Source organism: Periplaneta americana, chromosome 12 (assembly GCF_040183065.1).
Source record: "Periplaneta americana isolate PAMFEO1 chromosome 12, P.americana_PAMFEO1_priV1, whole genome shotgun sequence".
NCBI classification, from domain to species: domain Eukaryota; kingdom Metazoa; phylum Arthropoda; class Insecta; order Blattodea; family Blattidae; genus Periplaneta; species Periplaneta americana.
Genome location: NC_091128.1, coordinates 9,760,469 through 10,003,923, shown reverse-complemented (window position 1 = coordinate 10,003,923; position 243,455 = coordinate 9,760,469). Strand labels below are relative to the sequence as shown.

General features: G+C 35.2%; 2 protein-coding genes and 2 long non-coding RNA genes across 20 annotated transcripts; 3 read left to right on the top strand and 1 right to left on the bottom strand.

Annotated features, from left to right (window-relative positions):
- The first annotated feature begins 8,185 nt into the window (after nt 1-8,185).
- LOC138710155 (CD2 antigen cytoplasmic tail-binding protein 2 homolog) lies at nt 8,186-130,274 on the top strand. Of its 8 annotated transcripts, XR_011335115.1 has the most exons (9): nt 8,186-10,293; nt 15,601-15,746; nt 16,617-16,712; nt 21,738-21,860; nt 25,493-25,694; nt 52,338-52,516; nt 63,568-63,778; nt 124,552-124,698; nt 130,059-130,274. XR_011335115.1 is itself a non-coding variant. In XM_069840785.1 (8 exons), exons 5-8 carry the CDS (start codon nt 25,682-25,684, stop codon nt 78,319-78,321), a joined length of 504 nt encoding a protein of 167 aa, XP_069696886.1. In that variant the 5' UTR covers nt 14,606-15,477; nt 15,601-15,746; nt 16,617-16,712; nt 21,738-21,860; nt 25,493-25,681; the 3' UTR covers nt 78,322-78,795. The 8 variants fall into 8 exon arrangements, 4 of the variants coding, with proteins under 4 accessions (XP_069696885.1, XP_069696887.1, XP_069696886.1 ...); XR_011335116.1 differs by lacking the exon at nt 15,601-15,746; XM_069840785.1 differs by lacking the exons at nt 8,186-10,293; nt 124,552-124,698; nt 130,059-130,274 and adding exons at nt 14,606-15,477; nt 78,221-78,795.
- On the bottom strand, nt 81,363-132,270 carry LOC138710157 (uncharacterized). The gene is made up of 3 exons (XR_011335118.1): nt 132,029-132,270; nt 96,025-96,079; nt 81,363-85,254 (listed from the first exon to the last, which is right to left on the bottom strand). It is a non-coding gene; the product is annotated as an uncharacterized lncRNA (long non-coding RNA).
- A 43-nt stretch (nt 132,271-132,313) lies between these two features.
- Nucleotides 132,314-138,546, top strand: LOC138710154 (uncharacterized). 2 transcript variants are annotated; one of them, XR_011335113.1, is made up of 5 exons: nt 132,314-132,956; nt 133,920-134,076; nt 134,183-134,820; nt 135,047-135,254; nt 135,489-138,539. It is a non-coding gene; the product is annotated as an uncharacterized lncRNA (long non-coding RNA). The 2 variants fall into 2 exon arrangements; XR_011335112.1 differs by having other exon boundaries at nt 134,183-135,254; nt 135,489-138,546.
- A 9,349-nt stretch (nt 138,547-147,895) lies between these two features.
- Nucleotides 147,896-230,581, top strand: LOC138710152 (zinc finger protein 664-like). 9 transcript variants are annotated; one of them, XM_069840775.1, is made up of 6 exons: nt 148,932-149,054; nt 149,907-150,143; nt 188,868-188,947; nt 211,789-211,835; nt 225,572-225,624; nt 227,755-230,581. In XM_069840775.1, exon 6 carries the CDS (start codon nt 227,767-227,769, stop codon nt 229,729-229,731), a length of 1,965 nt encoding a protein of 654 aa, XP_069696876.1. In that variant the 5' UTR covers nt 148,932-149,054; nt 149,907-150,143; nt 188,868-188,947; nt 211,789-211,835; nt 225,572-225,624; nt 227,755-227,766; the 3' UTR covers nt 229,732-230,581. The 9 variants fall into 9 exon arrangements, with proteins under 9 accessions (XP_069696882.1, XP_069696876.1, XP_069696881.1 ...); XM_069840780.1 differs by lacking the exons at nt 211,789-211,835; nt 225,572-225,624; nt 227,755-230,581 and adding exons at nt 176,436-176,669; nt 187,792-187,998; nt 194,503-195,349; XM_069840776.1 differs by having other exon boundaries at nt 148,939-149,070.
- Nucleotides 230,582-243,455: the final 12,874 nt, after the last annotated feature.

Genomic DNA, 243,455 nt, shown 5'->3' with positions numbered 1-243,455 from the left:
ATTGGGCAATGTTGCCAACTTCATTTCGAATAAGCCACACACTCGTATTTTTTACTTGTGTATTTCGGAAAAAAGTGTGCAGGGTATTTAAGAAAATGTGGTACAGTAAATATTTCACAGATCACACACTTTCCACAATAATAGGTACAGTCATGCAGGGTGCGAATTAACGGAGGGGATGGGGGGGATTTCCCCCCATTGAAAAGTTATCCCCCTCTCATAAATTTATATTAATATCCCTGCCAGGGATAACTTCTATATAATATAATTGTTTTAATACGAGTATACTTTATAAAGTAGCTATAAAGTAAGCAAAGAAAATAATATTGATGTATTATCATCACCGGCAAGCTGACAACAATCAATAACTTAGGAATTACATATATAATCTTAAACCTGTTCATGAATATTATTATTATTATTATTATTATTATAATCAAAATGCAAGACAAGCAACTCAGTGTGACCAAGCGTTGAGCTGTATCGAATGAGGGTAATAATAATTTTATGCACGGTATTCTCTATCTAGGATTCTATGCCTACCTCATCAGAAATCTTAATTCGCACCCTGCAGTCATGTCACGGCAATAAAAAGTTTCTTCTTTCTCCCTTTTTTTTTTTGGTAGGGGAGGGGTTGACCCCTTTCACCATGGGAGCACCACTAGTGTGAAGTGAAAGAAGTTTTTACAATACAAAACTGTCCTAATAAGAAACAACGAAATGTTGGTCATGAACTGTAATTAATTTCCGACTTTTGATAACAAAACCACTCTTGCTTTGATTTATTATCGTGTATTTCTAGGTTTTTAAGGTAATAATCGTATGTATTTTTGTACATTTGGAATGTAGGCACAAGGTAAGATATATGAAGTTCTCTTAATAAATTCATATGTCTATGTTTGAATTCAATTCAGCTGGGAATTCCGTATTTTGATGTTGAGAATAAGCTGGTTCAGGAATCTTCTGATTCACTGATTGAATTTTTAAAGGACATGTCATGCAAGTCACTAGAGTCTTTTGTACATCCTGTTTTTCCACCTTTGCAGCTTCAGCTTTAGTTAGTTTGTGGGTTGAAAACTTTCCATAATTTTTTCTCTGAAAGATATACTCCTTCCACTCTCTTCAGCCTGCCCATGTAGATGACATATTATGGAGTCTTGTATAGTTTATAAAGTTTCACGAGTGAACCAAGTACAGTAATTTAATTAAATTCATAATTCAATTTCATTCGACTGCGAGGGGTGACAGCACTGGCTTTTTTTTTTTTTTTATTTATTGAGTATGGCCCAACGAGTATAACTCATATGTAGGGGCTATACAAGAACATACATATGTTATACAATGTAATTGTAAAGTCATGAAACCACATTCTGTGAAAACAAACAATAACACAAGAATGTATGAAAGAAAGAAAGCAAAATAAGAACAAATAGTAAGATAACAAAGTTTTGGGCAGAAAGAAGAAAAAGTTTTAAACCATGAAATAAATAAATCAACTGAGAATTAAAATAAATAATCTTCCCAAAAACATATTAAAACACGGGCAATTTGGTAAAAGTTTATATTCTAAACGGCAGACCAATATCGATAGTCGACTGTACTCGCTGGCCACTAGTCACCGGGCCGTACCGAGCCGTATCAAACAAAATATAATCGAAATGGAGGTAGTCAAATTCGCGACTATATTCTTAAATAATTCTCTCCATTAGTCAAGTTCAAGGTTTTATGTAGTACAACGGCGGTTTTTTGAATGCATTAAATGAAAATGAAGATGTAATAAGATAATAAACTAGGTTATCACAAGGAAATTAACAGGAAAAAAGATGTGTTTCCCGGAATACAATTAAAATGACGGAAAGTAAATTTCCGGTTAATGTTCGCCAAAGCGTAAAGTACGTAATTATGACGGCGTTGCTGTTTTATTTCTGGCCTATAGAAAAATACCTAGCCTTTTACGAAAAAAAATTTAAGGACCATGAAATTATTCACCGCTTTCATTATAGGCCTATTATTTTTTAACAATATTACGAATCAAAAACTGTCATATTATATAATTTTAACTACTACATGGACGAACCAAATCAAGCTAACATAACCTAACCTAACCAAAGCTAACCTAACCTAACCTAACCAAAGCTAAGCTAACCTAACCAAAACTAATCTAACCTAACCAAAGCTAATTTAACCTAACCTAAGCTAACCTAACCAAAGCTAACCTAACCTAACCAAAGCTAAGCTAACCTAACCAAATCTAATCTAACCTAACCAAAGCTAACCTAACCTAACCTAAGATAACATAACATAACATAACATAACCTTCGTAAATGCAAGGCCTGTAACCGGAGCAAGAAGGGATCTCAATCATTTAATCTGCAAGTACACGCAAAAATAAATTCAAGTAAGGATCACGCTCCCACTGCATGAGAGGTCCGCGCATGCGCTACAGCAAAACTGTTTCTGTCCCGAGCCTCTCATCTAAGGCACTCGTCATAATTTACTCGCAATATTTACGCAAATACACATTGTCGCTAACAGTGGTGCTATCTCTCAATAATGTTCAGAACGAAGGAGGTAGACAGAGAGAGAAAAAATTTCTCCCGCCAACTACGCCACACACCAACGTCATGTTCTTATGTTGGTGACATTGTGTATTTACTTAAATTTGGTGCTAAACGTAACGGCACGGTTCAAAGTGACCGTGCTAATTCTCCAGTATAGCGCATAATGTTGTTTTTGTATAACATTGCTCGATATAGCCTACATTTTGACAGCGAAAGGTTAATATCGAACAGCAGCAAAACTTGCTTTCATGATTATCTTTTTAAAATACTTTCTCATAATATTGTCGTGAGATTTCTTATGACTAGGAGTTTATATCCCGTAGTAAATTTTAAGTTTTACTATTAAACAGAATTATGATGCAGTTTATTGTAATGATGTCATTTTGCTTGAAGTGTGATACTTTTCCAGTAATTTTGTACGAAGTCCGAAGAATAAAATACTGGTACCTTTAGATCAAAGTAGGCTGAAGTGCACAATACCGGAGCGGGCGTGTGGTAATTGCGTAGAAGACGCCAGCTGTTCACATGTGCCACTTTTGAACTACTCTCAAATCTCGTAGGCATTGTTTTTTTTTATTACTGGGTTATTTTACGACGCTGTATCAACATCTCAGGTTATTTAGCGTCTGAATGAAATGAAGGTGATAATGCCGGTGAAATGAGTCCAGGGTCCAGCACCGAAAGTTACCCAGCATTTGCTCGTATTGGGTTGAGGGAAAACCTCGGAAAAATCTCAACCAGGTAACTTGCCCCGACCGAGATTCGAACCCGGGCCACCTGGTTTCGCGGCCAGACGCGCTGACCGTTACTCCACAGGTGTGGACGGCATTATTGTTAACTCTGACAATTTTATCTATGTTTGTTATGCATTATGTTGGTTTTTGACGGTCTGTATAGAAGGGTTATGGCGAAGGTATCTTGGGGGCAGCGGAGGCTTGCCCCAGCTGTATCGTAAATGCAATGGATATCGTCTTTGCAGATAGAGGAAGCATTGACACACAAATATATAGGCCTATAGATAATATGTAATTTTAGTGCCAGATAATATGTAGTTTTAGTACTAGATAATATGTCATTTTAGTGCTCACCTTGTATCTAATTCACGTCTTCAGTCGTACTTTTGAATTGTCGATGTGATATTTTGTAGTAATAAAACACTATTAACATTAACTTATACGGATATTGTTCGTAAAATTGGAGTAGGTACACTGCACTGACGGTTCACTGCTCTCTATTTACTGTTGATTTCACTCAAAGCTGGTTAACTGTGTCGTGTTGAGGGAACGTCTGCTTAAACCCTGTTTTCAATGCTCGGAATTAACATCGTTGTTGATGCCATCTAGTGTGGAGTTTCTATTACTGAAGGCGTGTATTTATGTAGGAGATTTAGAGCAGGGTTGGGCAGAATTTTGCACTCTGTGCTTGCACCACAGTCTACTATATACAGTCACGAAGCTTGAGTTTTGAGGGTGCTAGAAACAATAGACTGTGACGGTACTATTTTGCATTGCCTGTAATGAGGCGATATTAGCGATCCTAGTGGTGAGCAACTATCTAATGTTTGCATATTTACTACGTATTGAGCTTCGCGACTGTATATACTAGACTGTGCTTTCACGGTGTATGCCCTACTACGAGAGAAGTGTGCTTATAGAGTGCACGAAAACCGGTTTATTCAAGTTTCGTACGTACTATATGTTTCAAAAGAAAATGTTATTCTACCAAACTGAATAAGAACACAAAGTAATGAAACACTTCCTTAAACAAAAAACAAAACATGTCTGTTGCACATTAATTCATATTACTCAATTTCTCAAGATTTGGAGAAACTGTATTAGCACAAGCTATGAGAAGAACTGCCGTTAAAAGCCCATCATTTCTTGTTTGAGATTTGTTTATTTTCGTAATAGAAAATAACTGTTCACATCTATAAGTGAAACCAAATAAACACAAAACTTTCTCACACACCTTATCTAGATACTATCAGTCCGCAAGCAATGATACGTATTTATTTATTTAAAATAGCAATACAGTATGTAAAAAAAATCCACTCATAAAAAGTATGTTTTTTTATTTTGCACAATGTTTAGTTTTTAGGTCATGTTATCTATTACCGCTATTTGCAATGTATTAGGTACTGGTAGACTACTTTTTATAATTGATAGCATTCCCTTTATTAATTGAAGAATGACTTATAAATTCAATGTAATTTGGCTACCTTTGCGCATTATATTTTGCGTGGTTACTTATGTCCTGTGGTGTAAAAGTACCGGTAAAATAATTTTCGATTCTCTAAAACTTAACAACAGGTCTATACTGATTATCACATATTTATTTCACTTAAGTCTTTGATTATAATAAGAACTTGTGTAATCAAGGTGCATGTATTTACGTCTTGTGATCTAAGAGTAATGTATGTTAATATAATGTTTGATTCTCTGAAACCTAACAATATGCTGATTAACGTAAAATTATACATTCTACTGGCTGTTCAGTTCAAAGTGTGTCATGGCTCGCTGTATGCCGTCATGTGGCTAGTCGATGAGCCTAGAGAATTCAATCTTCCTACACTTCCGCAGAGGTGTATTACTTATCTGCCAGAGAAGTTGCCTAGCAAGTACGGCGTTCATTCAGAAGAATACTTACCGATACGTACGGTAACGCCGGTAGTGGCAGGAATGTGAACTGTTTCGAAACATGTACTGAGGTGAGTTTTTTCTTACTGTCGGGATATGGGGAGAGGGTTAAGACGATTATTTACATATTTGTTGACATTAATTTCGACGGTCAACATGGACACGGAGCATTTGATTTGTGTTGTGGAATTTTGCCGTACGCAACCGATGATAACAAATGCCCTGCGTACGACTTGGCCGCGAAAAACATAGTTCGAAAGAGGTTATGATAGCACACAGATCTTACAGACCGCCATCTGTTGCTACGACGTTCAAGTTATACCGTACACGTTCTCAAGTTCAGATTGAACGCCTTGATTAATAGGCAACTTCTCTGACACAAAAGCTGAAACTCGCTTCAAATCGCTGACTCATCAACAGTGACGTCATGACACACTTTGAAATGAACATCCAGTATAATGTGTATTGTGTAGGGCTATTTATGGATGTATGAGCATGTTTTCTATCAATTGCTGAGTAAGTATTTTCTTTTCTTTAATGCTCTGACCCACATCAATGAAACTTGGAATATATTTATTTTGTCTTAATTTTACATTAAACGTCGAAAATGGTCATAATCTGTCAATTTTAGATCATCACAGCGTTAGAGTGTGTGATTTACGTACTGCTATTATCCATCTGCTCTCCATCATCATGGCGGCAAGCGCAGCGTTCAATTTGTCCTGGTTTCCTTGTTCCGCGCACCCGAGACTGTAGGGACTTGACTTAAACTAATCTGTTGTTAAGCATTTTATATTACTTCCGTTGTGTGAAGTGAAGCCTTCAGTGGAATGAGGGCTGGACTTCAGAGTCTATTCCAAACTACAAAACTCAAACTTCACTGTCATTCACTTATTCAGTAGGTAATTACTACTGACCTAGTTTCTTAGAAAATGAATTAACAGACCTATCGGTAAAGATGAAATTAAAATGCATTCCAAATGAACTAAAAGTCCTTCAAAGTATTAAGAATGACCAATAAATTGCGAAAAAAAAAAAAATAAAATTGACTTATCAGTTCAAAAACATAAAAAAAATGCAATATAAGAAATTATTTTTTACGTTGATATTAACATAGGAAGGATTTGTATATTAATGGACATGGTCCTAGTGTGAAAAATAAGAGGATGACTTTTCATCAACATTCGTCCCCTACTTATATTCCATGATCACAGATTACTACTTACTTACTTACTGGCTTTTAAGGAACCCAGAGGTTCATTGCTGCCCTTACGTAAGCTCGCCATTGGTCCCTATCCTGAGCAAGATTAATCCAGTCTCTACCATCATATCCCACCTCCCTCAAATCCATTTTAATATTACCTTCCCACCTACGTCTCGGCCTCCCCAAAGGTCTTTTTCCCTCTGGCCTCCCAACTAACACTCTATATGTATTTCTGGATTCGTCCATACGTGCTATATGTCCTGCCCATCTCAAACGTCTGGATTTAATGTTCCTAATTATGTCAGGTGAAGAATACAATGCGTGCAGTTCTGCGTTGTGTAACTTTCTCCATTCTCCTGTAACTTCATCCCTCTTAGCCCCAAATATTTTCCTAAGAACCTTATTCTCAAACACCCTTAATCTCTGTTCCTCTCTCAAAGTGAGAGTCCAAGTTTCACAACCATACAGAACAACCGGTAATATAACTGTTTTATAAATTCTAACTTTCAAATTTTTTGACAGAAGACTAGATGACGAAAGCTTCTCAACCGAATTATTTGAATTTTTCCACCTCATCGAAAGATAAATCTCCAATTTTTATAGTTCCATTTCGTACAATATTCGATCACAGATTACTGCAGCACTAAAGTCCTCAGCATACGACAGGCAAACACCACCCTCTCGCTGGCCCTCTACAGCCTACAGGCAGAAGTTATCAACACAGACATTATTTAAACATCACCCTCTCGCTGACTCTATACAAGCAAAGGGAATCAACTCGGACGTTAGGTAAACATAGGTAGAAATCAAATCTGGAATCCACTCGGACGTCATTCATGAGGATTTGGGGATCAATCCGGACGCGGTCCTCAGAGAGAGGGGAGGCACCACAGCCCCGGACCCGTGCACGTCTTGTCTCTACGAGCCTGCTCTCTCAGATGAGTCCACAATTCCGCTCTCGGTTCCAAGTTTGCGCGCATTATAGAATTTGATAGGAAAGTTTTTTTTTATTGCTTATTTAACGACGCTGTATCAACTACGAGATTATTTACTGTCGATGGAATTGATGATGGCGAGATAGTATTCGGCAAAATGAGGTAGAGGATTCGCCATAGATTAACTGACATTCACTTTACGGTTGGGAAAAATCTCTGTAAAAACCCAATCAGGTAATCAGCCCAAGCGGGAATCGAACCCACTCCCGAGCGCACTCCGAATCGGCTGGTAAGCGTCTCAGCCGTCTGAGCTACGTCGGTGGCGATATGAAGTTCAAGGAATAATATAAAACACTTGTTTTATTTGGTTATTTAACGACGCCGTATCAACTACTAGGTTATTTAGTGCTGATGGAATTGGTGATAGCGAGGTGGTATTTGGCGAAATGAGCTCGAGGATTCCCCACAGATTACCTGACATTCGTCTTACGGTTGGGGAAAATCTCGGACAAAACCAACCAACTAATCAGCCCAAGCTGGAATGGAACAGAGAATAGAAGAGAGCAATGGAAAACTAAAAAAATACCGAAAGTCTTCGTAAATATTTAAAAGTAAATACGAAACTGGTTAAACAAGTATATGCAGTATTACAACTTATTTTTATCACTAATGAATGAATGTAAGTTCTTGTTTGCTATAATTTTATGATAATCTGTAGCCTAAGCTTCTTCCGACCATGAAACTGAACAGAAGGTGATCAGTGAAGGGTGGGGAGGGGATGGATAAGGCGTGGTTTCCCTACTTGCATCCCTGTCCCTCACTTAATCCCAAATTTCGATAATCCGAACAGGTCCCTGTCCCGATTGGTTCGAACATTTCACTTGTTATTTTGCGAGCCATTTGATTTATATTTCATGTATTAAATTATTCAATTTAAAAACTATAGGGCTATAAATCAATAAATGTCAAGTACAGCATCACCAGGTTGTTTTAATATTCCCGCTGTTCACGTCTCAGTTCCTTGAGCGGCAGCGACGAGGCAATGATTCTCAGATTTAAAATATTATTTTGTTCTTCTATGTTAGGGTGGTTGCTATGACAATGACACGCACTTCCACAATCTTCAAGAAACGGGTGTTGCTGTGACGAACACGTATTTGGTCTTCAGCCCAGCCAATGCGCTTTCTATAATGGGTGACACGGAGATTTACGACTACTTGTCTGTCCAGCAACATGGCCCGTCCTAAAGAAAATTCTTTCCTAAAATTTCTGCTTCGTCAATTCTTCTTCCTATATAGGTCCTATTATGTTTTATGATTTTAATTTTTGTGCTGATATCTTCATTCCTTTCATTTTTTATTCTTCTGGCCACAATTTTACTGTTGCTCATAGGAAAATTCCATTAAAAATTAATACTATGAAAGCAATGGAAAGAAAGTTTGATATTCTGAACACAGCCTTTTTAGTGGAAGTTGAGAATGGATTTTTGCCTTTCCTCAGTCTGTTTTTTGTCGTGTTTTGTGTCGGTAGGCATATGTCGAGCTATTCAGTTGTGATAGGCCTAATTTTTAAAATATAATTTATTTTACTTATCACTTTAATAGGTGAAGATATTAAGTGCATTTCAGTTTTTAATTAATTTCTAATAAGTGTGTTAGGACCTACCCTATAAGTTTTTGTATTGTTATGTTGCAATGTGAAAATGAATCCCTTCAGTGACACAGTGTGTACATTAATTCAAACCTCGTTTAATCGTGTGAGCAGTATAGGAGATATCTATTGTTTCTAGACAGAACTCAACCAATTTTAGACATAAACTGTAAAAAAGGTAAACTCACAAGCTGGTAAATCATACGAACTTAATTTTAAAACTTCATGGTACTGCAAGCATCAGTGAGTGGTTGTGTGGGAGCCACTACATTGAAATACTATTTTGTTAGTCATGCCTACTACTTGGAGTTAAAAAAAAATGTGTGGAATGAAACTGGATTCAGTGATTTTCTAAAATAATGTTAGTCGTGCTCTACAAAAACATGAAAATTCGGCGGAACATTTTTTTAAAGCGCGTGCTGCAGTTCAAAAATTTACAGAAAAATATGAACACTATTGGGAATAACCTGAAAAAAAAGCTAGGCTATTGTTAGTGCAATATATTGAAAATGTTAGTTTAAACAGACATGTTATGCGGTCAGTCATCGACACTGCTTTGTATTTAAGCAAGCAGGAATTATCATTTCGGGGCCATGACGAAAGCACTTCTTCGCTTAATGTGGAAATTTCAGATGGCGTACTGCGCTATGCTAGAATTTTGAACGTAGCAAAAAGTAGAAGTGAATTCTCAGGGAGAAAGTACAGACTGCGGCTACAGTGGAAAAAGTGATGTAGAACATGATCGTAATTACAAGATATTGTTCTTTGAGATCATTGACAACATCACCATGCAGATCGATAAAAGATTTGGGGATTTAGAAAAACTTCGTTTCGTCAGCCTTGCTGATACTTCCAAATTTGACAATTACCTATAGTAGAAATTTCCCACATGATCCGCTTTTTTCACTATAAGCTAGCTATTTCAACATATTAAAAAAGACGCAGGTTCCAAAAAGTGAACTTGAGTTTTATACCAGAACAGTGAATATAGGAATATACCAGTTAAGAAAGTGCTAGACTTCTTCGTGACACAAAGATGTATTTGGAGAAGTGTATAAGTTATATTCCCTCATTTCAATACTACCGTCTTACTAGCGTACCGGTCGAGAGGAGCTTCTCGTGTTTAAAACGAATAAAAACAAAACAAAGAAACTCAATGTCACAGTAGAGACTGTCAGCGTTAGGGAATATTTCGCTCCAAAAAGATATGTTGGACAAGATGATGGAATCACAGCCCCTCCATGAGAACGTTATTGGCAGGTTCGCAGCCCTGAAGGAATGGAGAATCAACTTAGTGTACAAGATAGGTAAGCAATAAGCATATGAAGAGTCCACTGCAAGAATGATGGATGTTACTTTCTTTTCGAAAATGAAACAAGACTGTCAATGCATAGCTTAAGACATACAGAATATACATAGAGAGTTATATGGCATTAAAATTGATAGTCATTGTCCAGTAATGATCGGAAAATCACAGTTAAGCTTTGAGCGCTAAGCATTTCAAACTTTCAATTGTTTCTCCTGAAGAATGTATTCCAAATGACATCCATCATTCTTGCAGTGGACTCTCCATATCTTAATTTATATGTACCGGTAAGTGCATTGATAACTGGCAGAAATAAATGCAATGAAATCACTTTCACGATTGAATATCATGGGAATTTATGGGAGGGAATTACTTTAGTTACATAGAGTTCCGATTATCAATACAACTAGCCTACATGGGCTTTGAAAACTTTGCAACAATTTTGTGCTTCACCTACTTTTTCAGGTACGAGCCGCTACTGCTGTATACACCCCATAATAATAATTAAGCTTTGTAATTCAGCTACCTATAAACTGGAATGAGGTTGTCTGATACAAAGTATATGTGACGTCACAGAGCAGGTACAGGAGTTAAGTTTTGCAGCTTAACAAGTATTTGTACTGTATATCGCGAACTTGAAGCCACGGTTCCATTGGTTCACTTCGCGCTGTGTGATATCTTATTCAACCGAAATGAGAAGCCAGGTTTTATGATACTTGGTTTATTTTCAATCCTGTATAGCCGGTTCTGAAATGTACAATTCCCTTAGACTGAACTACGTGTCAGCTAGGTAATCAGTCAGGGTTTGAACCCAAGACTTGAGACGTGAAGCCTACTGGTCAGTTATTACAACTTCGACGACAGCTAAACGAAAGAGGGTGAGTGGCTGAAAACCCTCAGTTTTATTCAATTCTTCCAGGCTTGGGTCACGTGTCAATTCTGGTGTCAAACTTACATGGTCTGACAGAATAATGTTGCATATTGACAGTCATGGCCCTGTGATGGGGTGTCATCCTATACTGTATGAGTCCAGCTAGGGTGAACTGTGACTCGTACCCTTGTGAGGCGATAAGACGCACGACTTAAAGTCATGAGTTATTTTCTTAGCGATAAATCCCAGACTATATGTCTGGCCAGAATGATTCTTATTCGTGTATTATAATGATATTAATATTAAATTATTAGAACCCTAAGTTTTGGGCCTCTGGGGCTCGTAGCTTGACCACCGGGGTCGGGATACATAACTCAGGTATGTTGGTATACAAAATAGTTACGCATTCTCTCCTCTCTTCCTCTAGAACAGCGGTGACCAAAGTGGGTGTCGTGATTACATCTTGTAATCACAGACATTCAAACGGGTACGAGGAGTTTACTGTACATTGCTGTGTGTTTCATTCATGTACTGAAGGCAAGCAGTAGCAGTATCATGTCGCTCTACAAACTCTATCTCTACAAGCAGTAAGAGGTTGTATCGTAAAGAATGAAGAACTTTTTTCTTGTTCTTTCGGACAAAATGTAATATTATGTTTACTTTGCTCAACGGTTCAATTAGGAGTATATAGAAACATCAATTGCCACGCTTAATAATGTATTATTATTATTATTATTATTATTATTATTATTATTATTATTATTATTATTACTGACCACTAAGTATGTGTTTCAATAATTCTTCTGTACGTGCATGAATATTGATATTTTTAGATCTTCTCCCTAGAAGGGTAAAAATATTAGGTTTTATCTCAATTTTAATCTTCTTAATCTTTAGATGAGGGTAACAGTTACAACTCTAAAAATTTCCTACTAGGACATAAATGCACATATAACAGTTTTAAAGTTATGCTATTTAGTCTTTTTTTCAATTGGAAAGTGTTATATTTTACGTTGTAACAGTTTTCCATTCTCAACTGTTGCTAAAAGCAATGTTCCATTTTGACTTGTGACACTTTCGTACTGAAAATATCCATGCTTCGAGTTTAAATTTTGCACACCTTGCAGTACTTACAATAATGGTAGCATAATGCTGCCTGCATTGTTTAAAAACAATGTTGTTATTAATTTTGTCTTCACCATCGAAGTAGTATTGAAATATTAATCATCGTGCATGTTCTTACAGATCAGTATTTAATTCACTTTAATCCTTCATATTTTATATCCTTAAGAAAAATCAATGTTGTGTATATACTGCATATAAGAATGGTACAGAAACAGAGAAATTAAACCTGCAAGAAAGTTATAATCTTAATATATAAAATTGAATGTGGGTATGTATGTATGTATGTATGTATGTATGTATGTATGTATGTATGTATGTATGTATGTATGTATGTATGTATGTATGTATGTATGTATGTGTGTGTATGTTCTCTATACAAATCTACACGCTTTGACTGATATGTGCCAAAGTTTGCACATTTAACCTTCATAACCAGGAGAAGAACATAGGCTACATTAAAATTGTGTAAATGGAAGTTAAATTAATTAAATATATAAAAAATAAAAATAAATAGATCAAATATTCATGTATTATATTAAAATGCAAAATCTTCTACAGTCAATTGTTCTTTATTATTGTCTCTTGTATTCAACATAGACTTTCACGAGGCCTTGGAAATTTTTACACGAAATTAAATTACATTGTTGTTACACATCACGAAGGCTGAAACTAAATAATTCATCCAATAAGTATCTTTACGCAGTCCAGGACCGTATTATGAAATTCCTCAATGCAGTTTTGTAGATAGTGAGCAGACTGTTTTATCCAATTGAATTCTAGAATTCTTTCAAACTACAAGGATTGCTACCACATAATTTACTTAATATTGAATAGCCATAGTAGACCTACTATTGCGAAATATTGATTCACCAAAATTATGCACTAACAAGAATTTGTGTCAAAAACTCATGCGAAACATAATATGAGTGGCAATATTAACTGGAAAAGCGAAAGAAGATGATGTTTTTATCCCACGTATTGCTATTATAGCCATTCGATTTTAAGCAATTATTATAAGTTATAGTAATATTTGTGATAATATTACAATATTATAATATCGCAATAATAATATAGAGCCTATTTTACTGTAACTGTTAATCCGTCTCTTATTAATAAGTTATGGTCACTAATGACTTGGCCGTTAATAGAAAAATATGATTTTCTGTTGTGGTAGTGTTCTACATTGCCTTCTCCAGGAGAGTGAATTCTGATGAGTATAGTCTCCATTACTGCAAAACACCCTGAAATCCATGTATTTGATAGAATCCATCCGTTACAGATTGTAGTTTGGCCTTGAAGGAAATTAAATATATTGTGGGCAGAAAGGCTTAATAATGCATAATGCCATGGTACGATAAATGTTATCATCAATCACAATGTTAAATATCTTAAATATCCCTGTAGCATAAGGTCTTAAAGTTGTTAAAACTCTATTCATAGGTGAGATGGAATTATTTCGATTAGTCAGTTTCTTTGGATATTAGTGGCACTTTCTTTAATATTCGTCACTAGGGAGGAGAAAACATAAATAAATATGGTTCGTTTTGGTTTTATATAGTTCCCTTGCCGAGGTCTCCGATAAGTCTAACAAACAGTTTATTTAGATATAGACCAACATTTAAAACCTGGGCAACGCCGGGTAATTTAAGTTAGTAGAGATATAAAGGAAAGAAACATCAAGGGCTACAAAGACTAAAGATATTGAATCAGCAAAACAGGCTCCAAGCAAAGTTTTGTGCTACTCTGATCTTCAGGTAGTAGGCTACTTATTTCATCTTGTGGTGAGTGTTCATCTTTATACTATAAAAGAAAACTGTCCTGTTACAATCTCACAATATATGAATATGACCGGCTCTGTGGTGTAGGGGTCAGCATGCTGGTCTCTTACGCAGAGGGCCCGGGTTCGATTCCTGGTCGGGTTGAATTTCCTGGTTGAGGTTTTTCAGGGTTTTCCCTCAAACGTAAGCCAAATGCCAGGAAATTCGGGCCACAATGTCTTTGAAAATCACCGGCCTCATTCATCACCTAAATCGTATTCATAACAAATCAGTAATACATATACAGTCGCCATCTAGTTCACAACAATAGAACTAGTCTCAACAATAGTACACAGGCCTTCGGATTTCACCCAGAAGATTAACCCGTGATGTCACCAAAGATGTTAAAGCAAGTATAAATAACAGCGGGGGGGGGGGGATTTATATATATATATATATATATATATATATATATATATATATATATGAATGACATCACAGACAGCCAGGGCCATTGTTATTTTTGATATAAGAGCTTGGCCAAAAGAGGTTCAAATCAGATTGACACATGTCTCTATAAATTTCTTACTTCTTTGCCCAACACAGTAAAAAACCAGGTAATTTTATTTTTAGACAATTGTGGTGGACAAAACAAGAACAAATCCATTGCCTCATTGCTTTTGTACTGCGTAACTAACCTGAGTCATATAATGTCATAACTAGGGAAAGGAATTTCATGCACTTGCATATTTGTTCTCTATTGTTGTGTGAATATGCTGAAAGATTATCTACATGAATCACAAATTTCCGAATACAATGATATTACTTTTATTGTGCATAAAAGTGCATATTTTGCCTTTATTTATAAAACATCATATTTTAATATTTATGCAGGGAAACTGCATATTATGTATGTTTATTAGTCTTTCCCTCCTTTTTAAAAGTGTGTAACCTCGTAAACACGACTAATTTATGTTTATGAATTTTGAATGTAACGATGACGCCCTCATAGAGAGCCTCTCAAGTTAGCAATTGGTATTCCTTTACTGCAGTCTTTAGCAGATTTCGATAGAACAATGTCCAGTTTAACATCAGTTCTAGGAAATGTAGGAGATAAAGTGAACGAGAAAACAGCAAATATTCTTTCCAAAAACCCTGGTTATTATCAACTTAAAGAAATTCAAGATATTCTTGAAGGAAAAACACCCCAAAAACCAAGAAAATTTTCTATAGAACAGCTCCCAGCTTTTGTGCAAGCCCCTCTTACTTCTTGTGACGTAGAACGAAGTTTTTCACGCTACAAAGCTATACTGAGAGACAACAGGCGAAGAATGACAACAGAAAACATACGTCACTGCTTAGTTGTGAACTGTAACAGCATAAATGGAGCATTCAGCAGTGAGACAACCACTTCAAAATCCATAGACTAAACGTAAGTTACCTATACCGGTACCTTATTATTCTGTTAAAATAATCTCAGACTGATAATGCATATTTTGTAGCATATTTATCTATTTTTATGGCATAAATGCATACATATTCTTCATGTTTTCAGGGCATGAACTTCCTTTCCGTGGTCATAGCACAGAAATTTTTAATCAGGGCATACCCAGAATGAGATTGACTCTGTGCATTCTACTATTGAACGTGGGGGTGGGAAGAGTTCTTAAAGGAGGACCTATTATACTGCCAACGCAATAGGTACCAGTACTGAAATTTGTCAAGAGAAAAGTCAATATGTACAAAGTCAATGAACTAGATATACTGGTACCAGACATCTTAGAAAATAGAGCTACATTTGACTAACAAATAAACATATGCTTTTTCTCACTACAAGATACAATTTATTTATTATTATTGTTGTTGTAGTCATCCTGGTTGGTGTAATTTATTTCTTTTTATTGTTGTAATAATCCTGATACCAACCAGTCTCATTTTGTTTCTAAATCTATATTTGGCATATTTTTCCATTGTATTATCTGAACTTATTACATAGTCATATAAGGAAAAACCTGTTGCAAATAATAAAATATTATGTAATACAGTTATATCTGAGAAGAACACATTAAACAACCAGAGGACATAATACATCTACATATGCCGAACACGTAACTAACGCCAACCACACATACAATAACATAAATACAGACATGGAAATCCTACACATACAACCCAAAAACCAAAACCTCAACACACTAGAACAATATGAAATATACAGACACACTAAAACACACCCTAATCAAATTCTCAACACACAGATCAATTTCAGAACACACACACTATTTAACACAACTCTTCATCACATGAACGCACCCACACAACAGGCAGCGAAGTTGAGATAATGTCGAGATCTAGTAGGCTCTGAGGATGGTGTCAAGTAACACCGAAACAGCTGTAAGCCACACATGCTTACATAATTAACACTAGTAAAATCGTAATTTAATCAGTTATCAATAATATCTATTAAAAAGATATTGTAGACCTAGATGTGAAATACTTTTTGTGGAATGACCAATGAGTATTATAATTATTCTTATTAAATTTATAATATCAAATTCTGTATATTTTCAGAAACCTAATCTTGAACATCATACTTCATGTACCGGGACTTCTCATGAAATACCAGATAACAGTGACCGGATATTGACTTCTGATGAATATACTCAGGTATGACCAACATTTTGCAATGTGACTCAATTAAAGTTCTTAAAATGTTGGCTAATGTTGTATTAAGTTGTGTAATTAGAATATTAAAATTACCAACGTAATTCCAAATATGAAATAAAAATGTCATGAAAATGATGTTCTTTGCCATTATACAGAAAGGTATGTTAAATATTTGTCCATTGTAAAATTCTTGCAAATCCAGTTTTCTTCCATTGCAGTATTTTCTCTCTTTGCTGTAATCCTTCCCCGAGATGAATGATAAGAAAGATGATGGTTTGTTTTCAGCCTGCCCAAAAATATATATAGACTGCTAAAATTTCTCTCATTTCAATTCCTTAGGATTTGTAAGAGGCTTCTCAAAATACACGCACGCACGCACGCACGCACGCACACACACACACACACACACACACACACGTGTTCTGCCCAAAGGCAGGCCTTTCACTGCAAACCCAGCATTCTCAAATCTTTCCTATTCTCTGCCTTCTACTTAGTCTCTGCACATGATCCTTATACAGTGACACCTCATATATTATTAAACTGACCTTTGAAATGACCTTAAAATTCAAAATATATCAATCAAAGTAAATTCATTATTAATATTTGAGGAGAAAAATTCGCTCCGGTGTTGGGGATCGAACTCGGGTCCTTGGTTCTACGTACCAAGTTCTCTGACCACTCAGCTATGCTGAATTCAATCCACAGCACAGGATCGAATTCTCCTCCTTCAGTGTTTCCCTTTATGGCCTGACTCCAAGTTAGGCATATAAGTTGACGTGCTCTGACCACTGAGCTATGCCGAATTCAATCCACAGCACCGGATCGAATTCTCTTCCCTCAATGTTTCCCTTTATGGCCTGACTCCAAGTTAGGCATATACGTTGAAGTATAGACCCAATGTCAACTGCCATTATACTAGGACTGCTGAGTGACTTATATCGTCGTTGTTTCTACAATAGCTCCTATGTGCAAAATACACAATTTTTCAGTAGGGGGAAAAACGCATTTATTCATCATCGTAGATAGGGGGTTGTGAATTCTTACATTTTCGAAAGGAAGAAATATAATTACATATAGGAGATTTTATTACTTGCTGTATCACTAGAAAAAAACCTGAAAATCGATAAATATGTCACATAGGAGTTATTGCAGGAACAAAGACGACATGTAGCTACACACAGGATTGCCAGGTGATGAGTGATATTACGGTAACATGGTACTGAAGTTATCTTTTTCTACCAAAGATTATAATAAATTCTTACGCTACGAAATATGCAATTTGTATCAAAACTTTATTTTTCACTAAGTAAACTCAACCTTAAACCAACAATTCTCTTTAAACCTCAAAACCTTTGATTAAACCAGTTTCATAATGTTGAAAAATTAGACAAGCTAAATGTACAAAATTGTGTTTGTTTTTGAGCAACATTAAACTGACACTGAGAATTTATTTTAACAATAACAATAAAATTAAAATTCAGTCATTCAACATTATTCATCTCATATCTATATATAATCAGCTCATGATCTTTGTTATTCTATCAGAATAAATCACAATCTTAACTAATCATTACAGCACGCAGACTGACGATGTGGATTCGTTTCAGCCTAGCAAAATCTTTAAGTGCCACGGCCAATCTTCAAAGGGAAAGGAAAACATCTTTTAGAATTTAAATAATTTCACCAAAATCCCACAATATACACAAAAGAAAAACTCGGTGGGCTATAATTTAATTAGTTTTAGAGAAAAACCCAAGTACAGTGGCCAGTTTACCTTCACATCATAGGTTGAGATATAGGCCTATGGTTCCCAAACACGGACACCAAGCCTTTCCAGTCTGAGCTGATGGCTCCAGCTCTAGTCAACTACAGACTGACTCAGTCTGCACCATCGAACTGGCGGCCAAAGGGCCATCGACGCATGCGCGTAGAAAGAAGAAAACATATAAGAATTTACCACATCGAAAATCCTTTTCTGAATGCACATGCTCTAAAATTATAAATAAACAGCACTCATACATGTCATTACATCCTGCCGGATTACAAAGACAAATCATTCATACATATACCATTACAATATCAATATTTACAAAGCAGGGATGCTTGGATTGTTTTTTTTTTTTTTAATGGCAGGTCTGCAGTTCTTAGCTAATCATGTACAACAGATGGTGAGGGATAAAGATTTTTGTTTGTCATATAATTCAACGTTTTAGTAGTTACATGAAATTCTGTCCCAACCTTGTATGCATTGAAAGTAAATATGTCGGTTGCTACATTAACCATTGTACTGTATCGTTTGCTACCCATTGCTTGTACTCCCACTCCCCTTTGTGCTGCATATGTCTCGACATTGTGAATTTTTTCTCTTCATTCAATTGCACTTCGGAATTTTTTCAATTTAACTTGTCGACTATTGATTGTTTCTCAATTGGAATTGTAGCCTGGTTCGTTACGAATCATTTACACAATTGAGGAGCGTTTTTGCTAAACTCGATAGATGCAAAATTTTGCGAAAATGAGTTATATATCACAATCATATGGTGTTTAGCTTCTGTATCACCCATGCAGTTAGATTTTGCACAACTCGGTTCATACCGTGCGTAGAGGATGATTAGAAATATCTCCTTCCCACAACATAAACTGTGTATACAATAAAACTCGTTTTCTGAGAAAAGTAGTTTTGTGCATCGATTGAGTTTAGCAAAAATGCATCTCAATTGTAAATGTTCTATCGCTTTGCATTCTCGAGTTACACTGCCAAGGCTACTATGGGACCTGCCAATTCGTGCCTAAACTTCCCCTTTACCGCAGTGAAGATAGATAATGTCACTCACTCCAACTCAATGATATGTTGGATACATTTATCCTTCTGTCGGTCTCCATTTACTTTATTGGAATGTGTCGTGTAGTTTAGAAATTATATGCACGACAAAACTGGCCTGAAAATGTATCGACCAAATTTCTATATTACCTAGTGTTGAACAGAACTCATACACGTTAAAAGAAATAAGAATTGCTTTACTATAAATTTTCTGGCTTAAACATATAGGAGATCTGAAAGTAGGCTCTATTAATATCCTTCCAACCTGTTACTGACCAAAAGAAACACAGGGAACAGATATTCATTTCAATATCATTAAATGATACAGTGAGTCTACTAGAGCTTAATATTCACAGAGTGAACCGTAAGTACTATCATTAATTTCAGGGAGTTGTTTGAGGTATTTCAAACAAAGCAGTTTAATACAATTTTGCTCGTTTTTGCTTCCTTTTGGAGATAAAAATTGTTTTATATGAAACATTTCATAGCATGTTTTGGGAAAGGCACTGATTTAATTCCCAGTATGCTCAGTCAATTTAAGAGGGCAATGAATTATGATAATGAATGATTGAAAGAATTTTAGTTTTGTTCTTTAAATGTGCAGAAATTGAATCTGGATAAATGTAAGATTCTTGTTGTTGTATTCTAATGCCAGGCGTTTGACAATAAAGTCATTTGACCTCTTGCACTCCAATATTTTTCAAAGATATTATCATGGTCAGCCACTGAAGCACAGATTTTGAGGTGTTCCGAATCCATTTCTTGGCTTGAGTTGCACAATGGGCAGTTAGTGGACTGATATATTCCAATTCTATGCAGGTGTTTGGCCAAACAATCATGGCCTGTTGCCAATCTAAATGCAGCTACAGACGATTTTCGTGGTAAATCGGGAATTAACTGTGGATTATGATGCACAGAGTTCGATTTTTTTCCCTTGAGATTGTGTTATCAAATTTTGTTTGTTGAAGTCTAAGTATGTAGATGTAATAAATCTTTTCACAAAGTAATATTTAGATTTAGTAACAGGTCTGTAAATAGCAGTGCTGCCCTTCTTTGCTAAAGCATCCGCATTCTCGTTTTCCAGGATTCCACAATGGGATGGTATCCATTGGAATACAGTTCTTTTATTGAGTGATATTAATTGAGAGAGGATTTTAGTTATTTCTGCTGTTTGAGATGAAGGTGTGTGTTTAGAGATTATTGATAGAATAGCTGCTTTGGAGTCTGACAATATAACTACATTCTTAAATTTATTGATGTGGCATAGAAGATTCCTGAGACCTTCACTTATTGCAATGATTTCTCCACCAAAACTTGTTGTTCCATACCCAAGAGAACTATAAAATGAGAAGAGACAGCACGTAACACCTGCACCGGCACCTTGTTCTCTGGAGATCAAGGATCCATTGGTGTATAAATGAAGCCAGTTTTATGGAGGGTACCTAATATTAAGTGTCTCTAAAGACAATTGCTTCATTATTTCAGTGTTCACTTCTGATTTCAGTATTTCTTCTGTTAAATTTAGATTATATTCTATATTTAATAGAGTTAAAGAGTTTGGTTTAATTTGTAAGTTTTCTTTTAAATTCGGGATATTGATTTTCTGTTTTAATTCTTGAACAATGGATATGAAACTTTCTTGAGTTTTCAATCTACAGAGAGGACTGTATGAATGCCAATTGTTTCCTGGTAATCTGATAAGTTTTTCATATTGAACTAGTGCTTTTTCTTCTATTGTCATTTTGACGCTGTTAATATTAGTGAGAAATCTTATAGAATCTATTGGAGGTGTTTTGATTCCACCAGTAAAGAGCCTGAGAGCCTGGTTTTGAACATATTCTACTTCGTTTATGGAAGTTGAAGTAATTGAAATTTCTCAGCAGTATGTCAGCACTGGCTGTATAAACATTTTGTATGTAGTGTTCAAAGTATTCCTAGAGCATCCCCATTTCTATCCTGCTAGATTGTAAAATTCTTTTGCAGAACGAGAACGAGAAATTAATGACATTACTTACGGTTCACTCTGTATAAGGAAAAATACAGAAAATTGATTTAAAAAAGCAATGGAATATATGAGGCATTGCGTATAGTAGGGTGAACTCAACAAAGAATCACGATTTCAAGTTTGCTCCTAATACAAAGTATCCACAACGCCTCATACTCTTTCCAGCATAATTATTACTGGTTTCTTTTTTTATTCATAGCTGCCGAGTGGTGCATTGCAGTTATCTGATTCAAAGTAGGATCTCCTACAAGATATTCTGCACAACAGTCTTGCTAAGGAAAACAAGGAGATTCTAAGATTGAGAAAAGTACCGGTATTGAAAGTAAGTACCGGTAATACTTTAGTATACATAAGTTACATAAATCAAAATGTATGTTGCTGACAGACTTTTTATAATTGTTATAACACTGGATCTTCATATGATAAACATTTATTGAAATCAATTTTTAAACACATACTTCTTTACTTTGTAGAGAAGATATATTCATATCAGCTTGGGACTGTAAGCTTTCCATTAAGAACTTTATTTTATTCCACTTCCACAAGGAAATAAGTATGTGTTATTATTATCTGCTTTATACCCACCTTCCTTTTAGTACACAATAATAAATTGACACACATATCAGTAGAGCAGGATTTTATGTAATATGAAAATGAGAAATATGTACATAAATATGTGGCTAAAAATGGCAAAATATGTAGATAAATATGTAATAAATAAAAAAATATGTAATTTAAAAATTAAACTTTATTAGATATATTTTTGCACACTAATGAAAAATTACAGGTGCACATGTGGTCCAACGTCAATTAATTATTGTTTGGTGGCGCAATTAATAATTAAATATTTTTCCATATTTTCTGCTGTCATTGATCGTCTCGTCAGTGGCAACCCATAAGTAGGAATCATCAAGTTCAGCACTAATTGTTTCCATTGTGTCGGAGTAGCAGGAGTTCAAATAATTTTTATGGAGCGTTGATTCATGCGAAATATTGAAGTTGTAGTATTTGCGTAGGAAAGCTTGAAACTTTTGAACTCCAAGTTTATACCATGGTATGTTTGCAGCAACCATTGCCATGCACAAATTTTTATTAAATTCACTGGTACAAGACGAAGAATGTTTCAGCACCACTTGTATAAGAAGAACTTCTTTCTTTTCGACGGAGCACGACTTTTATTTCTCATGTGAAGTTCAGTTTCTAAATGCTGTTCTAATTGTGACTTCATGGAGTACCCAATGCGTGTCACAAACTTTGCACAGCACGATTTTATCATCGTAGTAAAGGAATCGTCAATTGAAATCCGGTCTTTAAGCTTGGATGCGAATAGTAGTAGACTAGCTATTTGTATCACCTGAGGTCAAAATAAGCTTCTTAAGAAAACAGAAAAAACTATTGTTTTCTTTTAGAGCAATCTGATTGACGATGTTTGTGCGAAATGGTCATATCCACAGGGTAACTTTCACTTTTTCCTTCATCGCGTTAGCAGTACAATGACCCACCCTTCGCAGTGGTATTTGTTCCTACTTTACCGTTACTTCTTAAGGGATATACACACTATTAGCATTGCAAACAGATGTCCATTTTTTCACAGAATACGTTATTATTTTCAATTATTAAATTATATTTACGCACTAGAGACGAAGAAATAAGCTTTATAAACAATTTTAAAACTAAATAATTGATTAGATTGCGATCTTATTCGTGTTAATTGTGTAAGCATGTGCGGCTTACAGCTGTTTCGGTGCTTCTTCACACCATCCTCAGAGCCTACTAGATCTTGGCGTCATCTTGAACTTCGCTGCCTGTTGTGTGGGTGCGTTCGATAAGTGAAAATTGTTGAAATGTGGTGTCAAATAGTGTGTGTGTTCTGAAATTGATCTGTGTGTTGAGAATTTGATCTGGCTGTGTTTTAGTGTGTCTGTATATTTCATATTGTTCTAGTGTGTTGAGTTTTTATCAAGACAATTTTAAAATGTATAACTTAAGAATTAAGTAGAGGGAAAATTGGTGAAAAAAATGTGTATTTTTTCAAAATATGTAAAATATTCCAAAATATTTATTATGCACCAAAATGTTAAAAATAAGTAACTTAAACCTTTGGAATAATTATCCCTTTGATATGATTCGCCGACATTTTAGCTTTCCTTATAGCTACATATATATAGGAACAAAATATGTAATTACATAAAATCCGGGCTCTACATACCAGTGATGAAGCTAAGGTATAAATACTGGGTACCTAAGCTGAAAAAATTTGCTTTCTTTATATATTTTTATAAAGCAGAAGATTCTCGGATTTTCTATCATTTGTTTTTGTGACAGACCCCTCAAGAAGATGAGGTCCACTCATTTTCACCCCAGAAGAGAATACAGATATATCGTTGTTGTTCCTGCAATAACTCCTATGTGCAAAATATAAAAGTTTTCAGTAGGAAGAAAAAACACATTTATTCATCCTATGGCAGCCGTACATAGGAGACTGTGAATTCCTACATTTTCGAAACAAAGAAATATAATTGCATATAGGAGATTTTATTGTTTGCTGTATCACTATTTAAGTTATTTAATAGAGCAAAAACCTGAAAATCGATAAATATGTCACATAGGAGTTATTGCAGGAACAACGACGATATGTCTCATAACAGTCTTAGCGAAGGATATTTCTCATACCATGAAAATTGAAAATTTATATTTTGTTTTCCTCCATGTGCTTTTTTTAATATGTAAATTCGGTGTCGATCTTCTGTCTTTGTAAGCTCATTTTGTTTCATATGTCCAACTTGGAAACAGTTTCTCTTTTAATTGTACAAATAATGACTTCAATGTGTCATTTTACACAAAATTAATATGCAATACACAACACATATTCACTTTTGATTAAACTAATACTCAAAACGCAGCTCATTCAGAGAACACCAATATGGTCGGGAGGAAATTAAACACAGAATAAATATGGGAAATGCCTGTTATTATTCGGTTGAGAAGCTTTTATCATCCAGTCTGCTGTCAAAAAATCTGAAAGTTAGAATTTATAAAACAGTTATATTACCGGTTGTTCTTTATGGTTGTGAAACTTGGACTCTCACTTTGAGAGAGGAACATAGGTTAAGGGTGTTTGAGAATAATGTGCTTAGGAAAATATTTGGGGCTAAGAGGGATGAAGTTACAGGAGAATGGAGAAAGTTACACAACACAGAACTGCACGCATTGTATTCTTCACCTGCCGTAATTAGGAACATTATATCCAGACGTTTGAGATGGGCAGGGCACGTAGCACGTATGGGCGAATCCAGAAATACATATAGAGTGTTAGTTGGGAGGCCGGAGGGAAAAAGACCTTTGGGAAGGCCGAGACGTAGATGGGAGGATAATATTAAAATGGATTTGAGGGAGGTGGGATATGATGATAGAGAATGGATTAATCTTGCTCAGGATAGGGACCAATGGCGGGCTTATGTCAGGACGGCAATGAACCTCCGGGTTCCTTAAAAGCCAGTAAGTAAGTAAGTAAGCAAGTAAGTAAGTAAGTAAGTAAGGTTGGTTGGTTGGTAGATAGCCAAAGTTCTGCTATAATGGCAATGAAGCCATCAGCCGTCTTGCAGTCGAATATTTTTCCGTGGTGTTGAGGTGAACAGGCAAGGCTTCTCAATTTTCCAGGTGGTGCTTATCCATGATTACGTCCTTTCCACATAACACACAATTGGGTGAGATGGAGATGCCAATTATATATAAATGAGCTGCCAAACAATCATGCCCGGTCAGAAGACGGAAGGCTATCAGTGCTGAATTTCTTGGTTCTTCAGGGATGATCTTTAAATTTTGGAGGAGGGGTTCCCATGAGTTATCTTTAGCCGATTCCTTTATTCTGTTCAAAAATTGTTGTTTGTATTGAAATTTTTTATTTAATATGACAGAAATAAATGATTTTTCAGTAATATGTTTTTCTATTAGGGTGCAGCCTTTTGCAGCCAGTTGACCCACCAATTGATTACCTGTATAGCCGCAGTGCACTGGAACCTATTGCAGAACTATTTTCTTGCCAGTTTTTGGAGCTTCTTGATGAGGGTGCAGCACTGAGAAGTTGTGTCAGTTTTCTGTGAACTATTATTAGCTGTAGCTTGTATAGCTGCTTTTGAGTCAATGAAGATTACAGGTTTGGAAAATTTATTTTTTTATTTGAAGTAGTTTGGTTAGAATAGTGCATACAGCTTCAACTCCTCCATCAAAGTTTGTGGAGTTCTTCCTGACTTCTTTATAGAAGGAAAAAAATTTACAATTTATTTTTTATTTGAAGTAGTTTGGTTAGAATAGTGCATACAGCTTCAACTCCTCCATCACAGTTTGTGGAGTCCTTCCTGACTTCTTTATAGAAGGAGAAAAATTTACAAGTTCCTCCAGCTCCTGCAGCATCAAAATCGTTTTATAAAGATGAATCACTGTAAATGTGTAGCCAAGTTTCACAACGATATTTGCTATTAATTGTTTCTAATGTTAATTGTTTTGCTACATTTGGATTTGTATTTTTTTAACAATTGTTTATTGTTGTTTATTGTTAGTAAAATAACATGTACAAAAATACAGTCTTAATTCTTCCCTGAAGAAGTAAAAAAAACTCGTGCTCAGGGAGTTCTAAACACATACTCGTACTTAACACAAACAGAGATAATTATTTGACACAAAGTGGGTCAAGGAAAAAAAAATTATAGGAATAAATTAACTTTAAAAACACAATTCCATTTTTAACAATTTAAATCATACAAATACATACACATATTAAATGAACATAATATGGGCATTTGTTAAAAGGGCAGATGTCACTTTTTTTGTTTTTTGTTTTTTTTTACTTTTTCACAGATAATGAAACTATAAGGGTAAATACATCATTCTATGTTAAAAGGGCAGCAATATCTTAGTTACAAATAAGTTAAAAATGCTGTAATGATCTTGAGATATTGTTAAAAAGTCAGATGTCCTGGACATCTGCCTTTTAAACAATAATTAGTTGTATTGTTAAGTTGGGAGCAAATATCACCAGTTAGATCAAAGGCCAATCAAAACCCACTCACACTGTGTGGAATTTGCATTGTTGTAAACTTCAAAGTTTCAAACCTTGAACAGCATCATTAAGCATCATGAGTTCTACAGAAGAAGATGAATTTTCTCTTGGAGGAAAAAGAAAAGCCAATCCTCAAAGTTATAAAAGAAATGTTGTAAAACAAGCAAGACTGAAAGGAGAAGCTTACACAAATTACTCTGGAAAGAAAATAGATGCCAAAACAGTCGGTGAAAATTGCAGGTAATTTAATATTTCAATATTAGTAACTTAGCATAGTCCTTATATTTAGGTGGTTTGAATGTAGGCATATTATTTTTTATTGGTATTGTTATTCTTCTTCTTCTTCTTCTTCTTCTTCTTATTATTATTATTATTATTATTATTATTATTATTATTATTAGCTTTAATAATTCCATTGCACATATTACAGACTATGAACACGCTAATGATTAACTTTTATTTATCATTGGCACCATTTTTATATCCATCAAAGTACAAAATAATCATAATATAATATTATCATTGTAGATGCAGAATGCAGTGCACACAGAATATTGGAGATGATGATTACGTGGAAATCTTCAAACAAATTTACACTCTTAAAACAAAGAATGAACAAGACATATTTCTGCAGGGTTTAATAGATGTGCAAGACATAGCACATAATCGTCTACGACAAGGTGAAAAAAAATTAGATAGAACCTCTTTTAAGTATCATGTGTTATTGGGTACTCAACCCATCCAGGTATGTTTGAAGTCATTTCTTTCACTATATGCTGTTTCTGCTAAGAGTGTTAGACGCCTCAGAAATTTAAAGCTGAAGGGACAAAGCCTTACTGATAGGAGAGGTAAACATGTTAGTTTTTCTTTTCCAGTGGATATAAAAATCAAAATTCATGAACATATAAGTTCATTTCCATTAAAAGAAACTCACTATACTGGAAAAGTAGATCGTTATCTAAGTGCAGATTTGACTATTAAAATGATGTATAACTTGTTCAGACAAAAACATCCAGATGCTAAGCTCAGCTATAGTGGCTTCTGTAAAATATTCAAGGAGAATTTTAATTATAAGTTTGGTCAGCCACAAGTTGATTGCTGTTGCACTTGTTAAGAGCTAAAACTTAAAATCAAATCACCACATATTAATGATGCTGCTAAATGCTGTGCTATAGCAGATCTTGCTGTGCATAATAGAAAAAGTAAAAAGTTTCATGCTGCACTTAGAGAAGAATTCTTGGATGAACTAAAAGGGCTTAACAATAATGTTCTATCACTGTCTTTTGATTATATGATGAATGTTTCACTTCCAAAAGTTCTAGTTCAAGATCTTTTTTATCTGAGGCAATTGACAGTAAATTTGTTCTGCGTACATGATATAAAGAAAAACAAAGCTGTATTCTATTTATATCATGAGGAACAAGCCAAGAAAGGTCCAGACGAAGTGTATTCATATTTGTTAGATTATTTACAACATTATTTGCCTGCTCATATTGAAGTAGTCCGGTTGTTTAGTGACAATTGTGTCGGACAGAACAAAAATCATCCTCTTTCCAGACTACTCGTAGCATTAACTGACACAAAACAATTGAAAATAATTCAACACTTCTTTCCCACAAGGGGACATAGTTATCTCCCTTGTGACCGCGATTTCAATATAGTGAAGAGGAGGTTGGAAAAGACAGATAGAATTTATACTGTACACCAGTTAACAGAACTAATAATAGAAAGTAGCACCACACAAAAATTTACTGTGAGAGAAGTAGATAGTTATACTATTTTAAACTTTAAAGACTGGTGGACAAAGTTTTATAAGAGAATAGCTATTTCCCTGGAAAGTTCATTGAATCGGAGGGATGAGAGGGTCCATTTTGGCATAACTTCACTGCATCATTTCATTTATGATTCAGATACTCCTGGCTATATTGTGGCAATGGCATTCATTAACGGTCTGGTCAAACATACCTTTAATGTTGGCCTACAACAACATGTTGAACTAGCTTAGAATGTAAGTTATCCTATAGATAAAGTGCCCTTAAAAAAGGAAAAAGTAGGAGACCTTCAAAAAATTATTCAGTATGTGGAAGATGGTCACCGGGAATTTTATATATATATATATATACATTTTGCAGGGTCCTGTTATGAGTGAGGAAACCAGCAGCTAGAGTTCTTGCTGAAGATTATGATATTGAAAAACTATCTTTAAACAATAAATTGTAACAAAGAGATATTTTTGTAAAATATAAGAAAACCATAAATGAGTCTTTAAAATTAACATCACTTGTAAGTTTTTCAACATTGTTAAAAGGGCAGAAGCCCTTGAGTTTCAAAGTGTACTGAAGTGTCAATTTGTTAAATTTAAGAGATTTCAAGTCCAAGGCCAATTTCAAGAAGATAAATACTATGTTCTGAGTCGTGCAGTATTTAATAAATCAGCAAAATGTGGATAAAAATCAGTTTTTTGTTAATACTGAAAAGTTTACTGTGTTGTAAAAATAAGAAAACCAATAAATGAGTCTTTAAAATTAACATCACTTGTAAGTTTTTTCAACATTTGTTAAAAGGGCAGAAATCCGTGACTTTCAAAGTGTAATTGAAGTGCCAATTTGTTAAATTTAAGAGATTTCAAGTCCATGGCCATTTTCAAGAACATAAATACTACGTCCTGAGTTGTGCAGTAATTGCGAAATGAGCAAAATATGGATACAAATCAGTTTTTTGTTAATACTGAAAAGTTTACCCTAATGGACATGTGCCCTTTTAACAAATGGCCATTCATATATTCTTTAAAACTTAAATTCCTAACGCTACTTTTGAAATTTCTGATAAAAAAATATTCCAAATTCGGGTATTTTTCAATTATTTTATTATATAACCTTGGACCAAAGTAGGTACCATGGCTAAGAGCTGTGCTTGTGAAACACTTTGGTTCCTCTAGTCGTATAAAATCGGATCTTTTAGTTCCATATTTATGATGATACAATTTGAATTTATTACGATTTTTATGTATTAAGTGTAATAAGGCAATATAATAAATCTGTTTAATTTTCAAAACATTAAAATCAGTGAACAAAAGCTCGGATGAGTAAGCAATTGGTTTATTAAGGCATATTTTAATTATTCTTTTCTGAATAAGTATTAGTGGAGTGAGATTAGAATTACAATCATTTCCCCATCCTAAAATTCCATATTGAAGACTGGATTGAAATAAAGCTAAATAAATGAGACGTAAATTATTAGCTGGTAAATATGACCGAAGTATAACAAAGATATAAATTGTTTTACGTAATCTATTGCATAAATATGTACTATGTTTATTCCATCGTAAATGTTGGTCGATTGTAATGCCTAAATACTTAACTTCTGTTCGGTTAATATGGGACATTCACAATAAAATTTTGGGAAGAACAATCAGAATGATGAATATTGGCCTAAAAGAAGATTGAGGAGATTTAAGACCACTGGATCTTAGTGAAAACGGAAAAACAGTTGTTTTGGATGTGTTTAAGAAAAGAGCGTTTGGTTTGGTTTGGTTCCAATAAGTTATTTCCTGTTTGAATATTTATGTATTCCAAGGGATTTTGTCGGATTTGTGACATTTCAATGTTAGTTTGGGGAATGAGATGCGTTTGTAATCTTTTAACTTTCTGCATAAATCCTTCTTGTGTGTTTAATTTAGTAGGCAAGATTTTGTATTTTCTCCAATAATCTGCATTAGACAGTCTGTTTAATTTCTCATACCGGATTTCTGCTTGTTCTTGAAACTCGTGTATCAGTGGTTTTTGTTGAGTAAGTTGTCTCATTGAATCTATTGGTGTGAATTTCACTGCACCTATAATTAAACGTAGTGCTTGGTTTTGAAATTGTTCTATTTTATTTCATTGTTGTGGGGTGCATGTGATGAGTATTTCACTACAATATTTGAGGACAGGTTTCATGTACATATATGTGGAATTTAGTTTACGTCTCTGGCTTCCCCATTTGCAGCCAGCTAATCTTTCTAACAGATTTAATCTCTTTTGGGCTTTTTCTACTACAGTATTAATATGATCATTCCAAGATAATTTGTTACCGGTATCAAATATGACTCCTAGATATTGTGAATTGATTGCTCTTTGTAAGGGAAGTTAATTAAGCTTGATGTTATGTTTAGTGACATTTGTGAATATTTGATATTTAGTTTTGACTGCATTTACTTGCATTAGGTTAGTAGAGCACCAATATTCCAATTTAGTCATGCTGTGTTAATTTGGGTTTCCAATGACTTGAGCTTATTCTTTGGTTTTGAAACCCAGATGAGGAGGTCATCAGCAAATAATGTAAACTTTACTTCTTTGCCAAAGATCTGGGAACATCGTTGATAAATATATTAAATAATGTTATACTCAACACTGCTCCTTGAAGTACACCCATAGCTGTTTGTTTGTATTTTGAAAAATATGATAGATATTTAACTGTGCTGAATCGCTGTGTGATGAAGTCTTGTAACTAACAGAGCGTATTACCTCAGATTCCTATTTTATGCAATTTTTCTACAAGCTTACATACATGAGAGAACAGATTGTTAAACTTTTTGAATATCACCACTGGGTGAGTGGTACTGTATAAAGCTAGACTGCTGTTTTGAAAACAAGTTGTTGGATTCAAGGAACCAATTGAGACGTGCAGCAATCATTCTTTCCATATTTTCCATATCTGACTTGTCAGAGAAATAGGTCTGTAGTTATTAATATTAGATGAAGTTTTACCTTTCTTCAAAATGGGTATAATACCGGTAATGCTTTTTTTCCAGTTAGCAGGTACTGTAAAAAGTTCAGCATGGTTTTTTACACTTGTCTCTAAGGTTCTTGATAAATTCTGAATGAATTAAATCTGGACCGGGGACTTCATTCGATTTAAGAGTCCCAATAGCTGCATCTAGTTCATGGATTGTGAAACTATCAACAAACACTTCTCTTGTGTTTCATGTAAACACACTTCTTTTGTTCACCTTCATATTTGTTTCATGTTTTTTTTTTTTTTCTAACATTTTGTGAGTTGTTGTGATCCTATGTATTATTGTAGGTATATGTAAGGCATTTGCAATAACCTGGGGGTCTGTTAGTTGTGTATTTTTGTAAATTATGAGTGAGTTACTTGGTGGATTACTCTTTGTGATATTAGATATAAATTCGGGTAAGCTTTCATACCATCTTTTCTATAGTCCATTTTAGAGATGAAATTGTTAAAACTTTGCCTTTTGGCTGAGAGTACATCTTTCTTAAATGTGGCCACTTTACAAGCTTCCAGTCTATAAAATTGTCTCTATTACTGTTCTCTTCTGCTTGTTTTCTGGCTGTATCACGAGCTAATTTTAATGTCATTGACACTTTGTTTAAAAAACTTAAAATTGTTTAACGACACATTAAAAGTGTTAAAATTTTTAAAAAAGGTTATGTACCTTAGACAGACGGCCCATTTCGACGCCGGTTCTGTGTCATCTTCAGTGTCCTACGAACTACTAATGTTCCTGTTGATCTTGCATACTGTCATTTGCATTCGTCAGTTGTAGGGGTGGGGGTGTGTTGCTCCTATGGTGGGGGGTGTTTGTTTGTGTGTTATGTATCATGATATCGAATAATGTGTGGGTATTGAACTGTATTTGTGTATTAAGTATATGTTGTGGGTGTGTTATTGTATGTTTGTATATTTCGTATTGTTCTAAGATGTTTAACTATGGACTTTTTGGTGTGATGTGTAGAATTTCCATATCTGTTTCTATATTATTGTAGTCATGATTATTGTTGATAATATATTCTGCGTAATTTGATGTGATGTGTGGTTTGGTTATAGCTTTAATGTGTTCTTTATACCTTGTTTGAATGTTTCTTCCTGTCTGTCCTATGAAAAAATGTGGGCAACTGTTGCATTTTAGTTTGTAAACCCCAGTTGAATTATATTTATTTGAATGTTTAATGTGATTATTTCGATATTTCTGTGTTGTGTTATTTGTTTTGTATGCTATCTTGCATTTTTAGCTTTCTGAATGAAGTTGCAATTTTGTGAGTATTGGTATTGTTATATGTTAATGTTATGTATTTATTCTCGCGTGGTGTTTGTGTTGGTTTGTTCTGTTTTTGTTTTGTCTTTTTTATTAGTGTGTCTATCATGTTAGGGTATATCCATTGTCTTGTGCTATATATTTTATTGTGTTTAGTTCTTCAGTATAGTTATCATTGTTCATTGGTATGGTAATTAATCTGTATGTCATTGTACGGAAAGCTGCATGTTTATGTTGTATGGGATGGTTTGATGAATTGTGTATGTGTGTTGTAGTTGTGGTGGGCTTCCTGTATATTTTGAATTCGTGTCTGTTATTTGTTTTGGTTATGGTGATGTCTAAGAAATTTATAGCTTGGTTATGTTCTGTTTCTATTATACACTTTAATTTGGGATGTATTTTGTTGAGTTATTGATGTAGGTTCTCTATTTGTCTTTTGTTTCCATTATATAGGACTATTACAGTATGTCATCTACATATCGATGCCAGTACATTATTCTCTCTGCGTGTTTGTTGTTGTCAGTGTTTAATATGTGTGTTGTTGTTGTTTTTTTGTGTTGTTTTCTAATGCCAGGCGTTTGACAATAAAGTCATTTGACCTCTTGCACTCCAATATTTTTCAAAGATATGTGTTTGTTCTATATTATGAATGAAGATTTCATCTAATATACTTGATATAGGTGAACCCATTGGTAATCCTTCAGTTCGTGTATAATATTTATTGTTATGTGTGAAATAATCTTTTTTTAATGTTTCTAAATCTTTTGTCCAGAAAGGTTTGTAGCTTGGGATCTTTCCTCGGGGCACCCATTTCTTTGCTCCTTTTAGTACCGGTATTATAGTTGCACAAATTATATTGTTACATTTTTCTGGGGATTCGTTCATATTAATGGAGAGGTTATTTTCTACGTCTTCTCTGAATTTAGTCCAATTGGATTTTTTAAAATTCCAAGAACATCTGTTATAAGATTTGTTTGTAGGTTTCTGATGGTAGTAAAATAGAAGTAACAATGATTCTGTGGCCAAGTCCAGGGTCTTCCAAAACTTTCCTGCTTGCCTTGTTATATATGTCTGAAGATATTAGAGTTAAATCTGGATTAGATGTTTCATGGGAATGAAGAAATGTTGGAGGATCTTCTGGGTTGAATAATAATTGGATTGATTGGGTGTTAAGAAAATCTTCTATTGAACGGCCAACAGAATTGATGCCTACATATCCCCATTCTTTAGAATGACCACTGAAGTCTCCAATTATGAGAGTCTTTGGTGTAACTACTATATTGTCCAAATTGGGTTTGTTATTGGGGGGGGGGGGGTATATGCCATACATTTTGAAGTGTTATTTATCCAAAGTTCTATTTCACAAATTTCAGATTTGTGAATAATTTCAAGGGAAAAATTGTTCCTGGGCCGGGTATCGATCGTGGGACCCTTTGCTTAGCGCATGAATGCTCTACTGACTGAGCTACTCCAGGAACTATACAAGACACCGTCACAATTCTTCCCTTTATATCCACACAACTCAAATGGGCTGACAAGACGCCAGAAACCCAACTTTGAGTGCACACAATTCTGTGTGACGTAAATTGTGGCTTTCTGTTAACGTACCTACAGTAATGAATATATTATGCCTGCTTCACAGGGAGCTTCTACCTGAAAGTCAGATTTGCATAATATATTCCTTACTTCAGATTTGTCTTCCTCAGCCATTTGTTTAATAATGTTGAAGGTTAAAGTTATTCTCTTTTGATGCCAACTAGTACGCCACTAGCTCTTTTTCTTGCTTTAGGTTGTAGAAGTGTCATTTGCAGAATTTGTATAATAAATGAGGTCCAACAATTCATATCCTTCCAATTATTGCATTTACATCGGTAACAATAGAGTTATAAATTCCTAACAGTGAGTAGTTTCAATACTAATGTAGTAAACGTCACAAGAATTATTTCCTTGATGTGAAATATTTCATAAGAATAAAATAAAATTCTCACAGTAACAGCTAAAATTCCGTGTTCATACTAGTTAAGTATTTAAAATGGAGCACGATTATGTACAGATAAAGCACTGTTTAATAATGTAATTGAGAAAAAAAAAAATTAAAGAAACATTTGATCCATGTTGAATCTTTCGTACACTACTTTTAACACTTGAATATAAATAATTGATTAAATCATCAAACGCACCCACACAACAGGCAGCGAAGTTCGAGATGACGCCGAGATCTAGTAGGCTCTGAGGATGGTGTGAAGAAGCACCGAAACAGCTGTAAGCCGCAAATGCTTACACAATTAACACGAGTAAGATCGCCATTTAATCAATTATGAACATTTGATATTATCAAAACTTCTTCAAAACTTCTTCATTTATGTCTGACTTTATATTTCCTTATACAGTGAAACCTCTCCTTACGGACGCCTCCAAGATACGGACACTCCTCATATAGGGCAGATTTTTATGTCCCAACTGAAATAATATAGAAATAATGATCAATTTAACTCTCATTTACAGACACTCTCAGACATGGACACGGACAGCTGTTTCACAGTTCTAAAGCTTGCTTTACCTTCTGACTGCGGACAGAACTTTGATTTCAAAACCTAATGTGTTACAAAAATGGAAAATTTAGTTTTGAGAACTGTACAGAAATTCCTTACCATGAAAGAAGACAATAAGGGTCTCGTAGGCTACCACTAGCCCAACCGGCTACCCCTTGTTGCCTGGAAGCGGGTGGATAAACAAAGTCATAAAATTTAACCTGTCTGATGGGTCCAAGGTGAAATTGTATTCGACACATGATAGGGCTAGTAGGATTATTCTCTTCACTTCAATCAGTTGTTCTGTTTCGAGAGACATGGCACCTGAACGTAAAGGTTAAGTTGAAAACAGTAAATTACAGTACTGCATAACTGTAGACCTAGAATAAAATTGCATGGCATAGTACTGTATTTTACTTTTTCAGTCTTATCTACTGTAGTTGAAAGTTGCAAAGGATTTACTGTAGTATACTATATTTAGAATTAAACTACAGTAATACATTTCATTTAAAGCATGAAGAAATACATAATGTATAAGTTATTATAAATTTACTGTTACATTGGGGAGCCTCCCTCCCAATAAGGAACACCTCCCAGATGCAGACAGATTGTTACGTCCCTTCGATGTCTGTAAATGAGAGGTTTCACTGTATATGATTGCATAATTACTCTAGTCCAGTAAATCAGTCAGCTCTGTTACACCATTCTGTTCCTATGGGTACACAGTTGAAAAATAAATCCCACAGGTGTTAGCACAAGCCAAGATGATGCACAAAAACCATCTTGATTGTACTGCTATGTTCATCCATTTTGATTTGGCGAGTTTGTGTGTCATACTCTTGCTTTGTGTTTTAGTCTAAGCATGCATTTTTACTATGTCAGATCTGTTAGTGTTGTGTTTTCCACAAATAACAGGATATAAAGTCAAGATCAAGAGGACATAATAGTACACGTGTGCAGTAGCTAAGTTGCTATTTTGGAGATTTTTAAGAAAAAAAAAACTTTAGGTTCGCACATGCTTATGTTTGCTTTGTCATGTCTGTTACCTGTCAGATCTGTTACTCCATGTCATGCCTGTTACATCATTCAAAACAGAGCCTTAATTTTTTCTAATTATCTATCATTAAAGAAACTAAAGCTCAAATATCTTCGCCTTAAGGGCAATCTACTAAGATAATTGTTACTGAAAGAATGGTTTCTGTTAGTTACTGAACAAGTTATTATTTTATATTAGGTAAAAGATTTGATATTAAGATATTTAAAATATTTGTTCATTTTTGATCTGAAGTTAGTTCTGTTACCATTCTAACACCTACTCACTGTTTAAAGAATGTCTGATATAAAAATAAAGGAATTCTATTTCTATAAAGATCCACTGTCTTGTCCTATAACACACCTGACATTTCGTCGTGCCATCAAAGATTCATCGATGCTTGTAGAGAATGCTGTACAGCAAGGTGAGTGTACAGTGGCTGATTACTATGGCAGAGACATTGCACTATATTAATACATGCAGTGTAACATAACATGACTTAAAATACAGATTAGCCCAAAAAATGTATACACTATTTGTTTATAAATAACTTTAGAACAAATTCAGATAAAATTCTCATTTTCGGGGAAATTGTAGCTTAATGGATAGGTCGAAGAGGTGCTGTCGAGTACCCAGCACAGTCCCCAGACCTAACACCAATTTCTACATATGGGGGACCCTAAAGGATGTTGTTTATCAGGAAACGCCAGCTACACTGGATGTGCTACGAGAACAAATCAAAATTTAACGTCATGTGCAGCTATGACACTGGACACATTACAGAACTTAGTTCGTGGAACAGTTCGGCGGCATCAATAGTTTTTGGATGCTGTTGGTGGCCACTTTGAACACCTATATTAAGCTACAATTTCATGAAAAACGAGAAATTTTTCTCAATTTGTTTCACTCTTTTAGGACCCCATCTTCTTTCATTCAGAGCAGAACTAAGTACAGATCTAATATTTTTCTTCCTAGGCATAATTAACAACTTAGCCAATTAAATATAACAACTATAAATAAACTGAACACTACAACTATACTTATTTCACTATTTTTAGGTCTATGCAAATGTTTCTGTGTAAATGAAACACTCAGAAAACGATTATAAACCCACAACACAAAACTAAACACTCAACTAACGATTATAAATGCACACAACACACCAAACAAGGCTGCAGGCCGAGTTTGATAACCAGTCTACTATTGTAATATGAAGTTACGACATGTGTATCGTACAAAGTTTTATCCACTTTGATTAAAAAAAAATAATCTAAAATTGAATATTGTCTAAATGTAAAATTTTTATTGCCAGCTATATACATTTGCTTTGTAGGTGATCGATTCATATAGAGGGGCTTGTACGAGAAACATTTGAAGCTATATACATTTGCTTTGTAGGTGATCGATTCATATAGAGGGCCATGTACAAGAAACATTTGAAGAATATTATTGTCGGTATTGTCACCATGACTATTTATAAATATAAGTGTCAATGGTATTGCATTAACAGCTATACTGATTTATTAATTCCAACAAAATCGCGACAGAGGTATGAAGAGGAATATAAGAAGTTTGAAGAGTGGTGTAAAAAACAAAAGTAGAGAATATTTCTGAAAAGTTTATGCTGGAATATTTTTCAATGAAAAGTGAAAAGAAGAAATCAAGTTCTCTGTGGATTCATTATTCTATGATGCGGTGTACGATATCACTGAAGACAAACGTGGACATCAGTCAGTAAGTAGACACAATAATTGTTGGGTTTTTAAAGCAAAAAAGTGAATTGTGAAAATGTTACCATTAATGTGTATAACAAATAAAAAGCTTACAAGGACAAGGATCCTGCTGATCCAAAGTTGCACTTGGGCATGGGTTCGATTCCAGCTTGTGCTCATTACTGGTACTTTTTTCCGAGGTTTTCTCCAACCATAAGACGAATGCGAATGTCAGGTAATCTATGGCGAACCCTCGGCCTCATCTTGCCAAATACCATCACGCTATTACCAATACAATCAATGCCAAATATCCTAGTAGTTAATACAGGGTCGTTAAATAACCAACTAAAAGAATTGCAGAGAGCAATCAGAGTAGTATAATGAAGCATTAATGGTTGAAGTGTTGATCAAAACTTTTTAGTGGTGGTAGCAGTATGTGTAAGAAAAGTAAATAGTTGGTGTACTATGGTTGATGTTTAAGAAAGTGCGAAGTTAATACAGTGCTAATAGTACCTCCCTCATGCCAATAACTGCTACAGAAAAGAATAATAAAATTATGCCTTAATAAATTCTTGATTACCCTTCAGAACTGTTGTATTCAGGATTTAAAGTATTTGACTTCCATCAAATTCATAACAATGTATTATTGAATTTCGTACATAAAAAACGAAATATATTTAATTTATATTCACATAAATCAGTCATGTCAATTGATGCCCACAGGAACAAGCGCGCGCTTTATAGCTGAGGAGAGCCTGAGCAGTTTACAGCGGAAAGGAAAGAGACAGACGAAAGAAGTAGTATATGCCGCTTGGCCGAGCTATGTTCAGGGATGGCCAGCACTGATTCAATAGATAAAGGGAAGAGAACTTATTAAAACTGTATCTATGTTAATTTTTAGATTTGTCTGGAAGTATAAATGCATTATAAAAATATAAGTTTTAATTTTAATGTTCATTTTTCACAAGTTTGATTTTTTTGTCCAAAAGAAATACCGTATTTTCTCAACTTTCTTTGTAGAAAAGTGAAATTTTCAGATATAGGCCTATTTATTTAGTAGCCTTACAGAATGTTTTCGTTAATTTAATATACCGTAAATGCGTATTACTGAAGATAGTGTATTAAAAGTTTTGAAAATATTCGCATGGAAATGAATTATTAACAAAGCAACTACTGTTACATCATAAGCAAAAGATACCTCCCCATGTATTGTAAAAATGTCAGCTCTATAGCTTCAGCACGTTTCGAGAAAATAATTTAATATTCTGATGATAGGAAGTTGCTCACCAATATCACCTTAAAAGCATAATGCGATAAGAGTTTTGTTATGGAATATTAGTTACACTTAAAACATATACTGCACCTAGGTAACTGCTTTGTACTGTAATATTTTTTTGATTAGTTGATTGATTATTTTTATAGGGCTAAAGGTATCATCAATATCAATTACAACTTGTCATGTCATACTCAATCTCTTTTTTTGGGATATCACTTTCTTTATGAATGACATGTTTCATCCATTTAGTACAGTATAGTTGTACTACTATGGAATTTATGTGAATATTCCTTCTTATCTCTTTATTATGTTATTAACATTTAAAACACAACTGCAATATTAAGAAATTGGTATTAGTATTTTTGTTTTACAAACAATATAGATAATATCAAACAGAAAGAAGCCATATAAAAATAACGACATAAAATGTCACGTTCCGTTTGAAGTTTGTGCACCAGTGTTTTCTTAATCCTATAGGCTGCTTATTCATATACACAACCCTTCTCTTTCCAACTTAGCGCTTGATGCCTGCGCACGACGTCAAGGTCAGAAAAATGCACTTGCTTTGACATCACTGACATAAATATAAAACCAAAAGATCAGAAAACATATATTATGCTTAACAAAACCTAAATGTATCATAGCTGTAGCATATAATCACAGTAGCAACTTCGGTCCAAGGCTTTATAACATGATAACTTAATAGCTAAATTCCCAAATACACAATTTACTAATGCTCCTTATTTAAAAAAATCAATTAAAATTGCTGTTTAGAGAGAAAATTTAAATTATTGTGATATGTGTTTTTTCTTCTTCTTTTTTCTTTTTCCTTTTTTTTTATTTTTTACTCTGTTATTTAATAAAATATCTTAACATTATGTGGAATGCCCTCTGAGCACGAGTTATGTAACTTACTCTTTCTGGGGATGCTAGAATGTTTTTATATAAAAAAGCAATATGTATCTTTGTTCTACGAGGGCTATTCATAAAGTAACTTCCGTTTATTTTTTACAAACCTGTGAATGACGTTAAAGAATTGGGTTACAATACGCTTGAAATTGTACACTTTAATTTATTTTTCCACACAGTTTTCAGTCACATTGAGACACTTGTTGTAGCGTTTGACGAGCTTTGAAATTCCGCAATCATAGAATTCGGCCAACCTATGATGCTGGTTTTCAACTCTTCGTCATCGTTAAAGCACTTCGAGCCAAGCCACGTCTTCATGTGCATGAAGAGATGGTAATCGCTAGGCACCAAATCTGGGCTATAGGGAGGATAATCCAATACTTCCCAGTTGAACTCTTGCAGTTTGGTTGCAGTACGACACACTGTATGCGGTCGGGCGTTGTCATGCAGGAAAATCACCCCAGATAACAACATGCCACGATGTTTGTTTTGAATGGCCCTTTTGAAGTTTGTTAGTGTGTTACAGTAACGCTCAGCGTTAATTGTGGCATTCCTCTCCAAGAACTCCACTAGCAAAATTCCTTTTCTGTCCCAGAAGACAGTTGCCATAAGTTTCCTCATGGAAAGTGTTTGACGACACTTTGTAAATTTTTTCGGGGAGTGAGTATGGCCCCACTGCATTGATTCAAGTTTTGTTTCTGCATTCACATACCGCACCCAAGTCTCATCTCCTGTCACACTCTGATCGAGAAAAGCATCACCTTCTCTTTCGTAACACTCAAGAAAGGACAGTGCTGCTCCCATCCGCTGAGCCTTTTGTTCCTCAGAAAGAAGTTTAGGCACCTATCTGGCAGAAAGTTTCCAGTAGCCCAAATCTTCGGTAATCACTTTGTACAGAAGAGTACGACTAATCTGTGGAAAATCCTCACTAAGCTCTGATATGGTAAACCTGCGGTTTGCTCTAATCCTTTCGTCATCCAAATGAATCAGGTCTGCATTCACGATACTCGGTCGATCACTTCTCTCTTCATCATGGACATTGGTTCGCCCATTTTTGAACATACGGCACCATCCAATTTTTAACAACCTCCTGACTTCAGCATTTCTCTTCTCTTCGAGCCTTTTTCTACCTTATTTTTGCATAATGTAAAAATGAATTGAAACATTTAATTTTTACATGGTTGAAGGTGATTTATATGTTGCATTCTGTTGTTCCAGAGATGCACTGAAATGTGCATCTAAGCTTATACAAAGAGTGTTTTCTCTTATGAACAGTAAGTGAACAGATATATACATACATCCGTATATAAGGTCTCGCATCCTCATTGAATAATCAAGACTACTATTTTTTGTTAGTAGTCAACATGTAGATACCTATTAATTTTGAGAAAAATTCGTTCCAGCACTGGAAATCGAATCCAGAACTTCTCAGCTGTGTGTGCTGATCGCTCTTTCCAACTGAGCTATTCTGGGACACGATCCACGGTGCCAGCCGAACTCTCCTCATTGTATCGTCAATGGCCTACTGCCTGCATTTTAGACATATACCGGTAAGTCATATATGCAGGAGCACATATTTAAATAACTTTATGGCCGTATTCAACAACAGTTTCTGAATACTGTTAACATTGATATATACATATATTCACATATGAGGTCTCACCATCCTCAGATGTTCGAAACAGGAACGCGACACATCTAATCAAATCAGAACTGCAAATCACAGTCAACTTCAACTACTCATGTAGGGAATTTTTACAATTTGTTTGAAACTATTACGCTAGGTAAAATATCTCAAAATACTTTAATTTAAGCCTAACTGCCAAAATGTAGAATAAAATTGTTTTTAGTACCGCTAATTGAATTGAATAATTTTTAAATTTTTTATGTGAAATATTGTAGACCATTTAGTCTCCCATATTTTCTTCAAAAATAGTTGGCAACCCTAGCACCAACACTATTTCTACCCAAGTCTTCAACAGAAATCAGAGTGAAAATTCCATGTGCTTGTGTAATACTCATACATGTTTTCCATCTATTAGGAATATTCACAATTTGTCGCATCTTCAAATAATTCTTTCGACATTCTGTAATATTCTGTGAATTTGTCTGGATGCTATGCTAACTCTACCAATAAAACATTACAAGCACCACGATTTTCAACCAATGAATCCAAAACCTACACCTTTATCTTCGCATTCTTATTATTGACTATAGCAGAAGATCTTCATCATCCGATGACTCAATACTGAACGACTCATTAGATCAAATAACATGGCGATATGTGTCATGCTCCATGTGCCGTGCATCATGTTGCTTGCATCACCCGATGTGTAACATGTGTAATCGATTTTATTCAAGCTATGGACTCAAGTTGCGCACCCAAATTATAAAATACAGCCCACATGGGAATGCAGCAGGTTTACAGCATGAGCTTCGATTGCAAGTCTGGTTGTAGTGTAATATTTACCTCTCTGAATGTTACATATTTTTAAATACGAATGTTGTAATTATATTGTACAGGTGATATATTGTTGTTGGTCCAGTGTCTAGGCACTTGACAATAAGTCAATCGCTGTCTTGCACTCCAATATTTTTGTATGATGTTATCTTGTTCTAGCAATGCTTTGCATCCCTGGACATGTTTCACGTTCATTTCTTCATTTGCATCACACAATACACGGGCTGATGTATGGGAAATTCCTACCCTGTGCAGGTGGCTTGTCAAACAGTCGTGACCTGACTTGTTATCAACCTGATTTATGTGGCCCTTGAGGGATTATCTCAAGGTTAACCATTCAAAATTTCCAGGGTGTGTCATTTGCCCCATCCGAATTTTATTGTTTTGGGCAGATCTGAATTTACTTCTGATTAGTTGTTTTACAGAATAATTGTTATTGAATTGTTGTAAAATTTCAGTTTTTCTTTTTAGCCAAAAGTCTACTGTTTCATTTCTTTCATGTCACAATGGGAAGGAAACAACTATTTTTTTTTCTGTAGTTTAGTTAGATAACGCATCTTTTTTAAATCTTGTAGGCTATTTTAGTCTTTTTCGTGATCTGTTGTAAGATTATAGTCTGTATGGCTGCCCTTCAATCTGATAATTAGAATTTATTTACTCTTTCTTACTTACTTACTTACTTACTGGCTTTCAAGGAACCTGGAGGTTCATTGCCACCCTCACATAATCACGCCATTGGTCCCTATCCTGAGCAAGATTAATCCAGTCTCTATCATCATATCCCACCTCCCTCAAATCCATTTTAATATTATCTTCCCATCTACGTCTCGGCCTACTCAAAGGTCTTTTTCCCTCCGGTCTCCCAACTAACACTCTATATGCATTTCTGGATTCGCCCATACGTGCTACATGCCCTGCCCATCTCAAACGTCTGGATTTAATGTTCCTAATTATGTCAGGTGAAGAATACAATGCGTGAAGTTCTGTGTTGTGTAACTTTCTCCATTCTCCTGTAACTTCACCCCTCTTCGCCCCAAATATTTTCCTAAGAACCTTATTCTCAAACTCCCTTATCTGTGTTCCTCTCTCAAAATGAGAGTCCAAGTTTCACAGTCATACAGAACAACCAGTAATATAACTGTTTTATAAATTCTAACTTTCAGATTTTTTGACAGCAGACTAGATGACTAAAGCTTCTCAACTGAATAATAAGAGGCATTTCCCATATTTATTCTGCGTTTAATTTCCTCCCGAGTGCCATTTATATTTGTTACTGTATTTATTTAATCTATGTAAGAAATTTTGCAAACATATAAATAAATAGCCAGAAATGCATATAGAGTGTTAGTTGGTAGGGCAGAGGGAAAAAGACCTTAGAGGAGGCTTAGACACAGATGGGGGAATAATATTAAAATGGATTTGACAGAGGTGGGTTATGATGGTAGAGACTGGATTAATCTTCTCAGGATAGACATCGATGGCGGGCTTATGTGAGGGCAGCAATGAACCTCCAGGATCTCTAAGAGCCATTTGTAAGTAATATGTAAATAGCAGTAACTTAAAAATTTGTTGTATATTCTCCTATAGAATAGTCAAATGAAAAGACAGGGCATATTCATCCCAGTTTCTGCATTCCTGAATATGATACAAGAAATCCATCTGTATAAATTTGTCAACACTCCATATGTGTGTATTTTGTCTCAATTGGCATAATCTTCAAACCTAGTATATCTGTAGCCTACATATAATATTTGTTTGTAGTTTATAGACATTACTTCAATAGTTGCTTTAAAGCTGTAATGATATGTATTGAAAAGTCACTTTACAACATTTTTTGGTGTGTAAAAATTGCATTAATATTACTGCCAGGATACAACGAACGTATTTTTCATACTTGTTAATTGTTTTGGAACCCTACATAAGAAGTTGAATGTCTTAAGAGGAATGTGATGAAATAGAATGGTGAAGTGTTTGGCAGCGAAAATATATATTTTTCTTGTTTTGTTTTTTCCTCCCAATGTATAAAGACCATTATTTCGATATGTAGACAGTGTATATTTCAAATGATATTATGCAAGTACTTTCGTTCCTTCACAGTTTATGACATTGTCACATAGAATATATGATGTTCCTTTCAAATAATTCACAATTTAATGCACATTAATTTTATCTTCCATTGTTTTATATGAAACTTTTCATAGCCTATTTTTGGAAATCTATTGAATTCCCAATATGCTCAGTCAGTTTAAGAGAGCAGTGTATTATGATAATAGATGTTTGAAAGAATTTTAGTTTTGTCCTTTAAAGAGAAAATTTGGTACGAACAAATGTAACATTTTTTCCTCAAAATACATGGAGAAAATAGAGAATACAGAAACAAAGAAAATACAAGATGATCAAGGTGAAGACAGATGGATGGGCAGAAAGGCAGGCAGATAGTTTAATTTTTTCCATAATATTCTTACAGTTGCTTTATAGCATAGAATATAGCCTAACATATCCAATTCTTACGTTTAACATATAAAAATGCAAATATGAAATATATATACAGAATTAATACTGGTGCCTTAATAACATATATACAATGCAATATGTTTACCATTTAATAGTACTAAAACATTTACATAGTACAGTGAAATGTCAAGAATTCATTTACAGAATAAAAAAGTGTGAGATATTAAGTAATTTTTTAGTTTTACCTTAAATAATGCAGGGTTTTGGTTATGATTCTTAATGTCTTCAGGAAGACCAATGAAAATTTTTATTGCCATGTAACATATTCCCCTTTGATAGCATGATAAATTTGATAATGGTATACGAAAATCATTCTTTCTGCGGGTATTAGTGCTATGTATGGCTTAATTAGTTAGAAAATTTTCTTTATTACATAAGAGGAAATTTATTAAAGAGTATATGTACTGATTTGTTAAGGTCACAATCTCTCATTAAAAAAAAAAAAATTGTCTATACGATTCTCTAGCCTTTGCTCCAACTATTATTCAAATTGCTAAGGAGACAAGGAGAACAAGTGTGGGTTATTATAATAATAATAATAATAATAATAATAATAATAATAATAATAATAATAATAATAATTATTATTATTATTATTATTACTACTTATTTATTTATTTTGGTAAGGTTAAGGCCATCAGGCCTTCTCTTCCACTCCACCAGGACAGTGCCAGTTAATTCCAGAGTTAGTCCACCGTTGTGGCTGAGGGGTCAGCGAGTCTAACTCTAAATCCAGTGGGCATGGGTTCGATTCCCGGTCAGGACGTAGTTCTACGTGGACAGTGGATACAAAAGAGAACAAGAGGGCATACACTCATTCATTCATAGGGTTCTGCCGGGGCCTTTGCTATAAGTTCTTTATCAGGACTGGATAGCAGAATCGTGACGTCATACAAACGGGGCATGCTCTGCATGCCATTTCTCTTGGGTATATTTAATAGCGGTGCTTGGCATTATTTACTCTAGTTAATAGTAAATTATATTAACAAGACAGTAATCAGCATAATTATTATTTTATCTACCACTACTACTACTACTACTACTACTACTACTACTACTACTACTACTACGTACTGCGGTTGTTAAACGAGAGTTGATTGACTTCTTTTCCTATTGTGGATATATGCATGTTCAGCAGTCTTACATGTCGTACCAACATAACTTACGAGACATTACAAACGTTTCACGCTAGTTTGCATAGAAATTCGGCCATTTTCATACCTCAGGGAAGTGTGTAGGGGTAAGAAAATAGAGTGTTATGACAGGCTAGGTTAGTTTAGACTTTTATTATGTCTTACGTACTTATCTGTGACAGGTTAGGTTACGGTAGTTTAGGGTGTTTGTATAGGCAAATCTGTGTTACGTTAGTTTAGAATTTTAGTGTTAGGTTAGGTTAGGTTAGGTTAGGTTAGTTTAGGCTTTTATTATTCTTTGCACATACGAAACTGTGACAAGTTAGGTTAGGATAGTTTAGGCTTTTGTTATGCCGTGTATAGGCGAATCTGTGAAAAGTTAGGTTAGGTTAGTTTAGGATTTTAGTGTTAGGTTAGGTTAGTTTAGGCTTTTATTATGCTTTGCATATACGAAACTTTAACAGGTTAAGTTAGGAAAGTTTAGGCTTTTGTTATGTCTTGTATAGGCGAATCCGTGACAAGTTAGGTTAGGTTAGATTAGTTTAGGATTTTAGTGACAGGTTAGGTTAGGTTAGGCTTTTATTATTGTCAAGATGAAGGTGAAAGCGATTGAGTGTGGAACTCTTAAACAGGTAGTGATTTTTTGTTTTCTATGTTGACAGTTCAAGTCAGTCGATGTCTATTCCAAATTCGGCGGAAGTCATTCAAAGCTCGTTTCTTACTACTGTTAGTACAGAAAAACGACAGTTAAGAAAGCAGAAAATTGACAGGAATGCGCAGTTCTCTGAAGAAGTAGAAGCAGTATAGTTATTCATGAGATGTCATTTAAATACACACTGTTATCGGTACCTGTTTTTTTGTGAAACTCTGCAATTTTCTTCTTGTTCCTGAAGCACCGGCAATACTATCTTGTTTCATTTTAGAATATTAGCCAATCTAGTTGTGGCTCTAGAAACTAGCATACTTGTGGAATGTTCGCAATCACCCACTGTAAAGTTACCACTATTACCAACACTTTCACATTGTTCACATATTAATGTTTTCAAGAGACGCCTTTGATTTGTTGCATTAATGAAGTCGCTCTCATATTTGTCCGAAATTAAACAATGGAATACATTATATGCAAGTACAGTCACATTTGTTACGAATTGTGTGCGCCACATGAGTCCTCCTCTGTCTATTATTCTTAAATAATTATTCAATTCTACTGTATCACTGGAATATTCTAATGTCTGATCACTGTATAAACTTGTCAACATCTAACACACTTTACTACTACACTTACACACTTGGTAACATAACCTACAATGTAGTAGGCCTATATCAGCGCCATCATATTATTTTCTTCTAACTCAACATCCTCACAAACAAAAATAACATCTTCACAACCACATTCCACAACAGCATCTAAATCTCCCTTATAGTTACAATCATCTCCATTCCCATTTTAAGGGAATTTTAAAAGTAGACGTTAGTTGTCCATTACATAATTTCTCTAGCACAGCGTTTCTCAAATTTTTTTGAAGTGAGGACCACCTTTTTAGGTTACTTGTGATTGGGTACAAAAAATATAATTAGAAAAGTATTGTAATTTGAATTTTTGGATCTGATTTGCCCGGATTTTAAAATAGACAGAGTCTAAAATTTCTTATATCGTCATCTGGAAAAACAGAAATAAAAAGAATTAATGCAGAAACATGCCTGATTTCCAACAAGTAAATATGCAATTTGGCACGTTCTATTATTGGTGTACGACGTACAGTATGTGACCATTTCAGTGTGCAGACTGGGTGTCGGCAAAACTATTAAGAAAGTCATAAATACATGAAAAGATTCGGTACTTTGGACCTCTGTTATGAATTCGGGCGGTCCCTGGCTGGGTTACAGACACGGGATGTGCAGGGAAAAGGTGGCGAGAAACACCACGTTCATGGTGCTTTACATCCCTCTTTTGTTGCTGAGGGTAGAGTGCGAATTCGGTAGACGAGTAGGGTAATAAATTTCATAAAATGTCAGTACTGGGAGAAAAAGTGAAAGGCGATTGCCATGGTTCATTTCCAAACTGAGATTTTCAGCTATAGTGTGATAAGAAATTCGTTTGAATTTTATTTTTTCTTCTGTCTTTTTTGAAGAACCAAAAGGGCAGACCTCGAGGACCACAGGTGGTCCTCGGACCATAGTTTGAGAAATAAATAATTAAATATATGAAAAAATAATTAAATAATAAATAAATAGTTTGAGAAATAAATAATTAAATATATGAAAAAGACCCAACCCACTTTATTAATAACTATAAAATATTTGATTTTTAATAATAATATTATTATCTTACGCAAGTTTTGTAGTTGATATATTAACAGCATGGCATTAACTATATTAATAATTAATTTCTAATGGTAATGATGTCATCAAACCACCTCAAGTTTTGTAGATTTTAATATCCAATACACAGCTATACTCAGAAAATTACACACCGGAGAATCAGACCTGTAAATTATTTTTAGTAAATCTTGAAGTTTTTAATAACCAATTGAATTTCAACTCTAAATATGTCAGCAATGCTGCAGATCATGGCCTTCGTGTAATAGCTTGTAGTTTATTGTAGTGTGTGTTTTGTTTTATTTTGAAATGCAATTATTTCTCAAAACTGATGAAAGATGGATTTTGGAAAATAGGAAAATTATGTAGGAAAACTGACATTTCACTGAAAACTACTATTTTTCTGAAAAACTTTGAGCTTCAAGCTTCAAAATGAGGGGTCATTTATTAAAATCCATTCAGCCATTGTCCCGTAATTTCCATTACCAGTTCAAATTATATATATAAATAGCATAGTTTAGTATACATAATGTAAATAATTTAAATTGTAAATATTAGTGTAATTGTTAAAGTAGTCCATGTTTTGTTCTGCCGAACACAGTCACGTGAGCAATCTGTCAAGTACTTCGCTTGCTAGATGTACTCGCGTCATCTACTTAAAACTCCAGTAATACTTAATCTTATAACCTCGTTGGACAAAGTATGGTCCCTTGTGATAATTGTACTACATCATAACATTTTGTACTTCATGTAAGTATACATATAATCAGAAAATGGAAGTACAGTTGAAAGAAGAGCAGTTTGGCTTCAGGAAGGGAAAAGGTACGAGAGATGCAATTGGAGTCCTATGAACAATCAACGAAAGATACCTAGAGAAGAATAAAGAAGTTCTTATAGTATTTTTGAACCAAGAAAAAGCGTTTGACAAAATGGATAGGACGAAATTGATGGGGATCCTAAAGAAAATTGGCGTGAATTGGAAAGAGCAGAGGCTATTCAGTAACCTTTATATGAAATGAGTCAAGTCAGGATAGGAGAAGAAATGTCAGAAGGAAGCAAAATAGGAAGAGGAGTACATCAACGATGCCCTTTATAACCTACCCCGTTCAACATCTACTTGGAGGACTTAGTGAAGAACTGTTTTCAGAACATGGGCGGAGTGATAGTAAGAGGAAGAAGAATAAAGTGTATAAGATTTGCTGATATGACAATGTTAGCAGATGAGGAGATGATAGTAAGGGATATGCTACTAAAGCTAAATGACAGCTGTGAGCGATATGAAATGAATATAAATGCCAACAAGACGAAGACCATGGTCATAGGAAGAAAAATAAAGAAGGTAAACTTGCGAATTCTAAATGAGGCAATAGAGCAAGTTTACAACTTAAAATACTTGGGATGTACTATAAGCAGTAACAAGAAGTCAAAAGGAGAACAGCAATGGCAAAGGAAGCTTTTATTAGGAAAAGGAGCATCTTATGCGGACCTCTGGAGAAAGAACTAAAGAAAAGACTAGTGAAGTGCTTTGTGTGGAGTGTATCATTGTATGGGGCAGAAACATGGACATTACGATGAAGTGAAGAGAAGCAACTAGGAGCATTTGAAACGTTTACAGTTCTTGCATTATGCATTTGTACCATTATCTTATAATATAGTGAGTCCAGCTTAGGTTTAACATCATAGCTATTTATAACTTTAGTTGTATTAGATTTTAGATTCAGACTCGAAATTCTTGTATATGTGATGATATCTGTGGCTTCATGCAAAATACCACATCGTCGCACTGGCATAGTGTGCTTGATTAGGATACACAAAAATGTCGATTTAGACTCAACAGAATTTAAAAAGTTACCATAATTTATTGGCAAACCTCGTGTATTCTAGTACAGAGACTCAAGCATTTTGTGTCACACTCAAGGAACTTCGATATGAAGAAGTGGATTCCAAACTGGCATAAGTCCAAATGACAAGTTATGAGAGAAATGACGAAAAATGGTAAAATAAATTTAACAATAGCCCTATAAACTGGAAAAGGATAAATTAAAATGTGAATAAAGCAAGTTAAAATCTTAAAAAAAAAAAAATAACTTAGGACACTTTGGAATCCACCTCTTCATATGTGCAACCCCCCCCCCCCCCAGTGGCATGGCAGATATCCAACCTGCACTCCACCTCCAACCAGATATTCAGAAACATTTGTACTGTGGATAGCTTGACGAATTTTGTGTCACAAATCGTTGAAGTTATCCTGAGGTACATGATACACTTGGTCCTTCACAAAATTCCACAGGAAAAAGTTCAGATGAGTAAGATCCAGTGAGCATGGAGGACAAGTGAATGCTTCGGCTCGAATTGACTTCCTTAGGATTTTTGCAAAGGTCGTGTGAATCTTTCCACTTTTTTCTCAAAGACCTTTATTTTACTATGCTTTCCATGCACGGACACAATACAGCCCATTTCTCTTAATGCTTGTCCCATTTAACTATGCTCACATCTAGGTAGGAACATCTTTGTGATGCCAAAGTTAAATTCATTCTGAAATGCACGTTGTCTACACTTCACAGATTTCATTTCCATCAGTGAAAGAATGCAGAACAATTTCTGTTGAGGTGTTCATATCGTCATCTTTGCTCATTCTGATCATGCACACCACACCAGCACCAAAGTATGGTATTTTTCATAAATTGTCATAGATATCATCATATTTACAACAATTTCGAATTGGAATCTTAATACAGTGAAAGTTATAAAACGTCGTAATATTAAACCTATAAGCCAGACATGTGGTACAGTACTTATATAATGTGTTATGATCTTAAATTTTTCCATAATTTCGTAAGCGTAACATCATACAATGTTGTATTAATTGTATTGTTCATGAATATATTCTAGCTGTATTCTCTTTCATAAAATAAGCATTAATATCCGTTGTAGATCACAATTCAGTCACATTTTTCTTTTCATTTTTATTGGTTCTGAAATCTTGCTATCATGCTATTCTTAAATTCTTTACGGACTTCTGTTTTCCTGTTTTCAACTTGTTTATATTGTCGTTTCTCAGAATTATTGGGAATATTATTTTGTAAATTTTTTTAAAGTATTAATAAATTACTGTTCATGTTACCTTAAGTTTCTCACAACCAATAAAATATGATATATGGTTATAAAAGTCGTTCTTTTACAATACTGCGTATACAACTTGTACTCTTCTTAAAGCGACACTTTTCTCTCTCTAAGATATTCTCAAATCATGTTTGAATTCATTTTGTATGATGCAGATAATCCATTACTATATTTTCCTTTACCTTGTTTATTAATGCAGTCCTTATTTTCAATTTCTATGTATCTGTTTATTTCATTCATTCGTAATTGTCTGCCCAAGGGCAGAATCTATCAGTCCAAATCCAATTTTTTCCATTTTTTCCTCTTTTCCTCCTACTTCTTAAACTATCTATACAATCTCTATATCTTAATATTGATCTGCTTATTGTTGTGGTTTAGTCAACTGTCCGAAGACAGGTCTGAACCTCATAAGTGACACCATAAAGCATCACTCATGAGGCATCTAGGCCAGGAGATAATTGCATACATCGCTGACTAGTTACATATTACACTAATCAGACTTCAGATGTATACAAACAATTAATCTTCCTCTGATACATATCATCAAGTGATGTACCTACTGCCTGATAATAGATGTACATATCAGCCAGAACTTCAATCAGAGGTAGCTCTGTTTATTATTCTTCACTAATTTATGGTCTTTTAAATTTTTTAATGCAAAATAAAAATTAGAACTATTACTTCCTCAGGAGGCAACAAAACTATGTCAGCATCAGAGCGATGGTGGCAAAAGAAAGCTGGACAAGATGATGGTCAACAGGGAAACCAACAGCAACTAATGGATTTGACAGAACTGGCTAATCGTCTCCTTACTGAAACTGGTAACATGGATATTTACCAGGAAAGCTATGAACATATATCGAAGTTGGTAAGTTCATTTAGATAAATATCTAGAATGGCTTTCTTACATAAATTTCAGAGATATATGGTCTTACTAATAAACCATATATAGTTTTTATAGGAGACTTAAGTAGAGTTGGGACAGAAAACATTACTAATAAACCATGCATAAGCTATGGATGTATAAACAGCCTGTAATTATACATGGGAATTGCTTTGCAGTAGTTATATACAGAAATCCCTTGTTTGAGTGTTGTACAGAGATAAAAAAAATGGGCACCCCTCTAACAGCTGTTTGTATAGATTGTCATTTTACGATGATGGTTGCCTTGTAACCACAGAAGAACAAACCAAGGAGCACAGAAGAATTAGAATAATATTGCTGTAGCTATACTCTTTGACCAAAATATAATGTGGTAATCGACCAGGTCCAGTTGTACTGTCGATACTTAGCGTGGCACACTAACGCTCAGAATCGGATGCAATAGAGAACCACAATTTTATTATTCTATCACATTTTGTAATGAAGTAATGACGAAACTATGACATAGCTATGTAACAGTTGTACTGTTATACATGACATATGTAGTGATTATTGGAATTTACATACGAATTATGAATGAGTTATTCATTGTGTAAGTATAAGACAGTTAAATGTCTGTATAAGAGTTTTTATTAGTAAGACATAATAAAAAAGTCTACCAGAGACATTTCGAAATGTTATAAAGTCATGGCAATTCCAACTTTGTAATATAGCTCAGAAACATGAACCTTAACATTCTGACAACTTCAAAGAATAGAAGTGCAGAAATGAGAAGTCCTAAGACCTTTGGTCGGATATATTTTATATGATCACTAGGCCTGTGACATTGGAGCATGTGTACAGTGAAAGAAAGCCAACTCACTCCAGGATATAGGTACATAGAGTACGCAGCACTCTGTACTGTACAGTCTGCAGAAGAGAATAATACATACATCTCTCTGAATGGCGTCTAACCTCCTCTGCTGTTTGGGCGAGACATGTGATGCATACCATCTTTCTGTATGTTTACTGCCTTTAACATATTGGATGCTGCATCGGTAACAATCAGAAGTACCTTGTCATGCTCTATACCTGATGGCCATAATAATTGCATTGCATGTTGAAAAACCCTACATATTGTAGTTGAGGAGTGCAGTTCCAAAACCCTCTAAATCGATTTGAGCAAATTTTTCAGGAAACGAAAAAAACTTTTACTGCTTTTGTTTTTATTTTGAAATGACTGATTTTTTTTTCTAGTGAACTTAACTTGAAAGTAGAAAACATCAATATAATTTTTCATATAAATATTATAAACCATATTGCCAAAAATTAATGTTCTTTTTTGTATTTAGTGGGTTTTGGAACTCAATCTTTATTTAGAGGATATTGGAAAGGAATAAATGTATTTAGCGGATATTGGAAAGGAACTTTAAATATGTCAAGTTTTAGACACGAGATGAAGCCTATGAAAACAAAGATTTCAACTCATTCAATCATAAATGTTCTGCCCATGCGCAGATCTTTCACTGCAAACCCAGCATTCTCCAATCGTTCCTATTTTCTGCCTTCCTCTTGGTCTCCGCATATCATCGGTATATCATAATGTCGTCTATCATCTGATATCTTCTCCTGCCCTGAACTTTTCTCCCGTTCACTATTCCTTCCATGGCATCCTTAAGTAGACAGTTTCTTCTCAGTCAGTGACCCAAAAAATTCCTTTTTTCTCTTTCTGATCAGTTTCAGCATCATTCTTTCTTCATCCACTCTTTCCAACACAGCTTCGTTTCTTATTCTGTCTGTCCGCTTCACATGCTCCATTCTTCTCCATATCCACATTTCAAATGCTTTTATTTGTTTCTCTTCATTTCGTCGTAATGTCCATGTTTCTGCCCCCATATTTTTCTTTTTTTTTCTTTTTTTTTTTTGTAGAAATTTACTCTACTTTGTTTTTTTCCCCTTTATCCATTTTTTCTTTCTCCCCTTTTTCGTTTCTCTTTCTCTGTTTTCCGCTTTCTTAAACTAGTACGTACACAACACCCATGCCCAAGGCGGGACTCGAACCCACCAAGTGATAGAGACATGCCGTGCCCCTACTGCTTGAGCCATCCAGGCCGGCAAATATACAATGGCACACTCCACACAAAGCACTTCACTCGTCTCTTCCTTAGTAGATTTCAGCTAACATATTTTTTTATAGAAGCTTTACAAGGATATTATTGATTATTATACTGTTCACGTAAATAAGAATGCAGATTGAAGATAAAGAATTACTCAAGAAACAATCTATAGTCCACACCTGTGGAGTAACGGTCAGCACGTCTGGCCGCGAAACCAGGTGGCCCGGCTTCGAATCCCGGTACGGGCAAGTTACCTGGTTGAGGTTTTTTCCGGGGTTTTCCCTCAACCCAATACGAGCAAATGCTGGGTAACTTTCGGTGCTGGACTCCGGACTCACCGGCATTATCACCTTCATTTCATTCAGACGCTAAATAAACTAGATGTTGATACAGCGTCGTAAAATAACCCAATAAAATAAAGAAAATAACCTATAATCATGCTACAAATTTGGATATGGTGGGCTACGTGCTCGAATACATACGAAAGTAATCATTACTCAACTCTTAATAGAACACTGTTGAGCTGAATTCCAAGAGAAAAATATCTTCAAATGTATGCAACAATCACACATATCACAATGGAATCCCAGCAATAAAGAACATAGAATTCAGTCCAGGATTTACTTTGAACAATCTCCTTACAAATACACTTTGCTCCTACAGCTTCAGGTCGTCACTTTCATCGACCAAAAATATCTCCAGATGTATGCAATAATCACAAATATCATAATGGAATTCCAGCAATAAAAAATAGAACTCAGTCCAGGGTTTACTTTGAACCATCATTTTATAAATTGACATTTACTCCTACAGCTTCAGGTGACCAAAATGTTGTTGTTGTTTTCTAATGCCAGGCTTTTGACAGTAAAGTCATTTGACCTCTTTCACTCCAATATTTTTCAAAGATATTATCGTGACCAGCCAATGAAGCACAGATTTAGGTAACCAAAATGTTTCCTTCGTCTTCTTCTGCTTCCTCTGCTTGCTCTCCATTTTCATTGATGAGATGGGCATAAAATTCCAGATCGTTGTTTGTTTTCCACAAAGGACCGAAATATTTTGAAAAAAGTTTATCAATATCTTGAATTTTCTCCTTTATTACTGCCACCCCAAACTGTTTTCTTTGCAACTGCAAGTCATGGATCGCTTCTCCTCGTTTCAAAAGACTTCAGTAAACTCCAAAATCGTTACGATAGTGGCATTCTCCTCTCACTAATACACCTGACTTCCCTTTTTGAAGAAAATTCTCTTAGAAGGGGCTAAGTTGAAAATGCTTTCAGCACCTGTGTCACTCCTTTCCTTCCAGCTGTTGACAGGAACATCATATACTAGCTTCTTAACAGTTCCTTCTTCTACATAAATTCTGATGTATTCAGAAGAATCAGTGATCGTATTTATTTTCCTTATTCTTTTTCTAATCTATCAAAGACTCTACCTGCGGGAAAACATGATAAGGCATACCAAGTGCCAGATCTCACAATCAGTAGGCCTACACTACTAGAATATGCAAAAAATAAATACTGGTTATAGAGAATATTGGAAAAGTCGCATGGTATTTAGAGGATTTTGGAAAAGTAGAGATTGGATTACTATCACCTTTACTTTTTAACTTCGCTTTAGAATATGCCATTAGGAAAGTTCAGGATAACAGAGAGGGTTTGGAATTGAACGGGATACATCAGCTTCTTGTCTATGCGGATGACGTGAATATGTTAGGAGAAAATACACAAACGATTAGGGAAAACACGGAAATTTTACTTGAAGCAAGTAAAGCGATCGGTTCGAAAATAAATCACGAAAAGACAAAGTATATGATTATGTCTCGTGACCAGAATATTGTACGAAATGGAAATATAAAAATTGGAGATTTATCCTTCGAAGAGGTGGAAAAATTCAAATATCTTGGAGCAACAGTAACAAATATAAATGACACTCGGGAGGAAATTAAACGCAGAATAAATATGGGAAATGCGTGTTATTATTCGGTTAAGAAGCTCTTATCATCCAGTCTGCTGCCCAAAAATCTGAAAGTTAGAATTTATAAAACAGTTATATTACTGGTTTTTCTGTATGGTTGTGAAACTTGGACTCTCACTCTGAGAGAGGAATATAGGTTAAGGGTGTTTGAGAATAAGGTGCTTAGGAAAATATTTGGGGCTAAGAGGGATGAAGTTACAGGAGAATGAAGAAAGTTACACAATGCAGAACTGCACGCATTGTATTCTTCACCTGACATAATTAGGAACATTAAATCCAGATGTTTGAGATGGGCAGGGCATGTAGCACGTATGGGCGAATCCAGTAATGCATATAGAGTGTTAGTTGGGAGACCGGAGGGAAAAAGACCTTTAGGGAGGCCGAGACGTAGATGGGAGGATAATATTAAAATGGATTTGAGGGAGGTGGGATATGATGATAGAGACTGGATTAATCTTGCACAGGATAGGGACCGATGGCGGGCTTATGTGAGGGCGGCAATGAACCTTCGGGTTCCTTAAAAGCCATTTGTAAGTAAGTAAGTAAGTAAGAGATTGGATTTAGAGGATATTGGAATAGTAACTATTTTTCAAATGAATTTTTTCACTATATGTAGAGCTCTTTTGAACATTATTGATATATAGGTCAATAGAGTGCATTAATTCTTACTATAAAGAGATAAAAAATAATTTTGGTGAAAAAGTGGATTTAGAGGGTTTTGGAACTGTGTGCCTCAATTGTTCACAGCATTTATCACATCACACGACAGTAGGTATGATCCAGCAGGGCCTTCTGGATCCAGGCCCCCAACAATCACATAAACTACATGCCGCCCAACAGCATCCGTCGTCTCATCAATTGACACCATATGTGTTGGTTTGTTAGTTTACACCTGATCTCAGTAATGCATGTGTTGTAAATTTTCTCGACATATTACTTCAGTAACGTAGTCTGATGTGGAATTTCTCTTCTAGTGTATTTCTGTAAAAACTCGCGGAATGCCGTATTTGCGAGTTTGTTAAATGATTTGTCGGCAGGTATAAATGCTTTACACATGTCTTCATAAAATGTTGAATTTAATATACGGTCCTTCTGCACATTTACTGTTCCAGCCGTTTGTGTTTCATTGTACTTATGTGCCTTTGAACATTATATTCCTTGTTTTTAGCAGACGTAATGCTGACATTGCAAAGTTTACAATACAGATTGCTATTTAGAATGCAAAATACATCTGCACCATACTGTGAAACTAAATATTCTAGTTTCCAAGACGTGTTTCTTTCCTTCTGAGCCATACTGCGGAGCACACTACACTTCACGACAGTTTGTATCATACTTGAATGAACTGTACCATGGCGGTTGTGTCGTCTCCATACACACATACACTTGCTTAATCCGTGTATATCCTGTAGTGAATTGGCTTCCTTTCACTGTAAACATGCTCCAATGTCACAGGCCTAATGATCACAAATGGAATGTCGACAACAGTAATGAATTAAACATAACTGCATCACTGATACCATATCAACATACAGAAACAACGGGTATGAACATGTATCACGGATGCCCAATAACAGGCTGCCTCAGAGGCTATTTCACTACAATCCTTGTGGGAAGCGAGACCTTGGACGACCAAAAGTGCAATGAAGAGGCCAGCTTTCGGCTAGCATCCAACATGGACCCTATTCTACAAAAGTATGGTCTAATACATTACAAGTGTATTGAGCTGTAACAGTTATTAGTCACAAAGATTTCTTGTACATTTGTACTTTATTACTCCATACTTACAACAGTAGAGTTGTAACTTTATATTCCACAATACTATACAAGAACTTTTACTAATAATTAATAATGTATTAAATTATACACCACACTAATATGGTGTATAATACAATTTTCTGCTGTAAATTACTATGAACTGAATATTTTCAACGAAATTGCAAAACGATTTTGAATCTTCATTTGTCACCTCTAACATAAGAGTGCTGAAAGCATCAAGCACACTTTTCACTTCTCCCTATCCACTTCCTAACCCACACTTTTATTTTCTGTTTCTTATATTTATTTTTTCACTTTTATTAAAGGGAGTCGTCAAGCCCTATCTTACTAATGTTAAAACAGCAATATTAATGACCCGTTATCACAGAACATACTAGGTATAGAAATGTGATATTTTACAGGATTTTTATGCATTCCTTCTGAGTGCACTGATTCGTTTTGATGATAAAATATCTAATAGAAAAACAATATTTTTTTTTATAAACTTCTAAAATTAAAAACAAGAATTAGACATTTTATTTATTTTTATTATTATTATTTTTTTAATAAACTATTACAGAAAACTCAATCAAAGGAATTCCATATCATCACACTGTTACCTGAAATGTATCGTAAAAATTTCATGCAGATAGACCTAGTAGTTTCTGAGAAAACAGATCATTTATGTTGAAAAATGTAGTTTTAAGTAAATCATGTTTCAAGTAAAAATTTCTATAAAAATTCACCTATTACAGAAAAAATGTTTTAAAACCCTTCTGGTTGGTGGTCCTTGTCTTCTTCCTATCCTGCTCACCTAATACTGCCCCCCTTCTCTTGGATCTTGCCTCCTAGGTTGTGTTTGTTGCATCTATCTCATCCGCCATGTTTTTTGAGGTATTGTATCCTATTTGAATACCGATCCCTGAACGCCTGTATTCTTGCAGTGTATTCATCATTAAATGTGAGTATAGCATCTAGTACACCAAGTTCCAACGATGATATCGTCACCTGAATGTAAGAACTAGGTAACTCGAAATTTGCGTTTTTTAGTTATCATAGCATAGCAAAAATCGCACAGAATGTAATCCAAGAACTAGGTAACCGATCAAACGATATCAGCGACATCTATTTTCCACTGTAACAAATAAGTAAAAGAAAACGAGACATATTCCTTAGTGCAATATGTAAGTAAATAGGCAATATCTCAAAATAGGAAGAATCAAGTTACCTAGTTCTTGCATTCAGGTGACGATTATATCAACAAACCCATTTTTGGGACTCGATACCCAACAACGTTATTGAATGATTCATTAGTATTCTGAGTTCTTCCTCTCAAACATTTTTTTAGCTAATACTGCTAATGGCTTCATTGCCAGATGCAAGGCACTAGACAACAACATTTTTTTAGCAAATCAGAATGGACAAGATCTTAAAACACAGACTTTATGAAGCATTAATTTTACTACAAAACAAGCCGAACCACAGCCTTCTAAGACAATTTTAGTTCCTGAGATAATAATTTTTTTGTGAAAAGTGATAAATTTTTTTCTCTGAAACATAAATACACTAATATTTTTTAAAAAACATTTAAAATATTAAATATTCGAATATTTTCATAAACCAAATACCATATTAAGCAGAATGAACCATACTGTCATAAAATGTAAAAAATAAAAATTTATTTATTTATTTATTTATTTATTTATTTATTTATTTATTTTATTTTATTTTATTTTTTTTTTTGGGTCTTGATGATTCCCTTAATTTAACAATTGTGGCCATGGCTTCAACCATTCCCACTTCTAACATTTTCTTGTGATAGTATGGTCTCATTCTGAGTCTCGTATAAACACTTCCCATCATGAGAGTGGACTATAGCAACTGTCATGAGAGAACTGTCGCTGTGTGAAGGAGGCTTTAATCTGTGTAGAGTAAAGTAGGTTCACTTTGTGTTTCTCAATGTACCATAACTGACAACTCAAGTAGTGCTAGCTATCAGGGATTTCTTCCATAGATCATTTATCACAAAAATCTCATGGCATTGGTCTCCTGGAAAAATTATAGGTACAATGTAATAGATTTCCATTGATTTCTGGATGACTGTGTGAATTATGAAGCAGTGGTGGAATGACAGCACAGGAAAAAGGAATATTCTGGAAAAACTTGATACATCATCATCATTGCTCATTACAAATTTTACTTAGATTGCCTGGATTGGAAAGTCTGTGCTCTAGTTGTTTGGGAATGAAACATCAGATTCATCTCACACCTCCTGAAAAGAATATTCTGAAATGTCGTACCTCTCACCCATAATAATTCCAAGCTATATGCATAACTCAGTGCTTAGTATTTATGAATAGGGATTGGATTTCTGTGACAAGTCATATTTTTATCCCAGTCTCATTTTATAAGCTTAAGTTAAATTAAACATATTTCTAGCTTTTTTTAAACATGTCACAGTGTTTATTGATTATGTTGTTGTTGTTGGCCAATACTAAGGATCTTAGATTTCTTCCATTCTCCTGCGGGCGTCCCAATAGTATTTGGTGAGCTGTGATGGTAAATCAGCATCTAATTTCTTTATTGCTGGGAATTGTAGCAAATGTTCTTTATCCATGATGGAGTTCTGATTTCTACAGAGGGTGTACTGTGGATGCTGGTAGATATTAATTCGATGTAGATGAGAGGCGAGACAATCATGTCCAGTTGTTAAACAAAATATAGCAACAGCCTTTTTTTCGTGGTAAATCTGGGATGTTATTACTGTCTAGCTCTAGCAGAATGTTCCAAGGTTTGCCTTCGCTTTTCTTCAGGAATTCCTGTTTACAAAAGGGCTGAACTATGTGTTTGATCCTGACTTTTGAGGCTTGAAAAGAGATTGTATTATTTTGAGTTTGTCTGATGTTTGTTCCTTTTTTGGCCAGGAAGTCAGCTTTTTCATTACCTACTATTCCACAGTGTGAGGGTATCCATTGAAAAACTACCTCTTTACGAGCCCTTGTAGCATTTTAAGAGCAGAAAGAATTTCTCTTACGAGTCTGTTTCCTGGAGGACTTGATGTTAGTCCTTGGAGTCCAGATTTATAATCACTAAGTATAACCACTTTGTTAAATTTATGTATGTGATGAAAAAGCTGTTTCAGGGCTTCTAATTCACCATCATAATGAGTGGACAGTGTTCCAAGAGATATGTAAAAGCTAAAAATGTCACTGTAGATTCCTGCTCCAGCATTACTATGTTTATCAAGCAGAGATTCATCTGTATAAATATGAAGCCATTCAGATATTGGATATCTTGTACATATGGTTTCAATAGCTAATGATTTTAATACTGATTGGTCGACGTCACATTTTACAGTGATGTATTGTATCAGATCATTTTCATATTTAATTTCAGGCTGAGAAAGTGGCTGTACTGAGAGTAGAAGCTTTTCTATATTATCAGTTGTTTGTACATTGTATTTACTTTGTAATTTATAAATATCCTGGAAGAAGCCAGATTGTGTTTTGAGTTTCCGTTCAGAATTTTTTAGTTCCTCCAAAAATCATTGTTTATTGTTTATAAAAATCCATATTTTACCATATTTTAGCATTAAGTCATATTTGATCAAAAATGGTAGAAAAGCATATTTTTAGTTACATTACAAAAGTCTTAACAGTTCTCCAAACATGTTTTTTGTCAATAATGGCAAGAGATTTTGTTTACGTTTGGCTATTTATTTAGATTTATTTTCTTTAGAAATATTTTGTGGTTAAATGAAGTTTGAAGATAACTGGATTCGCCAGCAGTAAATTGTCAAAATACAGAGGACAAAAGAATGTTAGGATTATGGTCAAATTGTTGCTGATCGGTCTCACCTTCATCCTCTTCACCCTCCCAAACATGTGACACTTAAGAGGTTCTAACTATACTGTTGCCATAACATTCAGTGACCCTGTTAACATAGCTGTCATGCAGAGGACAGACGTTGGATATTTTTCACCCGTCTTTTGCCCTGCTATATTTATAGGCTGAACAGTCTGCTATGGCCAGTACAAGGAGTTAATATTCACGAAAACAGTTTTGTAAAATAGCCAATAACTTGTTTTGCGTCATATTTCCTATTTTTTTGCTATATTTTAGTGCTTTTATGGCCTAAGTGCATACATATTTCCAGAGTTTTTAGAAATAGAAATCCGAGCCCTTTTGGTAGTCTAGTCACTACCACAAGTCACAGGAGAGCCAGTCCTAGCAATTTCTCGTCATAGAATGTTGAGTTCAATGTTAGAGAAGGCTCTATGGCCTTAACTCTGCCAGGTTAAATAAAACCATTATTATTTTTATTATTACTATTCATCCTCTTCTATTGTCTCAGTCCCTCGTCAATGGAATTCTCTACTCAGAATATTAGGGACTACCAGACAATAACTACTTCCAAGAATAGGCTAAGCAATTTCTTACGAACATAGTCAAATTGAAGTTATAATTGTAATCATGATTGAGTTTAATCATTTCATTATATTGTAGGCTTAATAATGATTATTATTATTATTATTATTATTATTATTATTATTATTATTACATAATTATTGTATTGGTATTTTGGAATGACAAAAGAAACTGTATTTATTGTATTACATTAATGATGGATTATGTAGCTATTATATTATATTATAAATGTTAAATGTTATGTTTTATTTAACGATGCTCGCAACTGCCGAGGTTATATCAGCATCGCTGGTGTGCTGGAATTTTGTCCCGCAGGTGTTCTTTTACATGCCAGTAAATCTACTGACATGAGCCTGTCGCATTTAAGCACACTTTAAGCAATATACTAATTTTATATCATACTGATTGAGTAGAAGAGAAGGCTGAATGTCCTTAACTCTGTCAATTAAAATAAAACATTATATTACATAAAAGGAATGGATATTTGGAAAAACTTTAGTTGAAAATACATTTTTTAATTATTTTAAGAGTTAGCCTGGTGATGTAGTCGGTAGAGTGCTGGTTTTCTGTGCCTGAGGTTGCTTAAATGTGACAGGCTCATGTCAGTAGATTTATTGGCATGTAAAAGAACTGTTGTGGGACAAAATTCTGACACACCAACGGTCCTTATATAACCTCGGCAGTTGAGTGTGTCGTTAAATAAAACATATTTCTTTTATTATTTTTAGAATTTTGGTAACTTGTAATTATTATTTATTGTATTTATGTTCATTTCAGATTGAGGATTCAGAACGTAAAAATGTCAAGAAAGAGAGTAGATCAGCAATAAATTATGATGATGCATTGGATATGTATGCTGAAGACTTTGATGAAAAGGAAAAAGCAAGACTTGAAAAGAAAAAGGAAGGAGTATCTAGTGCTGGTACAGGAGAAGAAAATGGAAATAGAGTTGATGATACATCCAGAAGTGCACACAAAGAGAGCGAAGGTATTTATAATCCCATAGTCAGGCATTCAAATTTATAATAATAGTAGAAAAAAAAAAAAAAAAAAAAAGTAGAGTGATAGTGATGGAGTGTGTTCGTGTGTACATACATGCACATGTGAGTGTGCGTGTGTTTTCTTTTGTTCAACTCCTGTAAGCCATTAGAATTTTTATATGTGTCAGTATTTAAGATCTGTCTGAAACGTTTAGAGGCACTAATTAAAAAAAAATAGCATATATCATAGTGAGGATCATTTAAGAGCAGTTCTTAAATTGCTGATTTGACTGTCTCTTCAGTATTGACAACTAATACCAGTTATCACCAAAGAGGGTAAAATCACAATGCCTTGTACTATAATAATAATAATAATAATAATAATAATAATAATAATAATAATAATAATAATGTACTGTAGTATTAACAATAACATTGTCTTGCTTATGCACAGTAGTGGCAAAAAAAACCGGACCTACCCTTGTAGCTGATTTCAGAGTCTTGTTCACTCCAGAGCACGATAGACTGGTAACTAAGACTTTCGTGGTTCGAATCCTGCCTCGGAAGGAAACTTTTTTTTTTTGTTCCTTATTCAAATTTATTCCCAATACTTTTCGATTGCTGGTAAAAATTCATGTTCTGGGAATAATAAGTTAATTAAGTAGTAAAATATCGCTGCAATCGAAAAGTATTGGGAATAAATTTGGATAAGGAACAAAAAAAAGTTTCCTTCCAAGGCAGGATTCGAACCACGAAAGTCTTAGTTACCAGTCTATCGTGCTCTGGAGTGAACAAGGCTCTGAAATCAGCTACAAGGGTCGGTCCGGTTTTTTTTTGCCACTACTGTACTTATTTACCACATCTTTATGTTGGGAGGTGTTTTGTAAATGGTTCAATAATTTGTGAAGTATACTTTTCTCCCGGACCTCTCACACATTATGTTGATAATTAGTAGATTAATATGATCTAATGTTTTATTTTCAAAAGGCCAAATATTTTACAAGTTTTTGGACATTGAATCTAAGTTATCTTGGCTAGGTAATAGGTACTGTTTTGTTTCCCTAAAGTTTGCAGCATTTACTCATAGAGAGATCAGCTGTTAATGTATGCTTTTCAAGGAGCTATTGTTGAAGAAATGTTTTGAGGGTCTGCACTGTTAATTCCAGGATCAACTTTTTACTCTGTACTATATTCTTTCTGCCATTCATTTTCAGTAGTTTGAGTTAATAACAATTAAGAGTTCAAGTGAATATTTTTTTGACTTACAAATGTCACAGTTGTTTTGAAACTTGAAAAATTAAGGACATTAACTCATCTGTAACATCCATGACAAAATGTGTGTAACATCCGTGACATGGAAGAAACAGCTATAAAATATTTAGCGATTATGTTTTTGTGAACTAATTAGATGCCATGAGATTTGCATAGCTTTCACATGGACACTATGGGAATGAATTTCCTTTTGCTTGAGGCAGAGACCTGAGTTTTACACTTTTTGTTAATAAGGTGTGAAGTGAGTTCACAAATCTTGTAACATCTGTGACGGAACCTTTCCTTTATTTTCTGCAATAATAATAAATATTATTCAACAACTTTTTTCTGTAAAATGATACTGATATTCTAAATTGATTCTAATAATAAAAACTGACAAAAGTCACTTCATTTTCAATATATATAATTTGAAAATAGTAAAAATGTAACATCCATGATAACTGGCATGGCTGTTATCAGAATTTCCCAGTGTTGTAAGTTTAACATGTTTAACAGTGTGGACAAAGTGTTAAATGAAATTAGCATTAACATGATCAATCAACATGTTGGGATGTTGATGGTAAATCATTTAACATGTTGTTGTTAAATGTTTAATAGTGGAGACGAGCCTTTACAAGCTTTTTGTAATGCTAGGGTAACCAAACTATTACAAGATTGGGTGGAAGCAAGGCAATCAATCAAGAGTTGGTATCCAAAGAGCTTTAGTTGGATCAGTGACAGAGATATCCAGAAATGATGCTGTAGATGGAGTCAATCATCTTCCAAGGATTTGGCAACGTATTGTTGACATGGCAGGGGACTCTATTTGAATTATATCATGTCAAAAGTAACCTGAATAAATTTAGTTACGAACAATCTTAGCACAGTAGTATCACAGACAAGCACTTGTCAATAACTAACATTCGAATGGAGCGACAGAAAGGTCTCTTTGTTCAGGTCATAAACCGCTAGAGAAAGTGTGGAGTGAGTTGTTTCCGTACCAAACCAAAAACCCGCCTATTGATTCTGCCTGTACTAGAGGTGTAGATCAGTTGCAAGGAGGTAATTGAACTCATTGTTATGCTCCCTTTGTAAGAAAGGGACGTGACGTCATGTCGTTGTGTAGGGACCTAAACTCTGCTGTCTGATTTTGATAATAAATTATTAAAAGTATTTTAGTTTCGTCCTTTAAATGTGCAAAAATTTGATTTGAACAAATGTAATATTTTTAAATTCCTTTTTAGAACGAAATGTTACATTTGTTCAAATAAAAGTTCTGCACATTTAAAGGACAAATGTAAAATTCCTTCAATCCTTTATCATCGCAATACACTGCTCTCTTAAACTGACTGAGCGTACTGGAAATTAAGTCAATGACTTTCCCAAAACACACTATGAAGCAAAAAAAAAACGAGCAAAATTGTGTTAAACTTTTTTGTTTGAAGTATCTCAAAGAATAACCCTCTGAAAATAATAACCTTTCTTACAGTCCACGCTGTATATCCTTGTTTCATTTAAGAGCTAGGGTATGTTAAAAGTATAAAATAATTGTATCTCCTTTTCTTAAAAATCAATGTGAAAATTCATACATAAGATAATTTTGCACCTTTGTAAAAGGCATACATAAAGTTAGTTTTTCTAAAACCTATTTCTTTGGTTATTTATTGAGATATTTATTTGGATTTATCACACGTGTCGTTTTTCTTAATGGTTGTTCTTAGCATGTTTGTGTTAAAATTTGTTTTATTCTACCTTAAATACTGTCAGAAGCATAAAATCTCAGCGCAATGTGTAATTTATATAGAACTTACCATTTTTATCATAAGATGCATTATTATTGATGGTTTTCCCTCAGACCTTAACATGAATTGCAACAAATTATTTGAAATAATTATTTAGCTTTTAATTGATGTTTAATTTTTTTGTTGGAATGAAATCCTGTTCTTATTTCGCTTACTAAAGTAATACAGACAACTTTGAAAAACATATTATATGTCTTTCACGTGTTAAATTTTATGGTACCTTATTAACACGTGAAAGACATATACTGTAATATATTTTCCGAAGTTATATGTGTTAAAAGTTATGTAATCAAGATGTATATACAAGCAACATATTGTGGATTAATTGGTGGATTAATTGATTTCATTTCAACTAATTCAAATGAAGAATGAAAAATAATTCGTAATGTACGAGTATACAATTACGTGGTCAAAATTCGGTACGGAGATTATTATTTCAAGCAAATATGATGTATTTAATTTGTAGTCATGAAGACATTAGGTGGAATATATTGTGAGTTTTATTAGTAGCAATAATGTAATTTATTCGTCACAACAATAATTCCTTTCTACAATTCACCTTAAACGCTCTCGTCAACAATTGGATCTTCACTCACACAGTATTCGTTATAGCACTCCACCGACGACAATGACAATTGACTTGGACTATTACGCACAACAATGAACTGTTAATCTTAACTAATATTTACAAAGCACTATTTACAAATCAGAACTACCAGTTCTCAGTTCACAGTTCTTCTATCTCAGTCACTCGAGTTCACGGTATCTCGAACCACAGACCTTCAGAGACAGTTCACTGTACTCGAACTCGGGTCCCTCCAACTGCGGTCCACTGCACTCGAACTCAGGTCCCTCCAACTGCGGTCCACTGCACTCGAACTCAGGTCCCTCCAACTGCGGTCCACTGCACTCGAACTCAGGCCTTCGGATGCTGACGCAGATGCGGACGCACACTCGAGTCGAACTCCGGCTGGCTTGCTTGCTCTGGCTTTCTCACTGACTGAATAACTGAAAACTCTCTAGTTCGCTGGCGCCTGCTCTTTTATAGCAAAATCATAGTTGCGAGAACCTTCTACAGGTGTGTAGAGAATTATCTCAATTATCTCTACATAGACAGACGTCTGGAATAGTCGAGAAGGTCGTTCCACATCCACTGCGTCAAGTAGCAGCTGCGCGCGCAGACTCGTCGCGTGACGTAATACACCCTCTCTCTTCTCTCCACCGCGCGACGTCACTCAATGTTCCGTGGAGCCTGTGCGATCTGCTTTCTTGCGGGACGCTGGTCGTGAGTTCGATTCTCACGTCGCTGTCACATTGCCCCCTCCTTAGGGCTGCTCGTCCCGGGCAGTCCCTTGGTAGGCTGCTAATCGGTCCAGATGCACCACCATCATCTTCCCTCGAGGTTGTCGCTGGATCCGGTACACCACGTCGTTGATCCGGGTCACCACGCGGTATGGTCCATCCCAGGCACGCTGCAGCTTTGGTGATTTCCCTTTGGTCCTGGTAGGTCGATACAGCCACACCAGGTCGCCCTCCTGGAATCCTGCAGAGTTGGCCAATCTGTCGTAGCGCACCTTCATCCTGTCGCTGGCCATTTTGAGGTGCTCTCTGGCCAGTTGGTGAACTCCATTCAACTTCTCGGTGAGTTCTGCCACATAGTCAGTTGCTGGCTGGTCGGCGCTGGGTGGCATGCCAAACAGCAGATCACAGGGCAGGCGCAGCTCTCTCCCGAAGACCATGTTTGCCGGTGTCATCCCTGTTGTATCGTGGACCGAAGCTCTGTAGGCCAAGAGGAACAGTGGGACTCTGGCATCCCAGTCTCGTTGATGGTTGGACACCACCTTCCGCAGATGCTCTTCCAAGGTTTTGATGTAGCGTTCCACCATACCATCGGACTGTGGGTGGAGGGGAGTGGTCCTGGTTTTATGCACCCCCAGACGCTCGAGCAATTCTCCCATCAGGTTGGATTCGAAGTTGCGCCCCTGATCGCTATGCAATTCCCGGGGCACCCCGAATCGGCAGATGAAGTTGTCAAGCAGCGCGTCGGCCACCGTCGAAGCCTCTTGGTTAGGAATCGCGTACACCTCTGGCCATTTTGTGAAGTAATCCATGGCTACTAACAGGTAGCGGTTCCCGCGATCCGTGACCGGGAACGGTCCAGCAACGTCGATGGCGATCCTCTCAAAAGGAGCTCCCACGTTGTACTGCTGCATGGCTCCCCTGCTGCGGGTCCTTGGTCCGCGACTGGCTGCACAGGTGTCGCATCTTCGGCACCATTGTTCCGTGTCGGTTCTCTGATGCAACCAATAGAACCTCTGCCTTAACTTGTCCAGCGTCCTGTTGGCTCCCAGGTGGCCTCCAGTCACTCCAGCATGAGTCTCCTCCAGCACTTCCTTCACCTTGCTCCTGGGCAGGACAAGTTGTTCTATGTGGGTCCTTCCATCGGCCGACTCCCAAATCCTCTTCAGGATACCGTCCTTGACAGTGAAGGATTCCCACTGGGCCCAGTAGCTCTTGTAAGTGGTGCTACGGTTGGCGATATCGGCCCATACTGGTCTCTGGCCGGACTCCACATCACGTAGTAGCTGTCCAATGTTTGGGTCCTCCAGCTGCTCCCTCCTTATGGCGGCGTTATCCCATCCTGGGCTCGGCTGGGCGGCAATTGCTCGGACTGCGTGGGCGCCATCCCGCTCTTCTACTTTCAGGCAGTGTTTGCAGCCATCCGGGCACGGACGTCGTGACAGGGCATCAGCGTTGGAATGTTTCTTCCCTTGTCGGTGTTCAGAGGTGAAGTTGTACTCCTGCAGTCGTTGAACCCAACGGGCGGTCTGCCCCTCCAGATTCTTGAAGCCCAATAGCCAGGTGAGTGCAGAATGGTCTGTCCTCAGATGGAACTCCTGGCCATACAAATATTTGTGGAAATGCTTCAGGGCTTCCACAATGGCAAGAAGTTCTCTACGGGTCACGCAGTAGTTTCTCTCAGCCTTGGACAATGTTCGGCTGAAGTAGGCAATCACCCTCTCTTGCCCGTCCTGTTCCTGAGAGAGTACTCCGCCGATGCCCACGTTGCTAGCGTCCGTGTCGAGCGTGAACTTCCTTCCAGGGATGGGATATCCCAGTACAGGAGCAGTGCAGAGCGCCTCTTTCAGCGACTGGAAGGATAACTCCGCCTCGTCTGTCCACTGGAATTGTCGTTTCTCCTCGGTCAGCTGGGTTAGAGGCTTAGCGATGTTGGCGTACCCAGCTACGAACCTTCTGTAATAAGTGCAGAGGCCGAGAAAGCGGCGCAGCTCCTGCTTGTCCCTCGGTCTCGGCCATCCTCTGACGGCTTGTAGCTTCTCCGGGTCCGTGGCCACTCCGTTGGTCCCTACTACGTGTCCCAAGTAGTTGACCTTCTTCTGGAATAGATGACATTTCTTCGGGTTAAACTTCAGCCTGGCTTGTCGCAGTCTCTCGAACACTTTCCTCAGGTTCAACAGCTGTTCGCCGAAAGTCTTGCCCACCACGATGACGTCATCAAGGTACAGCAAACAGGTGTCGTATGTCAGGCCTCTCATTACGGACTCCATTAGTCTCTGGAATGTAGCCGGGGCGTTGCAGAGGCCGAACGGCATAACGGTGAACTGCCATAGTCCCTGGCCTGTAGAGAATGCCGTTTTCTCCTTGTCCTCAGGATGCAGCGCCACCTGCCAGTATCCTGACTTGAGATCCAACGTCGAGAACCACTCTGCTCCGGCCAGGGTGTCCAAGGTGTCGTCAATTCGTGGAAGGGGAAAGCAGTCTTTCCTGGTGACGTCATTCAGTCTTCTGTAGTCCACGCAGAAACGCAGGTCCCCATTCTTCTTCTTCACCAGCACCACAGGTGAAGACCAAGGGCTGTCGGATTCCTCGATGACCCCTCTTGCTTTCATGCCCTCCAGTTGGCTGTCAATCTCCCTCTGTTTAGCTAGAGGAACGCGTCGAGGAGGCTGTCTAATTGGGCGAGCATTTCCGGTGTCGATGTGGTGCTGAACTTTCTCCGTTCTCCCGTAGTCATTTTCAGACAGACTGAACACGTCTTGAAATTCTGTCAGTAGATCGTGGACTTGTCTTCTTTCTCTTTTGCTTAAATTCGCCGGCAATTCTCGAGCCAGCTCTTTCAGTGATGGGTCTAGATCTGGACGTGGTCGGTGACACTCCTCGTTTTCTGCCAGCGACGTCACAGACACCACCGGCTCGACGTTACCTAGTACAGTTCCACTAGGCACCTCCTTGTCCCGATTGGTGACATTCAGGACCCTCACCGGTACCACATTCTGATTCGGGAGTAGGGATCTGGCCACATAAACCCCATCTATCGGAGTTGTTTGCGAATCGAGGAGCAGGTTTCTCTTAGGTTGTCCGTCCAGTCTTGCCGTCACCACCATCTCGCAGCCTGCCGGGATTGTAACATGATTCTCCAGGGTGAGTCTGCTGGCCATGGGTTGGTCTTCGACGTCCCTCAGGAACACTTCATCCTGACCAAAACGCAGGATACGGCGCCTGACGTCCACCGTTGCATCGAAGATCCGCATGGCGTCGAGTCCCAGGATGACGTCTTCAGTGATGTTGGCGACGAACACCCACATCTCCAGTCTCCTCTTCCCCAATGTCAGATCCAGGAAAACCTCCTTTTGGATGGGCAGGTTCTCGCCTGAGGCAGTACGTAGCTCGTATTGGCGCAGCGGCGTCCTCCCAGGTAGGCCACGCACGACTTCCGGTCTGGCGATAGTGAGCGACGCCCCGGTGTCTACCAGTACTCTGCATGGGCGGCCTCTTATCCATCCGTCAGCAATCAGCCCATCGTCGCATCTTCTGTTAACCGTCTTCAAGATCAGCCGAGGGGATGGTGATGACGGCGCCGACGTGCCCCTCATCGCATCGGCCCCTTTTAGTTTTCCTGTTTGTGACCAGATCGGTCACAGTCCCTCCTCAGGTGTCCAGGCTCGCCGCAGGACCAGCAGGTAGGCACTCCTCGTCTTCGTCGCTCGGGTGATTTCGGTTGACGTTCCTCGACGTCGGCCGCCGCGACGCTCCTAATCCGGTGCGATGCCAAGACGTTCGCCGTCAACTTGGCTGCCTCCATCCTGAGGGCCGCCGCCAGAGCTACATTGATGGTGCGATGCTCTGCCAAGAGTAGCTGTTGCTTTATTTCCGGGTCTCGAACTCCGCTGCCGAAGGTGTAGGCCGCCTCTCCAGCGATGAAGTCATTAGGTAGGCCCCTGAGCGCCTTATGGGCCAGTTGTTCCACCGCCATCGCGAATTCTTGCAGGGACTCGCCTGACTGTTGGACCCTCGTTTTCAGTTGGGTCCTGAATGCTGCAGCAAGTTGATGGTCACCATAACGTCCCTCCAAGGCCGCCATTATCTCAGCGGCTGTCCCGTCTTCTGGAACGCTGTGAAGAATCTCCGACGCCTGTCCCTGAAGCGCGGCCAGCAGCTGAGTAGTTTTCTCTGCTGGCGTCCACCCATTGTGCTCTGCGATGGCCTCGAACTGGCGACGGAATATCGCCCAAGACGTCGTACCGTCGAACTTCGGCGTCTTGACGTTGTGATGTCTGGCTGAAGCCGATGGTTCCGCAGGGGCACTATATGGAGTCCTCAACTCTGTGGCCGCTTCTTGCATGGCACGTCGAACCTCCTCGGCAACTATCTGTTTATGTTCTCTAGCCTGGCGATCCACCAACGCGAGAATGTGCTTGTTTTCCTCGGCGTGTTTATCTATCATCTCACTCGTCTTGTCCAGCAACTCGGTCGTCTGCTCTTGACGACGCTCGAGATCACGGATTTTGCCATCGAAATGGTCTACCTCCTGTCTCAATTCGGTTACTGTCTCGTTTATAGTTGTAAAATTCTTGTTTAGGTTGTCAAGATCGGCTTTGAGTTCGTCTTTCACGATGGCGACAATTCCATCTACGTGGGCCGAAACGCTTTCAATTTGCGAAGTGACGTCATCTTTCACTCCGCTTATGTCGCCTTTCACTCCGCTTATGTCGCCTTTCACTCCGCTTATGTCGCCTTTCACTTCACTTATGTCACTTTTCATCTCCGTTTTCACTTCACTTATATCGTTCTTGACCTCACTGATGTGCTTGTTCATGTCGTTCATGTCGTCTTTCATTTCTGCTTTTACTGCACTTAAGTCGTTTTTCAGTTCTGCGATGGCTTGCAGGATCAGCTGTAGGTTCTCCATTGTCGATAATATCCCGGTTCTGACACCAATGTGAGTTTTATTAGTAGCAATAATGTAATTTATTCGTCACAACAATAATTCCTTTCTACAATTCACCTTAAACGCTCTCGTCAACAATTGGATCTTCACTCACACAGTATTCGTTATAGCACTCCACCGACGACAATGACAATTGACTTGGACTATTACGCACAACAATGAACTGTTAATCTTAACTAATATTTACAAAGCACTATTTACAAATCAGAACTACCAGTTCTCAGTTCACAGTTCTTCTATCTCAGTCACTCGAGTTCACGGTATCTCGAACCACAGACCTTCAGAGACAGTTCACTGTACTCGAACTCGGGTCCCTCCAACTGCGGTCCACTGCACTCGAACTCAGGTCCCTCCAACTGCGGTCCACTGCACTCGAACTCAGGTCCCTCCAACTGCGGTCCACTGCACTCGAACTCAGGCCTTCGGATGCTGACGCAGATGCGGACGCACACTCGAGTCGAACTCCGGCTGGCTTGCTTGCTCTGGCTTTCTCACTGACTGAATAACTGAAAACTCTCTAGTTCGCTGGCGCCTGCTCTTTTATAGCAAAATCATAGTTGCGAGAACCTTCTACAGGTGTGTAGAGAATTATCTCAATATCTCTACATCGACAGACGTCTGGAATAGTCGAGAAGGTCGTTCCACATCCACTGCGTCAAGTAGCAGCTGCGCGCGCAGACTCGTCGCGTGACGTAATACACCCTCTCTCTTCTCTCCACCGCGCGACGTCACTCAATGTTCCGTGGAGCCTGTGCGATCTGCTTTCTTGCGGGACGCTGGTCGTGAGTTCGATTCTCACGTCGCTGTCACAATATGTAATTGTGCTTAGTGTTTTCTGGATGGTTGTACATCTCTTCTTTTTGCTTAAATCTCTTTCCATTTCACAAAAACGTCTTATATATGCTTTCTAATTATGAATTTTGTATGATAGAAGCCTGTTTCCTATTTTGAACGTTTGAGAATATTTACATCTATATTAACCTAATAAAAATGTTCTTATACTTTATTTCTAAATTGTTTGTTACTTATCTGTATGCCTTGCTTTATATTTCGAGATCATTGTCAAGCGTCAGGTTTTGTAGTGTGTTGTACAGATTCTTTGTTTATACATTTATAATATCAGGAGTTGATGTTGATAGATATGTCACACCGGTATATTCGTAATTATTATTGGATTTAGAATACATTCTACTGCCCGTGTCTCACGTCCTGAACCGAGAGTTCCCTAGTGCTTATAACCACGCCTCTTTGGTCTGCACGGACTGGCACGTCAGCTGCAGCGTGCGGCACGGCAGCATATTACATGTTCTGAAAACATCCTATGCCAGTACAGGGGTTTTTACTGTTTATAATACTGGATACTGTAATCGTGGTTACCACTATCGCTATTATCTCTGATGGCAATTTCCTAAAATGTATGTACACACTAGGCCACTCTTCGTTCAGTCTGGACAACTGCTGAATTACCATAGAGCAGCATTTCTCAAAGTATGTTCCGGGGTTCCGTGAGCCCTATGTGAATTTAAATTTTATTTTATACTTTTTTACTTGGTTATTTAACGACATTGTATCAACTACTACCGATGGGATTGATGATAGCGAAATAGTATTTGGCGAGATAAGGTCGGGGATTCGTCAAAGATTACCTGACATTCGCCTTACGGTTGGGGAAAACCTCGGGGAAAAAATCCAACCAGATAATCAGCCCAAGCGGGAATCGAACCCGCGCTCGAGCGCAACTCAAGATCGATAGGCAAGCACCTTAGCCGACTGGGCTGCTCTGGTAGCTATTTTATACTTAGTGGATACTATAAAAATATATAAATGTTACGAAAATATGAATCAATAATAACATGAAACCACCACCAATAATAATAATAATAATAATAATAATAATAATAATAATAATAATAATAATAACCCAAGAATATGCTTAATAATAATGTTTAATGAACATCTAAAACGGAAAATACCCAAAATACTCATCACTTTCATTACTGGATTCTCTGCGTATGTGTTCACTAAAACAAAATATCGAAAAGACAAAATGCAGAAGTACAGTAGAAATGAGACTACAACTTTCCGCCATAAAACCAGATTGCAGGCTTAAAAAGCAAATACATTAGTCCTACTGAACAGAATTATTGAGATACTAGCTTTCACTTGTCTGTTAATTATTAAATATTAATAAAATATTACAAGGATTCTGCTATTACACTTTAGATTAAAAGGGATTTCGCGGTGGAAAAAGTTTGAGAAACACGTGATAACTGTAATCGTGATTAGGTCGATAATCTCGAGTAGAGACTGTAGTGTACCACTGGTATTAGTGTTTAGTTACAGGAATTGATGAGGACATATCTGTTTTGTGGGAAGATAGCCTATACATTCGCTTGTCCATGGCTGATCTTGCTCCATAGCTGACGAAAGGAATCCTGAAAAGGCTGATGTATTGAATGTAGGGTAGTAGGCACATACGGTACCCAGTACCTCCTACTCCCCCCCTCTGCATCTCGCCCCGCAAAGAAACAGCTCAGGAAGTGAGGCAAGGGCAGTATATCTAATATATATTTCTGGTAGGTAATAAAAATACAAGTTTGGGATGTGTAGTAACTCCATTTAATGGATATCAAGTACACTCACTTTATTTTCTTTTCTATGTTGATTCAATTTTATTTTAGACTGTGTTTTTTCATTGTTCTCCAATGTTATATTGTTGTTATTAGTAGGTCCTGGATTTTTATGTAATATCAAAGTGCGAAATATGTACATAAAAATATTGTAAATATCGGGGAAATATGTAAATTCACAAAAGTGTCGTCACAATTTAAGTGATCAGTTGAAGTGTGAATAAGTTATGCTGCCTGGCAAGTCGATTTGCCATTTCCACCCCATAGTATGGCTTGCAAATACAAATTATCTCTGCTACAATCTATGCTTTTTCTTTTATCATAAGATTTCGTATAAAAATATTTTTGTGTCGCACACAGAATGGTATTTTGACTTACCTGACACCCGACCCAAACTCTGAACTACTGTGTTTTACAGACATAGGGTTGGAATCCCCAGTTTTATGTTTACTTTTATTTTTAAAAGAATTACTCTCTCTCTCTCTCTCTCTCTCTCTCTTAAGCCAGCTTTAGAAATTGAAGTGAAATATTTTCTATAACTGTGAACAGAATATAACGACGTCAGTTCCAGGCCCTCTCTCTTTACTATCATCATGTACTATATTGCATGTTCAGTTCAAAGTGTGTCATGGCTCGCTGTATGTCGTCATGTGGCTAGCCGATGAGCCTAGAGAATTCAATCTTTCTACATTTCTGCAGAGGCGTATTACCTATGTGCCAGAGAAGTTGCGTGGCAAGTATGGCGTTCATTCAGAAGAGTACTTACCAATACGTACCGTAACGCCGGTAGTGGCAGGAATGTGAACTGTTTGAAAACACGTACAGAGGTGAGTTTTTTTCTTACTGGCGGGATATGGGGAGAAGGTTAAGACGATTACTTACATACAGTATTTGTTGACATTAACTTCGAAGGTCAACATGGACACGGAGCATTTGATTTGTATTGTGGAATGTTGCCGTACGGAACCGATGATAACAAATATCCTGCGTACGACTTGCCCGCGCAAAACACAGTTCGAAAGAGGTTATGGTAGCACACAGACCGTACAGACCGCCATCTGTTGCTACGACGTTCAAGTTATACTGTATACGTTCTCAAGTTCAGATAGAACGCCTTGAATAATAGGCAACGTCTCTGACATAAAAGCTGAAACTCGCTTCAAATCGCTGACTCACAACAGTGACGTCATGACACACTTTGAAATGAACACCCAGTAGTGAGAACAAAAGGTGGCCCTCCAGGCGGTGTTATGGGACAGGGACGATAAGATTTATTTCCAAGTATATATGAAAGAAAATTCAATACTGTACTCTGAAAAATAAAACGAATTTAATAAAAGTATTAAAAACTCGATAATTGTTTAGATATGTACAAAAATGTTACATTCTTTGCATAATATGTAAAATATGTAATATTACTAAGAATATGTAAAAATATGTAAAATGAAACTCAGCTATAACCATATCGGAACCACAAATCGCCAACATTTGTAATTTTCAGTAGTCCACAAGTAAAGGAATGCAATATGTAATTACATAAGAATCCGGGCCCTAGTTACTAGTCTAAGAACATTCGAGTCTGGCAGCATGAATTAATGTCTGTATTGTTTCATTGTACAGAGGATGATTACTATGATTGCACATGTTTGTACATTCTGTTCAGGAGTTCTTACTGTTAATTTTTAATTAAAATTAGGCTTTTAAATACAAAGGGCAATCAATAAATTTCCAGACTGTCCTGGAATGTAGAACACGCATAGGACATATGAAACGAAGAAGTTCTCTAGAACCAGGGAAATGCCTGGAATCTATACTAATGCATTACTTGAAAGGCAGAGAAGAAGACTAGCCATAAGGCATATATGGAGAGATTCCAGGAAAAATCGCATTTCAGTGTTTGCACAAAATCACGTATAGAAGCTCAGTTCTTAACCCTTCAGTATTCGTGTACTTTTTCATAATGTATTCAGTCAGGTGTGGAACAGCTGTCACCGAAGTTATATTCTTGCTTTAGAGAATGAATTTGAACATTCTTTGAATATGAATGGTTACATAAATGTGTTAATACGAAGTATACAGAGTTCATTTATAAATAAATGTAAAAATAGTTTTGAAACGGAATTAGTTTATTTATAATTAATAGATACAGTAATTAAACTGGTGAGTGAAAAAGAGAATAACATTCCAAAAAATTGAAAAATTAAACTGAAATAGCCATTTTGTAGATTTTTGCTTAAGCTATTTAATGAGTGTAAAAAGGGGAATATTCCACTCTCATATTATTAAAACCAGCATTGAAGCTTTATATATATATTTTTTTCGTTGTTGGTAACTCTATAGCATCTATTACTTGCTTTATGGTTGTGCTAACAGATGGAGTTACTTGTCAACAATGACGCTGAAACATGTGTTCAGGTTACTGCCCAGTGACAGTCCTGATATATTTTTATATTTGTGATGATTGGTTAATTAATATTAACCCGGCACAATCACACTCACATTCATACAAATTTCCAGACTCTAGACGCCCAGGAATTCCTCTTCTTCAAGAAAAATTCCCGAGAACCGAGCCCGGGAATCGAACCCGGGACCTCCTGATCTGGAAGCCAGCATGCTGACCAACAGACCACGGAGGCAGTCGAAGCTTTAGTTGAGTGAAATAAGGATAACATTCTGCCATTTGACAGAACATTTTCAGTTATTAAACGACGAGTTCGAAGATTAGATCGGATTTACTCTCCAAATCAGTATGATGACATCATTAGAAGTGCCAGGAAACTCAACCCCCTCCGCCATATCAAGTAAAGGGACTTCAAAACAACCAGGTACTCAACTTCAAACACTATGGCACAGTATTTCAAGAAAACATGTAAAGATATTGAGAATAAAAACCTGACATTTAACATCAGTAAGTACAGGAAACTTATATTCACTCGGAAAGATGAAAGGCTGTGTCGAGACTTCAGAGTACATTGATGGTTTGCACCATGGAACATTCAGGTTGAAGGAACAAGATCATGTGGGGCTCCCCACTACTGCAGCATATAATGGAAAATTTGGAACCGATATAAAAAGTTAGAGGACATCTCAAAAGTCACACATTGCATACCTGATGAGTACAAGTCACTCTATGAAGACATCCTTAAGTGTCAAATACAGCAGACAGTGATAAGGATGAATAAGGACTCATATTATGGTCATCACTGTATAGAGTAAAACCATTTTAAAGTGTCTTTTGTACTATTAAACATTTCATGTCACAAAAAAATATTATAGTTAATAAGTTTATCTGTTGTGAAAACATTCAGTGGAAAAAGGATAATATTCCAACACATTTAATTATTAATAATTATTAAAAAAAATAAGTATTTGACTTTGAGATTGTACGAGGAATACAGAATGACTAGTTCTACAATTGTCTACTAGTAACTTTTCCAATAGAACCCTAAGCTTTTTCTGCAAACTTGTTTTTTTTTTGTTTTCCCACAAACTAGGGAAGTTGGAATGTTATCCTTATTCCACTCACCCATTCAATTATTTATGTGTAAATTTCAAATGCTTTCTACATTTACCTACAAAATTAACACTGGAAACACGTTTATAATCCTTGCTTTGTTGTGAAAATCTTTCTTTACAATAATGCCTTAATAGCTTATGTCCTATTGTCCTATTTTTCTTGGATTATTCTTCTAAATGCATTCTCATGAATGCTTTCTACAGACATGTCTTTGCAGTACCTAACAGATATTCCTCAAATGGTCGACACATGTCTGTTTTGAACATTTCACACATCATTTCTAGTCTTTTGTCTCTATCTATCTTCATAGTGTATCCAGCTATTTGCTGACAACACGTGTTCCACTATGTTTCACTATGAATTTCCTCTTCTTGCAAATGATGGGTAAAAGCACGATGCTGGTTGTATATTTCAGCAGCCACATTCCAAAGATGAGGTGTATTCAGTATATATTGGAGAGAATTGTCCAAGCTTACAGGGATTGCACATTTTAGATTAGTTCTATGGATGTTTGTGACAGGGCAGTTTAAGAGGTTATGTTCCAAATCTTCTTCGTTATTGTTGCACCAGCAACAACTACTAGAGTCAACAAGATCAAAGCGGTGAAGATACTTCTGAGTGATAATATGGCCTGTCCTGGCTCTTGCTAAGAAAGTTTGTATGTGTCTGAGAATGCTGCGGAACATTTGTAAATCATTACATTTCTTTTGTTTGTTTTGAAGAACTTTGCATTTATCAGAAGAATGCCATAATTCGACCCATAAATTTGTTAAATGAGAATTAACTGCAGAATATGCGCTGGTTAAAGAAGTTGTTTGCATAGGTTTGGGCCCAAAAGATGTTGCCCGTTTGACAATATTATCAACAATCTAATTTCCAGTAATGCCACAATGACTAGGTATCCATTGGAAAACTATTTCTTTTTGAAGATTTAGTTTATTTAATATTTTCTGTATAGAATTGTAATTTGTGCATAGGAAGTTGGAGTATATTTCATGATATTTAGAATAGCTCCCATCAAGTCACTAAAAGTGCATATAATTATATCAGATAAGGAAGAGAGATGTAAAAGCACTGTCTCTATGGCCAGTAGTTCTGTTTCGAGACTAGAGGGAGCTGAATATGATATATAATATTTCTCGTTATACAGACTTCTCCGTCGCTGAAAATTAAGCGGCTGAATAAGTCATCGTCATCTGCTGCCTGTTGTTGTAGCTGGCAAGAAAACTCATAGCGCTTGCATTTGTCATCTTCATTTAGCATATGCAGAAGCTGCAGTGTGTATGCTTTCATAGCCAGCCTCTTACACAAAATACTCCACACAGTCATTGAAGGAAATTGAAGCTCATGGGACGCTCTATGGACTGATTTCCCCGGGCTCCTTACGAATGCTTCTCTGACTCGCTCAACGTTCTCTTCACTCACCCTGGGATGGCCACTCCTCTTTTGTGGACACAAGACAAGATCTTGATGACGATTTCATCTTTCAGCAAGATGGGGCTCTGCCACATTTCCACAATGCAGTTCGTGTTTACCTGAATACGGAGATGTCTGATCATTGGATAGGACGTGCTGGAGTAAGGGACAGATGTTTCATGACATGGCTACCAAGGTCACCCGATACAACTGCATGTGACTTTTATCTATGGGGGTACCTAAAGGACCGTGTGTTTGTACCGCCTTTGCCACGTGATTTAGAGGAACTAAAAACCAGAATTCGAGAAGCTGCTGCCACGGTCACAGAGGATATGTTGAAAAGAGTATGGGAAGAGTTTCATTATCATTTGGACATCTGCCGAGTCACTCATGGTTCACACATTGAATCTCTGTAAGGTGTAAACAGAACTTTGAGAGTTTGACTTTAAACTGACGTTTGTTTGAAGTGCTATTATTAGTAGTTTTTGTGTAATAAAATATTGAAAGTGTTACCGGACTTTTGATATGCCCTGTATTTTGGGATATAATACTCTGCGTCTGAAAATCCATTATCAGGATTCCGTGACTCATCAGTATAGATATGGAGAAAATTATCATATTTATTACAGATTAGTTCCATGGCACTAGATTTTAAAACATGTGGTGCATCATTCTTAGTATGATCGCCAGGTAACAACGGCCCCTGGATCCAGTCCTTTGTTCTGGGATTGGCATATCGGTTTCTTGAATTCCCAGTAATACATGAGAACGTCTTCTAATCTCTGAAGAAATCTGATAAACGTAGATCCACAATCCTTCGAAGTTCAATAGAACAAATTATCCCTAAAGATACAGTATATAACTCACAAAAGTGATAATGAATATTTACCAGAACTTTACAGAAACTGTAATGTAAAAAGTTGCGTAGTTGACAATTGCCACCCGAAGAATAAAACTTTAGCTACAATATGAGGAACTTCAAGACTGAAACTAAAGAACGTGAACTTGGTTTTGAAGGTACCTAAAGTTTCACCATTGTAAACCCTTTCTAGGAAATACAACAATGAAAAGAAACACACTGGTTGACAGGTGTTCCCCACACGAGTACTGAAGGCTTAAAGACAATCTGACACTGTTTGATAGATTGACTTAACAGCCATGAAAGCAGCAATCTTCAGTGACACACATACATATAATATGGTTAACAGTATAATAAATACAAGCACAGTTCGGAAATATGTTGATTGCACCTTGTATTTTGCAGCTTAACATAAAATTCACATGTAATTTCCTATGTAACAGTTAGAATATCTGTAATATATGTTTTGTATTAGTTCAAACATTAACATTGAAAAAAAATTAAGAATTGAAGTGAATATTTGTAATCACTTGTGGTGCTCCACTACTGTTTTCGAAATATAATGATGCTCATTACCTGTATTGTTATCAAATATATAGTTATAAAATATATTTTATGGTATGGTAGCATTTGAAATACTTTTCAATGAGCTCCATGGTCACAAACTTTACATGAATTTCTTTATAGAAGGGTAAAAGATATGAGAGAAGAACAGGCATCTTAGCTTCCATATAAAAGTAACACTTCAGAAGAGTTTAACATATTACCTGACTTTTTATGCTTTTAAAGCACACATATGTCTTTGTAGCTGTGGCATAGTGTCCTTCTCCCTGCCGAGGACATGACAGGATACAGAACATGATGACATAACTGAACTGTCTCGAGATTTAATAATAGCAAATAAAACGCTAACAAACTCGTACTAATAATGACTACTTTAATAACATAAAAGTCAATCTTAACATTATAGAAAGCAGTCCTCAACTTGTGTAACAATTAGGCAAGGTACATCTATCCTCAAACAATTAGGCAAGGTACATCTATCCTCCACCGACCAAGGGAATAATAACAACTTACTAGTAAAGCTGAACATAAAACAATTCCTCCTGACAATGAGGTAAATTCAATAAAAGAACAAGAGTGACTGCACAATAACTAACGTGGCCTAGAAATAAAATGCCTCTTATATTACTTGTCTGATGAATGATTACCTGTGGCAGCGGAGACAACTGCTCGAAATGAAACCTGTGACAATCTCTTATCTCAGGCGTTGCAGTCTAATTTTCACATCCATGCAGTGTATCGTTGTGACAGTATTAAGTTCAGCTGTTGCTCAAGTACAGTGAATATGCACCCTCTCAGTACCGATCATTATAGTTGGCGAGAGTACTGGACAGATAACACCATTTACTAGAATTGTATTAGTGGCACTGCCATTCTCGAAAACGAGAAATAATCTGCCTGTTAACATTACACCGACTACTACTAAATACTACAATTCGTGACTCATACTAAAAAATCAATCCTCCTCTGAAACAATAATAAGCGGAGACAGAGGCTGTGAAGCAATTTCTTGTTATCAACATTCACCTTAATCAGCTTAATCACTCGACAGCACACATTTTGAATATTGTAAACACATGATTTATTTCACTTTGAATGCAGGACTATATAGCAGTAGATAAGAACTAATTACAATTAGCTATCGGCACACATTACATTAATGATTTCACAGTAAGAATATATAATATTGTAAAATGAAATAAACTGAAATATTATGATTAGAGCCAGGATGTTTGGCAAAATGGCTTTTTTACTGGTGGAAGTAAATCATTATTTCCATAGATATAAATGTGATTTGGAGTAAATCAAAGTGACAGGGATGCCTTTTTCAAAGATTATTGTGCCTCTTTTTAAGTTTTATTGCCTTTTTTACCTGCCTACTTTAACTGTTATAAATTCCTAAACATCCGGGCTCTAATTATAACTAATAATTGACATTAAAAGAGGTGCTGGTATTAATATAATAATTTTCTTGTTATATTGGTACCAAGTGCAGGAGAGCATGTGATTATATGTGCTGATAACATTCGTGCTAATAACGCTTTGAAGTGGAATGTACATGCCCTCCCTCTTGCTCCGCATAGTCCCTGCAGTGCCTACATACAGATGTCAACAAACGACAGTGCACTCACTGGACAGTGATAAAGAAATTTCAGACAACCAATACGAATTAAGTCAACATATAATCAAACACATTCATACTTATAACTTGCACTGTCAAGCATTACTTGCGGACCACTCCAGCCACTGAATTAATATCCGCAAGTCCAAGGAAGAGTCACCAAGGCAGCTCCAGCAGACTGAAAACCCGTGTAACACAGGCGAAACTATAGTGCAGTTACTAATCACTTGCTGCTGTACAGCTACACATCTCGTCGACTGACCCCTCACTCGGTGGACAAACAACCACCACTGTTGTCAGACATCAAATTCTGATGTGTACTCGGCTGCACATCGCAGATCACTCTTCCATGATGCACCACCACTCCAGTCGAATGCTGCCCTACAGTCACTTCCAATGGATGATGTCCGAAAAACAGGAGTAGGGATTTTAACTGACAAATTTGAAAAAGCACCCATAGTAGAAAAATCATACAAGACACTGGCTATCCAACATGCAAAATTCGCGGGTACTCGTGTAAAGGGGGTTAAGTCAAATTATAAGATATGTAAACTTCTCTCCTTTGGTATTGAACAAAACCACTTTGTCACAAAATACAGAGCACTGTAACTGCATTATGGATGGAAGCATGATTTAACAGAAATAATCGTGGAGGGTTCAAATCTTTACTTATCCCACTTTAGCCAATTCATAATTAATCCCCTTTACACAAGCACCCGTGAATTACTACCCTCATTTGAGGTGCCAATTGATATAATCAAAAGCAAAGATGATAAGCCACTAGGACTGCCATCTATGTAAAAGAAAGAAAACGAACAGAAATATATGAAAATGAAATACGAGCGAAATAGAAACAAAGTGGCATTAGAATACATCACATAACATATCATAAATTTAAACTGATGACACTGGTTCCACTTGTTGAATTTAATTTGAAGGACTTCAGTATTCATTAGGAAGTGGTATGTTATTTCACTTAGAAAACTCAATGGGGATTTCATTGTTAATGGCTAATATGAATTATTACTTACTTACTTATGGCTTTTAAGGAACCCGGAGGTTCATTGCCGCCCTCACATAAGCCTGCCATCAGTCCCTATCCTGAGCAAGATTAATTCAGTCTCTACCATTATACCCCATCTCCCTCAAATCCATTTTAATATTATCCTCTCATCTATGTCTCAGCCTCCCCAAAGGTCTTTTTCCCTCGCCCATACATGCTATATGCCCTGCCCATGTGAAACGTCTGGATTTAATGTTCCTAATTATGTCAGGTGCATTGTATAATTTTCTCCATTCTCCTGTAACTTCATCCCTCTTAGCCCAAATGTTTTCCTAAGCACCTTATTCTCAAACACCTTTAACCTCTGCAAACCTAATACATTACCGTAGGTACATTAAGAGAAAACCACAATTTCAAGTTGCACAGAGTTTGTGAGAGTTTCTGGCGTCTTGTCAGCCCACTCGAGTTATTATGTGGCCTCCAGATGTGGAGGGTAGCTGCGAATATATTGAATAAGCAGTCGTGGACAGCCGATAAGGAGTGGTCCTCCAGCTTGGAGTTGGGCGAAGGGCTACAACCCATTAACATAAAAAACAGCTTGTTACGAAACCATACAATAAGCTTCGGAATATTACTATTGTAAAATACACACTTTTAACCTTTTTTTTCTGACATTTCTGTAAATGTTGTGTGTGAACATGTGAGCCAAATCCCATTCTGTAACTACATTGCATACCAAGGTTAAAAGAGGACAAAGTTATGCAATGTGTTTACCGCATAAACTTTTTAAACCTGCATCAGAATATGTAACCTGGAACCTACCAGCATTCTATCAGTTAGGTTGTGGTGCAAACATGGAAGAACGCAGTTACAGCAGCAACTGTTGTTCTACACATATTCAACTGTTATATTAACACAACAGAGAAATGTAAACATTTTAACATAACAGAATACTGGTTTACTAATAGCTATAGGTAGGTAAAAGGGAGGAAAAAGTATATTTACTTAAAGTTACAAAGACTAATTATAAAATCATTACGGTAAATAATATTACCTACAATCTGATTTACTTCTTCCACCTATCCATTAAGGCAGGTTGCTGGTTTTTGCTTTCTTATAAACCCTATATACCACATTTTCAACACTGCTGGGTGCAGGCATTACATTATCATCACAATCAAATCTCATTAGGTATTTAGTAGTATTGCTGATGTCTTCCAGCGCTAACAGGAAAATTGTTGGGGACTCATTGTTTTCTTTATTTCCCTCGTCCTTTTCTTCATTTTCAGATGCATCAAATGTTAGATTTCTTTCTAACATTAATTGTTCCATGATTTGAACTTCACATGTTACATATTCTTCATATGACACACCAGCTTTTAATCGATCACATTAGTCGTCTGTCGTGTTAATTCTGTTCCACTTTCAGTCCTGAAAGATCCACTTTCATCCATAGATAATCCACATAGTATGAAAATAGTTGACATTATTGAATCTGTGATTGCTTTCCAAGCCTCTGCAATGACATGCAGAACATCCAGAACATTTACCTTAATCAGAGTTGCATCATGAATCAACTTGTCAATTGCACATATTATTCTTCTCACAAGATTCTTGCGGTAATAATGTTTAAATGACATGATTATATTTTGTTCAGTGTAGAGTAATCAGTAATTATGTCCACCACTATGGAGTAACGATTAGCCTGCCTGACCATGAAACGAGCAGGCCTGGGTTCAAATTTGGTTGGGACAAGTTACCTGGTTGGGGTTTTTTTCCATGTTTCCCTCAACCACTCGAAGCAGAATTGCTGGGTAATTTTCGGTGTTGGACCTCGGACTCATTTCTCCTTCATTAGCATCATTTCATTAATCATATTTAACAGTTAACAGGTTGACCAGGAGGAATTTGCCTACAGGTGGCATCTGTCTGCAGGAGCTGCACATATCCCAGAGATGTCACATGGGCTTCAATCAGCAGACTGGAGATTATTTACTTTATAAAGTACTTTACTATTTATAAAGACCTCATCTTGTCCTGCCCTAAGCTTCAACAAAAGATTGTCAGCTTCATTTTTTCACTTCAATACCTGAGGAATCCTCACGCTCAGTCATCAGTACAGCTTCAGAAAATATCTTTTTGACTTTTTAAGAAATTGAAATAGTAAAAATTCTCCCTTTTGTTGAAAAAGACCACAAGCCTGCTTGGAAATTTATCCAAGCTTAAGAAACAAGACCTGAGGGATTTATACATTTCACTCAAACAACTCAAAGCAGGCTTTAAAGAAAACCATCTGGTTTTGCTATGGTCTAACGTAATTTTATTTTCTCCTTCAGAAAATTCACAGAATGATTTTAAACTCTCCAGTTTGACAGTAAGCAAACGAAAAAAATTGGAAAATCCTTTCTATAACAGCCTGAAAGTCAAGTGGCAAAATACCTACAGCAGTTCTGTACAGTATTGTGTATTATATGGGCTGCACAACTACCCCACATATTTGCCTACTCAATTCTTTTTTATTTATTAAATATTTTTTTTACCAGCCGCCACAGTGGTCTAGTGGTAGAGTGCTGGACTTATTATGTTGTGAACCTGGGTTCGATCCCCGACATACCTCAATTTATAACTTGTGTTAGGCAAGCCCGTGATCCAGGTAACATGGGTTTTCTCCAGCAGTTCCGGTTCCTCTGTGGCATTCCAACAAATCTTATCACCTCATCATGGGTGTAGTGTATGCCAGCCTCCTATGTCACATCCTTGGCAATGACTCTGTTGGTAAATTGGTCTACACAACTGGATTCATATGGGTGAATGACGAAAAGTCAAGTACCCGCCATTAGTTAGCCTAAGAAAAGTTTCTTTTTAAATAACCAAAATTGGTGTTTGTATTGTTGTCTGCTGATATTCCTAGTATTTTGTCTGAAATGTTAAATCTTTCAACAATTTCCATAATACAGTACTCTCATTTTACAAGGGATCTAGATTACAACAGAACCTCGGCATTAGGGTTGCCAACTTCTTTTGAAGAAAATATGGGAGACTAAGGAATCGACAAAATTTCACATAGAAAATTGACAAATTATTCAGTTCCATTACTAAAAACAATTCTGTGGCCAGGAGGAAGAAGGTCTTAAGTAAAAATTTTATACTTTTCAGGAGAGCAGTAGAAAGATGGCAATTGGTGTCAATTATAGAGTTTTTTTAAGAGGTTTTCCCTGAATATTATTTGTTTATATTTCTTCTAAAATAGGTAATGTTGCTCATTTAACAATTTTCTTGATTATTTCCAAAAATAGCCGCACTTAAGCCCTTTTAAGACTAGAACCCAAACTGAGTAGAAGGGACTATGTAAACATAAGACCTTTTTCATGTCAAAATAAATGAGAAATGTAAATTATTAGGAATGCAAAATGGGTCTTAAACAATTATTATAGGACTGTTTACAGTAATGCTCTATAAATCCAGTCAGGAGTCTTATTTGACTTTAACCATTTTACCAGATTGTAGAGAATTGTTTCCACTTTCACAATATATAAAAATCTCATTTTCACAAAAAAATTGACTTAAGACCTTTTTCCTCCCGGCCACAGAATTTTATTCTGCACTTCAGCACCTAAGCTTAAATTAAGAGTATTTTGAGACACATTTTGTGTCGCATAATAATTGAAGTCGTCAGCAGTTTGCTGTTCTGGTATGATTAGATGTAGTCCGACCAGATATTTTGTGGTCCAGCAGGGGACATCGGCAATTTCAAGAAAAACCACTAACACTTACCTAGTCATGCTCTATTGAAATGTTGCAGAAAATACATGTAACATTAGATACAATGATAGAACTTTGCACATTAAATTTGTTGAATATCTTAACTTTTTTAATTAAGTGCAGAAACAGAGGTAACTCCTATACATAATTATAGCCACTAAGAATTCAAGAATTCAATTTCAGTTCTGACGCATGCATGGAAGTCTTTCACATAATATTGTACACACTGAACTCTAACACACATTTTACAAGTACTTGTCTGAAGAATCTGTTCATTCCCATACAGCTTTCCACTAAGTTCTTCACATGAGAAATGAAAGTTTGTTTTCACTTGTAACAAAGCTTTAAATATTTCAATTTTCATTCTTGACTTTCCATCAGTCCAGATTGAGTTCATTGTGGAGAAAAGTCTTTCAACTGATGAATTACTGACTGAAAGACACATGATTAATGACACTATTTTGAGAAGATTTTCAAACTCAATGGAATTTTTTTTTTATAAATGTTGAAAAACATCTTACCACTTTTCATCTGTTGGTTTGTCACAAAATTCCTCATTTTTTGAATTACATAAAAATGGACGCTGTGACAGTTCTAACGCTTCCATGCAACGCGAATGCTAAGATGACCAAAGAGAAAGATGCTATATTCTTCTCAAAGAGTGCAGAATATCTCATACTGTGCTCACTGGTTCTTCTGTCTCATACTGAGAAACTTTCAGAAATGTGCATGAATCACAGCAGTTTCAGTAAAATGCTATTGAAACAAAATCAAAACTTCTGGGGACAAAATTCACTTCTGGGGACAAAAACAGGGACATTTTCTCCCCGGGGACAGCATCTCAAAACCGGGGACTATCCCAGGAAATCGGAGACGTCTGGTCAGCCTAATTAGATGCATCGTGCTCCTGTTTTGAACATCTGTGTAATTATTGTTCAGGAAATGAAATACCCTCTTTGTATGAGCATTACTACTTGGTACGCTTAGAATAAAACTCACCAGTTTTTTCCAGTTTATAATATAAACATGGTTTGATTTTAAACGAGTCAGCAATAAAAACCTATTTCTGACAAGCATTATCTTCTCTGAAGACTGCACATTTTAATTCATCTCTTGAACAACAAAATTCAGCATATAAATCATCATTCACGGCAAAATCAAATGCTTAGAATAATAATTTTTACATTATGCAAAAAAAAAGAAGAAAAATGCTCGAAGAGAAAAAAAATGCAGGAGCCGGGAGAGTGTTAAAAATGAGGGGCAAATACGGGAGGGTTGGCAACCCTACCCGGCGTACACTTTACTTAGTACACAAGCAACAGTCACTCACATGTTCCGGTACAATTCTCAGAAGCAACTAACTGCTGGGAAGTTTTGTAGAACTGGCTTCCCACGATACGGTCGGGAGAGCAGGAAGTCGGCCAACGGAGGAATGATGCAAAGTTTTCTCATAAAATGAGAGCACTGTATAATGAACCAGAATATCTGAAGTCTCTCCACGTGTACTGGTGAATTTTAAATTCAATTTTTAATTTCAAAATTTGGAGTTTTCCAGTACCAACAAAAACTGATGACGTTTTCTTGTCAATGTGGTTTGATGTATCAATTTATAATATGCAAAAGGGCGAACCTTTTAAATCTTCAGTGATGTCCTTTTGAGCATGAGGTGTCAAATCATTTATGGTTATGGATTTGCATTTAGTCCATAAGTAAATTCCTTATCCATGACTTTAACCTGCCAGTGGTCGCTGTATGAATATTACTCTCACATCTCTTTAAATCTTGATTCTGAATTCTGGTTTTCTCTCTAGTTGAGTTTATGACTTTTAGTCACAAGCAGCTATTATTTTCACCAAACCCATAATTGCGATTTCATTAAGCCCCTGCATCATCTGTGAGGGATTCTCTTATCATGCGACCAACCATGCTTGGGCTTTTCTGCCAATTCTCAGAATGTCTTACGAATGTCATTCTTTGCAAAATGCAATTATTGTAGATTCAGTTGTTCAGTTAACAAATTATGGGATTATCCAGAGTGCTTGAGAGCTACAATGTGTATGAAAAGATTTTTTTCTTCTCCTTTGTGCTTTGAGGTTGGATAACATAAATGACAGGCACAGGTTGCTATATGAGAAGTATTCAATCACACTGTAAGTAAGCTATCAGATTGGAGAATATGGAACGGTGGACGAAATGTTGGAAGATTTTCGAGGAAGGTGTAAATTTCGCGTATATATTGAAAATAAAGCTACAAAATACAGCATAAAAATATATTCTCTGGTAGATGTCCGCACATTTTATGCAGACATTTTTGTAATTTATGCTGGAGAGCAGCCAAAGGGGACGTACATAGATGACTATAGCGCAAGTAGTTTTGTCAAGAGATTTGCGTCTCCAATATTAAATAATTGGAGAAATATTGCAATGAATAACTACTCCACGTCTATCCCCCTAGGCTTGAAGAAAGAACCTCAATTCTGAGAACTTTAAGAAAAAACAACTAAATCTTACAACTATAGTAGAATCCCTCTTAACCGGCACCAATGGGACCAGGCAAATTCCGGATACGAGATTTTTCCGGATAACTGAACAAGTATTTTAACAAATTACCTGTTCGTATTTTATGATGCCAACCTATTGAAATCGCAGTCATATGAAGCTTATTTCTCAGTCACTTGATCATAACTAAATAACATAAACTGTGTAGATTTTCTTTATTAAAAAACATCACTTAACACAAAAATACACTAATTTAGCATATTCACTGAACGATCTTTGTTTTGTTTGAAGCCCTTAGGTGAGGTTTCTGTCGCACATGCCAGTGTTGTGGAAGACATCTCCATAATAATCCAGTCTTGTCAGCGTTGTGTATTTGTTCCACAATAACATTACTCTCAGACACAATTTTCTGGAACCGATTAATAAACTGATCCACTGACACTTTGTCGACACTCCTTTGTTCACCGGACTCATCTAGTTTTCGGATTCCATATTTCTCTTTAAATCTGTTAACCCACCCAACGAAAAATCCACACTCACCTTGCAGTTTCATTTTCTGGTGCAATTCCTTGGCTTTCTCAGTCAAGAAATGCACATTCCCTTAGATCTTTTAATTGCCAACCATTCATATAGAACACTATCTAATTCTTCACAATGGGACTGTAAAACAAAAACAATGGCTTTTCTAGGACCTCACCCAATTAGAGCAAAAATAGTTATAGATGGTAAAATAATAGAACAAGTTAGTACATTTAAATATTTGGGTTGCTCTATAACTTATGAGAAAAAGTTTGAAATTTATATTAAACTAAATATATTTAACTACAGTATTTTTGTGGTACAATTCGCTGTACTTTAGGTGAAAAGGTGCTAAAGGAAACTTTACTGAAGTTTTATAAAGTCTTGGCAATTCCCTGCTTTCTTGTATGGTTGTGAATGCTGGACTCTAACCAAAGACCACAAACGAAGAATCGAAGCAGAAGAAATGAAATTTTTTAGATACATAGCTGGCTATACTTTATTGGATAGAAAGAGGATTGAAGATATAAGAAAGGCACTAAATATACAGTAATAGAAATAATCAGAACAAAACAACAGGACTGAAAAGAACACATACCTACATACAATGCCAATTATATGTATTGCTAGAGCAGCCATGGATTATAATCCAAAAGGAGGGAGGTCACTAGGAAGACCAGTTAAGAGATGGCGAGACCAATTTTGGTGGAGGCGGAATAGGTCGAAAAGTCTAAGCCTTGAAGGAGATGATGATGATGATGATGATGATAAAAAAGAAATTCTATAATTTTTTCTGAATACGGTAATCAGGTCATTCTGTAGCACCATGTTCGGTTCCGTGACATTTGGCACACTCCGTGGAGCTTTTGCCTACTGTTATTTTAACCTACGATACATTTAACCTATGTTCACTTCACCTATTATATATTATACATACTGCTTGTTTAGCCTGCTGGTATATTTCATACATTATTATTAGAACAATGTTTGATTAATGCCCATCAAGCTGTGTTTCCTGCAGCTTCTACCAGATTAGGGGCCTATGTTTCTTTCACTTGGGACAATCAGGTTACAGGACTGTAAAGGCTACAGATTTGCAAGCTTCATATAACATTGCAGACAATAGGGCATTTAGGAATGGAGTACATCAGCTGTTAAGTCTGGCGTTCGTTCCAAGAGCAGATATACCTTTTAGCATATGACTAGCTGTATGAAGATATTTCAGAACTGTTATTAAGGGAACCAGCTATGATTAGTGGTTAAAAATGCTACTTTTTGTTTTGTGTTTAAAAAGTACAAAACTTGCTCTTTAAATAATATATTGTGGGGGTATCTCTGCAGATAATCCCTTTAAATGACCTCTTTAAATTTGATGGCACATGTAATTCATGCATCATTTTTAATGCAGTTTTTCGTAAGTTGATATTTTCCAAACTTAAGTGCATTTTTCTCTGAAACTATTGAATCTATTTACATGAAACTTTTACAGTGTTTTCTACAGCCTGTGTTCTACAAAGTATACCTACGGGTTTAAGAATATCACACACATAACACAAGGGGGGGGGGGGAAATATATGCATTAAAAAAATGGCAAAAATGGTTAATCAAAGTTCAATATTTTTCTGTTTCATTACGGGTGAAATATTTAAGTAACTTTTGCTTTAGAATTTACAATATACAATACTTGATAACTTTAAGAAATACAAGGCATATGAGTGAAGATTGTAGCAAGTGATGTGCACCTGAAGATTGGGGTACATTTAGCAAAGTGGGAAAACAGGTTATCAGTTAGGGTCTTTCTTTTGCACTTGGATAAGAAACTAATTAGTTGTCTTTTATAGAACTGAATTCAGAATGATTTATTGTATAACCATGGAAATTTTTGTTCCACTTTAAATACTAAATGTCTAAAAATATGTGTGTGTGTGTGTGTGTCTATGCTCTGGATTTAACAATGAAGTCATCATCCTTCTTGCTTCCCAATATTTTGATGGAAGGTCCACAAATGTCCTAAGAGTTTCACAATTAGCCAAGTGCTCCATCTCCATGTCCTCTTCTCTGGTGCACAGTAAGCATTTAGGTGAATTCAGTACTCCAATACGATGGAGGTGTTTACCGAGGCAATCATGACCAGTAATCAATCTAAACATGGCCACGGCAGATTTTCGAGGTAGATCAGGAATTAGTTTTGGATCTTTGAATGATTCTTTCCATTTTTAATTTTGATGTTTTGCCTGTTCGCTGTAACTTATTCTTTTTATGACTCGCTTTATTGATTCATATGGGAACTTGAAATTTGTTTTTAAGTTGATATAAGTTCCTTTCTTTGCTAACATATCTGCTTTCTTGTTACCGTTCAGTCCACAGTGGGCCGGGATCCACTTTTTTATTTAGCATTTGAATTTGTTTTACCATGCAATGAATTTCTTTCACTTTTTCCATTTTAGGGGATGTAGTTGAGCTGATGGACTGGATTGCAGCTTTGGAGTCAGACAGGATGACTATGTTTTTGCACTGGTTTAGCCAAACAAATACATTTTGAAGTGATGTATAAATGGCTTCAACTTCGCCATCAAAATTTGTTGTGTACTTGCCAACATTTTTATAAAGAGAAAAGTATTGGCAAGTAGCTCCTGCTCCAGCTCCTTCATTTTGATCCATGAGAGATCCATCAGTGTAAATGTACAACCAGTCCTTTTGTGGATATTTTCTATTAATTGTTTGTAGGGCAATGGCTTTTGCTATTTCTGGATTTATATCTTTTTTGTTGAAGACTTCATCAAGATCAAGGCAGCAATCTACTTTGAAGTTATTAAGTGGATTATATCGATTCATCAAGTTTACCTTTTCACTTGGTATTTCTAGAATTTGCTTAAGCTTTTCTACCTCTTGTATGTATCCATTTTGGGTCCTCAATGTAAATTTAGAATCTTTGTATTTACTCCATTTATCCCAATTTGGAAGCCTTCTTAATTTTTCATAGGTTAAAAGGGCTTGTGTTTCAAGATCTGTTACAACAGGTTTATTAGATGTGATTATTTGCATGGCTTCAATTGGAGTAGTTTTGATTGCACCAGTGATGAGACATAAAGCTTGGTTTTGAGTGTGTTCTAATGTCTGTTTATTTGTGGTTGATGAGGTTATTAGTGCTTCACCACAGTACGTTAAGATAGGCTTTATGTATGTGTTGTAGGTTGTATTGAGTGTACTCCTTGAGCTACCCCATTTCGTTCCCGCCAGTCTTTTTAGTAATTTAAAACGATTTGTTGCCTTTGTGCTGATCAGTTCAATGTGATTTCTCCATGAGAGCTTATTGTCGAAATGTATATCCAGGTATTTTACTTTTTCAGTTCTTTGTAACTTATCATCTCTATAGTTTAGATTTATTTTCACTGGTTTCTTTCTTAATGAGAAGAGTTTAAAGTTTGTTTTTTCTATGTTCACTGACATCATATTATTTGAACACCAAATTTCAAGTGCCTAAAAATATTGAACTAAACTTTTGTACTGAAATTATTTAATCATACAGGCATCACTACCCACTACCCTTAAAAGTTGCAGATTATTTTAATGTAACTTATATTCGAGGAAGATGGAAGGGGAAGACGAGGTATGCACCCCATTTATGGAACCAATACAATGCAGTCATATTGCAAGAGCCAAGAACTAATAACGTTACAGAGGGATGGCATCAATGTTTCCAACTAATGGTTGAAAAAAGTCACCCTTTCTGTGTTCAGTACTGAATGAAATTAAAACGGAACAAGAAGACATGTCACAAATGATTTTTGAACTCAATGCCGGAAGAAGAATAAGGAAGAGACAAAGAATGAATTATGCATGAGTCAATCGTCAGTTGCACAGTATTGCTGAGTGTTATGATGAGTATAAAGATGAGGGCCGAATCCTGGATTATCTATGTTCCTGCGAGCATAACTTCGATTTGTTAAGTATGAAATACAATTTAATAATACTCGTAAAATTTATCAGCCTCAAAATTATAAACAATACTTATGATACTCAACAACTTTTCCAAATATACAGAGTGATTCATGAGGATGTTACTTGAAAAGTGCAACGAGTTTGGAATCGAGACCCATCATCCTTTTGTTTATTTTCGAGCAGCCTATGATACCATAAATAGAGAAAGACTCTATGCTGCAATGGAGGAATTGAAGATCCCAAAAAAATTGATCTCTCTGGTGAAAGCTACGATGACAAATACCAAGTGCATAGTTAAAATTAAAACATGATGTCTAACTCTGTTTCTACTAGGTGTGGCGTCCGACAAGGAGATTCACTAGCTTGTCTCCTTTTTAATATAGCACTGGAGAAAGTCATGAGGGATTCACGTATTAATACTAGAGGAACTATTTTCTATAAGTCGATTCAGGCGCTGGCTTATGCGGACGACTTAGATATCATAGGAAGAAGTCAGGCAGCAATGAAAGAGGCCTTTATTAAGCTGGAAAAGGCAGCAAGAAAGATGCATTTACAAATTAATGAAGAAAAAACAAAGTATATGCCAGTCACGAGAGCTAATATAAATGGACCCCCTTACCTGGAAATAGGCTCTTTTAAATTTGAAACTGTCCATAGTTTTATCTATCTTGGCTCTGAAATTAACAACAAAAATAATGTTAGTTCTGAAATAAAAAAACGAATATTATCTGCCAATAGATGCTTTTATGGTCTTAGAAGACATATGAAATCTCAAATTATATTTAGGAATACAAAAATTGTGATGTATAAAACTCTTATAAGGTCTGTACTATCCTACGCATCTGAGACTTGGCCATTGTCGAAGTCAGATGCGACATTATTATGTACATTTGAAAGAAAGATTCTTAGGCAAATCTTTGGACCAGTTAGAGAAACGGAACATGGAGAAGAAGATATAATTTCGAACTGTACAGATTATATAATGAGCCGGATATTGTTAAATTCATAAAAATAAGAAGATTGGATTGGGCCAGGCATATTGTGAGAATGCAAGATGATAGAGTTGCGAAGAGAGTTTTCAAATTTATTCCGATGGAAAGAAGGAAGGTTGGGAAGACTGTGTGATGGATGATATCAAGACTTTGGGTGTTAGAAATTGGAGAAGTTTGGCATTGGATAGGGAGGAATGGCGAAAACTTCTGAAGAAGGCCAGGGCCCATGAAGGGCTGTCGTGCCATTGATGATGATGATGATGATGATGATGGTGATGGTGATGATTCACGAGGATTTACCGCCACTTACGGAGCTTATTTCAGAAGACATTCTGAGCAAAAAATTTCATGTAAACATGTGTCCAATCTCAATATCTTTAGATTACACTAATTTCAAAATTATTAGTGAAATACCTTTTTTTCTTAAGTTTTAAGGGTAAAAGAATATTACAAATAGAGAATGAACTATTCAGAAATAACGATTAGTGTTCTGAAGCTAAAAATGTGTTGTTAATTGCTTTGTACAGATTTTGTTTTTCAATTTTTAACTAAAAAGTATATCATTCACATGCACTTTTCACAAAAATTATTACAAATTATACGACTTTAGAAACTTGATTCTTTGCAGTTTAATTATGCATCCTAATGTACAAGCAATTGATTTGTAGCAATTGTGATAAATACGTAAGAAAAATGTAATTTTGTAGTTAAAAATCGAAAAAAATTCTGTACGAAGCAATTATGGAATTCACAGCACATTTTTAGCTTCACAATTCTATTTAATATTTGAGGAGAAATATTACAGATATTATTCTGTAGGACAAATGAATAATATCTTTAATATTCAGAATTCTAGCTAATTAAAGAATTGATACTCTCATTAGTTCATTCTTTATCTGTAATATTCTTTTACCCTTAAAACTCAATAATAATGGTATTTTACAAATAACTTCAAATTAGTGTAACTCTGAAAATATTTAGATTAGGACTCATGTTTAGATGACATTTTTTGCTCAGAATGTCTTCGGAAATAAGCTCCGTAAGTGATAGTAAATCCTCCTGAATCACCCTGTATGTATATATATTTTTAAAAAATTGTTAATTATTCTTATTTAACTTGCATATACGTACAGTATGTCAAAATATGCTGTAGGTTATATTGGAGTAGGCGAAATGTGACAATTGCTGTGTGTCATCTTACACTAGGTGCAATGACCTGTGTGACAATTGTGTGCCAATCATCCAGAAACGGCACGTTCAGCTTTTAAACAAATAGGCATGTTGGCATCGTTTATTCTAAGAAGGAATAAAAGTGTGTTGCTTCTGTCAACAATTCATCATGATGACCGAATAGATGATGACAGGAGAGAAAAGAAAACCAGAGATGGTGACATTTTATTGACCAAGAGGAGGAGTAGTAGACATCAGGCTTTTATGGAAATTATTGCATTTTTTTTCTATGTTTACGTTGATCTGTGTTACCTTCAATTCTTACTTGTATAGGCCTACTTTATTCGTATTCATTAAAATTGTCTGTCTTGTAACTGCGTAGTTTATTACTATTTTGTTTTAGTGCCACATTTTCATGTCCTTTTTTATACTAGCCTACTCATATTCACTTCAATGTAAATAAATATAACAGTCAATGCAAGTACAAATTTATTATTTATTACAGATTTTAACATTATTTTAAAAAAGAACTAGAAAACGTAATGTGAAGGGAATCCCACAAGTGCGACCAAGCGCATGACTTTTTCCTAGCGACCGCTCCTGGGTTAAAGAGAATAGAGATGAAATTCATCAATTATGAATCTCTGATTATGTTCGATAGTGTTAAATGCAGAAGTGGCTTCTTGGATAGTCAATTCCTTTTCTTTTTCTTACCTATAAATTTGTACCTGAAGAATTTAGGGAATGCTTGACGTGAGCATTTTGCCGATTTTGCAGTTTTGTGTTTTGTAGTCTTGATATAGTCTACAATATCTGTCCTACCTACGTGACTGATGCTCAACACTGATTTTCACTTTTGAGTTGAATAAATTTTTTCAATTAAGGATATCGCACTTTTATATTGTCTAGAAATTTATAATTTCTTTTAGGCATGATGGTAAGGAATTGATAGCTATTAAACTGTTTAAAATAAAATACTACACTTTCTAACAGGTCTATTCTTTTAACGTTCATTGAATAATAGTTAACATTCAAATTCATGCAAATCTAGTCTTTCAGGTGAAGCTCCCTGTAAAGCAGATTTGAATAATTTCAAGGGAAAAATTGTTCCGGGCCCGGGTATCGATCCCGGGACCTCTGGTTGAACGTACCAGCACTCTACCACTGAGCTACCCGGGAACTCCACCTGACACCGTCTCAATTTTTCCCTTTATATCCACACAATTCGTGTGGGCTGACGAAACGCCAGAGACCCACAACGAGTGCACACAATCTCTGTGTGACTTGGAATTGTGGTTTTCTGTTAACGTAGAGCGCTGGTACGTTCAACCAGAGGTCCTGGGATCGATACCCGGCCCCGGAACAATTTTTCCCTTGAAATTATTCAAATTCAGTAAAACAAGAAAGGAACTTTCTCTTAGTCATGCTGGTAAGAAACTAAACTGATATAGGCAATTCGTTATCTTGTGAAACCAAATGAATGTGTGCACCATTGCTCATAGTAAAAATCCTATGGTGGAGGTAAGTGAGCTAGCTAGCTAGCTGCAAGTGGAAGCTTTTAGGGAAGGAAGCTTCTAAGCCCACTTTCTTCTTCCTCTTATGTGCAGGTAGGTTTTACAAGAGAACAAATGGCTATAACTACATGCAGGTGTTACGTGCTGTCTCTTCTCACTTTATAGATCTCTTGGATATGGAACAACAAGTTTTGATGGTGAAATCATTGCAATAAGTGAATGTCTCAGGAATCTTCTATGCCACATCTATAAATTTAGGAATGCAGTTATATTGTCAGACTCCAAAGCAGCTATTCTATCAATTGTCTCTAAACACACACCTTCATCTCAAACAGCAGAAATAACTAAAATGCTCTCTCAATTATTATCACTCAATAAAAGAATTGTATTCCAATGGATACCATCCCATTGTGGAATCCTGGGAAACGAGAATGCGGATGCTTTAGCAAAGAAGGGCAGCACTGCTACTTACAGACCTGTTACTAAATCTACCTATTACTATGTGAAGAGATTTATTAAATCTACATACTTAGACTTCAACAAACAAAATTTGATAACTCAATCCCAAGGGAAAAAATGGAACTCTCTGCATCAAAATCCACAGTTAATTCCCGATTTACCACGAAAATCGTCTGTAGCTGCATTTAGATTGGCAACAGGCCATGATTGTTTGGCTAAACACCTGCATAGAATTGGAATATATCAATCCCCTAACTGCCCATTGTGCAACTCAAACCAAGAAATGGATTCGGAACACCTCAAAATCTGTGCTTCAGTGGCTGGTCATGATAATATTTTTGAAAAATATTAGAGTGCAAGAGGTCAAATGACTTTATTGTCAAACGCCTGGCGTTAGAAAACAACAACAACAACAACATTCAAAGAACAGACTTCACTTCCTACACGTGGTCTACACTTTTAATGTTCATCTAATAATGATTAACATTCAAATTCAATAAAACTAAAACAAAACTCCCATGTGCAAATGTATCCGAACTGCAACTGTAAATGCCAGTTAGAGAAGCAATCAGAATCAGAATGACGAACACCGGAAATAGTAAGAATGTTACTCATGCTCATACTAAGATATTCTCATTGAGTGTCAGAGGGGATAGAACTGCAACCAGTTGAATATTTGCTAATGAAATTTAGAAATTTTAAATAGGTAGGCCATTGCATGAGGATATGGGGAAAATTATTTTTAAAATTAAATTAAATTTTTTTTTTTTTTTTTAATTTCCGAGATGCACTCCTTCTATGTTGTTTCACTTGATAAAATATGAGTGTATACCAAGTTTTAGGTAATTTGGTCGTCTTGACCCCCGCCCAACATGACTGACTAATAAGACATTCTTTTCTTATAGAAAAATAATGTGAAAATGTAATATTAAATGTTTCTCTTTTAATGCAGGTCATTATGCAATACTGTAAATCCACATATATAGTAATTAATAAGTACTGTAATTAAATCTTGCTCTCAGCTATACAATATCCACATCAAATCACTAGATTTACTGAATTTAAGGTTTGTTGGAGGCTGCTGTTAACATCCTTAATGTCTCTAAGTATTGTTTTTGAGTTTCGTCATTGATAACACTAGTTGAGAAGTCTTGAATCACCTTTACGGCCCATTCAGAGAGATCATTCACCACTTTGAAATGCCGTATGTATGCCTCAGCTTCTTAATATCTGGGATCTAGATGCCATTGGCTAATGGATTGTCCAAGCCATTGGACCTCAAGAACCAAGATTTAGAGCCAATAAGGGTACGGCCACACGAGCTACATTTGTGGCAAGTTTTCTGCGACAAATGTAGCTGGAATTATAGGCAGCAATGAGTTAAATGGAAGCGGCCACACTGAGCAGTAAATGTAGCAAGTTTGGCGCATCCCAAGGTCGTGTCGCAACTCGAATGGGTCCGGGTCCATTTTTTCTGCGACATTTACTACTGTTGGGTGGCCACACGTAGCGACATGGGTGGCTACACGTGCAGCTACATTTGTAGCAACTTTCTGCGACAAATGTAGCTGGAACTATAGACCGCATTGAGTTAAATGGAAGCGGCCACACGGAGCAGTAAGTGTAGCAAGTTTGGCGCCGTCTGACATGTTAGGTCTACTCGTGACCAATAATTTTCCACCTTAAACGAATTAACATTGTTGTTAGTTACTGGGAATTTATTATGAAATCCATATTTTAAACTTTAAATTTATATTAATATTTATTTCCGCTTTACTAATTCCCAGAGGAGACTCAGTGAGTCAAAGAATATACATGTCAAAATACTTTTATCTACTAATTGACAATAAATAAAGAATAAATATCATGCAAACGAAAACAAAAAAAAAAAATTGTAGTAAAAGTACAAACAACCGTGTAAAATGAATGGTTATGCTTTAATTTTTTAGGAATGAGGTAGAAAGCGAAAATCAAATGTCATGTAAAGGACACACAGATTAAGACTTTAAAAAGAGTGAAATAACAAATCAAAGTTATTCATTTTACAGTAGAGAATTACAATAATTTAGCTCAATGTAAATTTACAAATGCGTATGGAAACACGCGTAAGCTAATTTTAAATACTATTTTCTTAATCTTACTCCTGTTTTTTGTTACTTCACCAGAAGGAAAAGTAAATATCGCCACTAAGTTCCTTTCTGGTAATTGAATTTGCAGCCAGGCATGCAACAGCTTGGCATTTTATTCAGGCCTAATGTATTTAAAAATAAAACAAGTGACATTGATGAGTGCAGTGAAATTTGTCTCTTGAATTAGCTATAAGATATCGCAATTTGTACCACCCCGCTTATCTTTTAGCGTTAAAATTTTCTTTTGTTGGTAAAAAAACTTTATGAGACATGAAACTGTAACATACCCTAAGATTCACCTTTCAGTTTCCCCCTCCCCCGAAATTTAATAATCTGAGAAACGTGATCTATCATGTTTAAGAGAACGTAAACTCTGTTTTCTATTGGATAAGATGTAGGTCTACAATGGAAGAAAGGCATTCTGAAATTGGAAGGAAAACCCGTTCTTTTTAATGGTTGAAATTCTCAGTATGTATATGTAATCATAACAACAGAATTTACTTGTGTTTATGAGGGAGTGAAGTAGAGAGGGAGATTGACTTTTAGATGGGAAATTATTATCATGACAAATTTATAACAGTACGATGCACTCCTATCTCACTGGCCGCCAGCAGTGTGTTGTCTTTAATAATCGGTTCTCCTCCTGGCAGACAGTAGAGTCAGGATTTCCCCAGGGTTCGGTATTGGATCCATTGCTTTTCTGTCTCTATATTAACGATATCGCCAAGTCATTTAAATATTGCAGATATCATATTTATGCAGATGACGTTCAATTATACATTTCTGCCAGTCCTAATAGACTAAGTGACTGTATTAATAGACTCAGTAAAGATCTCGAATCCGTTTCATCTTGGTCTCAACAATTCGGACTTAACTTAAATACAGATAAATCACAGGCTATCTTATTTTCGAATAAAAGATTAATCCTCGATATTAATAAGCTGAACTTTCCTCCTGTGACTCTGAATAAAGCGATCATTCTATTCAGTTCAACTGTGAAAAATCTGGGAGTTAATTTTGAATCTAACCTTACCTGGGACACGCATATCAAATACACATGCAAGAAAGTATTTTCCACTCTTCACTCATTAAAACGATTGTACCACTATCCAACTAAATTAAAGCAGATGCTTGTACAGACTCTTATTATGCCTCATTTCGATTATTGTGACGCTTTATTCAGTGATCTCAGGGTGGATTTATCCCAGAAACTGCAACGTGTTCATAATGCATGTGTTCGTTTCATTTGTAATGTCCGCTACTACCGTACGATCACATTTCGCCTTCTTTCGATAAATTATTGTGGCTCAGGTTAAATGAGAGGAGAAAGTTACATTCCCTTTCTCTCTTATACCGAATTTTGCACACCTCTACTCCCTCTTACTTATCTGTCCGATTCCACAGTCTTTCTCGGTATCATAACTTAAATACTCGGTCACAATATAACACGCTAGAAATACCACTGCACACATCATCTCTTTATTCTTCATCTTTCACTGTTGCTAATTCTCGTCACTGGAATTCTCTGCCGCCCGAAGTCAAGGGCTGCCGAACTTTAATTTCCTTTAAATGTAAATTAGAAAAATATCTTATGATGAGTTGCCAAATCTAACGTGTTGCAAATATTTAATGGAATGTGTTCCACTGTATTTATTTTTATTTATTTTTTTTTTGTTTCTTATTTTTATTATCGAAATCGTGTTTATTTATCACTTAACGCCAATATGTATCCCACTATGTTGTCGTTTTTTTTATTATTAATCTATTTTTTTCTGTACATTTTATTCAATTGTCGGTTTCTGGTTTAATTATGTAAATCCTACTTAATTGTAATCTAATAGTAATACGTATACTAATGTGTTTATTTTTATTTTTACTGCGTACATTTTTTTATTGAATTATCGGCTTCTGTTTTTTATGTGATTCGTATTTGATTCTAACAACATTAATATGTATTTTACTATGTTTATTTTTATTTTATGAGGTAAATTTTATGTAACTACCTCTTTTGATCTCGTTATGTACCTAAATTGTATCAGTATGTAATTATTTAATTCCGATCCAGTTTTATGTTCAACTGTGTAAGCAAGTTTTAATCCTGGTTGAGTGTAAGAGAAGGCCTTACGGCCTTAACTCTGCCAGGTTAAATAAAGCCATTATTATTATTATTATTATTATTATTATTATTATTATTATTATATATGACATATTTTGTTACTAACAATACGGTGCCAATAAATATTGCTTCGCTTATGTATAGTCCAGCTGAGTTGCCCTATTTTTTTTAACTCTCTTCCAAATATCTTTCTTTAAAAACTACATACATTTTTCTTCTTTCAATTTCGACCTAAAGAATTCTTCAATAATAAAATGTATACAATAGCGTTCTAGCAAACCCTTCACAGCAATTTTGTTTGGTAAAAAACGTACAATTCTTTTGCAGGACAGACCTCACAAATCAGTATTGTTTATAAAGAAATTTCCACTTTTAGTTGTATTTTGCGATATAAGGGTCAAGTTTAAATTGCCGCAACGTCCAATAAGCATTCTGCAAAACCAAGAAAAAGAGAACTTTTATGATAGATGTGTTTACTTATAATTACTCTATTCAAAATACCGTTCTTTGAGAGTACGCATTTTTTTGTTTCATTTTCGACCAAAGGTTTCCTTCAATAATAAAATCCATACAATAGTGTTCCAGTAAACCCTTCACAGCGACTTCATTTGTTAAAAAACACAATTCTTTTACAAGACAGATCTCTCAAATATGTTACAAACAGATGGCCTCTTTGAGTTGTGTTTTGGGTCATTTTTACAACTCCTTTTTACTTGGAGATGCTTCAGAAATTCATGTATTAAAAAGGGAAGAGCATGTCTAATCTGTCGTACAATCCCAATGACCCTTCTACAGAACCACGAGAAATTAGGTCTTCATACAGCCTTCCAGCAAACCCTTCACCCACACCGTACTTCCGATTGTTACTGACGAACAATATTGCCTGTTGTAAAATCGACACAGGAATAAAAGTTAACTTTATGGCACTGCTATAAATTTTCTTCTCATGCGCATTACAATTGTGTGTGACCGTAATAATGTACACTAACATCACACACAAAGCGACTTTGGCTTCATAATCCATCTCGGAAGAAAGCTTTCTACTACACTACGGTTGAGTGCTGCAAAATGCAAAAGAACTAGCTACAAATTTCGCTACGTGTGGCATATCATGTGGCCACACGTAGCGACATTTAACACAGAAACTGGCAGTAATTGTAGCGCCCGTGTGGCCACCCATTTTGCGACAATTACGGCAGCTTCATTTGTAGCAGAAAACTTGCTACAAATGTAGCTCGTGTGGCCGTACCCTAAGAGACGAGAATTTCGTACTGTGGTTCAGGATTGGAAATGTTGGAATGCCCCTCTCAAATTCTTTTGGTCTCAGAAATCGAAATAATGTCCGAGCAATTTTCTGCCATTCCGAATCAGTAACTCTGTTTGAAAATAGGGAGAACACTGCACACTCTTTGGTTAAATACCACAAGTGTCCTTCCATGGCTTGTATGGCTGCATTAGCAACTTGATGATCGTGCTTGCGGTATTTGGTCAAGTCATGCCACAGCTTCAGATCATTGTAGACTGCATCGGCACCATTGGATGAAGAGAGCCATTTTTCAACATAGAGGAGTGCATTGAATTTGCATAGTGCTTCTAATTTATCGATCATGATCTTGTCATATCCTGCTTGAGCACTGAAAGCAAACATCTTTGCTGGATACAAAATGGACGGCATCCATCGAGTGTGCTGAGCTGCTCCAGGTTTTAACCAATGTATTCCTCATTCAGGTATTTCTCCCAGAATTAACAACATCAGTTCAGCACACTTCCAATAATCAGCACGAGGTAATAAGTTATTTCTATCTGAGGTGGAAAGTATTCTCTTCAGTGATTGAATTGTATTTTCCATTATGAGTTTCAGTGACCTGTCCTTGATTTGTATGGTCGTAAATTTTTCTTCTGTATTGATAGTTTCCCAAATAGAGTACCTGAATTGAATGAAATTGTCATTTTCAGGACCTGATGTTTCACCAAACAATTTCTAGTGAACCGAACACAAAATTCTCTCAAAAACGTGATGCAGACAAGCAAACAAACAAGTTTTTGTCCAGTAATTTTTTGAGCTGTACACGTGCTCCAATTTTCCATCCTGAATTTGAAGCTGTAGTATCAAAAACGAGAGATCTCATGTTATCAGAGAGCTCTCATTCATTTGCAAAACTAAAAGTAGCTCTTGCTTGCTCTGTACATGTTGTGTACCTTATAGCAAAAGTGATTATTGAGGTGGGCGGGGGTCAAAATATGACCTAAACATCTGAAAATTTGTACATAAGTATGTTTCAATAATTGTAATAACATGGCGGGGGTGCACTTAGGAAATTTAAGAAAAAAATTTTTTGCAATGCCTTATCACATAAACGATATTATACTTGGAGGAAACTGGGACATTTGGCATCCTAGACACACTCTTTTGGGACAGGGGTACAAATGTTAGAAATTCGAGACTATCCTAGCTAAACTGGGACGTCTGGGGACGCTACTAGGTAGCAAGAAAGGATACCACATAGAATAGAGAACCTACTTATGTCCAAGAAAATCTGACCATGACAATGCATTTTCTGATTGCTTGGTGATTCATATACTATCCGCAATATCTAGTCACAATTTCCTAACAGTCTATAAGTGTTACTGTTCCTGAAATGTATCAAGTTCTCAACCATCTTGCTACCAAGGTTTTTTACAACTTACTACTATACTACCAAGGGGGGGATAATAAAATTACCACCATCAAAAACATATACCGATCTTTGTTAAGCATTTGAAATATAAACAATTTACTGTATGTATAGACTTACGAAAAATGTTGTTGTTGTTTTCTAATGCCAGGCATTTGACAATAAAGCCATTTGACCACTTGCACTCCAATATTTTTCAAAGATATTGTCATGGTTAGCCACTGACGCACAGATTTTGAGATGTTCTGAATCCATTTCTTCATTTGAGTTGCATAATGGACAGTTAGGAGACTGATATATTCCAATTCTATGCAGATGCTTGGCCAAACAGTCATGGCCTGTTGCCAATCTAAATGCAGCTACAGACGATTTGCGTAGTAAATCAGGAATCAACTGTGGATTTTGATGCAGAGAGTTCCATTTTTTCCCTTGAGATTTGTCATCAAATTTTGTATGTTGAAGTCTAAGTATGTAGATTTAATCAATCTTTTCACAGAGGAACACGTAGATTTAGTAACAGGTCTGTAAGTAGCAGTGCTGCCCTTCTTTGCTAAAGCATCCGCATTCTCGTTTCCCAGGATTCCACAATGGGATGGTATCCATTGGAATACAATTATTTTATTGAGTGTTATTAGTTGAGAGAGCATTTTATTTATTTCTGCTATTTGAGATGAAGGTGTGTGTCTAGAGACTATTGATAGAATAGCTGTTTTGGAGTCTGACAATATAACTGCATTTTTAAATTTATTGATGTGGCAGAGAAGATTCCTGAGACTTTCACTTATTGCAGTGATTTCTCCATCAAAACTTGTTGTTCCATATCCAAGAGATCTATAAAGTGAGAAGAGACAGCACATAACACCTGCACCGGCACCTTGTTCCCTGGAGATCAAGGATCCATCGGTGTATAAATGAAGCCAATTTTGTGGAGGGTACCTAATATTAATTGTCTCTAAAGACAATTGTTTCATTATTTCAGTGTTTACTTCTGATTTCAGTATTTCTTGTGTTAAATTTATATTATACTCTATATTTAATAGTGTTAAAGGGTTTGGTTTAATTTGTAAGTTTTCTTTTAAATTCGGGATGTTGATTTTCTGTTTTAATTCTTGAACCATGGATATGAAACTTTTTTGAGTTTTTAATCTACGGAGAGGACTGTATGAATGCCAATTGTTTCCTGGTAATCTGATAAGTTTTTCATATTAAATCAGTGCTTTTTATTCTATTAATTATCATTTTGATGCTGTTAATATTAGTGAGGAATCTCATAGAATCTATTGGAGTTGTTTTGATTCCACCAGTGATGAGTCTGAGAGCTTGGTTTTGAACACGTTCTATTTCGTTTATGAAAGGTGAAGTAATTAAAATTTCTCGCAGTACGTCAGAACTGGCTGTATAAACATTTTGTATGTAGTGTTCAAAGTATTTCTAGAGCAACCCCATTCCTTTCCTGCTAGTCTTTTCAGAAGGGAGAATCTTTTACGAGCTTTTTCAAATGGTTGTTCCATGTTAACTTACTGTCGAAAATAACTCCAAGATATTTGGATTCATAAGTCCTAGGAAGGTGTTGGCCATTGTATTGGATATTGAATTCTCTTTCTTTTTTACCAAGTGAAAATATTTGGTAGTTACTTTTGCCTAAATTGAGTGTCATCAAATTTGATGTACTCGTATTCCATTCATGTAGTGGATTTAGAGCTTTAAGAGCAGAATTTTGAATTTTGTCTCTATGTCTGTGAGATCTGGAAGTCCACAAAACTATGTATATCATCTGCAAATAGTGCTGTTTTCATGTTTGATTCCTCTAATATGGAGAGTAAGTCATTTATATAAATATTGAATAAAGTTGTGCTGAGGACAGCGCCCTGGGGTAGACCTCAATATGTTTGTCTGTAACTAGAAAGTGAGTTATTGAATTTAGTAGCAATGAATCGTTGACTAAGGAATTCTGATATCCATCTGAACATATTGCTGGAGATACCTAATTTCTGGAGTTTTAATAATAATTTATTTCTCCAAACAGAGTCATATGCTAACTGAAAGTCAATAAATATTGCCAAGGCATCTTCTTTTTTGTTAAAACTGTTTTTTATTTCTTGGCCGAGGCATATGACTTGTTCATTAGTAGAGTGTAGTTGTCGAAAACCGGCTTGTCTTGGTGATAAAAGATTTTGGGATTCTAAATACCAAGTTAATCTGTTGGAGATCATTAACTCCATGGTTTTTACTATCATGCTTAATAGTGCTATTGGTCGATAACTATTAACATCATGAGCAGGTTTCCCTTTTTTGTGAATTGGTACAATGATTGCTTTCTTCCAAGCTGCAGGAATTGAGGTGTTCCATGATAAATTGAAAATGGATAAAAGTACAGACTTGGCTTTTTTCCCCAAATGTTTAAAAAATTCTGAATGAATGTTGTTGGGACCTGGAGATTTCTTGGTTTTTAAATTTTGTATAGCTATGCTTAATTCTTTGGAAGTAAAATTTTGATGGAATATTTCAGGTTTTGTGATATTGTTTTTTTATATATTTATGTAATTCTCTTTTGATAAATTTGTCATTTTTTTTTATATTGGGATGTAATCTGTGAGAGTTTGAGTAGTGTTTATTAAATGCATTTGCTATATCTCTACTATCTGTTAGTGTTTTGTTATTGTGAATAATAGGTTGGCTAATATTTTCCTGTGTATTGGAAATATTCTTCAGAAATGTATATGTTTTAGCGCTATCGGTTCTGTAATTAATATTTTCGATAAATTTATTAAAACTGTTCTTTTTTGCTGTTATGATTGCTTTTTTAAGAATGGCAGTCTTCCTCCCCCAATCTCGAGTATCTTCTGGTGTTTTGCTATGTTCTGCTTTGATTCTTGCTTTATCTCTATCTTGTTTCAATAAATTCAGGTTTTCTGTCCAGAATGGGGTGTATTTTTTTGGTTTGCCTCGTGGGATGTGCTTTTTTGCAATTTTAAGAATAGATTCACAGAAATATTTGTTCAATCTATCTGAGTTTTTATTTTCCATTAGTGGTGTGTTGAGCTGGATGTGTTCGTCTAGTTCTGTAGTAAATAGTTTCCAATCCGCTTTCTTAAAATTCCATGTTGTTTTGTTATTGTAGGGTTCTTTCCTTCGGTTTTGGTGGAGATGAATAGAAGCAATGATGACTCTATGGCCAGATCCGGGGTCTTCAATTATTTTTTTCTTGGTTTCGTGATGGATATCTGATGTTACCAGTAATAAGTCTGGATTTGTGCCAGAACCTGAATAATGTATGAAAGTAGAGGGATCTTCTTTTCTATAGACAAAAAGTGTAAAAATATAAAGTAATCATCTTATTTTAAAAAATACAGAGTGGTTCAAAAGTCCTGTTCCATTTTGTTGAAAACATAGTATACCAAAATTAACGAACTTTAGATATGTTACCAATGACACAATGAGGTAACATGTACAGTAAATTTAAATTTACCTCCCTTTCATTTCAAGACAAACTCCTTAATGCTACATAATTTTGACATGGTAGAAAACACTTCTGTACAAGCAATGAAAGTCACAGTACTATAACATAAATTGGAAATCAATTCAGTTAATTTTTTAAATTTAAATATTAGAACACCATATATAAAACAATGAACATTTCAAAAACATTTGTTTATAATAAAATAAAATAAAAATTTTTTGAAGTTATAATAAAAATATAAAACTAATAAATCAAATTTTAGTTCTTTGTTGAAATTAAAATATTCGAGCACCACCTATATAACAATAACATATCAAAAAGAGGAAGTCCGCCTGGGTAGCGTAGTCAGTATAGCACTGACCTTCTGTGCTCGAGGTTGCGGGTTCGATCCCGTCCCAGGTCGATGGCATTTAAGTTTGTTTAAATGCGACAGCCTCATGTCAGTAGATTTACTGGCGTGTAAAAGAACTCCTGCGGGACAAAATTCCGCCACATTGGCGATGCTTATATAATCTCTGCAGTTGTGAGGGTCGTTAAATAAACCATTATCGAAAAGAGGCTCCACTAATAATTATTTCAAACAAAATCACTTTTAGAAAAACCATAACACACAGAAATAAAAAATTAAAAATAGGGAACAAAAAAACATGATAATATAAATAACAATATAAAAATTAGTATAAATATCACAAAATAAAATAATTTGAAAGCAGACTAACTTAGAAATTAAGAGAATTAAGCTACAGATTGAATTTTATACCCTGGAATTTTCATGATAGATTATCAAGGAGGGTAACAAGATCACCCCACATGAATAATGTGAATTATATCTTAAAGTAGATTAATTATTTAGGTTATTTTTAATTCAAATTGTTAGTAGGCATATAACGAGAAATACATGGAATTTCAAAAAGAAATATGGAGAAAACTGAAAATTACATTGACAAATCATCAGTGGAGTAGTTCTATTGGCAGCAGGAGGGTTAATGAAGGACTTAAACAAAATACACAAGTATAGTCATTTTAATAGAATATTCAATCTTACATTTAGATTTCGGACACTTTTTCTGTTAATGGAGAAAATAATGATAAAAGACTCTGTGCATACACTACTACATTTCCAGAAAACTTTAATTTTTCTCGCGGAGTAAATAACACGTCTACCTGTCGTGTTCTCAAAAGTGTATATTTCCTGCTTCTGCTGCGCTAAGTAAGCCTCCTCGAATTGATATTTTTGTAGTGAGTTATAGCGAGGCAATTCCACACCATTCTGACATCAGCCGAGTGCACAGGTAATGTGTCAGAAGTCTACAGGTAGGTATTCTTATTTTCTACCAATATATAAAAGGTTAAGTAACACCATGAAACACTATTTTTAAAAATTAAAAAAGCCTGAAAATTCATATCCACATCTTGGCAATTGGACGTACTTGATGCTAGAAAAATTTGGGTTTGAATTGAGTACATTGCTTGACAAGGTTAGGGGAATTGAAGGAATTTTCTTAATATGGTAACGGGCATTGTGGTGGATGAACATTACAGTATGATGTTGAGAACAATGTATACGGTAAACTGTAGAAAGAACTGGATGGCATGTTTGGACACACTGCCTCAATTCCACATCAAGTGAACGTTTATAATAGCATGTTGGACTTTGCTCTGTGTTATGGATGAACATTGCTACATCTTTTAGCTATAAAGTTCCCGAAGATCTGGCATTCAACCACTTCATGTTGCCTTGCTGCAGATGCCATTAAAATTTCAAATATGCCATATTGAGTTTCTATTCCTCGATTCTTTGTTTTTTAGATATGAAAGGTGGAGATGAAGGCGTATTATCTTTATTATTGTTGTTCTTTCTGATGAAATAAGAAATAATAATCCTCGTGTTTTTGGTTTCTCTTTTAGAAGCAATGGAAATCAGGAAAGTTGAGGGGTCCACTCTGTATTATTCTATCTGCGGCATTTGAAGAGTCAACTTAGAAAAAAATTTTTATTCATTTGGAACAACTGGATAATGCCTGCCATACAGCAGTGCCAACTATGCTCGCATCGGGGCTCACGACAGGAAGAACTTGGCTGTGAGATCAAACTGCACATGCACAGACTTCTCTTGTAGTGTCAGCGTGATTCTTATCTGGATTTATTTTCGCGTGTACATTCCAAATCAAATGAAGTTCCATTTGTACTCCAGTTACCCATCTTGTATATACGAAGGTTAGGTTTGGTTAGTTTAGGTTTTCATTAACCAAGTCCGCACATGTACGGTTTGATCTCACAGTCAAGACCTTCCTGTCGTGAGCTACATGTGTCATTAGTGACCAGGCCATACTAAGCCGTAAACAAAGAGAATCGAAATGTTACTAGTAAAATTGGTGATAATATTCTTTAACTTTACTTTAGTAGGTTATTTTACGACGCTTTATCAACATCTTAGGCTATTTAGCGTCTGAATGAGATGAAGGTGATAATGCCGGTGAAGTGAGTCCAAGGTCCAACACCGAAAGTTACCCAGCATTTGCTCATATTGGGTTGAGGGAAAACCCCGGAAAAAACCTCGGTCAATGTAGAGTATCCACCACCCACTGAACGAATAATATTGATTAAACGAGCGTTGAGCGACTTCCTCCGATTTTGGAAGACACCGACGCACTTAGGTTAGGTTAGGTTAGTTTACGCTTTTATTATTCCAAATGTTTAGGATTAGTGTAAAACTGGCCTATGTCTCCTATAGTGGGCGGGACATAAGTAACATTCACCAAAACCTCAACCAGGTAACTTGTCCCGACCGGGAATCGAACCCGGGCCACCTGGTTTCGCGGATAGACGCGCTAACCGTTACTCCACAGGTGTGGACGATATTCTTTAATAATTCCCTGTACTTGTTAAATGTAAGATCTATGGAGTATAATGGCGATTTTTTTAATAGGTACACTAAAAGAAAATGCACATTTTCGAAGATATCATAACACTTTACCACAGACAAATTAATGAGAAATATGATGTGGTCCAGGGAATATCGTTGAAATCAACAGTGTGTGCAACTGACATTAATACATTATCTCCTCGTCAAACCCCAGCCAACCTTATCACTGGCAAAGTGTGTAATTAACACTAATGTACTTATCTCCTCATCAAACCTTATCCAACCTTGTTGCTAATAGTGGAGCTATCTCTCAGTAATGTTGAGAATGAGGGAGAAAGTGAGAGAAAAAATTAATTTCTCCTAGTAACGACATCACAGGTAAATGTCATGTCCTTATGTTAACAAAATTGTGTACTTGATTATCATTGTAATGGTACATTGAAAGCTGCGGTACCTAATTCTCCAGTTTAGTGGTGTATTTTTTTCTGTTGTGATTAAAAATTATTCAGTCAATTATTTGAGAAACTACACATGTTCCCTTCTGCTTAGTTTTGACAAAAGTGTAAAAAACTGTCAGCTGTATATGATTTTCAATATTCCTGACTATTCTTAAGAAACTTACCTTGTAATCTGAAGGTGCAATGAGACCCGAAATTTCCAATGTATGTGGTTTCTCAAATAAAATATTAGTAGCACAAAAAATCAGTATATTTTGCTTTAAGTATGATATAGTTTGACGGATTACTGGTTTTGACGGATTTCGGGTTTTAACAGTACTGGTAACATATACATTTTCAAATTAACATACATATACAGCTTACACAGCATAGATTTACCTATAATAAATATGGTTTCTTTGCAGATAGATGAATGAACGTTATTTAGAATCATATATTCATTTCCTGCTGCCTCTAACTTTTTGCTTTCATTGCCAGACTCTTTCAACCTTCCCTTCTTAATGACTGGTTCAGGAATTTGAAACAATATATTATACGCAACTACCTCGTTATACTCACTAAGCTATAACACCAAATACAGCAGACCAGCTGTTACAATATGTTGAAGGAGGGAAATGCACACGAAAATCATTGCTACTTGACACTTTTGTAAGGAAAGTGGCTTGGCTAACTGGGTTGTGACGTCATTGAAGCCGTTTGATGCTCATAGGTACTACCAGTACTTACTAAGTTACGAATTTCACTTAGCACTCTTGTAGAGGAAATGCAGAATATGAAATAACTTCATTCTACAATAAATATGAATTGTACTTCTTTGTTTACTTGTTTCCTTGTTTGTTTATTTATTTTTAATTTGGCTCTTTAGCCCTTTTGTAAGGTTAAGTAGGTACTCAATTCAAAGTGAGTTACCACAGTTTTTTTTTCCCCCCATAATGAAGGATGGTTTCCTTAGCAAAATAATTTCGCGTGAATATCTTTATGAACTTGTCATAGGAAATGGAAATTTTGTGCTCACACTAAAATATGTTTAAAATGTGACAGCATCATGCATTATACAAGTTGGTATTTAAATAAAATTGAACTTACAGTGTTTAATCCTTCTCGAGGCTTGTCCTTCCATAGAAACGGCAAAGTCTTGAATACAAATCGTGTATTCTGATATATTATATCCTCAGTTCCAATAAATGAAACTTTTGAAATAAAAAATATGTAAAAAGATAGGAAACCACTGTGTAAACACAAACACGACCTATGTAACAAGTACCGGGTACTAGGAAACTACCACCATATCTAAATACTGGTAGGCCTATATACATCTTTTGGTATATAGTAGGCTATACAGCAATGAAATGATTCAGTAGAAATTAATATAATGCAATTGAAAGCTATCACATTTTTACATGTCTTGTCATTCAGTCAGATCACTGCTTGTTTAGTTTGTCCACAATGTAGAACTGGTTGTTAAATGTTTTAAATTAAAAAAAATAGCATTTACAGGATGGAAGAGCACTGACAATACGATATTATCAAGCATTTTAATATTGCACAAAACATAATGTAATAGTTATTTAGATACCAATGTCGTAACGTTTTATTTTACAATACGAGATTTTGTCAAACAAGGCTGCAGGCCGAGTTTGATAACCAGTCTACTATTGTAATATGAAGTTACGACATGTGTATCGTACAAAGTTTTATCCGCTTTGATAAAAAAATAATGTAAAATTGAATATTGTCTAAATGTAACATTTTTATTGCCTGCTATATAATTTGCTTTGTAGGTGATCGATTCATATAGAGGGCCTTGTACGAGAAACATTAGAAGCTATATACATTTGCTTTGTAAGTGATCAATTCATATAGAGGGCCGTGTACAAGAAACATTTGAAGAATGTTATTATTGTCGGTATTATCACCATGACTATTTATAAATATAAGTGTCAATGGTATTGTATTAACAGCTGTACTGATTTATTAATTCCAACAAAATCGCGACAGAGGTATGAAGAGGAATATAAGAAGTTTGAAGATTGGTGTAAAAAAAAAGTAGAGAATATTTCTGAAAAGTTTATGCTGGAATATTTTTCAATGAAAAGTGAAAAGAAGAAATCAAGTTCTCTGTGGATTCATTATTCTATGCTGCGGTGTACGATATCATTGAAGAAAAACGTGGACATCAGTAAGTAGACACAAATTGTTAGCTTTTTAAAGCAAAAAAGTGAATTGTGAAAATGTTCCTATTAATGTGTATAACAAATAAAAAGCTTACAAAGACAAGCATCCTGCTGCTCCAAAGTTGCACTCGGGCATGGGTTCGATTCCAGCTTGTGCTCATTACTGGTAGTTTTTTCCAAGCTTTCTCCAACCATAAGGCGAATGCGAATGTCAGGTAATCTATGATGAACCCTCGGCCTCATCTTGCCAAATATCATCACGCTATTACCAATACAATCGATGCCAAATATCCTAGTAGTTAATACAGGGTCGTTCAATAACCAAATAAAAGAATTGCAGAGAGCAATCAGAGTAGGGTAGATGCACTATCTGTGGCCACTTTTAGGATTATTTTTAAGTTTATTTAGAAAATCAATAAATGGGACACTATAATCCCCAACTTTCTTGAGGTACGTGTTAACTAATATGTTTACTATGAACTGTTTTATTAGCATAGCTCAAAACAAATACATACACTTACACAAAAACTTTTATACATATTTACAATTTTCACCATTTGTGGCGACGAAAACGCCATTTTTGGCCACCCGCTTGTACCATATGTGGCCATTTTTTGTTTTTGCCATAACATTGTCACAATCTTTCATTTCCATAAATTTAACAAGATAAGGGATAAATTACTGTAATTTGAGTTTACAAATGAGCATATGTTTTGGAGCAGACAAATCTTAAATACAAACAACATACTATGTTAAGCTTACTAAATAAACAGAAAAATCACTCCACATTCAAACGTTTAAAGCCTCCAGAGAAAATGAAGCATATTGCACGGTCATCTTTTCCATGGAATTTGGGAAGAGATAACACTCTTTCTATTTGTTCATTGTCAACTACTGATATGTCATCATTTACAATCCATTTAAATTTATTCGCCCCAACTCGTCTAGCAAATTTCACAAGCCATCCATCAATATGTTTTTCTTGTATTAAACCCACAAATCTTCGGACACTTTTCTTGTGCCTAAATGCAACAAGTACCCAATCATTTACTTCAGCCTCTTTGGCATGAACATTTTCATCACTGGATTCGTCACAAAGTTCAGATTCAGATGAAATAGCAATGTCACTTTCGGATGTGGTTATTTCATCTTCCATCTTCCTTTGATTTTTAGTTTTTGATCTTTAGGACACTTTCTGTTTATTTTCACGCCTCTTCTTAATTTCATTCTCTTTCTGCTTTTTTTTTTTTTTTTTTTTTTTTTTTTTTTTCAATTTGCTTGCTTCACAACTGTCATATTAATTCTTTCATATTTATACAAAGTCAGAGGAGGTGCCAATACTCCAGATGCATTCACTGTGATAAGTGTTGTAATGTTCTCCTTATCACTAGTCTTTGACGTGTCATAAACATGCTCATCTTTGGGTGCTAGACCTAAGCCTCCTGAGGGTGAAAGGCAGAATGAAGTTTCATCACAATTCCACACTCTCTGGGGATCATTTAATATTTCCTGTTCTTCAGGAGTAAGCAGATCAGTAATTTCCCTAAACCAATTCCGGATTTTTTCCTCTGTGATTAATGCCTGAGCCTTGTTGATATGCTCTGCTTCTTTTATACTTAGATCAGGATGTCTTCTCATAAATGCATCAAACCACTTACGTCCAGGTCTGCAATTGATGAATGGTGTGTTTAGTTTACAGTTTCGTACAATTTTTTCAACATAATCCAGCAAGCTTTCTTTATTTATTGGAAATCCAGACCTCGCACAACTTTTCAACCATTTTGCCAGCAACATCTCCGAGAACCGCACACTGTCCAACTTTTCCAGATGATTCAGGTGCACATCCTGATAGTTTATTCCTTAACGTAGATCTGGGAACATTAAAGGTTGTGGCAGCTGTTGCAACTTTCATTCCATCTCTCACTGCACGCAGAGCACGTGATACTTTTGATGGCGAATATTGAAATAATTTTCTTTTGTATTCACGATTTTTCTTAGAACTCATGTTAAGTAAAAGTGCTGTAAAAAAATAAAATAAAGAAAAAACAAAATATTAGAATTTCCTAACTGGAATAATACATTTCAAAAGTGGTCAGAAATGGTGCTTAAGTAACCCCTATTTGTGGTCATTATTGTGATCACAAATGGTGCTTGATACTACATTCATGTTCCATTTGTGGCCATCCCTGGTATCAAGGATTGTGATTATGTTTTCATAAAATACTGAATATCAGTAGATACCTTTATGCTTTGAGATGGATCACAACAACAATATCATGTAACTTTATAGAAACTAGTACAGGTTTTATATTGTAATTCTTACCTGCAACTCTAAAGAAAATACGTAAGCAAGAAGCACAACTTCAATACATTTATGAATTAACCATTTTGTACAACAAAAGATTGGAGCTGAATGGCAACCAATCAGAATCATGGTTGCACAGCAACACACTGGAACATGTTAGCATGATTCCCATTGCCAGAACTAAATTAGGCACTTAATATAACATTTTAAATTCGAAAATGGCCACTAATGGTGCACTGGCCACAAATGCTACGTCTACCCTAGTATAATGAAGCATTAATGGTTGAAGTGTTGATCAAAATTTTTTAGTGGTGGTGGTAGCATTATGTGTAAGAAAAGTAAATAGTTGGTGTACTATGGTTGATGTTTAAGAAAGTTAATATAGTGCTAATAGTACCTCCCTCATGCCAATAACTCTGCTACAGAAAAGAATAATAAAATTATGCCTTAATAAACTCTTGATTATCCTTCAGAACTGTTGTATTCAGGATTTAAAGTATTTGACTTCCATCATATTTATAACAAGATGTATTATTGAATTTCGTACATAAAAAACCGAAATATATTTAATTTATATTCACATAAATATAAAACCAAAAGATCAGAAAACACATATTACGCTTAACAGAACCTAAATGTATCATAGCTGTAGCATCACAGTAGCAACTTCAGTCCAAGGCTTTATAACATGATAGCTTAATAGCTAAATTCTCAAATATACAATTTACTAATACTCCTTATTTCAAAAAATCAATTAAAAATTGCTGTTTAGAGAGAAAATTTAAGATTCATTTATTGTGATATATTTTTTCTTCTTCTTTTTTCTTTTTCTTTTTTTACTTTTTACTCTGTTATTTAATAAAATATCTTATGTGGAATGCCCTCTGAGCACGAGTATGGAACTTACTCTTTCTGGGGATGTTAGAATGTTTTTATATAAAAAAAAGCAATATGTATCTTTGTTCTACGAGGGGTATTCGTAAAGTAACTTCAGTTTATTTTTTACAAACCTGTGAATAACATTACAGAATTGGGTTACAATACGTTTGAAATTATACACCCAAATTTATTTTTCCACACAGTTTCCAGTCACATTGAGACACTTGTCATAGCGTTTGACGAGCTTTGAAATTCCGCAATTGTAGAATTCGGCCAACCTACAATGCTGGTTTTCAACTCTTCGTCATTGTCAAAGCGCTTCGAGCCAAGCCACGTTTTCATGTGCATGAAGAGATGGTAATCGCTAGGCACCAAATCTGGGCTATAGGGAGGGTGATCCAATACTTCCCAGTCAACTCTTGCAGTTTGGTCGCAGTACGACACGCTCTATGCGGCCAAGCGTTGTCATGCAGGAAAATCACCCCAGAGCTCAACATGCCACGATGTTTGTTTTAAATGGCCCTTTTCAAGTTTGTTAGTGTGTTACAGTAACGCTCAGCGTTAAAAGTGGCATTCCTCTCCAAGAACTCCACTAGCAAATTTCCTTTTCTGTCCCAGAAGACAGTTGTCATAAGTTCCCTCGTGGAAAGTGTTTGACGACACTTTGTGGATTTTATCGGGGAGTGAGTATGGCCCCACTGCATTGATTCAAGTTTTGTTTCTGCATTCACATAAAGCACCCAAGTCTCATCTGCTGCCCTCATCTGCTGAGCCTTTTGCTCCTCAGGAGTTTAGGCATCCATCTGGCAGAAAGTGTCGTAGCCCAACTCTTCGGTAATCACCTTGTACAGAAGAGTACGACTAATCTGTGGAAAATCCTCACTAAGCTCTGACATGGTAAACCTGCGGTTTGCTCTAACCTTTTCGTCAACGAATCAGATCTGCATTCATGATACTCGGTCGACCACTTCTCTCTTCATCATGGACATTGGTTCGCCCATTTTTGAACATACGGCACCATTGTCTTACACCACCTTCACTCATTATGTCTGGCCTATAATCTCCACAAAATTGGAGATGAATTTCATTGGCTTTACAGTTTTTGGCCACAAGAAATCTTATTACAGAAAGTATCTCACACCTGGCGGGACTTGCAATTGCAGCACACATTTTGACAGGAACAAAGACACGACCTTGACTCTACTGCTGCTTGATGCATACTGCTTCAAGGTACACTCCACTGCAAGAGCGGCGCCACTGTCTCTGTTGTTACGCACGCTATATGAAAACGGAAGTTACTTTATGAATAGCCCTCATAGCAGTAAAGTATTATTATTATAATATTGTTGTTTCAGTACATCACTGCCACTTCTTATGAATGCCATGGTGTATTTTTGGTCTAGAGTAGGGTGACCAGATTTACAAAATAAAAAAACGAGACATTTATTAAAGTTGACATGAATCAACATTTTATCTAAACATTCATTATTAGCCTACTTGTGTTTATATAATGTCAGTGAGCAATAAGGTCCAGTTTTATTTATATTAAAGTAATAAATACTACACTGTTTACAATAACTAGGCTATAATAATTGTTGTTTTCTAATGCCAGGCGTTTGACAATAAAGTCATTTGACCTCTTGCACTCCAATATTTTTCAAAGATATTATCATGGCCAGCCACTGAAGCACAGTTTTTGAGGTGTTCCGAATCCATTTCTTGGTTTGAGTTGCATAATGGGTAGTTAGGGGACTGATATATTCCAATTCTATGCAGGTGTTTGGCCAAACAACCATGGCCTGTTGCCAATCTAAATACAGCCACAGACGAGTTTCGTGGTAAATCGGGAATTAACTGTGGATTATGATGCAGAGAGTTCCATTTTTTCCTTTGGGATTGTTTATCAAATTTTGTTTGTTGAAGTCTAAGTATGTAGATTTAATAAATCTTTTCACAGAGTAATACGTAGAGTTAGTAACAGGTCTGTAAGTAGCAGTGCTGCCCTTCTTTGCTAATGCATCCGCAATCTCTTTTCCCAGGATTCCACAATGGGATGGTATCCATTGGAATACAATTCTTTTATTGAGTAATATTAATTGAGAGAGCATTTTAGTTATTTCTGCTGTTTGAGATGAAGGTGTATGTTTAGAGACTATTGATAGAATAGCTGTTTTGGAGTTTGACAAAATAACTGCATTCTTAAATTTATTGATGTGGCATAGAAGATTCCTGAGACTTTCACTTATTGCAGTGATTTCTCCATCAAAACTTGTTGTTCCATACCCAAGAGATCTATAAAGTGAGAAGAGTATGTAATAGAGTAGTATGGATACTTGGCTTAAGTCACTGTTGACAATTTTTTATGTGGCAGCTAGTCTGAATTAAATAGGTTAACTTATCTGTTTAAAAATACTTCAGATTAATTGGACCTTACAATTATATTCATGTCACTGTATTCTGAACTTGTTTCGTGACAAAATTTTTTGCCTCATATTACCTTTTAACCAGTGGTGATATTCAAGAAATTTAACACCAGTTCACTCATGTGTACCTATGTTAAACATATACGGTATATGTCCATGGTAATTGCAAATATTACTGAGAAATAATAAGTATTTTAACATTCTCCATGAAGATCAACTGTACAATTTGCATCATATTTCTTTGATGAGTGAATTTGCTGTAGAAGTGTTGGCTTTTCCTTCAAGAAACTATAAAAGTCCATGCAAGACACATTTTTGAAATTACATTTTGTGATTATGGTTTTAACTGGAAACTGATTCCTTTCGTCAGATCAAATTGAATTCAACAACGAAAACACTCTTTCTGATGATGCATTGGTACCAGGTATTCCTAACACAAAACTTACAATCTGAATTATGTTTGTAACACTAAGTTAATGTATTTATCTTTCATAATAAAATAAAAGAAAAATAAATATCTTAATGATAATTTAGGGAAATGCGATGCCATTTAAAAAAACGAGACATTTGGCGCACCGAGCATACTTTTCTCGGGACAGGGGACAAGAAGCTGAAAAAAGGGACAATCCCGTTAAAAATGGGGCGTCTGGTTACCCTAGTCTAGAGAAAATATTAATACTTTCTTACAAAAACGTTCCTATTTTTTACGAGTATTACTGTAAAAGAAGTGTATTTTCCCTGGACCAAAAATACAATATGGCATGCTAGAAAGTGGCAGTGATGTGTTAAACATTTAGGGCCGTATTCCAGTGGATGATCAGCGTTTTTCGTATTCATAAATCAGTGAAAGCGATTTGATATGATTTGAATTCTGTACAAGTAACCAGTGGATAGCAGGGGGCTAGCTTAGTACGCTCATAGTGCATGCTGCGAAATGTCTATGAATATCACCCATAATGTTAAACTAACCTGATGTAACAGTAATGATAAAAAGTACTCTGCATATATACTCTGTAGCGGTAAAGTGTGTTGTATTTTGTTCAATGCACTCTATGTTCACTGTTGATGAAGACTGAAATAAATGTTATTTGCACAATCACACTTAATGCAGTTCGAGCTTGCTAAACCCCTTTTGATGTCACAGCGAAAAACCGACAAGCTATGGAACACAGCAGTTCAAGTAAGACAGGATACACACCAGAGACAGTTCCTCGGGGGAGGGAAGGGAGGAACGTCCTCCTCACATTTTTCTTCTTTCGAAAGTAAATACCAAATAAAATATGTGCCTTGAAATGCAAGGAAGATTCGATAATTTTTAAGTTCACAGCTATAAGAAAACCTCGGTTGATCGAGTTTTAAACGATGCGCGCTCATGTGCTGCTAGAAAACTCTAAGAAAGATGCGAAATTGTTTGTGCGGAGGAAAGCCAAGACATTCCTCCTTTACTGCAGTTAGCACACATAGACAACAGCGCACTAGTGGCCAGAGAAAGAAGCAGAGTTTTAAAGCGAGTAAATGAACGGAGAGGGAGGAGATCCTCCTCTGAATCAGTCATGGGCGGGAAATAGAAACCGACTGGTCGTGCAGCAAGCTCGCTACCGCTGCCATCTAACGATCTTGCATTCAACCAGACTATAACACATCTAGGAGGAGGCACAATAAAACAGTTTTAACGCAACGCTATGAAAGACACCGTATAAATTTTTTTCTAAAATTATAAACCAAAAATATTATTCATTGCACTTTATATAGGCTACTATTCATGGTTTGAAACTTTCAAGGATATTTGAAAGTTAAAGTCGTGTTTATATAAAACAAAGAGGAAGTAGTTCTACATTGGTATCACAGATCTTTTTGGCCCCTGAAATTCACTTCTATTCATTGTTTACTAGACAGAGCAACAGCCAAGTTGTCAGTTTTGTACAAATATATTTGAAATTGAAAGTAGGTACTCCAAACTACATTATTTTAACATAAAAAATTTGCCACCGGCAACTTTGAACAATAATGGTAGTATGACTTTACAAGAACTGATATTCTTCAAAAGCATGTGATACTGAACTTGTAAAATGTACATGTGGCAACACAGACCACTTGGGTGGGTGCTGTGTTCTCGCTTTCCTCAAATTATTTCCCATTCCCATTTCCGCAGTTCCGATTACGTGTTAGTAGCTATAGTCTCTTCCAACACGTGTGATGCTGTAGTGTGCTCGAAAAATGCTGCGAGGTGAATTTCCTTGTAATTGTTAATTTGTGCAATTATTCAACAATGAATGGAAGTGAAAACATTATATTTTATGGAAAATTTAGGAAACTCAGTTTACAAGAACAGATTATTGCTATACAGAAGGGAAGGCCAACCCCAACACTACCTGGTCTTACATGTGTGCATGTTGGCTAATTTGCAGCATGTTTCATTCAAGAAGGTGTCATTTCGTCCTGTTACCTTCTTTCCTCCTCTTAAGAAATACGCAGGAGCCGCCACTGATACACACCAGTCGATACAGTTACATGAAGCAGTATGCATGGAACATTAAGCATGCATCAAAGGAGAATAAACGAACGCCTTTAGGTGCTACTAGTCAGGCCAGATAATGCAACACACAAGCAACATAATGCATGTGCCTTGCATCATAACCAAGATAAAACATGCTGATTCTTTGTGTCGTACTTCATGCAACCTGGCCACTACAGCCCAGAGTTCAGTTGTCAGTGTACACTTTCCGATCATCATGAACTACCAGAAATTTAATGTGATGAAGAGGTATCCAGTTATTTACGACTATACAGGAGCAGATTATTCAAAGAAGAATCTCAGAGATAAAATTTGGGCGGAGATAGCTGCAGAAGTAAAACATAAACTGAAATAGGATTGTCCGGGAAAGTAGCTATTTAGTTCTCGTATATGTATTCATTCATTTATTTATTTGTTTTAAAATATAAATCTTCACTTAAATATAAATATCCCACTTCATAACAAGTTTTATTAAGCCACTGGGAGTTAATTGCCAAGGAAGAGCTACGCTAGACTTAAAAAAATAAGAAACTGACCTATCCCTCGTATAGACATTTTCATCTGTAGGTCGGTCATCATACGGCGTAATGGGCAGCACAGCACCAACTAGTGTTGCCAACTCTCCCGTATTTAGCCCCAATTTTTAACAGTCTCCCAACTTCCACATTTTTCTTCTCTTCGATCCTTTTTCTCCCTTATTTTTGCATAATATAAAAATTTATTTGAAACATTTAATTTTTATATGGTTGAAGGTGATTTATATGATGGATTCCATTGTTCCAGAGATGCACTGAAATGTGCAGCTAAGCTAATACAAAGAGTGTTTCTTTTATGAAAAGTGTCGTATGTATGTATATATATATATATATATATATATATATATATATACATGCATACATACATACATTCATATATGAGGTCTCGCCATCCTCATTCAATAATCGAGACTACTATTTTTTGTTAGTAGTCAACATGTAGATACCTATTAATTTTGAGAAAAATTCGTTCCAGCACCGGGAATCGAACCCAGGACCTCTCAACTCTGCGTGCTGAGTGCTCTTTCCAACTGAGCTATGCCAGGACACGATCCATGGTGCCAGCCGAACTCTCCTCATTATATCATCAATGGCCTACTACCTGCATTTTAGACATATACCGGTAAGTCATATATGCAGGAGCAGTGCTCCTGGAGCACATATTTAAATGACTTTATGGCCAATTTTAACAAGCTTTCTTTAATACTGTTAACATTGATATATACCTATACTCACATATGAAGTCTCGCAATCCTCAGATGTTCGAAAAAGGAGAGCGACACTTTAATCAAATCAGAACTGCAAATCACAGTCAACTTCAACTATTCATGTAGGTAATTTTTACAATTTGTTTGAAACTATTACGCTAGGTAAAATATCTCAAAATACTTTAATTTAAGCCTCACTGCCAAAATGTAGAATAAAATTGTTTTTAGTGCCGCTAACTGAATTTAATAATTTTTCAATTTTTTATGTCAAATATTGTAGACCACTTAGTCTCCCGTATTTTCTTCAAAAATAGTTGCCAACCCTAGCACCAACACTATTTCTACCCAAGTCTTCAACAGAAATCAGAGTGAAAAGTCCATGTGCTTGTGTAATACTCATACATGTTTTCCATCTATTAGGAATATTTACAGTTTGTCGTATCTTCAAATGATTCTTTGGACATTCTATAATATTCTGCGAATTTTTCTGGATCCTGTGCTAACTCTACCAATAAAAACACTACAAGCACCATGATTTTCAACGTTTTGAACCAATGAATCCGAAACCTATGCCTTTATCTTCGCATTCTTATTATTGACAATAGCAGAAGATCTCCATCTGATGACTCCACACTGAATGGCTCGTTAGATCAAATAACATGGCGTTATGTGTCACACTCCATGTGCCATGCATCATGTTTCTTGCACCATTCGGTGTGTTAACGTGCAGGGGCGAATCTAACTACTTGGCGCCTCTAGGCAGAGAAAAATATTTCTGCCCCTTATTTCGCCCTATATGCGTCATTTGGATCAAATGAAATAATTGATTCTGCGTCATTATTACTGTTTCTAATATCAGAAACGCCTGACTAAAATAAACCACACGCTGCACTATTTTCAGAAACTACTGTTCACCACATTATTACACTCTGATGTACCTGGACTCGAACTGGACCAAGCTGGCTATGTTTGTTTTTTAAATAACACATATTTTTGCACTTTTTCTCACCATTTCCTCTCTTTTTATTGCCTTGTCTTTCTCGAGTTTCTGGTATTGTTATTTAGTCAACTGTCTGAAGACAGGTATGGACCCCACAAGTGACACCATCAAGGCATCACTCATAAGGCAACTAGGCCAGGAGATAATGGGGTAGGGTGACCAGTTCCTTTCCCCCTCCATTGCATACATCGCTGACTAGCTACATATTACACTAATCAGATTTTAGATGCAGTTCATCCTCTGATACATATCGTCAAATGAGATGTACTGTCTGGTAATAGATTTACATATCAGCCATAACCTCAATCAGATGTGTTTCCGGTATTGAGAACCACTGACATTTTTCCGACTGTCACTTATTATAATGAAAATTAAAATATGTCTCCTAGGTACAAAACAACTGCACTCTTTACCGTTTCAAATTAAACTGAACTCCCAAGCGTCCGGCTGATACAATGACTGGCGGTATTTTCTTTGAATTTAAGTCTGCATGGGGATTACTGAGTGTTGATACTGGCTACTCTTATGACAGAGCAGCGTCTCTCTCATAATTTTATCACAAAGCTTATGATTGCGAGCAACGAGATTTGCCTTCCTAACGTATCATTATATAATACCAGTAAGTTCTTTAATGGTATTTCGTGAGACTCTCACGATGAGAGGGCATAACATTAAAAAAGGTACTATTATTGCATTGTGACACTAATATTGAAAAACTGTCATTTTTCCTTGGCATACTGTTGATTAAATTTTAACTGATTGTTGCCAATGTTATTGATATCTTTTTCATTGTGCGTTTAAGTTCATGACTCTTTTAAAGAGTTATGAATCAAATTTTAAAAAATGTAAAAAAAAAAAAAATTAACAGTAATAGCTTAAAAGCCGCCCCTCAAATCTGTCGCCCTAGGCAGCTGTCTAGTCTGCCTAGGCCTAAATTCGCCCCTGGTAACGTGCCTAATCGATTTTATTCAAGATACAGTCTCAGGTTGTGCACCGAAGTTACAAAGTACAGCCCACATACTGTAGGAACGCGGCATGTTTACAACATGAACTTCGATTGCAAGTCTGGTTGCAGTGTAATGTTTACCTTCCTGAATGTTACATATTTTTATACGAATGTTGTACTTAGATTGTACAGGTGATATATTGTTGCTGGTCCAGATCCTAAGCACTTGACAATAAGTCAATCGCTGTCTTGTATCCCAATATTTTTGTACGATGTTATCTTGTTGTAGCAATGTTTTGCATCCCTTGATGTGTTCGATGTTCATTTCTTCATTTGCATCACACAATACCGTACACGGGCTGATGTATGTTGAAATTCCTATCCTGTTCAGGTGGCTTGTCAAATAATCATGACATGACTTGTTATCAACCTGATTTATGAGGCCCTTGAGGGATTATCTCGGGGTTAACCATTCAAAATTTCCAGGTTGTATCATTTGCTCCATCCGAATTTTACTGTTTTGGGCAGATCTGAATTTACTTAGAAGTACTGATTAGAACTGATCGAACTGATTAGTTGTTTTACAGAATAAAATGGAAGTCTGTTATTGGATTGTTGTAAAATTTCAGTTCCCTTTTTAGCCAAAAGTCTGCTGTTTCATTTTCCTTATGTAACAATGGGAAGGAATCAACTATTTTTTTTCTGTAGTTTAGTTAGATAATGCATCTTTTTTTATAATCTTGTATTTCAGCCTTTTTTGTGGTCTATTGTAAGATTATAGTCTGTATGGCTGCCCTTCAATCTGATAATTAGAATTTATTTAATCTGTATAAGAGATTTTGCAAACGTAATATGTAAATACCCAGAAATGCTTATATAGATTGACAAATCGAACTCAAACCCTGACAGAGTTACTACGTGAGTGCTGGCTGTCTTGGGGAGGAGCAAGTGAGAAAGCACGGGGGGAAGGGAGAGAGCACTATGCACTGTGTACTTGCAGGTCCACTCACAGTTTGTCAAACCTGCTAACAAAAGCTTTAAAAGGTTAACTAGTTGCCTGCAATGCTATCATAATGGAACCTTCCTAGCCGACAGAAGAGGCAAAAATGAAGAATCCGTTATTGTGGTTATACTGGAGAGTGGTTCTTCTATTGGTCACGATGCCCACACGCACCCTCTCAGATATTTACATGGTGATTGGTGACTGAATGACGAGGAGCGAGGGAGAGAGAAGAAAGAAAGAGAGAGATTCCAGAAGTTGGCGTATTTTACGGGGTTTCACTTGAAGTTGTCAAACTATAGAGTGTTAGTTGGTAGGCCAGAGGGAATAAGACCTTTGAGGAGGCTTAGACATAGATGGGGGAATAATATTAAAATGGATTTGAGGGAGGTGGGATATGATGGTAGAGACTGGATTAATCTTGCTCAGGATAGAGATCGATGGCGTGCTTATGTGAGGGCGGCAATGAACCTCCAGGTTCTCTAAAAGCCATTTGTAAGTAATAGGCCTATGTAAATAGCAGTAACTTAAAAATTTGTTGTATATTCTCCTACATAATAGTAAAATGAAAAGACAGGACATATTCATCCCAGTTTCTGCACCTCTTGAATATGACATAAGAGATTCATCCGTATAAATTTGTCAACACTCCGTACGTGTGTATCTTGTCTCAATTGTTTCTATAGCCATAATCTTCAAACCTAGTATATCTGTAGCCTACATATAATATTTGTTTGTAGTTTATAGACATTACTTCAATAGTTTCTTTAAAGCTGTAATGATATGTATTGAAAACTCACTTTACAATATTTTTTGGTGTCTAAAAATTGCATTAATATTACTGCCAGGATACAAACGAACGTGATGAAATAGAATGGCGAAGTGTTTGGCAGCAAAAATATATATTTTTCTTGTTTTGTTTTTTCCTCCCAATGTATAAAGACCATTATTTCGATATGTAGACAGTGTATATTTCATATGATATGCAAGTACCTTCGTTCCTTCACAGTTCATGACATTGTCACACAGAATATATGATGTTTCTTTCAAATAATTCACAATTTAATGCACATTAATTTTATCTTCCATTGTTTTATATGAAACTTTTCATAGCCTATTTTGGGAAAGCTATTGATTGAATTCCCAATATGCTCAGTCAGTTTAAGAGAGCAGTGTATTATGATAATAGATGTTTGAAAAAAATTTTAGTTTTGTCCTTTAAAGAGAAAATTTGGTACGAACAAATGTAACTTTTTTTCCTCAAAATACAAGGAGAAAATAGGGAATACATAAACAAAGAAAATACAAGACGATCAAGGTGAAGACAGATGGATGGGCAGGCAGGCAGATAGATTAATTTTTTTCCATAATATTCTTACAGTTGCTTTATAGCATAGAATATAGACTAACATATCCATTTCTTACGTTTAACATATAAAAATGCAAATATAAAATATATACAGAATTAATACTGGTACCTTAATAACAATAATATATTATACAATGCAATATGTTTACCATTTAATAGTACTAAAATATTTACTCAGTACTGTGAAATGTCAAGAATTCATCTACAGAATAAAATGTGTGAGATATTAAGTAATTTTTTAGTTTCACCTTAAATAACGCAGTGATTTGGTAATGATTCTTAATGTCTTCAGGAAGACCATTGAAAATTTTTATTGTCATGTAACGCACTCCCCTTTGATAGCATGATAAATTTGATGATGGTGTATGAAAATCATTCTTTCTGCAGGTATTTGTGCTATGTATGGCTGAATTAGTTAGAAAATTTTCTTTATTACGTAAGAGGAAATTTATTAAAGAGTATATGTACTGATTTGTTAAGGTCAGAATCTCTCATTTAAAAAAAAATGGTCTATACAATTCTCTAGCCATTGCTCCAACTATTATTCTAATTGCTGAGGAGACAAGGAGAACAAGTGTGGGTTATTTATAATAATAATAAAAATAATAATAATAATAATTATTATTATTATTGATACTAATTTATTTATTTATTCTGGTAAAGCTAAGGCCATCAGGCCTTCTCTTCCACTCCACCAGGACAGTGACAGTTAATTCCAGAGTTAGTCCACTGTTGTAGCTGAAGAGTTAGCGAGTCTAACTCCGAACTCAGCGCGCACGGGTTCGATTCCCGGTCGGGACGAGATGCCTGGGTAAGGTTTTTACGGGGTTTTTCCCTCACTCCTATAGGTGAATATCAGGTAACTTTATCAGGCGACTGGAACCCCACTCAACTTCGCCACTTCCTTTCCTCCCCTATCATCCTTTCATTCATCATCCCGTTGCTTCTTCTGGTTTTCAGATCGTTCTACAGGCGGCCCTCCGAAGCTCCTGGCTCTCTCAACCGGCCTCTGTGGATTGTATTCAAGTGATGATGGATAGCTTCTGCAACGGAACCTGGGGCAAACCTTCTCTGTGGAGGACTTCTGCCTCAGACCGTTAAGGGAGCCTTGGAGGGGTTGCCGGAGCAGGAGTGGTACATGGACTTTGTTGGCTGTTGTGACCGATAGTTAAGGGGGTCAAGTGGTTAGGTCAGTGCACGTAGGGGATTGATCGGTGGGCATGCAACTCATCCCATATAGGGGGTGTACAATAGACCTCAGGTCGTAGTGCGTGGGATGTTCTCTCCCTCCCTTCCTCCTAACAAGAAAAAAAAAATCCAGAGTTATCACTGATAGGCACCTCCTGAGGAGAAAGACGTAGTTCTACGTGGACAGTGGATACAAAGGAGAACAAGAGGGCATACACTCATTCATTCATAGGGTCTGCTGGGGCCTTCGCTATAAGTTCTTTATCAGGACTGGATAGCAGAATCGTGACATCATACAAATGGGGCATGCTCTGCATGCCATTTCTCTTGAGTATATTTAATAGCGGTGCTTGGCGTTATTTACTCTAGTTAATAGTAAATTATATTAACAAGACAGTAATCAGCATAATTATTATTTTATCTACTACTACTACTACTACTACTACTACTACTACTACTACTACTACTACTACTACTACTACTACTAGTATTGCTACGTACTGCGGTTGTTAAACGAGCGTTGATTGACTTCTTTTCCTATTGTGGATATATGCATGTTCAGGAGTCTTACATGTCGTACCAACATATCATACGAGACATTACAAACGTTTCACGCTAGTTTGCAATGTTCCAGCGGCATAGAAATTCGGCCATTTTCATACCTCAGGGAAGTGTGCAGGGATAAGAAAATGGAGTGTTATGACAGGCTAGGTTAGTTTAAACTTTTATTATGTAAGGCTAGGTTAGTTTAGACTTATTATGTCTTACGTACTTATCTGTGACAGGATAGGTTACGGTAGTTTAGGGTTTTGTTATGCCTTGTATAGGCAAATCTGTGTTAGGTTAGTTTAGGCTTTTATTATGCTTTGCATATACGAAACTGTGACAAGTTAGGTTAGGATAGTTTAGGCTTTGTTATGCCTTGTATAGGCGAATCTGTGAAAAGTTAGGTTAGTTTAGGATTTTAGTGACAGGTTAGATTAGGTTAGTTGAGGCTTTTGTTATGCCTTGTATAGGCGAATCTGTGAAAAGTTAGGTTAGGTTGGTTTAGGATTTTAGTGACAGGTTGGGTTAGTTTAGGCTTTTATTATGCTTTGCATATACGAAACTGTAACAGGTTAGGTTAGGATAGTTTAGGCTTTTGTTATGCCTTGTATAGGCGAATCTGTGAAAAGTTAGGTTAGGTTAGTTTAGGCTTTTATTATGCTTTGCATATACGAAACTGTAACAAGTTGGGTTAGGATAGTTTAGGCTTTTGTTATGCCTTGTATAGGAGAATCCGTGAAAAGTTAGGTTAGGTTAGTTTACGATTTTAGTGACAGGTTAGGTTAGTTTAGGCTTTTATTATGCTTTGCATATACGAAACTGTAACAGGTTAGGTTAGGATAGTTTAGGCTTTTGTTATGCCTTGTATAGGCGAATCTGTGACAAGTTAGGTTAGGTTAGATTAGTTTAGGATTTTAGTGTTAGGTTAGGTTAGTTTTGGCTTTTATTATTGTCAAGATGAAGGTGAAAGCGATTGAGTGTGGCCCCCTTGAACAGGTAATGATTTTTTTGTTTTCTATGTTGGCAGTTCAAATCTGTCTATGTCTATTCCAAATTCTGCGGAAATCATTCAAAGCTCGTTTCTTACTACTGTTAGTACAGAAAAACGACAGGAATGCGCAGTTCTCTAAAGAAGTAGAATCAGTAAAGTTATTCATCAGATGTCATCTAAATACACACTGTTACCGGTAGCGTACCTGTTTTTTATGAAAGTCTGCACTTTTCTTTTTGTTCCTGAAGCACCGGCAATACTATCTTGTTTCATTTTAGAATATTAGCCAATATAGTTGTGGCTCTAGAAACTAGCATACTTGTGGAATGTTGGCATCACACACTGTAAAGTCACCACTATTACTAACACTTTCACATTGTTTACGTATTAATGTTTTTAAGTCCCTATTTACACTTGCTATTTGTCGCGCAACATCAAGCGCTTTCTGTCGGCTATATGTATAGGGAAGACCAGGTAACTTGATACCCTAAGGGTGAAACCTAACCATTTTTCCCCCATTACTACAAATGCTAGTGGATTATGGTGATTTTCTAGTTTGAAGGTTGAATTTTCTTTTGCCAACTTCGTTTCGAATTTCGATACTGACAAATACTATAAATGGTAGTGATTTTGTAACCGGTATGTTGGCAGCTGAGGCAAATATCGACAATATTTGCCGGTACTGGAGTTCCATGAAATTAAAATTGTACTAGATTTCTCAGCCGGTTACTGGAAGATAGTGAAATTCGAACTTATTAATAATTAATTAATATTAGTATTAATATTAATACATAATAGTTATGTTATGTGTTGCGTTGTGGTTATAATTCAAGAATAGTCAGATAAGTACGAATGAATATAATATACTTGGGCGTGATAATGCACGTGGGTAATGGATAGAAATATTATTTCAAATTTTAATGAATTTCTTTCGTGTTTAGATTTTTATTACTATGTCAAAAAAATGAAATAGTGTTGCAGTGACTCCTCCAAGGAAGAAAATGTGTGGCATTCAGAGTACGCTTCAGAAATCTGTAGTTCACGTGTATAATGAGTTGAAGAAAGAAGATAATGAAGAAGGAATTACGCTAACGGAGACAGCAATTACAACCAGAATAGGACAATTATTAGGAGTAAGTATTCTTAAGCATACATTTCAAAGTGGTATTCAGTTTTAGGAGTTTGCACTAATAATTTCATGATTGTGGTCAAACAAAACAAATTTTTAGGTTAGGCCTAATGTTTAATCAAGTCAGTGATTTTCATATTGCCAAACTAAATACATTTAAGATACTGTAATACTGCAGTAGGTGATAGCTTAAATACATTTACAAATTAGACGAACAAGTAATCAAACAGCACGAAAGTAAATTTCCAGTTTTCTCTTTTGGTATTAAATTAACCGTTCAGATCACAATTTACATGCCACATCGGCCGAAGAAAATACAAGTCATATTGTAATTATTAACTTGATATTGCAGCAAATATTACATGAATGTTGGCCTGTTATGGTGCTTAAAAATAATTCAGTTTTATATAATAACTATATAACATACTCTATAAAGCATAGGAACGTTGACTCTGGCTGAATAATTTATTAATGGCTGGTCTAAGTAATATTAAATATGGTGTTTCTTCAGAAAAGCTACCCCACCCAAAGTACTTGTTAAGATATAACACTCGAGAGGACGAGGACGCACTACTGGGAAACTAACCATTTCTCTTCGTCCTGGACCTCTCGCATGTTATATTGGTAATTAGTAACAAGTTTGAGGGAGGGACTACAACAATGCATTAGAATATACAGGTAAGTGTCAAAGGATTTTTGTGCTGAAAGTATTTGTGGCTGTGCACTAAAACCACGTGTTCATCACTATGTAAATATCACAGAAATCAATTAAACAAAATAAAATTATGCCTTCTTTGGTGTAGCTTTTCTGGAGAATTACCTAAATATTAGCCTACTTAAACCTATCGTAGACCCAACCTAACATGTTGATCATTTTCTATTCATATAGCTGTAAATGTTGGTATTATGCATGAATTTTATGATATAACAATTTTTAGAAGTATTATGTTATTGTTTGTTATTACAGCTTGGCTTAACTACAGCCACGAAAGTGATAAATTCACACAAGGGGACCCCACTCGTGACACCAGGAAAACATAGACTACGTAAACATCCAGTGACTGATGCTGATGATTTTACGAAAGATGCAATTGCGAGATTTATTTATGACAAGTTACATAAAGGTAGGGAAGTTACAGGAATTATTGTGTTGATTTATGCAATGTAATTCTGATATTAGTCATAGGCCTATGTATAAAAATATGGCATAATTTTCATTTACTGTTACAGAGGAAGTACTAACAGCAGCAAAAGTTCTGGAACATATGAATGATGATTATGAAACATATTTATTTAGAGTATCCTTATCATCGGTGAAAAAAATTTTGAAAGAGATGAAATTTCTATGGAGCAAAGGGGATCCTTATACACATGTATGAGAAAGTGATGTTATTCGTTTTTAAGAGAATATATAAGAAATGTGGAGCGTGAGAACCCTAAACCCGTAGTATTCTTGGATGAGACTTGGATTTTTATGAATGGTAAATTTCAATGTATTGTGAGACATTGAGTGATTGAATTTTTTACTAACAAATAGATTAACACTTATGTGGAATGTGAAATTGCAATTAATATAGGCTACTAGTAATGAATTCAGGTGGGAACAACATGTTTTGCAATTAATAGTTTCATATTATAACTAGAGGTTAGTTATAAAATTCTTGAACGGTTTTCCTGTCTTTAAAATTTTTGTGTCTCTTAGAGTGTCAATGTGAATTGCTTTTCTCTCTCTGTTTTTTAAGTATGATCACCCACTTATTCATGAAATAAACCAGGTGAAGTTTCCAGTGACATGAATGGTGTTATTCATAGACCAACAAATGAGGGTGGAAGATTAGATGCCGGAACGAAAGGTGGATTTATACTCGGTAAGTTATATTGATTTATATTTTACATAAATTTGGCAAGAGTAATTTTTTTAATCAGGGTACAAAAATATAAAAATTGGTGACTAAATAAAAACGTGGGAAAGCCTTTCACCAAAGAGGATCTCATGTCATGTCATGTTATGTTATGTTATGTTTTATTTTCTTTATTTAAATGCTGTGAATTCATGTGACGTAATTATATGCCCAGGTATAATTTTTATTGCAGGTGCTGATTTAATTTTTTCATGCAATTGAAAGAAAAGTCAGGACTACCATAGTGCTATGAATAGCCCTGTAGTTGAGAAGTGGGTGCAAACACAGTTGTTGACCTGAGAACATTAGGGCAATGCGTTATTGTCATGGATAGTGCTGCATATCATAGCAGACTTGTGAAAAATCAGCCAACAACAAAATGGAGGAAAGAACAGCTACTGGTGATTGCAACTGAATATAATAGATTTGTTGTACTAAATGATAAGAGTTGTACTAAATGATAAGAGTTGATGGTGTGAAATCACCTTTTGATATTACATTGCAATATTAATTTCCATACTTTACAGTCATTATTATTATTATTATTATTATTATTATTATTATTATTATCTTTACTACTACTACTACTACTACTACTACTACTACTACTTATAGATGCTACTTTTTTCTTTCAGGTGAAATTGAATCTACATAAGAATCCTAAAACAACAGAGCCTTGCCAATTACTGTTCTGAAGCGGCCTTGTCTTGTGTGTTGTGTCTATATACAATTAATTCTTTCAGTTTTTTTTCCCCTTTAATGTAATGAAGTTGTTGGTTGATTGATACCAAGTGTTCAGCAGTTGATGTCATTTGTTATCTTGCACTCCAATATTTAACCAGATGATTGAAAGCTATGTAAAGTTAAACAGTCAAGACAATGATCCATATCTTCATTGAGATTTCAGAAATGGCATGGGGAGATTCTGAAATATCAGTTCTTTGTAAATATTTGAGACAATCATGGCCTGTGATAATATGAGTACTGCCACTGTAGATTTTCATAGAAGTTCAGTTATTAAATTAGGTGTATTATTTTTACTATGTATTGTACTATATTTTTGTTTCGCTTAATTGATGAATTATATATGCTGTAAATTGAATAGTAGACTGTAGGTCTATAGCTTAACTGATGAATTGTATGTGCTGTAAATTAAATAGTAGGCTGTATACCACAAGTGATGAATTGTTTATGCTTGTAATGTGAAGTAATTTGCATGATATTTATTATCAGTTTCTGTATATTTCAACTGATTGAATTGTTTATACTTTTAAATTGAATTAACTTGCTTGCTATGTATTATATTTTATAGCTTAACTGATGAATAATTGTTTAGGTTTGTCAATTTAATAATCTGAGTGCCATGTACTTCATATTTTTAGTGGAGCCACCAATGTAGCTTAGTCGGTAGACTCGTTGGCCTGCAAATTCAGAGCTGCACTCGAGGGTAGTTTGGATCCCCCATTTGGTCTGATTAGTTGGTTTCTTCTGAGGATTTTCCTCCATCGTGGAGCAGATGCCGGATGGCCTATTGCAATTTTTTCATTTGCTTTAGAATCATTCCGATTTTTGTTACCACATTGTCATGTACTGATCTTGTTATTCTTTTAACAGTGTGGTAAGATGCAGGTATAGATAACCTTACAGTAATTTTGCTACCTTTCAGCTACCTCATTACCTCCCACTCCATAAAGTTCATGGATCCACGGAAGTACCAGTCATCGATGTAATTCGACCATTTTGCTTAAAATATTAAAACACTGTAAAATATTGAGATTTCATGCTGTTACGTCCATTACTGCAGCAAGAACATCTGATTTTGAATCTGATAGTATGACAGCCTTCTCAGATTTATGAAGTCGATACTGGAGATTTTGTAAGCTTAAAAGTGTATCTAAATTTTCACTATCAAAATTAGTCAGTGTTTGAAGTTAGTTAGTTAGTTAGTTAGTTAGTTAGTTAGTTAGTTAGTGGCGTTTAAAAAGGGCGCGTCAGCTACTATGGCTATTTGCACCCTTATCTAAAATCTTTCACTAAACACAATACAATAACCGGAATGTTTAAAATGCTAAAAAGCGTTGTCACGGTTAAAATGGGGCAAACAAGTGTTTGAATATAATTCCCTGTAAAAGGGAATATACTGGTATTGTACTACAACACCACTACATCTATGGCTTGGTAAACAGGATCCATCTATAAAAAATACTGTATGTAGTCACTCACTGACCAGATCATTTATCGTTTCTAATGATTTTTAAAATGTCTGGAGAAGTATCACATTTCTTAACATCATCTGTTAAAGTTAACTTATATACTATTCATTTTGAAATAACTTGGGATTGTGTTTTATTAGTAAAGTTTCCCTTAATTGAGCAAGTTTGAGTTCTCCAAGTAGAGTCAAAAAGTCTGTTGGGATTTTGGCTCAGTTTATTAATATTTGTAGACTGTGATTTTTTGTTCTAGACAACCATATTATCTGCAAATGATGAGATTATCATAAGATCTATTTCTTTAGTTAGACCATCGACATTAATATTGGAAAATGTATTCCTGAAAACAACAATGTGGGAAGCCCAGATGAATCTGTCTCTATTTACATATTTGTGACAATGAATCAAATAATCAAGTCACTGACCCAGTGTAACACTTTATCATGGACACCCTAAGTTTGCAATTTCTTAAGTGATTTATATCTACAGAGCCATATGATCCTTGAAAATAAATTAAAATTGTTAAGTTGTTTTGTTTTCTGTTTAAAATATCTTTAATATCTTGACTAAAATTTAAAATCTGGCCATTTGTTGAATGTAATTCTCTAAAGTCAACTCAATAAGATGAAAGTTAGTTACTAGATTCCAGGAACCAATTCAATCTATGAAATCATCTCTTCCATAATTTTGGCTAACATACTAGTAAGTGGTATCTGTCGATAACTCGAAAAGATATTAGTTGAATAATTGCTTTTCAAAATTGATGTTATGGTAGATTTTCTCCAGACAGATATTGTATTTTAGATGAGATTACAAGATAAAAGTAGTGAGTTTGCTTGTTTGCCAACATGTTTAAGAAAATCAGCATGTGTATTGTCTGGACTTGGAGATGTTTTGGGTCTTATGTTATTAAATTAATAGTAATATTCAGTTCTTGATTAAATATTGTTATATAAAGTAGATAGTAGATTTAATATTTCTTTCAGTTTTTCCTTAATAGTCTGACGTACACAGATAAAACTAACAACCACACCACCAACTAATCTAATAGAAATTAAAATATAATTAAATGTAGAAAAAGTAATTAAAATTATAAATACACGTAATAAACCATAACCCCCTAATTTCAACAATATACTATTTTATTCCCTTTTACAGCTTGTAGATAATTATTAATTGTAGTTATTACTTATTAGCATAATATTTATTGAACTTATTGGCTATTTCACTTTGTTTGAAAGATGTTATTGTGTACAAAAAGCATTTTTTGATGATCGTTTCATGCTGTATGTTGTGTATAAATCTATGATTTCTGGCCATCTGTTCTGTGTAATCCATCTTTTGTATAGAATTAATAAAATATTCTTTTGGTAGTAATTATTTTATTAATTGAGTATTTAATTTTCACCAGCTCACATTTCTTGAATCATTTGTTTTTTTCTTATTTAAATTTAGGACACAAGAGCCAAAAAGAGACTTCACAGTTATGTATCATACATTTTTTCAATGACAGACGTGGAGTTGCAGAAATAATAAGTGTAAGTGTAGCATTATTAAGCAATTTACAAACAAATAAAATCTTTAAAAAGGTATCTAGAAGTGAAATTACTTATGGCTTTTAAGGACCAAAATAATTTTTTAAGTTGATTTATTATTATTTCAGTTTTAGCCTAGTTGTATTATCCATTTCCTTACTAATTTCAAAAGATAATCAGAAGTTCATTCGAATTCCAACCAAAAGTCAATTGGTTATTCATTTATCTACCTTTAGGAAGTACAGTATATGTACGCTGGAATCTTTGAAGTGAAGTGACAATAATTTAATTGGTCTTGGAACAGATTTGATTCTTGAATATTATATACTATACTTTGTTGTATATTTACGTCTAGTAACCTATTAATGCTAATACTAATAATAATGTAAAGGAATAAAAGAATAGAACATAGCAATACATTTCTCATTATTATTGAAACTATTTAGAATAACCTTCCAACATTAAGGTAAAGTACGGTGAGTAAAGAAGTCATTCAGTACATAGGATCGTGATTTTACTACATGTGGTGATATCTGGTAACAGTTGGCAACACTGACAAGGCGGAAATATTTGCTGTTTGGGAACTGAACTTACGTGATCCTCACTATAGCATCACCAGCGAATAGGGATTATAAAGAATGGACACTGAGTTAATTTTCCTGTGTTTTGTTTCTCTGTGCGCCAGCGGATAGTTCCACTTTCAAGCGCTAGAGGTAGTGTAATCGAGCATACGCTAACATAATAATTGAGAATAGAGTTGAGACACAGGATCCAAACATCGCCTACCTCATTGCATAATCCAGTAATGCTTTGCTTCAAATAAATTCAAGTTAACAGCTTTTCCTTATTTCTCAGTGACAAACTAGTTGTAATAATAATATTTTATATTTCAGATATCATAAATTATATTATAAAATAATATAATACATTATAAAATGAAATATCAAATTCGTTTAATATTTGTATATAATATAGTATAGGTATATGGTTTTACTTCTCGTGAGAGTTTTGTTTTTCCATTTTCAGCGCTATCAAATCATTACATATTTTAATTGTTGTTGGGGTCAACGTCTGAACTCTCATTATAAAGGAACTCTAGAATCTAGACATTACAGTTAATGAAGGATTTATTATTTTATGGATCCAATTTATTTTATTTGAGTACATAATGTACCTAGATGTATTAATTATATGTGTTATATTTCCGCTGTGTCGACTGCTAGCTGGTGTGATGTCAGCGCCAGCTCTAGGGAGAAAGCAGAATCTGACGCTCTAGCTGGCTTAAAGGCCATTGAAATCGGTCCGGCTACATCAAAGGTACCGACGCGAAGTGTCCATTCTTTATAATCCCTATTCGCTGGCATCACCGTTTACACTTGGCAGATTTTTCGTCCACAAGTCGACGCAAGTTGTTGCGCTTTCTGTCGGCTAAATGTAGTATCACCGTTCACTCTTGGCAGATTTCTCGTCTGCTACTCGAGGCTAGTTGTTGAGCTCGAGCAACGTGTGAATGATGTGGTGAGCCTTTTAAATGAACAAAATGGATTTTAACAACAAAAAGTAGCTATTTTAGCTTCTGCAGGTTCAAGTGTTTTGTTAGTTTGCACTAATGAGAAGCCAAAAAAAAAAAAAAAAAAAAAAAAAAAAGAGAGAGAGAGAGAGAGACTGGGAAAGGAGATGGAGGTCCAGAAGGCAGGAGAAAGGGTTATTCCATGTTCTCAGTAAAGATTTCAAACTGGAACAAAATTGTCCAATAGATATTTATTATATTAAAATGAATTGAAAGTTTATTTTTTTTTCTTGCATATTGACTCCTGATGTTCTTTATATTTGTTTTGATGTCGGAAGGAATAGTATTGGGACGAACAGACTCCAAATTTTTACAAACAAACTCCAGTGCATTTTCCCTCCAAATCCTATTGTGATAGTCCTTATTTCTGATGTCATAAAAGTATGGAAATTCCTCGTAAAGCTTGATTAATTTCATTACTTGGTTTTTGTTCCACTCTGACATTATGCTACAAAGCGCGTGGAAAGAGAGAAACAGCCGCGGTTATTTAGTAAGTCTATGGAAACAGCTGATTAAGGCTAGATTGCAGAATGGAGCGATGTGATATTATGACGTCAGTTGATGACGTAAGTTTTTGGATGGTAGTGGTTAGGTTGGTAGATATGTAATTTTTTTTATTTCGTGGTTGGTATTCATGAGGTTTGAATGGCGTACCGGTTAAGGATGTGTTTGGATCTGAGAGGATAAAAAGAAGGTTTGGATGGTGAGCGTTTTATTTGTTTTTTATAAAGATAGGTTTTCGTTTGCTAGGGTAGTAATTATGTATCGAGGATAATGTTTAATTTATTTATTGTAGATATATGTTTTTATTTTTGTTGGTTTTGTATATATGGGTGTGTGTGTGGATCTATTCGTTTTCAGAATGGGATATTGTGATATTGTTTTGCTGATATCCTATTTTGGATAAGAGCGGATGGGCTCTGTTCCAGTATGGGATATCGTGAATTGTTTTGGTGATATCGTATTTTGGATAAGAGCGGTTGGGTTATATTGTAGAATGGGATAACGTCAATTTGTTTTTTAAATTTTTTTAGATAGTTTTATTTATTTATTGTTTTGGTTTACGTCGGCCATGTTGTGACGTCACTGCGATGTGACCTCATTGGCGCCATATTGTGACGTCATAGTTTGTCCAACTTTACGAAAATTAAGCGATATCCTATAGTAAATGAATCCCGAAATTTCCATCTTACTACTTATCACATACGGGACTGGTATCTACTTTGTGTTATTTCATGATGAATTGAAACTGATGGTGGTATATAGGCTATTATTGAACCGAATGAAGGGGGGGGGGAAGCAAAGGTGAATTGTTATAACACAACGTTTCGAAGAGTGGATCTTTCTTCGAAACGTTGTTATAATTTTGACAATTAGCAATGGAAAAAGTCCAAACAGCTCATCCATTGGGTATACAGGATGTAAGGGGTTCCGGTAATTTCATAGAAGACTGGCACTTGGTTGAATATAGTAAGTATTACCAACTTTTTTATTTCAGAGTTAAATGTTAGTGATCTTTTAGTGACTTTTACATGTTAGTTCTAGGTTTTTTATACTAGGTGTCGCCGTGATTTTCTTTTAATTTGATTGGTTATAGTTGTTATTTGTTCTAGAATTTTCGTTAATTTTGAATGGATAATGACGTTGTCAGTTGTTCTTGGTTGTTTCACGTGAGTGGTGTTATGTTGTGTCTGAAGGCTAAAGCTATTGAAAGCTTGTCATTTTATGATTTTTGTGATTTTCTTTCGATTTGATTGATTATAGTTGTAATTTATTCTAGAATTTTAATTAATTTTGAATGGATAATGACGTCAGTTGTTCTTGGTTGTTTGACGTGAGTGGTGTTATGTTGTGTCTGATTGCTAAAGCTATTGAAAGTGTGTCATTTTATGATTCTTGTGATTTTCTTTCGATTTGATTGATTATAGTTGTAATTTATTCTAGAATTTTCATTAATTTTGAATGAATAATGACGTCGTCAGTTGTTCTTGATTGTTTGACGTGAGTGCTATTATGTTTGATGGCTAAAGCTATTGAAAGTTTGTCATTTTATGATTTTTGTGATTTTCTTTCGATTTGATTGATTATAGTTGTAATTTATTCTAGAATTTTAATTTTGAATGGATAATGACGTCAGTTGTTCTTGGTTGTTTGACGTGAGTGGTGTTATGTTGTGTCTGATTGCTAAAGCTATTGAAAGTGTGTCATTTTATGATTCTTGTGATTTTCTTTCGATTTGATTGATTATAGTTGTAATTTATTCTAGAATTTTCATTAATTTTGAATGAATAATGACGTCGTCAGTTGTTCTTGATTGTTTGACGTGAGTGCTATTATGTTTGATGGCTAAAGCTATTGAAAGTTTGTCATTTTATGATTTTTGTGATTTTCTTTCGATTTGATTGATTATAGTTGTAATTTATTCTAGAATTTTCGTTAATTTTGAATGGATAATGATGTCAGTTGTTCCTGGTTTTTGACGTGAGTGATGTTATATTGTAGATTTGTCTGCATTTGTCGAATGCGCATCATCATGCTTACGAAAAGGCACTTTTCAGAGCCAATAATTTATTTTGTGTGAACAAGGTTGGAATTTTGAAGTAAGAGGGAAAGGAAGGAATCCGTGTTCTAAAATTATTTATTAAATTTTGTGTCTATTTTGGTTTAGTTCTTTCGCTGGTGAATAAGGATTGTGTAGAATGTTGAGGAGAAAACTGTTTTTCTGTGGCTTAAAGGAATTATTTACTGAATTTTCTGTAGATGTTAAGGTGTAATAAGTGTTCGAAGAGAATTTCATTTAGTGTAAACACGTGGTTTATTTATGCACAGTTGACTGTACGACAAAGTGTTGGTTTAGATCTTTGTTGCCTGCATGGTTTAAGTTTAGATTGCCTTAAAGCCTGTGTCATTTATACTGGAAGTGAAGTGGTTGTCGATGTAGACGTCAATGAGAATTGAATTTTATTTGATAAGGTGATAAATTATTATGTTTTGTTTTGTGTTTTAGTGATTTTTGGGGGTAAAGTGCGGACGAAAACTGCCAGAAAAGTACTACCAACTATGAAGTTCGAATGCCACGAAACGCCAAAAAAAATCAAATACGAAAAATTAAATATACCGTAAAGTGGGGATATTTCGGACGCAGGGGTAACATCAGACAGTAATTCAATTTATCATATGTTATGTTGGTAACACCAGTTTACCAATGGGTCTTTAAAAATGTGCAGAAACCAACGAGTTAGAAAGAGAAGACTATAGAGTGGCCATGTTGTCCTGTACAGCGCTCTTTGCGGTGCCACCGCGAAACACGGCAGATCTGAGCTAAGCGCCCACCTTTGTAAAAATTCGTCTGCTTACAATGTTGTATAACGGAGGTAAGAAGTACAAAAAAACGAAGAAAAAACATGCCTGTTGTGAGTGCTGCATATAACTGCAATGTCAAAAGGAAAAAGACAACTGATATATCATATTTAATGTAAATTTTATGAAGTTAAGTCCATAGTTTTGTTAATTAGCAGCATTTTTTTTTTCATGCATAAATGTGTAACAACGCCCGGCATAAACAAAATAAATGGTTCACTGGTAATGTACTTAAACTAAATACGGATAAAACCAATACAATTCCGTTTCAGACCCAGTGAAAAACAAATAGCAATACAATATTAAAACTGTATTTCGACACCGGCATCCTTTATTTCTGCTCCTTCTGTCCTTACTGCTTATACAAGAAGACGATGAGCTGTAGCTTATAAGAAGTAAGCCTATTTCGAAGACAAACGATTAATCAAATAAATGGTTCACTAGTAACAAAGTTAATCTAGATACGGATAAAACCGCTACAATTTCGTTTCAAACCTAGTAATAGTAATCTAATATTAAAATTGTATTTCGACACTCGCATCCAAAATAACGCAAAACTCTGGGGTAGGTCGTATTGTTGTTAGTATTTTGACTGGAAGGACATGAAAGAACATAATTGAGCACCCACGTGCAATAATGGGGTAAGTATGAATATGTTTCGTAACTACTTACCCCATTATTGTACGTGGGTGCTCAATTATACACTAATAATTATCTGTGGTGCCACAGCCCTTGAAAAGCTCAGACAGACCAGCCGGCTGTTGGCCTCACGTTCACATGTCGATAATAATTATACTTTACTGTAACAAAAAAAATTGAAAGCGTGTTTTGTCATGTTTCACCCACGTTACAAGCTTGGAGGTAAATGTTGTTTACTACTTTCATTCTATATCTTATGGTATAGTAAATAGTTTTGCAACGTGTAGAGACTGGGAAAACAATTTAATAAAATCATCCGAATCATACTCGTTCATTTTATAGGCAATCTTGCAGGTCGCATTTAAAAGAACCTAGGAATATTAACATTTTCTTCAGTATATGTATTTGCTAGGACTTCTTGTCATACTACATGACAATTTTGCTTAGGTTATTCTTTTAAGCATTCCTTCTAGGAATAGCTGAAGTGTTTTAAATGTAGCGTACATAAGTTTAGATTAAGTTCCTAGCACGTATTTGACGAAATACTAGGTTTTTCCACTTCAGTTTAATTGATTTATGCAAACGAAATTAAAACAGCTGACGATTCTAATGTCAGTTATCACCACGCCCACTTTGTTTTGGGCGCATAAGTTCATTACCGACGGTCGTTCAATTTTCTTCAAACATGGCGGCGCAATGACCACTCTATATCCTTCTCTTTCTAACTCGTTGGCAGAAACCAACGAGTTAGAAAGAGAAGACTATAGAGTGGCCATGTTGTCCTGTACAGCGCTCTTTGCGGTGCCACCGCGAAACACGGCAGATCTGAGCTAAGCGCCCACCTTTGTAAAAATTCGTCTGCTTACAATGTTATATAACGGAGGTTAGAAGTACAAGAAAAACGAAGAAAAAACATGCCTGTTGTGTGTGCTGCATATAACTGCAATGTCAAAAGGAAAAAGACAACTGATATATCATATTTCATTTAAATTTTATGAAGTTAAGTCCATAGTTTTGTTAATTAGCAGCATTTTTTTTTCATGCATTAATGTGTAACAACGCCCGGCATAAACAAAATAAATGGTTCACTGGTAATGTACTTAAACTAAATACGGATAAAACCAATACAATTCCGTTTCAGACCCAGTGAAAAACAAATAGCAATACAATATTAAAACTGTATTTCGACACCGGCATCCTTTATTTCTGCTCCTTCTGTCCTTACTGCTTATACAAGAAGACGATGAGCTGTAGCTTATAAGAAATAGGTCTATTTCGAAGACAAACGATTAATCAAATAAATGGTTCACTAGTAATAAAGTTAAACTAAATACGGATGAAACCGCTACAATTCTGTTTCAAACCTAGTAGAGCAATCAAATATTAAAATTGTATTTCGACACTCGCATCCAAAATAACGCAGAACTCTGGGGTAGGTCGTATTGTTGTTAGTATTTTGACTGGAAGGACATGAAAGAACATAATTGAGCACCCACGTGCAATAATGGGGTAAGTATGAATATATTTCGTAACTACTTACTCCATTATTGTACGTGGGTACTCAATTATACACTAATAATTATCTGTGGTGCCACAGCCCTTGAAAGGCTCAGACAGACCAGCCGGCTGTTGGCCTCACGTTCACATTTCGATAATAATTATATTTTACTGTAACAAAAAAACTGAAAGCGTGTTTTGTCATGTTTCACCCACGTTACAAGCTTGGAGGTAAATGTTGTTTACTACAGATAGGGCCTACTTTCATTCTATATCTTATGGTATAGTAAATAGTTTTGCAACGTATAGAGACTGGGAAAACAATTTAATAAAATCATCCGAATCATACTCGTTCATTTTATAGGCAATCTCGCAGGTCGCATTTAAAAGGACCTAGGAATATTAACATTTTCTTCAGTATATTTGCTAGGACTTCTTGTCATACTACATGACAATTTTGCTTAGGTTATACTTTAAACCATTCCTTCTAGGAATAGCTCAAGTGTTTTAAATGTAGCGTACATAAGTTTAGATTAAGTTCCTAGCACGTATTTGACGAAATACTAGGTTTTTCCACTTCAATTTAACTGATTTATGCAAACGAAATTAAGACAGCTGACGATTCTATTGTCAGTAATCACTACGCCCACTTTGTTTTGGGCGCATAAGTTCATTACCGACGGTCGTTCAATTTTCTTCAAACATGGCGGCGCAATGACCACTCTATATCTTTCTCTTTCTAACGCTTTGGCAGAAACATACGAACATAGTAAAAAGCGCGGGAAAGATGCTAAGAACTGGTGTTACCAACATAAAATATGATACATTGAATTACCGTCCGATGTTACCCCTACGTCCGAAATATCCCCACTTTACGGTACTTTCATTTTTTGGAGGGCTTTTTCTTCTTTAAAAATATGAATATATATTTGATTTTTCATCTTTGATTTTGGGGTGTTTGGTGGCATTTGGACTTCATAGTTGGCAGAACGTTTTTTGTAGTTATCGTCAGCCATGTTGGATTTTGCCCGTCTTCTAGGAAATTACCGGGGTTCCGATATAAATTGCAAATGTTCGGTTATTAAAGAAGTTGATGAGGTTAAATACTTAGGTATAGCTATTGATAATCATTTAAAGTGGAATAATCATATTCATTATATTGGTAATAAATTACGTAAAACATTGTTACTTTATTGTAAGAACTATTTTGTCAATTAACTGTTTACGTGTAATTTATTTAGCATTATTTCAATCTATGGTATTATAGGTTGGGGTGGAACTTATAAATCCAACCTTTATCCGTTAATTTTACTACAGAAAAAAAGGATTAAAAATTTGTTTAAAAAAAGCAGAAAGATTACCTACCCAACTGAATTCTTGTTTAAACATTTCAAATTTTTCAACATTAAACAAATATATTATTTTATTTTATTGAAATATTTTAATGGAAATTTTAGTAACTTTGAAAGGTATATATGTAAATACAGAACTAAAATATGAATTCTCTGCGTTTTTCTGAACCAAAATGTAAAACCAATGCAGCTTTTTATCATAGCATGAGTCAAGGTCCCAGATTATTAAACAAATTTTATTCCAATAATATTTCAACCACGAATCCTCTCAAAATTAATAAAAAGAAAATTGTATTGGTGTTATAGTTTGGGTTTAAACATAGGCTATTAAACACTATTTACTCTGTATTCACTCTCAATTTTAAATTTATTTTTGTCTGTATTGGAATCCCTTCCAGAGCACGAGTCTTACTCATTCAGGAGTGGGCTAGTTTATCTTTCATTGTATTTATTAATTTGTATTCATATCAAACTTAATAGCAATAATAAATAAATAAAAGTCCCGTGCTTTTCACAGTCGTCGGGGACGGTCTACAGGATCAAAAAATGTCCATACAACATAGGGCCGAAACTCGACAGTTTTCCCAGAAAAAAATATTTTTCCTTATTTCATTTGCGTTATATTGCTTATATCGTTACTAAAATTACGAAAACAATTACATTAGTAGATACATCTAGCAAAAAGTTAATATTAGTTGGAAATAAATATTTGTTGTTCTATTACGTTTTCGTGAAATTAAATAAAAATGCATAATTTAATTTGTTAATATTCTGGCGTGAGAGACGTGGCAACGTTCAGCAGGCAGAACTCTGCACAGACGTACGAACGAATCAGCTGAGTACAAGCTCCCTGTCCATAGCTCTACTGCCAAGCGGATGGTAGTTACTAGAGGGTATTCAATAAACAACTTACAATGTCATTCACAGTTTAGGAATATCATATGTCATTAATTTATGGAGAAAGTCGTCGTAATTCAAGTGCGGCAGGAAGGATGTACCGTCAACCTGTTTCCGCAAAGAAGGTTACCTATCGGCGAACTTATGTAACAGTTTCTTAACGATTTTTAAAAACTGGGAGTCTTGAATGTGCCCGCAACATCTGGACTAGAAGACGTGATGCCTGCCTTCAGAAAATCTGAGGCAAATCGGTATGTACAATTTTCAAATGTAATTTAACGAGTTCGTATTGATACGAAAATAAACTAAACTTAGACAACCAATTATGAATGGTTTATCTGTAAGAAGTGATTTTTCGTCAAGTGTCATGTCCTCAAATATCACATACTGTAAACTTTAAGTTTCTTTAAAATGTTACTACTTTACGGAAGCAGGGGAGATTAAAATTTTGCACTAGAAAAAGAAAACGTTCGTGTGATTTTGTGCAGTAAACGATTGTTTATTTTTTAGACGTACAATAAGAAGGGGAGCAATATTTATAAATAAAATGAAAATTTACCTTAGTGTTCTATTAATGAGATTGAAAGTTTGTATTTGCTGCGCGTTTTATGTAAACAGCTGGCCTGGGACGGCCCTGGATTAGAACAGACAAAGCATCTGTTTTGTACCGGTATGTATGTCACCGCTTCAGCTGTACCGTGTAGCCTACTTGTAAATCCCCTCCTCACATCCAGCAACGTTGTGGAACGTTGCTTATTGTAAACTTTAATAATTCGCTAAATATTACAATTAGAGAACAATTTTTCTTTCTTATGACATTAATAATCATCAATTAAAAAATGCCACTTACACTCTGTATATTATATTTGGAAAAATAAATTTGTAACGTTATAAGCGAATTTTTGGTAGAATCCAACGCGATTTTTGTTTATTTTGTAAATCATTTCACGAGCACCCCGACCCAGGGAGTTGCTACCGACACTTTGGGAACCACTGTAAAATTTCTTTCTTTGGACGGGGGGAAATTAATTTAAGCAATGTGGGATTTATTAATACAGTGTTCTCAACACTGTTCGGGTGGCAGACTGAATCGTTGTCTAAAATGAACAGAAAGTAACAGCTGTATAAAAATTGCGAGATGGTGAATATAAAACACAGTAATATATTATTGGTGTTTGTAGTTATATGAAGTGTAGTAGCTTTCCTATGGAGTGTAGAGCGAGGGTTCCATATATGCATGCTTTATCTTTTTATAAGTGTTAAAATTCGTTATTTCACCTTAAATTTATACTGTGTTAGTATATCACAGCTTACTGGATACTGCATCAGACTGTTGTGGCAATGGACGAAAAATAGTAAATTATTGTAATGCGAACATACAACATAACCTCAACTTCTCGAAATGCAGACTAGCCGATGGAAATAAAGAATGACTTCATCACCATGCCTTGGACGTGCTGTGTTTCTTATTGTAGATCAAACTATAACACACTGACTGACGGTTGTGACAGTCTTTTCTTGGGTTTTCAATAGCACGCGACACTGAAGGTTTTTTTTTGATGATGAAAGTGGAAAAATTGTCTTAATTTTCAGAATAAAGGTAGTTTGGAATGTAAAGAATTCATATAGAATGTCAGTTGACTTGAAAACATGTTAGAAAATTAGTAAAAATTGGAAAGAGTTCATTGGTGTATGTAACCTAAAAGTGATTATTTAATAAGAGCTAGAACAATTCAAAGTAAACGCGAAACGCACATTTCACTTCAATTTATTATATGCAAGGCATATAAAAAGCCTACACTAATCTAACCTAACAGATTCGTATACGCAAGGCATACTAAAAGCCTGACCTGACCTAACCTAACCTGTCAGTTTCCGCACTGTAGAACTTACGAAAACGCAAGTTGGAAGTTTGTGTCGCGTGCTATAGAAAAGCAATTTTCTTTTCAAAAAATTCTCAGAGAAGGCAACAATGGTTCTGTTCCATTTACAGGAACAATTTCTAACCTGACAGTACTGCCACCGTCTGCATGAATCATTTTTATAAACGTATTGTACGAGAAGACAGAGCAGTTCGAAGTGACGGCAGCATTCTTGTAGCGCCTCGGGAAATATCCAAGCTCATAGACAATGCAGTTCCTTCAAAGTTTTCACATCACCCGTCATATTTGTCCTTTAATGTAAACAAAAACGTAAAGGATCAGAAAAACAACTACAATACCAGCAGCAGGTAGGTCCATGAAAGGAAGCTAGCTATTTTGAAAAATCTATTAAAGATAAAAATTGTTATTCTCCAGAAAAGCTACACTCAAGAAGGCACAATTTTATTTTCTTTAAATACTAAAATCATTTGAGATCTTCAGGACTATATTCTAATGCACTGATGTAGTCCTCTCCTCACACTTGTTACTAATACAGAGACTCTAAAGGTTCAGGACGAAATAGGTCTACTAATGAGACTATTTCCTTAGCAATTTATCTTGGACCTCTTGCATAGCCTATTATATGTTGGCAATAGCAACACGTGGAAGAGGGGATTTGTCACAACATAGCATTAAAATATATAGGTAAGTAACAAAGGATTTTTATGTTTAAAGTATTTTGGACCTTGCAAACTAAAAAAAAAAAAAAACACATGTTTATCACTATATAGACCTACATCATAAAAGGCAATGAATCAAAGGAAAATTATACTTCCTTGCATGTGGCTTTTCTGGAAGACAATGAAAATTGCAGACTTTCACATAAAACAGGTTAACAGTGTGTACTAAATTGTATCCCACGAATACATTCACTGCTCTCACTTCACGAAAGAGTGCATTCCTGTTTTTTTTTTTCTTGTTAAGGGGAATGATAGGTAAAATTTCTATTTCCTACAATTCTTAAAGTAGGGACTTCATTTTCTCTACACTTCATCCCCTTGCTATAAGTATTCTGAAGCAGAGGTGGACGATCATCCAATCAGTATGGGAGGTATCGTGTGGTTAGCACGATGATCCACCCCAACTGTTATAGCTGGTTTGCGAAACCAGATTTTCCCTGTCTATCATAGTTCCCCAAGTGCATCACTATGCTGGGTGGGCACTGGTCCCATACACTGGCCGAAATTTCATGATAAAATTTCTTCCCCCATGAGGATTCGAAACAGCGCGCATTTCGTAATTCCTAAATTATCTACTAAATAAGGACAACAGACTCAACTACACAAAATTTCTAGGGCTTTTTATAGACTCCAGTTTAACATGGGATAAGCACATCGAATACACATGCACAAAGCTATCAAGAGTTTTATATTTGTTAAAGAAATTAAATACTTGCGTTTCGCAAAATTATTTAAGATGTGCCTACTTTTCTTTCTTTCAGTCGATAATCCGATATGCCCTAATTTTCTGGGGAAATGGAACCAAAATTGAAAGTGTCTTGATTTTACAAAAGAAAGCCATTAGAATTTTATGTAAATCAAACTATCTGGAACATTGTCGGCCACTTTTCAGACAATCACGGATTTTAACAATCTTAAATTTGTATATATATATATATATATATATATATATATATATATGATCTAGTACTTTACACTCGACAAAATATCGACAATTACTCATTAGTGGCCAATATACATGATCATGAAATTAGAAATAGTGAACAAATTAATATTCCATATTGTAGATTACACAAGAGCAACAAAAATTTTTTAATTATGGGGATAAAATTATATAATAAGCTCCCAAGTCAATAATACAAATTACCAATCAATAGCTTCAAAACTAGATTTTACAATTGGTTATTAAATAATAGCCTACTTTTTATTCTGTTGCTGAGTTTTTCAACACAAATTTGTATGAAATTGCATTTTAATAAATAGGTTTAATTGTACTTTAGTTAGTTTTCTTTAATCTAAAAGTCTCAAATTACTTCATGTTTTCATTGTATTATTTAAATTTTACTGTTTCTTTTATTAGTGTTTTTTAAAATGTATTTACATGTTTTTCAATGTATTCTGACGAAGCCTAAAACTGTATGTTTAATGGCCAAATAAGTTGAATTGAATTGAATAGGCAGGATGTCATAGACTGCGATGCCACGGCATGGAACTTAATTTTATTTAGCTTATCGGATTTTAATTTGAAATGCTATTAAACATCCAAATTAGTCTGTAATAGTCACTTTCTAACATTATTTCAATTATATTTCAAACGACTGAGAAGAAATCAGAAGAAGAACAATGCGAAAGAGTTGAAAATCTTCAACGGCTTTATATGATGACATTTAAAAAGGCAACATTCAATGACTTCCAAATAACAATGTGTACTAAATTGTATCCCACGAATACATTCACTGCTCTCACTTCTTTACAGAAGTGTGCGCTGCATTCCTGTATTTTTTTTCGTAAGGGGAGTGATGGGCAAAATTTACATTTCGTACAATTCGTAAGTAGGGACTTCATTTTCTGTATACTTAATCCCTTGCTATAAGTACTCTTGTTCTTACATATATTAGTTTCATTATGACCTGGTGAGTAGTATTTTTAGTAATTCAAATTTAAAAAAAAATGCATATTATCAATAACTTATCTCCTCTTACAGAATTTAAGCTTCATCCACGATTTTTTTACATCGTCTCTGATATGGTTATAAAAGAACTAAGTTTAAGTATCAACAACTTCAAATTTACATTTCTAAATGGAAAGTTTTTTTAATATGCATCTTCAAATTTTAAATTTTTACTTTCCACTATTAAATGGCCTGCATGTTTTACTTTCTTAATGTCGGAAGTATTTAGTTTATCATAAAATGATACTGTGTTTCTTTTTAAAACAACAGTATACCTAGTACCCTTATTGAGGGCAGATTATTTTCTTTAAATATTTATATATAGAACATGCTGTAAAAGTTTCATGTTCCTGGTATCAAAACTGTAAGAACCTTTACACTTTGAGCATGACGAAATGTGCTGAAGAAATGTGAGAAAACTGCGTACCTATACCTAAAGTTTGCTTGGAATTAAAGTTCAAGGGTGCAACCATTTAAATATGACGTAATTTTTATGCTTCCAAGTGCAGAAACCTCTCAACTTACAAATATGAGATTGCGGATTCATATTTTTTTTAGGAAGAAACTAAAATGCAATTTTTTTTTACTGATAATGAACATGGGAGGAGTGATAGTAGGAAGAAGAAGATTAAATTGCATAAGATTTGCTGATGTGGCGTTGTCAGCAGAAGAGGAGATGACAGTAAGGGATATGCTACTGGAGCTAAATGACAGCTGTGAGCAGTATGGGGTGAAGATAAATGCAAACAAGACGAAGACCATGGTTATAGCAAGAAAAATAAAGAAGGTAAACTTGTAAATTCTAAATGAGGCAGTAGCACAGTGATGCCAACTTTAGAAAAACATTGGGTGGGCTCAATATTTGAATTTTAAGTTAAAATCAATAAATCTCATAAATGAAACTGATAACAATATTAAAACTACAAATCATTGGGTGTGCTTTGGCCCCGTATAAATTGGCGAAACTGCAGTAGCAGTAACATGAGCTGCTGCCAGGAAGTCAAAAGGAGGATAGCAATGGCAAAGGGAGCTTTTAATAGAGAAAGGAGCATCTTCTGCGGACCTCTGGGGGGGGGGGGAACTAAAGAGACTAGTCAAGTGCTTTGTGTGGAGTGTGGAATTGTATCATGGACATTACGACGAAGTGAAGAGATGCATTTGAAATGTGGATATGGAGAAGAATGGAGCGTGTGAAATGGACAGACAGAATAAGAAATGAAGCTGTGTTGGAAAGAGTGGGTGAAGAAAGAATGATGCTGAAGCTGATCAGGAAGAGGAAAAGGAATTGGCTGGGTCACTGGCTGAGAAGAAACTGCCTACTGAAGGATGCACTGGAAGGAATGGTGAACGGGAGAAGAGTTCGGGGCAGAAGAAGATATCAGATGATAGACGACATTAAGTTATATGGATCATATGAGGAGACTAATAAGGCGGAAAATAGGAACTACTGGATTATACTGGGTTTGCAGTGAAAGACCTGCCCTTGGACGGAACGATGATGAATGACCAAAATTTCATCAATCCCTTCCCTTGGCTGTCTGTTTTTCTGTTCTAGCGGTAGTAATACTTAGATAAAAATAATAAGCTGGTTACTTCCTCGTTAATGCAATTTATTAGCTAGAGTAAATAATATCAAACACCTCAATTAAATATGAGAGATGGCATGAAATGCAATCAGACCCAATAAGATGGTGACAGCCACCCAATACAATGCTGCTTTTTGAAGGTAGATAGTCTTCTCCAGAGATAAAGATAAGTTTCAAGATGGGCACAGCATTTCATGTGAGGAAATGCCACTTCCTTCTTACATTAAGTTGTCAGAAAAAAGAGAGCAAATAAGTTGTATCAGTAGTTTCTACTATAAAGACAGAAATGTTAGAATTGGTTAGGCTATAGCGAGAGGAGACCGAGGATTAGCTATGGATTACCTGGTATTTGTCTAACAGTCTAATATTGGAGATAATCTTAGAAAATTTCCAAACTGTGTAACGACATGGTTTCTGCACTTGGGGTGCATCTCGTATAAGAATGTTCACAATGTAAATAACCTCCACATTTACTAGAGTAATCAGTAGAGAGTAACATTTAAACATTTATACACTCGGCCCCATCGATGTAGTCTTTCGTGATGATAGCAATGAAGAAACTACCACTATATTAACACAGATGGTTCAAATGCTTGCAGTAGGCCTGTAAGTCAGTCCTCTCTCAAAAAAAGCTGAAAGCTAGAATTTATGAAACAGTTATATTACCGGTTGTTCTATATGGTTGTGAAACTTGGACTCTCACTTTGAGAGAGGAACATAGGTTAAGGGTGTTTGAGAATAAGGTGCTTAGGAAAATATACGGGGCTAAGAGGGATGAAGTTACAGGACAATGGAGAAAGTTACACAACACAGAGCTGCACGCATTGTATTCTTCACCTGACATAATTAGGAACATTAAATCCAGACGTTTGAGATGGGCAGGGCATGTAGCATGTATGGGCGAATTCAGAAATGCATATAGAGTGTTAGTTGGGAGGCCGGAGGGAAAAAAGACCTTTGGGGACGCAGAGACGTAGATGGAAGGATAATATTAAAATGGATTTGAGGGAGGTGGGATATGATGGTAGGGAATGGATTAATCTTGCTCAGGATAGGGACAGATGGCGGATTATGAGGGTGACACTGAACCTCCGGGTTCCTTAAAAGCCATAAATAAGTAATATCTCCTACCCACAACAAGACTGTAGATCTAATATCTCAAAGGAAGATCCCGATGCTATGATTTACTTTGGCTGTTGAGGATATTCAGCATACTGGTGACTCTGTATAAAAAAATTAGTTCCAATCCAGGTTCAAGGGCACACTCCACTAAGAATTACAACTTTTTTTCTACTTCTTTTTTTCAACTAAATTTTGATAGCATGTTTGCTATGTAAAGGACTAACAAAATCCAAATTTTGAACTCCCAAAATGTTTTTGATTTTTTATTTCTTTTTTCTCTTTTAGAAATATTTGAAACCAAAATTTTTAGTAGAAGATCTCAATTTTTAAGCTTTCTTTATCTTGGTTACATTCACAAAACAGAGAAGCATTTCTATGCATTCATTTTATGATCATTTATTCACTGTCGAAACTTTTTTTTTTTTTTCGAAAATTTGAAAATATTATTATTTCTATAATTCATGAAAAAAATGTTAATAAAACAAACTAGTAGCATTTCTTACAAAATAAATGCATAGAAACATGAAACTACCTCATAAATACTTGCAGTAAAAAATTCATCCAGTTTGGTTAATATTTGGCATAAAAAGTTGGTGTTAAATCAAGAAAAATAAATGTACGGAAAGTAGATTTTGAAAGTAAAATGAATATTTATGTAAAACAAAGCTATTAAAATTTTCCTCTGCTACATTCATCTACTAACTTCAGGAACTCAGCTTTAGAACAAAAAGTTGCTAGACTTATAATCAGAAATTTGTAAAAAAGGAATTCTTTGATGAAAAAGTAATTTTGACAGCTCTTTACATGCCACGCACTCTTACAGCCTCAATTAAAAAAAAAAAACATTAAACATATTTCTAATCAGAGTTCAACTAAATCCATTTGCGGTATGAAAATATACATTTTAAAGAAGTGAAATAGCCAATAATTTTTTTTTTTTTTTTAAATTTTCATGATTTCCAGAGGAGTCTCCCTGCCTATCAGGCTCAGATATCTCGGGAAACACAAGTTGTCTCCCAGGAGATCAAACTCACAAGGAGAGGACACACTCTGTATATCGCCGAATGGAATAAGATTGTGTGAGATGAAAGTACAAGATGTACTGTTTAAAGTCATGCCTGGTATGGGTGGCCAATGACCCCTCGTTTTGGAAATATTGGCTATTGTTTGTGACATACTTCCATTAGGTGCTCAATAGGGAAGCATTAGACTGTGTAACAGCGTAGCCCATATGGTTGGATGCTGAGTTGTTATCCAGGCAACCTGAGTTCGAATCTTAACTGTTTCTATATTTTTTTCTTTTAATAATGATTAATATTGTGATCACAGTTATCTATTTACATACGTATATCATATTTCTCAATGTATTGAATGCTTCATCATGTTTTAAACAAATTACTAATTAACTAACATTGCATTGTAAAGGATAAACAATGAAATGCTGCTCACGTAGGAAGGTAAGATGTGTCACTGGCGTCTGTTCTATTTCTGTAGCAGCTATTCCATTTCATTTTGTACCCGATTCATTATGATGTCATAAAAACACACAAACATACATATTTCCTGCACCATGCACAGCAAATGAAAGAAGGTTGTCCACAGTCACACACATTTTTTCGCACTTCTGCTGCGAAACAGATATCCTTCACATTCACAAACACTTCTCGTTCGTTTATTAATTTTGATGCATACCACACATATTTCAACATGGCTTTGAATATAGGAGCTGACAACTGAAAGTGAATTAAAATAATAATGATGATGATGATGATAATAATATCAAACTTCAAAAAATGAGAAGGCATTAGGATTCGAACTTGGGTTGTCTGGATGACAAATCAGCATCCAACCACATGAGCTACGCCCTTACACAGTCTAATGCATCCCTATTGAGCACCTAACGGAAGTATGTCACAAACAATAGCCAATATTTTCAAAACGAGGGGTCATTGGCCACCCATACCAGGTATGACTTTAAACAGTACGTCTTGTACTTTCATGTCACAAAATCTCATTTAATTTGGTGATATACAGAGCGTGTCCTCTCCGTGTCAGTTGCACTGTGAAGGTGGTCATCCACTGCAATCTCTTGGGATGATTTCTGGTTTATGGGGCACACAATTGGTCGGCTACATGTCCATAATTAAATGCTGGTGTAGCTGTATACGCCCTCAGTTAGGAAGAAGAACAAAGAAGTGGCATAGTCAACATTAAATGTACACATATCAAGGGTAAACTGAAGACAAAGGGTTGGTTGTTAAAATAAGTTAAAAAAAATAGCAAATAAATACATTCTGAAATTATTTTTCAAAGAAAAAATAATTATAGGCAATCACACTCTTAAATTTAGAACAAATAGGCCTAACTAAAAACAAAGAAACAATATTTTAAACAAATGAGATGAATGATTGAAGTGATTCACAGTTAAGCTTAACACAAGCAATGTCCAGGTGACAACATAAAGTGAATAACTGATCAAGTTAACGTAAAATAAATATTGCCAAAAATCCAAAGTTCATAGAAATAAAAATGAGTACCGGTAATGCCATTCTAACAGTTTTTTTTTTTCAGTCTCAATACGTGGTTTTTGTTATTTGGTCATTTACTAATTTGGGCTCAATTTAGGAAATCATATTTAAACTGTATCGTTTAAGTTGAAAACGCACACAAATGGAAATAAATTGCATACTTTTCATTAGTAGCATTTAACATTACAAACAATGTAGGCTACTTTCATGACAGTTTCAGTGGTGTTGGGCGTAAGAAGGGTGTGGCCACCTCATTACATGGCTGTTATTGTACAGGCATTATTTCACTATAACCTAGGCCTAACGCCTCTACATTTAATATAAATCATTGCTGTTCACATGCAAACCATCCAATGTTTTTAATAACACTATTTCCACCACAGACTGATAGTCTGGCCAATTTATCCCGTAAATTTACAGTGAAATAAATGTAAAAAGTAAGATAAAATGGAATTTATGTTCTATATTATGCATCAAAGAAAATAAACGTGTATTTCTTACATAGAAAAGCTTTTGTAAGTTGCTGTAGGGAAGACCTAGAAATAGCTTAATTTTTATTACTGGTACAATTTTTAAAATTTCCTGTGTGTGAAAAGGAAAACACACTGTATACGAAATACATTTAAAAATAATTTTGTTGACATGACCCATTTGTATACGAACACTGTTTGCAGTGCCTTTGGCAGTGTTTAAGAAGAATTATGTAGACTTTAAGTAAAACAGACTGACCTCTGTTGTTAAAAATTGTTATGCTTTTACTTCGTGACTGATCTGACGTATTCTCGTACTAAATTTATTCTTTTTTTGACCAAACACAATATTTCTCTGTATGGTTTCATATTATCTTTCAGAATGTGTGTTTCTATAGTAACCGAGACCATTATGCTGTTACTAACATAGTACGCAATTATTATCATCTCGTGAAACCAACTATTGCATGCCTGCACAGTAGCTCACAAGTCGAAGCGTAGCAAGGGAGGGAAGCTTCTTAGTCGACTTTTTCCTTCCCCTCATGCACAGGTAGATTTCACAACATGCGGAATGGTCTATATTTTTATTATTATTATTATTATTATTATTATTATTATTATATTAATTTGTATCACTGTGCTGAACTTTTATTGGCAAACAGCTGTTATCCAGCACATAAAAATTGAAAATAAATAAACAAATGAAATTATTATTATTATTATTATTATTATTATTATTATTATTATTATTATATTAATTTCTATTACTGTGGTGGACTTTTATTAGCAAACAGCTGTTATCCAGGACAAATATCGAAAATAAATAAATAGAATTATTATTATTATTATTATTATTATTATTATTATATTAATTTGTATCACTGTGCTGAACTTTTATTGGCAAACAGCTGTTATCCAGCACATAAATATCGAAAATAAATAAATAAATAAATAAATTATTATTATTATTATTATTATTATTATTATAATTTCTATTACTGTGCTGGACTTTTATTGGCAAACAGCTGTTATCCAACACATAAATATCGAATATAAATAAGTGAACAAGTAAATAGACAAATGAAATTATTGTTGTTATTATTATATTATTATTATTGTTATTATTTTTGTTATACTAGGTAGAATGGTATATTATTTAGCCTACGTATGACATTAATTGGAATTGGTCATGTGTACCTACAGACGTTTGTCGACATATGGTCTGATTAATTAATATTTTTGCTCTATGTAAACTAATTTTTTTGTTTTATCAGGTTAATTTGAGGTTAAGTTGTCAGTGATATTTTATATTTACATATTGTATATGAACGGGAATATTGTAATATTTTCATTTTATCTTTTTGCGCACCATTATCTTAAGCAGGCCTAAACGGAAATGTTACCAATTTATGAACTCTATTTACCCAATTAGTGTTATAATTATTTCAATGAAATTAGTAATCGTGCCTCGTTTGTATTGTATTCCACTTTTTTTCACGTCACTTTACATGAAATCTTAACTTTTTGGTAATTTGCTAGGAGACGTCGTTGCATATAGACCACGGTTAAACGAAGTATTTTCCCTGGACCAAAAATAGAAGATGTGTTGCACGTTTCACCTTATTATCAATAAGTGTCGTGGAAAGTATCTTATTTTAGGTTATAATTCAGAACTTGTTCAATATTTAATAAGATGTTTAGGGTTAGCGTAAAACTGGCCTATGTGCAACGACGTCTCCTAGCAAATTACCGATTTTTTTTTATTTTACAACAAACTAGCCTCTACCCAAACAAATTAAAACTTAAATTGCCGTATATTACCGGAAATAACGTAATAAATAACCTAACGTAATAAGTGATATTTTTTTGTAGTTAAAGTTGAATTTATTTTAATTAGGCACTCGTTGAGCAACTAATTTTTATAAGTAGCGTTCGTAATTCAAAGTATTTATATAAATATTAATATAATTCTGAAAACTATTTATTGTTAACGCAAATAATTCGAAACGTTGTTACTATTCCTACAGGTCAATTTAACTGAATTTGCATATCGCCTAAATGTAAAGTGAAGAATACTATTTCTACATTTATTTATTTATTTAATCAGAGTGAAGAATACAACTTTCACATTCATTTATTTAATTATTTAATAATTTATTTCATTATTTACTGAATTCAATTAATTATTTATTTTATCAATTATCTACTTGTATATTCATTTAATTTTTTGTTTAGCTATTTATTTACTTATTTACTGAAGGACGGACCAGAATCCTTTATCATTGCCCCTTTACCAACTTCACATTGACCATTTCATTCGCTACCACAAAGTGACATTTTTCACACGGTACGCAAGCATTGTATGTCATTACTCATTTACGTCCATTATTTCCTAAAACACGTATTTCGCAATACATAATATCATAATACCTATGTTTTCTATTTTATATTTTATGCCTTTATATTATTATGGTTACTTTAGAAATTGTCAACACTTCGCGATTAACAGGTGTTTCTTCACATTACATTATTTTCCGTTGCCATTCTTTTATAATCCGCCATGATGTCATTTCTTTCTAAAAGGTTCATTGACCTTCCTTCATACTTCATTATTGCAAACTGTATAAAGCTGTCAGTGGGAAATGATTTACACAATACCCGAACACACAATTTGCACTGGTTCTGTTAGTTTGGCATAAGTTTCAAACAAAATACATAAATGACAGTCAGATAATAAACAAGAAATCATTCTTATTCACAGTACATTACCTTTGTAAACGAAGCGTCCTTTCTGCCATGTTCTAAATCCGTATTCAGAAGTTTTCGTATCGCATATTACAATTAAAAAGTTCATATCACAGATAATTCTTGCTAACACCTTCCTGTCTTTATTGTAAAATCCGATTTCCCTAATATACTACAAATTAACACTTCTTAAATACTCTATTTCACGAATAAATTAAACTTAACACACCTTCATACATTACTACGTACCACATAAAACTTCGCTCCGCCGAATATTCGAAAATCAGAACACGCATTCAGTGGTTGCACTTGTTTAACAACAAATTACGTAGGAGCGGAATCTGTCATCACAAATTTCTCATTCTCACGATTGAACTCGTTTCTTGGCATGTCCCTATTGAAAACTCAACTGTATGGAAATTACGTTGTAAATGTAGAGGAGAGCAAATCTTTTAAGAATGGCCATCGAGTAAATTATGAACCCTATCTTCAGACATAACTTAATTATTTAGCCCTGAAGAAATACGAATCATGAAAAACAAAAGATAGCCTACACATAACATAATTTTTTGTAAGAGCGTACATAGCCATATATGGTCGTAATGCAGTTCACTATTCATAGACGTTTAACATGGGCAGTCAATTATTTGTAAATACTGCCTTCCCCCGTTTATTTCTTAGAATTTTATAATTAAAATACATTTTATAAGGGACTGAAAGTTCATCATAATGCACTATTTAATTTTCTTAATTGTTTCTGAGAAATTAATGAAATAAAATTCTACATGTATGCTGTATTTTGCCTAACGCATCAACAATGTTATTTTAATTTTGCGCTATACTGGAGAATTCCCACGGTATCATTGAACCGTGCCGTTACGTTTAGCGCCAAATTTTACTAAATACACAATCTCGCCAACATAAGAACACGATGTTGGTGTGTGGCGTCATTAGAGAGAGAAATTTGTTTATTTTCTTTCTGTGCCTCCTTCGTTCTGAACATTACTGAGAGCACCACTGTTAGCTACAAGGTATATTTGCGCAAATATATTGCAAGTAGATTACGTGACTTAAGCACAGGAACGCCATTTCGTAATTTCATTTAAGAAACAAGCCAAACGAATTATCTTTGCATCAAAAACGGATGCTCCCTGGACCAAATTATCGTATTTTATAATTGTTTGAAACTTATTACATGACTTAGATGAGAGTTTCGAGACAAAACATTTTTGCTATATTTGTTTTTTTTATTAAATGTTAAGCACCACTGTTAGGTACAAGGTGTATTTGCGCAAATATTGCGGGTAAATTATGACGAGTGGCTTAGATGAGAGGCTCGCGACAGAAACAGTTTTGCTGTAGCGCATGCGCGGACCTCTCATGCAGTGGAAGCGTGATCCTTGAAATTATTTTCGCGTGTACATTGAAGATTAAATGATTGAGATCCCTTCTTGTTCCGGTTACAGACCTTGGATATACGAAGGTTAGGTTTGGTTAGTTTAGGTTTTTATTAGCCAAGTCCGCGCATGCGCAGACAGGCAATATCCTGTCGCGAGCCGCATGTGATAAGTGATATGAGGTCGAGGAATGGGAGAAGGTTAGGTTAGGTTGGGTTAGGTTAAGTTTGGTTGGGTTGGGTAAGGTTAGGTTAGGATAGGTTAGGTTGGGTTAGGATACGATAGGTTAGGTTGGGTTAAGTTAGGATAGGTTAGGTTGGGTTAGGATAGGTTAGGTTAGGATAGATTAGGTTAGGATAGGATAGGTTAGGATAGGATAGGTTAGGATAGGATAGGTTGGGTTAGATTAGGATAGGTTAGGTTAGGATAGGTTAGGTTGGGTTAGGTTAGTTTAGAATAAATTAGGTTGGGTTAGGATAAGTTAGGTTAGGATAGGTTAGGTTAGGATAGGTTAGGTTAGGTTAGATTAGCTTTGGTTAAAAAATAATGGGCCTATAATGAAAGCGGTGAATAATTTCATGGTCCTTAAATTTTTTTTTCGTAAAAGGCTAAGTATTTTTCTATAGGCCAGAAATAAAACAGCAACGCCGTACTTTACGCTTTGGCGAACATTAACCGGAAATTTACTTTCCGTCATTTTAATTGTATTCCGTGAAACACACCTTTATCCTGTTAATTTCCTTGTGATAACCTAGTTTATTATCTTATTACATCTTCATTTTCTTTTAATGCATTCAAAAAACCGCCGTTGTACTACATAAAACCTTGAACTTGACTAATGGAGTGAATTATTTAAGAATATAGTCGCGAATTTGACTACCACCATTTCGATTATATTTTGTTTGATACGGCTCGGTACGGCTCGGTGACTAGTGGCCAGCGAGTAGAGTCGACTATCGATATTGGTCTGCCGTGCGTATTATCCAGTTGTTCCTTTAGAATAATAGAGTAAGTTCAGAGCAATTGAATTAATTAAATATAATTATTGTATTTAATTAATTTAATTGTCCTGAACTTGGTAATAGTGCATTTAGGTGCCTTTTAATCCCTTAACATTCTACCTTATAAAATGTTCGGTCAATGTTACTTATGTCCCGCCCACTATAGACATAAGCCAATTTTACAGATATTTAGTATAACTTGTTGCTTCTTTGACAGGTTAGGTTTGGTTAGTTTAGGTTTTTGTTATAGCCTACCTTGCATATAAGATTATAGCGCAACATTGGCAGTGATAAAAGTGAAATATTCGTTCATTGGGCGTTGGATACTCTACATTCACCAAATGTTCTTATGAAACATAAGGTAAGGGGAAGATAGTAGGTTTTACAAATAATTATTTCCCATTATTACTGTTATTTTTTTACTAATGGTGGACACTTGATTGTTTGTCATTCACTCATATGAAGCCAATTGTGTAGACCAGTTTACCAACAGAGTGGTTGCCCAGAGTCTACACTACACCCACAATGAGATGATGATGGAGATTTGTTGGTATGTCACAGGGGAACGGGAACCCCCAGAGAAATTTCTGTTTTTCTGTGCCACGGGCTTGTGCAAAAGAAATTATAAATCTGGAGTATTCCGGGATCGAACCCGGATCCACAGGATTGTAAGTCCATTGCTCTAGCCACTGGACCAACGTGACAGCTTTATTTCCCATGTTGAATCCCTGTGTATAGGAAGCTGTGTTACACAACGTAGGGCTTATCATGTTAAACACGAATAAAATTCCACATATGGTGCTGCTTGTACACCACTACCATTACACGATGCTAAGCATACGTCACGAAGGTTAAACCCCTCTATGGGTACTACATAAATCCTGCTGCCCAATGGCTAAAAATACAGAAAATTGAAGTATTTCTGTGAAATAAGTTTTCAAGTACGGTAGTGTATTTTTAGGGGATGAAATCCTCGACTTTATTTATTAGTATATAGTTGTAAAATCTATCCTTAGGCCTAAGATATGAGGAGGATGGTATGAAAATAAATGTTTTGGAAACTTATTGTCATAACCTTTACTAGGAAAGCTACCTCCTCTATACTGAACTATAACTTATATCAAAATGTAATTGACACAAGAGATTCTGTCAAAGATCTTAGTGTATTTACAGCTACGCATACTGATTTAATTTAGGCCTATAACCATGCAATCAGAATATTGTGTCTAAAAGGCCTACTTACAGTCAGTCAATAACGTATTCTTCTATGCCTCAGTCACTTTTAATACTTTTCTGCACGTTAAATTTGAATATGCATCGGCAGTCTTTACAACAGCTGATTCGGCGGAATTATAAACTGTCCAATGCAAATTCACTTGTTTGTGTTAGTGCAGACTTCTGCTCATTGATTTCAAAAATAGGTACTTGTGGGGGAAAAGTTGATTTCTCCACATTTTTGTATTCCTGACGTCAAAATCTTGATGCCCTGACTTTATTCAATGTTTTACAGTTACAGTAGCATAATCTGTGAATTTTTCATAAACAGCGATAGCTTGCACGTTTCTGTGAAAAGTATGAGAAGCTGCCATGTTTATTACAACAGGACATATAATTCTTTTTCCCCAGTCTCGGGATACATTTGAACTGCCAACTTGTATACTTAAAGTTATGACCAGGGAACGGATTTATATGGACTAAAAATATATGAAATATGTAAATATATATGTAGTTATTTTTACCAAAATATGGAATTAAATATGGATTTTTACCAAAATATGGAATTAAATATGGACTTAAAATTATAAAAAAATGACTATGTACGTTAAATATTGGTACATTTTAATCAAACTAAACAAAAAATATAATGGACGTACCTTATCTTCCAATGTAGTTTCAACAAAACACAATTTTTATTGTCTGTTACCATAACAATAGGTTACAAACATTTCTTTCAAGTGCTGAAAAGTGAATCTTCTTCTATTGTCTCTGAGGATAGATTTATACTGACTAAAAGAGCGTTCGACGTCACAAGAAGTAACTGGTACATAATTCAATTTCACAATGTCTGCTGGGGATAAGTCCAAGTTAATCTTCACTGTTGATTCACCACTCATCACAGCAACAACCTTTTGTAGTTCTTCATATCCAGGGTTTTTTGAAAGTACAGTGTCCACCTTAGCTCTTACTGCATCTGCAACTTTACCTCTACCACGATTCAGTTGTTCCACAGTACTATTTATAATTTCAAAACTTTCAGATAGTGAAAGGTGCCTATTTTGGAGACTTTTGAGCGTTTTTATGATGCATGAAAATGTATGCTGAATGTGAGCTAAGTCATTCTTCACACTTATGTCACAGGTAACTGTTTTCGCAGTATCAATTGAGACTGCATCTTCAGAGTCCAATGCAAGGAGAACATTGTTAATAGAGTCTATATGTTCGGCATAATATTCAACTGCTTCTAGCCATGTACCCCATCTAGTTAAAATTGGCTTTGGTGGCAATGGAATTTCAGGGTACATTTCTTTCAACACGTTAACTCTACTGGGAGCTTTGAGAAATACTTTTTTCACTGATGAAATCAACAAATCTACTTTAGGGAAATTGTCTCTGACCACTTCTGCCACACGATGAAATGCATGCGCCACACAAGTAAAATGAGTCAATTTAGGATATACAACAGATAATGCTTGTCCAGCTTTGACCATATAAGGGGCAGCATCGCTAATAAAGAATAACACATTATCGTACATAATACCCTTTGGCCACAGGATACCCATAGCTTCGTTGAACAGTTTAACTATAGTTTTGTTATTGCACTTTTCTAGAACATCACAATGTAAAAGAATTCGTTCAGAATATTGTTCACTTAACAAACCGATAACTACATTACCAACAAGTCTACCTTCTTTGTCGGGAGTCTCATCAATGGAAACCCAAATTGAACTATCTTTAATTTCATCTCTTATCTTCTGTATTGTCTCATCGTAGATGGATGGAGCATACGTCTTCCTAAGTGTTGACTCATCCGGGATTGTATGTTGAGTATATTTTTCAAGGAATTCCCTGAAGACCTTATTCTTTAGTTTGTAGAGAGGAATATCAGCAGAGATGAGAGAACGGCGCAGGTCGATGTTAAACTCAGATCTTACATTCGATGTTGTTGGTTGTGTTAAAAACAATTGTCTCTGCTTGGAATTTAGTTGTTTGTTGGCCTGATGTTTACTAGTTGTAATGTGTTGTTGCACCAGGAACTTTTGTGTAGATGATACTGCACACTGACACAAATTACAAAATAATATTTTATTGTCAGTTGATAAACCATCTTCTTTAAATTCTGAAATGTAACTTGTTAGTTTTGATTTTAAATTGACTGAATGACGTACTTTTGGCATATTTACCGTCTTTATAGTATGATTTACAAAACTGAACCTATGTGTACTCTGACTGGCATTTAACTGTTGAGCTGCACAACTGAAGTCTGTTAAAAATTTTAAATTAAATTAATACAGTTTTGTAACTTACTTTCCCATTGTTGATAGGACTGCTAATTTTCAAATAACTCTGATGTTAAAGGGATTACTGAACATGTGTTTAAATCTCTATTGTTGAAATGTATTTTTAAAAGTTAATGGAATTTTGTTTTGTTTTATTGTTAAACCTAATATAATATGGACTGTTTTATATGAAATATGGAAAATATATGGAAATTAACGAAAATATGTACTAAACTCTAAAATATGGAAAAATATGGAAAATAAAAGTAGGATTTTTCAACCCTACACATTGTGAAACATAAAGATAATGCAAAATATAAATTATATTAGCTTTATAAGTAAATATGTATTTACATATAAATCCTTTCCCTGGTTATGACTATTTTTCATAACTTTATTACTGAGCATAATGTGTAGTTATTATTCTTTCTCATGTTCCAATTTCTACTTCTATCTTTGTGGTAACTACTACTGGCATCTTGCTATTGATTATCAAGTTCATATTAACAATCTATACTTACTTACTTATTGGCTTTTAAGGAACCCAGAGGTTCATTGCCGCCCTCACATAAGCCCGCCACTGATCCCTATCCTGAGCAAGATTAGTCCAGTCTCCACCATCATATCACACCTCCCTCAAATCTATTTTAATATTATCTTCCCATCTACGTCTCGGCCTTCCCAAAGGTCTTTTTCCCGCCGGCCTCCCAACTAACACTCTATATGTATTTCTGGATTCGCCCATACGTGCTACATGCCCTGCCCATCTCAAGCGTCTGGATTTAATGTTCCTAATTATGTCAGGTGAAGAATACAATGTGTGCAGTTCTGTGTTGTGTAACTTTCTCCATTCTCCTGTAACTACATCCTTCTTAGCCCCAAGTATTTTCCTAAGAACCTTATTCTCAAGCACCCTTAATCTCTGTCCTCTCTCAGTGAGAGTCCAAGCTTCACAACCATATAGAACAACCGGTAATATAACTGTTTTATAAATTCTAACTTTCAGATTTTTTGACAGCAGACTAGATGATATAAGCTTCTCAACCGAATAATAACAGGCATTTCCCATATTTAATCTGCGTTTAATTTCCTCCCGAGTGTCATTTATGTTTGTTACTCTTACTCCAATATATTTGAATTTTTCCACCTCTTGGAAAGATAAATCTCCAATTTTTATAGTTCCATTTCGTACAATATTCTGGTCACGAGACATAATCATATACTTAGTCTTTTCGGGATTTACTTCAAATCCTATCGCTTTACTTGCTTCAACTAGAATTTTCGCGTTTTCCCTAATCGTTTGTGGATTTTCTCCTAACATATTCACGTCATCCGCATAGACAAGCAGCTGATGTAACCCGTTCAATTCCAAACCCTCTCTGTTATCCTGGACTTTTCCTAATGGCATACTCTAGAGCATATTAACAATCTATACTAATAATAAATCTGTAGCCAAAATTTTTCTGGTAATTTTCGATTTTCCAAAAATAATTGGTGTTAACATGTATAATTAACCATCCTGAAACCGAAAATCGCTTTTTTTTTTAATTTTTGTTTGTATGTCTGTCTGTCTCTCTGTCTGGATGTTTGTTACCTTTTCACGCGATAATGGCTGAACCGATGTATATGAAAATTGAAATATAAATTAAGTTCGTTGTAACTTAGATTTTAGGCCATATAGCATTCAAAATACTGTATTTAAAAGTTAGGTTATAAGGTGGCTTGAATTAAATAAATCGAAATATCTCGTTTATTATTAATTTTTGTGAAAAATGTTGCATAACAAAAGTTTCTTTAAAAATGATTTCAGGTACGTTTCATTCCAAGCAAAATTTTGATGGGACCAAATTGCATCAAAAACGGATGTCCTCTGAACCAAATGATCATATTTTAATTATTTGCATGTAATAACAATTAAGAAAAATGTTAAAGGAATTATCATTGCACCAAATGAGTGTCTCTGGACCAAAATGATCGCATTTTAATTATTTAAATACAATTTAAATTAAGTGACATATTAAACAATTTATCCTTCTATCAAACACGAATGTTCCCTGGATCAAACGTCCTATTTTAATTATGTAATTACTTTATATTTATTTCTAACAGGTGTAGTGGAGCACACGGGTACGGCTAGTAGAAAATAAAAATAATAGTGGTAGTAGTATATAGCCGTCAAGGTGGTCTAGTGGCTAGAGGGCTGGACTTATAATTCTGTGGACCTGGGTTCGATCCCCAGAGTAACTCTTATTTATAACTTGGGTTAGGCAAACCCATGATTCAGGTAACACAAGGTTTTTCTCCCCTTCCTATGGTGCACCCTGGGCAACAACTCTGTCGGTAAATAGGTCTACATAACTGGCTTAAAATGGGTGAATAACGACTCCCAGCAATCGCAGGCTGCCAACAATAGAAAAGTTGAAAAAAATATTACAGAGTTCATAAAGTTTATGTATATGTAAAGTCGTTAGGTTTTCATTGAACATGGTAAAGTAGGAGTAATAATAATAATAATAATAATAATAATAATAATAATAATAATAATAATTTATTTATTTATTTAGAATATTAATGTGCGAAACAACAGCACATGGCTAATTACTGTTTAGCACGATACAAAATAGAACAAAACAACAAATGATGATGAGAATGAATGATAGAAAATGGCAATGAGATGAAAATACAATCAATATAATAGTCTACATTACTCAATTGACCAAAATGCAACAAAATAAATAGCACAAATAATATTATTAAAATTAGTTCAGTGAGATAATTAAAATAATGGCAATTAAATAAAATGTATTACAAATGAATTAATGAAATCATTTATATGAAGACAGGAATCATATAATTAATATTGTAAAGTTATGCAAATGACGAGAATAGTATGATACATGTCTAACAATGGCATAAATAATAAAACTGACATAAAACTCGAAAAGTATTACTACACATTAAATGGATCCAAGTTGAATCCATGCAAATTAGCATATTTAATGCATCTGCAGACCGGAGACAGAGATTTAGAATTCCTATTATAAAACAATTTATGAAATCTTAAACCCTTAGCAGGAATATGAAGACTGATATTGCTTATGAAAGATTCACAATCAATATCACCCTTAATGACTTTACAAAAAAATAAATAATCAAGATCCTGACGTCTGGTAAACAAACTACCGCAATTGAAATATTTGCGATTAATCTCATAGTTATAATCGGAATTAGGTAAAAATCTACAAGAACACAAGGAAATAAATTTTCTTTGAATATTCTCCAATTTAGCCCAGTCAGTGGAAGTAATGGAGTTCCATACAACAGATGCATATTCAAGCTTGGATCTAACCAACGTGTAGTGTAAAATTAATAGACACATAGGAGTGGAAAAAGAATTAAGTTATAGATCTGATTAGACCAAGCATTCTTAATGAATGGTTATAAATATATTGCACATGATCATGAAAATATAATTTTGAATCAAGTAAGACACCAAGATCTGTAATACAATCTTTCTTAGTAATTACGACATTACTAAGAGAATAATTAAATTTTTGGGAAGTAGTTTTCCTTGAGAAGGAAATAACAAAAGTTTTGGATTGATTAATTTTCATTCCATTTTCAACAGACCATTGTGAAATTGAATTAATGTCATTTTGAAGAATTTGACAATCAGCCGAACTATTAATTTTACGAAAGATTTTGAGATCATCCGCAAATAAAAGACAGCTAGAACTTATTCTCTTACTTATATCATTTATAAATAATAAAAATAGGAGAGGTCCCAATGATACTAATAATAATAATAATAATAATAATAATAATATCTGAACATATGCATTCTCTTCACATAGGTATATGCTTTGGCAAGAGCAATTATGGATTTCCTGTTTATTAATTCTGTTTTTTTTTAACTTGTCATAAATAATTCGAAATTAAACAAACAAGAAGCTAGATGAACCTGAAATTCTCAGAAGGGTGAATTCTGAGATCTGAGTTGTACCAGTAATTTTTTTTTCCTGGTCACCTGAATTCATCAGTCATCATTTTCCATAGCCCTCTATACAATGTATGTATGTTTAGTCCACAGTCCGAAGACTGATTGGGACCTCATAAGTAACACCTATAAGGCATCACTCATGAGGCAAATAAATCAATAGATATTGGGGTTTGGTGGCCAGTTCCTTTTCCCCTGCATTGCATACATTGCTGACTAGTAACATAGTAAACTGATCAGACTTGAGATTATACAGCATATAACAGTATATAAAATGTGTGTGATAAGGAGACGGACAGAGAGAGAGAGAGAGAGAGAGAGAGAGAGAGAGAGAGGCACAAATTGAAAATGAAAGCCAAATCGAGACAGCTCTTAAGAGCCCAAGGTTTACTTACCAAGTGCTGGGTCGTATTGGAAACCATTCACCGTAACTTCTTTCCATTTCGTTGTCAGTCTCTTGTATCTCTTTTCTTTCTGTGCAGAAACTAGTTCAGTATGCCTTATAATAGTCTGATTTGTTCCCTACATGCCCCAGAATGTTCCACAGTACAGCCATAACTCATTACATACTGCAGAAATCGAAGTAATGGATCCAACAGTATCATGTATAAGCTCAACTTATGTCCTTTTAAATATATTTCTTTAACACTACTTCTTCTTTAAAACCATTTATAAATGACAGCAACTGTATCAACAAGCTTGATTTCCATAGCAACAGCAGCAACAATATTATTAGTATTATTACACTGGCATAGGGATTTAACATGCGAAATCACTTCTTCTATTAACAGTCTCTCTCTCTCTCTCTCTCTTTTCTGTTTATTTTACTTACTTACTGGCTTTTAAGTAACCCGGAGGTTCATTGCCGCCCTCACATAAGCCCGCCATTGGTCCCTATCCCGAGCAAGATTAATCCAGTCTCTACCATCATATCCCACCTCCCACAAATTCATTTTAATATTATCTTCCCATCTACGTCTCTGCCTCCCCAAAGGTCTTTTTCCCTCCGGCCTCCCAACTAACACTCTATATGCATTTCTGGATTCGCTCATACGTGCTACATGTCCTGCCCATCTCAAACGTCTGGATTAAATGTTCCTAATTACGTCAGGTGAAGAATACAATGCGTGCAGTTCTGTGTTGTGTAACTTTCTCAATACTCCTGTAACTTCATCCCTCTTAGCCCCAAATATTTTCCTAAGAATCTTATTCTCAAACGCCCTTAATCTCTGTTCCTCTCTCAAAGTGAAAGTCCAAGTTTCACAACCATACAGAACAACCGGTAATATAACTGTTTTATAAATTCTAACTTTCAGATTTTTTGACAGAAGATTAGGTGACAAAAGCTTCTCAACCGAATAATAACAGGCATTTCCCATATTTATTCTGCGTTTAATTTCCTCCCGAGTGTCATTTATATTTGTTACTGTTGCTCCAAGATATTTGAATTTTGCCACCTCTTCGAAGGATAAATCTCCAATTTTTATATTTCCATTTCGTACAATATTCTGGTCACGAGACATAATCATATACTTTATCTTTTCGGGATTTACTTCCAAACCTATCTCTTTACTTGCTTCAAGTAAAATTCCCGTGTTTTCCCTAATCGTTTGTGGATTTTCTCCTAACATATTCATGTCATCGGCATAGACAAGCAGCTGATGTAACTCGTTGAATTCCAAACTCTCTCTGTTATCCTGGACTTCCCTAATGGCATACTCTAGACCGAAGTTAAAAAGTAAAGGGAGGAAATTAAACGCAGAATAAATATGGGAAATGCCTGTTATTATTCGGTTGAGAAGCTCTTATCATCCAGTCTGCTGTCCAAAAATCTGAAAGTTAGAATTTATAAAACAGTTATATTACCGGTTCTTCTATATGGTTGTGAAACTAGGACTCTCACTCTGAGAGAGGAACATAGGTTAAGGGTGTTTGAGAATAAGGTGCTTAGGAAAATATTTGGGGCTAAGCGGGATGAAGTTACAGGAGAATGGAGAAAGTTACACAACACAGAACTGCACGCATTGTATTCTTCACCTGACATAATTAGGAACTTAAAATCCAGACGTTTGAGATGGGCAGGGCATGTAGCACGTATGGGCGAATCCAGAAATGCATATAGAGTGTTAGTTGGGAGACCGGAAGGAAAAAGACCTTTAGGGAGGCTGAGACGTAGATGGGAGGATAATATTAAAATGGATTTGAGGGAGGTGGGGTATGATGATAGAGACTGGATTAATATTGCACAGGATATGGACCGCTGGCGGGCTTATGTGAGGGCGGCAATGAACCTTCGGGTTCTTTAAAAGCCATTTGTAAGTAAGTAACATAGTGCATCTCCCTGCTTTAGCCCGCAGTGAATTGGAAAAGCATCTGATAGAAACTGACCTTTCTTTTTATTTTAGGGAATAATATTACAAGTTTATCTGTTTATCTTTCGAAAATAAAAATAATTAATCCTAATACAACAATAACAAATGTATATTATTTAAATAGGCTATGAAACTTTCTTAAAAACTAAAACCTTTATAAATAAATGTTTAAAACACAGTATAGTAACAGTATATTCCTACTACAAAAAAGAGTAATTAGAATAATAGTAGGTGCCAAATCTAGGGAATCGTGTAGGACTATTTAAAAAAAACTACAAATAATGCCCATGGCTTGTCAGTATATCTTTTCATTAATAATCTTCCTCATATGTAATCATGAAAACTTTTTAACTATTTCAACAGTTCATAGCATAAATACACGTCAAAAAATGACTTTCATACTCCACTGGCAAGTCTATCGTGCTATCAAAAAGGAGTGCGTTATATGGCAGTAAACATTTTAATAGCCTCCCTATCGATATAAAAAATGAAACTCAAAACATAAGATTATTTAGGCCAAATTAAAGAAGTACCTAATTTCTCACGCCTTCTATTCTGTAGGTGAATTCATGACATTCAATAACGCTTCATGAAATTGATACTAAAACTTTGTGTTGTACTAGTAGACTATATTGTAAATCTCGTCTGTATATATTTCATCTAGACTGTGACTATAAATTAAGACTTTATAACAGTATTAAGTTTTTTTGACTTGTTCCATATTCTAGCTGTAAAGGAATGTATGAATACCTTGGAATGTTAATAAATACAATACAATACAATACATGATTTTTGAAAGAAAATAAGCAACATGGTCAAGTAGCATTGAACACTTGATCATTTTTTGGTTTTTCTTGGTCAACTACTGATCGATTGTGCATGTACCATCATTTATTGTCTGAAAAATGGTAAAAACTGTACTTTATGGATCCATTATTTGCTTTTAGGTACAAAAATATACAAGTTTTTGAATACCATATACAAATTTGTCATATCCCCTACAGAAAAATTTAAATAATTGTTTTGCAAAAGATTTTTCCTTAAACAGTCAAGTACTGGCAACCCCACCCTATATGATATTCGACCAACCTCATTGTCTAGTTGTCTGAGCTTCTGACTACAGTTTGAGGTTCTGGTTTCGATTCCCAGTTAGAATACTGAAATTTTTCCTTAATGGGAAGAATTGTTCATATGTCCGTCCACTGTCTGGAAATTAGGTTAAGTTTAGATTTAAGACGTCTCCTGGTGCCCATAAATATACAATCATCCTATCATATCACTGGGGTGATGTAACCCCACCTTTCAGGGACCCCCAACCTCACAAGTGGATTACACATAGGCCTAAGCAACTGTCAGGAGAGAGGACCACAAATGTCGAAAGGTGGCATTGGAAGGAAAGGGGGTAGTAGGCTATATGATATTCATGAAAATGCCTTGTTATGCCTAATGGATGCACAATTTTAGATTTTATTTTATTTTAGTTGGTTATTTAACGATGCTGTATCAACTACTAGGTTATTTAGCGTCGAGTTGGTGATAGCGAGATGATATTTGGCGAGATTCGCCATAGATTACCTTGGATTCACATTTCGGTTGGGGAAAACCTCGGAAAAAACCTAACCAGGTAATCCGCCCAAGCGGGGATCGAACCCGCACCCGAACCGCAACTTCAGACCGGCAGACAAGCACCTTGACTGAGCCACACTGGTGGCTCATAGTTTTAGGTGTTTCAACGTGTTGTTGTTTTCTAATGCCAGGTGTTTGACAATAAAGTCATTTGACCTCTTGCACTCCAATATTTTAAAGATATTGTCATGGTCAGCCACTGAAGCACAGATTTTGAGGTGTTCCGAATCCATTTCTTGGTTTGAATTGCACAATGGGCAGTTAGGGGACTGATATATTCCAATTCTATGCAGGTGTTTGGCCAAACAATCATGGCCTGTTGCCAATCTAAATGCAGCTACAGACGATTTTCGTGGTAAATCGGGAATTAACTGTGGATCATGATGCAGAGAGTTCCATTTTTTCCCTTGAGATTGTGTTATCAAATTTTGTTTGTTGAAGTCTAAGTACTGGTATGTAGATTTAATAAATCTTTTCACAGAGTAATAATACGTAGATTTAGTAACAGGTCTGAGGTGTTTCAATGTCCAACTCTGCCTTCAATCAGACAGAACCACAGAGAAAGATCATTCTATCCAAACAGGGGCATGTTCGAAGCAAGCTGGCGTAGATTGACTCTTGTCTACCATAACTATAGTAGTATCACCTTCAATTTTTGATCATATAATATCTCCTACCCACAATAAGACAGTAGAAATAATATCTCAAAGGAAGATCCCTATGCTATGATTTACTTCGGCAGCCAGAGATTTTCAGCATACTGGTGACTCTATATAATAAAATAAGTTCTACAAAGATTACAATTGTGTCATAGTCATCCGTATGTAAGGGGACACTCCACCAAAAATCAAAACTTTTTTCCCCGTAATCATTTTTAACCAAATTTTGATAGCATGTTTATTATGTAAAGGACTAACAAAACCCAAATTTTGAATTCCTAAATGTTTTTGGATTTTGATTTTATTGCTTTTTTTTCTATTTCTTTTAGAAATATTTTCAAACCCAAGTTTTTAGTAGATCATCTCAATTTTTAAGCTTCCTTTGTCTTGATTACATTCACAAAACATAGAGAAGCATTTCTATCCATTCATTTTATGAAATGTCTCATTTATTCGTCAGAATTGTTTTTTTTTTTAATTTGAAAATGTTATTTTTTTCTATAACTCATGAAAAGAAAAATGTTAATAAAAATAAATGCATAGAAACATGCAGCTACCTCATAAATACTTGCAGTAAAAATTTCATCTAGATTGATTAATATTTGGCATAAAAAAGTTTGTGTTGATTCAAGAAAAATAAACTTAAAGAAAAATGGATTTGAAAGTAAAATGAATATTTGTGTAAATTAAAATTCTCCTCCGCTACATTCATCTAGTAACTTCAGGGAGCCAACTTTAGAACAAAGAGTTACTAGATTTGTATTCAGAAATTTATAAAAAAGAATTCTGTGATGAAAAAATAATTTTGACAAGTCTTTAAATGCTACACCCCTTACAGCCTTAATAAAAAAAAAAAATAAACGTATTTCTAATCAGAATTGAACTAAATCCATTTGTGGTATGAAAATATACATTCTAAAGAAGTAAAATAGCCAATAAAATTGTTTGGAAAATGTTCATGATTTCCAGAGGAGTCTCCCTGCCTATCAGACACAGATACCTCTGGAAACACAAGTTGTCTCCCAGGAGATCAAACTCAATTGCACTATGAAGGTGGTCCCCCACTGCAGTCTGCTGGGATCATTTCTGGTTTATGGGGCACACAATTGGCCGGCCATATTAAGTGCTTGTGTAGCTGTATACGCCCTCAGGAAGAAGAACAAAGAAGTGGCATAGTCAACAGTAAACTTGCACAGGACCAGGGTAAACTGAAGATAAAGTATAATTAAATCATATTGCATTGTATAGGCTATGTTAATCATAAATATTACTGTGATAACCCTCTATATATATTTAATACATTATCATCATCATCATCATCATCTTCCTAACAAGTATTAGGCCAAGTGGCCTGTTACAGTCTCAAACTAGAATTTTCAGTCCATCTCTTCTTTGGCCGGCCTAGAGAGCTTTTGCCATATGGATGGTAATGAAACAGTGCTTTTGGAATTCTGCATCGATTCATTCGTTCGAGATGATCCTTCTACTGAAATTGATATTTGCTGATGAACTGCATAATGGGTTCTATTTGAAGTTCTTGCATTATGTCCTCATTTTTTTATGATCCCAGCGAGTATATCCAGCTGTTGCTCTCATAAATCTCATCTCACTTGCTGTTATTCTACAGACATCTTTATTCTTCACAGTCCACGCTTCGCTACCATAGCTTAATACTGGCTGTGCTAAGGTTTTATACAAGCCTATTCTTGTGTGCCTTTGTACTAGTGAAGGTTTCATGATTTTATTAATGATTCCCATTGTTTTATTATATTTACATATTTTTTCAGCAATATCTACTTCATCATAATGTGATAGTGTATAGCCAAGATAAGTGAAGGTATTTACTCTTTCTATTATTTTATTATTCAAACAGATTTTGCTTGGTACAGGGAATTTCCCACAAAATGACATGATTTTCGATTTTTCAATATTAATTTTAATGTTATATTTTTCACTGACCATATTTAAATTGTGTACTGAATATTGTAAATCATACATTATTATACGTACGGTAATTAACCATATCTGCATTTTATGTAGCCTATTAAACATTAGAATTTGACATGTTCCTTATTCTAGCTGTAAAGCAACTATAAGAATGTTGCAGAATGAATGAATAAATGTACCTCTTTATCTATTGACCTATCTGCAAGGCATAAGTATGTATGCCTATCTGTATTTTATTGTAATATAGGAGATACGTATATTTTATTTGCAATTGAATTTTTAATGTACCGGTAGCAGTATCTACCTTAATTGGATTGACTGTTGCCTTAAGGGTATATGTACGTGAACGACCACAATATTATCAGAAAATGCAGGCTCTATATTTCTAAAATTTTATAAGAAAATGAACTCACAATTGGACAGAAATTACAAGGTACCACAACAAGACTTATTAGAACTTAAATATCTGATAAAAGTGCTAATAATATTTTTCAAACCAGTTTTATCAGAGTATGAAAAAAAATTCTTCAGTTACATTATTTGGTAACCATAATATTGTGGTCCCTCTGACATCTTTAATATTTTTCCTGCATGTAATAAACACTTATTTCTGCAAAGTAGACTACCTTCAGACATGTAGAGTTGTTTATTTTAATACAATTAATTTTTTATTTGTCCTATATAAAATATATTAAAATTTACATAATGTTTTGTGATCTAATTTTTCTAATTTCAAAGAAATGGGCATTATTGTACTCTACTTTTTGCATAAATTCATTTTAAATCAGTGTACAAAATTTCAGAATTTTATCTCTAATGGTTGTGGAATTATGAAATATGTGTGAAAATTTAATTTAAAGTAAAAAGTGAATTCTGAAAAATATTAGTAATTTTCTTTATACTTTTATCAGATATTTAAGTTCTAATAAGTCTTGTTGTGGTACTTTGTAATTTTTGTGCAATTGTGAGTTCATTTTCTTATAAAATTTTAGAAATTTAAAGCCTGCATTTTCTGATAATATTTGTGGTCGTTCATGTACATATACCCTTAATACAGGTACAGGTGTTCTACTTCCTTCAGCAGGAAATTTTGACAAAAAATTTAAGTGTAACACGCACGTGTCACACTTTTGTTTCAATATTGCAACAGTGATTTTAGTATGAAATCAGTGATTTGATAACATTTCACTCTCTTCTTTCTCGATCAAATGAATCCTAATCCTGCAACAATTTTTTTTCCTCCATCTGCATGTGTTAAACTGTGGTGTAGAAAGGATGGTGGTATGTTTACATCGCTTATAATGAACCATGTATCTGCTAAAATAAGGTCTTCTAGTAGAAGGGCATCATTCAGGGTTGCCAGCTGTCCCAATTTGGCGGGACATGTCCCGATTTTCATATAAAAGTCCCGGGTCCCGCTTCGATTTGAGGCGGGAAGTAAAAAGTCCCTCCTTTAGAGAATTAACATCACTTGAATAATTTTATCATTACGTAGTAACTATTGTCTTCTAAGTCTAAATAATTACATTAAATTTGGATTAATTTTCTTAACAATGTAGGTTTGCACATTGGAAAAAAAAAAACTAATATTTTGGCAAGTGTAAGGTTTGAAGCAGCGAATTCAGTGGTGAATATGATATTTCTAAACATTTATAAAGAAATGTTCATCAGAAATGCATGGCACAGAGAATGGAAAGAAGCTTGTTGACAATGCTGAAGTTCAGTGATAAATATGTAGGAAGCCCTAAAAATGTATACTGTATGTTAAATTATGGGTTTGGAGCAGTAATATGCTAAGGCACAAACTAAATATGAATTTGGATATAAATAAATTTTATCATTGTTATCAATTAATAAACATTCAGTGATGCCAGATAGAACTATTATTAAGTCATTTAAGTTAATAATTATTGCCACAAGCCCTTCAGAAAGACGCCAGAGAAACGTGATGTAACTTACAGCCAGATAAATATTGTTTGTACTTGGAAACCTGTATCTATAATATGTCTTGTACTCAAATTACAATTTTGAGATTCATATTACTTTCTTCAGCTGCGGGATATTTTTTGTTTATTTATTTCCTATTTATTTATTGTGTATAGTCATGAAAATGTAAACTCTCCCCAAATTCATATCACTCTCTTTGAGACAAAACGTAAGTTACTAAATTATATATGGTGAAAAATGATGTCTCTCCTTGGTAGATCTAAAATCTGGCAACCCTGGCATCATCACCTATTTCACAGTTTACTACAGTTTGCTTATTTAATGTATATCCAGGATTCTAGGCACTATATGGTTGCCCTCTGATGGCTCAATTTTTGGGGGACATTATAAATTTCAGTGCAATCAATTCTCTAGCTTTCTAGATTTTAAAAATTTAGTAATTATATATATTTTTTTGTTTCAATATAAAACTTTTGTTTTTTTTTTTTTCGGGGTGGGGGGGGGGGGAGAAAACGTCAGATGAGAGAGCTTTTGGAGAGTAGTCTATCTTTCTTCCTGTGGAAAATAATAAAAACTATTTAAGCTTTAATGCATTCGTTGCAGGTCATTAGATACCGTTTCATATTATGTTGCATTTCGAGTTTATATAGCCTAGATGAGGTTATGATAGTACATGTACGATATAATGAGTTTTCACCTATATTCCGTATACGAATTCTTTTCAGTCTTTCAGTATATGGCAAACCTTAGGAATGAACAACTGTTCCTCTTACTGTATTGACAACATTTTGGAGCAAAACACAACCATTTTTCTTATTGCACTTCGCCTAGCGATGCAACAGGAAAGTTGTTTTCAAACACGGCGCACGGTTGCTAGAGGTGTGACGTCACAGTCTTCCATTGGGTCATGTGATGATTGTCGACATATGGTCTGATCTATTTGACATTCTTGCTGTAAGCTAACTAAATTTCTGTTTTATCAGGTTAATTTGAGGTTAAGTTACCGGTGATATTTTATGTTTACATTGTATATCAACGCGAATATTGTCATATTTGCATTTTATCTTTCTGGGCACCGTTATATTAATGTAATCTGAACCAGTTTACGATCTCTATTTATCCAATCAGTGTTGATTATAAGAATAAAATTAGTAATTGTTCCTTGTTGTGTTTGATTCCATTTTTTTCACGTCACTTCATACGAAATAATCCTAGATTTTCTTTTATTTTGCAACAAACTAGCATAAACCCAAACTAATTAAAAGTTATATTCACATAGATTACGGGAAATAACTTGATAAGTAATAAAAATAGTACCGTACTGTGATATTTTTTTTATTAAAGCAGAATTTATTTTAATTAGGCACTCGTGGAGCAAATAATTTTACAATTAGCATTCGTAATTGAAAGTAGGCCTATTTATATAAATATATTAATAGAATTTTGACAAATTACTATTAACGCAAATTCGAAACGCTGTTACTATGCTTATAGGTCAATCAACTGAATTTACGTAGCCTCTAGGCTAAATGTAGACGGAAGAATTTTTTTACATTTATTTAATGATTTAATCATTAATTATTTACGTAATTCAATTAATTATTTATGTACATTTATATTCATTTCATTTTTTGTTTAGCTATTTACGTATTTACTTCTTTACAGAAGGACGGCCCAGAATCATTAATCATTGCCCGTTTCTTCATAAACGTCACATTGACCATTTCATTCGCTACCACTAAGTGACATTTTTGACACGGTACGCAAGCATTGTATCAGTTATTACTTATTTACGCCCATTATTTCCTAAAACACATATTTCGCAATACATAATATCTTAATATGTTTTCTATTTTATATTTCATGCCGTTATATTATTATGGTTAGTTTAGAAATTGTCAACACTTCGCGACTAACGGACGTTTCTTTACATTACATTATTTTCCGTTGCCATTCTTTTATAATCCGCCATGATGTCATTCCTTTTTCAAAGGTACATTGACCTTCCTACATACTTAATTTTGCGCGAACTGTATGAAGCTAGGCAGGGGGAAATGATTTACAGAATACCCGAACACACAATTTGCACTGGTTCTGTTAGTTTGGCATAAGTTTCAAACAAAATACGCGAATAACAGTCTAATAATAAACAAGAAATCATTCTTAGATATGGTACATTACCTTCGTAAACGAAACGTTCTTTCTTCCATGTTCTAAATCCGTATCCAAAAGTTTTTGTATCGCATATTACAATTAAAAAGTTCATATGACACATAATTCTTGCTAAAATCTTTCTGCCTTCATCGTAAAATTCGATTTCCCTAATACACTATAAATTAACACTCCTTAAAGGATAAATTTCACGAATAAATTAAACTAACACACCTTAATAAATATTGCTAGCACACAAAACTTCGCTCCACCGAGCAGTGTTCGCAAATCAAAGACGCAACAGTGATTGCATTTGTTTAACAACAAATTACGTAGGAGCAGAATCTTTCATCACAAATTTGTCATCCTCACGATAGAACCCCGTTCCTTGGCTTAAGGTCGATTTGTCTCTTAAATTCTATTGAAAATTGAACTGTATGGACATTACGTAAATTATGAACCCTATCTTCAGACTTAATGTCGGCCTATTTAGCTCTAATGAAGAAATATGAATCAAGAAAAATAAAAGATAAACATAACATATAATTTTTGTAGAGTTGTACATAGTGGTATATGATGTGTAACACAGATTACTTTCATAAACGTTTAACATGGGTAGTCGATTATTTGTAAATACTGCCTTCCCCATTCATTTGATAGAATTTTATAAAGAAAATTGTCCACACCTGTGCAGTAACGGTTAGCGCGTCTGGCCGCGAAACCAGGTGGCCCCGGGTTCGATTCCCGCTCGGGATAAGTTACCTGGTTGAGGTTTTTTCCGAGATTTTCCCTCAACCCAATATGAGCAAATGCTGGGTAACTTTCTGTGCTGGACCCTGGACTCATTTCACTGGCATTATCACCTTCATCTCATATATATATATATATATATATATATATATATATATATATATATTTATAAGGGAATGCACTATTTTATTTTCTTAAGAGATTTTGAGAAATTAATGAAATAAAATTGTACATGTATGCTTGATTTTGCCTAATGTATCAACAGTGTTATTTTAATTTTGTGTTATTTGTGCTGCCATGGCCCTACGAAACTCGATGTTGAATACAACAGAAATAAAAAACAATTTCCTCTAGAAGAAACAAATAAAGCAAATGAAGTTACTACATTTTAGATTGTATTTACCTAATGAATTTAATTGCTCTGAACTAAGTAATAGTGCATTTCAATGCCTTTTAACCCCTTAACATTTTACCTTATAAAATGCTGCTATGAAACATAAGGTATGGGGAATATAGTAGGGTTTACAAATAATTATTTACCATTATTAAAAAGGTAAAGGTATCCCCGTAACATGCCATGAAGGCACTTGGGGGGGCATGGAGGTGGAGCCCCATGCTTTCCATGACCTCGTCACTAGAATGAGGTGGTGTGGTCGGCACCACGCTCTGACCGCCTTTTACCCCCGGGAAAGACCCAGTACTCAATTTTATAGGAGGCTGAGTGAACCTCGGGGCCGTTCTGAAAGTTTGGCAACGAGAAAAAATCCTGTCACCACCTGGGATCGAACCCCGGACCTTCCAGTCCGTAGCCAGCTGCTCTACCAACTGAGTTACCTGGCTGCCAATTATTTCCCATTATTACTGTTATTTTGTTACTAATGGTGGGCACTTGACTGTTGGTCATTCACTCATATGAAGCCAGTTGTGTAGACCAGTTTACCAACAGAGTGGTTGCCCAGGGTGCGCCACGGGAGGCTGGTCTACACTACACCCACAATCAGACGAGATGGTGATGGAGATTTGTCGAGATGCCACAGGGGAGCAGGAACCCCCAGAGAAAATTTGTGTGTTATCTAGACCACGGGCTTGCACAAATTGTTATAAATCGGGATCGAACCCATGTCTACAGGATTATAAGTCCATTGCCCTAGGCACTAGACCACCATGGCAGTTTGATTTCCCATGCTGAACCCCTGAGTACAGGAAGCTGTGTTACACAATGTAGGGCTGTATTATGTTAAGAAACATTAACAAAATTTTATATAACGTACTGCTTGTACACCACTCCCATTACATGATGCTAGGCATACGTCACGAAGTTCCATATATTATATTGTCTGTCTGTAAAAGTCCAAAATGTGAACTTACGGTTAAATCCCTCTATGGGGACATAAATCCTGCTGCCCAATGGATAGAAATACGAAAATTTAAGTATTTCTGTAAAATAAGTTTTCAAGTATGGTAGTGTAGTTTTAGGGGACAAAATCTATCATCATCATCATCATAACATGCATACTCACCACATTGATATGATATGATTTGGCAAGAGCAATTATGAGTTTGCTGTTTATTAATTGATTTTTTTAAGTTAAACTTGTCATAAATAATTCGAAATTAAGTGGAAAAAAAAGCTAGATGGACCTGAAATTCTCAGAAGGGTGAATTCTGAGCTCGTGTGTGTGTGTGTGTGTGTGTGTGTGTTTTTGTGTCAATTATTCATCACTTTATAATAGTCTTCAATATAGAATGCTTATTGTATAATATGTATATTATCATTAATTTCTGCAATTGTTACAGAAGGAATTATTAACATAAGCCTGCAAAATTAAGGATCATAAAAACTTTTCTAAAAATGTATGCTACATTTAGTTTATCTTGGGGTGCTGAACCCAAAACTGAGCTCAGATTTTCTCTATCTCGTTCCATTGTCCACAGCATGCATTGGATTTTTAGCAATGTCAATGTATCATTATTGAATTTAATATGGAAAAGTAATTAAGTGAAACATTTCCTGTGGTAAATATTAAAGGTATATTTTACAGAAACTATTAGATTGTCGTATTTAATAACTAACATTTAAGAAAATACTTTATACTGCCTTTTTCTCTTCATGATTAAGTTGCATTTATTGCTTTTTCTCTTGTGAGGTTCAAGAGATTTGTAGCCTAGCAGAAAAATTCCAGCCAAGTTGTAGGTTCTTGCCTGCCATAGAATATCAACATGATAGCCGTCCAAATCTTGGATTTAAAATATCGGCATCCTAATCAATTCAAATGAACAAAAAAATTAATGTTAAAAAATACATAAGTTAATGAAATTTTAAAAGAGAATATTCTGTGACAAGATGTGGTGGCTATCAAAATAACAATTTATTAAAAAAAGTAATATACATTGAATATTATAAAGATGAATAGAGATGGTGAATGATGATGTTCAGTGAAGATTTTAAAATAGTTGATGCAATTGTCTGAAGAGTCTCGTCAGGAACCTTTAATTTTCTGAGGATCTCCAATGTAAATTTGGGAATTATTCTTCCTTGCGCACCAAACATAAGTCCAATGACATTCCAATCTTGAATATTATATTTATATTTATCAATAAAGTTGCTGAGGTAATTATAAAGGTGGTGGTTCATTGTAAACGCCTATTCTATGATCCCATCAGTATTGTTTTAGTTCTGTTGAAGACTCGGAATGTCTGCTATAATATGTCAGAGCCATCTATAATTTGTAGATGCACACACTCACTCGGTTGGTTTTTTAAATTAATTTTTTAATTACTTATAAACATGTTCATTTTCACTTGGTATTTACAGGATTTAAAGTTCAATTACGTTTAGGCTAATTGGCACATACTTAATAGATAATGATGTGTTTCGTTACGTATTATGTTAAAGGTATGTTTCTGCGCTTTTTCATATACCAGCATATTTATAGCCTCCTTGACCTAACTGTATTTACTTTATTATATGTCGATAGTTTCCTTTGTTTATATTTTATATATGGTATATTTTTTTGCAGAGTTTAAATTCTTGATTTGTCTTCTGTAGTTATATTTATTTAAAATTACATTTTAAAAAGTGTATAACAAATAATTTAGGAGAACAGTATTGTTATGGTGACTGGCCAGGTTCAAACTAAAACTGGCTTCCTAGGCATCTGAAATATTGATAGAAAAGCACTACAGATAATTGTATGAGATTAAAATGTACATGATATCCTAGACCTTTCATGTTAGAGAGAAAACAACGTAAAGCAGCAAACCATTGTTAATTTACTAGCTACATACTGATTAATTGATTGAAATAGAGTACTGTGAAAGTGTATCATTATTACTTACTTACTTACTTACTTACTTACTGGCTTTTAAGGAACCCGCCCTCACATAAGCCTGCCATCGGTCCCTATCCTGAGCAAGATTAATCCAGTCTCTACCATCATATCCCACTTCCCTCAAATCTATTTTAATATTATCCTCCCATCTACGTTTCGGCCTCCCCAAAGGTCTTTTTCCCTCTGGCATCCCAACTAACACTCTATATGCATTTCTGGATTCGCCCATACGTGCTACATGCCCTGCTCATCTCAAATGTCTGGATTTAATGTTCCTAATTATGTCAGGTGAAGAATACAATGCGTGTAGTTCTGCGTTGTGCAACTTTCTCCATTCTCCTGTAACTTCATCCCGCTTAGCCCCAAATATTTTCCTAAGCACCTTATTCTCAAACATCCTTAATCTCTGTTCCTCTCTCAAGGTGAGAGTCCAAGTTTCACAACAATACAGAACAACTGGTAATATAACTGTTTTACAAATTCTGACGGCCTCCAGATATGGAGGATAGCTGCGAATATATTGAATAAGCAGTCGTGGACAGCCGTGGTCCTCCAGCTTGGGGGTAGGGCGAAGGCCTAACAACCCATCACCGTAAAAGACAGCTTGTTACGAAACCTAACAATAAGCCTCGGAATGGGACTGATTCTCTGGCACATTGTTACAGCTTTATTTAATTATTTATTTTTTGTACAAGATAACATTTCTTTATGTATTTATTTATTTGTTCTTACACCATAAATAAAAAACACGTATGCTTTTAATTTTTTAAAGTTATTTTCATGCACATTCTTTATATGTAAGTATTTGTGTGGTACCTGAAACTCAAATAAAATACATTTCGGATTCCGTAATAAATTACATACATCAGTGTTCTGAATTTTGATGATATCCACGTACTTTTGTATAAATTAATGTCGAAAATGTACACGACAACGAAATCAAAGCACTATACTGTCAAAAATTGTGCCCTATTTCGCCTCCACTCAGTGTTGCCAAACATATCCATGCTCTGGCCCGTAACTGAAGATGGTTCTGATACTGTAGCTTCAACATCTAGGCCAATGCACATGTGTAGGATCTTTGAGTATATCAGTAGGCCACGTACTACTGTTGTGATTCTGTTTATATTGTCCTTTGTTATAAATGGCTTGGCTTGTATTGATAGTGGAATTACATGTACTTTCTGGTGATAAGTAATATTCTGAGCAAATAAAATATTGCACGTGGTCCTTATTTTCATTATTCACGGATGTACTTGTATACAGTAGTGGCAAAAAAAACCGGACCGACCCTTGTAGCTGACTTCAGAGCCTTGTTCACTCCAGAGCCCGATAGACTGGTAACTAAGACTTTTGTGGTTCGAATCCTGCCTGGAAAGGAAACTTTTTTTTTTGTTCCTTATTCAAATTTATTCCCAATACTTTTTGATTGCAGCGATATTTTACTACTTAATTAACTTATTATTCCCAGAACATGAATTTTACCAGCAATAGAAAAGTATTGTGTACGTTAACAGAAAACCACAATTCCAAGTCTCACAGAGATTGTGTGCACTCAATGTAGGTCTCTGGCGTTTCGTCAGCCCACGCGAGTTGTGTGGATATAAAGGGAAAAATTGAGACGGTGTCGGGTGGAGTTCCCGGGTAGCTCAGTTGGCAGAGCGCTGGTACGTTCAACCAGAGGTCCCGGGATCGATACCCAGCCCTGGGACAATTTTTCCCTTGAAATTATTCAAATCTGCTTTACAGGGAGCTTTACCTGAAAGACTAGATTTGCATAATATATAAGTCACTGTGTACGTTAACAGAAAACCACAATTCCAAGTCACACAGATTGTGTGCACTCGTTGTGGGTCTCTGGCGTTTCGTCAGCCCACGCGAGTTGTGTAGATATAAAGGGAAAAATTGAGATGGTGTCGGGTGGAGTTCCCGGGTAGCTCAGTTGGCAGAGCGCTGGTACGTTCAACCAGAGGTCTCGGGATCGATACCCGGCCCCGGAACAATTTTTCCCTTGAAATTATTCAACAAAAAAAAGTTTCCTTCCCAGGCAGGATTCGAACCACGAAAGTCTTAGTTATCAGTCTATTGTGCTCTGGAGTGAACAAGACTCTGAAATCAGCTACAAGGGTCGGTCCGGTTTTTTTTGCCACTACTGTACATATGCTTGTGTTCATAGTGTTGTGAATTCTTGTGTGTAGGTCAAGATGGAGGTTATAAAAGTGGAGCCCTTGGCAGTCGACGGATTACAAACACAGTCCAGCATTTTTGGAGAAGTTGCAAATGAATCTAAATCACACAATGAATTCGAGGAGGAGGAGGAGGAGGAGGAGGAGGAGGAGGAGGTGAAGGAGGAGGAAGCAGCTGCAGTGCCCTTCATATTTGTAGCGGTGAACACTGAAACTGAGGTGAGTTAGTGTATTGGTTATGTAAACGTCCAAAGAACCATCTCAGGAAAGAACCAAAAAGGAAGATATTTATGTAAAGAATATTGTTTGTTTTATTTGAACTCCTCAGAAGCTACTCAGTGGAAATTAGTGATTTAATATTTGGTAGGTTCCTAGTCCCCGGTACTCATTACGTAAGTCGTTTTTGTTTTTACAGAGTGGTTCCTTTCTGAAACTAATTGTGATAGTTTGTTACTAGATGTGATTTTTATAGAATAATAATAATAATAATAATAATAATAATAATAATAATAATACTTACTTACTTACTTATGGCTTTTAAGGAACCCTGAGATTCATTGCCGCCCTCACATAAGCCCGCCATTGGTCCCTATCCTGTGCAAGATTAATCCAGTCTCTACCATCATATCCCACCTCCTTCAAATACATTTTAATATTATCTTCCCATCTACGTCTCGGCCTCCTCAAAGGTCTTTTTCCCTCTGGCCTCCCAACTAACACTCTATATGCATTTCTGGATTCACCCATACGTGCTACATGCCCTGCCCATCTCAAACGTCTGGATTTAATGTTCCTAATTATGTCAGGTGAAGAATACAATGCGTGCAGTTCTGCGTTGTGTAACTTTCTCCATTCTCCTGTAACTTCATCCCTTTTAGCCCCAAATATTTCCCTAAGAATCTTATTCTCAGAAACCCTCAATCTCTGTTCCTCTCTCAAAGTGAGAGTCCAAGTTTCACAGCATACAGATCAACCGGTAATATAACTAATAATAATAATAATAATAATAATAATAATAATAATAATAATAATAATGATTGCTAGAATGAAGATAATGTACCTATATATTGTCACTGTTCTTATTACAGGCAGAGTCAGACTATTTGCCTGAAGTTAAGAAGGAAGTTGCTGAAGAAGAAATAATGGAAGATAATGTCGGTGTTTTGGGGTGAGTAAAATGGTAATAAATCCTTGTAGAAAAAGAAAGAACCGTGCTTATGTCTCCAGGATAAGGGTATGCTGTAACTTTAGGAAAAATAAAATACTTTAAAAGTTGAAAATAGGGTACAACAAAAGTGTTCTGTCTTCTTCAAGCTTAATTTTAATATCGGACAAATCATTGAACACTGATAGGCAGAAATAAAAGACTGTTTACTCCAGCAGGCGAGCTCCCTTTGAATGTACCTTAATTACTAACAGCATATGACCAATACAGAAAATGACTAAAATTATTTTTCAGTAAAATAATGTACTATACGTACTCGTATAACACAGGAATTGGATGGGAAGTAATGGAGGTAATACAGTATTTATATAGGGTGTCTCTAAATTGGACTGACAACCTTAAGGATCGAATAGATAACCTTTTTTAAACACATTTTTAAGGAACAAATGGGGTGCAGTGTTTTGGGTACAGACTGTTAATTTAACACTGCAGTAATAATAATAATAATTTTATTTATTTAGATTATTAACTTGCAAAACAACGTAATGTGATATTTATTGTCGTGAACATTTATAACAGTTACGGTGCACTACTACAAGTTAATGACCTAAAAACTGAAACAAAACATCACATCCCATTTTTTAATAAAGGTGTTACACCTTCAAAGGGGAAAAAAGAGAAAATTCAATGTTCATTTTTATTATATTAATTTAATATGAACTCTAGCTTTATATCTGTGTTAAGATGTCCGTAAAGTAGACCAAGTTATGCGTTGAAATGTCATGCCATGCAAACACAGTTCAGCCAGCAATCTGTAATTTTATTGCTCGTTTTCTCAAAACTGTTGTTGAAAACTACTTACATCACATCTTCCACAATTAATTATAATTAGAACATTTCATGAAATGTTGTATGGCCATTTTTCTTAGTGAAAGCAACAAACTGTACCTCAATCTTTAACCTATCTTTACAGAAATGAAACACAAAAAGAAAAACATTTCATTTAAACAAAAAAAAAAAGTAGTACCAATTATTAAAAACGTTGGAGCAATTTTTTTTAAATAGTTTGGTACAAGTAGTAAAACGAAAATTTTTAAGTTCCACAATTAAAAAAAAAATACTCTGTAGGCATTTTTTCCCCTCCAAAATAGGAATTAAGGGTATGGGGTAATAAAATTTATTACACTTACAAATGTTTTAAGGATGAAGGTGTATGTAATAATCCTTCAACAAAAAGTGTTGTATAAGAGTAAGAAATGAAGCTGTGTTGGAAAGAGTGGGTGAAGAAAGAATGATGCTGAAACTGATCAGGAAGAGGAAAAGGAATTGGCTGAGAAGAAACTGCCTACTGAAGGATGCACTGGAAGGAATGGTGAACGGGAGAAGAGTTCGGGCAGAAGAAGATACCAGATGATAGACGACATTAAGATATATGGATCATATGAGGAGACTAAGAGGAAGGCAGAAAATAGGAAAGACTGGAGAATGCTGGGTTTGCAATGAAAGACCTGCCCTTGGGCAGAACTCTGAATGAATGAAGAAATTATGTATCCGATCCCAAAGTTTGTTAGTCTAATTTAGTTCTTTAGTTTTGTGTATAATGAACTGGTCAGGTGACAAGAATGAAGGACCACTTAAAAAAAAGGAGATTTTTCTATTGTAAAACCAGAGGGCGAGACCAAAATGAAGCTCAGAACATGGAATTCTCAAAAAGCTCTGTGGAAAAGAATTGGAGGTGATTGGCAGTAAATGGGGAAATTGGAAAACATAGGAAAACCGAAGCTAATATTAGTTTATTGAGGTAGGAATGTTGATGATACAACAGAGAAATGTAGCCACAACATAATATTTTATTTAGTTTTTTGGTAGTTTATTCTACAATGCTTTATCAACTGCTAAGGTTATCTAGCATCTGAATGAGATGAAAGTGATAATGCCAGCGAAATTAGTCCAGGGACCAGTGCCAAAAGTTAACTAACATTTGCTCTTAGGCTAATGGGTTGAGGGAAAACCCCAGATAAAAACCTCAAGCAGGTTACTTGTTCCATCCAGGATTTGAACCTGGGCCCGTTAGTTTCATGCTAAACATTACTCCAGAACCATAGTTTATTTTTGTGTCATTCTCTGCCTGTATTTAATTTTTCTATTATTTATTTATTAAACTACCTCTCAACAGAGTTAGCCTCTTGGGACTCTATATTCACAATATTTGGTGTTAAGTTAATCAGCAATTAACAGAGATACACTCAATATTTAGAAATGATACAATTAATATGTGTGTGTACTGTACACAAAAGGAAATTAACAGGACTCATAACACATGCACACACACATAGTACATATATATATATGTGTGGTGCAATTATTGAGAACAGTAGTTACAATTTCGTCTACAGATTTTCTTACAATCTACACAATCATTTATATCATTGTCAGATCTGCAATCTATCTTAAAGCCTAAGTTCTTTTAAAATTTGATATCGTGAGTTCAAGTTCAGAGAAGTAAAATTTTCAGGAATTAAAAAAACTGTATAAATCTATATTTTTTAAAACAAACTTAATTTTTCAAGTATAATGTTTTAAAATGATATCATATCAATTGCTCCATAAGTTTTTATATCAATTTGTGTATTAAGGACTTGTTAAACGACATTTGAAGGTTTTGGACACGAGACACATTTGAAATCACTCACTTTTTTATGAAGCATTGAAGAGAGGGTAATTAGGTGTATAAGGGTAAAGAATTACATGAAGCCTATAAACTGACATTCATGGTCATAATCTCCATCCTCATTAACATTACCACTAGTACCAACAAGTGACTGAATGCAGTTCACAGCATCATTATGTAAGAATTTCATCAAAGATTTCACACAATTCAATTTCTTTTCATTTATAGGAATCTGACCTTTGTAAGCTTTCTGGGAGCGAATTACAGGTCCTGAATTAAGTTTCAATACTCTGACACTGCTCTTAAAACTATTTTAAATTCATTCTGAAAATCAATTATTTCATTACCTTTTACAGAATAAACAGGGAATTTTTCTCTTCAACTAAATCCATCCTTGATACATTTCCATGGACTCAACATTTCTTTTCATTTTTTCAATGACCGCAAAATGCTAGTCACAAGGTAGGAAAGAATGTCCTCGAACTGGGAACATTTGTTCCATTTTCTTGAGCCTACCATGTCCTGGACTTGGAATTATATTGAAATGACTGAATATTTTAAGGCTGTCCAAATATGTTAGGAGCGTAGACTTGGACACTTCTTTCCAGAACTGGATGAAATGTGTCCAAATCACTACATTTCAATAAAAAAGACACATTTCGAAAAAGAAGGTGACTTGGGGAGTTTTTGAACTCGCTCTCTTTTGTTCATAATGTAAAAAAAAAAAAAAACCAGCAATAATGCAGTTTGTTCTGTCCTCAAGATTCTATGGAATGGTAGTGCAAGCTATTACTTTTAAGTTCATCTTTTCCATGTAGTTCAAATGTTTTAATTTTGAGTTGCTGTCTTAAAATACAAGATGGGAGGATAATATTAAAATGGATTTGAGGGAAGTGGGATATGATGGTAGAGACTGGATTAATTTTGCTCAGGATAGGGACCAATGGCGGGCGGCAATAAACCTCCAGGTTCCTTAAAAGCCACTAAGTAAGTAAGTCTTAAAATACATGGTGTCCGACATGAACTATTCTGTTAAGAGTTTGATAACTCAATAACTAAATATTAATAAATGTATCTCACAAGGAGAGGACATGCTCTGTATATCACCGAATGGAATAAGATTGTGTGAGATGAAAGTACAAGACGTACTGTTTAAAGTCATACCTGGTATGGGTGGCCAATGACCCCTCGTTTTGGAAATATTGGCTATTGTTTGTGACATACTTCCGTTAGGTGCCTAATAGGGAAGCATTAGACTGTGTAACAGCATAGCCCATATGGTTGGATGCTGAGCTGTTATCCAGGCAACCTGAGTTCGAATCTTAACTGTTTCTATATTTTTTTCTTTTAATAATGATTAATATTGTGATCACAGTTATCTATTTACATACCTATATCATATTTCTCAATGTATTGAATGCTTCATCATGTTTTAAACAAATTACTAATTAACTAACATTGTATTGTAAAGGATAAACAATGAAATACTGCTCACGTAGGAAGGTAAGATGTGTCACCGGCATCTGTTCTATTTCTGTAGCAGCTATTCCATTTCATTTTGTACCCGATTCATTATGATGTCATAAAAACACACAAACATACATATTTCCTGCACCATGCACAGCAAATGAAAGAAGGTTGTCCACAGTCACACACATTTTTCCGCACTTCTGCCGCGAAACAGATATCCTTCACATTCACAAACATTTCTCGTTCGTTTATTAATTTTGATGCATACCAGCATATTTCAACATGGCTTTGAATATAGGAACTGACAACTCAACGTGAATAATAATAATAATAATAATAATAATAATAATAATAATAATAATAATAATAATAATAATAATAATATCAAGCTTTAAAAAATCAGAAGGTATTAGGATTCGAACTCGGGTTGCCTGGATGACAACTCAGCACCCAACCACATGAGCTACGCCCTTATACAGTCTAATGCTTCCCTATTAGGTACCCAACGGAAGTATGTCACAAACAATAGTCAATATTTCCAAAACGAGCGGTCATTGGCCACCCATACCAGGTATGACTTTAAACAGTGTCTCTTGCACTTTCATGTCACAAGATCTGATTTAATTCTGTGATATACAGAGCGTGTCCTCTCCTTGTAAGTGGTGTTTACTGCAGACCTCGCCAAGTTCTTGTGGTGACGCCATAATTCCATTCCTCATGATTTTCAGCAGATGTTCAATTGTTGTTAATTTTTATGTTATTCCATTCATTGTTGCTGACATTTTCGTGATGATGAATTCATTTGTTTAGTCTGCCAGGCCAGACGAGACGCACATGTGGACTTGATGACTTCCTGTTTTTTGCAGCGGATGGCATTTGGATAAATTTGTTGGTTGTTGAACTTTCTTATTAGCGTTTGTCTCAGATTAGATTTATGGCTATATAGTGTGTATTTTGTCCCGCGCCGTGGCGTCGCAGTCCAAGGCATCCTGCCTAGGACTCGCGTTACGGAATGCGCGCTGGTTCGAGTCCCCATGGGGGAAGAAATTTTCTCATGAAATTTCGGCCAGTGTATGAGACCGGTGCCCACCCAGCATCGTGATGCACTTGGGGAGCTACGATAGGTAGCGAAATCCGGTTACGCAAACCAGCTATAACGGCTGGGGGGCTCATCGTGCTAACCACACGATACCTCCATTCTGGTTGGATGATCGTCCACCTCTGCTTCGACATGTGGGTTGTGAGGCCAACAGCCGGCTGGTAGGTCTTGGCCCTTCATGGGCTGTAGCGCCACGGATGATTATTATTATTAGTGTGTATTTTGCTGATGTTTTCATTTTTATCTTTTTCTTGTTGATTCGAAAATTATCTCATTCATCAGAAAAAATTAAAAGTAATTACAATCTGTTTTTTGCAGGGCTGCGTTGCCTTATCAACAGAGCATTTCAAACAGTGCAAGAGAGAAAGAAGTGAAATTTGTAGACGGAAGGTTACCAGAAGAGATGAAGCTTGCAAATTCTTCCAGCGAAGACAAGAATGTCCTGAAATGTGACAGATGTGAGAAATTTTTTATATACAGTGAGACAGGGAATTTTTTGTGTAAAAAGTGCAATGATGAAGACCTAAAAATGAAAGCTATTGCAGGAGACAAGCAGTACTCTTGTAACCAATGCAGTAAATTTTTCGCTAGAAAAGAAGGTCTAAAAAGACATGTGCGAATCCATACCGGTGAAAAACCGTACAGCTGCGAATTATGCGGTAAAAAATTTTCATACAATAATTCATTATTAATACATACACAAACACATTCCGGTGAAAAGCCATACGAGTGTGAGTATTGCAAAAAACGATTCTCTTTGGCCACTAACCTCGTAGTTCATTCACGGACACATACTGGTGAAAATCCATACAAATGTGATCGTTGTGATAAATCGTTCTGTCATTCGAGTGCCCTTGTGAAACATTCTAGAACGCACATTGGCGAAAAACTCTACCAATGTCAGTATTGCAATAGACGTTTTTCAGATGGCAGTGTTCTAAGAAAACATATAAGAACTCACACTGGAGAAAAGCCATATCAGTGTAAGCAATGCAACAAATATTTTTCTTCCAAATCCTACGTCACATTTCATGCCCGATTACACAATAAAACAAATAAAATGTGAGAGGATCTTGTTACTATATCAAAACATGTGGTGAACTCTGTTTAAGAACTTTTATTTATTACATTTCTCTTATATAAAATATGAGCATACACTTTCTCATATTAATTTTACGGAATTCTGTAAAGGTTCAATATGCATGCGCCACTAGAAAACATTCCTAAAATACCTTGAAAATCGTTTGGATTTATAGTATGGAGTAGTGAAAATTAATTGTGATCACTAGGAGAGTTATATGCCCGCATATATCCATACTTATATAATATATTATATAATACAGTAAGAAATTAAGTGTGTTGTGGCAGTGATAAAATTGTGAAAAATTCCTTTACAGTGGCGCGAACATATTGAATCTTCAATCGAAATTTCATTTTTTTTTCGCAGAGCCAGTGTTCAGTGTGATACAGGTGTCCACATAGTTCCCACACATTGGCTTCCAGCAAGTGATAGGGTCAGATCCTAGATTATAGTATATGAAGAATAAAAAAAAAGTTCCATCTATAAAATAAGTGCACGCACAGAACAGAATTAATAAAATTTAAAAAGGAATTTTACTTAGCGGTATTACTGCCGTGCTCTCATGGTTAACATTCGGCAGGTCTTTGAGTGGCCTCGTGCATAATATTCGGCAGGTCTTTGAAATTTAATTGCATTATTGTTTTCAATTTCCTATGTCGCCGCTCCAATTACTCGCCTCAATTTCAATATTGCAACCAATAAGCTGCTTCCATTATTAAATGACACCCACTTGTCTAATCCACGTGGACTAAAACCGAGGTTGCAATGTCTTGTGCTGAGGACGAACATTAAGGTATGTGATTAAAAATTATTATTAAAGAGTTGTTATTAAGAGTTAAGAATGTTAACGTACTTGTATATGAAATAATAATACTAATTACAATAATAATAATAATAATAATAATAATAATAATAGCCTTTTAACAATATAACAAACTAGTGCTTATTCTTATCGAGGAAGTAGACATGACAACATGACGCTTAGAGTGAAACCTACAGAGCAACAATCAGTCGGTAAAAATTATGTATGACTTGAGGCTTTCCCGGCATTTGATATAGAATAACAATTCTTGGGTTCTCAGCCAGGTGAGTTGGAGATTAGCTGCCAAGCTTTCGATGGCTAGCTCTGCCATCTGATGAAGTCTGACGAAGTCCCTGAAGAAGATGGCAGAGCTAGCCGTTGAAAGCTTGGAAGCAGATCTCCAACTCACCTGGCTGAGAACCCGAGAAGAGTTATTCTATGGTAAAAATTATGTTTTAAAAGCACACCGCACGTTATTGTATGATGCCGACATGTTAAGCATGAGAGCGCGGCGATAATACCAATGTTGCCACACTACACCAGGTGTTCCAAACGTTTGTCAGAAAATATAGCTAATTGAGTGTCGAAGGCACTAATTATGTTTGTCTCCAATATATATTATGCTCTAATTACTCAAGTTTTATAGTTCTGCCTCAAACCTGGCTCTCCAGCATGATGGCTTATGCGACAACAGCACTCAACTGATGGTTAATTGCGAGCAAGTCATCATTATTATTAGGACTCGAATTTTTAGATATTTATATTTATATTTTTATTTTTATGTGCTAAAAATCGGGAAAATATGACAAAAAGGAAAAATATTTCGTTATGTTTCAATTATTTCATGTGAATATAAACAATATGCATCAGTTTGTCGGTGTTACAACCAAATGTTTCGTCCACTACTCCGTGGATATCTTCAGTGGCGTGGTACACGTGTGTGCAGAGATCTGCTGTGTGTATCAGACTGGTAGCACGTCGATATTTGAGGTGTGGGGCTGTTGTTGCTTGTTGTCGCCGCGGTCCACACCAGTGGCTTCGGTGCTTTGATTGTTTGTCATAGTGTCTAATTGTCGGAGAAAGGGTTTGATGTTTGTGCTTCTGAGGGCCGGATACCAAGCTTTGTTGACCTTGAGTCCTTCCTCCTTGCGGTTAAAGTTCTTTTTGTGTTTATGAATCTCAATAGCTTCCCGATGTAACTGGCATAGAAGTGTGGCGTACTGCTTAGGATGTCGGTGTCCTGGAACCTGATGTTGTGATCCCCATCATTAAAAGCATGCTCGGCTACGGCCACTTGTCCACGTAACCTAGACGGCAGTTCCTTCTATGCTCTGTGATTCGGGTCTTGAAGCTACGCTGTGTTGTACCTATGTACACTGACCCACAGGAACACGGGATTCTGTATACTCCAGCTGATGAAAGTCGGTTATGTTTGTCCTTGACAGACCGTAAGCAGTTACGAGTCTGCCTAGTAGGAGTGAAAATTGTCTCCACGTTGTGTTGTTGTAGTATCTTGCTAGTATACGCATCCTATCAATGCTGGCCGTGAAAGCCTACATTCCAAGAATATGCATCAGAATAAATTATGTTGCCTCGCCAACTGCAGAAGAATTACAGTACACAATGAGATTCATCCATTACAAATGCTTGACGATTATCGCGGAACACTGCCTTGTACTGAGGAAAAGAGCGCCCTGGCCATTAAGAAACAACATGCACTCCCTGGAGACATGTTTGAGACTGGAAACGAAATAGAGACAGATGATGTTTATGAAATTATAATTGCTTCCTGAATCAGCGTTATGATAACTTACAAGACTCTCCTAAATGACACATCAATGTTTGTGTGTTATTTAATGTGTAACACTTTTATTAAGCCGCCAATGCTTATCTACTATAATAGTCATTTACATGAATAAGAGTTTTACATGAACGTTTTCGATACCATTTTTTGTATCATCTTCAGATGCATTATAATTAAAATTAACAATTAACATTTGTAAATGATTGAAAACCTAGCCATTGGTGTGTGTTTTCTGTGAACTTCTTTTCGTGATTAAGTGTGTGATACATTTATGGATGTCGCTTGTCTACTAGTAATTAGTGCTAATAGTAATACTAAGCTTACTTAATATCAATCAATTTCTAAAATGCAATATAAAACTTATAGTATAACACCAATATAAAAACTTTTATAAAAGAACACTTGTTTGGTCGTTTTTGTTATTCTGTCTTTGAGTTCTGTTGTGTCTTGCCTTTTAATGGGGCGATTATAACTGTTCTCTCTTTGTTTTTATATAAAACTTCATAATACTAAAATGCTGAATCATTGTGTAAGAAGCAATTTGTAGAGCACTTGTTTTAATCACTTGGTAGATAAGCATTGGCGGCTTAATAAAAGTGTTACACATTCAATTATAGCAGTAACAAAACAAAAATGAAATTGTTGTGTGTGTAAGTTACACTAAATTGTTTTAGTGGTAACAGCTCTTACAGCTTGCCAACTGTCACGTCTAAGGCACTGCACTGAACATTCGGGTCATGATTAATCTGAGGTGGTGCTTTTGTCGAAAATTATTTGATGAAAACTTAATTTTTCTGTTAAAGAATCAGTAGAATGGAGAAAAATTGTCTCCGGCACCGGGACTTGAACCCAGGTTTCCAGAGTTACGTGCTGGCACTTTATCCACTAAAATAGGTGAATTTTTAAATCTCGGGAATGGCCATCACTAAAAGAAAACCAGTAGGTCTTCTTTAGGAAGACTCAAGACGAATATCCGGCGCCTAAACGGGATTTTTTCGGCTAAGGAATGGTAACCCTAACAGAAGGTTCCCTGGCCCTCCAGGTTGGGGGTTGGGCTTTGGGTTGACAACCCAATCCCGGAAAAATTTTAACGTTGAGAAACCCAAAGAAGCAAGCCGGACTGATTATCAGAGACGACTAGGCAAACGGAATAAGGATATGTATTTGGCTACATGGAACATAAGAAGTTTATTTAGACCTGGAGTCCTGAGAGATTTGATACAGGAACTTGACAAATATAATATAATGATTGCGGCAGTGCAGGAAATAAGATGGCGAGGGACGGAAATGTTCATGTCCGGTAATTATTTGGTATGCTATAGTGGTAGTGATGGCCGAAATAATTTTGGAACGGGTTTCCTGGTCCACAAGAAAGTTAAAAGTAATATAATTGATTTTCAACCCATTAATGAACATATATGTAGTATACGGATCAAAGGAAGATTTTTTAATACCACCATCTTATCAGTGCATGCCCCCACAGAAGAAAAAGATGAAATTGTTAAGGATGCCTTTTATGAACGTTTGGATAGAGTACACCAACAAATACCTAAGCATGATATTATAATTATATTAGGAGACATGAACGCCAAAATTGGTAAAACAAGTGTGGTATCTAATGTTGGTAGGTATACACTACATGATATATCTAATGATAATGGGGAAAGACTATGTGATTTTGCGGTTGCTAAAGATCTGGTTATCTCCAGCACGCGGTTCCCCCACAAAAATATACACCTACAAACATGGATATCACCTGATGGCTTTACAATTAATCAAATTGATCACGTCATGGTAAGTGCAAGGCATGCCTCAGACATCTTAGATGTTCGATCTCTAAGGGGAGCGGACTGCGATTCAGATCACTTTCTAGTCAGAGTTAAATATAGACCTAGATTATCAAGATTAGCAACTTTTGTAAATAACAGGTGCATAAAATTTAATATTAATAAATTTGAGGACAGTACAATAGCAGATGAGTATAGAAGAACTATAACAGATAATATTCATAAACAGAACATACAGGAGATGAATATTGAACAGAAATGGTCCTTCATTAAACAAAATATACATTCAGCTGCCTCAGAGATCATTCAGACCACGCAGAATAAAAATAGGAACACTTGGTTTGATCAAGAATGCAAAGAAATGATAGATAAGAGAAATGAACTCAGACTGGTTATGCTACAAAAGAAAACTAGAGCAGCAACAGATAAATACAAAGAAGGAAGGAGAAATACTAAAAATATTTGTAAAATGAAAAAGAAAATGTTTGAAGAAAATTTATTGTACGACTTAGATGAAAAATTTGGAAAAAATGAAAGCAGAAAGTTTTTCGAAAGTGTCAGAAGGCAGAAGAAGGGCTTCCAACCAAGAACGATGATATGTAAAAACAAAGATGGAAACCTAATTACTGGAGAACTACAGGTACTAAAAGTATGGACTGAATATTTCAATGATCTCTTGAGTTCTGGAGGACAAGAAGATATAAATGTAAACGTATCCTATTTTGGACCTGACCCTTACATGCCAGTACCAACGAATACTATGGTATATGATGCAATAAGGAAAATGAAAAACAATAGAGCACCAGGAGAAGATTCGATTAATGCAGAGTTAATCAAAAAGGGTGGAAAGGAGTTGTGGAAATGTATTCATAATCTGATTGTGGATATATGGAATCAGGAACAAATGCCTAGTGATTGGAGTGTAGCTGTCATATGCCCTATACATAAAACGGGCAATAAACTGGAGTGTAAGAATTATAGAGGCATATCACTGCTAAATACTACATATAAAATTTTCACTAATATCTTAGCTAAGTATTTAGAACCATACATAGAAGCAGCTCTTGGAGAATACCAGTGCGGTTTCCGTAAGGGTCGATCAACAACAAATCAAATATTTTCTTTACACCTAATTTTAGAGAAGTTTTGTGAATTTAATTTACCTTTGCACCAATTATATATTGATTTTAAAAAAGCTTTTGACTGCATTAGCAGAGATTATATTCTAGAAACTTTAGGCGAAATTGGAGTTCCCAGTAAACTGATCAATTTAACTAAAATAACTTTAACACAAACTCAAAATAAAGTTAAAATTCAGAATAAGCTCTCTGAAAGCTTTATAACTTTTAATGGCATTAGGCAAGGTGATGTCTTATCAACTATGTTGTTTAATGTTGGATTGCATAGAATTGTTCAAAAGATAACCATAAACCCAGGAGGTACAATCATCAATAGAACGGCACAATATATGGCATATGCAGACGATATTGTTATCTTATCACGCAATGTAAGTACAATGGATGAAATACTCAAACAAATAGAAGCTGAAGCAATCAAAGCCGGTCTGGAAATTAACAGTGATAAAACTAAATACATGTATAATATGAATAATGACAATTCTAATAAGATTAATTTAAATGATACTGATTTTGATAGAGTTTCCTGTTTTAAGTATCTGGGTTCCATGGTGAAAGACAATAATGATGTTATGACTGATATAAAAGAGAAGATTGCAGCTGGGAATCGAGGTCTTTGGGCATTGAATAAAACTATGAAGTCTAGGTGTATCTCAAGAAAAGCTAAAATAAGAATATATAAAACTATTATTAAACCAATAGTAGTATATGGAAGTGAAACCTGGACTCTATCTGAAAGGGCAATTAAGATCTTAAATGCGTGGGAACGGAAAGTATTACAGAAAATCTTTGGGCCTACTTATGAGCAAGGGTTTTGGCGAATTAAAACAAATGCTGAGTTATATGAATTATATAAAGATAACAACATTGTTGTTGACATAAAACTCAGAAGGTTAGAGTGGCTGGGACACGTAGCCAGGATGGAGAACAATTGCACACCCAAAGCTCTACTAGATGCATTACCGGTAGGAAGAAGGAAAGTCAGACGACCTAAATTGAGATGGCTGGATGACGTTCAGGCTGACCTAACAAAAGTTGGAATTAGAAGATGGAGAACACGAGCATTAGACAGGAGTGATTGGTCGGATGTTCTGAGGGAGGCTAAGGCTAAACTATAAGGGCCGTAATGCCAATGATGATGATGATGACTTTATCCACTAAGCCAATCCGAATTCAAGTTCCGATGCTGAATTAAATCCCTCTCATTTTTAAGTTCTACCTACTGTGTTCCCCTTTGTTCACCTATCCCCGTGTACTGTGTAACAGTATGGTACATGAGGGTAGGCCAACAAATAGGGAACACAGTAGCTACAACTTAAACATGAGAGGGATTCAATCTGGCATCGGAACTTGAATCTGGTGTGACTTAGTGCATAAAGCACCAGCCTGTGAAAACCCAGGTTCGAGTCCCGGTGCTGGAGAGAATTTTTCTCCATTCTACCGATTATTCACCATATGGAAACGCAGAATTGCTGCAATGAAACTCCATATGTACTTCGGTACATCATCTATATACTGTATATAATTCGAACTGATAATGGAAATAACGGGAAAACGGCTGAATGGATTTTAATAAATGACCCCTCATTTTGAAGCTTGGAACCCAAAGTTTTTTCAGAAAAATAGTAATTTTCAGTGAAATGTCAATTTCCTACATCATTTTCCTATTTTCCAAAATCCATCTGTCGTCAATTATGAGACTTTTCAGAATAAAACAAAAGACACACTACAGTAAACAATATTACACGAAGATTATGATCTGCAAGATTGCTGACACATTTAGAGCTCAAATTTAATTGGTTATTAAAAACTTCAAGAGTTATTAAACTTATTTACAGGTCTGATTCTGCGGTGTGTAATTTTCTGAGTACAGCTGTGTATTGGATATTAGAAACTACAAAACTTGAGGTGGCATCATGACATTATTACCATTAGAAATGAAATATTATTGTAGTTAATCCCTTGATGTGACTATTTTTCATTAATTATACATATTAATGCTATAGGTCTATAGACGATATGAAAGTGAAATGTTTTGGGTTATATAAGTAGATGTAGAGAATATCTTAAATTAAATATTCATTTCTATAATTTACTGAGTGGCGGCTATATGGTATACATAGTATATGTTACCGAAGACTATAAAACTTATATATATTGTTATTAAAAATCAAATATTTTTATAGTTAATTAAGTGGGGTTCGGTCTTCTTCTTATATTTAATGGCGGTGTGTGGAGATATTTCTGTGCGTGATTCTCTTCAGTATTGGCTCGAGAGAGCACAAAAATTAGAGTTTCTATGGAAAGACCAAAAGGTATTACTTACTGCTAAAATAAGAGGCCTACAAGATTTTGTAGTTACCTGATGATTTCAGCAAGATCTCTTAGCAGGATAAAATTATTTTACCCTCTATAAATTTCAAGGTAGTTCACGAAACATGCAGCAACTATACCAAGACGCTATGTCTATAGTTCGAAAGCGTAACAAACCTGACTTTTTTTTTAACTTTCACCTACAATCCACAATGACCTGAAATAGCTACTGCTTTACTCCCACATGAAAAACCGACTGATCGTCCTGACATTGTTACTTGCATTTTCACGTTCAAATTAAAAAACTGAATGTGTATAGCTTCAAGACAAACTATTTAGCATAAAAAAACATTCACAGAGAGTATGTTTCATTATTATTGAAACAAACAACTTTCAGAATGTCTGGTACTTAGTTTGCAGCATTTGCTGCACAAGCCACTAGTAGTAATATAATTTTTGTGTGTTTTATGTGAACGTCTGAAAATATGTACATAAACAAAAATTGTCAAAATGTGTGTTGTTATGTGAAATAAAATTTAAAGTATATACTCAGATGACCTTGTCCGAATAATCATCACCATCATCATCCTGTCAAGTATTAGTGCCAAAAGAACTGTTACGGCCTGAAAAAGCGATTTTCTTGCCATCTTTTCATGGGTCGACCAAGTGACCATTTCCCATTTGGGCGATACTTCATTATTGCCTTAGGGATCCTGGATGAAACCATTCTTGAGATGTGTTCCTTCCAGTTTAACTGATATCTGGAGATATAGTCCAGTATTGATGACACATTAAGTTCCTGAAGGATATCTTCATTTTTCTTTCGATCCCATTTAGTGTAGCCAGCTGTTCGGCGCATGAATCTCATCTCGCAAGCTGTTAGTCTGCTTTCATCTTTTGTCCTTATAGTCCACGCTTCACTCCCATAACATAAGACTGGTCGAGCTATTATTTGATAAAGGCGAGTACGAGTTGATTTTTGTACTAACGAAGGTTTTAAAACTCTATTAATGATGCCCATTGATTTGTTGAATTTTACAATTTTCTCTGGTAAATCCAAATTTTCAACAAAAAGTTTATATCCTAAATAAGTAAACTCATGAACTCTTTCCAAAATTGTGTTATTTAAACAAATTTTGCTTGGTATTGGGTATTTACCACAAAAGGCCATTATTGTTGTTTTGTTAATGGATATTTCCATTGAATATCTTTGAGCTATTAAATTTAAATTATGCACTGAGCATTGCAAATCATCTTCAGATGTTGTTAGTAAAACAAGATCATCCGCAAACATTATTACATCTAATTTTAAATTTCTGTTAATAGTGATATATCCATGTTTGGTTCTCTAAAATCTTTCACAATGGCATTCATATAAACGTTAAAAAGCAAAGGAGAGAGGCCACAACCTTGCCTTGTCCGAAACTTAAAACATAATTACGAGTTTATATTATAATGCAAATAAAATATTTACCTAAGAATCCTAGTCCTTATTAGTATATTGACATCTAAGTGATCTTTGTCTTCATCCTTGAAGCATTCTTTAGCTTTCATAAGTTTATGTTCATTTTTTGTAACACCTGCATGCATTCTTCTTGTGGCAAAGCCTAAAAAAAAATCCATTCTTTAATAAAGTTGATTCTTTTATTAATTCACGTGTGCACATTGTATAATCCGTATTTCTTTTCTCTGTGGTAGTGCATGGTAAGCACTAGAGGTTAGTGTAATCGAGCACACACTGAGAGTTCCTCGATAATAAAATTGAGTATAAGTATTGAGACACAGGATCCAAACGTTTCTAAAACAAAATTAATACCATTTTCATTAACATCACATGGCCTTGAGCAACTAAAAATGAATAATAACAGAAGTATAACAATACATGATTGTAACCTACCTACTTGCTCATTAACGCTTTAAGTATATCCTCACAAGTTAAATATTTAGGCATTATTATTGACCAACATTTAAAATGGGACAAGCATATCTCCTTCCTGTGTAACAGATTGCGTAAAACAATCCACAAATTTTCCATTCTACGCTCTTATTTACCTGTTTATGTTCTGCGTACTGTGTACTTAGCTCTGTTTCAATAATTCAGTATGGTATTTTAGGTTGGGGAGGAATGGCAAAATCGACTCTCCGTCCTTTAAATTTGCTCCAAAAATAATTATTAAAATTTGTCCATATAAAACTTTTGATTACCCAACAAAATTAATTTTTCAGGAATTTGGTGTATCAAATCTAGAACAAATTTATGAACAAACATTGCTGATTTACTTCCATAAAAACCACAATAAATTTAAATTTGATCCTCACGAATACCATACGAGACAAAATTACAGTTTCTTTCTAAATACTCCGAAATGCCACACAACTGCTGGATTAAAACACAGCAGAAATTTTGAACCCAAAATATATAATGCATTAATTAAAGCCTACCCTGAGCTAAGTACACTTAACACACATAGATTTAAGAAACAAATCAGATTAATTATTTAATTGTTTAATCTAATTGAGTTAAAAATTGATACTCTAATATTTATGTACTTTTGTATTTTCTATTTTTATATAGACCCTATTATTACATGCTGTATTATTTTACCATTTATTAATGTGATTGTGCTCAATGAACTCTCTTAATTTTGTGATATATTTTGTATAACTGATCTGAACTGCGCCCGAGCATGAGCTTCTGCTCTTTCGGGCTGCAATGCCTAATGTAGCTCAAGTGTAAGGTATTAAATAAATAAAATAAATAATAAAACAAAAAAAAAAATTGCCTTCCTTACTGCATAATCCAGTAATGGCTTTGCTTCAAATAAATTCAAGTTAAGAGCAAAATTATGTATCATATTCGTTTAATATTTTTATACAATATATAGGCATATGGATTCACTTCTCACACCTCACTGCTATCAAATCATTACATATTTTAATTGTTGTTGGGGTCAACGTCTCAACTCTCATTATAAAGGAACTCTAGAGTCTAGACATTACAGTTAATGGCGGATTTATTATTTCATCAGTCCAATTTATTTTATTTCAGTACATAATGTACCTAGATGTATTAATTGCATGTCTGTTATATTCCGCTGTATCGATTGCTGTAGCTGGTGTGATGTCAGCACCAACTCTACAGAAAAAGCAAGCTGGTTTGAAGGTCATTGAAATCAGTCCTGCTACATCAAAGGTACTGATGCGAAGTGTCCATACTTGTAATTTCCAATATGCTGGTATGGTCTCAGCTCCTATACTGTCATTTGCTGGGAACCACTGTGTAGGAACTATGTGCATAACTGTAAAAATCACTTTAAAAGCAGAAAATATGGTGACTCGACTTTTTTCATGTAATCTCAACTCCACGGACTTCTATAAGGGGTTATGCCTTGAATCTCTACTCCTAAGCAATTACCTGTTCACTTAATAAAGTTAAATTTCGCTTCCTCTCCCTCCCAATTTTAAATTATGGTTTGATTTATTAAAACTGTATTATAATTCGTAAAAAAATGTGTTTTCCTTGGACTCTCACTTTGAGAGAGGAACAAAGGTTAAGGGTGTTTGAGAATAAGGTGCTTAGGAAAATATTTGGGGCTAAGAGGGATGAAGTTACAGGAGAATGGAGGAAGTTACACAACTGCACGCATTGTATTCTTCACCCGACCTAATTAGGAACATTAAATCCAGACGTTTGAGATGGGCAGGGCATGTAGCACGTATGGGCGAATCCAGAAATGCATATAGAGTGTTAGTTGGGAGACTGGAGGGAAAAAGACCTTTGGGGAGGCTGAGACGTTGATGGGAGGATAATATTAAAATGTATTTGAGGGAGGTGGGATATGGTGATAGAGACTGGATTAATCTTGCTCAGGATAGGGACCAATGACAGGCTTATGTGAGGGCGGAAATGAACCTCCGGGTTCCTTAAAAGCCAGTAAGTAGTGGCAGTAGGAGTAGCAGTAGCAGTAGCAGTAGCAGTAGCAGTAGCAGCAGTAGCAGCAGCAGCAAAGAATGTGTTTTCATATCCTCTTGTGATTTATGCTGTGGAAAACTTACTAGTGATTGTTTCTGTTGGGAAAAATAACTATATTCACTTATTTGTAACTCATTTTTTTTTTTATTTTATGTTTTCCTGCAACACCAACTCCACAAATTGCTATGCATGCAGACGATACAGCTATTTATGCAACCCATCGCAACATTAACATAGCCTCAAATCACCTTCAGCAAGCCTTGAACATCGTATGCCCTTGGATTGAAAATTGGCACATCGCACTGAACTACAATAAATGCGAAGCAATGATATTTACTTTGTGTCGTCCTGCTAATCCTCCATGCATAAATCGTTCAACCAACGTGATACCGTGGAAACCAAAGGATGAAGCTGTGAAATATCTTGGAGTGCACTTAGATCGCCGTCTGTCATGGAAACATCACATCAACAACAAACTTAAATTGGCCTACTCAAGACTCGCTAAATTATATCCGCTCCTCAACAAGAAATCATCTCTAAAGCTACAAAATTGCATGCTACTTTACACATCTCTATTACGACCTCTACTGCTTTATGCCTGTCCTGTCTGGGGAGGAGCTGCAATAAGTGAAATTAAACACATCCAGTCTTTTCAAAATAAAGTCCTACGAATTTCACTCAATTCCCCTTGGTTTGTCCGTAACAGCCAACTACACAGAGAAACTGGTATTGACACAATCAAACAGTTTATTCATTCACAAGCTAAGAAGTTCTATAACAACCTAGAAAATATTCCAGGCGCCATCCATTACTCTCTCAGAAGGAAGTCCACATTTCCCACCAGAATCAAGAGCCGACTTCCAATGGACCTCATATTATAATAAAAATTTATCATCACATCAACCTATGTGAATAATTATTTATTAACAATTATTTTTGTTCATTGAGGAGCCCAATCTAGGCTACCCTCAATTCAGTGTCATTTATTGTATTTATATTTTATTTAGAAATGATCAGTATAGTGCTAAATGCGCTGATCGATCAATAAATTGTTAAAAAAAAAAATGTTGGTTTTGTATTGTATTTATTTACATTCCATGGTGGTCGTACATCACTTCACAGCTAGAATATGGAACATGTCAAAAATAATTTTAATAGTACTACAAAGACTTAATTCATAGCCAGAGTCTAGTTTAAATATATACAGAAGGGTTTTACAATAACAGTACAACACAAGGGGTTAATACTGATACTTAACACAAGACAGAAATATACATGCAGCATTATTGAATGTCAAATTCACCTACAGAATAGAAGGCGTGAGAAATTAGGTACTTCTTTAATTTGGCCCTAAATAATCTTATGTTCTGAGTTTGATTTTTTATATCCATAGGGAGGCTATAAAAAATTTACTGCCATATAACACATTCCTTCTTGATAGCACGATAGACTTGCCAATGGAGTATGAAGGTAAATTTTTCTGACGTGTATTTATGCTATGAACTGTTGAATTAGTTGCAAAGTTTTCACAATTACATATAAGGAAGTTTATTAATGAAAAAATATACTGACAAGCCATGGGCATTATTTGTACTTTTTAAAAATGGTCCTACACGATTCCCTCCATTTGGCACCTACTATTACTCTAATCACTCTTTTTTTGTAGTAGAAATATACTATGTAGAATTTCCCTAGAATATTATTCCAAAACTCCTTATCCAGTGGAAGTATGCAAAGTATATTGTTTTTAAAGTATTGATATTTACTATCTCTTGCACAGATCTAATAGCAAATCATGCTGAATTTAGTTTGGGGGTAATTTCTTTAATATATTTCCAATTTAATATATTATCGATTTGTAAGCCAAGAAATTTGGTTGTTGTTTCTATTATGTACCTCTTGTTAAGTACTCTGCTTGAAATTTGCGAGGTTGAATTTGGACAGGATTTGAATTGGATTATGTCAGTTTTGTTGCTCAAAAAATCTATGTAAAGATTTTTTTTTGATCCTACAGAATAAATCTGTTATGGTAATAATATATCAGAGGAGAAAAATTCGCTTCGAGCAACAGTGCATATAACTGTGCATATTAGTGTGCATATTACTGTGGAATCCCGGCCACCAAGTCACTCAACTGAGTGCGCTCTTTGTATAATGGCAGTTGACTTAATATAAAATGTCAGCATACATGCCCAACTTGGAGTCAGGCCACAAAGGGAAAAACAATGGAGAAGAGGGGTTCGAACCAGTGATGTGGATTGAACTTCGATGTGGCTCAATGATGAGGCACTTGGTACGTAGAACCAAAAACCCAGGTTCGATCCCTGGCGCCGGAGCAAATTTTTCTCCTCTAATATTAATTGTTACTATAACAGATGTATTCTGTAGGAACAAAAAAGATAATCTTTACGTATATAAACCATGAATACTGGTACAATAAACTGTTCTGGGTTCGAAACCTCTACACATAGACCTATATAATTTATTTTAAATGGTTTATGTAGAGTAACAGTATACAATCAAATTTACAGTTTCATTCTTTGTGAGTACTATTATAAGACACTTTCTACTTGGCAAGATTCATCGACCACCAAGAATATAGAAAGGATATGCCCGCAGTATTCATAGTTATTTATTACTGCTTTCTATTCTTTGTTGAACATCTTTCATATTGTGGCAAGAAGTTGGCAATGTGATATTTGTACAAGCTATTCTCAATTGTTCTCGCTGTTCAATTATTTTACTTACGTCACAGATAATCACATTGTCATTTGTTTACGTCCATGTTGATCAATAAAATCAACAAATCAGGTATTTAAATGTATTACTATTCCAAACGTATCATTATAATGTTCAAATTTGTCATTGGTATTTTAAAGACTAGCTTTCGACTTATAATGTGTAATAAATTAATACATTTTGTACGGTATTTGTTCTCTCAGTTCCACGTGCGTTGTTACTCACAAACGTTTATCGAAGTAGCAATTTCTTATCATTTCGCACATGAATTATCATCTACCATCAGCACTTCGTCATGTTTTGTAAGTATTTTACACTGAAAATATTAATTTCTTGGGATAAATGATAAGATGTATTGAATACACAAGATTAAATAATATTTAGTTGCAGAAATATATTCAAGGATGTAACCTCTCTTGGCTGAAAAAAAAAAAAGAAAAAGAAATGTAATAGCACAAAAAAAAAAAAAAAACAGATCGACGACAGACAAAAAATAGAAAAACTTATCTGTGCTATACTTCTAACAGTTGGATACACATAATTATGTAGCCTACATTTTGCCTAGATGCTTTCAATTCAGTCTCAGAATCATTTTAGTGCCTTGGTCTCCCCTTGGTGATGTTCTCATCAGAGAAATCTCCTCGACATTTTGAAACCCCAGAAAAGAGACTTGACTCTCTTACGTACTCAAAACAAAGGGATTAGTGAAGTTTAAGACTTTTTCTTGAAATTAATCTTATCATTAACATTTTAAACACATTTAGATATACCAGAAAAAACAAGGGTAAAATTTTTAGAGGAACAGATGCATTACAGGACCCACCCCAAGTATTCCATAGTATCGATTATATATTGTATATTTTCGATTATTATTTCAAGTATGCCATCTTAACAATATTAAATACATAGTATTATAAACATGTATAATTTAATAACACCAACAATAATGATATTAACCTAATATTAGTCACCTCTGTTATACAATATATTAAATTTTATTCAAAATAAAGTTAAAGAAACGAACCAAAGCTAAACTTTGTAAACACAGTAACATTAAACTTTCAGACAATACAACATTGGTATTAATACAACAATAAAATTAAGTTCATATTAGTCATCTTTATAATACATTATAAAATACTAATTCTACTCATTTATACTGCATTTTTGGTCCAGGGAAAATACTAGTCTTTCACAAAAACACATTTTTACTAGTATTTTCCCTGGACCAAAGAATTAAAAACAAAACTGGTGTAAAATTAGCATTTTACCATGGACCTCGCTGAAGATGTTCCGTTTCATCTTCTCCGTTATCCGAATGATTTCACAAAGTGCTACAATATGGCGTTCCTGTGTCTATCATTCAATACCTTGTAATTTCCAATGACATCTCCACAGGAGTTCATCTCGTTTACTTTTAAATTTCTTCAGTCTCATCCCAGGTTTACATGTTTCGCAAAACATTTCACTCCTAAGTAAACCACATTCACATAAAAAAAACCATAAACATAGCCTACATGTCTTTATTCATGGATAAAGCTACTAAAAAATTTACAACTTATTTATAATTCCATAATTTCCATTTCGAGGCCTACATTTTAAATCAAGAGGGAGAAATTGATCCACATCCTTTTTATATTTAACTATAGCATTCGAAATTGCCGCCATGATTATAATCAAACTAATTTACAACAATATTGATTGGTTGGCAACATAATGAAAACAATATATACCGGTATCGATCATTTAGTTGATCGAAACGCAACTTCCGTTGACCTTTTTTTTGTGGCTTAGCATATTTTTATATTTAGGGTGGGTCCTATAATGCATCTGTTCCTTTTTAAATCCTGAGGAGCAGGATTTTTCCTGCGAGACATTTTGAATTCAGACATACAGTGCACTCTTAAGATGTCTTCAATACCTTCTACAATGAGGCCCACTCCATCTAATGTCTGGTCTATTGTTTCAGCATACACACACAGAGATGACCATCACACCTTATCGGTGTGTTTGCTGGTAAGTTTGTATGTCAACTTACGATCGTGGTTTGTTTTTAAAAAGACGGTAAGATCAGACCTGTAAGGAGGTTCCTTTAAGTGCACTGAAAACAAATTTTAGCTCTAAAACGTTCGGAAATCTCAATATTATCACGAAAAACGTTGATTAGGCGGTAGAAAGTTTGCTGATTCGGAGCTTTTCTCGGGTGTTGGTTTGATTCCCACTTGGGCCAATTACACGATTGCTTTTTTCGCAGGTTTTTCCAACTATAAGGCGAGTTTCAGGCAATTTCATAGCAGTGGCGTATACTGGTTAAAGGGTTTGGGCTACCGCTGACCCTATTATTACACAAAATATATCTAACAATTACTTTAATTTTAATTACTATGGTAAAACTAATAACACAAAATTATTACATTATGTTATATTATAAACTTTTTCTTTTGTAATTTCCTTGGGCTACCGCCGGTAGCCCCGGTAGCCCGCAAAATACGCCCCTGTTTCATAGCGAATCCTCGGTACTGTTATCATCTCGCCAAATTTTGTCTCTTATCAGGAATTCAATCGGCTCTAATAATTCAGTAGTTGATACAGCGTCTTTAAATAACCGATTAGGAAACAGATTTGACTGAAGCGGTAGGCTAACATGGTGATAAAGAAAAACTCCTTGTTACACCATTTTAAGTGAAAAACATACTCAAAATATTCTTTTTCAGTAATGGCTACATCGTAGTATGTAGTGCAATTGTATTAGCTAAAATATGAATAATTAAAAATGAACATATAAGCTTAATAATAAAATCCTTAGGAACATATCTTTCTGAATTGCGAGAAAAGCCAACGAGGAAAGTAAACAAGATAAAAAAAATGTAAAATAAATTTTAAAATGTGTTTGTGTTTATGCAATGTAAGAACCCACTTATGTACAATGTATAAAATTTATTGTATACAGGTATATTGTGTATAGGTAGCTAAATGACCGTAGGTGAATTGCAATAAAATAAATAAATGAATGAATGAATAAATGTTATGTGCAAAAAAAAAAAAACGCTCAATGTGGGAAAAATTACATCAACACTGGACAGTGAATGACTGGAAGAATGTACTTTTTTCCGATGAGTCTCATTTCGAGGTCCACGGCCACCGTGTTTCTTACGTACAGAAAGGATCCGAAAAAGTAACAGCAGCTCATCTCCAACAAGCACCCAAATAACCCCCTAAAGTAATGTTTTGGGGTTATTTTACACATGAAGGGCCTGGAGCATTAATACCTATCAAGGGAATGATGAATTCTGACAAATATATTCACTTATTGGAAACCAGAATCGTACCCCAGCTGCAAAAATCATTTCCGGGTGGCAGAGATGTGTTCCAACAAGACCTGGCACCATGCCATACGTCTCGAAAAACTACAGAATTCTTCAACAAGAAGAATATTCAGGTACTCCCCTGGCCAGGCAACTCACCCGACATCAACCCCATTGAGAACTTGTGGTCAATTTGCAAAAGAAGAATGCAAAAAATGGATTGTTCTACAAAGGAGAAGATGATTTCTGCCCTCATTGGTGTATGGTTTCGCGATGAAGAAATTAAGAATATTTGTGGGAAATTAGTGGAATCCATGCCAAATCGTCTCAGAGCTGTTATTAGGAACAAGGGAGGCCACATAGATTACTGAGGTATGTCTTAGATCCTTTTTTTTTATCCTGTTTGAGTGTTTTTGCATAAGTAATTACGTTGTTCGGATTAATTTGCACACTATGTATAAAAAGTTAAATATTCTTCATCTAACATAATTAGGAGCATTAAATGCAGACGTTTGAGATGGGCAGGCCATGTAACACGTATGGGCGAATCCAGAAATGCATATAGAGTGTTAGTTGGAAGGCCAGAGGGAAAAAGACCTTTGGGGAGGCCGAGACATAGATGGGAGGATAATATTAAAATGGATTTGAGGGAGGTGGGATATGAAGGTAGAGACTGGATTAATCTTGCTCAGGATAGGGACCAATGGCGGGCTTATGTGAGAGCGGCAATGAATCTTCAGGTTTCTTAAAAGCCAGTAAGTAAGTAATAAAGAGTTAAATAAACGAGCACGTAAGCAAACAAACGACTAAATAAATAAACGAACAAACATGAGTAATAAATCAGTAAATGAATACCTACCGGTATGGTAAATAAATAAGTAAACAAACAAATATATAAGTAGCCTATACTTTTTCATTCCTATTACTTTTGTATGAAATTAAAAGTAGGAACGTTACAAGCAGTGTATTATAATGTTATGTATAAGACACGATATGCACAACATACAAATCATAACTACAAGACTATCTTCACTATCTTCGTTAACTACGGAATAAATTATTGTCAATTAAGTAGGTCTATATGATACTTTATGTTCTCATTATTGCTAAGACGTGAACATTCCTGAAAAAGTTAGCAATAACTTTCACTTACTCATGACTTCTAAGGAACACAGAGGTTCATTGCCGCCCTCACATAAGCCCGCCATTGGTCCCTATCCTGAGCAAAATTAATCCAGTCCCTACCAACATATTCACCTCTCTCAAATCCATTTTTATATTATCCTCCCATCTATGTCTCAGATTCCCAAACGTCTCTTTCCCTCCGGCCTCCCAACTAACATTCTATATGCATTTCTGGATTCCCTCATATGTGCTACATGCCCTGCCCAACTCAAACGTCTGGATTTAATTTTCCTAATTATGTCAGGTGAAGAATACAATGCGTGCAGTTCTGCGTTGTGTAACTTTCTCCATTCTCCTGTAACATCATCCCGCTTAGCCCCAAATATTTTCCTAAGCATCTTATTCTCGAATACCCTTAGTCTCTGAATAACTTTCACTACGAATTTATAATATTGATTGCAGATATACCTATGGATGCTACGAGGGGTGCCAGCTCATATTGGAGTGCCTGAAAGTTACCAAAATCTGGCTCATGCTGTAGCGTCAGTAAGCGAGAGAATCTTCACGAATGAGCAACCTATGGTCTTCTCTTTGCCCTTGAAAAATTTCAGTGTTGTATCATTATTTTCCTAAGCATCTTATTCTCGAATACCCTTAGTCTCTGAATAACTTTCACTACGAATTTATAATATTGATTGCAGATATACCTATGGATGCTACGAGGGGTGCCAGCTCATATTGGAGTGCCTGAAAGTTACCAAAATCTGGCTCATGCTGTAGCGTCAGTAAGCGAGAGAATCTTCACGAATGAGCAACCTATGGTCTTCTCTTTGCCCTTGAAAAATTTCAGTGTTGTATCATTATTTTCCTAAGCATCTTATTCTCGAATACCCTTAGTCTCTGAATAACTTTCACTACGAATTTATAATATTGATTGCAGATATACCTATGGATGCTACGAGGGGTGCCAGCTCATATTGGAGTGCCTGAAAGTTACCAAAATCTGGCTCATGCTGTAGCGTCAGTAAGCGAGAGAATCTTCACGAATGAGCAACCTATGGTCTTCTCTTTGCCCTTGAAAAATTTCAGTGTTGTATCATTATTTTCCTAAGCATCTTATTCTCGAATACCCTTAGTCTCTGAATAACTTTCACTACGAATTTATAATATTGATTGCAGATATACCTATGGATGCTACGAGGGGTGCCAGCTCATATTGGAGTGCCTGAAAGTTACCAAAATCTGGCTCATGCTGTAGCGTCAGTAAGCGAGAGAATCTTCACGAATGAGCAACCTATGGTCTTCTCTTTGCCCTTGAAAAATTTCAGTGTTGTATCATCAGATCTAGGGGACCACGACAACTATTATCCGGAGTACAAAGCAGTGACCATACCTCACGATTCGCTGTGCAACACCAACAACTCTGCGTTCCAGATCATAATGTGCCCCCTTGCCTACTTAGTACAGTTGTATACAAGTTACCGCATACATCATTTCTGGCATAACTGGATTGACGGTATGGATGATCTACTTAGACCACTGCACACGCTGGGACGTTGGACAGTTCTTTTGGCTCCTGAAACGAATACTTGGAACTCTTGGACGGAATATGCCTACCAGAATTTCATCTTTCCCCTCAAGTATGAAAAGAATGACTTTGTAGATCTTCAACATCAGTTAAACCTCCAGATAAATTTTCAAATTTATAATATGTTAGAAAACTCTATGGGGCACTTCCTTGTGGTGGTGATGGGAGACCCTGCTACGGAAGAGGTTGCAAGTGTGATATTTCAAATCCTTTTTAAAAACAAATATTATGATTCCATAGTGATTCTAAATGCAGCAGAAGGAACATCTATAAATGCTTTCTACCCAAATAATTTTTGCTCTCTGAATCCAGAACCATTATTATTTGGCACCTGGACCGAAAATGACGAAGACGAAGGGTTGCTTGTAAATAAAGTTTTTAACAAAAGACAAATTGAAGAAAATTTAACAGGTTGTTACTTCAGAGTAATCCCTGCAAACACTGATCCATTTGTGATAACAAACTCCAAGAATCCAATCCCAGAGACCGTGGGAGGACTAGATGTCGAATTGCTGGAAATTTTCAAACAGGCATTCAAGGTTACAAACAAGGAATATAGTAATGATAGTGTACATATTACAGTATTGAACAAAATGCTGAACCTTTTGTACCAAAGTACTTCTGAACTGACAACGCCTTATTTCACCCGGAGTTATAAATTCTTCCTTCCAATTGCAGAAATGTATCCTAGATGGGCAAGTTTCACCAGGGTATTTACCCCATTTGCCTGGTTTTCTGTCCTAATCTCTATAGTGTTCACTTCTCTGGCTTTACGGTTCCTGACAGAGCGGGTGTCCAAAGACCACAGTATCTACGGAGCAACATCCCAGTGTTTCTTGAACACTTGGTGTTCAATTCTGGGTATTGTCGGACCATCTGATCTGTGCCCCCGTAAGATATGCGAACTGAACACTAATTCCTTCTCAGCCTCGGTAATTCATTTCTCTCCCTGCATTCCTATCTCTCTCTTTTATATATCTCTCCCTTTCTGTCCCCCACTATTCACAATTTTGGCCTTCTTGCGGGACAGTTTACAATATTTGCACTTGCAGTCCAGTGTTGTCAACTCAACATGAATATTGTAGCACAGAGTGGCGAAAGAAATATTATTAAGCAAGTACGTAATAGCATTTTGCCATGAAGAGAAACAAACAGGTCAATATCTGTTTCCTATAAATCAGCAACGAAAAGAACAGCTGATATCACAGGTGGGGCTTATTTTATTTCAATTGATTACGTATTAAAATTACTTACTTAACTAATACTAATAATACAACATTTTATGTAATTTATATAGACAGGTCAGAACTCCTAATAAAGAAAATCAGGAGAGAGGGAGTCTGTGCGGGAGATGAAAAACTAGAATCACCAGAGAAGAACAGACCAAGGGAACTTTTAATTATTGTAGATGATATGAACCGATGTATTTTAAGAAGAAAGATACAAGAATTTTACACCGTTCAGAAAGAAGTTTCAACATTGAAGAAATTACTGAAGCTTGCGAGAGAAGCAATAATTTCTAAGGTTGGAGAGAAAAACTACGGAAAGTGATTCGAGACATGGGATTTAGATTTAAAAAATGTAGAAATACAAGATGTATTTTGATTGAAAAAAATAATATTGCAGCATGGAGGACCAGTTATTTATGACACCGTTTGACGGAAGTTTGGCAACATCCCTATTCGGCAAGGTTCGTGGCCTGCTGTTTAACGTGGTGGGAGGAAAGCGGGTGGAATGGAGTGAGTACAGGCGTTAACTTTTCCAAGAACGACGACAGCGCTGAAGGGGCACAGATCCGATGGTCCGACAATATAGGAGTTGATAAAACCCCTCGCAGTACACCTCTCAGAATGGTGTTCTTGTCCAGGCATTTTTCACCAGTTACATGGTAGATCCTGGAAGACAGCATCAGATAGACACACTTTAAGAAATTCTGGAACAGAATTACACAATTCCTTTGGAATTTCTATCGAATTACAACCTACAAATTCAAGCTTACATCGTTTCTGACTCCGTCAGCACTCTGAACGTCGCTTTCCACACTGAACGTTCAGCAGTGTTGATCAATGAAGATTTCTTTGCATACTATGCCAAGAAGCTGTGCGGAAGGGCACGTTCCCCTGTGTATCGTAAGTTCAGTGGAGAAGCAAGACACACGCACATGCATATGGTTGTCAGTGGCGGTAGATACTTATTCTGGAGGTGTAATCAAATTCTGGGTCGGCTAGTACAAGCAGGAATACCCCGGAAAATCATGGCTGATATTACGGATCCTCTGGGGAACCTCGCCATCAACCAAGCTGTTGATTTATTCAATCACCTTTCATTTTCCTTTGTCTTGGGTTATTTGTGAGTTTGATCGTTTTCGTTCTTGAGATGAATGTTCACTTTCTTGGAAAATGTGGAACTCCTATGTTGAGGAAAAGACAGTAATATTGGTGTAAAAACGCTTCCAGGCCTAAATTCCCACTGCTTAAGGGTATATGTACATGAATGACCACAAATATTATCAGAAAATGCGGGCTCTAAATTTATAAAATTTTATAATTTAATTTAATTTAATTTGGGATATATCAAAACAACAGTATTCAAACATTTACAGAATAAAGAATATAATTACAAAACAAACAAGAGAAATAGAAATAAAATAATACAAGCAATATAAAAAGAAGATACAGTAGTATTAACAAAATTTGAGACCGAATGAGCAGCGCTCGTGTTTGGTCACAGTTCAGATATAATATTAAAATAAAAAATAATAATAATAATAAAAATAAATAAGTAAAATAAAATAGGAACTAAAATATAATTACAGAGGCAATGGAATTATATAATATAACATTAACACTAGAGAAGAATAATATCGCACGTGAAAAGTAGGACTAATATATATTTTAAAATTATAGAATACAAATATAATATAGGTTGATTAATTTATACACATAGGCTATAGATTTATTTAATCAAATTGAAGATATTAACACGTTTCTATTTTTCTTGTTATATGTTATTGGGTTACATGTTAGAAGTTCCGGGTGTAATTTAGTTAAAGCATTGTACAACCGAGGGTCAAAATTTATGCTATGCTTTAGACCAGCAGATGTGAGACATTTAGGTTCTACTAATGTTGAATTAATATTTCGTCTTCTGTCATAATTGTAAGAAAATGAACTCGCAATTGGACAAAAATTACAAGGTACCACAACAAGACTTATTAGAACTTATATATCTCATAAAAGTATAAAAAGGTTACTAATAATATTTTTTTTAGAATTCACTTTTTACTTTAAATTAAATTTTCCAAAATTTTTAAATTTTCACATAATAATATTTCATAACTCCACAACCATTAGAGATAGAATTCTGAAATTTTGTACACTCATTTAACATGCATTTATGCAAAAGGTAGACTACAATAATGCCCACTTCTCTGAAAATAGAAAAATTAGATCACAAAACATTACGGAAATTTTAATTTTTTTTATATAGGACAAATAAAAAATTAATTGTATTAAAATAAACAACTCTACATGTCTGAGAGTAGTCTACTTTTCAGAAATAAGTGTTTATTACATGCAGGAAAAATGTTATGGATACCAAATGATGTAACTGCGGAATTTTTTTTTTTTCATACTTTGATAAAACTGGTTTCAAAATATTATTAGTAACCTTTTTTATACTTATATAAGATATTTAAGTTCTAATAAGTCTTGTTGTGGTATCTGGTAATTTTTGTCCAATTGTGAGTTCATTTTCTTATAAAATTTTAGAAATTTAGAGCCAGCATTTTCTGATAATATTTGAGGTCATTCACGTACATATACCGGTACCCTTAATGACCAGTGAATTTATAGTTCACAACAGAAATGTTGTTGTTGTTGTCTAGTGCCTTGCATCTGGCAATGAAGCCATTAGCAGACAACAGAAATGTCCATAAACAAAAATGTCTACATACCGTAAGTTATATACAGAATATCTCAGTAGGAATGTAAAATATTTCAGCATAATGTAGTTTGAGGTAATTTACATTGATTTAACCTGATATACCTATGTCCGTTGGGAAGTTATTGATGGCGAACTTTTAAATGGAATGACGCATTATAGACGTATTTCTACGTTTTAGTACATTGTAACCATAGGCGGAGTTATGAGAGGGCATGGGGGTCAGTGCCCCCCCCAAACTTGTCTCAACTCTTTTTTCTATTAATGTTAAAAAATATTGAATTCAAAAGATCTTTTTTGCTTTTGTGTTTAAATTGATGAATTAATGTCTTCAGATCATGTGTCTGAACTATAATATTTATTTTAAATTTCTGAATGTATAAGTTTTATTTATTTATGTCTATAACAGGGCAAAGCCCCAATTACAATAGACAGTACGGATAATTGCTTAAAATATGGAATTGCAGATAACAAGAAAAAAGAGATAAAATAGATACAAATGCAAGATACAGGTGTAAATACAAATTAAAAATGAAAAATGGACAAAAAAACAGACAAATAGATACTACCTAAATAAAATACACAGATATAGATATAGACAAAATGAAAAATACAAAATAAAAATAAATAAAAAACAGATAAGTATAGATATCATAACCAAAAATGTAAAATGTAGCTATAAATGGCAAATTACAGAGTAACAAATAGATACTGTAGCAATAAGAATTGCTATAGGCCTACAGTACCTCATTTGAGGAATGGAAGCACTGTCATGTTTCTTTTGTAACAGCCTGTACTCATGTGTTGGATGTCTGCAGGTGTTCAGGCCGCTACTTGGAGAAATATGAATAGCATACTGCACAACAATGCAGAAAAAAGAAAAGTGATCCCGGATATAATGTGTTAACTTAAAGACGAGATTAAATGAAATAATTAGAGGTTACACTTTGTATGATATCTTCAGGAAAGTAAACTTCATATAAAAAAGTGTCTGTTAGCACTGTTATGTACGAGGGGGATCCAGGAAATAACGACCGTTCGCGCATACCCGCCGCGCAGCTGACTCCCCTTCCTTGTTTGAAGGTCAACTGGCTTCCTTAACATGTGTTCTCATAATGTTGTGAGTACTGGTTGCAACAAGTCGCCATTGTACATTTTGTGTTACTTCAAAATGAACGACGTGATTGATAATCCCGCCGACTGTGAGGTGAGGAGTGTGATTCGATTTTTGAATGCCCGTCATTTGAAACCTGCAGAAATTTACCGGCAATTGAAAGAAGTGTATGGTGATACTGTAATGAATGAAAGAAATGTGAGAAAATGGTGCGAAATGTTCAACAATGGGCGAACAAATGTCCACGATGAAACTCGACCCGGACGCCCATCACTCATCACAGAAGACCTGAAGACTAAAGTGAACGACAGAATCTTGCAAGACAGGCGCACATCACTCGACGAATTGCATATTGCCTTTCCTGACATTTCTCGTTCTTTGCTTGGTGAAATTGTGTCGCAACATCTTGGCTACCACAAAATCTGTGCACGATGGTTTCCACGGCAACTGAGTGACCAACACAAAACTCAGAGAATGGCCTCAGCACTGACATTCTTGATGCGATATCACACAGATGGAAACGCCTTTCTCGATCAAATTGTGACTGGTGATGAGACCTGGGTGTCTCACAACACCCCAGAGACCAAGCGCCAATCACGTCAGTGGCATCATCCCTCATCACCCAAGAAACCGAGAAAATTCAAACAGACTCTCTCAACACAAAAAGTCATGGCTACAGTCTTTTGGGATTGCTAAGGTGTTCTTTTGCTGGATTTCATGCCAAAAGGCACTACGATCAATGCAAATCGTTATTGTGAGGCTTTACGAAAACTACGGCGAGCCATCCAAAACAAGAAGCGAGGAATGCTTTCGAGAGGAGTTGTGCTTCTTCACGACAACGCCCGCCCGCACACTGCTGCTTCAACTCGAGAATTGCTGGATCAATTTGGTTGGGAATCTTTGATCATCCGCCCTATAGTCCAGACCTTGCTCCTAGCGATTTTCACCTTTTCACTAAGCTGAAAGACTTTCTGGGTGGTACGCGTTTTGGAAGTGATGAAGAGTTGAAGAAGACAGTGAACTCCTGGCTTAATGAAATGGCGGGAGAGGAGTATAACACGGGAATTCTAAAGCTAGTGAACAGATACGACAAATGTTTAAATGTAGGTGGTGATTATGTAGAGAAATAAAGGAAGCTTCAGTTATGCAACAGACTTTGTTTTTTAAAATAAATATATTTTTTTTAATTATTACAACAAAACGGTCGTTATTTCCTGGATCCCCCTCGTAGTTCTATTGATGTATGCACATGTTTCTGTACCGACGAGAGAGAAAAAGAGGGAGATTGTTTTAAGTTATGCCCTATTATAACTTGTAATAGACCTACAGTTCAAGCCCTATACAACTCGGTCCGAAACATCGCGGATATGGATGTAATACTGTAAGCAGGGTACGAATTAACGGGAGAGGGGAAATCCCCCCCCCCCCGTTGGAAAGTTATCCTCTTCTCATAAATTTATATTAACATCCCTGCCAGGGATAACTTCTATTCCCCTCACAAAATATAACTGTTTTAATATGAGTATACATGTACTTTATAAAGTATAAACTAAGCAAATAAAATAATATTGATGTATTATCATCACCAGCAAGCTGACAACAATCAATAACTTAGGAATTACACATCTTACCTTAAGCCTCCTCATGGATATAATTATTATTATGATCAAGATGCAAGACAAACAACTCAGTGCAACTGAGCGTTGAGCCGTATCGAATGAGGATAATAATAATTTTATGTATGGTATTCTCTGTATAGGATTCTATCCCCCAATTAGAAATCTTAATTCGCACCCTAAGTATATGATTATGTCTCGTGACCAGAATATAGTACGAAATGGAACCATAAAAATTGGAGATTTATCCTTTGAAGAAGTGGAAAAATTCAAATATCTTGGAGCAACAGTAACAAATATAAATTACACTCGGGAGGAAATTAAACGCAGAATAAATATGGGAAATGCCTGTTATTATTCGGTTGAGAAGCTTTTGTCATTCAGTCCTCTGTCAAAATATGTGAAAGTTAGAATTTATAAACCAGTTATATTACCGGTTGTTCTGTATGGTTGTGAAACTTGGACTCTCACTTTGAGAGAGGAACATAGGTTAAGGGTGTTTGAGAATAAGATGCTTAGGAAAATATTTGGGACTAAGAGGGATGAAGTTACAGGAGAATGGAGAAAGTTACACAACGCAGAACTGCACGCATTGTATTCTTCACCTGACATAATTAGGAACATTAAATCCAGACGTTTGAGATGGGCAGGGCATGTAGCACGTATGGGCGAATCCAGATATGCATATAGAGTGTTAGTTGGGAGGCCGGAGGGCAAAAGACCTTTGGTGAGGCCGAGACGTAGATGGGAAGATAATATTAAAATGTATTTGAGGGAGGTGGGATATGATGGTAGAAACTGGATTAATCTTGCTCAGGATAGGGACCGATGGCGGGCTTATGTGAGGGCGGCAATGAACCTGCGGGTTCCTTAAAAGCCAGTAAGTAAGTGAGTATGTAAGTAATTCGCACCCTGCCTATAACGAATAAGGTCCTAGTATATCGATATAATAAATAATTTATTGATCATAACGTGCTTGGATCTCAGAATTCGACAATTTCTCATGTTCAGTTTTGTGTTCTATTCCTAGCAACGTCTAAAATGAATGTATACTTCAGTAGGTATTATCGAAACAAAAGAAAACTGTTTTTTTTTTCTCCAGATTTTGGTAATAGTAGACTATGTCTCAGAGACATGCCACACATAACATTTTTAAAATAATATATGTATAAATTAGGAATACTAATTTTTTAAAATAAAAATACTAAAACGTACCACAAATTACATATAAAATATGTATTGATTGAGACGAGTATGCCTACAATTCCATAAGGTTCTTATTCATTACTGTCAACTTGTCTTTATTCAGCATTTTTCTTATTATGGCGAGTAGTTGGCAATGTGATATTCTTAAAAGTTACTTTCTATTGTTTTCACTACCGGTACTCAATTGTTATACTTACGTCAGAGAAAAATGACACACTTTCAGATATCATAATGTGGTGTATGGCCATTTTTATTGGTAAAGTCAACAAAAATGTTGTTTTATTATACAAAACGATGTATATATTGTTGAAGTTGTCATTAATATTGTGAATATTGTTATTGCGTCCTGTAATATAATAATATTACATATATGTATACCCTAATAGAATGTGTAATGATTTACGTTATGTACAACGGTTGCTGTTTTAAGTTTCTTCCATGTCAATTTTGACCCAGAAACGTTTTGACAACGCACCAATTCTTGCGTGTGCAAGATAAGTTTTTATTACACTATTTCGACGAATTATATCTCTACATCTACATCTCTACTCCGTCATGACACGTAAGCATTTCACACAATACATTTTATTTATGTAAGACAAATATTATACAAATTTGATATTCTTTGTTCTTACATACCTACAAAATATTATGCGATTTATGTAAGTTTTGTTCAATGTGTTGTCCAATTTGGTATGCCTATAACCGGATGGGGAGGAACAACCAAATTTACACTTTCTCTGCTGATATTGCTTCTAAAGCGGATAATTAAACTTTGCTTAAAGAAGGTAATTAATTATCCAGCAAATTTCATTTATTCAGATTTTAATGTTTTTGAAATTGAACAAATAGGCTATATAGATTGTTAGGAGTATAGTGCAAATATTTTGTTATTATTCAAGAAAAGTGTGTGTAAAACAATTCATCTTTACTTTCTCGGCACTTTCTCCCTTGCTTTATTAGTTTTTCTATAATGTATCACGAATTTTACGGTCTTATTCCTTTTGAATTGTCGTACTATGAAACGCCTATAAGTTTAGATTATAGGCATGCCTTTTGGTCACATGTACTCCAGTGTAAACACTCTTTCTTGGTCTTTAGTGGTCATTAACCTTGCAGAAAGCTCACTTGACTGAATGAAAGGATTTTCTGACTCTGAATTAGCCGATATTCATTTAATGTAGAGAACAGCAAGAGAATCTGCAATCGTGGGAAAGGAATGTTACTGGCTACGATTTGCAAATCGTGGGATTCCAAAGAGACGAATGTTTGTTACTGTACATCAAAGAGTTCGTCCTCGGATCGAGAACCGTGGGTCGCAACGTGACCTTTTCTTTCGTTAGGTGCTACAAATTTTCTAAAAAACATTCGACACTAATACAAAATATTAACTTTAGTTAACACTAAAGAAATTATTTCATTTGGTATATTTCTTTTACTTAAATAACTATTTTAAATGTCAATTTATTTCAATTATTTCGTGATAGCTTGGAAGTGAATACCACGTGGTTTATAAAGTCTGTTTCATTTTGATAACTGAGACATTACTGTACTTACAATGCTTTTGTTATATTATACTAACTTATGAGAATTAAAAAGTAGTATGTGTCCGAAGTTCGAATACGTTTTTAGCTAATTAACGAACACGTGAATTATTATTAAACATTCTTTACGTATTACGTTGCTGTAAAATTCTAAATTTCGTGTACTTTATTAATTTTATATGCCCATGTTACAATTATGGTAAATAACAATATTTTAGACCATTATCTTCCTCAGGTAAACTAGACAGGGTAAAATTTCAATATTCTTGACAAAGAAACCCACCCCACCCAATTCTTGGTCTGTTGTTTCAGTGTGCACATACAGAGATAAAGATGACTGCCAGAACTTTTCCGTACGTTTGCTGGTAAGTCCATATATATCACATTTATGATTTTGTATATGTAAGTTAATTTTATATAACGGCGATGACATTACAATTTGTGTGTGAGAGGTTCCTTTAAAAGCATTAAAATCAAATGTATTTGCTTATTTTAAATAATTGAGGACCGTTTTTGCAAAACTTGCTAACTGTAAGAACTAAATTTTATGGGAAACACAAAAAACTAAAATAACTCCAAGTTTTGCTATAGCTCTCACATAGCAGAAAGCAAGTTTTGAAAAAACGATCACACTTGACACACTACTGTGAAGAAAATAAGATTCTCCTAAGAAGCCTTTAGCATCATGTAGAGGCCTGTCTTATGTTAACTAATCCACCAAAATCTCAATTTTGAAAATTTTGCAGTTAGCAAGTTTTGCAAAAACGGTCCTCAATTCGAAACATGTCAAAGACAAAGAGATCTTAGTTATGCAAACAAAGTTATATAAATATATACTGCCAAAAGAATAAATAGCTATATTGGAGAGACATATGTTAGTTGCATTTTCATGTAAAGTTATTTATTAACATAATTATTCATTTGTTTATATTTAGTTGCATGTTGTTAACAGAGAAGAAAAATTTATATGTCTCAACAGTCATACTTTACAATTTTTCAATATATAATAGGCCTAGTTATTTTACTGTATATAACAAGTATGCAAAGCAGAGCTTTAGAGAGCGAATATAGATTGCTTTTGAGACTCTAGCTCTGTATACTACCTATATACATACGCAGTGACAAAATATTTTATGGAACATTTTTCATTTAATTGCAAGATCGCCAGAATATAGTTTGTTATCTTATCCAAACAACGTCAACCACTTCGTGTGACAGTAACTGAGTAAGGGATATACAGGGTGTTATAAACATTCAGTATTTTGAGAGGTATTCATGAGAATAAGAACGAAGTCTAATATACATTGTTCCTGAAATTAATATCTTCCGAGATATGACTGCTTCTTCAACACTGTAAGCACAATGGAAACAAAGTAGTAAAACGGAAAAAGAGAAAACTGGACTCAACTAGTGACAAAACACAATAATTGCTTACCAATAAGGCAATATTTGGAGTTGTATTTGTGTTCTTTAATTTTCACTGGGGGGGGGGGGGTCTACTGGTCCCTCAATATATGACCGTTCACATGGAATGTCATAAATACAGTCCCTGGAGTCCATGAGATTCGACTTGGGTTTGCTATTGGAAAGAATCTGGCGAAGAGTAGGTACCCATATCTAGCAATATATTAATTTTGGGAACAATTTTATTAGACTATTTTCTTGTTTTGATTAATACTATCGCCTTGCAAGATATTGATTGCTTCTTTTAAGACCCTGAAAACTACCAATTAATTCTGTGGCTGGGAGGAAAAAGATCTTAAGTCAATTTTTTGTGAAAATGAGATTTTTATATATTCTGAAAGCGGAAACAATTCTCTACAATCTGGTAAAACGGCTAAAGTCAAATAAGACTCCTGACTGGATTTATAAAGCGTTACCATATGTCCTAAGTACTTTTTGAATCGAGCACACACAGAATAAAGGACTTAAGAATGTTTAATACTTTATTCCTTACAAACATCACATGTTTACTTTCCATGCTTCCCTATTAAAAAGGTCCAACGTGTATTTTAGCCATTTTATCACATACTGATGCCCTTTCCTTTTAAAACTTTAAGCATCAGGGTAAACAATTCTATAATTGTTTAAGACCCATTTTGCATTCCTAATAATTTACATTTCTCATTTATGTAGATATGAAAAACGTCTTATGTTTAAATAGTCTCTTCTACTCAGTTTGGGTTCTAGTCTTAAAAGGGCTTAAGTGCGGTTATTTTTGGAAATAATCAAGAAAATTGTTAAATGAGCAACATTATCTATTTTAGAAGAAATATTAACAAATAATATCCAGAAAAAACCTCTTAATTTAAAAAACTCTATAATTGACACCAATTTCAATCTCTCTACTGCTCTCCTGAAAAGTATAAAATTTTTACTTAAGACCTTTTTCCTCCCGGCGACAGAATTATAAATTGGACATATTTCGTTCTTATATATGTAAAAGCTGCACTCCTTTAAAAAAAAATGAATAATTTTCTAAATTCTGGTTCCAGATATGCTTGTTGATGCTACAACGGGTGTCAGCTAATATTAAACTGCCTGAAAGTGATCCAGATCTGTCTCATGCCGTAGTGTCAGTGTGCGAGAGAATGTTCACGAACAAACAGCCTGTGGTCATCACTGTTCCGACAAAACGCGTGTACCATGTTACATCGGCTGAAGAACGGGCAGCACGAAAATATAGACATCTCAAAACAGTGACCATACCTCAGAATTCCCAATGTCATACTAATAAAAATTCGTCATTTATTGTGATATATCCACCTGAATTACTAAGAGCCACTCTTTCAGAACACAACAAACCATATTTCTCCCATATTTGGATTCAAGGTGTGGATACATTACTTCACACTCTGCACACGAGAGGTCTCTGGTCTGTTCTGCTGGCACCTGTGAATGACCATTTGACTCTCTGGAAGAAAAGTGAGCACCAGAACTTCATCTTGACGGTGAAGTACAAGCATAATAATCTAAAACAACTGGACAGTGAAATCTCTGAGCAGCTCACTTTCCACCACTCCAACATCTTACAAAACCACAGTGGGCATTTTGTCGTGGTGGTGATGGGAGATTCTGTCACGGAGGACATAACACGCAGAATATTTACATCACTTTTGAAAAGTAGATATTTTGATTCAGTAGTGATCGTTCGCACATCAGAAGACGGGTATATCAAAGCTTTCTACCCAAATAGTTTTTGTGTTATCAGTCCAGAACCAATACTATTTGGCATGTGGATCGAACACAATGGAGAAGGAAGATTTCTTGCAAATGCGAACTTCGTCAAAGAGCGCATAGAACAAAACTTCACAGGTTGTTGTTTCGAGGCAATGCAATCACTTACTGATCCATTTGTGATACGCAAATACCCGGAGAGAGCTGGAGGGCTAGACAACAGATTGGCTGACATCGCTACGGAAGTCCTCAAGGTTGCAAACAGTTGCGATAGGAATTCCCTAGGGGTTGTGATAAGAAACACAGTCTCGAACATGTACTACAAACCACATTATGACTTCACCACCACTTACTTCACTCGTAGTTATAAATTCTTCGTTCCAGTTGCACAGATGCATCCTCGATGGGCAAGCCTGATTAGGGTGTTCACTCCACTAGCATGGATTTCTCTCCTGGCATCTATAGTGTTCACTTCTCTTGTTCTACGGATTCTGACAGCATGGATATCCGTCAAGGATTCAAACACTTACGATGGAATTGTTCACTGCTTGCTGAATCTCTTGTGTGCAATTCTGGCTGTGGCAGTTGATAAAATTCCCCATAGCGCACATCTCAGAATGTTATTCTTGTCCTGGATTATATTCTCTATCACTATCAACACAGTTTTTCAAACGTTTTTTACGAGCTACATGGTGGATCCAGGACGACAGCATCAGATAGACACTGTCCAAGAAATTCGGGACCAGAATTACACACTGATCTTCGACGAATTAGATGCATTCTCGACGTATTCGTCTAAATACGACATAACTAATCAATCATACGTTGCTAGTACTTCCGTTGAGGCTGTAGACGCCGCATTCCACACTGAATATTCGGCTGTGTTGATAGATGAAGATTTCTTCACGTACTATTCCAAGAAATTGTGCGGCGAGGTAGATTATCCTTTTTACCACAGGTTCAGCGGAGAATCGCTCCAGATGCACGTCCATATGATGGTGGAAGGAGGTCGATACATGTTCTTGAGATGGAATCAAGTTTTGGGTCGCTTAGTTCAGGCAGGAATAGCCCGGAAACTCATGAGGGACATCACAGATCCTTTGGGACGCCTTTCCTTCAGTAGAGCTGCACTTGACTTGCGCGAGGAGTATGTTCCCATGTCGCTGGATGTTATCCAGTCGCCGTTCATATTCCTGTCTTTGGGTTTATTGATGAGTTTCATCGGTTTACTAGTTGAAGTGGTTATACACTGGGCTGAAAGGTCTGGGATCTCCTCAATTAGGAAGAGGAAGTGATGCTTGTTGATTTCAAAGTATGTAACAATGATAGGAGAGAGAGAGAGAGAGAGAGAGAGAGAGAGAGAGAGAGAGAGAAATAACTCGTCTGGCCTTGGATGACCACGAGGATCCGGAAATTAATAGCAAACAAATGTAATCAATTAAATATGAATATTGTTATAAAAATAAAATGTAATAATTAAACACCATTGATTGTCAATTATAAAATAAAATCTTAGAAGATGACTATAAAATTATACTTATAAATAAAAGATTTTATTTAAAATTAGCATATCGTTAATTAAGGCCTTCTGGGTGGTATAAATGAAACTGTATAATCTGCAGGGAATCTTTAAGAATTTGCGAGATGATTTTTTGAATTTCAAAAGATGATATTGATAATTGTTTTAAAAAAATTATACGTAAATTTTGGTAAAGAACTCCGAGCACCAAAAAATAAACCTGTCACTGACCAATTGAAGAGAGGGATGTTATAATTGGCACTAAAGTAGGGAAGAGCATTAACGGATGATTTCTTTGCATACAACAACAACAACAACAACAACAAAGTTTTTGCGATTAATGAATCTCCACATGTGCCATTTTGACAAACAAATAGAAGCACCAAAGCGGAAATATCAGCAGCAATGAATATAATAACCAGAGTTAGGATTTGAAAATCGATTTTTATAGGACAAAGATATGAAAAAGCTGCTAAGGTAAGAAAGAAATAAAAAAGTGCTCTTTCACTAAATTACTGGTACCTACTTCGACAAACGCCCTTTCTCCTATTTTATCTAATTGAAATCAACTCTGTGGCCGGAAGGAAAAAGGTCTTAACTAAAAATTTTAAACTTTTCAGGAAAGCTTAGGAAGATTGAAATTGGTGTCAATTATAGAGTTTTTTTTTTAATTAAGAGGTTTTTCATGGATATTATTTGTTTATATTTCTTCTAAAACAGATAATGTTGCTCATTTAACAATTTTCTTGATTATTTCCAAAAATAGCCGCACTTACACCCTTTTAAGACTAGAACCCAAACTGAGTAGAAGGGACTATTGAACATAAGAAACTTTTTTTCATGTCAAAATAAATGAGAAATGTAAATTATTAGGAATGCAAAATGGGTCTTAAACAATTATAGGACTGTTTGCCCTGGTGCTTAAAGTTTTAAAGGCAAAGGGCATCAGTATGTCATAAAATGGCTAAAATACAAGTTAGACCTTTTTAATAGGGAAGCATGGAAAGTAAACATGTGATGTTTGTAAGGAATAAAGTATTAAATATTCTTAAGTCCTTTATTCTGTGTGTGCTCGATTCAAAAAGTACTTAGGACATGTGGTAACGCTCTATAAATCCAGTAAGGAGTCTTATTTGACTTTAGCCGTTTTACCAGATTGTAGAGAAATTTTTCCGCTTTCAGAATATATAAAAATCTCGTTTTCACAAAAAATTGACTTAAGACCTTTTTCCTCCCGGCCACAGAACTAATTTGAAATTAGGTACATGTCTATATTATAGGCTATATTCAGTATTCAATAGACTACATACCAGTATAATTCACCAGAAGAAACAATGTTTCGTAAAACAGTTCCATCAGTTTCGATGAAATTCTGCGTGAATTCCTGATCCAGGATGAAAAATCGAGATTTGGACACTTTCAACATGTCGAAATCTTGTATTAAACTTAATTCACTGACAGGAGACTACTGAATCCAATAAAAATAAAAAGATAATTCGTTATAAACACATTGTTGGTTCACAGGCAATGGTCGGCGAGTGGAATTTCCCACTGTTGCAAGTGTGCTTTTCCTTCAGCCCTACGTTCACTACCAGGATACGTATTACAAACACCAATGAAATGAAATTCAGAAGTAAATTAAATGATAAATTAATGATTCTCATTTGGAGGCAACAATTCACACAGTGAAATCTCTAAATTACACTAAAAAATGTGCGTACCGGTACACCTAAAAAATTCTAACCCTGGTAATAACAGTGTCTGTAACATAAAACTTAACAACAATTGAATATCTTGTGGAAATCACGAAGAGTGGAATTACAATGTTGGGCCTACACAAATTTGGTGCGTTCCTTTGTTCTGTGCAGAAAACAGCATTTAGATGAGTTTATTAGTTCCTGATTAATGCATAGACTGCAGACATCGCTCTGAAATGTTGATCTGTAACGTCTATGTTGGAGCAGAACTAATATAAAAACGAAAGGTTTTGTCGGACGGACATTACACTGATGTCATTCGTATTTTGTTATCATGGAAATCCTTACGTCAAAAGTTAACAGATAAATGAAGGTGATTTGTAATTAGTTAAATTGACGTATAATTCTTTAAGTTAATAGTGTATAATTATTAAGTTCAACTGCACATAATTACAGTAAGTAGTGGTGTGCTTAATTAAGCTGAAAATTTAAGTTTACTTTAAGAGCACCATATAATAATTACTTATATTGCACTCTGTGGTCAAAAATGTGTAATTGTGAAATTTAATATTTTCTCTTCTATTGTAGATAGGCTCCTGAACCTTTTACACCATCTATTAAACACACCTTTCTAAACATAACAATTTGGGAATGAATCGTCTGGGGATATTTGTTCATGATTACCAAATTTTTAATTTATGAAGAGCACAGGAAAAAAAATGTTTTAACATATATGTTGTTGTTTAGTCAATTGTCCGAAGACAGATCTGAACCTCACAAGTGACACCAACAATGCACCACTTTATGAGGCAACAAAGCCACGAGATAAAAGGGTAGAGTGGCCAGTTTTTTCCGCCTCCATCGCATACATCGCTGATGGGCAACATATACACTAATCAGACTTCAGATGTATACAAATAATAGTTCTTCCTCCTACACATATCGTCGTCAAGTGAGCTCTACTGTATGGTAATAGATGTACAATAGGATATGTTAAATTACCCTATTCTTCTTCTTCTTTTCTTCTTCTTCTTCTTCTTATGATTATTATTACTATTATCAATGTTTATTATTTTTTCACTAACACTACTTAATTAACTTTTTATAACTTACTTTTGTTATATACTTAACTTTATATTGCTTACTTTTATTCTTCAACATATATATATGGGGGGCTCACAACCAGAGTGGACCAAGTCCACCAGTGATCAGTTTGTGGATTAATACAATCTCGGATGAAGAAAACTTAGATTTATTCATTGCCATAACAAACAAAGTCCATAACTCATTTGTTACTCCAAAGAGCGCAGCATTTCCTATGGAAGGTGAAGATTGCTAAGCGTGAGCCAGGGACTTTAAGACTCAATATCTCAGAACTATTCCAGATGGACTTGGTCCACTCTAGTTGTGAACCCCTCATATATATATATATAGATTATATAAATTTCATTAAACGAGCTAAAAACGCAAATTAAACAACAGTGAAATTATCACAATAGAAGGATGACAAATATGAATATAAAAATATTTAACAGTAACAACCAATAGAAAGACGAAATTTAGGTCACTTTAGAAAGAGATGGTGACATTATGTTACTCAGTGAGCGAAACGGTTTCAAAACATGAAGAAGAAAAAGAAGAAAATTGTTGTTATAATGAGGATGGCACACTTTTCCAGAAGCAATTGTTTTATTTTATTAACTTGGTACTCGGAGCCATATTCTTTCTATTTTATGCATTATAACAATGGAACATATGTTTTTTAAGACAGTAAATTATAACGTGGTTTTTAAAAAAGGCCATTTGTGATAACGAACGGAGTTCCTACACTATTCACGGAGGCTTTTATGCTCTTATTCATTATTATCAACTTTTGTTTGTTTAGCTTCTTTCTTTTGTCGTGTAGTGTGGCAATAAATGAATATAGTAATACATAGAGGGTATATCAATTGTTTATTTTATCAATATTATTGTCATATATAATATGTCAGAGACGAAGAAGCGTATTGGTTCCGGTATTTTATTATGGCTGTTTGAACAATGAACTCAACAAATTATTTAGATGTCATTCCAATATAATATGGTTTATTTATCACTATAATACAGTATAATGTGGACGGGCGTTTTTCAGTGCGATATTGTCAGCATTCCGTCATGACTTGTAAGTATTTCTTTCATACCTCACACTTTTATGCATTTCACATTACTGTAGCCTTACATTTTAATATAATGATTATAATTATATTTTTAAATTTTTTGTGTAAGACTAAAATTATGGCCTTCTGCGGAAAATACCCTGTGCCTAGCAAAATATGTTTAGATTCAAAAATATTAGAAAGGATAAATTATTTTACATATCTCGGATACACATTATCTTTTTTCGATGAAGTAGACATTTCACAGAAAATTTCTAAATACACCAAAACAATGGGAATAATTAACAACATTATGAAACTTTCCCTAGTACAAAGGCGTACTAGAATTCGCCTATACAAGACCTTGGCGAGACCTTACGGCAGTGAGGCATGGACATTAAGGAAGAAAGACGAAAGCAGAATAACGGCCAATGAAATGAAATTTATGAGATATACAGCGGGATATACGAAATGGAATCACAAACACAATGAAGATGTAATGGAAGAATTACAACTAGAACCTGTAATTAATCACGTAAAACATTGTCCGAACAACTGGCTAAATCATCTGCATCGCATGCATAGAGATAGAATCCCAAAAGTCATGCTCCAGACGGGAAGAGATCTCTTGGTTGTCCAAAGAAGCGCTGGACTGAAAATTCAACTGTGAGATCGTAACAGGCCATTTGGCCTAATACTTGAAGGGAAGAAGAAGAAGAAGAAGAAGAAATGTTTTGTGTTTCCCCGTCTGTGTATGTTTTCCATATGCGTTACTCCAGAGCGTTACTCTTAAACATTATCATGATGGGTATCGAGAGATTGCAATACATATTGACTGTTGGGGTCGTTCTTAAGGACAGTGTTGAATTCAAGGAGTTGGGATGTGGGCTGGTGATGTCCCTGATGAATGCTGAAATCCCCAATGGCTAGTTTACTCAAATATTTATTTTATTTACTGTATGTACTACATTTAAAAGATAAAACTGCTGTCAACATAACTACTACTACAACTATAACTGCTACTGCCTCTAATAATAGTTGATAATAGTAATAATAGCAACAACAGCAACAACAACAACAACAATAATAATAATAATAATAATAATAATAATGATATACAAAAAAGCCGCCCTAAATAAGGGTTTGAATAGATCGGCCTACTAATCAATTCATAAAGAATAATCATGAAAACCAATTGTGTGACAATTTGAAAGGAAAAAGAAAACATTAAGATAAATGGTACGAAAACATAGGAAATCATTTACAATAAAAGTTTGTTGGGTACAAATTATTAGTAATTATAGCTAAGGATGATTTTAACACATGAGATCCTATGGCATCAATCGTTGCATCAGATATTTTAAATTGTTTAAGTTGATTTAAAGGTTCTCGTGGGATCGTGCTACGGGCACAGAACATGAGCCCAAAAACTGTCCAATGTGTAATGTGGTACTCTGCTCCGAGATGCTGACAACAAGGCTCATAGATGACTTGTTTTTTCACGACACACCTCTTGTGGCTGTTGCTCATGCATCTCGAAACAGATTGTGGGATCAAGAATGACACCCTTATCCTTCTGCCGATCAATTATGATGATATCAGCACGTCTAGTAGAGCCATCAGAAGAGACGCAACCAACCTCCTCATAAACCTCATAGGAAGCATTCTGACGGATTGAAGCTGCGATGAGAGAACGAACTGTATTATGTCTGTTGATTCGGAGCAATTCTCCATGATGGCAGAAACCAAAGACGTGAGGAAGCATTTCTTGCTCGTCGCATCTTAATAATAATAATAATAATAATAATAATAATAATAATAATAATAATAATAATAATAATAATCATGCATTTTCTTATCAAATCTAGTTGAATTTATTTGTTCAGCTTCATAATTTTACACCAGAAAGGAACCGAGCAATATCCACGTTTGTTTTCTTTAACAACAATTGGCAAGCCTGGCCAGGATTTGAGTCTTACAGCGTTATCGTCCGATATTATCTCTATCAACAATGTGACAGTTTTCAAATATTTCCAAAGCTCCACCGTTATTATTAGTCTGCCAGCTAGCTGTGTACTCATCAGTTGTGTTTTTAAGATCGGTGTATGAAAATGTCTGGAGCAGAAAAGGCACAAAGATGTGTTTCAGATTTGTTAGTAGCCACGGTTGAACTTTAGAGTTATTCTGGGACATGTAATGCGCAATTAAGTAATATGTGGCACGTTGTAAATACGAATGATTTTCAATCAACTGAGATGAAGAAGTGAGTGAGTATAACATGTAATAAAAAATGGGATAAAATACGAATGGTTATAATCAGGGAACGGATTTATATGGACTAAAAATATATGAAATATGTAAATATATATGTAGTTATTTTTACCAAAATATGGAATTAAATATGGATTTTTACCAAAATATGGAATTAAATATGGACTTAAAATTATAAAAAAATGACTATGTACGTTAAATATTGGTACATTTTAATCAAACTAAACAAAAAATATAATGGACGTACCTTATCTTCCAATGTAGTTTCAACAAAACACAATTTTTATTGTCTGTTACCATAACAATAGGTTACAAACATTTCTTTCAAGTGCTGAAAAGTGAATCTTCTTCTATTGTCTCTGAGGATAGATTTATACTGACTAAAAGAGCGTTCGACGTCACAAGAAGTAACTGGTACATAATTCAATTTCACAATGTCTGCTGGGGATAAGTCCAAGTTAATCTTCACTGTTGATTCACCACTCATCACAGCAACAACCTTTTGTAGTTCTTCATATCCAGGGTTTTTTGAAAGTACAGTGTCCACCTTAGCTCTTACTGCATCTGCAACTTTACCTCTACCACGATTCAGTTGTTCCACAGTACTATTTATAATTTCAAAACTTTCAGATAGTGAAAGGTGCCTATTTTGGAGACTTTTGAGCGTTTTTATGATGCATGAAAATGTATGCTGAATGTGAGCTAAGTCATTCTTCACACTTATGTCACAGGTAACTGTTTTCGCAGTATCAATTGAGACTGCATCTTCAGAGTCCAATGCAAGGAGAACATTGTTAATAGAGTCTATATGTTCGGCATAATATTCAACTGCTTCTAGCCATGTACCCCATCTAGTTAAAATTGGCTTTGGTGGCAATGGAATTTCAGGGTACATTTCTTTCAACACGTTAACTCTACTGGGAGCTTTGAGAAATACTTTTTTCATTGATGAAATCAACAAATCTACTTTAGGGAAATTGTCTCTGACCACTTCTGCCACACGATGAAATGCATGCGCCACACAAGTAAAATGAGTCAATTTAGGATATACAACAGATAATGCTTGTCCAGCTTTGACCATATAAGGGGCAGCATCGCTAATAAAGAATAACACATTATCGTACATAATACCCTTTGGCCACAGGATACCCATAGCTTCGTTGAACAGTTTAACTATAGTTTTGTTATTGCACTTTTCTAGAACATCACAATGTAAAAGAATTCGTTCAGAATATTGTTCACTTAACAAACCGATAACTACATTACCAACAAGTCTACCTTCTTTGTCGGGAGTCTCATCAATGGAAACCCAAATTGAACTATCTTTAATTTCATCTCTTATCTTCTGTATTGTCTCATCGTAGATGGATGGAGCATACGTCTTCCTAAGTGTTGACTCATCCGGGATTGTATGTTGAGTATATTTTTCAAGGAATTCCCTGAAGACCTTATTCTTTAGTTTGTAGAGAGGAATATCAGCAGAGATGAGAGAACGGCACAGGTCGATGTTAAACTCAGATCTTACATTCGATGTTGTTGGTTGTGTTAAAAACAATTGTCTCTGCTTGGAATTTAGTTGTTTGTTGGCCTGATGTTTACTAGTTGTAATGTGTTGTTGCACCAGGAACTTTTGTGTAGATGATACTGCACACTGACACAAATTACAAAATAATATTTTATTGTCAGTTGATAAACCATCTTCTTTAAATTCTGAAATGTAACTTGTTAGTTTTGATTTTAAATTGACTGAATGACGTACTTTTGGCATATTTACCGTCTTTATAGTATGATTTACAAAACTGAACCTATGTGTACTCTGACTGGCATTTAACTGTTGAGCTGCACAACTGAAGTCTGTTAAAAATTTTAAATTAAATTAATACAGTTTTGTAACTTACTTTTCCATTGTTGATAGGACTGCTAATTTTCAAATAACTCTGATGTTAAAGGGATTACTGAACATGTGTTTAAATCTCTATTGTTGAAATGTATTTTTAAAAGTTAATGGAATTTTGTTTTGTTTTATTGTTAAACCTAATATAATATGGACTGTTTTATATGAAATATGGAAAATATATGGAAATTAACGAAAATATGTACTAAACTCTAAAATATGGAAAAATATGGAAAATAAAAGTAGGATTTTTCAACCCTACACATTGTGAAACATAAAGATAATGCAAAATATAAATTATATTAGCTTTATAAGTAAATATGTATTTACATATAAATCCTTTCCCTGGTTATAATATACGTAGAGTACTGATACGAGTGTACAGTAGAGCTAGCTTTCGACCTATGTATGTTATAAACAAAAGCGAGAGCGGTTGCCAAGGGAAAAAGTAGGCCTATGTACTTTCGTAAATAGTTACACCATATTTGGTGTTAAAAAGTTTAGTTGAATTTATATTGTGACTCTTTTAATTGTCAAGTAAATTATCATGGTAAATAGGGTGCGATATTTAAGGGTGGAAGTACGGACATTAAAAGGTTAACACCATGTTGGAAGACCTGGTCACCTGACCACATCAGAAAATATCGAAGCTATGCATGACAATATTTTAGCTTCCCATAATAATTGGGTTCAAACATATATCAGAGTCTGAACATTGCCTATAATGCATTTAAGAAGGTAACATTTCAATGCATAAATGTGATCGGTTGGTAAGCAAGTGACGTCAGAATAGTGTGACCTAAGTCGCCGTTGCAAGTGACGTCTAATGTTGAAATTTTCTTACGTTTCATAGGAACCAATGTTATGTATCTTTACTAATTTTAAAACCAGAGAGAAAAAAAGAATGAGAATTAGTAATTGTCTTCATATAAGATAAAATCTCAGTTTCTATTTTTAATTCAGGTTAGGTTTATCCGTTGCGCCAAATAAGAAATTATTTAAATTTTAATAATCTTGAAGTTATGCGTTACAGAGTGCCTAACTTAACTACCGTAGTTTACCATAGTTTAGGTATAATCAACAGGAAATCTCCAGATGAAAACTTTGAGCTTTGTGGTGAAGAGAATTTCCATCTCAAGCCATTTTGACATTAATAATGCACGAAGTACAGGGTGTCTTCATTGTTGTAGCTTATTCCGAGTTCATTGTTTCAGTGTACACACACATAGACGACTGCAAAATCTCGTCGATGTGTCTGCTGGTAAGTTAGTACATCATTTGAGGTTCGATATTTCGTTTCGATTTGTTACGGATATCTGTTTCCAGATAGGCGATATGATGACTAAATTTATTTTTACACTCCAGGAGTATATTACCGAAATATTCAGTGCAATTAGTCATTTTAAATTAAGTTATGGTACTTCAAATTGAATAGGCTACAAATGATTGAAATTATTTTTATGGTTTATTCATTCTCATTCCAGTACCAAACAACACTAACTGTCAATGTGGAACATTTTCTCTCTAATTCTGAAATGCCGAGCCTCTAGTTAGGTCTATTCTATCCACCGCCTGCTCGAACGCATTCGATGGCTGCTTATAAGTTACTGTCTGCCCATTCAATGGTCAAATATTATGTAGGCTAACATGAATAGGAAAAAAAATGCCGCTAGATGGCAGCTCCTAACGGCCTTTGAAGTCGCTTGTCAATATAGATCTTATTCTTTATGTTTATATTATGTAATTAAAATATTACGATACTACTTTGTTTCGCGATTCTAATAGCTTCGTTAATCCATTATATTTATTGATCCCGAAACAAAAGGAAATACAACTTGGCATACATAAACAAAGTGTAAAATATGAAAGCCAATAAATTGCTCTGTTATTAAAACTACTATGTGACAGAAATAAAAACAGTTTTCCGCTATACTGGAGAATTACCACGGTAGCTTTGAACCGTGCTGTTACGTTTACCACCAACATACACAATGTTGCCAACATAAGAACATGATTTTGGTCTGTGGTGTCGTTAGAAGGAGAAATTTGTTTCTCTTTCTCTCTACCTCCTTCGTTCTGAACATTACTGAGAGATAGCACCACTATTACTCTCATCTATTGCAATGATTTATCCCTGGACCACCAATTTGCTTGGACGACATTTCTACATAGAAGATTAAGACAGATCTTACAAGCGATCTCCAGTTACTAACAGTACATGGTCATCAAAATTGTATGTCCATTTCATCTCTAACTAAAATCGCATTTTCTTATGCTTCATCACGGTCAAATGGATTTATCTCTTCGGTATCGAAGTTTCTAGTTGTCATGGCCTTTATGGCAGTTTTTGTTTCGTAATATTGATAGACGGTAATATAATTAAAGCGGTGAATAATTTCATGGCCCCTAAAAGTTTTTTTTTTTTTTTTTTTCGTAAAAGACTGGGTATTTTGTCTAGGCCACAAATAAAACTGCAAGGCGGCTATAATTACGTACTTAATGCTTTGGCAAACATTAACCGGAAATTTACTTTCAGTCATTTAAATGATATTCCATTAACCACACCTTTTTCCTCTTTATTTCGTTATCATAATCTACTTTAAGATCTTACTACATAAGCATTTTCTTTTATTGCATTGAAAACATCGTCGCAGTACGGCATAAATCTTGCACTTGACTAATAGAGTGATTTATTTAAGAATATAGTCGCGAATTTTACTACCACCATTTCGATTGTCTTCTGTTTGACACGGCCCGGTACGGCCCGGTGACTAGTGGCCAGCGAGTAACGTCGACTATCGACATTGCTCTGCCGTGGGTATTATCCAGTTGTTCCATTTTTTCTTAAATAATTGCAACAATTATGCGTTCATATGCTACCAGTCTTGGTGATTAAAAAAATTACGAAATTTTCAGAAAAGTATTATGGAACTAGGAAATTCAATTAAAAAATGAACTAGTGCTCAAAGAACTTAAGAGCTTCACTACTTTCCCAGGAAGGGGTTTCTTATAACAAGAAAACCGGTAAATTTTTTCTGTGTGGTACTTACCTACATTACGAAGTAGAGGTTTCACGAATTTTTCCACAATAGTTTCTGACACAAGTTTTTGATAAGTATTATTCGTAACACACTTCTATATGTCAAACTGGCACAAAGTAGTAGAACAACTTTTTCATAGTTTGAAGGAGACATATAGATGAGCTGGTTGGTGCTGCACCTAAAGCTGGAATTTGGAAATACACTGTTTCAGTAAAATGGTCTTATGATCAGGCAGTATAAGCAGCCATCGGATGCGTTCGAGCAGGCGGTGTTTCTATCATAACGGATAAATCTCTCCGAGCTACTATGTTAAAAATGACTACATCCACATGATTCCCAATTAGGATTGTAACGTTTTTTCGTGTTAGTACAATGTAAAGACATCTATGGAACTGATGGAGTAGTTTTAACTGAAAATTTATACATAATTGATTAAATGGCGATCTTACTCGTGTTAATTATGTAAGCATTTGCGGCTTACAGCTGTTTCGGTGCTATTCGACACCATCCTCAGAGCCTACTAGATCTCGGCGTCATCTCGAACTTCGCTGCCTGTTGTGTGGGTGCGTTCGTGTGATGAAAAGTTGTGTCAAATAGTGTGTGTGTTCTGAAATTGATCTGTGTGTTGAGAATTTGATCAGGGTGTGTTTTAGTGTGTCTGTATATTTAATATTGTTCTAGTGTGTTGAGTTTTTGGTTTTTGGGTTGTATGTGTAGGATTTCCATGTCTGTATTTATGTTATTGTATATGTGGTTAGCATTGGTTATGTGCTCGGCATATGTAGATGTATTGTGTCCTCTGGTTATTGCTTTAATATGTTCTTTGTATCGAGTTTGGAATGATCTGCCTGTCTGTCCAATGTAGAAACTGTTGCAACTATTGCATGTGAGTTTGTATACTCCTGTGTTGTATTTATTTGTTTGTGTTGTTTGTGTGTTGAGATGTCTTTGTAGTGTGTTTTCTGTTCTGTACGCTATGTTGTATTTCTGTTTTCTGAGTGAGGATGCGATCTTGTGTGTGTTTTTGTTTTCATATGTTAGTGTGATGTATTTCTTGTGTTCTTGTGTTTGTGTTGTGTTTTGTGTGCTTTTGTGTTTGTTGAGTTTTTGTTTTGTCTTCCTTATGATGTTGTATATTATGTTTGGGTTGTAACCATTTTCTTGTGGTATGCATTTGATTGTGTTCACTTCTTCATTGTAGTGTTGTTGGCTCCTGGGTATGTTGAGTAATCTGTGTACCATTGTCCTGAATGCAGCATGTTTGTGTTGTGTGGGGTGATTAGGTGTGTTGTGTATGTGTGTGGTGGTGGTGGTTGGTTTTCTGTATATTTTGAAGGTAAGATCGTCGTTTAATCAATTATTTATATTCAAGTGTTAAGAGTAGTGTACGAAAGATTCAACATGAAAATTTATAATCTTTATTCCAGACATACTTGTGGATCCTACATGGAGTTTACGGCAATATCAAACTGCCCGAAAGTGAACCAGACCTGTCTCAAGCTGTGCTATCAGTAAGCGAGCGGATGTTTGTCAGTGGACACCCTGTGGTCATCTATGGGCCGGTGAAATATAACATAAATTTTACTGTGACACGTCGTGAAGTTTCATTGCTTGATACGCCAAGTATTAAAATGGTACATTTGGTGCAGAATTCCTTTTGCAACAACAATCAGTCCGTTATTCCCATCGTGAGATATTCATCAACATATTTATTACACAGCCTCACAAACTCATATGATATTTCTTTCTCCTTTAACTGGAGTGAAGATGTGAGTGGTTTACTTGAGACTTTGCACGAGTTCGGGCGTTGGCCTCTTCTAGTGTCACCAAGAGTCTATAATAATATAACTTCATGGAGGAATGACATATACCAGAATTTCATCCTTTTCCTCAACTACAACAGCAATGATCTGGGAAAGCTGGTATATGATATCCATAACATGATAGAATTCCAGGTTCTTATCATGTTACGTAACTTTCGTGGACACTTCATTGTGGTGGTGATGGGAGACTCAGGAACCGAGCAAGTTGCACGCAGAATATTATATAGTCTCTTACGAAGAAACTTTTTCGATTCTACAGTGATCATGCGTGCACCAAATGGTACATCCATCAACATATTCTACCCAAGCAGTTTTTGTAATGTCAACCAAGAACCAATATTACTCAGCACGTGGGCCCCTGATGAAGAAGGGGGAAAGTTACACAAAAATAAGAATTTCAACAAGGAACACATTGAACGAAATTTAACAGGATGCTGTTTCATGATATGGCCATTACATACTGATCCGTTTGTGATTCAGAGCTCAGGGTATTCACCGAGAGAGAGACCAGGAGGACTAGACGAGAGGTTACTTGAAATTGTTGAAAATGAACTAAAAACTTCGGATAAGAAATGCAGTGCAGATTCTGTGTGGATTAGAGTAACAAACAAAATGTCTGATATGAACATAGAAAGAATC

What these genes read in the sequence shown, in the direction of transcription:
- LOC138710155 (XM_069840784.1), top strand. Translation starts at nt 10,194, where the DNA reads ATGTTGGACAAGATGATGGAATCACAGCCCCTCCATGAGAACGTTATT. An exon ending in CAACTTAGTGTACAAGATAG is followed by an intron (nt 10,294 to 52,337) that starts GTAAGCAATAAG and finishes TTACTTCCTCAG; the next exon opens with GAGGCAACAAAACTATGTCA. An exon ending in ATGAACATATATCGAAGTTG is followed by an intron (nt 52,517 to 63,567) that starts GTAAGTTCATTT and finishes TGTTCATTTCAG; the next exon opens with ATTGAGGATTCAGAACGTAA.
- LOC138710152 (XM_069840775.1), top strand. Translation starts at nt 227,767, where the DNA reads ATGCTACAACGGGTGTCAGCTAATATTAAACTGCCTGAAAGTGATCCA.